The sequence below is a fragment of the Caretta caretta genome, chromosome 11 (genome assembly GCF_965140235.1).
Source record: "Caretta caretta isolate rCarCar2 chromosome 11, rCarCar1.hap1, whole genome shotgun sequence".
Lineage (NCBI taxonomy): Eukaryota > Metazoa > Chordata > Testudines > Cheloniidae > Caretta > Caretta caretta.
In genome coordinates this window covers 63,784,791-64,033,456 of record NC_134216.1, presented here as the reverse complement: position 1 = coordinate 64,033,456, position 248,666 = coordinate 63,784,791, and the positions used below count along the sequence as shown (strand labels likewise).

The following is a 248,666-nucleotide window of genomic DNA, read 5'->3' as shown; positions in this document are numbered from 1 at the left end:
GGGATTGGGGTGAGGACTCTGGGGTGGGGCCAGAGATGAGGAGTTCAGGGTGCCGGAGGGTGCTCCGGGCTGGGACCATGGGGTTCGGAGGGCAGGAGGGGAATCAGGGCTGGCACAGGAGGTTGGGGCGTGGGAAGGGCTCAGGGGTGCAGGCTCTGGGAGGGACTTACCTCAAGCAGCTCCCGGAAGCAGCGGCATGTCCCCGCTCTGGTTCCTACGTGGAGGCGTGGCCAGGCAGCTCTGCACACTGTCCTGTCTGCAGGCGCCACCCTGCAGCTCCTATTGGCCATGGTTCCCGGCCAATGGGAGCTGCAGGGGCAGTGCTTGGGGCGGGGGCAGCATGCGGAGCCCCCTGGCTACCCCTATGCATAGGAGCCAGAGGGGGGACATGCTGCTGCTTCCGGGAGCCACACAGAGTTAGGCAAGCCCCTGACCCTGCTCCCCGGCTGGAGCGCCGGAACAGGGCAAGCACCGGACCTCATTCCCACGCAGGAGCTTGAGAGCCGGATTTAAACGTCTGGAGGGCCGGATGCAGCCCCCGGGCCATAGTTTGCCCACCCCTGATCTAGAAGCCCAACCTCAGACCTTTACTCATGCAGGAGACAGTCCCATTGAATGCCTCCTGTGCTCTGATGTGTCAAGAACCAATGCATTGCACCAACATGCCCAAGCCTTGAAGCTGTATGGCTGCATCAAGACACTGATGCATCCAGGGCCCACCAAGGACTTCTCTGGGTCAATGAGGACTGTGCCAATGCATCACGGTGCCAGTCTGACACCCTGATGGGCCAAGGGCCACACTGAGACACCACAGCACCAGAGCCCATGCTGAGCAGCCATGGATCTGTGCACTAATCTGAGGGCCTGTTCCCAGGCACCAATGCACTTCGCAAGTCTTTAGGTGTCCAGGGACCTTGCAACTCCGCTGCAAACTCTGACTGTGATGCACCCATTGCACCCAGACTGCACTGAAGCTAATGCTTCTGGAGCCCAAAAATGCCCGCATGAGGAACCCCCTTCCCCGCAAAATGCCATTGCAATAATGAAGACTTATCCTATTGCCAGAAAAAGAAAAGTAACACCCCCCCACATCAAACTATCTTCAGATAACATTAAAGGGCTGCCTTTCCAGCCTCCCCACGTTTGCAGACAACTGAGCACCTACTTAGGACACACAGTACCACCTCTGCCATAGCACTTAGCTACCACGGGGTGAGGGCAAAACAATTACTTTGCTACTCTGGGCTTAAACCATCAGACCTTTGCTGTGATCTGAATGTTAAAGGTAGAGAGAGGGGTTCCATGTGGACCTTAATTCTTTAGTACCAGGGTTAGATAAAGACTGGAGCAAACATTTTGATGTGTGAACAAAGAACAACCTGAGGCTTTGGAAAGGCCAGGTAAATTGAGAAGCTCAAGAAACCATGGACCAGATCCCTGAGCTAGAGTAAATCAGCACAGGTCCATAGAAGTCATGAAGCTACGCTGATTTACACCAGCTGAGAATCTGGCCCATTAAAGGGGTTCCTCAGTGTTTAAAAAAGGACCATGACTCATTACCCAGACATTGGGTCAGCTCCAAAGTCCATTGGCATGGTTGGTAAGACTCCCATCTGCTTCTGAGGGCTTTGGGTCAGGCCCTTAGTGGAGGCATACCTCTGTGTGTATGCAGAGCGTAGGCTGTACACATGACTATATACGCTGTAGCTGCACATAATAACTATATAAACAGTACTTAGCTTGCCGAGCAGGGAAACAGAGACCAATTTCACAGGAAGTCATGGTACTTTGAAGACCAGGCCTATTTACAGGGACCAATTTGTTTCTCCACATTATTTGAGAAGGTTTTAGCGTTCAGGCTTGAGCCCCACAGCATCACAAGTACCTGAGGCTTGGAAAGATGTGTTGGAGGGCGGGGGAAGAAGGAGGCGTGTTGTCATGGAGACAGATGAGAGCAAATGGTCACACCATCAAAAGGAAGGAAGAAAAGAGACAAGGCACAAATAAAAAGAGAGATCTCATTAAATCCAACACTAATTTTGCAAAATCAGCGACATAAAGGTACCCTTGAAAGCCTGCTGCTGGAAGACAGGGTAAAACAAAGACTGGTGTAATTTCCAGGTTGCACGTTGTATCTGAGCTCCCAGCACTCAGCTTTTCACCTCGTTCCTTCCCGGGTTGTTCTATCCTACCGTAGGGTTCCAGCCCGCCGTCGGATCCAGAGATTCAGCAGCATGGGAAATAGCAGGGAGGCCTGCCCTCGATTTAGGAAATTGTTCCATGTTGCAGAGGTTTCTGAAGGACAGGAAGGATCATTTCTGGCTGTGTAGTAAAAGGCGTGGTTATCCGGGGACTGAATCCAGAAGGGGCTTTTCCTGCAGCAGCACCAGGTAGGGGGAGGTGAAACTGCTTGTGAAACCCCGTGTGTGGGAGCTGCTTCTGAAACCCCGTGTGTCAGCTGGGTCTCAGACTGCGGCACACAATCTGAACGCTGGACATCCGGCCTATCTATGGTAGTTATACAGCTCCCATTCCCATAGAATCTGAGCACCTCACAGTCTCTAATGTATGAACCCTCACAGCACCTCCAGGCGGTAGGGAAGTGTTACAGGTGGGGAACTGAGGCACGGAGAGACCAAGTGACTTGCTCTGTGGTCAGGCAGGAAGTCTGTAGTGGAGCAGGAACAGAAATCAGGTCTCCTGAGGCTCAGGCCAGCACCCTCACCACTTGCACTCTCCCTCCGCCCCGCACAGCAGGAGACGCACCATGTCATAGTATATGGAGCCACCAGGATTTAGTGAGAGGAAACAACCAGCAAATAAACAGACATTCCAGCAGCTGCTCTAGCTGCAGCCTGACACCTATGTTTACCAGGTACTACTTCCTGCCTGGAACTCTACTCGGCACACAACACCCTCTAGTAGCTGAATATTATATAGCAAGCAAACATTCTCATGGCGCAACCACACACTGGGGCAAAAGTAGGGTGACCAGACAGCAAGTGTGAAAAATCGGGACTGGGGTGGGGAGTAATAGGAGCCTATATAAGAAAAAGACCCAAAAATCAGGACTGTCCCTATAAGATCGGGACATCTGGTCACCCTAGGCAAAAGCCTTGGAGAGGGGGTGGACTTGCACAGGGAGAAGGCCCTGGATGTGGGAGGGAGAGGTAGAAAGACTATAGGCAGGATGGCAGAGGGTTGCTATGTGCAAGAGCAGTCGTGGGTGGATGCCCCGGGGATTGTGGGACACTTTGACCGGCTCAGGAGTGTAGTGGTTTAACACAAATGTAATAATAATAATAGGTGTCACGGGATGACTGGCCCTTTAAGAGGAAATGGCTCCAGTTCACCTGTGACTAGTCAGTCACCTCCCCGTGGGGCCTAAACAGAGGGCACTGGCCCTCTATAAAGACCGGAGCACCAAAGGGGAGCAGGAAGGAGCGGGTGAGGGCTGCATGAGATCTGACAGAGCCGTAGTTGAGAGTTGCTGGTGAAGAGACCAAGAGAGAGCGACTGAGAGAGTGCTGCAGATGGGAGCTGTGGAGAGAAATGGCCAGAGTGGGGATCTCTGCTGAGTGGAACACTTGTGCAGCGGCCCCGAGGTAACGGGGAAGAACCTTCTCAGTCCGGGAAAGCTGAGCCCAGAGGAGCAAAGTGGTTGTTGTCCGGTGGGAGACCCAGAGAGGACAATGCTGGCATGAGGCTGGAGAACGGCAGTGTGTTAACCTCTTGTACTCTGGGCTCTTGAGAACGGTCTGACTTTGAAGGACTGGCTGAAGGTTGACATTGTACTAATCATTATGCCCAGAAGTAGGGCTGGATGTGGACTCTGAGAGAGACTTCATTCCTTTTCCAGGCAAGTGAAATGGCTGCTGGTCTGATCGGTGGTGGAAAAGAAGGCAACATAAAGGGCAGGCAGGCCTCACCTCTATTGTTGTGGGTGTGGTTGGCTGCAGGATGGTGCCCTGGGGGGAGTGCGGCCTGTGATGGGGTGTACTCGCCCCGCACTGGATGAGGAGGGGTTAACCCTGCACTGTGGGCCGGGGAAACCACGCCCCCCTAACCCCTGCTGGGCATGCTCCAACTGGACCACCAGTATAAAAGGGAGCAGCTCAGCTCAGTCAGGACAGACTGCTGAAGAGGGAGGATGCATGTTGCTGGCTCCAGCCATGAGCTGCTGAAGCCCCAGATCACGGAAGCCAGACCCGCCGAGACACAGACATATACCTGGCTACCTGAAGATGCCCAAGGGAGGGCAGAGCTGCTGAGAGCAGCACAGGCTGAGGAACCCAGAGACCCCTGGACTGCAGCACTGGGAGAAAGGCTAGGAAGTAGCCCAGGGGGACTATACACTGATCTGGTTGTAGCAATAAGTTGGTGTTTTCCAGTCGGATCCTCATACGAGCCATTGGCAAGTACACTTGCCACTGACAGAGCCCTGGGCTGAGACCCCATGGAGTAGGGAGGGCCTGGGTTCCCCTACCCTGGCCGTCACCCACCCCTGGGTGGCGGCATACTCCCCCAACAGGCCACCAGACCACATAGCCCTGCAAGGGAAGGCAGCCATATTGATACTGGCCACTAGGCCACACAGCCCTGAGAGGAGGTGCAAACATATTGATTCTGGCCACCCAGCCCCAAGGGAGAGGGCAGCCATATTGACTCTGGCCATTGGGCCACAATGCCCTGAGAGAGAGGGCACTTACATTAGCTCTGGCCACAAGGCCAGTCTTCCCCAAGGGTAAGGGTGGTCAGGTGGACTTAGCCATGGGGCTGCAGTACCCTTGCCTCGCCCAAGAGGGGGACAGGGTGTACCTGCCCGGTGACAGGGTCCTTTTGCAAATGGGTTTACAATAACAGGCAACAGAGTAAGGGTGACCTTTGCAGAGGGGTGAAGAAGATTCTTGGCAAGATGCCTGGATTTGCTGTGTTGGGGGAGGACTATTATGGGTGTGGGGGTAGTTTAGTGGGTTGTGGGGGAAATAATTAAGGTCACTACAGGCATGTAGATAATGGCCAAGCCAGGAACTAGAAAAGCTTTGGTTACAGGGCATCTGGGGATGGTTTAGAGCTTAAAAACAAATAAACAAAACCAATATGCTGCTGACAAGGTGAGTACTGATCTCTCCCACCCGCTTAGCTCCAGGGATGGAGCCCTGTCTCACACCCTCTGTTTATCATAAGCTCTTTGGGGCAGGAACTGTTTCATCCTACATGCCTAGCATCTTTGCAATGATACTGAACTGCTACCGCTTCTATGAACAGTAATAAGAAGAGTTGCATAGAAAATATCCATGAATTATATTGTGTCTCAATATATTATCATGAGGTACAGCTGGATCCAATATCCACTGAAGTCCATGGGACCATTTCCATTAATGGTAGCATTACTTCTGTTACACTAGCAATTGTATTATACTAGCCTGACATTTTAGGTACTGTATGTATGCGTAGTGAGAGAAACCCCTGCCCTGAGGAGCTTAGTCAAACAAGACAGACAAAGGATGAGAGGGAAAATGAAGGCACAGGGAAGCAAAGTGACTTTACCAAGGTCACCTGGCAGAGCTAGGAATAGAACCTACATCTTTCATGTCCCAGTCAACACCCTATCCACCCAACCATGTCAATAAATTATAGTCCAGCTCAATATAGTATCTTATCCCTGGTCCAGATCGACACCCACTGAAATCACTGCTTTCTATTGAACAATCTTTCTAGCAGGCTGGAAAGGTTGGCTAAATCTAACTATGCTGACACTCAGACGTCCCCTGAGTCAAACATCTTATTTTCTGCTTAACAATCCACTGGAAATTGAAGGAAAAAAGATCTGGAGAAGCAAAAAGATTGTCACTCCTGAGAGGACCTCCCTACCCAGTGCTTGGAACAGTACTGAGGGGACTTGGGAGAGGAGACACAATTAAAACAAGCAGCGTTCCTAAATAATGAATGTAGGAGATCTGTATTAAGGAGGGGAGAGAAATGAGTTAGTCCTAAAAGTGTCTTGCTTGGCTTGACAGATTAATTCATTAATGTGGCCTCAATACAGCTGTTTCTATAGAAATCACAAGACCTACAATGTTTCACTCATCATGGATTAATCTAAAGGGAAAATATCCAGCTCTCACAGTGAAGGATTTTGTAATGTATTTCAGTGAGATTTTTACAGTCTCTCCCATACATTTTGAAATCACACTTGGGAGCTCAGTATGACATCTCAGCCCGGCAAAGTCATTGAAATCTGATTGGCCTGGAATCTGGCATGCACAAAGCTGTTGGAATGTGCTGTGGAATGACCACTGTTTGAAAACTCTGTAGCCCAGTTATTAATGTTATCATTTATCATTGTAGTTACTGTTAAAATTTCTACGGAATGATTGCAGGGGAAATTTTCTAAAGTACCTAGAAGCACAAATCCCTCTGAAAGTCAAGAGGACTCTGCTCCTAAATCTTGTACGTGCTTTTAAAAATCACCCCCTCCATCGACGTGATTATAGATCACTTAATTTTTACCATTAATCTGGGAGTTTGGTGGTTTTGCACTCGGAATCTGGAGCAGTAGTGGATGGCAGTTTAGAAAAAGAACAGTATAGCCATATTTATATAGGTATATACAGGAGAAAAAATAGCTACATTCGAATGGGCTCACTGTTTAAATGGTTCAGTTAGGATAAAACATAATTAAACTTGATATTTGCTGCCCACTTCATCTTCCAGAGCTCTCACAGATGAGTTTATAACCTGCATTCGCTCCCAGTGACTGAGTCTTGTTGAACTTAACAACATTGTAATGAAATCCTCAGAGCCATGTGAAACTTTGCAGAAACAGTGAGCGTACAACTCCCATCCCCTTAGTGTTGGAGGTAAAGGACGCTCCATTAGCAGTAGCAAGCCGATGACACTCAAGTGAGTTTCAGAGTAACAGCCGTATTAGTCTGTATTCGCAAAAAGAAAAAGAGGACTTGTGGCACCTTAGAGACTAACCAATTTATTTGAGCATAAGCTTTCGTGAGCTACTCCGATGAAGTGAGCTGTAGCTCACGAAAGCTTATGCTCAAATAAATTGGTTAGTCTCTAAGGTGCCACAAGTCCTCCTTTTCTTTTTACTCAGTTGAGTAGTTCTAGCCATTAGACTGCAGTGGTGCACATAGAGATGGGTCAGTTCAGCTTCGGTGTGAAGTGTGTAAATGGCCCCTTTTAATAGCTATCACTTAGTTATAACTGAGCTGCTCTTTTCCTTACTTCGTTCATTTTAAATGGACAATGTTTAGCGCAAGATAAATAAGTACGGCACAGAAGGTGAGACATTTGGTTTATTCCTGGTGGATCACTGGAGAGGCAAGTGGAATATCAGTGTTATGATTCTTCTCTTCACCCCTAAATCAGCAAGGAGAAAGCCACACCCATCTAGTGGGCACTCAGCTGCCCTTGGGCCTGATTCAACACTTGTTAAGTAAATGGGAGTCTTTCCACTGACTTGAATGGGCACTGGATGAGGCCCATCATCAAGAGCATGGTATAAATATGATTGATATTAAACAAGAGCCATAATAATTATTCAGGCTGACAAAACCTCCCCCCACCACCCACATCCCCCCAGGGTAAAATGCAGTGGACTGGCACACAGCCTTCTGCACCACTTACACCTGGGGATAGACTCTGTTAGGGAGGCTGATGGTGGAATGGCCACACCAGGGGAATTCTGCAACCCCTGCACCCCGAATAGCAGGGCTGCATACCAGCCCCATGGAAAGGGCTTGGGAGACATGGCACGCAGAGCCCATGACTACACATCGTTAAGAACCAGGAACCCTAAGTCTAAGGTGTGGAAGGACTGCCCTGGTTACTGTTCTAGCCCAGGGCTGGAACAGCAGCTACTAGGGTTGAGCTACCCACAGCCCCAGATCAGGGGGTGCTGCATTTTTCTCCCCAAGCCCCATGTTTCACAGCCAGGGGAAGCCAGATTACTTTGGGCATTATTCTTAAAGGGCACAGTGCTAGGAGGGGAAGGAGTCTGGCAGGCTTGCTCTCATACAGCTGGAGGAGACAGTCCAGCACCAAAGACATTTCATGTTCATTGTTACCTCCCCACCACAATACATCTCCACAAACACCTCTGCAATCTTTTCACGTAATGGGCTGTTCTGTGAGCACCCACAGTGCCATTCCCTTTGGTGTGTGTTCTGCCAACAGAAGCATAACACACAAACTAAAATAGCTCACCCTACAACCTAGAGTGCCTCGCAATCCTCTGCTGCTGTAGCTCCTACCTGGGCCACTCACAAACAGCTGGCCAGCGTGAGTGACTGTGTGTAGCTGCAGTCTGCCAGCCACACTCTGGCTTCCAGCAGCTTTAGTTACTGCTTGCAGCATGACCCCAACACACTCCTAGTCCTGAATTTCCCCCCAAAACTTGTGTTCTGCGCTGTCCAGCTCTATCCTGGACAGTTCAGATATTTTAGGTCTGTTTCCCCTGAAAAGGGACAATATCCAGCAGTTTGCCACTTTAACCGGCATTACCAGACAATTCAGTTCAAACACAACACTGGATTAAAGAATAAAAATAACGTTATTTAACTACAAAGAGATTTTAGGTGAGCGCACATGTAAGGCCTTAAAGTCAGAAATGGTTACAAGAGAAATAAAGATAAACACTTTCTAGTACTAAAACTTAACCAACTAGACTTGGTTCAAGGTAAAATCCTTACCCCACGTTCTCAGCAACAATGCTGACCAAATTTTAGGTCAGGATCTCTCCCCAAAGTCAAATGGCTGGTTCCTTTGTCTTCTTAGGAGAAAGGCAGATGGACAGGGAGAGATGACCAGGCATGTTTTTGCTCCTCACTTTTATAGTCTAGTCTTCCTTTGCAAGATTACCTCTCAAAGCAAAGTTTATTTAAACATTGAGTGATGGGTGTCTGAGGGTGAAGGTGGCCCCATGTTCTTTCTTCTCCCCTATGTATGCTGAAATGCAGATTCGCCTTGTCTCCCTCTTCCTGTCTCAAGGATCTTGTTTACCACTTATATGTAAATGGAGGTAAACTCACATTCCTTTGTTTAAGATAGACCTGCTTAACCTCTCCTGCCTAACTGGGCTGCTTGGGTTTGAAAATGTGCCACCAGCACCATACAGGGGGAATTCATAACTTTATATATAGCATCGCTACATACATTTCACCATGATATTATTGACCAGTGAGTTGTTAGTTTTCAGATAATACCTCACAAGGCATATTTTGTACAAAGATTATTACAGTAGTGTGTAGTGTGTGAATACAGGGGTGCATTTGGTTACAGGGAGCAATGCCTTGAATCACAGAAATGTAGGACTGGATGGGACCTTGATACGTCATCTAGTCCAGTCCCCTGCACTGAGGCAGGATTAAGTATTATCTAGACCATCCCTGACAGGCATTTGTCTAGCCTGCTCTTAAAAACCTCCAGTGACAGAGATTCCACAATCTCTCTATCTAATCCCACGAATTAAGGACTAGATCCTCAGCGCAGGGCTTGTGAGGCAGAGAAAGGTAGCTGGATGCCATATTTATATTTATACCCTGGTGCTGCTTCAGTTTCTACAAAAATTTAGAGCAGCCTTGGGTTTGCTATAAGTTACATCCAGGTGCAAGTGTCCCTGAGCAGCTGTGACAGCAACTGGGGATCTCTGGAGTGCAGCAACACTCCAGATGTGCTCCCTTTCCCCAGGTACACCCAAGCCAGTTTGACCAACCTTACAGTTAGACCACTTGCCTTGCCAGCGTGGTGCAGAAGGGCCATATTGGGTCTAACCATCTAAATCTCTACTCCAAAGACGGAAAGAAGAGGGCTGGTTCCTTGCAGAAGATTATGAAATATTCTAATTTAGGGAAGAGGTTTGTTAAAATTGAGTCAAATTAGCTGGTCATCCAGGTAAGAGATTCAGAAACTCATGTTTAAAAGTTAGGAACTCAAGCCAAGGAACTGATAATGGGTGTATATAGCCTTTCAGTTTAAGGGTACCTGATCAAACCCTATGCAGGTCAGTAGGGATTGAAAGTCATTACCAGGTCATTGCTCCTCAGTGGTCTCAGTCCAGCTTCTGGTATTTGCATCCCTACACTACAATAATTAGCACCCATTGCCTTTTTTGTTGGAAGTTTGAGCAGAGATACCAAGTACTGACCGTTGAACTACTACCTATCTACCTGGGACGCACCACCACAATGAATGATCACAAACATTTGTGCATGTAGCCCTACAACCGTATGATTGTTCCCATTTTACAGATGGGGAATGATGGTACAGAGACATTAAGCAACTTGTCCAGGATCACAAGGGAAGTCTGTGGCAGAGTTTGGAATTGGAGTCAGGTCTTCAGAGACCTAATCTGGTGCCTCAGCCACAAAGTCGTCCTCCCTTCTTAACTCTTGGAGGTGGTTTCTTCAAATCAGGGCCACCTTGGTAGAGAAGTGTGATGAAGCTTGAGTTATAGCTGCTGCCACCTGCTCTGGTGATGACCACAGGACTTTAGTCTACCCAGTTACTAATCTGACACTTCTCACCAGGACCACTTTCAGCAAAAGGAAAATAGAAGGGCAGGTAACCAGCAGAGAACATGAGGAACACCTTGCCAAGTCATGCCATTGGTGCAGAGGATATAAATAAACTGGCAAGGCCACTTCATGTTTTGTAGAAAGAGAAGAGCTCAAAGGATGCAGAGACAAAGCAGGGAAGTGGGGTTGAACTAAACCGGGGCATGCGTGCAAAGCTTTGATGGCTTTTTCCTGTCCAATATATCATTATGTCCTACGCTCACAATGGTTTGCAAACAAATATGTTGCTGATTTCTCTTAAAGACATTCCTTAGTTCTGTTCCTCTTTGCTGAGGTTCAGTACACAGGAACAACTGAAAAACTGCTCAGCTCTGTGTAACATTTAAGGAACTTGGCAACTGTCCTTTGAGGGCCTCATACAAAGCCCATTGGAGTCAATGAGAGTCTTTCCACTCACTTCAGATCAGACCCTTACCTGGTTTTCCAAAATTCCAACTTCAATGTGATGTGATGCCAGAAGTGGTGTTGAGAAGACCAGCCTGTAAAGAATCCATGTAAAACCATCATCTGGCAGCACCAAGATATGCAGCAAAATGAATATATAGAAGAAAGTAAGAACTGTGGAGGGAAAGTCTTTACATTAAAATTGTGGAGTAAACTAGTGAATCCAAAGAAAAGTGGATTGAGAAATCACAGTGCCTAGCTGGAATATTTTCCCTTTTCCTGTGGAAGGCTTAACCAGTAGAGGATTAATTGGATTGGACAATGCCCAGCAACATGACTTTATACTGACGGTTCTCAAATCTAAGTCCTTGTCCCTGTACCTTGCCCTATTTGTTCATTTCCATCTCATCCTGGATACCCTGCCATCCCATCCAACTGTATGAGCCCAAAGCTGAAGTTCCCATGTTCCCTTCCATACCATCCTATTCCCCTCTCTTCTCCATCACTGTTGAGACATCTGCTATCTTCCCCAGCATTGCAACCGCAGTGTCAGATTGTACTCACTTCTCACTTTATTCATCCACTCACAGGCTGTTGCCGAACCTACAGGTTTTTCCATCAGGTCTGAAATCTGTCCTTTCCATATCCCTTTTGTCCATGTTTTGGTCAGCCCTCTCCTCTACCACTGCAACTTCCCCTCCTCTGGCCTCCCTGCATCATGTCTTCAAGTCCATGAGAAATGGCACTGTTCAAACAATCTCCTCCTCTTTGAGACTCTCCATTGCAAATTAATTCCAGTTCAGCGGTCTCTCATTGGAGTCTGTTGCATCCGATGAAGTGAGCTGTAGCTCACGAAAGCTTATGCTCAAATAAATTTGTTAGTCTCTAAGGTGCCACAAGTACTCCTTTTCTTTTTGCGAATACAGACTAACACGGCTGCTACTCTGAAACCTTCCTCTTCTGCATCAGGTCCCAGCCTCTCAGAGCTCCACACAGTTCTACCCCTCCTTACCTTTCTGACTGCTGGCCCACATGCTGCCTTCACACTACCTATGCCCATTAAAACTCACTTCATATGCTTCTCCCTCTCATCTTCACATCTTCTTCTATCTCACCCCTGCTCTTTCAATGCCCTCGATCTGCTTGGGCTCAAAATTATTACCTGTCTCCATTCAAATCCCTCCTCAAAGCACAAGCACAGACCTATCAGCATTCATCCACCAAAGAAAGAGAGGAGGTGTATTTGAAATACCAACGCTGCACCAGAGGTCAGTTCCTCTCCTGATAGCCCATTGCCTCATGCACTCGAACTTCTACTGGCTTTCGAACTTCAGAGCTCAAACTCCTTGGGGCTGAGGCGGTGCCTTCCTCAGTTTTGGGCTTTGATTTTTTTTTTAAACAGCATCAAGATTATATTTGAAAATTATGATTCGCACATCCCTGAAGATGAAATACTGGAGGTCTGCTCTTCTGTCCCAGCAGGACACCTCTTCAGAGATTTCAAGATGGGGAGGAACAATGGTATTGAGTTCAAAGCACTGTGCTGGGACTCAGGACACAGAAGTGCCTTCAAGCCCTGGCTCTGCCACATACTTCCTGTGTGACCTTGGGCACGTCACTTAACCTCTCTGTGACTCAATTGCATGTAATATGGGGAAAACAATACTCCCTTGCTTTACAGGGCTGCTATGAGATGTTCAGATACTATGGTAGAAGGGGTCATGTGAGCACCTAGATAGACATTCCTCTAGTTAGAAGATCTGTAAAGTTCTTGTGTGGGATTTTGGAAAGTTTGAGAGAAACAGTCCTGGAGAAACAATGCAGAGCTCTTAGGATGTGATGGCAAGCACCTGTATGGAGGATCTGCCTAGCGTGTGTGGTCTGCCACATTTTTCCTTTTTAGCCTGTGATAATCCCCCTGGGCCAGGGTACGCCTGCATGTGGAGAGCAGTGTTCCCTCAAATTTTTCCCATGCATGTGCAGAATGAATTTTGTTATGTGCACCAGTATGGAGGTGATGTGTGACATTCATGTGGGGTTGAGGGGTTTGGAGTGTGGGCGGGGGCTGGGGCAGAGGGTTGGGGTACAGGGGGGTGCAGGCTCCAGCTGGGGTTGCAGGCTCTGGGGTGGGGCTGGGGATGAGGGGCTCAGAGTTGGAGCAGAGGGTTGGGGTGCGGGCAGTGAGGGCTCGGGCTGGGGGTGAGGGCTCTGGGGTCAGGCTGTGGATGGGAGGTTTGGGGTGCAGGAGAGTGCTCCGGGGCTACGGCGAGGAGAGAGGACTCCCCCCCAAGCTCTCTCTTCCTGCAGCAGCACCCGGGCTGGGGTGGGAGAGGCGCCTCTCCCTGCCGTGGCAGTTCTGGGGCTGGGGCCAGAGGGTAGGCCTCTCCCCCAGCCGCAGCAGGGCTGGGGCTGGGCTGGGTTGGGGCCGGGGGGGGGGGGGCGCTTAGCGGGAACTTAGGTGGAGAGGGCTGAGAATCTGTTTGTTTAGTTTCCTATTGAAACACTTCTTCATAACCAGAACCAAAGAGAGAGGCGCCATTGACATCACTTGGCAAACAAACTTCTATGAAGGGCATTTGCTGGGAATCTGTTTGTGATACTCTGTTCCTGAAACCTACACTGTGTATTGTACAGCAAAGTGCTCAAGTAATCTCATTTGAAACTGAGGTTGCTGGCTACTGTAAAATCAGCCTTGTATAATGGCGAGGGGACCCGGCTTAGTAGTCTGGAGACCTGGGGTCTAGCCCCAGGCGTGTCATGTGACCTTGGGCAGGTTACTGTTGTCTCAGTTTCCCCATGAGTAAAGTGTGTGTGTGTATACTTGTCTGTAAAGTGCTTTGAGATGTATGCATGAAAAGGGCTATTTTGGTTTGTTTGTGTTCTGTTATTACTTAATAGCTTATTTTATATAGGTATATAATACTGTATTATTTATATGCACGGTGTGTGCATTTATCTTTTGTAGAGGTGTCCTGCAGAGGCTCTTCTTCTGCATGACATTTTTTAAGAGCCTGACACTTGGATCAATCTGGCTGATTGCAAAGACCAAACATTAGCTCTTCCAAAGTTGGCACCTCATGGCTGTCGTCTCAACAGGGACAGCTGAGCAGTGTTCTGAGAGGGAGTGACTCCATCCAGGGCAGGGAAATCAGCCTAACCTTCCCTTCACAGAATTTTAACAGAGGGCTCCCAAGAATCCCCTCCAACCCATCGCTGGATGGGGGGGTCAAACTGGCTGTTGCTCGACCTGAACCTATGCTATTGGAGAGAGTTTCATTTCCCAGAGCTGGCAGTTGCTCTTCGACCTTTCTAGTGCCCAATTGAAGCAAGCTCCAGTGACTCACCAGCAGATTCCAGGCTGAGTAACGGGCAGAAGCACCAGATATTGCTGCAAGGAATTAGTCTGCACTGTCGCTCCTCATTACTGCCACTGAGCGCTGTTGTTTCCAGCCATGAAAGGTTCACAAGATGACTGGTGGGGGGGTGCCCATGGACATACGGGAAAGAGTGGAAGAGCCTGGAGAACCAAAACGATGCACCCACGGTGCTGAAGAGTGGGGGGCTCAAAGCAGCTGGGATCACACCCAGTTTTGCTGAAGGTCCCTTTGCAATATGGTAACTTACGGCTTTGCTGGCCGTCTCCATAAAGCCACCTCTCATCACAAGGGAGGAGGGGAGCAAAGGAGTTTTGTTTAGAACCATTAGCGGGCCCCTCCCCCACAACCCCATTAGCAGGCCTTATTAAACCAACACAGACAAAGAGCAAAGATGCCCTTGTTAATGGAGGGCCTCCGATAAATACTCTGCTCTGCTGCTGCTTTGAGGGCCTGAAAGGCCTTTGAATAATGTTTCCCTTGCCGCGGTGGCAGACAATGCCCCAGCAGACTGCTTTAAGCAGTGCCAATCCCATTAGCAGGAGAATAGCAGGGCTTTCTGGATGTGTGTGTGTGTGTGTGTTTGCACTGGTGTTGGCGGGCTGACAGTGGGAACTAGGGCTAAGCATGCCCACGGCTTGCTCTCCTCTCGTCCCCTCCCCCAACGGGAGAAGGCAAAGCAGGGAAAGGCTCGGATGAAACTCCACTTCAGAAACAATCTCCCTATTTACGCAGGGTCTGAGCCAAGTGGCTGGAGAAAGGTGGTGACTCTTGAAGTTCCAGAGGGATGGGGAAGTCTGCTGCTCAAAGGGGGAAATTGAATGCAAGAGAATAAAAAAGTGCTGGGGCACTGAACGCTAGGGGTGCTGGTGGGTTCCTCCAGCTTTTACTCCCTCTTCCTGGGTCTGAGTCTCACCTTGCTGACATCTTGGTGGAAATCAGGAGTAACTCCAATCAAGGGAACAGTGTTACTAAGGTGCACCTGAGTTCAGAATCTGGCCCATTTTTCTCTTCCTTCTCCCTCCACCCCACCCCATAAGTATGTAATTTAGAATCAAGAAGCAATTGATTTTTAAAGTGCCCATCACCCTCGTAGTGTCTGGTAATTTACAGACCACAAGACAGATGCAAATGCCAGCCCTGTTCTGATGTATTTATCTCTTTGCCATTCCCACTGACTATGAGGCTAATTAATGTGTTAAATAGATGGCCGCATCGTAAACTTGGATGAGTTGAGATAACTCTACCCCATGTGTTCTCTTTGATCTTTCTTTCTGTGTAATGAGTGAAAGTCGTGTACAGCGGGGCTGTTTCCGTGTTTAATTTCATCATGGTATTTATGGTATTTATTTTCACAAACGAGAACTTACCAGCAATTATCGGGAAGGTTTCATCTTGTGCTTAATGTACCAGTTAATCGTCTTTCCATGAAGTAACAGCTTCCATGTGAGGAGTTAGTAATTACAATGTGTGAAATAAAGGCTCATTCTCCAGAGGGAAGAGGAAAAGATGGTGGACAGCATCCTCAGCTAGTGTAGGTTGGCACAGATCTTCAGTGGCAGTAGTCAGCTGGCATAGCTCTGCCAATTTACTCCAGGTGAGGATTTGGCCTTAGGTTTCTGTGGGGGTTCCCTGGTTCAGGAGAGAGAGGGTCAGATTCTGACAAAAGGAACCAAGCTCTGAAATAAAGGGAAAGGCTTCTGGAGTACTAGTGGGAGACGATCAGCTTCTGTAGGCAAGAACTCAATTCTGGAGGTTATCGTACAAAGAAATGAGCTAAAGACCCCTATTTTTCAGATCACAGAGTTACCAAACAGTGTTGCCCTCTACCTCTTTTGCTATAGAGCCCTCAGCAATATCTTAAAAAAGCAGAGAGGGTGTTTGACGCATTAAAATAAGAGGCAAAATGCTTAAGTCACTTCTGTATATGGATGATATAAATATGGAATGATACTTTTATTTGCGATATATTAGTCAGCCACTAGATATCTGTTCTGTACACAGTTTCAGACAGGTTGTGGATCCTAGTAAACAAGGGGGACAAAGCTGGAACTCAAGCTGTGTGGAAGCCTGTTTCATTGTGCCTATAGCTGTAGCTGTTTCCTTAATAAATACAACCTGTTTAAGAAAATCTGAGTTTTCATGACAGGATGAAAGGACTGAATGTAAACATCAAATCTGTTAAGTCTGGAATTTAGATGCTTGAATGAATCCAACTGCAGATCAACAACCAACTCTCTATTCTTAATGCTCCTTCAGAGAGAGACTTGTTAAAGCAGCTGCCATCCCATAATTTTTAAGGTAGTCTGTTAAGGTGGGCTATTCAATCTATCCAAAAGCATGCAGAATATCAGTACCATATATGACAATTAATTAAGTGTGAAAGCAAGCAAGCAAGCTGTCTGATCTCAGAAATAGCAAATTGTTTTTCAGCTGTGGCAGATGGATTCCTTATGGATCACAGGTATAAAATCACAGGCACTGCATCCCGCTGCAGAAAATGGTGGGTTTTCGCTGTTCATCTCAAAAAACTTAAAAGTAAAAGACATGGTCCAAATTATTCCCTTAGCAAAGGGTGCTCTTGCATGCAGATTACACCCTGCCTGTTCAGCAAAGAGCATCAACCATCTCAGGGGCTTTGTACCCCCATACCTTGGAACCTGAGTGCAGGGATAGGTATCTCTAGCTGCGGGAGAAGTCGTTTGGTGGCGGCTAAGAAGGGGGGGATCATCATCCCTCACCAGCCCTGTGGGGAACCCCAAAGGATGTTAATACAGTTAATAATTTTTGAGGTTCATGACATTTGGGTTACAGTCCTTCCATATTCATGGATACAAAGCTCTACATGAGTTCACTTGTTTTTAAAGGGAAGGCCAATGACAGCTCTGAGCTACGACTGGGCCTTACCCAACATGGCCTCAAATCTCTCTTACTATTTTCCCTTCCCTACTTCTGAACTGTCTACTATGCTACGTCTACACTGCATCTGGGTGCGTGCTTCCCAGCTTGGGTAGACCAATGTGTGCCTGTTTTTCTAGAGTTCATATGCTAACAGCAGCAGGGGGCAGTTCGGGGTAGCTGCTGGAGTACAAACCTGCCTGGACCCCCAGTGTATGCACTCAGGGGGCTAGTCTGAGCAGCTGCCCATTATGTCACCAGCTACACTGCTGTCTTTAGCGTGCCCGCTTAATCAGAACTAGCGTGTCTGTCCACCTGGGCTGGGAAGCACACTCCCAGCTGCGGTGGAGACATACCCTAACATTACTAAATCGAATGACTTCCATTCCCTATGTCTAAACTAAGGTCTTCCTGGGGTCACAAGAGGATCTAAGATCTATGGATGAGAAGTGCTAGATAGCCATGAATCAACAAGGTATGTAAGCCGGAGTGTAACTTTAAACATGTGAGCGGCCCCATTAAAGTCAATAGCTGAAACAGGGCCTATAAGAGTGACATATTTATTATTATTTTTCACATAGCCCTCTGTCCTCCATTTTTGACATTGAGGCAGGGCCTGCTGGCCCACTGCTGTCAGCTCACTTTACATCGAAGCAGACTCCTAGAACTGCTGGGGCAATTTGCACTTCTTAGCTAGGAGCATCATCAAGTCTCAGTTGTGTAGAGACCTCTCCTTCATGCTGAAGAACTAAATCAAACCTTCACTAGCATCTGTGAGAAGAATGAACAGTAATAAATAAAGTGATAAATAAGGATACTGTATTAGCATGGTTATAGACAGGGCAAGACCCTTGAACTGATATTTGGCCTATATTCTAGGTGCTGTTCAGGCATCTCTACTTGGATGGGCTCATGTGCTCGGGTGATATGTTCCTCATCACTGAGCAATAAGATCCATTCAATTTTCATGTAGGCCGGGATTGATTCATTTTCATTCATTCACTCATAAACTACTATTTATTTGTGCCAAAGGCACTTGTGCATCGGCATTCTCATTGAAATCAGATACTCCTTGTGAAATTACTTTTGTGCACTATGCCAACCATATCTGTAGGAGTATGCTAAAAATAAATTAGGCAAAGAGTCCTGTGGCACCTTATAGATTAACAGACGTATTGGAGCATGAGCTTTCATGGGTAAATACCCACTTCGTCGGATGCATGTAGTGGAAATTTACAGAGGCAGGTATAAATATGCAAGCAAGAATCAGGCTAGGTTAGTTCAATCAGGGAGGATGAGGCCCTCTTCTAGCAGTTGAGGTGTGAACACCAAGGGAGGAGAAACTGCTTTTGTCGGAGTCACAGTCTTTGTTTAATCCTGAGCTGATGGTGTCAAATTTGTAAATGAACTGAAGCTCAGCAGTTTCTCTTTGAAGTCTGGTCCGGAAGTTCTTTTGCTGCAGGATAGCTACCTTTAAATCTGCTATTGTGTGTCCAGGGAGGTTGAAGTGTTCTCCTACAGGTTTTTGTATATTGTCATTCCTAATATCTGATTTGTGTCCATTTATCCTTTTACGTAAGGACTGTCCAGTTTGGCCGATGTACATAGCAGGGGGGCATTGCTGGCACATGATGGCATTTATTACATTGGTGGACGTGCAGGTGAATGAACCGGTGATGGTGTGGCTGATCTGGTTAGGTCCTGTGATGGTGTGGCTGGTGTAGATATGTGGGCGGAGTTGGCATTGAGGTTTGTTGCATGGATTGGTTCCTGAGTTAGAGTTACTATGGTGTGGTGTGTAGTTGCTGGTGAGAATAGGCTTCAGGTTGGCGGGTTGTCTGTGGGCGAGGACTGGCCTGCCTCCCAAGGCCTCTGAAAGTGAGGGATTGTTGTCCAGGATGGGTTGTAGATCACTGATGATGCATTGGAGAGGTTTTAGCTGAGGAGTGTATGTGGTGGCCAGTGGAGTTCTGTTGGTTTCTTTCTTGGGCTTGTCTTGCAGCAGGAGGCTTCTGGGTACAAGTCTGGCTCTGTTGATCTGTTTCCTTATTTCCTCGTGCGGGTATCGTAGTTTTGAGAATGCTTGGTGAAGATCTTGTGGATGTTGGTCTGTCTGAGGGGTTGGAGCAAATGCGGTTGTACCTCAGCGCTTGGCTGTAGACAGTGGATTGTGTGGTGTGTCCGGGGTGGAAGCTGGAGGCATGAAGGTAGGCATAGCAGTTGGTGGGTTTTTGGTATAGGGCGGTGTTAACGTGACCGACACTTATTTGCACCGTGGTGTCTAGGAAGTGGACCTCCCATGTAGATTGGTCCAGGCTGAGGTTGATGGTGGGGTGGAAGCTGTTGAAATCATGGTGGAATTCTTCCAGGGTTTCCTTCCCCTAGGTCCAGATGATGAAGATATCATCAATATAACATAGGTAGAATATTACTTTAGAATTAAAATAAATTACTTTAGAGTGAGTGTGTGTGTGTGTGAAAAATAACTCACCATAACCCCTTCCTCCTCGGTTGGATATCAATAATTGCTTCCACTCTATGGTCCCAATTCTGCAAAGCACTTTATCGTGTGATTACAGTTCAGCACACAAGCAATCCCAGCATGATTCAGCAAAGCACCATTGGCTTCCCTGGGATTTAAATTAAGCATGTACTTAATGCCTTGCTAAATTGGGAATTGAATATGTCACCTAGGGTCGCCAACTTTCTACTCGCACAAAACGAACACCCTTGCTCCGGCCTCTGCCCCATCCCTTCTCCGAGGCTCTGCCCATGCCCCGCCCCGTCTCTGGGGCTCCAGCCCCCACTCATTCCATCCCCCCTCCATTGCTCACTCTCCCCACCCTCACTCACTCACTCGTTTTCACCGGGCTGGCTCAGGGGGCTGGGGTGCGGGAGGGGTGAGGGCTCCGGTTGTGGGTGCGGGCTCTGGGGTGGGGCCAGAAATAAGGAGTTCAGAGTGCATGAGGGGGCTCCAGGCTGAGACACTGGGTTGGGATGCAAGGGAGGGTGAGGGCTCCAGCTGGGGGTGCGAACTCTGGGGTGGGGCTGTGGATGAAGGGTTTGGGGTTCAGGAGGGTGTTCTGGGCTGCAGATGAGGGGTTTGGGATGTAGAAGGGTGCTCTGGGCTGGGACTGAGGCGTTTGGAGGGCGGCAGGGGGACCAGGGCTGTGGCAGGGGGTTGGGGTGTGGGAGGGGGTGAGTGGTGCAGGCTCCAGAAGGCGTTTACCTCAGGCGGCTCCCGGAAGCAGTGGCATGTTCCCCCTCCTACGTGGAGGCACAGCCAGGCGGTTCTGCACACTGCTCGATCTGCAGGCGCACCCCTGTAGCTCCCATCAGCCACGGTTCCTGGCCAATGGGAACTGCGAGGGCAGGCCTCGGTGCGGGGGCAGCATACGGAACCCCCTGGCTGCATCTACATGTAGGAGCCAGAGGGGGGACATGCCAGCTGTTTCCCAGGAGCCACGTGGCGCGGAGGCTAGCAGGGAGCCTGCCAGCCCTGCTGCACAGCGCTGCCAACCAGACAGTCAGTGGCCCGGTCAGCGGTGCTGACCGGAGCCGCCAGGGTCCCTTTTCGACCACATGTTCCGGTTGAAAACTGGACACCTGGTCACCCTAATGCCACCACAAAAGCTAATGAAAATACACTGTTCACATACTTTGCCACAAAATTTCCAATGACCAATTTAATCTATTTTAAGCTAGCCAGTACAAATTCTATTCCTGTATGGGAGTGTGGAAAATATACCACTTCTAGAGTCAGCTGATTAAGGTAAGGGTCTGCTTAGTGTAAATTAGCTCCATTTTATACTTGAATGGTTCTATCCTTGTATATTAATAAAAGTCTAGTAAATCTATTTTTTTTTTAAGTCTGTTTCCCTGTATGGAGATCACAACTTCAGAAAAGCACCATGCATGTCTATACAGAGCTGGTCAAAATATTTTGGAATTCAAAACTTCAGTTACATTTTATATCCAAATTTTGACATTTTAAATTTGTTTGTGATTCCCCTCCCCCAACACACACACACACACACACTCTCTCTCTCTCTCTCTCTTTGACCAGCTCTGGTGTTCTATAAATAACTAATAACAAATAAAAGTAAAATCATCATCCTCATGGCAAATCCCCAAAGGATGTAGCCTCCTGGCAGATCAAGTGCCATCTGGACCAATCTTTAAAAGGGGCCTTATGGTGGTCTGGCTGGTTGTTCAGTTTATGTCCATTGCTGGCAATCTTAGTGTACCACACTGTTAGGGGGCTTATTCCTTTACCCACTTACTTCCCTGGTCCTTCTCGCATGAACAGAGAGCAACAATACCCAAAGTCCAAAGGTGCAAACAATTCAATGTTTATTGGGGTGAACTTCCAGCAAGCACAATTCCAGTTTCCTTCCTTAGTATCCCCCTTCCCAGCTCTGACACCACAGAGCCTTGCACCTGTGTCCCTGTTCCCATTCCCCCCCTTAGCAAAACATGATTCCAATTTCCCCACCCCCATTCCCTGTTCCCATTTCCCTCACACACACACACCCACTCACTTCCTGATTGACTGCAGACTATATAGTAAAACTTGAGTTCTGCTTTGTTATACCTTAACCAATCATTTTCCTGAAATTTAACTAACCAATCCTAACATATTGTAACATGATTATGTAACCAATTATATCGCACCACCTTAATTAGTTTACACCCAGCAAAATTAATTATACAGCAGACAGGAACAATCACAGAACCAGACAGAGATTATACAGACAAACAATAGCAAAGTGGGAACTATAATGACAAAACAATACAGAAGTGACGATTTCACATCCCAGCTATTGTTAAGTGAGTTCTTGTCAGACAGGATGCTATCAAACTAAGTTTCCTTTTACATTTTCTAGGCACTTCCCTTTCTCTGGAGGTGATAGGCACTATCAGGACAGGATTGTATTCCTAACAGCCCAGTAGCATCTTCTTTCAATGTGACTAGTTTGGAATGTGAGGAGTGACCCGTCGCCTCCCAGCTTATGGCTGCCTCTGTTGCTTAGCCAAAGGCCTTAGCCTAAGAACAGGGCCTCAGACTGTCACAGTAAGAGAAGAAAAGGAGTACTTGTGGCACCTTAGAGACTAACCAATTTATTTGAGCATCAGCTTTCGTGAGCTACAGCTCACTGCATCCGATGAAGTGAGCTGTAGCTCACGAAAGCTGATGCTCAAATAAATTGGTTAGTCTCTAAGGTGCCACAAGTCCTCCTTTTCTTTTTGCAAAGACAGACTAACACGGCTGTTACTCTGAAACCTGACAGTAAGAGAAGAACCTTACACTGGCAGACAGTGATTTTGATTCTTTCTTTTATGCCTCTATCTAGCCAAGTGGTAAGAATACACCTAAATTCTTAAAGTACAGGCCTTTGCAGACAGGCCTGAATATCTATATCCTAACACACACAAATAATAAAACAAGTACTTTTTAACACCTAAAGGAACAGGTTGAATTGAAGATCTTATTGCAAATCTAGGGTGAAATATTTATATATACCTTTGCGCAACATTCAGTTGCTAAGAGTCTCCCAGCACTCAGGATTTTTATCACAAATCTCATTACAGTTGATGTTTTTCTTAAAGCCCCCACTCCTGGAGTCAAATGACTGTGTGAGAACCTCAGCTTTCAGTTTTTTAAAAGGAAATTTCTAGCCCTCATGGTCACAGAAAAGAGCTTGAAAATGTGACCCCCCCCCATACCTCCCCCCAAAAGGCTTAAAAATAGAAGGCAAATAAAAAGACCCTCACATAATTTTTATGCCAATCTCATGAATTTTGAACACTTGGGCTTGGCAAAACTGATGATTTATTTATTATAGGCAGAGCTAGTAGTGGTATTTATCATTAAGGTTGTCTGACTGTTGCCATTATAAGACCCCATTTTCAGTTGCTTATCGCTTTAACTGATTTATATGCTTATAACTTTATTATTATTTATTTGTATTACTGTAGCACCTAGGAGCCCTAGTCATGGACAAGGAGCCCACTCTGCTAGGTGCTGTAGAAACACAGAACAAAAAGGCAGTCCCTGCCCCAAAGAGCTTACAATATAAGTATACGACAGGAAACCACAGATGGATACAGCTGCTGTATAATGATATAATAATACCTAGTTCTTTTCATCAATAGAGCTTAAAATGGAGAGGTCAGCATCATTATCCCCATTAGACAGATGGAGACACTGAGGCACAGAGAAATCAAATGACATGTTCTAGGCCACCAACAGAGTTGGGAATAGAACCCAGAGCTCCGGAGTCCCATTCCAGTGCGTGATCCACTAGGTCACACACCCATATTCTCACAACACATTGCAGCAGAGGCATAGAGTTAATGTACAGGGAAGCGAGGTACGCAGACTGAAAACTGGGTTGAAAACACAGACATCCTCGAGGGTTAATTTTTCACCTGCTAATCTCCATTTTAGCTAATGATGAACTGGGAATTGGTCCTGCTTCGAGCAGGGGGTTGGACTAGATGACCTTCTGGGGTCCCTTCCAACCCTGATATTCTATGATTCTATGATTCTAACGGTCATAGGTATTGCATTATCTGAGAGAGAGCAGACGATGAAAGCAGTGCACAGGACTAAAAGAAACAGGGAGAAGAGTTATGTGTCACATAGTGATGACTAATGGCCAGCTATGTGCCACAGAGCGAAGTGGCAGAAAGCAGGAACTTCTGTGAGCTGGAACCTTGCTGTCAGAGGACCTGTTTCCCCGGTGGTGGAAGGGAAGGATTTGAGAAGGGACTGAGGCAGGCAGATTGTAAACACAGAGCAGAGAGAAGGATGGATAATGCAGGACACATATGTTGCCTGTCCTGGCAGAATGAGGAGTAATTGTACAGCAAAGATCATCTATTAGGAAGAAATGGCAAGGTGGGTTTTCTGGAGTTCCAGAGGGCCAGGTAAATGTTCCCTTTGTTGTTAATCTGCGGGTTTGTGGTTGGATTTCTGTTTTTTACATATCAGGAAATGTATCAAAGGTTTGATCATTCTGTGCTGTTTCTCACTGTTTTATAAATACACACACACAGAGAGACAGTTGTCTAGCTTAGGTTTTCCTGGGGTGCCCATCACCTTGCAGCTATATTTGTATTTATATATTGTATACAGACATGCATGCACATGTATACATACCTCTGTGTATATAATACGTGTGTGTTTATATGTAGCACACAGAGATGTGTATATATACATACACCTATGTAGCAATATATCTAGCCAGAGAAACAGACACAAACACACACACAGAGACTCTATAATTAAAGGTGCAGTTCTTGAAATCCTTGCAACACCCCAAACTCCTAATGACTTCAGCTGGAATTTTCATTGCTCCAGGTAGGCAGAATCAAATTCCATTGTGCAGTTGTGTACCTATCTGCAGTACAACACAAATACATCACTCTATGCTGGTGGGAAGTGCATTGCAGTGTTTTATTTTATTTTCTTTTATTTTTCGCAATGAAGTTTTTGCTTTCTTATGGGACAAACTCCCAAAACATAATAAATAGAATTATTAACTGTAGGATTAAGTAATCCCAATAAATATGCCTTCCTTGTATAATACCTATAGTGTTAGTTTAGATGCTATCAGTGACACCAATAGGATAGAGTGAAATAATAGTTTTGCAAAGAGAATGCATTATTTGTCTCAGAAAACAAATATTCAAGGATCCAATCTTGCAAAGATTTATGCACACATGTAAACTTACTCCCATTGAGTAGTCCCACCGAAGTGAATGGGGCTACTCACAATGCATAAAGATAAGCATGTGGAAAATCTTTGAAGGAGCAGGATGTCAGTCATTTCAGGCAACAGTAACCCCAATATATAGCTTGGGAGGTTTAGGGTTTAGTGACATTTTTCTTGAATCAGAAGTTTACAGGTTTTAAATTCCAGATTAAAAAAAATCACAAACTCAGCGTAGTGGGAGAGGGAACTACATAATGTAGCTGAAGGATCTAATCTACACTAGCTAGGTACTTATATATGGCCCCCATCACCACTGTATCTGAGTTCCTTGGATCTGACTGGTTTTTGCAGCTTACAAATAATATGTTGCGTTTAAGTCAATCAGCTGTTGTCAGGTTTCTGCTGAATTTTTGCAAAGATCGCTTGAGATAAAGTTTGTAATTTTTTTTGTTAGTAAACTGTGAGACCAATCTGTATTGTGACTGTGTAGGAGGAATAATACGGTGTTATAACAATAATGTGCTGTTGTAACCATCCCCCTGAGTTGGCTGATTTTCATGAGGTTGACATGATCTCAGAGGGTTGGGTTGCTGTGCTGTTTTGAAGTTCAGTCTCCATTGGGTTATTCTTTTTTTCTGGTGATAATAAATGTGTCACACTGCCAGGACTCACTAGTTGGGAAATCAGAAAAGATTTGTTTTTAAATGATTTTATGCTTGTTGTTAAATGGCGTTTTTTTAAATATAATCATACATGCACTTATATTCAGGTGAACTCCAAGGTCTTAGTGTGATTAGCTTTGAATTATCCAGGGTCAGCTCCTTGAGTACTGTACTTGATTAGGAGAATTGGCTGGAGTCTAGATACTAAAGTTACAATAATAATCCTTTACATTTATGCTGGATAGCTCTTTATCCAGAAAGATCCCCAATGGCTCTGGGGCCTATATGTGAGATGCTGAGTGCCAATAGCTCCTGGGCCTACATACATACGCTTCTCAGCTGAAAAGCAGGCATCTCTTGGGTGGGGGACACTTGCCAGCAGGACCCTGGTGCACAAACAACAGCAGAGGGACAACTTGAGTAGAAATTCCAGTAATCTCCATCCATTTTCAACTCAGATTTCCATTTGGGAAAAAAAGTACTATTGGATTTTTTAGTACTGGTTCTGGCTCCCAACACAGCTCTGTGAAATATGAGAGAGGGGCTTTAGAATGAGAGTGCAGCTCTAGTAGAACCTCAAGGCAGATTATTTAATTTTAAAAGATCTTTTATTTATTGGTAGCTGCAATCTGGGAGGCCCCCGCCCCCCCACCTGTACTTTCTGGTTGGAGACAAATGGATCAAGCACAGCAGATCCAGTTGTAAAAGGCATCAACCAGAATAATATATCTCTTAAAATGTCTAGTTAGGTCTTTACACCACCCCCTCTGTGCTTGCAGCCTCGTGGGTCCTCCCAGTGACATCACCTATAACAACATCTGATGGCTACAGTATTATAGGGCTCACTCCTCTTTGTGCTGATCTCGGAAGCTAACACAGCCTGTTCTCTTCTTGTGTTTCTGAATTGCCTGCTTGGCTGGAAGAAGGTGCAGGGTTTTTAACCAGGTCAGTGTGACAAAATGTGAATTAAGTAAACACACATGAAGCAAAGAAACAGAACTGGGCAACCTCCAGGGTCCCCCAGGATGCCGTCTGCCTCCGACGGGGCTGGGTAGAACTCCAGGGAGGCAAGTGGGCTGATCGCTGTAGAAGCCCAGGCCAACATCCCCACTTAAAGAATAGATGTAGGCCCCGTTTGCAGCATAGTGTAGGCTTGTCAGATGGTGATGTACAGTAAGTGTTCATTAGGGCCCTGATTCGGCACGGTACTTACACACGTGCCTAGTGAGAAGCACATGAGTCATCCGGCTGAAAGGCAGCGGGACTGCTCATGTGTTTGAAGGTAGGAATGTGCTTCACTGCCTTGCTGAATCAGTGCCAGACTGCGTAAGGCCTCAGTCCAGCAATGTGCTTCGTGACTTCACTGAGGTGACTCACAGGCTTAAATGCGTTGCTGGATTGGGGCCTTAGCTTTTTTCCTCTGACTTGGGGCACGTGCTGCTGTGCTGTGTGCACACATGCTGGAAAACCTGCTATACGGCTGCCCTTCTGCAAGGCTGCTTTGCCTTCTATTCCATCTCTGCCCAGACTCCCTGCTCCTTTCCAGGGTCACCGCCCAGCTGGAGAGCTTTCAAACAGCTAATCCCCGTGAAGCCAGCAGGAAGTGATGCAGCCACTCATTTCTCAGGGCATTCTTCGGCCTAGAGGGAAGTATGTGTCAGATTGCTGTAGGGCAAGGGAGTCAGCCAGGCTGTGTGATAAAGATCTCTGGAGCGCTGTACACAAACCTGTCCTGGGGGGTGGGGGAAAGCTTTACATGATCCATGTTTCCTCATTGCCCGTCATGTTCACCTCATTTTGTGCACTGTGCTTGTTGCCCGCTGTTGCCATGGGCTGTTTGCATCCATGTTTTACCCTAGAGGTTGCTGCATTTTCATGAATGTTTGCGAAGTGCTGGGAAAATTAAAAGCCCGGTGTACTGTAGGTGCCAATTATTAACTAATATTACGTTCGGTGATGATGGGTGAAGAGTTCTCTAGATATGTAGTACAGTTTGTCATGTCCATAGAATGCTCTGGGAACCTTCTTGCTTAAAGGGACTGGGCTAGATCTTTATCAAGCATGAATCAACCTACTTCCATCAGACAGCAGAGCTGCATCAACTTTCCCCAGGATATATAGTTTTGAACCCCGCCAGCTGCACAGGTACATGTCATTATTAACGGGATCCCACCCCTCAGCTCTCTCAGTTACTTCTAGAGCTCTGTAGCATCTAAGCACTCAATACTGCCCTTTAGATTTACCTAGTGTTATCCATAGAGGTCATCATGGCTGATTCTGCTCTTTACCTCTCCCAGCTTCGAGGAGACTGTCTTTGTTGTTAAAGAGTACTTGTGGCACCTTAGAGATTAACCAATTTATTTGAGCATGAGCTTTCGTGAAGTGAGCTGTAGCTCACGAAAGCTCATGCTCAAATAAATTGGTTAGTCTCTAAGGTGCCACAAGTACTTCTCTCCTCACAATGTGTATGAAAATCAAGGTGGGCCATTTCCAGCACAAATACAGGTTTTCTCACCCCCCCACCCCCTTTTTTCAAAAAAATACACACACAAAAACTCACTCTCCTGCTGGCAATAGCTTATCCAAAGTGACCACTCTCCTCACAATGTGCACGATAATCAAGGTGGGCCATTTCCAGCACAAATACAGGTTTTCTCACCCCCCCACCCCCATACACACACAAACTCACTCTCCTGCTGGCAATAGCTCATCCAAAGTGACCACTCTCCCTACAATGTGCATGATAATCAAGGTGGGCCATTTCCAGCACAAATCCAAGTTTAACCAGAACGTCGGGGGGTGGGAGGGTGGCCCAACTTGATGATCACTTTAGATAAGCTATTACCAGCAGGAGAGTGGGGTGGGAGTAGGTATTGTTTCATGGTCTCTGTGTATATAATGTCTTCTGCAGTTTCCACAGTATGCATACGATGAAGTGAGCTGTAGCTCACGAAAGCTCATGCTCAAATAAATTGGTTAGTCTCTAAGGTGCCACAAGTACTCCTTTTCTTTTTGCGAATACAGACTAACACGGCTGTTACTCTGAAACCTGTCTTTGTTGTTGTTTTGTATGTGTGGGCATGGGTGTTCCTTGTCACTCTTCTTGGCAGGAGGGATCTAGCAGACAGTTAGGTTTTGCAGGATGAAATTAATTAAGTAATCTGGATTAATTTAAGATCAATCTTATCTCTCTGCTAGCTTATCCAGCATTCAAGAGCTCTTGACTGAGAATACTTTTGCTCTGGCTCTTGTAAGCTTTTCCTAGAATTATTAGGTGTATTGTCTCAGAATATATATGATACTGTAAAGTACGTATTTAGGGCACTGGTGTAACCTGGACTATGGGGAATTCTTATACTGGGCCCAGCTTTTTTCCTGGACAGCTGAATGTCTCAGATTTATATTATGGAATCATAGAAATGTAGGGTTGGAGAGACCTCAAGAGGTCATCCAGTCCAGTGGTTCTTAACTTGGGTAAATGCGTACCCTCTGGGGGGTATGCAGAGGTCTTCCAGGGAGTACATCAGCTCATCTAGATATTTGCCTAGTTTTACAACAGGTTACATAAAAAGCACTAGCGAAGTCACTATAAACTAAAATTTCATACAGACAATGACTTGTTTATACTGCTCTGTATACTATACACTGAAATGTAACTACAATAGTTATATTCCAATTGATTTATTGTATAATTATAAGGTAAAAATGAGGAAGTAAGCAATTTTTCAGTAATAGTGTGCCATGACACTTGTATTTTTATGCCTGATTTTGTCAGCAAGTAGTTTTTAAGTGAGGTGAAACTTGGGGGTATGCAAGACAAATCAGACTCCTGAAAGGGGTACAGTAGTCTGGAAAGGTTGAGAGCCACTGACCTAGCCCATCTCTGCACACTGACAGATATTTAATTGTTTTTAAATACCTCCCAAGGACAAGGAGTCCACGCCCTCCCACGGTAACCAGTTCCAGTGCTTAACTAATAATGAGAAGTTGTTATTTTTACAAGTACTTTAAAAATTGTTGTTTAGAGACTCTTCTCCTTGTGCAAAGATTGACCAGGGCTTGTAATATTTACTCGCTGACCAGTGCCGAAAAAGTACTGGTAGACCAGGGGGCTAGCAGCTGTTTTAAGGCCCAAAATCTAATAAACCACCCGATCTAAAGAAAGATGAATGCCATATACTAGTGTTTTCTCATGCTCTAATCCCATGTTACAACAGAAGAAGGTTTGGGGACTCACCTCCCATTTAGACATTAAAGGGGGGGTGGGTGATCTCGATTCTTCCACCCCCCCAAAACATATTTAAATACTCAATCCAACAATTATTTCATATAATCTTGAAAGGGACCATGTTAAGGCTGATGCATTAAAATTGCCTTATGACAGCTGTCCCTTATTGTACTCAAATTACTTCAGGATTCTGGCTGTGTGTTTTTTCCCTTCAAGCAACCTGTAGTGAATAGGGAAAAGTGGCAGAAGTTCTCTTTACAGATTCAGACTCGCAGTGAGCAAACCAGCATAAGTGCATGCAGTTGCGATTCCCAGTACATTGCATTACATTGTAAGCTCTTTGCGGCAAGGGCTCTCCTTTTGTTATATGTATGTACAACACCTTCCATAGTGAGGCCCTGATCCCTGATTGAGGCCTGCTGGTTAGGGGTACTCAAACTAGGGGTTGCCACCACCCAGCCCTTCTCATATTGCTGGATGGGAGCGGCGTCTCTCCTAGATGAGAGAGGAATCCTGGGCTCATCCCGATATAAAGGGGGTTGTGTAAGAAAAAGTTGAGAACCGCTGCTGTAGGTACTACTCCACTACAAACGATTAATATCTGCTTTTGGGGGCATTATTTGGTCTGCAGCGTGGATAGAACTGGGAAAACAATGTGCTATGCACCAATACTTTGCATTCTCTGCCATCTTCCATCCCTTAAATATAAAACTCTTTGTAAATATTGATCCTCAAAATCCCTGAGAGGTAAGTAAGTATTGGTAAACTGAGGCACAAATTTATTGTCAAAACACAACCGGTCAGTGATAGATTTGAAATTACAGCACAGGAATCCTAATGCCTAGACCTTTACTCTAGCCCAGTGGTTCTCAACTAGGGGTCAGGTACCCCTGGGGGTACGCAGAGGTCTTCCAAGGGGTACATCAACTCATCTAGATATTTGCCTAGTTTTACAACAGGCTACAAAAAAAGCACTAGCCAAGTCAGTACAAACTAAAATTTCATACAGACAATGACTTGTTTATACTGCTCTACATACGATACACTGATATGCAAGTACAATATTTATATTCCAATTGATTTATTTTATAATTATATGGTAAAAATAAGAAAGTCAGCCATTTTTCAGTACTAGTGTGCTGTGGCATTTTTGTATTTTTATGTCTCATTTTGTCAGCAGGTAGTTTTGAAGTGAGATGAAACTTGGGGGTTCGCAAGACAAATCAGACCCCTGAAAGGGGCACAGTAGTCTGGACAGGTTGAGAGCCACCGCTCTAACCAGTCAAATATACTCCCTCTCTGAAATCATGAAAGTGACTTCTGAAGTGACTTGATCTGTCTTGCTAGCTAACTAGTTTGATAGTGACCCTACAGTGCTGCTACACAGATAAGTATGGTTCTCAGGGATTTCAAGTGACCAAAATACAGCTAATTTAGATTCTGGATAATATTTTGATCACCTGACCCAATGCAGCCATCTAAAAATCTTGGTAGCTGCAAAAAGTGCAAGGTGTCCTGAGAAAAATCTGTGCATTAGTTGCTCAAGGTGTGTCATTCCTCAGAGGAAAGTTACAGACTGAAATAGCTGAGAGCACGATTCATAGAAAAGAACATAAGGTGTTAAGGGCCGACAGGCCCTGAATCTCGGGAGTCATGGAGTGCAGATTCTGAAAACAGCAAAAGAGGTGTCAATCATTCTTTTGGATGAGAAGTGAATCCAAGGCCTTGGTCACTTCTTGTCACTATAGGACGTGTCTATACTGCACTCTCCCAAGCCCAGGCTCTGACTCAGTTTTGAGCCCAAGCCCCCTTTCTGTCCACACACAGATCAGTCTGACTCAGGTCACTAAGCACTGAGGACCCGGGTCCTAGGACCGTCTGAGCGGGCTGGGTGAGAGCCTGAGTCCCACTGCAACTCGCATCCAAGCCCTGTCCATTTTGCAACACAGATGCAGGTCAAGTACACACCTGATTCAGAAGGCTGGTGTAGTGCCATACAGACACATTAGCGGGCTTGTGGGACCCAGGTCCAGCAATTGTAAAGCCAGGTTTAAGATGCAATGTGGACGCACCAGCATGGATTTGGAAACCCCAAATCCACAAGCCTGGGTTCCACAGATCTGGGCTTAGTGTGCTGTGGAAACATACCTGTAGATCCTATGGCATGTTTTGTAAGAGTTAGGGTGTCCTGGCCCAGGCCTGGATTAAGGCAATCCAGACCTTAGGCACACCACAACACAGGGCCCTGCAGACAGCTTCATGCCCACACTGTGGCCCTAGCCTCCACCTAGAGTGGTGAAGGAGAAGGGCCCCAGAATTTACCCCAGGAACCAGGTTGTATTTGCTTTGGTGGGCAGAGACCCACTTCTCTCTTCTCCCGCCACACAGAATGCTCTGCTAGGGTAGTGTTGGCAGAGAGCCTTGCACTGAAGCTCCCGTTGAGATGCATGCGACAGGTCACCCGTCTCAGATGTGTTTCAGGCTGTCTGCAGACTCAGGCAGAGGCTGCTGCATCAGTTAAACCCAGGTGACTTTTTCAAGCTTTTTTTGAAAAAAGCAAAGGCTAAAAACTTCATCCTTTTTTATTTTTAAATGGAAGCTGAGAGTCTGATGTGATCACGTGACCCAGGGAGCTGGGTCCTAAGGCACAGACTTATAGTGGCTGTGCCCTCATCTGGCTTTGACTGGCCCAGTTTCGGGAGCTATGTTTGGTCTTCCCCCCTGTAGCTTGAGCTGAAGGAGTTAGTCTGTATTTCCCCTTCTAAAATAACTGTTCCTGATGTGGCAAGCAGTCTATTTCTAAATGGTCTTTTTTTTTCAGCGGTAGGTGGGTGATCCCGATATGCAGTTAGTAAAGTGCCTGGGTGAAAGGAGCTATGTAAATACAAGGTTTCATGAGACAACATTGTACTGTTTTAGATCTCTAGTGCCTAAGGGGTCCGCTTGCAATGCAAGGCAGTTAAATCCCTGTGCATCATCCTGAAAATTTGCGCCTGAGTGTTCTTTAAGGGGAAAAAGAAATCAGTGTCCCTGATAGTGAAAGGCTGCTACTCGGGTTTTTACAGTTGGACTGTCAAGTTTTAAAAAGCATATTTAAAAAAAAAACACCCTTTAACAAAATCAAATTATTCTAATTGTAGGAAAATACTGCAGCCCAGTCATGCCCTCGGCCTACTTACCCATCCCTTCAACTCCATTCCTAAAGTTCCAGCTTCCAGCAGCAGCCATAAAGAAAGGAACAGCCTGCCAGAAAAAAATGTTTCCTTCCTTTTCCTGTAAACATAGAATTTCCCTCCAAAATTACCCTGTGTGGCGCAGGATGGGTGATATTCTGTCCTATCCTGGTGACAGGTTATAATCTGGTCTCTCATGGTTAGGACCCTATCAGATTCACAGCCGTGAAAAACAGATCACGGACCGTGAAATCTGGTCTCCCCCCATGAAATCTGGTTTTTCGTGTGCTTTTTACCCTATACTATACAGATTTCATGGGGGAGACCGGTGTTTCTCAAATTGGGGATCCTGGCCCAAAAGGGAGTTGCAGGGGGGTCTAAGGTTGTTTTAGGGGGGTTGTGGTATTGCTACCCTCACTTCTGTGCTGCCTTCAGAGCTGGGCAGCTGAAAAGCAGCGGCTGTTGGCCGGGCACCCGGCTCTGAAGGCAGCACCCCGCCAGCAGCAGCGCAGAAGTAAGGGTGGCAAGACCGCACCACGCCACCCTGAGTTCTGCGCTGCTGCTGGCAGAGGTGGGTGGCCGGAGAGTGGTGGCTGCGGACTGAGGGCCCAGCTCTGCAGGCAGCAGCGCAGAAGTCAGGGTGGCGATCCCGTACCAGGCCGTCCTGACTTCTGCGCTGCTGCTGGCGACGGCTCTGCCTTCAGAGCAGGGTTCCCGGCCAGCAGCTGCTGCTCTCCAGCTGCCCAGCCCTGAAGGCAGCGCCGCCGCCTGCAGCAGCCCAGAAGTAAGGATAGCAGCTCTGCAATACCCCCTACAATAACCTTGCGACCCTCCCCCCCCCCGCAACCCCTTTTTGAGTCAGGATCCCTACAGTTAGGACACTGTGAAATTTCAGATTTAAATAACTGAAATCATGAAATTTACGATTTTTAAAATCCTATGACCGTGAAATTGACCAAAATGGACTGTGAATTTGGTAGGGCTCTACTCATGATTGCAAGGCTAGACAGAGGAGCTCTGCAAAGAGGAGACTGTTAGCTTTCCGGGGGGTGGGAAGATGTGAGGGGGCACTCAGCCCTTCCCTGTAGCCAAGTTATCAAAATTCCCAATCCCTACTAATGTTTTAGCTTAAAAATTTCTAAGGTGCCTAAGTGGCTTAGGAGCTCAAGTCTCACTGACTTTCAGTGGCACTTAGACTCCTAACCCGCTTGGTAAATTATTCTAAAGTGCCTCTTCGCTGCCAAGGTCTTGTAGCATGGCGCTCCACAGGTTAGGTACTTCCCATCATTTGTCAGTCTTAGTTGTGTTGCTTTTGAATGTAATTGAATGTTCCTTTTGTTCTGGTATTATGAAGAATAAATGGGAATGCCTTATTGACTCTTTGTATGGCATTCATTATTTTATATGCCTTGATCAGACCCTCTTTTATTCATCTCTTCCCTTAACTAAAGAGTATTACTCTCTTCCCTTTCTCTTCATATGGACTCTGAGTCACTTGTCTCTGGACCCCTCCTATTCCTGTGTTTGTTTATCTGGGTACCGGAATCTAGTTTCATTTGATCCAAGTTAAATGCAAAAGCCTGAGTGGAACTCTTAGAGTTCGTTATTGACAGATGTAACCTATGTAAGGTATTCTTATAGAGGACGTATCAGTGTAGTATCTAAGCACTACTGATAATTTGCTATGCATTTACGTAGCACTTTTCATCCTTTAAGGAAGCACTCCCCAGACTCTATAGAAAGGGGTAACCACTCCCCACTGAGGTGACCTTTTATAACAGTTTGTGCAGGGCATACTGTATCCCAAGGTGGTGATGGTGCAAAGTAACGTCAGGGTGCAGCATCCCATCATCCTGTCACCATGTGACTCAGTATCACCATGTGCTTCTGGAATGTGAAGTCATTTTGGAGACAATCCCGTGGCTTTACAAGAATGTGGGAGGTTGTGTGACATGAGATAATCCTCATCCCACAAAATCAGGACAAACTTGCAGCCCCATAAAACAGGGTCTCCAGTGTTTGGTAATAAACCTGCTAAGTGAAAGTGTACAATTTCTTGGGTACGCTGATTGATTTGTCTTGTATTGATGTAGACTAGGGGACAAAGGGACAGTGTGTTTTGTTGCCCCTTGTCTTCCCCTGAAATGTCGCCGTACAGGTCACAAGCCCTTGTCCAATCATTGCTGTTCAGATTGTTTAAATCCATCAAGTGGGAGCAGGGCTGGGTTCTCTGCCAACGCAGGTGAAATGGCCTCTTTGTGTGGGCCAGCCTGTTACTTGCACTGTTTGGCATTTGACTATATCTCAGTGCTGATTCTGCCCAAGCTAACACTAACTGCAAATTTGTAAATGAATATCAAGCAGTCCTGGTATGAGCCATCGCTCATAAAGAAATGCCAGTGAAGGGTTTGAGGGTGGGTCGGTTACAGCTATGGAAGTCCTTTATTCTCCCTCCATTTGTTTTCTCCCATGCAAAAGCCTTCTGCTCACGTGCTTATCCTGGCTGAGGAGTTCTAAATGCAACTCCCTTTGCAACCCATGGAAGTTACTCCTTGCTCTGCTTTGTGCTGTCCAGGCACTGATCATGGTGCCTGCCCAGTTATCCCAAGACACTCTTGTTTTGTTGGTTTCAGAGTAACAGCCGTGTTAGTCTGTATTCGCAAAAAGAAAAGGAGTACTTGTGACACCTTAGAGACTAACCAATTTATTTGAGCATAAGCTTATGCTCAAATAAATTAGTTAGTCTCCAAGGTGCCACAAGTACTCCTTTTCTTGTTTTGTTGGTTTGCAAGAGGAGATTTGGGGCAGGGAGCGGTCAATAAGCACCTATGCTCTGTGTTGCTTCTGCCCTCCTCTTCAGAGACAGCTGCATATTAGCGGTGAAATGAGGGGTGAAATCCCAGCCCAGCTAAAGTCAATGGTGTCATAGTTCAGGATCACTGCACACACTCTAGGCTCCCAGCTCCCCACTCTCTTGGTGAAGACCTGCGTCCCCTCTCCTTCCTGCCTGGAGTATTTCCAGGCTGCACAGCTCCCTGCTTGCACTGTGAGTTCCCCAGCAAACCAGACTGCTTAAGCAGACCTGCTTCCCTTTCTCCTCAGAGGCTACAAACAGCCTAAGTGCCACAGTTATAAGTCACCACACGGCCCTTTCTAAGCAAAGACATTTATTCTTAAGGGGAAAGCCTTACAGAGAAAACATAGTAAACCAGTAAAAGAACTTACAAGCATGCTAATAAGCTTATCGGCGATCACCCAACAGTAGGCCAATTACTTATAGTCCTTCAACAAGGATTGTGGTCCCCCCTAGACAGAAAGCCCTTAGTCACTTTAAACTCAGGGTATTTATCCAAAAGTCCCTTCTCTGTCTGTTGGTCTCTGGAGAATCCAGTGTGAACCAGTATGTGGGAGCCTCTTCAGGTGGGGGTACCTCTCTGGAGGTGTCAAAACCTGAATGAATTAGCTCCATAAGCTCCACCACCACCCCACACACTGTTCTTAGTTCCCGGAGGGCTGTGATCATGCTCCCCCATGAAATTACATACAATCCCTGGCCCAGAATGATACATAAACTTAACACAGTGAGATCTCCCACAGATATTTTAGGAAATCGCCACATCTGTCACAAATGGCAAAACTCCCGTTGACTTCAGTGGAGCCAGAATTTTCCTCAAGCTGTAGAGATGGACCACAGAGTTGATGTCCAGATCTGGGTTAGGATCAGGCTAGGGTCTGGTGTTCTGGTTCAAGCCTGAATAAGGTTTCAGGTTCAGTTTTGACAGCACTGGAAGCTCACAAGCTGGTTTGGGGAGATTTGGGCCCCAAATGCTGGAAATCTCCCAGTGTCAGCTATTCCCTTAAGACGGGAGCTACACCTGAACTAGCAATGGCAAATTGGCTCCTTACAATTTTGGGTCTGACCCAGAATGAAAACTGTGAGGGGGATAGCGTGGGCTTGGATCAGTCCTTTGCTTGGCCATTGTTAGACACCTGTGCAGAGGGACCATTACACACCCCCCATTCTGATTTGACACCGTTTTACACCCATTTTGTTCAGCTTCACCCGTTTTGATTCCGGCCCCATCTCTACTCAATTAGTCAGAAGCAGCCTAGCAAATCAGTGAGCCAATGCTCTTCTTGCTGATGTTGCCCGTCACAGGGTGGTAGTTAATATGCACCAAGGCAATATTATTTGAAGCTGCTGTCTGAAGCATGATGATTTGAAGACCATAGTCACCGCCGAGAAAAAACAGGATAAGGTTTGAAGTTACCGTGGTTATGCATATTTTTGTTTTTAAAGCACATGTCTTGGAAAGCATTTTACAAAGACCACCATTTCTGAACTGCAGCAACTAAGACCCAGATAGCAAAGATGATGGAAGGCTGCGTATTATTGGACAGTAAAATAAGTTATTTGCCACAGTAGAGCAAACCGTGGGTGGAAACCGACTTATTGGGGAATACAAACCCTCCCCAGTATAAGACTGTTCATTCCCCTCTGTTCTGAACAAATTGAATTGTCTTCTGTTTATTAAGATGGAGCAGCTGCAGGATCTGCTACATTAAAAGTTGAGCTTCAACCAGTTTGGCTAAAGGAGTAACTGCTCTAGCTGATAGCAGTAGGGGACTTTTATATTCCTATGGGGAGCAGCCTCTGAAATGGCAAGGGCACACAATAGTGCAGAGTTTTTCAAAAATAAATAAACAAACATTTAACTATTTTGTGTTTAGTTTTATTGGAAAATCTCTTAAGTTCAGTGTCAACACTGGCTTCCTCCAGCACTAGTGAGGTCTGTCTAAATACAGTATCTAGAGGCCTGCACTCAAACTAATAGAAATCCCTCCACAGATGGTGACAAGAATCTATAGAGGTGTGTTTCTGATTGATTTGGATCAATTTTAGCTGTGCCTGCCCCAAACAACAGGAGCATAGTGAGTGGAGCCCCAGTTCAAGATGGGTGACACAGCAGCAGGGGTGAGGAGACTGGGATTTACTCCCTGGGAATGGAGCAGCCCCTTACTGTACCGGAATGAGTGCTGAGGAGCCGTGATCGCTCAGCTCCCATCTCAGCGCTTCGCAGGTTTGGGCCTCAAAACTCTTCTCTGCCTCTGCACTTCGCAGAGACATCAGAGCCAGTTGCCCAGAGGTGATGGTCTGCTGGTTAATGACGCCTCTGGACATGCTGGATTTTGTTTAGCATTGTGTTGCTACGCTCTTATGTTTCCACCGCTGTTTTACATGCCCTGTGATAGGTTGTCTTGATGTAGCTTTAGTGGTCCTACGATATTAGCGAGACAAGGTGGGGTGAAGTAATATCTTTTATTGGACCAACTTCCGTTGACAGAGAAAAGCTTTTCCCTCACCCACTTTGTCTCTCGAATGCCCTGGGAGAGTTCAGAAAGTAAGGAAGGAATTCAGAGTCCAGGTCAGCGTTAGCCTCTTAGCCCTGGTTCTTTAGCCAGGTGATCACTGTACTATTTATAATAAGGATCAGATAGCAAAGTATTCTCAGCACAACTTAGTTCAGCCTTAATGTTTCTGGAACGACTCACATCCTAAAGTCTCCCAGGGTTTTTTTTAGGTTCCCTCATATCCTCATAGAAGCCTGCACCAAGCGTTCCATAGGTCACCGTATCGCAGAAGGCTAATAAAGAACACCTTTCACTGTAGCTCTGAAAAGCTTATCTTGTTCTAATAAATGGTATCACCTTGGCTCCCACTTATCTGGTGCCCCACCCTCCTCTATACAAGTTCTAATTCAAAAAGTGATAACAAGTAATCTCCCACTTCGTGGACAACAGAAGCCCTGTAAGGAAACTTTGTACACAGTAACTTTGATGCCAAAAGGAAAGAGGGGATGATGACAGTGGGAAAAATCAGGTGATTAAACAGCTTCACTTGAATGAAAGAGGGTTTATTAAAATGGTGCTGTGCTCTGCTTTACAGGAACTCCAGATTGCCATGAACTGGTTACACTGAATAACTTAACCGCATTCCCAGGATCTGCGTAAATAACTTAACACTCAGCAAAAAGCTGTGGAGGAGCAATTCATCCCTGGCATCCTACCACCTGGAAGTTAAGTAGCGCATCTGAAGTCAAACTCCGATACCAACAGCTTTTGCCACCAGAGGCTTTGGTGGCTGTTGTATTTCTCCCGCCATATTGAGGTCAGTGTGTGCCACAAGCTTTCCTAAGGCATCTTTATCCTCTATGCCTGGACATTTGTGCAGCATCTTCCTGAACCAGCACTGACAACTCAGGCCTTCCAGCAACACGAGCCATGGAAGCATTAGAAGTTGATGACATCAGCCCGGCCTTGGAGGTGACTGAAGATTTCTTCAATAGTTTTGATGCTAAGCTGGAAACGGTTGTGCAACCGTCTGAGGTGTATGGGGTACAGGAGGTTCCTGAGCTGGTAGGACATGAAGTATTCAATCAGATAACAGACAGCGGAGACCTGAGAAACATCACTTCTTTAGCTAAAAGCAGCCTCATTTGGGAACGCTGCAGAAATGGCCTCTTGGAAGCCAACGCTCCGAAAGCGTTCCCTGCCAAAGATCCGTTTACAGGGCAAACGGAGACAGCCCCGGATAATCTCTCCTGGGTGGAGCAAAGGGAAGCCTCGACTTTTAAGATTTTTAATCTCTGTCAGCGGAGGAGAGACAGGCCCCGCTCTGTGAACGATATCCTAGTGCAGAACGAGGAAGCCTCCACTTTCAAGCCAGGGCATAACCGGTCACGCTCGGATGCAAGCCACATAGACTGGGGACTTGTCTTCACAGGTGCCTCTGTACAGCCGCCGTCAAGTCAGGACACCAATTGCTCCAGGCTTTCATGCCAATCACCCACGCTAAATAAGGGAGAGGACATTCAAGGGAACACTGGTACGTACTGGTGCTTCATTGCTTTCACTAATGTTTTCTTTAAATATTGATCTTGTCTTGAAAAGGAAACTGCTAGCTGCCAGATCTTCAGCTGCTGTAAACTGGCATAGTTCCATTGACTTCAGTGGATCTACATCATTTTAAAACCAGCTCAGGATCTGGCCCATGTTTTTAAAAATATTCCCTCCCTGCCTGTTTCTTGTTCTCGGTTTTAAACGTACACTTCTTTACATTTTTCATTTAATTCAGATTGGCTAAGAAAGATATGTTTCTGGTTCTTTCCGGTTAGTTTCATTTGCAGGTTCTCAGGTACTAGGCAGTTTGGATTGCTAGTTTATTGGAAGACTGGTTAATCTCAAAAAAAAAAAAAAAAAAAAGGCAGTTTTCACTAAAATGTTAGAAATAAATATTGAAAAAAACCTGATTTTATTTTTTGGGCCTAAATGGCTCTGTACTATCCCTTTAAGAAAGGTTGGGTACTCAATTCAGAAACAACAGAAACTTCAGCACACAATCTGTGCCCTTGTCAATATTAATGCATCTCTGTCAGCTTTGTATGGGATTCAGGAAGTCTTGTTATCGGATGGACACAGACTTTCTCAGTGAGCCACACAAACGAAGCAATGTTTCAATGAGCTACACATTTCCCTTTTCCTCTCTTGAGCAGGACGCTGGAAGAGACTTGGCTGGAGGCCTCAGAAACCCCGAACCAATGTCTCCTGCTGGATGATTGTTTATTTTGCAGCTGCCAAAAGTAATAATAATAGCAGACACAGCCCGTGCCACAAAGATCATACAATCTAAATAAGGACATGGCTTAATAAATGAAGGGGAAAGGAAAAGGAGGACGATAATTATAATAGCCAGACTGTGTGGTTGCTTAGGGTAGTGTTTGTCAATGACTGGTCCGTGGACTGGTACCAGTCCCTGAGATTTCCCTGACACAGTTTAGGAAGGGAGGAAGCTGGTCCCTGGTATCAAAAAGGTTGAGAAACGTGGCTTAGGGTTAAAGTAGAGGTGGGCAAACTACGGTCCGCAGGACTGTCCTGCCCGGCCCTTGAGCTCCCGGCTGGGAAAGCTAGCCCCTGGCCCCTCCCCTACTGTCCTCTGGCCCCCGCAGCCCCAGCACACTGCGTCACCAGCGGTCTGGGCGGCGGGCTGCGAGCTCCTGCCCGGCAGCACGGTGGTCTGGCTGGCTCCGGCCGGGCGGCGCAGCTGCCAGTCCTGCTGCTCTGAGCGGCATGGTAAGGGGCTGGATATGGGCCTAGGGTCCCGGGGGCAGTCAGGGGACAGGGAGCGGGGGGGGTGGGGGTTTGGATAGGGCGTGGGAGTACCGGGGGGCCTGTCAGGGGGTGGAGCAGTCAGGGGACAGGGAACAGGGCCGGTTGGATAGGGGGTAGGGTCCCAGGGGGCAGTTAGGGACGGGGAGTCCCGGGAGGGAGCAGTCAGGGGACAAGGAGCAGGGGAGGTTGGATGGGTTGGGGATTCTGAAGGAGGCAGTCAGGAGGCGGGAAGTGGGAGAGGGTGGGGGCCAGGCTGTTTGGGGAGGCACAGCCTTCCCTACCCGGCCCTCCATATGGTTTTGGAACCCCGATGTGGCCCTCAGGCCCTTTGCCCGCCCCGGGTTAAAGCATGCCTTTAAGTCCAGATTTGCCAAAGAGGTTGGCTCCTTCTTAACCATCAAAACGTAGTGTCTGAATGGGAGCTGAGCTTTTTTAGAAAATCTGCCCTGTACATTGTACCCCTGCAAGGGGACCCCCGAGGTTCTGCCTCCTGCAGCCTCTCAGCTCACAAGGGGAACATGCCCCCTGCTCCATCCCTTCAGGGTACATCCTTCTTCCCTGTGCTCCTGTTCCGCCCCACCTCCTCCCAGTCCATACTGAGCAGTGCACCCATGGGAGAGTATGGACAGCGCTGTCTCTATGCTCCCTTGAGTGCAGGGATGGTAACTCTGTCTGGTCGTTACATGGGCTAACCCAGGATGGGGAAGGGTCCTGTGTGCCCATGGAAAGGCCAGGCTTTGTGGCCCCTATAGAGGAAGACTTGTATCTTGACGGGATTATAGATTGTGGATCTCACCTCTTTTTGTGTGTATGTGTGTGTGAATTACAGCATGGGTGTTTGGTATTGTTGGCCAAGTTTCTGAGAACTTTACACTCAGCTTGGTGGCATTTCTCGTTCTGTAGCGTGATAACTTTTGAACACTGCATCCATTCAATTCCAACATTTCTGGGAACATTTGAGGCATCAGTGGCCAGTGCCCTGTTGATTTTGGGAAAAATCAAACCAAAAGGCAGAAAGTGGGAGACATATGATGCCTGTGCCCGTTCTTTAGCACCCCCACAGTTGGTCCATGGCACCCATCAATGCCTTGTGGCATAGCAATACTTCTATCCCGTCTCTGTCCATCCTCCCAACAGAGTTTAATTAACACGTTGACAGCCTGAATGACTTATCTCCCAGACAGAAAGAGGAATAATGAGTGGAGGAAAGGGGGTGAGAATGCAGGGAATGTGGCGTGGAGCAAATACAGCCCTGGCAGTGGGGGGGAGATGGGAGCCCTGTTATGGGGGAAGAAGGAAAGGGGGCACACAGAGCTCCTAACATGGTTGGTAGGTGGGAATGGGGGACAGGCAGACCAGCTGGCATAGAGGGAAAGGGGGAAAATGGGAGGAAGAAGGTAATGAGGATTCACAGCCCGTGCTGGAGGTATATTGGGGGATCCTACAATGGGGCCTGGGAGGAATGGGGGCAGCCAGAACCCCTGCCAAGTGGAGATGGGACGAGTTGCAGGGAGTCCCTGAAATAGAAGGGTATGGGGGGTACCCAGAGAGCTTGTGGGGGGAACGATGGGATGCAAGGATGTGCCATGATCTCAGCCTGTACAAGCTGCATGACTCTCCTAGTTTTATTGTATACTATAAACACATTACCTGAGGGAAAGGGTTGAGCTTTTTGTTTGCCTCCTTTTATAGTTTCAGATTTGTACCATCGTATATTTACACTGCCACTGTCCTCTGGAAGCGCCAAAGGATCCCAATCCACTGCAAACCACCGACTGCTTTGTGTGGCACATCCCTGTCCTCACCCAGAGCTCAATGTCAGATCGGGGTTTAAGGATATAAAGCCATAAGAGGAATCACTCCAGCCACAGGGAGGTGCGACCACCCATGGGGTAAAGCATGCCATGTTACACAACAGCACTCCACGACTGTTTAGGAAAGGACTCCGAGAAGAGTATTGAAACTGCAGGTGGAATTTAGGCGGGCAGAAGAGAGTGATCCAAAAAGCTAGTTGCTTTTGGAGTTCTTTTTTACACTGTAAGAAAATCTAACACAATTTGGAACAGGGACCGTAGAGCAGCATTACATCAGAGTGCAGGGATTTGTTTACTGTAAAAGCAGCTCTCACTCTAATCTCTCTCCTTCACTTCCTGCAACAGGCTTGAGTTAGGTCCAGGGACCCTCTCTGCTTGTATAAGCAAGACTTGCTGTTCCTTCCTTTTTCCTAAATGGCTCCTGTTCCAGCTGTTCCCCTTCAGGAGCAGGTGTCCCTTCTGCCCAGGGCTAACAGACAATGGAGAGACCAGCCGTCTAGATGTCCTGGGGGGATCCTGCTGCATGCAGAAGCACATCCACAGCAGGTCAGACAGGCTTGCAGAGAATTTCCCACAATCCACTGAAAACAGAACAAACTCTGACTGCCGCACGATTGGCTCTGACTGAAAAAAAGCCACCGGGCGCCTGGTCAACTGGCACATGTGGTCACCAAGGGCTTGTCTACAACAAAAGTTGTGCTGCTTTAATTATACCACTGTACTTATGTGGTACATCCCTGCCTAGCACAGACACGGTTATACCGACTTAAGTGACCTTATAACAGTCTATCTTATCCCCATAAGGGAAATAGATTAAGCTATACCAGTATAAAAGGCACTTTTATTCCAATATCACTGCATCCATCCTGGGGGTTGTGCCAGTATAACTATCTTGGTAGAAATCACACCCTCTCCAAAATACACCAGTGCAAATCCTGTGTTTAGAGCAGGCCTTAGCAGACGTGAAGTCAAAGAAATAGAGCGTGGTCACAAAAGTACAATATCTGCTTTGCCTCAGTGGTCACTGTGGTAAGTACGGCACATGGGGAAGAGAGCTCGCCTTTCTTGGTGAAGGTTTGTACCGTGCTTTGAAGCTGTAAAGCATTATTAGAGGGCGGCAACTGAACTGTGACCGTGCAGTACAAAGGTAGCCCAAGGGGGGGAATCCAGAGAGCTCCATATAGCAATCAGAAGGTCTAGCAGATGCCTACCAGCCAAGGCTGATGCCAAAGATGGGTTTGTAGCAGGGGCTGCTTTTTCTTTGTCCTTTATTTGCCCACATCTACGTAACTGAGGGACCTCCCTCTTCCCATGACTGCCAAGAGAGGCAGGCAACTCTGCATTTCAGCTCTGCATTTTCGCTCCTTACCCCCCCCTGCTGTGTGTTCTTACCACCCCCTTTGCCTCTCTTGAAACCTGGAGTTCCCTGCCCTGCCTCCCGCCCAGTTCACCTGCTTCCCACCCAGGCAGAATAAGGACCCCCCCCTGCAGCCTATGTCTACTTCTCTATGCCTAAAGCTGAGCAAGGCTCCTGTCAACAGGGCAAAAAGTGCAAAAGGTACAACAGCAGAGATAGGTTGACCGTATTTCCCAGAGAGAAAACTGGATACCCCCAGCCACTTGCCTGAGGAGCTGCGCCCTCGCCCCACCCTGTGAGGCTGTTGCCAGTCACTGGAACCCTGCGGGGGCCCCCTCAAGAGGTTATTGCTTGTCCCTGGAACCCTGCTGCCCCACATCTGTGCTCCACCCCCCCTCAGGGGACTGGCATCTCCACTCACCACCCCCCCCACACACACATTCCTCCATACCACACCCCACTTTTTTTCTTTCTTTCTTTTTTTTTTTTACAAAAGTGGGTATTTATCCCATTTGCTCTTGCCAACTGATCAAGTCAGCAAGAGCAAATGAAACAAATGCCTCCTTTTGAAAAGAAAGTTGGACAGCCGGGACAGGGTTTAAAAAAGGGACTGTCCCGGCCAAAAGGAGACATATGGTCACCATAAGTAGAGATCTTCCATTACCAGAGTAGGAAGGGCTGGCTCCACAGTCCCTTATCTCAGTAAATTTGACTCCCACTGAGTGTAACTTTAATTTCATTAGAAATTAACAGACTCCATATAAGTGATACCAGCTAACAGCCTACTCCCTACTATAGCAGGCCTACTCATTCCTCTCTCAAAATTGGCAGCCAATGCGCTGGGGCTACCTTTTATAGCCCATCCATTCCCAGAATTCTCCGCAGGTGCCTGAAACAAGTCGCCTGAGAAATCTAAACACACTGAAATAGTCAAATGCCTTAGTCTCTTAAAAATTACTTTGTGCAGAAGATTATACTTACTGACAAGTTCCACAACAGGAAAACTGAGCAGGGCAGGGGAAAGAGAGATATATTAACAAGAACGGCAAAACTACATCTCCCCAAAATCCCTGGGATGGTTATTTCCTGTACACCAGCCCCACCCTTAGAAGACTGCTGTTTATGTAGGAGTTAGGTGCATTTTGGGAAGGTTGCAAGGGTAAGTTTAAGAGTCTTTCCCCAAAAGATGTCTCCAGATCTGTAGTGTTTTTTCCATAGGAAAAAAAAACCTTCTTTTATGCTCTGAAAACAGGCTAAACTTGTCTGAATATTTTCCCCCTTTCCGCTCAACCAATTTATGGCTGTTAAGAGGTCAGTAGCCTTTATATTTCTGCCTTCTGAGTTAATAGAGGCCTTTCTTTGGTCCTGAGCACCTTATAAAGAACTGGCAGCTACTGTGAAAAAAGACAAGAAGTGGGTGGCACAACCATGTGTACCCATGACAGGTAAATATTTCTCATGGAAGTCCCTAAATATGTATTAAAAATGACCCCGTGATTCATGTTAAGCATACGTAGCAGCTGTTCTAGTAATGGGGGGAGTCATATGAATAATGAGAGAGAAGGAAAAGTCTGTTATCTCACCCATAGTGAGATAGCCCTTTCTAGAACCCTTAAAACTCAGCTGTTTCTTTTCAGTCCTCACTGGACCTGCTTCCTGGAAAGGAATCTCCCGTGTAGCTTGCAGGCTCTCTTAGTCCTTCTAAGACTGGCCAGTTTGTTTCATGAGTCATTAACTACCTAGAGTATTTAGTACTATATGCTTATCTGTTCCCGCTACTTGTTTTTTTTACGACATAGACAAGTGGAACTGGATCCTTTCCAAGCATCATGGAAGGAAAGGATTTGAAAAATGCATCTTATGGGAGTGGTATCCCCTTGTGCCTGCCAGCAAAACTGCTTACGCATTAGAAACAAATACTGCTTTTTTTTTTTTCTTCCCAGTTTTTGTTAAGAGTTCAGTGTTGAGTGGTTAGTGGAACTAGTGAAGAGGGAAGTTTAAGTTCAGGACAGTTATTTGTTTTTTTAGGGAGGCAGCCTGTCCAACCAAAGGGAAAGTATCCATAGCACCCAAAGAAGGATCACTTAGACTATTAAGTACAATATGTGATCAGGTATATTTGTTGTTCACATGGATTTTTTTTTCTTCAAACATAGTCACCTCTTGAGCAGTGTACGTGCTCTAATGCTTCTCATCCATTATTCTTCTCGTTTGTATTACTCTAGGGCTTAAAGGCCCCAATTAAAAGTGGTGAGGCTTCGTTGTGTTAGGTGGTGTACTAACACATAATGAGAAACAATCATAGAATATCAGGGTTAGAAGGGACCTCAGGAGGTCATCTAGTCCAACCCCCTGCTCAAAGCAGGACCAATCCCCAACTAAACCATCCCAGCCAGGGCTTTGTCAAGCCTGACCTTAAAAACTTCTAAGGAAGGAGATTCTACCACGTCCCTAGGTAATGCATTCCAGTGTTTCACCACCCTCCTAGTGAAGAAGTTTTTCCTAATATCCAACCTAAACCTCCCCCACTGCAACTTGAGACCATTACTCCTTGTCCTGTCCTCTTCTACCACTGAGAATAGTCTAGAACCATCCTCTCTGGATCCACCTCTCAGGTAGTTTGAAAGCAGCTATCAAATCCCCCCTCATTCTTCTCTTCTGCAGACTAAACAATCCCAGTTCCCTCAGCCTCTCCTCATAAGTCATGTGTTCCAGACCCCTAATCATTTTTGTTGCCCTTCGCTGGACTCTCTCCAATTTATCCACATCCTTCTTATAGTGTGGGGCCCAAAACTGGACACAGTACTCCAGATAAGGCCTCACCAATGTCGAATAGAGGGGAACGATCACGTCCCTTGATCTGCTTGCTGTGCCCCTACTTATACATCCCAAAATGCCATTGGCCTTCTTGGCAACAAGGGCACACTGCTGACTCATATCCAGCTTCTCGTCCACTGTCACCCCTAGGTCCTTTTCTGCAGAACTGCTGCCTAGCCATTCGGTCCCTAGTCTGTAGCGGTGCATTGGATTCTTCCGTCCTAAGTGCAGGACCCTGCACTTATCCTTATTGAACCTCATCCGATTTCTTTTGGCCCAATCCTCCAATTTGTCTAGGTCCCTCTGTATCCTATCCCTGCCCTCCAGCGTATCTACCACTCCTCCCAGTTTAGTATCATCCGCAAATTTGCTGAGAGTGCAATCCACACCATCCTCCAGATCATTTATGAAGATATTGAACAAAACCGGCCCCAGGACCGACCCCTGGGGCACTCCACTTGACACCAGCTGCCAACTAGACATGGAGCCATCGATCACTACCCGTTGAGCCCGACAATCTAGCCAACTTTCTACCCACCTTATAGTGCATTCATCCAGCCTGTACTTCTTTAACTTCCTGACAAGAATACTGTGGGAGACCGTGTCAAAAGCTTTGCTAAAGTCAAGAAACAATACATCCACTGCTTTCCCTTCATCCACAGAACCAGTAATCTCATCATAGAAGGCGATTAGATTAGTCAGACATGACCTTCCCTTGGTGAATCCATGCTGACTGTTCCTGATCACTTTCCTCTCATGTAAGTGCTTCAGGATTGATTCCTTGAGGACCTGCTCCATGATTTTTCCGGGGACTGAGGTGAGGCTGAGAGGCCTGTAGTTCCCAGGATCATCCTCCTTCCCTTTTTTAAAGATTGGCACTACATTAGCCTTTTTCCAGTTATCTGGGACTTCCCCCGTTCGCCACGAGTTTTCAAAGATAATGGCCAATGGCTCTGCAATCCCTGCACCAAAGAGGGTGCAGTCTAATGCTCCTATGCTACACTCATTTACACCTGTGCTTAATTAGTTCCATTGGTTCTGGGACTACTCATGGGAGTAAGTTAAGCATAGGTGTAAATGTTGGCAGGACTGAGGTCTCAATCGACAAAAGAGGAAAAAGGTGAAAGAGACACAAGCACACAGAGATGAAGTGACTCACCCAAGGTCACCCAACAGGTCAGTAGTGGAGCCAGGGAAATGACCACGGTTCTCCTGACTGCCAAGGTGAAATCCTGACTCTGGAAAAATCAATGGCCAACCTCTCATTGATTTCAGTGAGGCCAGGATTTCACCCCATGTATTTTTTAAAAATCCTCATCTGTGCAACTAATAAATAGTGGCCCAGTAAAGCTGGAAACTTACAGAATGTATATTTTTTTCACCATTTCTGCTGGTTTGAAGCTTGCATTGCAGTCAGTTTAGGCAGGGAAACATTGTCTTCTCTAACTTCCTGGGAGTTCTGCCTGAGTAAGGACTTCGGGCCCCGCACCTCTAAAGAGGGAATCTTGTCTTCTGGGCTTATGACATCTATATACTGTTGCAAGAGTAGAATGATAGAAAGCTGAGCTCTCCTTTGTGGCTATATAGTACACTCTGAACTGGGTTGGGTTTGTTTTTCTTTTTTTTTGAGCCATACATAAACCTCCGTTAATGAACAACAAAGTTTGGGCTTGCAGGTCTCCTTTGTTGGGATCATTTGCAGTCGACTTACTTTTGAGTTGTCTGTAAACATGTGAGCGTTGCTCTCCCTCCCGTTCTTCTGTTCCTGAACACGAATGGCCCTTTGCCTCATATTGGCCAGAGAAGCCCTGGCTCTTTCTTTTCCAGACACTCTTACAGAAACTTTTATAATTCTCAGTGCCTAGGAGCAGGGAGACTCTTCTGAGCAGAGTGTTTATTTATACAGTAGCTGGTGAGGAGAAACTGAGTAGGTTTTTCTTTAAGGGAATGTATGGTTTGTGAAAGATGGCAGCATAACTGCGCTGGGGCCTGGAGTTGTCATTCATAGACGCAGGTACAGCATAAGCCAATAGCAGTGCGGATGTCCTCATGCTGCCCCAGCAATGCTGTTTAGGAACTTCATGTCGGCTTGAGGGAGTCATTTAGAAGGGTAAAGACCTGTTTATCCGTGGCTTTCTCCAGGATCACCACTGTGGTGTGGACATTTTGTTTGCTAGGAAATGGAATGAGATCAGCAATGCATTTCACAAGGGTCCTCAGCTGGCAAACAACTTTTGGCCATGTTTGAACCAGTGACTAAGCCCCAGTCCTGCAGAAAGAGACACATGAGTAACTTTATGCCTGTGAGTAGTGTCATTAAGATCCATGTGACTCCCCAAGTTAAGTGCATAAGTGTTTGCCAGATCAGGCTCTTAGGAGGGAAAGTCTCTGTGTCTCATTACAGCTCCCCTGAAAAGGGTTGATTAGAGCTGCTTTGAACATTTTCCTTGAGCAAAAGTGGGCTTTTTTCCTAAACAAACATTTTCTGCAAAAAAATGATTTTTTTTAACTGAAAGCCCTAAAAAATTCAGCTTTTGGTTTTTCATAAAAAACCTGGAAAATTTTTTGGGGAAAAAAGGGGACCATTCTTCATTTCTTTTGAAATTTTTCACTGAAAATACCATCACCGTTTTCTTTCTAGCTTGGTTGTTATCATCCTGAATGGACTGAGCAGTAATAATCAGCAGAGGGCTGTGCTATGAATCTGCTGCTGCTCTTTTCCTCCTTCTCAGAGAGGGTGTAATAATGATACCTATTATAATAATCATCAGCAGATCTCAAAGCGCTTCAAACCTTTAATGTATTTATCCTCACAACATCCCTGTGCGGTAGGGCAGTGCTATTATCCCCACTGTACAGAGGGGAAACTAAGGCATGGAGAGGTTAAATGAATTGCCTGGGGGTCATAGAGGAAGCTTGTGGCAGAGCAGGGAATCAAATCTGGGTCTCAAAGGCTGAGGCTAGTGTTCTAACTATTGGAGCATCCTATAGGAACGCTGCCAGGCGGGGAAGATTCTGTGGTAGTTGAAAGGCTGGTGGTGAGGTGCAGGTGTGTGGGGACCCTGAGAGGAGCGAGATGTTAAAGATGACTGGTGAAGTGCTTATTGTGACCAATCCGAGAGTAGAGCCCACAGGGCCTAGTGCTTGGAGCACCTACCAGGCAGATTTTAGGTTCCTAATTGTCTTTTGTGTCTTTGAAAATCTATCCCTGAAGCACTTGCCTCAGAGCTTGTGACACGGAAGCCATCTATGTAGTGGCTGCACCAGGCGTGAGGGGACATTAGGTACAGTATTTTGCACCGTGCGTCTAGCACTGCAGAACACAAACTTGGATCTGGTACACCTCAGTGTAGATGGGAGGGATGAGCCATTACAGCCTTGTCTGACCGAGATCCCAAAATAATCACAATTAAATTTGTAGCCATGAGCTTCTTTGTGGGGATAAAGAATTGGCTTGGAGATTGACAACAGCAAGTGCGTCTGTATGAGACACCTCCTGGTGAAGGAGCTGGGTGACTAAGGTTGCTTCTTGTCCACACTTTACCCGATGTGCCAATGACTTGGATGGAGGGAATGTGGTGTAGAGATTATTGATAATTGCTGGTGATACAAAACTGGAGAAGGAAGAGAAATCAGTACAAAGAATGATTGCAGTGAAGATCAACTGAACAACTAATGACTTGGGGTATTGTGCTTACAAATAGCATATACAACCAAAGTAGGGTAATAGGGCCAGATCCTCACTGGTGTAAATTGACTTTGAAGTCAATGGGACTAGAGTTTAGTGACAGAAATAGCCTACCAGATTGAGTCTGTTTGCCTGCTTCTTTGATGCAACACTTCATGTATCAGTCTTCAGTGTAAAATGGTTACATGATTTAAAAACTCTTGTATGTGGTGCCTTTTTGTATTTCTGGGATTCTACGGCAGTAAAGCTCTCAAAATAATCCAAAAAGAAAAGGAGTACTTGTGGCACCTTAGAGACTGCTGTCATCCTGGTGGCAGAGCAATATTGCTTTGCATTGCCAGGTGGAAGACCTGGGTTCTATTTAAGGTTCTGATCCTGCGAGCTGGGAAATCTGCAGAGACATCATGTTTGCTCCTGAAAGAGGAAGGCGTGGAAAGCCTTGTATGAGTTAGAAATGATCCCTGATAAATCAAGTTAATTTCAGAGTGGCTGTCATCTGGGGCTACCTTATTCCCACGGTTAAGACGTGGATGCGGTAAAAGCACTGGGGAGGATGGCGGAGGGAGTCCGAATATTGGAAGGCAGACCTGGAATAAATTATTTAATTTTTAAATAGCACCTAGCGGTCCCAAGTGAGTTCAAAGCCCCATTGTGGCTAGGCACTGCACACACACGTAGTAAGAGATATGCCCTGATGAGGTTACACGCTAAATAGACAATACAGACAAAAGACATAAGGGGAAACTGAGGCACAGCATGGTGACGTGACATGCCCAAGAGCACACAGAAGGTCAGTGTCATACCCAGGAAATAGGCTGCCAGTCCAGTGCCCTATCCACTAGACCATACTATTTCTCTAAATCCCTCCCTTCGTCCACTCGCATGGGAGATGCTTCTCACCAGATCTTGACCGCTCCCTCGGATTGGACACCGTTGGGGTAGGAGACGTGAGGCAAGGCAAGTTCAGTGGTGATGCTGAGGGTGGGGCTACATTGGCAGCCCTGGGGAATGGGTAGGCGAGGTAGCTATATTACAGAGATGGGTAGCATGACCTGCTCTGCCGTCTTGTGTACGTGGGAGGCTCTGGAAGGTGAATGGGGATGGAGAATCCAGTAAGAGAGAGTGAGGGGGCACAGACACGGAAGACAAGCCGCCAGGGCAGAAGGGTTATGGAATAACACTGACACTGGCATAAGTCACTAGATAAGGTCTAGGTCAATGGAGTATAAGGCCTATTGACTTCAGGGGATTTACTCCTGGTTTATACCAGTGTAACTGAGAGCAAAGTCCGGCCCCTGATTCAGAAAAATTCCCTGTCGCTGCACGTAGAAAAACAGGGAGAAAATAATTATTTTTAAATCTCTCTGATTGGCTAGACAGTTCATTTCACTCTGCATCTTTATATTGAATCATATGCTAGAATAGCTGCCATGTGGACATTTTATTGGAAATGAGCACACACCTGATTTGTAGAAGTGGTTTAAGGAACCTGGTCCTTCGATATTAACGGGTGTGTAACAACAGACAGCATGAATAAAGCAGTACTTTAAAAAACAGGCGTGTGTGCTCATAGACTCATAGACTTTAAAGTCAGAAGGGACCATCGTGATCATTTAGTCTGATCTCCTGCACAGTGTAGGCCACAGAACCTCACCCACTCCTGAAATAGACCCCTCCGCTTTCTTCAAGTTTGATCTGTTTCTGAAAATCTTCGCTTCTTTTTATTGGAGGAGTTGGGTATGATTGCATATTTCAATTGCCCGTAGGAACAAGGTGCAGTTGTTTCGAATACATTATGCACATTTACCATGACTGAAAATGTGATTAAATCAACTCCCCCAAGAATGGACAAACCTAGAATTAGAGGTAGCCTAATTCACCATTCTCAAAGTCAGTTTTGCCTTCCTTGAAGCTAAAGACTAAAAAATAGTGAAAGCTGTGGACACCTGATCTTGCAGCCATAGAAATCATTGTCAAAGCTTCCACTGAGTTCAGTAGTGTAGGATCGGGGGTTTAAAGCATAGCCTTTTGGCCAAGGATTTTCCTTGAAACATTAATGAATTAAACTTCATGGCACACCAATAAAGTAGGCACTGTACACCTTTTACGGGTAAGTAGACTGAAGCACAAAGAGGTTAAATGCGTTGTCCAAGGTCATGCAGAGAGTCAGGGGCCAATCTGGGAACAGAATGCAGGAGCTGTCTTCTCTGTCTCTGGACAGCACTTCTTAATCTAAAATATATTCAAATAACGCGGATGTGAGAAAACACATTTGTTTGTCTTTTAATAGTAGCATTCACTTTGGCGTGTGAAGGGGCAGGCTGCCTGCCTACAAACAGAAATACAAATACAAGCTGCTTGGCAATGAGAAAAAATATCCCAGCTTTGCTTAAACCATTTCTGATCTCCCCTCTTCCAATGCTCATGGAAATCAGAGATGATTTGAGGTGGTGAGCCACCATATCAGGTGGACACTTGGTGCAAGAAATTTTAATGAGATGTAATCCAAACAAACTACCCAGAGAGAGGAGGTAATCTGCAGAGAGAATTCTCGGCTGCTCCCAGCTGCTGTCTGTTTGTTTTCCTCTTATTTTTCAAGAAATTACAGTTCAAAAAAGCATGAACCCAGATGTGGGTTATTTACTGTGATTATCTCCCTTTTTACTGTGCCTCAATTTAATTTCCCTGGTTTTGGGGCGGGAGGAGGGAGAAGAGAAATGCTGTTTCTATTTATGTGGTGAACAGAAAGATGGCAGCACTCAGTGGATGGGTATTATCTGCCTTATTGTGCATCAAGGAGATGAAGGAGCAGAGGAGGGTGAAGGGAGGGGCACCTTCTAATACAGCCCATCTATCCAGCATCCATTGCCCTGACCCGAACAGTATGAATTTGAATGTTAATCAAGATGGCTGATATTTTTGTCCCAGTTAAAGTGGAAGCGGGTGAAGCCAATTCATAGAAGCTTGAAGGAAGGGGAGAGGGAATGCCTAGCGAAAGAGAGAGAGCCTTTCTGTCACTCACCAAAAGACAAGCACATTTCTGGGTAGCTGAACGAGGCCTGGGGGTAGGGAGTGGTTATGAGTTTGTCTTATTATGGAAGAAGCTTGAACTGTCGTCTGTACTTTGGAAGCAGAGAGAGTGAGTGAGATTGCTGTTGGGTCTGCAGCAGGACCACCTCTTTTATTGGATTAACCGAGAAGGAAGATGACTGTAGAATGTGTACCCATTATCTGCACTACAAAGGGATTAGTGTGGGTTTCAAAGAAATTAATGGCTTTTGAGTTAGCACAGAAATACTAATGAATGTCAAGGCCAGAGATGTAAGGCAAACAGAATTGGTTTCTCCACCACCCCCCTCCCCCCCTTTGCATTTGGGGTCTGAGTTTAATTTTTCTCTGCAATTTTACAATTTAGATCTATGGTTTTCCCTTTTAGCCGAAATACTCTGTAGTAGGTTGTCCATTTGCAGGGAGTACTTAAATTTGTGTGTTTACATCCATATCAGACAGGATAATGCTTAAATCAGTGAAATAGCTGAAAACAGCTGCACAGAAAGTCTGTCTACACTGGGAAAATTTATCATGTTAAAAACATGTTAACTAACATGATGTTAAACACAGTTTTGTCCTTAGTGTTTGTCAGGAGAGTGGTCGATTTAGGACATGATAGCTAAGCCCAACCTAAACGTGACCTTTTTCCTGGAGTAAAGGTAGGTTAGCCCCCTGAGCTCGATTTTGTTGTTGTTGCTGGTTCAGTTTAGCCCAGGTTTCTGTGACTACACTAGGGAAAAGGTCAAGTATTAGCGAAATCCTGGTCTATGTTACGAAGTTCGGTCAACCTAACTACATAGCTTAGCGAAATGAAAAATATAGTGGCCCGGGTGATGTAGTTTAGGCCAACCTAATCCCCGGTGTAGACACCGCTAGGAATTCTTCTGTCAACCTAGCTACTGCCTCTCAGAGGTGGATTTACTATGGCGACAGAAGGGATTCTTCTGTTGCTGTAGTAAGCATGTCCACTACATCAGCTCAGCATTTCTAATGTAGACAGAACCTAAGTCTGACCTTAATTTGACCACTTTTCTTAGTCCAAACCCTTGAGTATGTCTTCCCTGCAGCATTAATTTGCGCTCTTACTCTGGTGTTCCCCTTAACGTTCCTTGTATCCACGCACACAACCCTCTGACCTGTGCTGTCTGGTGCTTTCAACCCAAGTTAGCTGGCCCAGGTGGGACTATAGGATAGAGTCTGGGTTCTGCTTACACTTGGGCTGGTAACCCACCCCACCCACTGTGCAGTGCGGATACAGGCTAAGCCACTTGAGTGCTCATAGCTCTTCAGTGTCTTCCCACAATTCCCCCTGCTGCACTCCAAAGGATAGACAAGTTCTCCCACAGTCCACTGGGAAAGAAGCATAGAGAAAGTAGTGTGTTTCTCAATACTTGAACTGCGTGGGAGGTTCTAGATCAAGGATCTGCAACCTTTGGCACAAGGTCCATCAGGGAAATCCGCTGGCAGGCCGGGCCGGTTTGTTTATCTGCAACATCCGCAGGTTCGGCCAATTGCAGCTCCCACTGGCTGCGGTTCGCCTCTCCAGGCCAATAGGGGCTGCAGGAAATGGCGTGGGCCAAGGGATGTGCTGGCCACCACTTCCCACAGCCCCCATTGACCTGGAGCAGCGAACCACAGCCAGTGGGAGCTGCGATCGGCTGAACCTGCGGACACTGCAGGTAAACAAACCGTCCCGGCCCGCCAGCGGATTTCCCTGAAGGGCCATGTGCCAAAGGTTGCCGATCCCTGTTCTAGATGGTAGGATGTATGGCATGTTCATAGATAGAGCCACTTGAGAAAGAACCTCTAGAAAATATTATACAGCTGAGCCTGGCCACTTTTTTTAATATGATTTAGCATTTTAGGGTTTCCATTTTTGCTATACCATGGGAGGCAATGTGGCCTAGTGGATAGGGCACTTGACCGGGGCTCAGGAGACGTGGGCTTTATTCCCAGCTCTGCCACTGACCTGCTGGGTGACGTTGGGCAAGTCACCTCACCTTTTCTGTGCCTCCAGTTCTCATCTGTAAAATGTGGTGGAATGATACTGACGCTCCTTGGTAAAGCACTTTGAGATCCACAACTGAAAAGAGCTGCAGGAAAGCTGGGTATTAATATGTTGATCATTTCATCTCAATCCTAATCTGCAGTTGGCTGCATGGATGTGTCAAGCTTTGCTTCTCCTGCATCATATGTCCCTGTTGAAAATATTTATTTGGGCCAAGACTGTCCCAGTCATACCAGTTCCCCTTAGAAATATCATAATACTTCATTTGGTGTGCCCAGGAATACTGGGCAATTGCTGTGAGCCAGAATGACTATAGAGTGAATTGTTGGGAAATAAGTAATTGTCTTGTTTGGTTTCTTCCAGAACACAAGCTGACATTCCCAAATATTCTGAAGAAGGGATACCTAGAAATTAGAAAGGACCATGACAGCTGCTGGCAGCCCTGTTATGCAGAGCTCACTCCATACAAACTGTACCTGTATTACCTTGACAGTAGTGGCAACCAGAATTTTCCTACCATGTATCCGCTTTCACATTTCCAAAGTGTCACTGTCACAGGCAGCACAGAAACAAAGATGGTGGATGCCGTTCTGTCGGATAACTCCCAGCTGCAGCTGAAGGCAGAGTCGCCGTGGGAGACTTTGGACTGGGGAAAGAAGCTTTGGGAGGTGGGGCATTCCTCTGTGCCATTGTTCATGAGGCAGCAGGAAGACCTAGAGGACTCACAGAAGCTGGACAACAACAGGGACCTTCCCCAGATTCATGGCTTACAAAAGAAGCCTGCTGAGCTTTTCCAGTGTACAGCTTTGAGCCAAAGTACAAAGGAGTACCAAAACATTCTCAGGTCAGGGACTCTTTATAGGTTGACGGTCCAGAATAACTGGAAAGCATTTACTTTTGTACTAAGCAGATCTTGTCTCATGGCATTTCAGCCCGGGAGTCTCGATGAAGACCCTCTCCTGAGCTATAACATTGACGTGTGCCTGACTGTCCAGACAGATATTCTGGATGACTGTGACTCTTGCTTTCAGGTCATTTTCCCTCAAGATGTCCTCCGGCTGCGTGCAGAGACCCGTCAGAGAGCACAGGAGTGGATGGAGGCCCTGAAATCTGCAGCCAACGCAGCCAGAAGTTTAGGTCCAAACCTGCAGGTTACTCTCAGAAACAAAGCCAGAGATCAGCCTCTGGGGAAAGTCTTTAGGCAGAGCAAGCGCCAGTCTGTGACCACCAGCTTTCTGAGCATTCTGACCACGTTGTCTTTGGAAAGAGGACTCACGGCCCAGAGCTTCAAGTGTGCAGGTAAGCGACTTCGTTGCAGTAGCTTTGCGCTCACATACTCTATATTGGATAAAATAGCAACTGCTTGTAAGTCCTTGTAAGGATTCATGCACATTTGTCCAGGAAATGGGCACTCATTTTCCATCCCTGTAACGCCACAGGCTGTGAAGGCATCAGATCTGGCTGGTTTTGGCCTGGTTAGCAGCCGAGTGGGGCATGTCTGAGAGAAACAGAAGGCGTTGTAAGGGCTGGTGCTGTAGGTGGCGCTCTTCTCTCTGAGTCACGACAGTTGACAGTGACAGAAACCGTAAGAACATCTCCTATCATATTAGGTTTTGTAAACCCCTTTTTAAATTAACCTTCTGCGTGTGGATAGATTGTTCTCTTTGGTTTTTTTTTAGTGTGTGTGTGTACAGTGCCTAACCCAATGAAATGGGCTAGGTTCCTGATAGCGCTAATGTAATAGAAATAATGCTGAAGCTAAATTCTGGAGCTAAGGTGCCCCTTTAATGACAACAAAGGCGTTACTTTACTTTAATGGCAATGAGGCATGAAGGCACAGCACTTTGCGATGTGATGTCATGCAATCTCTGATCCTAAGCAGGTTTGGGTAGGTATTGGATAGGGGATCTCAAAAGCACGCTGAGGGGCTACAGGAAGCGGTGATGATAGATAGTGCTTTTCCCTCTGAGTCGCCCAACATGTGAGGTGAAAGGTGTGAACTTCTAGGTGTAAACTTCAGGTCTTTGACCACTTATGGTTATTAGGAAGACTACAGCATTTTTGTAAGAGTAGGGTGTCAAGCCATTGTCTGGGACCAATTCCACTTTGAGTAACCATATTCTGTCTACCTAAGATTTACCCTTTAGCCTCAGCTGAATACACAAGTATTATTCACTTCCTCTTCCAACTTGTGCTGTGTTACTGTGAAGTGGCTGTTGCATTTCATTGGAGGTTTAGGTGATTCATAGGGAGGAAGTCTTGCCTAGTGGTTAGAGCACAAGACTGGGAGTCACAAATTCTGTATTCTCGTTCTGACTCTGCCACTGACTCATAGTGCATCATGAGGTGACTAGCAGAGACCTAAATTTTCAAAAGTGATTTGGGGTGCATTAGGTTTTGGGTGCCTACTTTAATATACCTTAAAAGAGTCTGATTTGCAGAAAGTGCTGAGCATGCCCCCCAATCAACAGGCCCCTTTAAAATGTCTCAAGTTGGGCACCTAACAATGGAGGCACCCAAAATCACTAGTCACATCTAGTCACTTTAGAAAATTTAGGCCTGTTAGTCTCTCTGTGCATGTTCCCCCATCTATAAAATGGGGATAAGAAATCCTACCAGACACAGATGGATTATGGGGATCAATTAATTGATGTTAGTAAAGCAATTTTGAGACCCTAAGGTTCTGGGCACTACAAAAGTGCCCGAGTAAACAGACCAGTATGTACGTGTACAATTGGAACTGCTCAAGGGTACTTTGTCATGGGCCCTTTCTATTCGCAGCTACTAGAGCTCCTCCTGTAACTCAAGTGATAGGGGCCTGTGTTTTAGGACCAAGAGGATCTGAGTTCTATGCAGCCCTCAACTATAGAACTTGCAGACTGTGTAATTTTTTCATTGCTGTCTCTTCTCTGAGTCTTTCCTTTCCAAAGAAGTTCAAGTTCAGCTCCTGGGCTTCAGGAGGAGACTCCCTGTTTGCTTGGATTATCGCGCCCTTCCTTCAGATACGGTCACCTGTCTGTGTGTGTTCTAGGCATGAGATCTAGATGTGTGCTTATCTGCTTTTTTCCTTCTCTGGAAGTGGATTTAATGTCACAGCCTCAAGCATCCATGTTTGTTTTGTTTGATTAATCGCAACCTTAATTCATTTGAGAACTGACTAGTTCAGGGTACAATTTAATTGGTGCTTTTGAAATTCCTACTACCTACATCTTTAGGGACCTAAATACCTTAAAAAATCTGGCCCTAAGTCTCCTGTACCTCAGTTCCCCATCTAAAAAATGGTGATAAGAGCCTTTCCCTACCTCATGTGTGTTGTGAGGTTAAATACATTATGGATAGTGAGGCACTCGGGCCCAGATCCTCAGAGGCATTTAGTCTCCCACCTTTGTTGAAATCAGTGGAAGTTAGGAACCTAAATAACTTGGAGGTTCTGGGCCTACAGTGATGGGGAGCCATACAAGGACCTGAGAGAGATCTGTCTAATCTGTTACCCATATGCAGTGATGTTGTAGCTGTGTCGGTCCCAGGATAATAGAGAGACAAGGTGGGTGAGGTAATATCTTTTATTGGACCAACTGCTGTTGGTGGGAGAGGCAAACTTTCACTCTAGAGCTGGAGAAGAGCTCTGTGTAAGCTCGAAAGCTTGTTTCTCTCAGCAGCAGAAGCTGGTCCAGTAAAAGCTATGACTTTATCTACCTGTTCTCTCTAATCTGTTACCTAGCAGTCAGGGTTTATTAAACTCCAGTGGAGGCAAAGTCAGTGGTCTCATTTTAAGATATTTTCAGGGTTTCCTTCTTCATTTTCTTCCTTTCTTCTTAATTCTCTTCACTTAGAACGTTTCTTTATTGAATTTTTTTTCTCCTTCAGTGCCACCATTTCATTGCTGCCTTGCTTCCAAGAAAGCTAATGAGCGTGTTGTCAGCGACCTCAGCAGGAGCAGGATCAGGCCATGGGAGAAAAACAAATAACCCGTCGTCTTTAATTTGAGAAGTATTTTGGGTATTCTGGATTTTATCCTGTGGGAGCAGCCTTTTGTGTGGGAAAGGATGGATTTCCTCTCTGAAACATGCTACATTGCATCTCAAGTCACTCAGACTTTCCCCGCAGAAATAAAGCACTCTGACCTTGCTGGAGCGTGAGTGCTGTTTTTAAGTTGTGTTCTGATTTTTAAAAAGCCACGTGTAGCTTTCATGATGCTCCGAGGCCAGGTCTGCACTACAGTCCTGTCTCAGTGTAACTACATTGCTCAGGGGTGTGAAAAACCCACGCCCCTGAATGACATCGTTATACCAACCTAACCTCCCCTCCGTGTAGACCAGGGATTTCAAACTGAAATCACCACGAGGGCCGCATGAGGACTAGTACATTGGCCCAAGGGCCGCATCACTGACACCTTTTCATATAAAGATACAAAAGCCCCCCCTGGCCCCTGCCCCGCCTCTTCCCACCCTTTCCCACCGCCATTCCAACCCCTTCCCCAAAGTCCGCACCACAACTCCGCCCCCTCCCTGCCCCTATTCCAACCCCTTCCCCAAATCCTCGCCCCTACCTCGCCTCCTCCCCTGAGCACGCGGCTCCCTGCTCCTCCCCCCTCCCTCCTGGAATGCGCTAAGTGCCGCCAAAGAGCTGCTTGGCGGCGGGAAGCGCTTGGTGGTAGACAGTGGAGCAGGGACACGGCATGCTGGGGGGAAGGGCGAGCGGCGGGTGAGGGAGCTTGGTGGCTGCAGGAAATAATTCCGGGGGGGGAGGGGTGCGGGGAGCTTGGCGGGACGCAACAAATAGAGCCACATGTTTGAGACCCCTGGTGTAGACAGTGCTATGGTGAGAGGAGAGCTTCTCCGGTCAACATGGCTACTGCCTCTCAGGGAGGTGGATTAACTACACCAATGGGACAGTCTCTCCTGTCGGCGTAGGTAGTGTCTTCACGAAAACACTGCAGCTGCACCAGTTCAACTGTATCGGAAGAAGAGCCCTGATGCTTATTTGTTAGACATTTCCTGTGCTTCCCTGATTTTTCAGAGGTGATGAGCAAGCATAGCTCCCACAGTAGGATTTATGGGCACTCAGCATCTCTGAGACTGAGAATCAGGTGACTGGGCATAATTTTAACTTGAATGTCAATATACCCATACACAACACCCAGTTTTAGAGAAGGGTTTATGTCCATAGTGCTGTCTTTTTTTCATTGTGGGCTGTGCCTGTCCCCCAGGTCCCGGAGAGTCAATTTGGAGCCTCTAGCTGCCACCACAATACAAATAAATAATAATAATTAATCATAACTGGGAAAATTCTATCCTGTTTGCTTCAGAGAGGAAAAGTTTGTGCCAAGGAGACTTTGGGGAATAAAGAGTCTTGAAGATCTCCATTGCTATACAGGCGGTTTCTGCTGTTTTACTTCATAGGCTGCTGTTTAACCTAACAGGACTGCTGTCTGTAATTACATCTTGTAGGCATTAAGAGCTTTCCCTCCCTACCCTGCCTCCTACCCCGGCTGCTGGGAGGGGTAATCTTGGAGGGGGGGGGGAGTTTTGCTGTGAATTCTTCAGCCATTTAGTGCAAATTCCTGTAATTACCGTCATTGTGTCGTTTCTGAATGGCACATAATACAGCAGAAGCCTTTCCTAATTGAGACCTTACAGGAGGTACAAATCCCTTCTTTGTTCAGCCTGCCAAATTAGTGCCGGAAAGTGGCAGGGTCCGAGTGGGAATCAAAGGCGAGCAACACAAAGATGGAACTTAAGGCTACAGTAATAACCCTCTCTTGTCCTTCAGGAAAAAAAGTAATGACCAATGAAAAATGAAGTTTTTTTGTTATAAATTCCCTTGACATGACAGCACCTCGGGGCTGCTTTATTTATTTAGCAAAAGTGATTAAACAGTAATACAACAGGGCAGTCCATTGTCTACCATGCTACCGCCCACCCTACAGACCCCTGCTGCCTTGGCTAATTGATTGACAATGAACCTCTGATAAAGAAGTTTGTTGGGAGGTTTGATGGGGTTCCCCCCCCCCACGTCTTTCTTTGTCTGGAGTTTCTTTTTGTTTGAATTGCACTCCACATTCCCCACTCCCCCCCCCTTCCTTTTAAAAGCTTTTCAGGGACAGCTCCCAGACAAACAGCTGACACTCACAAGCAGGTAGAGAAGAATGAAAACCTCTGTGCCTAGCTTTTGACAGGTTTATCTTGGGGGCTGACTAGCACTTTCCAACCATCGATATAAGCCAGGGCAGAAGTGTCAGACATAGCCACAGGGTGGAGGGGAAAGGGGGGACAGACTGTTGATGTGCTGGGGTGAGAAGGGTAGTTTAAAAAAACAGTTTTCCTTTGGTGGGAACTGATGCCTTAGCTTGGTCTGTGCATTGCCCCACACTGATGCCTTAGCTTGGTCTGTGTATTGCCCCACACTGGTTTCTCCTTCTTACTGTGGGGCAGGCCATTCCATTTCTCACATTGTGTTTTCAAGATGGGGAGCTAATATTTAGGCTGTTGATTAAAAGGATCGGGAGGGAGTGGAGATTTTTAAGACTGCATATATTTTATATGCTTTGTTGTGTGTACTCCTATTTGGCTCAGAAGACAAATATTTCCTGGAGAGAAAGTGGGATAATCTGCACATTCCTTTGGCCCCAAAAAGTCAGCCTCTCCTCGGTCTCTAATTAATGTGCCCCATGACTCTCTTCTTACAAGCGAGGAGCCGGATCCTGCACTGTGATTCCCTAGCACAAGTGCCCACACTGGTGGTGAATATGTGGAACTCCGTACAGGTGTAGGGTTCCGTGCTAGATGATCACACGGGATCAGAAGCCTGAGGCCCTGATCCTACAAACACTTAAGCACATGCATAATTTAACTCGGGGGACTGCTCCATGTGCATAAAGTTAAACACCTGCTTAAGTGCTTTGCCAGGTTGTGGTTCGAGCTAGTAAATGTCAAGCTTCATGGTTTGGCTTTTAACGTGCAGATATGGGAAAAGTTTACACAATCACAAGGTCCTTTTCTATTAATGGGTTGTGTCACAGATAGATCCGCTATTTAGTTACTTCGTTTGGATACAGGCAAAATCCCTGAATTTATCAGATTAGGAATATAGGATTTGCCAGCCTGGATCAAAGCATGTGTCCATCAAGTCCGGTGTCCTGCATCTGGCAGTGGCTAGTAGCTTATTCTCCAGAGGAAAGTGTAGCTACCCAGTCCCTGCAGTAAAGCACCCAGCTGTTTGTTCAATACTGTGGGGTCAAGGGGAAAGGAAGGAGCTTCTCCCATAGACCTAAGGGGATCAGATTACGCCTGGGGCTCCTAGCCCTTTTTTTGTCGTGCCACCAGTTTTGAAATGGACTCTGGTGAGATGAGCTGCCGTTTCCCCTGATCTCCTTGCACTGTGCTCTGGCATAGTTACTAGTCTCTTTCTCCTTTGTGGGCGGGGGTCTTTTTTCCCCACTTCATCTTTTTCTTTTTTACAATTAATTGTAATTAGATTAATAAAAGGAAACACACGCAGCTCGAACTGCCAGTCCTAATGAATATGTGCCTTCCATCCTGATGCAAAATGTGCTCAGTCTCTTTATTGTTGTAGTTTTCTATTTTCCCTCCTTGCTTTTTTTTTTTTTTTTTCCCTCCCACCGTTCTCTTTCCTGCTGTGCCAGGTGACTCCGATTCATTGTTCCCACACTTGCCAGAAAGATACACACTGCTGCTGGGGCTCCATAGACTTGGCTGCATGTGCTCTCTCTCCTAAGGTGAACGTCATGAGAGCAGAGAGGCAAGGGTTGGGCCAGCAAGCCTGCAGCCCTGTATGCATGAGCTACTACTGTGGCTGCCTGCAGTAGAGGCCACACAGGAGCAGCAGGTGGAAGGCTGGTGGCTTTCAAGGAGGCATTTTACCCATGGTTATGTTGTGATCACATTTCCACTGGTCGGGGGGATCTGGCAGAGCAGAAAAGAGGTCCTGGAGTTCTTTCTGCTAGCTAGAGCTAGTGTGGAGCTCACCCGCAGTTGGGAAAATGCTGTTTTTTGTCTTGCAGAATGAAATATGTTTACCCTTAATTTCCCTGCAAACCAGCAAATATTATTGTTCACAAAACTATTTAGTCACTTCAAAAAAAATCCAGCTACAGTACTGATTTGGTCTGACTTTCATTAAAACAATGGCTAGTGGACAGCTAGAGGTGCCCCTCCTTTGAATTCAGCAGATGCTTTGTAAGTTGTTGTTACGTCCTAGAAATTCAGTAGCACCTATCTTCTGAATTAAAAATCTTACAGGCCAAATTTCAATAAGCTGTTTGTGTGATACTATTATATCAGAAGGTCCTTTTAAAGACCTTCAGCCCCGGGTTATTGCAATTTCATTAATTCCATCCAGCAGCCCCTCAATCTTACCTATCTAAGGCATCTGCCTCTGTGGTGTCTAAATGCTGTACATATCCATTTATGTTCTATTTAGCGTAACCTCAGTTGATCTAATTTTTCTGTCTCTCCATGATTCCAGGGATTTTTCCTCATCTCCTCCTTCTGAGTCGCTATAACGATCCCTATGAGAGTGTGTGTTGCATTAAAAGATTGCATTTGTAATGGTGCATTATAAACCATTGTTTCTCATGGGTGTATAGCTGCCCTTTCAGAGCCCATGGAAATCAATAGAAAAACTTTCATTGAGTTCAGTGGAAGTAGGTTTGGGACCGTTAGGGCTCGGTCCTGCATTCCTTGTACTCATGTAAAAACTCCACTGGCCCTGTCTAGACTAGAATTTGGAAGGTGTTAGCTACACCTAGTCTGGACAAAGCCATTGGCTTCTGTGGGCTTTTCCAGGCAAAGGACTACCAGATGGGATTCTGAATTGGCTTGCAGGCGAAAGCTCAATTTGTCACATTCTCAGATGGATACAGGAGTAATTTTGCCTTGGTGTGCGATTAGACCTTTTGGGATTTATCCTGGCCCCCTGGCAGAGCCCCTCTGAGGTGAATGTGAATATTTAGAAACACGATGAGGCTACTGGTGATCAGTGCATTAGCAGTTTGAATGCTCCTGTTTGGGAAGATCACACAGGACGTATCAGATGATATCTCTCCTGCGGTGTTGATTGGCTAAGCGTGCCACATGTAACGAGAGGCGACGGCAGAAGCCATTTTCTTTTGGTTTCTAGAGGCAGGGTGTGTTTGTTCAGCTGAGCTTTCTGATCCAAGTCTAAGATGAACAGTGATTGTAAAACAGACATCCGATTCAATCTGCTCTCTTTGTCATCTGCTACATGTGTGCAGAATCGTCTCTTTATTCTTCTGACAAAAATAAGTTTTTACTCCCGTTATCCACAGTACTGGGAGGATGAGCTGGATTCTGTTCTGAGGTGAGCATCTCAAACAGAATTATTATCTAAGTTCCCATTTGCAGGGCCACAATTTTCCCTCTGTTATGCCTTTGCAACCTCAGGAGTGTGACTGAGGTTGCATTGAGAAAAGGAGTACTTGTGGCACCTTAGAGACTAACAAAGTTATCTGAGCATAAGCTTTCGTGAGCTACAGCTCACTTCATCGGATGTAGCTCATGAAAGCTTATGCTCAAATAAATTGGTTAGTCTCTAAGGTGCCACAAGTCCTCCTTTTCTTTTTGCAGATACAGACTAACACCACTGCTACTCTGAAACCTGAGATTGCATTGCATTTCCAAGCCCTTTGGAGCCATTACAAACGCCGTAACACAACGGTCACAGCTCACTTAATGTGGTTTTGTGTCCATTTATCCTGTGGACCCCGTTTGTGTGTGACTAGAGAGCCGCTAGAGCATATGAGATGCATCTGTTGTGGATGTTGTTGTGTCTGACCAGGCAAATGCCAAAAGCAGTGTCTTAGAGAGACATGGTGTGTGAGGCAGTTCTGTTGGCGAAAGAGACAAGCTTTTAAGCCTATACAGAGCTCTTCAGCCAGCCCTGAAGAAGAGCTGCGTGTAAGTTCAAAAGCTTGTCTCTTTCTCCAACAGGGGTGGTCTAATAAAAGGTATTACCTAACCCACCTTATGTCTCTATATCCTGGGACCAACACAGCTACAACAGCACTGCAAAAGCAGCATCTGTAAACGTCCTATTCCCACACGCATTGTGGTAGGAAAGGCATTGTCCGGAAAACAGTTAAGGAACCGCAACAGAAAACTGAACGATGTAGAGAGAGCTTCTGAGCCTCAGGGGTTACATTTTCCAAACAAGTAATTTTATGAGATATGACTTTATTCTGTCAGGCTGAGAAATCGGGATAGTCAATCCAGGCAGCTTTCACTCATCAAAGCAAATTACGGGCTAAATTAGAGGCTGACTACTACATGGATAGTTAATGGGCTTCATAAATCTTCATATGCATCTGTAAAGCATTAAGCATACCTTTGTTGCTAAATGAAATATACGTGCAAATGCTATAACTGACATAGTGACTAGCGAGAGGAAATTCACCTGAACAAAGACCTGTCAAAACTAAAAGAATTTGCTTTTAATAACCACACACAACATAGGGCAGCAATTACCCAAGATAGAGGTACAAACCACCCTTTGCATCTAAACTGAAGTACTGTTGAGGCGCTCTAAATAAGCAGCCACTGTATCAAAGAACACAAACTCTGCAAACCACGAGGTCTACAATGAGTTGAAAGTCAATGAGAAAACAGGGTGGGGCTAAGTGCCCCTTCAATGAACCGCAGAGCAAAAATGAAAATTGAGTTAAGTACAGGTTTTTCAGCTGAATTCCCCACGAGGCCCTGATATTGCAAATGTTTATTGCCCGTGCTTAGCTCTACGAACACGAGGAGCTTTGCAAAGTGACTGTTTGCATGTGTAAAGTTAAACGTGGGTGTAAACATTTGCAGGATCCGGGATGTAATTTTTAGTTATTCTTAAATTATTTTTCTCCCTCTGCCTGCTGGACTGGCAGTATTGGCTAGTCAGCGTGTATGTTCCATTAGGAATTAATCACGTACATTGCTAAGAACATAGAAAGTTAAGGAAACCCACTGCTCATGAAGACTGGAAGGTGGTAACTTGAGGTGGCCATATCAAACTCTGTGCCATTTTCCTTTCCTCTCCTTTACGCTGTTTCTAACTTCTGACTCCATGTCATGGATGTGACAAGATCGCAGAGTCTCGTTCTTCAGACACCGAGCAGGGCACTTGATGAAAAGAAGGAAAACTGGTTCTATCAAAAGCTAGACTGCCCCTTTCTGCTTCGCTACAGACCTCTTCCAGCCCCTGCGTGCCAGTGGGTTAAAAAAAATAGTACATTTGTCTGTCTAGATAACTCTAGGCCTGTCATTATCATAGTATCCGAGCACCTTACCATACCCCTGTGAGGTAGGGAAGTCGTACAGTCCCTGCTGCAAATGAGGAACTGAGACACAGAGAGTTTAAGGTTGAGAGTTTCAAAGCCACCTAAAGGATTTAGATTCCCATTTCCCATTCCTGGACATCCAAATTCCCTCGGCAGATTGGAAAATCTCCACCTAAGCCCCAGGTCTCACAAGAAGTCTGTGGCAGAGGCAGGAACTGAACCTAGGTCACCTGTATCCTAGCCCAGCCCCTTAACCACGAGCCCCCCTTTCCTAGCATACGAGCACCCTGGCTCTAGGAAAGATGTGCATTATGAATCCTTGTGTCGTCCAGTTTGTTTGGGCTCTTTCCTCCCACAGAGTTAGAACTAGAAAAAAAGCCTATTGACGCTGGTACTGCGATTCTGCCAGCAGAGACATTACTAAGCCCAGAGTGGTTCACTGCTGTACACAGCACTCTGTTGCTGCTATTTCTGCAGCCCCTCTTTTTCCTCCCTTGCCTTCCTATTCAGGACTAGCCCCATGTTCTTTGACATGTTTGAGGTGAAAGCTCACCTTGTGCTTGTTTTTCCCCATTGCAAAGACCATACCCACTGCTACATGTTTCCCAGCCATATCTACTTTCCAATACCCATTAGTCAGGGATGGTTCAGGTACGATAGTACGTTTCCTCCTCCTTTGGCTTCTCCTATAGGGGTTCATACATGCCCATCAAGTGTAAAAATGAGCTTGCTAGGAAATCGAATGTATGATGCAAAGTCTCTTTTTGGGGGAGCGGGGGCCGAGGTGCAAGAGGGCAATCTGTTTGCTGACCCTTCCCCTCACTGGGAAGACCCGTGTTCACTTAACACTGTCTCCTTAAAGAGGTCAATTGTCCCTAATTCTCTCATTCAGCCTCAGAAGGTTTACAATTAGGAAAAGGCAGTGCTTTCTTTTCCAACGAACGTGATGGCAGGTTTTGTGTTCTAACCCTTAGATGCAGAGTCTGAATTTCAAAGGCATTAAACCCTGTGCTGCCCCTTCTCCCCTCCTCCTTTTTTAAAAGAACAAATAGCATAATTGGTGTGTGCCACAGAAATATATTTGTTGCTCTACATTGCTTTGAACCACGTAACATCAAAGGAATCCACTGCTTTCATAACTTGATTTGAAAGAGTTGTAGAAATAACCACCATTATGAAACACAGCAGATAACACGGTTCAAGGAGGGGAAAGGAGAGAGATTTTCTTAGAGCAGTCTGTAAGGTGGAGGAAGACAGAGGTACAGTGACCGTGGCCAGATCCAGAAAGAAAGCAATGTGTGCAAATTTTACTTGGCTGTTCCAAATGTGCAGGTTGTAGCTGACACTAAGACCTTCAGCGTCGTGTGAAATACATTGTAACCAAGTCAGAAATGTGTTTCCGAGGACCTGGAAAACAAATGCGAAACTAACAGGACAAGCGCGACTGGAATGGGTGAAACAAACAGTACAAGAACGGACAGCTGCTTTAGCAGAAATGGCTTTCCTTTGGGAGGATCCCCTTCACTATAAAATATAGGAGACGATTGGCCAGGCACTCTCTGTGAGGGCTCCAGGATGCTGGAACTTGCTCCTATCTTTGGTCCGTAGTAGCCTGAATTTGGTGACCTTCCGGGCATGCTGCCCAAGACGTCTGTTTGAGAGAGTGTGTGGAGAGGGCTGAGGGTATCGTACCTAGACGAATGTGAAGTCTGTCACAGCTAGAATCTGTTCTCTAACTCAATAAATTAGGACTTATTCCCATATCCCCTCTGTAGTCCAATAAGAATGGCAGATGTGAATAGCTGTGCATTAAGATGAGAAACCCTGTGACTTATGCTGCCCCGTGAAAGGCAGAATGAACTGTATGGAGAGACAAAAAGTAAAATCTAGATTGGGGTGAGGGGGTAGCTAGCTGTTTTTGCATGTGAGTGGCTGGCTGAGCTCCTGCTGAATGGATCATTTTAATGCTGCTGAGATTCATTGTATTGTTAAGGGTGTCTTAGGTGCCTACAGCCTTGGAAGGGCATTTTTTAGCTATTGTTTACATAGAAATAAATAAGTAAATAGGTTACCAGGTGAGGAATGTAGATTTCAGCACATACAGGGAGTGTATCTGAGACTGTTTATCTTTCGTCCACGTACCGAGAATCCTCGCACTGTACATTACTATATGCAGCCTGTTATCGGAGCAGAGAGAACGGCCACAGCCACCATGTGCTTCAGCAGAGAGGTAGGGAGTGATCTCTTACCCACAAGACACTTGCTTTAAGTCTGCCCACCCAACATGTCTCTAGGAACTGGAGGACCAAGAACTCTGAGGTTACCTAAACTCCACGGACCTATGGTTGCAATTAGTTGGGCTGATCTCTGGGATTTGGCATAGAGTCTTCTCTCCCATGGTTTGACATTACCAGCAGTGTCTGCTGCATAATTTAAGTCACATTCAAAACCTCCACGGTGCGGTTTGAAGGCCTGACCTTGCAAACATTTCCTCAGGTGAGTAAGCCTTATTCACATAAGCAGTCCCACTGATTTCAAACCATGAGCGACAACTGCTCCTGTAAGTAAAGATTTGCAGGATTGGGGCTCACCCGCTCATTGGGGTGAATTTCACTCCTAATTAACTGTGATGTGGTGAAAAATCTCTAGTGAAGTGGAATGAACACCCCAGAGTGCTTCAGTGGATTGCAATAGGACTGTCATAAGGAACTTCTGTTCAGCCTGGCGTTCGCATCTAGCTCCAGCACGTTGCAAGAGGATAGGCCTTAAAATGGTGACATCCTGCTTTGTAGTGAAATTATTTTCGATCATTTTTGGAACTCTCAGAGGTATAGTTTAATTTATTTCCTCCTTCCACCCAGTGAGTTGGACTTAAGGTACAAATGCAAACTAACATCCTATGTGGAGAGATACAAAACACAGTTGCAGTAAGACTTGGGAAACTTTCCAGAATAGTGTTTCTGGCAAATACCGGGTCATCTGTAACGTTTATAAAGCTTTTAATAGCGCTCAGTTGGGAGTGGACTATATAATTCACTCGTGGCTTCACCATGCATGAATAAATCAGCCAGTACAAACTCAAGAGAATAAAATTGCGCATGTTACTGTATTTCATCCAGTTTATAAGAGAAGGCTACATGGAATAAATGCAAAAACTGTAACTAGTTAGTGCACAGACTCTGAGTCTTCTGTGCTCACACCGTGATTTGAAATTCTGAGGCAGATGACAAAAAGGGATTTAGATCCTTCGCTGCCGCTCTTTTGTAAGGCGGGGGCACTGCAGTGTTTACTGTACCGAGGTGTATTGCTAATCAAACATTATCGTACTTTATGAGCTGTTGCCATTCTGCTCGGGAAAGGTGCGTGTTCACTTTAATCAGACTTCTCCATCTTGCCCTTTGAGAGGAGGGGTGTCATTCTGTGTTTTCTTTTCAGAGAGGCAAGACTTACCTCTGTTATGCTTTTAAAAACATCGGTACCCTAGCAACAGTGAGTCCATTCTACCGGCATCTTGCAGTGCTGATAGAAAGGCATGTCAGACAAACAGAGTGTACTTTTTAAAAAAAAAAAAAAATCTCTTCAGCTGTTCTAACACCGCACCTTTATGTATTAACACACATCTTTTTTTAGTGGTATGGTTGATCTATGCAGAGTTCACCACCTAGGTGTGCTACCTAACTTTATACATAAAAACACAGCGAGACGTGGCCATGTGAAAACTCTCGTAAACTGGTGAATATGGAAGCAGTTTGTTAAATAAATAAGCCAGCGATCCTACCCCAGATAAATGTTTGTTGAGCGTAGATGGGAGTATGAACATATTGGACTATTTCTAGGGCTACAAAATTGCATAGTCACATCAGATTTACTTGTCTCTTAGACAAGGTAAATTTGCTACTGGGGGCTGGTTGTAAGGGATGTGGTCAAAGTGTTTGTGCCCCAAATTTGGCCTTAGTTTAAAATTGTGTGTCATCCGGTCATGGTAAATGTTCTTCGTAGTTTCATTTTTCAAATCCATCGTTCTGATATTGGAAAGGAAAGCAATGTTGTGGGCATACATGAGGTAGAATCGTCCAGTATCGAGGGCACAGGGACTGGGAGACACTAAATGGGACTCCGTTTCCAGCATTGCCGCTGACTAGTTGTGTGATGTTGCGCAAGTTACTTACTATAGGGCCAGACTATTAAAAGGTTCTGGTTATTCTGGGTGCCACCATTTTTGGAAGACAGCTAAATTCTGATTTTTCAGAGGTGTCTGGTACCTGCAGCTCCCAGGGATTTTAAATACAGGCCTGGGAACTCAGCACCTTTGAAAATCAGTCCCCAGGTATTTCAAGTTGGGCACCCAAAATCAGTAGACACTTTTTTGGAAAAAGTGGGCCTTGTGCCTCAGCTTACCCATCTGTATCATGGACATAATATCTACTTTTGTAACTCTCTTTGAGATGCCTGGATGGAAAATGTTCTAGGAGAGTTGATGTTAATAATTCATGACTTTTCATTTTATGTGCTATCCTGATCATAGCATGCCATGTCATAGCGTGTCATGTTTTTAGTTTGGGCCCAGCAATAAGTGCTATATCTTTTTTTCAATTGTCTTTTTAAAATTGCATTTTTTAATTTTCAGCTAAAAAAACCACTTTTCTTTTATATTCATCTGTCACGAGTAGGTTATGCTTAGGGCCTGTTCTTCATAATAGCCTTTTTATAAGGCTTGTTCTACCCTAAAAGTAGAGTGGATAAGCTGGTTATTTTAGTTCATGTTCAAGAATTGCCGACTTCTCATAGGACACTTTGGAAAGTGTTTGTTAGCGAAGTTCTGCTGATATGGCATGTATCACGTTATCAGGTTTTTGTTTTTCTCCCCTTGTATCTCACAAGTAAGGATGCTTTCATGATAAGGAGATATTTCTTGCTTCGGAGTTAATCTGCTCCTGCTGCTAATTGCTGATTTGGGGGTCTTGCAAACCTTTATACACAGATCTCCTCATTGAGTTCAATAGACTACTCGCATAAGTTGCGGTTTTCAACGTAGGTTCCTTAACATCCTCTGTGATCTCACAGACGTCTCCACAGCAACTCATCATGATGTCACAGGGACTTGGTGATGGCAGCGTGGCAGAAGCACGTGAATCCCTTGGCCACAAAGATCCTGTTCTGATGCCCATGTTCTTAGTAATGAAAATGCGAGAAGAAAGGAATGTAGAAATATGATTTATAAATACTTTTAAAACATTTTTTAGTTTTCTGTTAGGCATCAGGGCTTTCAACGATTGTCAAGTGTGTGGAGGGAAAAGTTCTTGAAATATGGCTTTTTAAAAAAAAATAAATAGAATCCAATATCAGAAGAATTTTTTAAAAAGCCGTATGGCACTTAGTTTGATTTATTCAAACATACTGTGAGTGGACTATTTTCTCCCTAACTGGGAACTTAACACATATTATCACCTACCGTTGATCTGAGCACCTTGCCAGCGTTGGGGCTGGTCTACGTTAGAAAGTTAGTTTGTCCCAGCTACATTGCTTAGGGGTGTGAAAAGTTCACATCCCTTAGAGATGCCGTGAAGATGGAGCTAACCCCCAGTGCAGACTGCGCAAAGTCAATCGAAGAATTCCATCGACCTAGCTACTGCCTCTCAGAGAACTCCTTCCATCGCTGGAGATAGTGTCTACGCCCCAGCGTCCTGTGCCGCTGTAGCATTCTTACGGTAGATACACATTTAGTGTAGCTGCATTAAAGTACGGGCATTAAAGTACTTTTCTCGGTATGGGTTTGTCTGTGGGGACCTGCTGCAAGCTACGCCGGCAGGACAGTTACATCGGATTAAGTTGCATCTGTAGTAGGAGGATAATGATTTAGTTGGGGATTGGTCCTGCTTTGAGCAGGGGGTTGGACGAGATGACCTCCTGCGGTCCCTTCCAACCCTGAGGTTCTATGTGGGTTTGCTGGTACAGCTATACCGGTATAGCTACGCTAGCAAAATTTTTTTAGTGTAGACAAGGCCAAAGTAGCATCAGATACTGAGGTGGGGGAAGAGAAGTCGTTTTATTTAGGCCTAGACCAGTGATTCTCAAACTTTTTTTTTTCTCGCGGACCACTTGAAAATTGCTGAGGGTCTCGGCGGACCACTTACTGATCTTTCCAAATGCTGTTTGTACTGTTAGCTAACTACTGTAACCGCTTTGGATAATAATTAACTATTTTTGTTCTACAAATAAAAGCACACAACTCATATTTTAATATCAGTAGTCTTACCTTTCTAATGCGATGGATGTGCCCTCTCTCCCCTGCTGCAGCAGCCGCAGAGCTGAGGCTAGTAAGGAGGGGGGGGTCTTTCCCTCTCTCCCCCAGGGGAGCAGCCCCCAAGCTGGGGCTGGGAAGGAGGCGGGGGTCTCTCCCTGGCAGCCGCAGCCCTGGAGCTGGGAAAAGTTGCCTCTTTCTCTGGCCACTGCAGCCCTGCACATCCCAAATTTCCCCACCCCCTCTTCTCACCCCACTGCCCCCTCCTGCCTACCACCATTCCCCCGAAGGCCACCACCTCACCTTACATGTGCGTCTTCTCCAGGGTCCAGGCATCTAATTAATGGAGCCACGCCTGTGCGGCTCCACTAATTAGGTGGGTGGCCCTTCATTCTCTCGTGTGCAGCTGCCCAGGCGCGCACCTTAGAGGGAACTATCCACGGACCACCTGAATGGAGCTCGTGGACCACTGATGGTCCACGGACCACAGTTTGAGAACCTCTGGCCTAGACTACACTAGAAAAGGTTTGCCTTCACCAGTCTAGCTATACTGGCAAATCCTCCTAGTGTAGATGTAGCTTACCAGTGTAATTTATTGTTGTTTCCAGAATGAAATAAGTTATAATGGCAAAAGCACTGCATCTATACTTGGGCTTTTGCTGGCATAGACGTGATAAAAAATCACAGCCCAAACCAATGTTGTTATACTGACAAAAGAGTCTTGTGTAGACCTGGCCGTAGATTGCAGTCTCTTCAGGGCAGGGATTGTCTCTCACTGTGTAGGTACACAATGAGCCTGATCCTGGTTGGGCGCTCCGTAATACAAATAAGTGCTACCATAATACAAGTAATTATTAATAATGAACACAACAAAGGGAAAAGAAGAAATGTACCCATGTATCCTTCCCAATGTATATATGTTTACAACAACCCATGGCATCTAATTAATAAAACTAGTCCTCCCTGTTGCTAATATGGTGGTTATTGTTTGCCATTGTACTGTGTGGTTTACTTGTACGTGCCAATTCAGTTCCCCTTGTGTGATCATTGTATGCCAGTTCAGTGCCCATTGTTAGAAGATGGCTAGCTTGCTCTCATCCAGTCAGCAACAGATAAAGGATTTTGCAATGGGAGGGAGGGTCTAGTATGCAAATAAATGATGTTATGTAAGTTGGTGGTATGCATCTGTATGAAAGACGTGGTATTAATGGTTTGCTCAAGCAGCTCTCTCTAGATCATGGCTGTCTTGCAGAACTGTCCTTTTTTCAAATGAAAAATATTGCTGAAAATTACAATGTTGACTCTCTTTCAAAGTAAACAACAGAAGTCAAACATCTGATTCGGGGGGACAACGAGAGCGATTCCCCATGAAGGAAGATGTGTTTGCTCATTTGTCAGGACCAAAACCAAATGAGACTGATGTTGATATTGTCCAAGCAGAGTAGGGTCTGGGGCGGAGCTGGCAACCCTTGCTCCTCTCTTTTCCTTATTTGGCTACCAAGACTGGAGTTTGAGATTTACCTTTAATCCCTGAAACATCTCACAATCTGACAGCCACCTAAACCAGCACTTTCTAACCAGTTTCAGATGTTTATGATATCAGCAGTTCTTATGATAGACACACAAAATCCTGAACCCAGGATTTGGGCTGTAAAAAAAAAAAAAAAGACAGTGATTTTCCAGGTATGTTGTTTTTGTGTGTCTGTCAGGTCAAAATCCTGAGCGGATCTCAGTTGTTGAAGTGCCCAGCTTTGAGACAGGTAGGAATGGACTGCTGAGTACCCACGGTTCCTGTTGACTTTGGTTGGAGTGGTAGGTGCTGCTCAGTACCTGTGAAAATCCGGTGTAAGTCTCTCAAGTTGTGCACCCAAAATTAGTAGACATTTTTGAAATTTGGACCAGAATGCTGAATTATCCACATATATTCTGTTATTTGCAAGGGATATGAAACAGTTCATCTTCTAAAACCGCTCTCATCTGGGAAGTGGTTAATTAACTCCCTCATCGCACCCTATGAAACATCATTAGCAAAGGATATAAAATGGATATTATTTTCTTCTTTCCTTTTCCCAGGTTGTCAGCGCTCCATAGGCTTGTCCAATGGAAAAGCCAAGGTGTGCGGTTACAGCGGATGGTATTACTGCATCACCTGCCATGTGGATGACAACTTTCTAATCCCCGCACGACTGGTTCATAATTGGGACACTTCAAAATACAAGGTAATCTTCACCTGTGTTGGTTTGAGAAGAAATACACTGAATGCCACGTAACAGAAACACAAATGACGCTGAAGGTTAAAATCTAATTTTACAGTTGACTAATATTATCCAGTCAATTACATTCCTGACCGGGGCGGGAGAGGTCGTGCCCAGCGGTTGGAGTGGGAATCCAAGTCGGAAGTCGGAGCTGAAGGTCAGAGCTGGGTTACCTGGGTTGAGGCAAGGCAGGAGCAGGGCTGGGTCCCAGTCAGGAACAAGGCAGGAGCAGGACTGGAACAAAGAGGAGCCAGCCTAGGAACAGGCAGGTGCAGGTGCTGTAGCAGCTGTGGGCAAATGTTTTAAGCAGCCGCCGAACTGCTGCTAGGCTTAAGAGCAGGTCTGCTGACTCTTCCCATCTAGAGGTGGTGACTTCCTGAGTTCCTGGAGGGCGCTCGACCCCCCACTCCACCCCTTCACCCAAGCCCCCATCGCTGCCCTATCTCTTCCTACCCCTGCCCTGCCCCACCTCTTCCTGCCCCCGCACTCCCCTCACCCCCAGCGCCTCCTGAATATCACTGAACAGCTGATAGCGGTGGGCAGGAGGCGCTGGGAGGGCGGGGAGGAGCTGAGTGGCGGGGCTGCTGGTGGGTGCTGAGCACCCACTCTTTTTTTTTCCCATGGGTGCTCCTGCCCTGGAGTGCCCATGGAGTCGGCGCCTATGTCACCATCAGGCTGTGTAGCCAATCATTTAGCCGACTACTCGTTAGATTGCCCAGAGACTAGCTCTGTTGCTGGCCCTGATTCTTGAGAGTTCATCTGTCCCCTACTCACATGTCTCGCCTACTCAGTCTGTTACCCCTCCACAGCACGTCTTCAAATCTGCAGAAGCCACCTCAATGTCTCTTTCCTGTTTCAGAGTAACAGCCGTGTTAGTCTGTATTCACAAAAAGAAAAGGAGTACTTGTGGCACCTTAGAGACTAACCAATTTATTTGAGCATGAGCTTATGAGTCATTATGCAAGGTAGCCTGTTTCCTCTTGTTTTTTCCTACCCCCCCCCCCCCGATGTTCTGGTTTAACTTGGATTTAAACTTGGAGAGTGGTCAGTTTAGATGAGCTATTACCAGCAGGAGAGTGAGTTTGTGTGTGTATGGGGGTGGGGGGGATGTGAGAAAACCGGGATTTGTGCAGGAAATAGCCCGACTTGATTATGTAAAGAGTTGTCACTTTGGGTGGGCTAGCACCAGCAGGAGAGTGAATTTGTGTGGGGGGGTGGAGGGTGAGAAAACCTGGATTTGTGCTGGAAATGGCCCACCTGATGATCACTTTAGATAAGCTATTACCAGCAGGACAGTGGGGTGGGAGGAGGTATTGTTTCATATTCTCTGTGTATATATAAAGTCTGCTGCAGTTTCCACGGTATGCATCTGATGAAGTGAGCTGTAGCTCACGAAAGCTCATGCTCAAATAAATTGGTTAGTCTCTAAGGTGCCACAAGTACTCCTTTTCTTTCCTGTTTGCGCCTCACGGTGCCACACTTCTCCTCCTGTCTGCCCCCACTTACGACTGCTGTAGTCCTTCAAGAGGCAGGGGTTCTTCTCTACTGGCTCTCATGGTCCTAATCTTCAGAGTCCTCATAGAATCACAGGACTGGAAGGGACCTTGAGAGGTCTTCTAGTCCAGTGCCCGGCCTCATGGCAGGACTAAGTGACCATCCCTGACAGGTGTTTGTCTAATCTGCTCTTAAAAATTTCCAATTATGGAGATTCCACAACCTCCCTAAGCTCATGGACTAGTCCTTGGCTATCCCAGACATTGCCTTTTTCGCCGCAGCTCCAAGAGCTGTGATTCTCAGGAGCTCTACAGTTGATGGATCCCAAGAGGAGGGCTTGGAGATCAGGGCTTTTTTTTTGTGGCAGGCATTAATGCTATGGAATTCCATCCTATGGGAAATCAGATCTCTCTAGCTTCAGAACATCGTGGACTTCATCTCTGAGCACAGGTCTTCTTATAAAAGCAGAAGGATGGCACTTCAACACTTCCCTGGGCATAAGCAACAGAAGTAATGTAAAGAGAGAGGTTTGCACATTGAGTCATAGTATGAGGATGAGGTGGAAGCTAAGTACAGTTCTTTAGATTGAATTTTACCTTCTTTTTTTTTTAACATTCAGATGCCATGAGTGTATGGATAGATATGTCAATATGGATGAAAGGATAGACAGGCAGATGTATACTTGTGGCTATTTTATACATCTTAGCATGTTTCCCAAAGGCCACCAAAGAAATGGTACACAGAATGTGCGTTTCCGTTGGATGTTTTCATAGGGTTAACGATGTTGTTTTGGCTTTGCAGGGGGAGTGTGCTGAAACAATAACAGACTTATGAGGAAGGGAGATTGTACTAAAGCTTCAAACATAAGAGACACTGTTAGGAGAGGCTGTTTGATGTCTAAGATCTGCGAATAATATTATTATGGGTTATTTGAAAAGGAAATAAAAGAACTGGTAAATGCTCTGTTAGGAGGAAAAAGCAGGCTCTCTTGAAGAAGAAAATCTGTCAAAAGACAGAGATTATTAAAGGAAACTGGAGCCTGCTGTTAGGAAAATGATAATCTGATGCCAAATAATATCAGATTTTTCAGGAGTTAATAAAGTTCTTGCATAGACAGATTAAGGATCTTTTTTTTTCCCCTAGGAGACCAGATATTAAATATTAGACATTACATTTTTTTCCTTTGGGATGGGATGAGAGCCTCTAATGTGGATCAAATGGATGGTAAAACAGGCAGTCTAGTGTAAACGTGTGTCAATGAGACCATCAAGAAGAGAAACTGGATTTTTAATTTAGAATTTAAAACCTGTACTGATTCAAACAGTCTGGCTACAGGAGAGAAAGAACAGCCGGTGTTCAAAGACGTAGGGCACAAAGGCAGAACAGAGTTTTTAGGCTTAAATTTAAAATCAAATTAATTCTGATTATAACAATGAGAAATTCTCAATTTTCACTTTGCAAAAGCACAGTACAGTTGTGAACATTCACTTGGCTGGGAGCAGTGTCAAGTTCTCTGTAAGTACATATATCCCCGGAGTAGCTGAGTCTCTCAGGAGTGTTAATTTATCCTCACAACAGCCCAGCAAGGTAGGGGAGTATCATCATCCTCAATGTACAGACAGGGAACTGAGGCACTGAGAGATCATGTGACTTGCCCAAGGTCACACAGGAAGCCTGTGGCAGAGCTGGGAATTGAATCTGGGTCCCCTGAGGCCACAAGACCATTCTTAACCACAAGACCATCCTTTGTCTCCTAGCCCATTATGTAACTGATCAGGTTTAAGGGTATCTGTTAGTTTTGTCTCTTTATACTGGATTTTGCAATTTTGTGCCTTGTTTCTATCTTCATTGTATTCTTCATTGGAACTAAGCAAATCCTCTTCTGTTGTGGAGCACACTGGCCTGAGATGACCCTTAGTCTTTCATTTATCTCCATTTTCTCTTTCTCGCATACTTCAGATGTAGAGTGTGATGCTGTGTCACTACTGTACAATCCATTTAGATACTTCAGATGCAAAAAAAAAAAAGTTTCTTAGTTTTGTCTGCAGTATTTAATAGCAATAATGTGGCTGCATGATTCTTTATTAATGTATTGACTATATGTCCTGGTCTGGCAGAGACAGAAACACCGTCCCACTCTCCTGAGGTGTTCTTAGTATTAATGATTTCTGTTTCTCTTGGACTCACTTTCAAAGCAGGATATCCTCATGCACTGCCATTGCAGCTGATGTTGAGTGTCCTGCAAGTACCTACACAGATAGATCTCTTGAACAGCACTCCCAAAATGGAACCAAGCTCCAAAGCCTCACCAAAGAGGCAGCCCTGTCCATCAAGGACAATGCAGCAATGCACTAAGGAGGAGCTACTCCAGCAGTAGGCCCCCTTTCAACCTGATGCATAATATACCGATGGGGGCTGATAGGAACGGGGCTTTGCCAAAGTGGACCGTGCTTGGCACAGTCCTGGTGAGATATCAGAGAGAATGTGAGTGTGGCTTCCACCTATTGAATGCTTCTGTATTTCACGCTATCTAGAAAATGTGTCCATCACTTGACCAGTGAACAGAGTAACAGTGGATGAAGAACATGAAATAATTTCTCCCCAGCCATCTCGTCCCTTTTTGCAAGGTGCATTGGCACCTATAATATTTGCCACTAGCAAAGCTGAGGGAGCAAGTCCCAGTGTATGATCTATAGCTTGGGTCTTGTTTGGTAACACTGATACAATTAGGTATATGTTTTCAATTGTTCCCTGGGATTCACTGCACTTGAACACAATGTATAATAATAACTCTTGGCCTTCACAGTCAGAAAAGATCCTGTCTGCTTCTAACAGGATGAGACTTGTTAAAAAACAGAAGTCAGGACAAATCCGTAGAGTTGAGTGGTACCGTGTCCTGGATCTTGAGAATTACACTATATTTGTGTACAAAAGCATTTGGCTACTAAGGGAAAGAACCCCTTGATTATTTAACAGAAACCCTTTCAAAGGACATGCCCATTCGCCATGTTTCTGCAGGTGGATTTGATTTAAATCACTAGTCAGGAAAACTTGATTTAATTATGGATTTCTACATAAAAGTGCATTCTTGTTGGTTGTTATAACCTTAATACATATTCTTCACAATTCAGAGATAGATGAGACCCAACTGGGTCTGTTTTACAGCCTGCTGGCATTATAGGTTTTCTCTTCTAGTGAGAGTCGTATGGTAGATCTCAAATCAATGAAGGCTACACTCAGAAAGACCTCAAGACTTCTGGAATATGTGGCTCAAACAGTTTCACTTTTGTTTCTAATGCCTGTCCCTCCCTTCTCACATTTATCTCCAGACTTCTTCTCCTTTCCAGATCTATTTTGCCCCCACCAATCTTCTATTCATTGAACTTTTTGAAACTTTGCACTTTTAGAGAGAGGTAAGGGACTGACTCTGCGTACACAAATTTGCAGAGGGACAATAGAGTTGAGGTCTGTTATTTCTCACCTCTATATATTTATTTGTTTGTTTTAAAACATTTTTGCTGACAGGGCATTTTATCCCTGGAGACACAAATCCACAGTTTGAGAACTGCAAAACTAAGCATCTCTGATGGTATCTTCCAGACTGAGCACTGAGTGCCATTGGGTAGATAGAAAGATTAACCTAAATAATCTATACAGAAGCCCCTGGAACCCCATAAAATTGGGTCCCTCATCCATGAACTATCGGAATTTATTTACAAAACTTTTCTTAAATATTACATGAATATATTGTCTCATACTCTAGAATTAGAATTTATAATCCCTATTCCATGATGAGATATCTTTGAGCTATAATGTATCTTAATTAAAACTATCTTTAGATGGGTTTTTTCCTCAAAAAGCATTTTATCAAAAAAATCCAATTTAAATAAAAAAAAATCCAATTTTTTTTTGAAAAATTTTTTTTTTATCCACCCTGCTTCCTCACACAGCAACTGGAGTTTCTTAACCAAAATCGTAGTTCAGACAGTTTCTCCCAGCTCCCACTTTTGCTTATGGTTCTCAGTCCTTTCCATAGTAGACTTTTTCATGTTCTGGAGGGAGATTATCTTTTAGATAGCTCTTCCTCCAATCCTTTCGCAACCTCTTCTCTCTGGCAACTTTTATTTTGTTACATGCAAAAGGTAATAAGTATTGCTGTGTGCTTCCAGGAGCACCCAACAGTGTTCTAGGAGCTGCATAAACACAAGAAAAGAGACCGCCCCTGCTCCAAAGAGTTTACCATGCGTCAGACTTTTCGTAAATTAACGTTTAAATTCTGAAGCACAAGATGGCAGCCTCCAGAAAAAAGTACTCCTCATGGTATTCCCCCTCATTCCTGTTCTTTTGACATTTCAGGCTAAAGAGCTCTCTTCAGTCTTAATTCTTGTATTTAAATGGAATTTTCTGGTGTTTCTAATACAATTATACGTGTGCGTATTTGTGTATTATAGGCAGGGCTGGTAGCGCTACCTATTATTAAGCTTGCCCCTGTTTTCAGTTGCTTATAACTTTGCCAAACGTTAACCATTTGGGCTGAAATTTGACTTGCCCGTTTCCTAGCTCAGGCTGAGTTTTTTGGAAAATTTCAAGCCAAAACAGTTCAGCCATTTCTGATAATGATTCTACAGGAAAGTAATACATTGTTTTGCCTGTGTTTTAAAAAAAAAAAAAACCAACTGGTGACTCTTTCTTTGACCAACGCTAGCACTCCTATATTTTGGAGCAGGGATGTAAAATTTGGGGAGGGGGTGACGTTTGGGTCAGGGACGTGCCTTTTGTCATCCCCATGAAAATCCACCCAAGTTTGGCCGAGTTATAAATTAACTGTCCATTCTGTGCACTCCCTGAGGCAGGGGTCCTGGGGGAAAAAAACAACGTGATCTTGTCATTAAAGACTGTGTACCATAAAGTATGCACATAAGGCGGCTGAATGAAGGTTGCACAGGCAACCTTGATTCTGCCATTTCCTAACTTTTGAGTGCTTGACTTTGCGAACTTTAGTAATCTTTTAACATGTATGTGTGCGTGCATCTGTCCATGGGTGCACTGCTGATGACTTTGCCCCATGGAAAAAATAAAATATCACCTCCTGCTCATTCCTATATCTGCCCTGAGGCCGCGGGAGGGCAAGTGGGGTTTCCCATCATTTCAATCCTGATTCACAGTGAAAGAATATTCTCCAAAAGGAATACTGAGCCCCTGGGGATACTGGCACCAGGTTCTGCGGTGGAAGAAAATCTGGAAACCTCCCCGTGTTCTACATGCCACTTGCTGGCTGCTCTCAAATTTAAGACTACGTACTTGCACGTTCCTAGGTCTTGATACAGCAAAGCACTTCAGCGTGTGCTTGAATGCTGCGCTGATGGGGACCAAAGTATATATGTGAGTGATCCTCGCACAAAATTTGGAGTGAGAAACTCCTGAGTTCCAATCCAAGCTGTGATATTGAGTGCTTGTGTGGTGCTGAGTGAATCGCTGAGTGAAACTCCCCTCTTCTCCCCCCCACCCCCCAATACAAGAGGAATAATACTTATTATAGGTATGGTAGCTCTCAGGTGTGTTGTAAGGCTAAATGGTTTAATGTGTGCAAAAGCAGTGTGACGATGAAGATAGTTGTATTCTTCTCTCTAACGTGCAGCTGTATAAGTCTCGCTAACAGAACAAAACCAAGAGATGCCACCAAATTTTCCTGGAGCTAAAGTTCTGTGTGCATTTGGAGCATTTGGGATCTGAAGAATTTTGTTCTTTACCCGACCTGCCTGGGTTATTACTGATACAGGGCATTTTCCGTTCCTCAGTTTGGACAGCACAGTTCCTTGGGTGTGCACTGTTTTTAAAAAAAAAAAAAAAAAATCTAAAAGCTGAGAGATGAGTGGTATGTTTAATACAGCTTCTGAGCCATAAAAGTCTGTGGAACCATGACCCTTAATTCACCTTACAGTGTCTCCCGTGTTTAAAAATATACATTGTATTATCTGCATAATCACTAACCTGCAGCCAGTACTTGGCGTTATGTATGATATTTTTGTTAACATGAAGATTATTCATTGTGAAGAGTTACAGTTGGGATCATCTCTCACTGTAACATCTCCTTCCCTGACCTGCTCCTATTTCCAGTAGCTCAGTGGTTCTCAACCTTTCCAGATTACTGTACCCCTTTCAGGAGTCTGATTTGTCTTGTGTATCCCCAAGTTTAACCTCACTTAAAAACTACTTGCTTACAAAATCAGACATACAAATACAAAAGTGTCACAGCACACTATTTCTGAAAAGTTGCTTTCTTTTTCATTTTTACCATATAATTATAAAAGAAACCAATTGGAATATAAATATTGTACTTATATTTCAGTGTGTAGTATGTAGAGCAGTATAAACAAGTCATTGTATGAAATTTTGGTTTGTACTGACTTTGCTTATGCTTTTTATGTAGCCTGTTGTAAAACTAGGCAAATATCTAGGTAAGCTGATGTACCCCCTAGAAGACTTCTGTGTACCCCAAGGAGTAAATGTACCCTTGGCTGAGAACCACTGCATTAGCTGGTACCATCTATAAGGACATATTTTGCTTTGTCTACCTCATCTTCTACAGTATCTGAAGGGAGAGGCCTTTTAAGTCTGAGAAGACTATAGTGTAGCCTTTGCCCTTTTGTTCACCTCATAAAAGGTAGCTTTGTTAGCCTAATTCATTGGTGCCTGGCTTCAGCGTAAACACTGGTTTTAAGGACCAGAAGGACTAATTGAATTGCGAAACATCATTTTTCTACAGCACAGTTTCAAGTGGTTTGCAGTTCATTGCACATAATCCCGGCTCTTTTTTTCACCCTGGATAAAATGCAGAAATAAAGAAGTAGGCTGGGGAGGAGTATTTGGTCTTTGAAATGGAAGTATCCTTCCCAGTTAGGACAAAAAGTTCCAAGGGGTTACAGTAACTTATTGTGGGTGCAGATGTACAGAACAGTACGATGGAATGGGCTAGAGAGAAAGTTCTTGAAAATGAAACACCATAATTCATGAACAATAATAATACCCATCTTTCATCTATGTTTGTTTTAAAAAATTGCTGGATGTGGTTCTGATTGTTCTTTTAGTGTTATGTGATTTTTACATTACAGCTAAACATGGAAGAAATTGCCATTGGAACGGCTAATGATACAATGGAATCTGTTGTACACGTTAACATACCTTTGACTCTCTTTTGAGGGACCCACTCAACTCCCATTAAAGTTTGAGATGACTCCAGTTGACTTCAAAAGGAGCTGGATTGGGCCTTCAATATTTCATTAATTTTCTTTGTCAATTGCATCCAACTTATCAGAATCACTGTGTATATGCACACAAACACATGTAAACATTCCTAGACAGGAAAAGGCCTTTTGAGGGAGTGATGATCATCATAGTTAGACACGTAAAAGATCTATTAGAATAAATCACTAACGTCATCCCACTGCAATGGCAGGATAATGTCCTCAATAGAGGACTATCTAATATCAAACAGATACTGTACATGATCATCACCAACAGGGGAAGTGGTAAGGATCTGTATGGCTATGAATATCACTGTGATTTGAAAAGATAGGATAGTAGTCCTTAAAGTTTATCGTAATGTGCCCTATAAAGTAGGGATTGGCTATCGATAGAAGTTAACAGTGGGATCACTCTCAACTCTGCCTTCTCCAAGAGTTGGCAATGGAAATTCCAATAGAGGGTTTCAGATTCAAATAACGATTAAAAAAGCACATAAGAGAGAGGAATAAAACCATTTAAAGACGGGCAGAAAGAAAGCACATCTAAGCTGCGTGCTTTGTTTTTCAGGTATCAAAGCAAGCCAAAGAGTTCCTGGAGTACGTGTACGAGGAGCCGCTAATTGACATCCAGCAGGAAAATCCCATGTTGTACAGACATGTCGAGCCACTGGCAACTGTAGTCCGTCTGAGAAAGCAGCTGAGATCTCTCCGAGCCTATTTGTTCAGCTGCAGAGCAGCAGTGGCAGAAGACCTGCGCAGGAGGTAAGCACCATGGACAACATGCAGCACAAGCTTCCTGTTGTCCTGCCTCTTCCTTGTCTGCACGTGTTCAGCCCTCGCTGCCTCCTCTTGGTTCCCATGATCCAATTCATAAGCCATTACCCATTGTGAAAGCCAGCTGCGCTGTAGTTGTCACCAGAGGCTTTTTTATACAATGAGATTGTCTGCTGCCATAGGAAAGCCTGTTCCAGTGATTCATGCGGGCTGACTGCAGAGCTTGGGTACCTAAAGTCATTCCTCCCACAGGATCATGCTGCTTCTCCTCAGTGGTGCATCTGAAGCTGAAAATACACAATTATCTCAGGCCATCACTGCAATAATGGAAAGTGTGTGATTTGGGTAATGTCGGTTCCTCCTTTCCTGTTGATTTTTCCTCAAAATAAAATGGGCAGATTGCAATCCACAAGTTTATTTCTCAAAGGCACAATTCATTTTAAAACATGCAGCATCTTAGTCCACTCTAGCTGCTGATGATCTTCTCCAAACAGCTCTGAAAGACAAACAGCCTCTTCAAATCCAGCAGCAGATCAACTGTAGAAAGGCCAACTTTGTTTTTACCCTGGATCTCCTGAAGAAAGAGGCTGAAGGCCTGTTTTGGATCTGTCTTTTTTTTTTTTTTTTTTTTCCTGTGAGGTGAATGAATCCAGACAAATGCAACTGGCTTGTTGGAACATGCATCTCTTATGTATCTGTATTTTTCAGGTCTGCTAGTAAAACAAATCTGTCACCTTCATTAGAAACATGGCCGCTTTGAAATGTTCAACTGCCAAAGGGAGGGAAAGTAAATGGAGGGCCTGTCCCACTCCCTGTATTGTGGATACATGTTTTTGCGGATGCAGAGGGTTGGTGTAATTTGCCGTGGGGGTTTGCACTGGCTTCTTTATTCCAGGAATGGAAGCAAGGTGATGATTGCTATTCATTAGATAACCTATATGTCACTGCCTTGAATAATTACACAAAGTACAGCTAAGCAAAGGGGGGCAAAGTTCTAGAGAGCAACAGGTGAGTTCCTAGACTAAACCTATTGTGTGTAAATATTTGTGTGTATGTGTTGTGGAATTGAGTGGCAACACATAGACTCGCTTCTTCAACTTTCGGGGAGCCCATCTGCAGGATTTTTAAAATTAAACCTATTTTCTCTGGCTCTTGTGCACAGTATTATCACTTTGGCTGTCCTCAGGTACAGTTGTAATATCGGTCCTATTTTCTCTCCATCAGTTACAATAAAACTAAAAGGAGAGCAGCCTGACAGAGGCTGGAGAAAAGTGGCTGAAAAGAAATTACGGCTTTTGATTAATGCTGAATGCTCTGATTAAAACAGCAAGGAGGAAGTAGGAAAGACTGTAGAGAGTGTCGGTGAAGAGAGTGAAAGAAAACAGATCAAAGGAGAAGTGAACAAAGAAAACCAATGGGGCCAGAGGAAATGGGACGAAGGGGAAAGCAAGGAGGCTGGAGGAGGTACTTTGAGCTGGAGCTGATGGAAGGAGATGAGAGGAAAGGGTCCAAAGGGACTGAAGAGGCATTCAAGGGACTAGGACAAAGAGAGAATTTGAGAAAATAAGAATTGAGGGGAACTATCAAGAGGCCAAAAGGGGAAGACTGAAGAAATAGAGGCAGCTCAGGAGATGGGGTAGGAAAGACAGGCAATATAGAATTCATCAGGAAATGTAGAAAAAGTGCAAGGCTTTAGAAGAAAAGGGATGACAAAAAAAAACCATAAAACTCTTATACCAGTAAATAATCAAAATGAGTAAAATGTAAGGTAAGGTGCAGCTCTGTGGGTAGACAGAAAGGAGAAGACGAAGGAGGACAGTAGGTAGGATATGTCTGCCATCTGTTGTATGGTGGTTTCCTGGCAATACACTGTCAAGCTGCAGCTGAAGGCACATTCCATACAGCAGAAGGAAAAGCCCTGAGTAGCATACGGTGCTAATAAATGAGAGGGAGGGGAAAGGATGGGTCGGAGACACACTCCCTTTCCTTACTTACAGACCTCCAGACTCCCAATGATTAAAACAGAGAATTTTGATGGGTGTTTTATGACAGTTCTTGGGTGCCCCGTTTTCCGTACGCTCGCGATGACATAAGCCTGAGTTAAGCTTGGTCTTCTAGCGCTGCCTGAAATTCCCATTCCTCTCTCCCCGTGACCTATATATAATACACAGCTGAGAGAGGAGCACCATGGCTGGGGGCTGGGCTTGTGGCTAGATCTTTATGCACAGTCCTTGTCTCTTGCTCCTTGTTATAGGGAAGAGTGTCCAGTTTGGTAGGAATGACTGGAAAAAGGCTAATGTAGTGCCAATCTTTAAAAAAGGGAAGAAGGAGGATCCTGGGAACTACAGGCCAGTCAGCCTCACTTCAGTCCCCGGAAAAATCATGGAGCAGGTCCTCAAAGAATCAATCCTGAAGCACTTACATGAGAGGAAAGTGATCAGGAACAGTCAGCATGGATTCACCAAGGCAAGGTCATGCCTGACTAATCTAATCGCCTTCTATGATGAGATTACTGGTTCTGTGGATGAAGGGAAAGCAGTGGATGTATTGTATCTTGACTTTAGCAAAGCTTTTGACACGGTCTCCCACAGTACTCTTGTCAGCAAGTTAAGGAAGTATGGGCTGGATGAATGCACCATAAGGTGGGTAGAAAGTTGGCTAGATTGTCGGGCTCAACGGGTAGTGATCAATGGCTCCATGTCTAGTTGGCAGCCGGTGTCAAGTGGAGTGCCCCAGGGGTTGGTCCTGGGGCCGGTTTTGTTCAATATCTTCATAAATGATCTGGAGGATGGTGTGGATTGCACTCTCAGCAAATTTGCGGATGATACTAAACTGGGAGGAGTGGTAGATACGCTGGAGGGCAGGGATAGGATATAGAGGGACCTAGACAAATTGGAGGATTGGGCCAAAAGAAATCGGATGAGGTTCAATAAGGATAAGTGCAGGGTCCTGCACTTAGGACGGAAGAACCCAATGCACAGCTACAGACTAGGGACCGAATGGCTAGGCAGCAGTTCTGCGGAAAAGGACCTAGGGGTGACAGTGGACGAGAAGCTGGATATGAGTCAGCAGTGTGCCCTTGTTGCCAAGAAGGCCAATGACATTTTGGGATGTATAAGTAGAGGCATAGCGAGCAGATCGAGGGACGTGATCGTTCCCCTCTATTCGACATTGGTGAGGCCTCATCTGGAGTACTGTGTCCAGTTTTGGGCCCCACACTACAAGAAAGATGTGGATAAATTGGAGAGAGCCCAGCAAAGGGCAACAAAAATGATTAGGGGTCTGGAACACATGAGTTATGAGGAGAGGCTGAGGGAACTGGAATTGTTTAGTCTGCAGAAGAGAAGAATGAGGGGGGATTTGATAGCTGCTTTCAACTACCTGAGAGGTAGTTCCAGAGAGGATGGTTTTAGACTATTCTCAGTGGTGGAAGAGGACAGGACAAGGAGTAATGGTCTCAAGTTGCAGTGGGGGAGGTTCAGGTTGGATATTAGGAAAAACTTTTTCACTAGGAGGGTGGTGAAACACTGGAATGCGTTACGCAGGGAGGTGGTGGAATCTCCTTCCTTAGACGTTTTTAAGGTCAGGCTTGACAAAGCCCTGGCTGGGATGATTTAATTGGGTATGGGTCCTGCTTTTGAGCAGGGGGTTGGACTAGATGACCTCCTGAGGTCCCTTCCAACCCTGATATTCTATGATTCTATGATTCTATGAACTTGTGGGATGCTCCAAAAGCCAGAGAGCGACCATTTCAAAGACACAAAGGGCAGGTATGTGCCCAACTCCCATTGAAAGTCTATGGGAGTTGGATGCTTGACTCGCACTTGTGGAAGTCTCCAGCAGAGTGATTTTGGCACCAGGTTGGTCCCTGGTGGCCTACCCGAAGGGGCTGGACCGATCTGGAGAGGAAAACAAGGCTGAAGCAGCACCACCTTGCAGGAATTGTGTTCCAGGACCTTTATTCTGAATATGGCACATCCCAGTATGCAGACCCCACGGCTCAACATAACAGCTGGACAGAGAAAATGAGATCTATTCACAAAGAAAACATGATTTAAATTACCCATCAGCTCATCACATGGGCAAGGTACAAGGAAAGGGGAGTTTAAACAACTGTGTGAGCCAGTGCTACTAAATTTAGTGCTCAGAGGAACAGCCGTGTTAGTCTGTATTCGCAAAAAGAAAAGGAGTACTTGTGGCACCTTAGAGACTAACCAATTTATTTTGAGCTGTGGCTCACGAAAGCTCATGCTCAAATAAATTGGTTAGTCTCTAAGGTGCCACAAGTACTCCTTTTCTTTTTGCGAAATTTAGTGCTGTTTCCTAGTCAGAATTTAAAGGGCTGGGGGAGAGAATCCAGAATCCAGTTATCTGTCCTGTTCCAAAGGCATTCTTTTCAGCTTGATCTTCACCTTAGTACATGGCTGGCTATTAATTACTGGCAAGTGAGCACAGCATCTTGAAGACCTGTCAGAACCATATAAACAGACTGAAACAAACTGTTAATATTGCTGTCTAGAGAGAACTAAAAACAGACTGATTAATTGTATTGGCACCTTGCTGCTTGTGGGACACTGATAGCCTTCCTTATTAGGGAAAGAGCAGATTGCTCTGGGGTGTTCTATCATTATCATCATCATTTTTTAAGTCTATCCCTTCCTCTTGAACCCAGATCTCAAACCCAAGATGGCAATTAATTTCAGAGTTCTCTGTGTCCTCCATGAAGACTACAGTGTTTACAGTGCTTATAAGTCACCGTTTCTGAAGAATTCCAGATGGCTATAAACCAGTTTAGCTCAGGACCTAGTTGACTTAAGTGTGGAAACGTTATTTATAATGCCTGGTATACATAGATACTTTGGGAACTTTGTAAAACTTGGCGTTCCGCAGAAAACTCAGGGCTGAGTCGCACTGTGAACTCTAAGGCAAGTGACTAAAAAAACAAAGAATAGCTAAAGATCTCGGAAGATGGTGGTTCAAGGTGCAGGGAACTGGCAGCCCTTATTGTCCTTAAGAATTCTAGTTCACTTGATGAACTCCGGCAACAATGGTGGCTGTTTGGGTGGTAGTTCGAAGTAGACTTTAAAGGCATACGGGAAGATAAAACAATAAAGGAAAACAAGTTTGGCTAGACCCATTAGGTCAGATCCTCAACTGGTGTAAATTGAGTCATACCAGCTGAGGATCTGACCCATTGTCTCTATTTCATAAGGGATATTGCTACGGCCCTCCATATAAAAAAATCGAATTTGCCTTCCCTGTTTTGAATTGAGCAGGTTTATCTATTTGGGGTTGTATTCGATGCATGCGCACTGTCAGTTCCTGGGGGAGAAACAAACCAGACTTAAATCTAGTGCTTGTATAGAATTGATGCAAGCTGCAGTTGTATAGCTCTCCCAACAGTCTTCTGCTTGCAGTATTACCAGAGAACGCAAACATACAAAGTGGAAACAGTGTCTCTGGTGCTGAGGGGAGAGGAGAGGAGCTCTTGTCCATTAAACAGGTGATGCAATGTATGTGAACATGTAAATTGAAGGAAGCATCCTTCTTTTTTTGTGTATTCCTCCTTTAAGGAGTCTCCTTGTCTCTCGTAGATATAAGAAGGGCTTGTAATTTTAACCACTATGGTCTCTTTTCCTACTATTCTGGCTTAATGGAAGGCTTCTTGGTGAAGGAATTATCACAGAGTTTGTTTTTGTTTTCACAGTTTCTGGCTCTGCAACAGGTCCACCTATCCCTTAGCATTTACCTCAGTGATTTCCATCTGTAAACACATGCTCCTTCTGTGTGGAGGTAGAAGACTAAGCAGAATTCTGCATCTAATCACTTGTCCCCTCTACAGGACTGCAGTTTTCTATTAATTTCATGACAGAGTTTTATATTAGTTTAACCTGACACTGGTTGCTTTACGTAGAGCACATTACAGAGAGATGGAATTAAAGCTCGCTGTTGCAATCAGGTTTCCATTTCCAGTGCCACAAATATGTACCCCTAGCTAATACTGTCAGCTCTTAGCAGAACAAGAACCCAAACCCACTGAAGTTGAAAGAAGAATTCTGTCATTTCGTATGATGAGGCCTTAGAAATAAATATCTCTTTTTGCCTCAGAACTAGATTATTTTCAAAATATTTGCATTAAGCATTTCAAGTTGTTGCTAAGAAACTTGCACAAATATTTCAGAGGATAACAGAATCCTTTTATTCACATAGCATCTTTGAGTCCAGACATGATGTCTAATGCAATCTGTCACCCTCTGTCAAATAGATTAGTAATATTAGGCGTCTAAAATGATTTAGCCTTGTTTCTTCTGTTTAAGATAGATTGCTTTAGAAATACCCCACTTAGATTCCAAATTGTGTTTTCATTAGCTGGGAGCACTACTTGAAATACTAGCTCTGCCCACATTCACCCTAATTTGATCACTTCAGAGTCTGTTTGCGGCAAACTCCAAGTACTCCAAATTGCACCTGAAAGAACAGAGGATACCTCATTGCTTGTCATTTCATTTTAAGGTGGCTGGAAGATCTAAGCAGATAAAAGGTGGAGCTATTTAATTCCAAGTAGAAACTGTCTGTCCCGAACTATTTCTCCTCATTCTTTTCTAAAAATCAATAATGCTTTGTTCCTTCTTTTGATTTATAGTAGTTCTTAAGTTTCATACTGTTCTCATGATCTTACTTACCTTCGAGAGAAGAGTTTGGGAACTTCTGCTCTTAAGTAAAAAATGTTATGTCCTCAAGCAGGATTTCCGGTAAACACCAAAAATATAATTTTCATTTGTCCAGTCTTACCTGTGTGTTGATGGGGAACCTGGCTACTAATTTCAAAACAAGTATGAAGTGCATGTCTTCTTTTCCTCCCAGAGCATCTTTGTAGTCATGAGGAAGACAGCGTCGCTATTTGTTCCTGTCCATGGCTTGTTCCTCCATTAAGCCCAACCTGGCCATATCCCTGGATATGATGTCCCGCCATCTAGTCGGTGGTCAGCCTCTAAGTCAGACTTCGTTGTGTTTGCATTATTTTCTTTGGCCTCCTGTCACCTGTTTCTCTTCAGCAGTGTCCCCACCATCTTAATCTTTTCAACGTAGCCAGTCCTGTGCCTTGATTTCACATCTTATTTTCTTTCTAACTTCATTTGTCTTTAAATCATTCCATTTTATACCTTCCATCTTTCGCGTAACGCTCTTTTACTACTTCTGCTTTCCCAGCAGTTTTGGCTTGTTTACACTTTTTCCTGTAAAGTTCTTGTTTCCTTGCTTGTCCAATTTTTCCTTGTTTGCTAACGCCGTCCAGTAACTTCCTCTCCTGTGTTTTGTATTGCTTCCTCAAATATTTCCCATCTAATAAGTAGTGAGATTTATTCATCATTAAGGCTACGATTTAGTCATGGGTATTTTTAGTGTAAGTCATGGACAGGTCACAGGCAATAAAAAAAATTTCACGGCCCGTGACCTGTCCATAACTTATACCATAAATACCCATGACTAAATCTTAGAGGAGGAGCGTTGCTGGGGAGGGGCCAGGGGATGCTGTTGCAGGGAGAGGCCTGGGGCCAGCAGCACTAGCTGCCGAGCAGCGGCTGCTCCAGCCACCCGCAGCTCCGCCCCCCCTGCCGCAGCTCCAGCCAGCCCGGGACCACTGCTGGGGGCCGCCCAGCAGTGACTGCTCTGGCCACCCCTGGTACCGCTGCTCATGCAGTCCCCGGGGCCGGACGCATTGGCCGCTGCTCGGACAGTCCCTGGGGCCAGCTGCCCAGGGCCACCCAAGCAGCCGTTGGCGCAACTGGCCCCTGAGCCGCGGCTGGCTGCACGGGCTATGGGGCCGCTCTAGCAGCAGCTGGTGCGGCTGTTCCTGGGGATTGCCTGAGCAGGTCCTGGGGTCAGCTACGCTGGCTGCTGCAGAAGTCACGGAATTCGTGGAAAGTCATGGAATCCATGACTTCTGGGACCTCCAGGACAGACACGGGAGCCCTATTCATCATCACAAAATAATGACCTGAAACATCCTCCAAGCATCACCTTGTATGCCTCCCTCACAGAGCTATTAACTTATCAGGATCAAATTTGGCTCCTGTTGTACCCATCTTTTAGTTAATCTTCACCTTTCCCATTAGTAGTTCAGGATCACTGCCACACTTGGCGCTTCTATAGATGCCAATGTCCAACAGTGACTCTCTATGCCTTTCACTGATGGTAATTGATCAGTCTAGTGTTTGATTTGATCATCTGGTGAGTCCCCTGTAACCTTCTGCGTGTCTTTGTGAGGAACCGAGTCCTGCCAATAATCAGATTGTGCATCGCACCGCGAGTTCGTAACCTTTTCCTATTATCGTTTGTTGTCCCAAAGCCGGGTGGTCCAGCATTATTCATTTACTTACCCTGTCTGCTACCAACCTTTCCATTTGTATCTCCCATTATCAGAATACTGTCACAATCAGGAATCTCATCTACAATGCTATCTGCTGATATAGTCCATTCCTCTCTTCCTCTTCTGCTGCTTCTGTTGGGACATAATGCAGATCACAGTTATGTATGGTTTATTGTAGGCATTAGTAAATGTTGCTATGACAATCTGCTCAGACACTGGTTTCCAGCTGTTCATTGAGGTAACTGTTCTCTTGTCCACTATTACAGCAATCCCATCCCTATGCTTCATTTGCCCACTTGTCTGTCTGGAGTAAAGGAAATTCTAGTTTCTGACAGTCTCTAGCCAGTGTGTCTCCTGTATGGTAGCAAAGGAAACTTGTAATTTCCTGAACTCCTCCGCTGCTAGCTCAGTCTGGGCTAGAGCAAATAGATTTCTAACACTCCAGCTTGCAGTGGGTGTAATAATGGTTAGCCATTATCTGAAATCAATGACAGTTTCCATTTGCTAAGCCTGATGGGCCTGGTCAAAATCCATATAAATCAGTTTGGTTTGCCTTACTGTTTCTAAAACAAGTGAGTTTCAGATGTAATGGATTGCTAGGCCAATCCACATCGTACACCGACATATTTTGAAATACATCTAACCATCCTTACCTATGAAATATATCCAGGGATTGGTGGTTTCTAAAAGATAATTAGACAAAATACTTGTAGGCAGTATGTGTGAAGTTGCTTACATGCACCAGTATGGACATCCTCTAGAACTCAACAACCATGAGTCAGTCCCCTCTAAATCATGAGAGTGGCTTAAAAATCATGAGATTTAAATAATAAATTTGGGACTTTATTTTCCTTTTGTTTTTTAAGTCTTCAAGGTTCACATAGACCAGCTTTTCTCACAAACTTTCACTTAAGTTGAGCTTCTCCCTTAATAACACGACTGTGGGAGCTGGGGCTTTCAGAAGAATACCACATAGCTAAAGACTCACAGTAGAATCACAAGAGTTGGCAATAGGGAAAAACACCACACTTTCCTTAATCTGTACCTTAATTTTATTGACAAATTGCACTCCAGATGAACTGTGACATAAAATCTAACAAAAAGACCCCGTGCATCTGCTTGGAAGCCTAATGCAGTTCTTTACCCTGCATGCATATTTGGGATGAGTGGAAATTAACTTGAATTCTCCTGTAATTGTTCAAGTTAAATAAGACTACTGAAAAATTTGACACAGTGTGACTGAGAATAGAATAAGATCTACCTTGCGTCATGTTAAAAAATTTTTTCCTCTGCCCACTATTATTCTCACATTTTAAGGGTTTTCAAACATCTATTAGGAAAAATAGGACCTAGGAATCACACTTTTTCCTCTTAATCCTCCTCCCTGCTTCCACTCCCCCTCCTCATCACAGAGATCTGGAAATGGTTTAAGTCCCATAAGGTCAAAAAATTCTAAACTTGGTCAAATAAGACACTTGTGGCTGGCATATGAAATAGTGATGCCAATCTATTTTTTCTGCCTTCTTCATGGGCTTCTTTGGTACAAAAGGGCTTGATTGTGCCCATCTGCCACCTAACTTGATTTCTTTTGATTGCAGTGTGAAATGAAGAGTTTGCTCTGCTTATCACATTTGTACTTCAGTTAGAATGTCAGGTTGGGGCAGATTAATTTGCTGTAGCTTTAGCAGAGCTGTCAGGGTATTTAAACCAGTGGAGAAAAATTACTGGAGCTGATGATAAACAGACTTTAAATGCAGAGCGATTACTTACTGCTAACAAAGCACCCTGGCTACAAACACAGCAACTTTGCCTAAATGCAAAAAGCAAAAACTTATCAGTGATTCTATTTCCAGAAGGACATTACAAGATAAGCTTTTGTTTGTGCAGATACTTACCTGATAAGATCACACCAAGGGCAGGGATGAAATGTCTTGCATGACTGGTGCTCTGCAGATTACATAGTGTCGTAAAAAAAAAAAATCACCAATTGGGAAACTTAGAAGACTGCATAGAATGCTAACTTATTCCCTTCAGTTGGAGCTAACCGTCTCCTAAGGTTTGCTTTCCTTGCACTGACTGCTTTTGTTTCGAGCACGTTATGGTAAAACACTGTGGAGTCTTTTAAACCAACAGGACTTCTGATTTCATTGTTCTCGGGAAGTGGCAAATCTAAAAGACTTGTTAGCATTGAACTTATGTTGTATGTCGCAAACTTAACCGTGACTTACAATCCAGTTACAACACAGCAGTCCTCTGGTGCAGATAAAAACACAGTTCCATCTTGCAGTGTAGATGAGACTGAACTGTCTCTCCAAATTATCTAAAAGAATAGGACAAGTTTTTTGGGTGCTGCTGCACTCAGATACTACTTGCCTTTCAGGTATCCCAGGGTCAGATCCCGAGGCAGCAGGAGATCAGGTCTTTGCTGTGGTGAGCCCCAGGACATGCTGATGTGGAATTTGCCACCTGTCTCCCCATCTCTATTCTGGTCTCCCCACTTTTGAAAGCTGAGTGAAAAGGACACAGTCAATTAGAATTTTTTTTAATTGACTACTTCTTTTTAATTCCTGTAGAGCATCCTTTAAAGTGGGATGACCTGAATATTTTGATATTCCTTTCACCATCATTTTATAAGAGTTTTTAACCACTCCCATTTTTGATGTTTATAAAGAATCTTTATGTCCAGGGAGAAAATAAGAGCTCTGAACTTGCGAAGATCCAAGCCCATGCTTCAGTCTTTGCAGGACTGAGATGTAAGTGACCCTACACAGGAGCAATGAAACAGACTATATCCAAAACACTGTTACATACACAAAGCAACATCTGTCACTAACTTTTTATTAATGCAAAGTTGCAATAAAATGTGAACATGCTATGATGTACATTACTTATTGTTCAGGATCAGGTAAATATTCAAAGAACCTAGTTAAAGATTCTGGCTTGCTGGCTGCCAGAAGCCCTTCTCTTCTGAGTACTCTAAAAAGGGTGACCCTACTGAGTCAGACCAAAGGTCCATCTAGCCCAGTATCCTGTCTTCCGACAGTGGCCAATGCCAGGTGCCCCACAGGGAATGAACAGAACAGGTAATCATCAAGTGATCCATCCCCCGTCACTCATTCCCAGCTTCTGGCAAACAGAGACTAGGGACAGCATCTCTGCCATTATGTGTTGTCTCTATAGAAGGTGCTCAGTTTTGAGGGAGAAGTGTGATTTTTTTTCAAGTTGATGGTGGTGGACTTCTTAAGATTGCTTCTTTTAGTTCAAAAATGTTAGTTTATGAATATGATCCATGTTGACCCTATATTTTATTCTTCCCCATTCACTCTTCCCCCATCCTTCTATTTGTATTAAAACCTCATCAGTTTGTTTTCAGTGCTTGTGTTTTAATAAGGATGGTGGTGTTTTTGCCTTGATTTAATTGTGGAGCCCCTTAGCACCTGAGCCAGGAGGGAATGACACATCATACAAGACAGTTTAAAAAACTAAAGCATTTTGGAAAGTTGTTTCACAATCAGAATTTAAACAATTTGCCGAATGTACGTAGTGCAGCCCCACTGTTGGATCTCCCTTGTGTTGTCGTATGCTGCACCAGGTGCTTGAAACCACTCCCAGTTCAGCTTCAACATGGTCACAGCACATTTGTTTAAAACTGCCCAGTGCGCGGACTGTGCCGCCCACTTTTAAACCCTTTTGTAGGCTGCAGCCTCCCAGGTGGAGTGCCCTCAACCCTTCTCGGCTTCGGTGGGATTTGAGGGTGTCCCATGCTCCACACAGGACATTCTCGACCCCTCGAAGGCTCGGGTTCTACCATTTTCTAATGCGGTCTGCGGTGCTGCTGCGGATGCAGGCATTAGCTGCCCAGCTGTTCATCTCCATCCCGATTCAACAAGAATACATTTCTATCATTAATAGAGAGATCGGACAAATATGAAACCAGACCATCTTTGCTTTTCCATGGCCCAGTTTCTATGGTAATGGAAATAAATGCTCCTCTCACTTGAGCACCTCTTCACATGCTCATGGCATTATGTTGTTGTGTGTGTGTCTTAGTCTTACCTAAGAGCTGGAAGGCATGCCAGCTTCTTTCTCTTAAGATGGAATTGGGAGGAAGGGGTAGTATTTCGCTTTCTCTCCAGCGCTGGCCACTGGCACATAACAGTAAGCACATTAATTTTGGAGTGTAAATTGCAAACTAATCCATGACCCAAAAAAGGGAGATGGGAACAGGAAAGGAATGTCTGTCACCTTGGCCTCGATTGGCTGAGGTCACCTTAAATAATGACATCCTAGTAAGTGGAGTCAGTCCTCACTTTGGTTTTTATTACATGTCTGTTATCACATGTGAGAGAGTGTTTATAGGACATAAAATGTTGCCCATACTTCAGGGATCTTATGACTACTCATTGATATCAGTCATTGACAACTACTGTCTAACGGGGGTTCAGACTTGACTTTCAATAACCTGAAAAATACAACCTTTCAGTAGCTAATTCTTTTTCTTAGCAGAAGCAGTGCTGTAAAGACTTCAACACACAATACAGTTCCTGCCAATGTTATTACTGTGTTGACTGACTGCCTGCATGATCAGAAGAATACGGTCGGGTGTTTTAATAAAATAAATTCTAGTTAGACTGAAATGTTGTTAGCTGGTTCAAAATGCTGACTTCTTAGTGATCAGTTTTATAATCTCCTACGGACAAGTCCAAAGCGCAGTGTTATCTTTGGATTTAGTTTTTGGAAAACGTTTTTGTGGCTGGCCCTTAACCTGTAGCTGAGGGACATATAGGGATTACTTAGCTCACAACTGAAATGTGTTTATCTCTGGTAAGCTGAACACACCTGTCTGTGCAACAGTTTAGGACAGGAAGTGAAGAATACCCTATCCATATGAAACTGCAGATAAGAATTAGGTAGATAGGATATAATTCCTTCAGCTGAAATATAGCTAGGACATATCCCTATTTGAGAAGAGTGCTGTGGAATCTTTAATAGCCACAAATGGTCAAAACCGTGGTTTTACAACTTGTCCAAAATATTGAGGCTAAACATTTCAAAGCCGCCCAGGGAATTTAGATACCACAATTTCCATTAATTTTAATCCAAGCCTCTCCTAAACATCTTGGAAAATCTCAGCCTAAAATAACTGTTTATGAGAACCAATAGAGCAAAATTAAATGAGGAGGTTTTATTATTTTTTGGATTCGCTGATGTTTTGATTTCCAATCTTTTGGCTTGATTTGTCCAGAAATTGCAGTTGGTACAAGATATTGTCAACCAACTGCTGTTTTGTCCAGATCTATATTTGTCTCTGTTTCTAAAACCTCTTCAGTGGCTTCCAGTGTAATTTCTAATGGATTTTATGTTGTTATTAAAGTTCTTATCAGCCCCTGAATACTTTTCACCTGTGTTTTCTTTGGGTTTATAATTGCTGTTTTGGTTCATTTCATTCCATCGGCACACCCCAATCTGTCGTAGAACCTTGCATTGTACTTTTATTAACGAACCCCACCAAGAATTCTTTCTTCTTCTTCATCATCATTAGAGCTTTGCCCTCCAGCTGCAGGTCCATGGATGTATTTTTGGTTTTGTATTTGCTTTGCAATTCGTGCTGAAAGCAACAGACTTTTGCAAAATAGTTGCGTTCATTGCAGGATTGACTCAGTATATCCCTTGCGCAGGACACCTTTGCATTGCCTTCATGCTGATCGCAGACCAATCTGATGTGCCATTTGTTTCCCTTTGCAGTCTATCTTGGTATGTATTTTTAATTAGATGCATTTCAGTTCTCTCCCTGCTTTTTACCATTTCCATGTGAGAAGCACAGCTTTCACTAGTCCTGCAAATATTCGCAGATCTTTGCAAAGTCGAGTCTGTTTCTTACAATATGTAATTCAGTCGCTAATTCGTCCATTTATTGTCTGCTGAGACTCACAAGACTTCATGACACAGATCTGTAACAGAAGGGTCCATGGTCTTACCTGACATCTTGTTTCTTGTAAGAAAAATTTGCCTTTCCTAAATAACATTCTTGAGTAGTTCACAGGATTCTTAACATTTTTGAATGACTTTGTCTAGCAGCTTGTTTTTCCTTCCTGCTCCCACTAAATCACTGGAGCTCTCTAGTGCTCCTGGACCTCCCATGTGGAATGGAGGGTTTCACCCTTTCTGATTTCCCACAATACCTCCTGCTTGAAAAGTGTGGCAGTCATCTCCACCAGTTCTCTGTGCCCCATTGCCTTCCAGACTGCAAGATTTAGGCAGCTCAATCGATCCGTTCTTGCCAAAGTTGTTTTCTTCTAATGCTACGTAATAATGGTGTGATCCACAGGAGTACAAGAGCTTGGTCTTTATTTCCCATCCCCAGTCACCCACCATGGGGCAGGAGTATGAAGGGTTATTTCCCTGTCAAATGATCTTGATCTTTATCCACTGACCGCACTGGCCACTGTTTGCAACTCCTTGATCCTACTCAGATGATATCAGTCTTCACTCTTCCCTGAACACCGGAGGGGAAACCCTGCATGAAACCCATGAAAGTCTGTTGTAAAAAGTAGAGATGGACTTGAACGAAAACTCCGTATTTGCACACCCCTATCCATTGACAAAGTGTGAATTTGGATCCCAGTTTCACCCGGCGCACTCCAGGGCTTCCACTGCTGCACGGCAATGTCCATACAGGACGTGACTGTACTGCAAGTTGGTGCGCTGCAGATTCACATCCTGGCGTGCCGGGCAGTGGCTTGTTGTGTAGACAAGCCCCATGCCGGCTGTAATGTAACTAAATTGCAAAATGGGGAAACAAAAAGTAGACATAACGACACAGGTGAATGGATGAACTGTTTAATAATACCTGCTGTTACATAGCACTTTTCATCCATAGATCTCAAAGCACATTGTAAAGGTCAGTATGGTGATCCATATTTTATCGCTGGGGAAACTGAGGCTTGAAAGGTGAAGTGACTTGCCCAAGGTCGCTGAGCAGGCCAGTGGCAGAGCCAAGAATAGATCCCAGGTTTCCTGAGTCCCAGTCCAGGTTGATAGCCGCTAGGCAACATTGTCTCCCTGACTGCTTACTGACAGGTGACCTGCCCATATCTGGCCTGGTAATCCAGTGGTAGTGCTGTGCCCTGTGTCAGAGAGAGAGACCCACCTTATAGATTGCCTGTTCCTTGCCTCTGACTTCTCGGAGAAGGCCAAGTAAGAGACCGTGACCAGAAATCATACCAAGTCCCTAGGAAGGTAGTGCACAGCCATACCACTAGTTCAGAGCTCAGGTATGATTCATAAAAATGTAGCTTCACAAATTTACTACTTGTGATTTTCCGTTTTAATTTTTAGCATGGGACATTTGAAGTGTGTATTTGGTCTGATTTGAAAATAAGGCCTTGTCTACATTAGAAAGTTTTACCACTCTACCCAGTATAATTTCAATAGTACAACTCCTGCTAGGTTGGATGCAATTATATTGGTTATGCTGGTGTTAGCTACTCCCATAAGGGAAGAATAATTACTATAACCAGCATAAATCACCTTTATACCAGTATAACTGTATCCACACTGAGGCTTTTACTGGTTAAAAAAAAAAAATCCCACCCCTAACCGACATAGTTATACAAATACAACTTTTTAGTGCAGACCAGTTCTTTATTACCAAAGCCTCAGAAACATTGAATGATTTTTTTTTTATTAGTCAACTCTTTGTTTGAAAGGCTTTTTCTTTCCACAGTATGAGGTTTCTACTTCTGTAACTATCATTGCACGTGCTTCCCTGACAGCTGTAGAAAAACTCAAGGGACTCCCACTGTATTAATTCTTTCCCTGGGAGAAGGTAAGGATGACAAATAAAAGAATCTTGTCCAAGCAGCTGATGCGTGGGAGGGTAACATAACTCCAACCCCTAACTACCACTGTATCGAACATCAGTACTGTGTAGAGTCCTTGGAAGAGAATGTACAATTTCCCAATGATGGCTGAAGAATTTGGAGGTCTTCCTGGTTTGGGAATTTTCCAGAGAAGAGTCTGTCTCTCAGAAGCTTTATGTCCACTCATATCTATTTCCCTCTTTTCAGAATCTTCCCCAGAGAATACCTCCTTCAGCAGATCCACCTGTATTCCCTTGCAGACCTACAGCAGGTAAGTTTCTTGCGCTGATTGTACCTTTCTTCTGTTTGCCCAGTAATTTCCCATCCTTTGCGAATGACAAGAATCACACGCTTTCCCCAGCTATTAAATGTGGTGGAGTTAGCTACACATCCCAATCTCTCGGAGGTTTGTCGTTTGGCATACAAATCTTGGCAAACTGGGTTTTTGGCATCAGCGCCAAAACAAAGGTTTATGCCACGTGTGTGCATGCTGGAACCAGGAACAAGTCTCTGCAATCCTTATACAAGGAAAACTCCCTCTTCCTGAGTCAAGACAACAGGGTTTGGACCACACAAGTAAGGGCTGGTCTACATTGGAAACTTACATCAGCACAGCTACATCTCTCTGGGGTGTGAAAAATCCACACTCCTGAGAGACATATCTACGCTGACCTAACCCCCGGCTTAGGCAGCGCGAGGAATTCTTGCATAAATTCGTTACCTCCCCTGGGGGAGGTGGATTAACTACAGTGACAGGAAGCTCCTCCCGTGGCTGTAGTGAGTTTCCACACTGAAGGGCTAAAAAAACACAGCTACCAGTGCCACTGTAGCAGTTTAAGTGTAGACATGGCCTAAGTTAGTCCCGATGGCGCAAGTGGATGCGTAACCAAAAGGAAGTATGTATGCATCGTTGGAGAGATGGAGTGGAAACCTAGGTAGAGTAGCTGTGGGGCAAATGTTGGCCTGGCCTACACTGGGAAATTGAGGTGTGTTAACACAGTCGCAGAAGTATTAATGAGTGTGGTGTTAAACTCTCTGGGTAGCTCCAGACAAAGCCTGGTTAGCTTGTCCCGATCATCCCTCAAGAGTCTCTGTCTGTACTCATTGCTGAGTAGTGTTAATTGAAGCTGAATGGGGATCCTGAGCGCCAACTTGGATTGGGCCAAAAGAAATCTGATGAGGTTCAACAAGGACAAGTGCAGAGTCCTGCACTTAGGATGGAAGAATCCCATGCACTGCTACAGGCTGGGGACCGACTGGCTAGGCAGCAGTTCTGCAGAAAAGGACCTGGGGATTACAGTGGATGAGAAGCTGGATAGGAGTCGGCAATGTGCCCTTGTTGCCAAGAAGGCCAACGGCTTTAGTAGGAGCTGCATTAGTAGGAGCATTGCCAGCAGATCGAGGGAAGTGATTATTCCCCTCTATTCGACACTGGTGAGGCCACATCTGGAGTATTGCGTCCAGTTTTGGTCCCCCCACTACAGAAGGGATGTGGACAAATTGGAGAGAGTCCAGCGGAGGGCAACGAAAATGATCAGGGGGCTGGGGCACATGAATTACGAGGAGAAGCTGAGGGAACTGGGATTGTTTAGTCTGCGGAAGAGAAGAATGTGGGGGGATTTGATAGCTGCTTTCAACTACCTGAAAGGAGGTTCCAAAGAGGATGGATCTAGACTGTTCTCAGTGGTAGCTGATGACAGAACAAGGAGTAATGGTCTCAGGCTGCAGTGAGGGAGGTCTAGGTTGGATATTAGGAAACACTATTTCACTGGGTGGGTGGTGAAGCACTGGAATGGGTTACCTAGGGAGGTGGTGGAATCTCCATCCTTAGAGGTTTTTGAGGCCCAGCTTGACAAAGCCCTGGCTGGGATGATTTAGTTGGGGTTGGTCCTGCTTTGAGCAGGGGGTTGGACCAGATGATCTCCTGAGGTCTCTTCCAGCCCTAATCTTCTATGATTCTTCTATGATTCTAACTCATACCTGCTTAAAGTACAGCTCCGCCTTGTCTCCACAGTTTTGGATGTGTTAGGCTTGGTCTACACTTAAAATGTAGGTTGACATAGCTATGTTGCTCACATTCCTGAGCAACGTAGCTATGCCAGCCTAACCCCAGCCATAGACAGAAGAATGCTTCCATCCACCTAGCTACCATTGCTCGGGGAGGTGGAGTTCCTACAGCGAAGGAAAAATCCCTTCCGTCGCTGTAGACAGCATCCACACTATGTGGCTATGCAGACATAACTAAGATACAGTAGTTAGGGCCTTGTTAGCACATGCCACCAAACACCTTCTAAGAGAACACTTTTTCCTTAGCCCCACCAGCTACTGGCTTATTCACATCCTGAGGCAGGAAGACGCTGCTTTATGGCTTATCCCTTATGAATTTTTTATCCTGTCTAACGCACCTTTATACAGGGTCACTGCATCCGCACTAGGTGTCGTGCTGGTATAACCGCAGCAGCACAGAATCACACCCTAACTGATACAGTTATGCCAGTATAAACGCTATCTATAGAGAACAGATTCGGCATTTTTTGCAAATTCTACCGCTTTCAAAATCTGGATTCGGGGTGGATTTTGAGCACCACTTAAAACACCAGGGGTGTTTTGAATTGGGAGTTTTCATATGAGCCGATTTCTCATTTTCACTTTGCATTTCTTGCCTTTTCTACTTCAGAGTGGTCACCATAATGTTTAGTTTGGATTTTGGTATTTCACTCCATTGTGTTCACTTTGCCCTAAAAGGAAAGGGGAGATTGCTTTAAAATGTAGGAATAACCCCTCGGGGAGTTTAACCCTTTAGTAATGTTTACATAGATTTGAGGCAGGAATTGTCTCTTTGTTCTGTGTTTGTATAGCACCCAGCACAATGGGGAGCTGGTCAGTGCCTGGGGCTCCTGGGTGTGATACAAAAAATGTGTTACCTTCTGGGATACAACAAATGAATAATAATGAGGCAATTAACCAGACACGTGACTTAAAATCAGGCTATCTTGGGTTACTGTAGCCTTCGATAATCAACCAGATGTGTCCCAATAATACACTTCTTTGCTTCAGTCTGTGCTAAACAAGCTAAACGGATAGTCTGCTATGCAGCACCCGTATTTCAGCATGGGACAGATGGAATGACAAGAATTAGCTTGGCAATAGGAATTGAGGGGAGTTGGGAATCCCAGTTTTGTGTTGCAGCAAATACACAGCGACCCAAAGCTGAGGCAACAAGTAGTTTGTGGGCTGGTGCAGTTGTGGGATGGGACTAATTCCATATTTTTAAAAAAGCCAGTCATCTGAGGAATAAAACTGCTTTCGTGGCTTTTCAGGATTTGCTGCTGTCTCTTCTTTCATAATCAAACCATGAAATCACAAGCTGCTTAAATCAGAAGTGTCAGTCTCCCTGGTGGGCCAGTCTATTCGCCCCCAGTGCCTTGTAAGCTGCTTAATCAGTTCCTAACATTGGCAGTAGAGATTTAGAAGCAATCAGCATTTTAGCAAAGTCCCTGTGGGAGTGGGGATGGGCAGGAGTCACAATGCAGCCATTTATTTAGCAGTTCCTTCCGACATATTTCTTTGTGTTTATTTGTATTTGCAATCTTCCTACCCCCCTTCCCCTGACTCCCCAAATTTATCATGGTTAGAAGCAGTGTAATTCAATTACTGTTTCTGCTGGGGCGGGTTAAATTGGATTTAGCTTTTAATCTAGCTGTATCCTTGTTGTCGGCCTGGGGAGTCTTTTCCTCATTTCAGAGTCTCTACATTTGAAATCAGGTTGCCTATTTCTGTCAAAGTGAAACCAAGATGAGGAGGAGAGAGATAGAATGGAACTAAGAGAGGAGCATTAGTGCCCTTAAAGACACTGTTTAGCCCCCATATCGTACTTTGCCATTGTTGCTGGTTGTTGGCTGCCAGTGTGTGTTTTTTTAAATGCCTGAGTACTTCCCCTATTTTTGATTCCTCCCCTGCTCATTTCCTTATATCCTGGGATTGTTTTAACACTCTGCCCTGCTGTCATGTAGAATGTATGTGTTGGGGGAATTAACCAAAAGGTTTATTAAAGGTTAATAGAAAGATAGGGCATGGTGAGTGAATTAGAAAAGCAGGGAGTGGTAATCTGCAGAAATGGTGCCCTCTCCCCCGAAGTGACTCCAAGCCATAATCTGATGTATTTGCCCTGCAAAGGGCTCTTTAAAATGCCCAGAAAACAAGAAACCTCTCTCTGCTGGACAGCTGTGTTTTTATAAATGTGCTATCTGGGGGGCTGTTATTTGCACGCTGAATTTGAGGGTGCAAGAAGAGAGCTGAATGAAAATTCATTTTTGCCTGAGGTGAAGATGGTGATGCACAATATAACTGAGAGGGAAATCTAATTTAAGACTCATGCCTGGTGCAGTGGGGGGTCCTGGTGTCTGACTTGTGCTTCTAGGTGCTACCACAGTACAAATAACAAACAGGCATCTTGATAGTAAGATTCCAGCATCGCCACTCTGTCTGTGTGGCTCCGTGTGAAGCGAAGGGAGCAGCTGCAACATGGTTGAGAGCTCTTTTTGTTCAGAATATCACCGGGTTCAATCACCACTGGGATGTGTGGTCTCTACCGTCCATTTTTAAGTTCTCAGCCATTTTGACGTAACCATTGTACCCCCATGCTGTGTACAGCTGCAGTAAGGCGTGTCTCTATGCCCTGCCAAGAGTCCTGGAGCATTGTGATATCAGAGTTGACTCAACATATCCCCACCCTTACTGTACAGTTAATTTGTATGGAATGGTTTCATTGGTTGTATGAGGGAGACCACACAGAGAGTGTGAATTACTTGGCCCATCTGCCGCTCTGTGTGTCCATCCGCCACCCACACAAATCAACACAGATCTCCCAGCACAATCCCCCGCCCGACACAAATCCGCACAACCACCCACCCACACAAATCAACACAATCACCCACACAACACCACATGATAACCCTGAACACACACAGTTCCTCACCACCTCACATGCGCCTCATTCACCACCTGCAAAGATCAACACCAATGTCCCAGCACAACCCCCCAAACACAGATCAATGCAGCCAGCATACACAGTAACCCCAAACACCACTCTGAAGCCCAGAATGTCTGTTGAGTCAGTGTGAAATGATGGAAGCAGCTGCAAACCTGCCTGAGAGTTCTTTTTGTTTAAACTATCACCAGGTTTCATCATCCCTGGGGTTTGCTCTGTGTTACTGACCAGCTTTTAAGTTCTCAGCCATTTTTGGCTTTTTTGACACATGTGGCTTTACAAATTACACTTGGGTGACAGCCTAGGCTTCTGCTACTTGTAATTAGCTAATGGTGGGGGGGCTTTTATTGCTGTGATCCATAAAGATGGGGTGCTGGCCTAGTGCAGGAGGGCTTAGCCTAGGAAGGAAAACAGCCAAGTAATATGTCATTAGTTTTGGAAAGCTGCCAAACTCCTAATGGGATAGCGCTAAGCGAGCACTTTGCTCATTCACAGACACAGCTAATGCAGATGTGAGCAACCTGGCAGGCCTGCCCTTTAACCAAAGAGAAAACAGGTGACGTTCTTTATTCACAGAAGGATTTTTTTTTTTAATCAAGTTCTCACAGCAAAACAGTGCCCCAGTTGATGACACCCAATCTTACAGCTAGCTTAGCCCAGCTACAGGAGCTTGGGCAGCATGTATTCTTAGTCTCTCCCCAAGCCTGATCTCTTCTTCATTGTTCGCACAGGCATTCACAGGCAAGATAACTAATTAAGAGCATTCAGATTTAACAAGCAGAAAAACAAAGTGTGACAGCTCACCTATTCTGCCCCATTGGCTATGGTTGTGTTCCGCTCCAGCCATGGCTCTTCATAAGCCCCTGAGAGTAATCTGGTGTGAGTCAGGAATGAGGCCTCTATTAAAACATCACTAAATCTCTGTTAGCTACTTTATCCAGGGCTATTCCAACCAATTAAAGACTTAGATAAGGGGACGTTCGGGTAGTAAGTGGTAAATATTGACCTAAAATGTTATGATGATGATTTTTAGCAGATGTAGTTCTTGTGACAGTTGATGCAGTTCTCACTACTTGGACATTTTGCTGGGTTCTAAATTAACTGTAACCATTCAGGGAAAAGACCAAAGGTGTCATTACAAACAGCTCAGTGAAAATATCTGCTCAATAAACCAGGGTGGCCCAGAAAGCAAACAAGATATCCGGTTAAATTAAAGAAGGCTGTATACAGTAAACAAACCACTAACTGACTAGTATTCAGAAGAAGTGTCCCCTATGGGTAGAATATCTTTTATGGGGATTTCTTTTACCTTCCTCTGAAACATCTAGTACCAGCCGCTGTCCGAGACAGGATACTGGACTAGGTGGACAATTGTTCGGATCTGGTTCAGCAATTCCTATGCTTTTGTTGAAATGTTTTATAAATGTAATATTGTCTGATAACTAAAAATGTGAAAAAAATGCTTCACCAAAGCCTGCATCTCACCTGAGCTATGCTCCAGTGTCTTGTGATGACCGAGCTAGAAGCACTTTTGAGGAGCAATACAAATGCTTTCAGGGCCAGTTCACTTTTCTAACAATCTCAAATCTTTTGCCGGAAAGGCCAGCTTTTCTATTCTGTCCATCTCTCTTGCTAATTGCAGTACTGTTTTCAGGATCACAGAGAGTGGGGAACTCTAATTATTTTTTCCTCGCAGTTCGTGATCATTCAGCATGTCTGACTGTTCTATCCTAGTATGGTTATTGAGAAATGGTGTGTGGTTGGGTTATAATGCAGCGCTTAGTGACTAAAACCCAGGGCTGGCAGTCTCCTTTTCCACCCAAGGTACTAACTCTGAAACCCACGTTTTTCCCATAAAATTTGCAATCCGTACACCACAGACTTTTTCTAGCCTAGCTGATCTGAAGGTATACATTGTCCCCAAATGTGAAATAGTTATGGGTAAGGACAAAGTCACAAAGTTCAGCCACCAGGTTAGCCGTGACATAATAGCTCATAATTAGCCCGATAATGTCACGGCTAACCTGGTGGCTGAACTTTGTGACTTTGTCCTTACCCATAACTATTTCACATTTGGGGACAATGTATACCTTCAGATCAGCGGCACTGCTATGGGTACCCGCATGGCCCCACAGTATGCCAACATTTTTATGGCTGATTTAGAACAACGCTTCCTCAGCTCTCGTCCCCTAAAGCCCCTACTCTACTTGCGCTATATTGATGACATCTTCATCATCTGGACCCATGGAAAAGAAGCCCTTGAGGAATTCCACCATGATTTCAACAATTTCCATCCCACCACCAACCTCAGCCTGGTCCAGTCCACACAAGAGATCCACTTCCTGGACACTACAGTGCTAATAAACAATGGCCACATAAACACCACCCTATACCGGAAACCTACTGACCGCTATTCCTACCTGCATGCCTCCAGCTTTCACCCTGACCACACCACACGATCCATCGTCTACAGCCAAGCTCTGCGATACAACCGCATTTGCTCCAACCCCTCAGACAGAGACAAACACCTACAAGATCTCTGTCAAGCTTTCTTACAACTACAATACCCACCTGCAGAAGTAAAGAAACAGATTGATAGAGCCAGAAGAGTTCCCAGAAGTTACCTACTACAGGACAGGCCTAACAAAGAAAATAACAGAACGCCACTAGCGGTCACCTTCAGCCCCCAACTAAAACCCCTCCAACGCATTATTAAGGATCTACAACCTATCCTAAAGGATGACCCAACACTCTCACAAGTCTTGGGAGACAGACCAGTCCTTGCCTACAGACAGCCCCGCAACCTGAAGCAAATACTCACCAACAACCACATACCACACAACAGAACCACTAACCCAGGAACTTATCCTTGCAACAAAGCCCGTTGCCAATTGTGCCCACATATCTATTCAGGGGACACCATCACAGGGCCTAATAACATCAGCCACACTATCAGAGGCTCGTTCACCTGCACATCCACCAATGTGATATATGCCATCATGTGCCAGCAATGCCCCTCTGCCATGTACATTGGTCAAACTGGACAGTCTCTACGTAAAAGAATAAATGGACACAAATCAGATGTCAAGAATTATAACATTCATAAACCAGTCGGAGAACACTTCAATCTCTCTGGTCACGCAATCACAGACATGAAGGTCGCTATCTTAAAACAAAAAAACTTCAAATCCAGACTCCAGCGAGAAACTGCTGAATTGGAATTCATTTGCAAATTGGATACTATTAATTTAGGCTTAAATAGAGACTGGGAGTGGCTAAGTCATTATGCAAGGTAGCCTGTTTCCTCTTGTTTTTTCCTACCCCCCCCCAGCTGTTCTGGTTTAACTTGGATTTAAACTTGGAGAGTGGTCAGTTTAGATGAGCTATTACCAGCAGGAGAGTGAGTTTGTGTGTGTATGGGGGTGGAGGGGATGTGAGAAAACCTTGATCTATGCAGGAAATAGCCCGACTTGATTATGTAAAGAGTTGTCACTTTGGATGGGCTAGCACCAGCAGGAGAGTGAATTTGTGTGGGGGGGTGGAGGGTGAGAAAACCTGGATTTGTGCTGGAAATGGCCCACCTGTTGATCATTTTAGATAAGCTATTACCAGCAGGACAGTGGGGTGGGAGGAGGTATTGTTTCATATTCTCTGTGTGTATATAAAGTCTGCTGCAGTTTCCACGGTAAAGATCTGATGAAGTGAGCTGTAGCTCACGAAAGCTCATGCTCAAATAAATTGGTTAGTCTCTAAGGTGCCACAAGTACTCCTTTTCTTTTTGCGAATACAGACTAACACGGCTGTTCCTCTGAAACCTGTCATAAAAATTAAATGATCTGCCATCAGATCACCCTCCAAAACAGTCACCCTGCCTCTCACTAGTGATTAAGCCTCTCAGATATTTTCCTGTGCCTAGGGCTCCTTTCCTTGCCACAGTCACTCCACTTCAGTGTGGTTGGAAACTTTATACCTCAAAGATTGCCAGCTCTGAGACTTCCTTCAACTGGGCCAGCACGAAACGCCAAGCAGAAGACTCTCTGGAGCAGCTGATATTTCAGGCGAGTATTAATTTCCCAAATTGCTGGCAGCTCGAGTTACATTTAGTGGTAATGACAAGATTGGCCAGCTTTCTCCTTTTACCTCAATACTTGGGAACAAGGGAGTTGCTGTAATTCAGCGTGGCAACAGGACTGGTACACTGCATCAGGCAGCAGAAGGCATTTTACGGTTAGAGAGAATTTTGGATCGTGAAGGAGGCTAAAGTCATTGTGGTAGATGGTGGCCTGGGAAATGAGTGGATATGAGTTTAATTAGATATGTCAAGGTCTTGGCTATTTTTTTTTTATTTTTTATTTTTTTTATTTCTGCTTGAACCCCAAATTTGCAACAGGGCTTCGAAACTATATTCAGCACATTAAAAATTAGATCTGTAGTCAGACTCCCAGGCCATCGTGTGGGGAGAATGCAGTGGGACCTGCCTGCTGTAATGAAACTTTCTTTAAAACAAACAAAAAACAGTGTGACTGTATTTGCTTGTGCAAAGTGCTGGATTGATATCTCTGGAAACTGAATTATTTTCAGGTACACCTGGCTAGCGGCAATACAAGCTTCCCCACATTGTCCCCTGCACTGTTTTGAAAGGCAGTAGATATAGATATGGGGAAGTCCTTGTTATCCTTATTGAGCCTGTACAAAAGGGGAGACAATGATTACTAATGAGAGTGGTATTTACTGTGATGTGAACGTTGGTTGACAGGGAACCAGACTGAGTCCACACTCATTCTACTCTAGCCATCGAACAGCCACCAGGTAGCGAACAGCTTTTGGTGGCTACCACTCTGGCTTGGATTTGAACCAGCATCAAAACTCCTTTTTCAGAGGGGGTAGAAGCAATGTCCTGGATTGTTGATTTCAATGCTTTGCTTCAGAGGCTCCAGGCTGTGCTGTCTGGCTGGACACATGGCGCTGGCTCCCCCTTTGCACCGGCATGACCATATGAAAGACAGCAAAGCACGTTACTTCCCCTTATGCCGTTGGTCAATGTAGGCATTGCTGTGGGTGTCACCAGGATGTTTCACAATTGCATATTGCAGGGAGAGGTGACCCATGGGAATCTCTGTATGAAAAACATGGTCCATGCTGGGAAAAGGTTTGAGAAGCCCTGCATCACAGGATGCCAGTTGTGAACCTGGTTACAGTGAACCTCTCCTTGTAGAGAAACCATTCTGCAAAACAAATTCTTTCATTCTATCTACTCCATTACCATAGCGTCTGAGCACCTCACAATCTTTACTGTATTTATCCTCACAACACCCCTGTGAGGTAGGGCACTGATATTATCCCCATTTTACAGATGGGCAGTTGAGGCACAAAGGGGCTAGATGACTTGCTCAACATCACAGAGGAAATCTGTGGCAAAGCAGGGAATTCAGTGCAGTCTCCCAAGTCCCAGGCCAGCACCCTGACCACTGGCTCATCCTGCGTCTCCATTCCAGGAAGTTTGACTGCCCCACAGTGACGGCTGCACCTTATGTTATGTTGTGGTTTTTGTCCTTCTTTGCCACACAGAACCAAGGGCCCGATACGGCAAACTCGGAGTCACAGCTTGAAGGATTGGGCTCTGACTGCATTCCCATCCCTCAGATAACACATTGCCTGTCCAGCCAAGCCACTGACTCAGGACCCTTTCTAAAAACTAAAATGCAAGTATCATTTCAGGTTTGTCCCCTTCAATGAGATAAAGGCAAAAAGGTTTTAGAAGGTGACCTGGACATACATCAACAGTAGGGGTTTCTGAGACGCCCTGAGGTGCAATGTCCTTGATCTTTCGCTCCCCGGGTAGGTCATGTCTTGGTAACAACCGTGTTCCAAAAGGCATCTCCTTAAAATAAGATGAGCCGAACAAATGGTTCCACCCCTGTGCTAGGCGGAAATGTTTCTTGTTCACAGTGTCAATCATTAAGTGCACAGCTGAGCATCTAATTGCATCCTAGCTTTTTTTTTTTTTTTTTTTAGATCAGGTGCATCCTATGTATGTATTTGTGTGTGCGTCTGTGTGTGCACACATTTTCAAGTTAAGGAAATGGTTCTCTGTTCCCTAACATGCAAATTCCCAGTACACTTTATGCCTTGTTTGATTAACACAGCCTCTGACCTTAGTTTCAATACCTGCTTCTTAAAACCACCTATTATTCATCCCCACTACCAGATGAGGAGAACGCCCAGGTGTGACGGAAATTACATGTAGTGATGCCATCTTGGAGCCTTGAAACTAGGGTTGCCAGGTGTCCGGGGTTTTTTTGGAACGTCCAGTCGAAAAGGGACCCTGGTGGCTCCGGTTGGCAGAGGGCTGGCAGGCTCCCTGCCTGGGTCTGCACGGCTCGCAGAAGCAGCAACATGTCTCTCTAGCTTCGAGGTGCAGGGGCGGCTAGAGGGGTTCCACGTGCTGTCCCCGCCCCATGTGCCGGCTCGACAGTTCCAATTGGCCAGGAACCACAGCCAATGGGAGCTGCGGGGGCAGTGCCTGAGGGCAGAGGCAATGCGCACCATGCAGAGCCGCTTGGCCATCCCTACGCCTAGGAGCCAAGATATATGTTAAAAGAAAAGGAGTACTTGTGGCACCTTAGAGACTAACCAATTTAACCAACCAATCTAAGGTGCCACAAGTACTCCTTTTCTTTTTGCGAATACAGACTAACACGGCTGTTACTCTGGAAGATATATGTTGCCACTTCTGGGAAGTCCCCGAGGTAAGCACCTCCCGGAGCCTGCACACTGCACCCCCTCCCGCACCCCACCCCCCTGGGCCAGCCTGGAGCCCTCTCCTGTACCCAAACCCCCTCCCAAAGCCTGCACCCCGGACCCCCCTCTCACGCCCCAGCCCTGAGCCTGCTCCCACACCCAAACTCCGTCCCAGAGCCTGCACCCCCCCGTACTGCAACCCCCTGCCCAAGCCCGGAACCCCCTCCTGCACCCTGAATTCCTCCTTTCTACCCCACCCCGGAAGCTGCACCCTTAGCCCAGAGCCCGTACACCCTCCAACACCCTGCCTCAGCCCAGAGCCCCCTCCCACTCTCCGAACCCCTCAGCTCCACCCCCAGCCCCGAGCTGCCTCTTGCACCCCAAAGCACTCAACCCCAGCCCCACCCCAGAATCTGCACCCCAACCCCCTGCTCCCGCACCCTGAACCCGTTATTTCTGGTCCCACCTTGGAGCCCTCACCCCCTCCTGCACCCCAACCCCCTACTCCAGCCCAGTGAAAATGAGCAAGTGAGTGAGGGTGGGGGGAGCGAGCGACACATGGGGGATGGAGCGAGCCGGGGCGTGGCCTCGGAAAAGGGGCAGGGCGGGGCAAGGGTGTCCGGTTTTGTGCGATTAGAAAGTTGGCAATCCCACTTGAAACCTTGGGGGAAAGAAGAAAGAGGCTGGGGAAATGAAACGTCACGAATGTGAAGGTTGAAGCTTTGGCACAGGAGTCACCTTGTGGAGCTCCGTGTGGGTCTGGCACCAGCAGTTTCAAACCATGCTGTTTACTCTGAGGCGCTTTGGCTCCTTCTTCCTTGTGTCAGCTTGAGCTTTTTCACCGCATTGCTTGGACGTGCTTCATGAGGGCCTTTCTTTTTCCCCACTCTTCCCATAAATTATATATTTGCATGTTACAGAGAAGCAGATGATCTTTATTATCTGTGGATCTTATGGGGTTTTTTCCTGTTCTCTCTCCCCCATCTCAAAAGGTATAGACTGATTTCCTTAGGTGGAATTTCATGTTAACACAGTGGCCTGTTCATAAGAGGAGACTGTGTCTCATTTCACTGGAGGGCCATGCAGTGCTGTATGTTCAGAGAGGGTTTCCAGGTGCAGCAAGGGAGAGTTTTATCGCATATAAGGAAGCAAGTGCACCTTGCCCGTTGCAAGGCATCTCAAAGCAAGTTAGCAACGGACGTTTAATTGAACTGACTCTGTTTTCTCTTTAATTCTTGCCAGTGTGTATTGCTAAATTTCCTTGGGGGTGGTGTTCTCAGCTCTGGGTTTGTTATTAGTTAATGCAGCAGAAGTTCATTCCTGTGCAAGACAGGAATTGTGTGGGGGAGGGGAGCAATCGCGATTAAGATTCCTGGCGTCCGGTCCCCATCCTGCACACAGCGCTTGTAGGACATGGATGGATGTTCCCAGTTAGTGTTGAAGCTCGTTGATGCCTACGGCAGTTGCTGTGTTATCAAGCTAAATCTTACGATTTTTCTTCCTGTGTAATGGGAAAGTTGCATTTCTCCAAGTCTGCTGGAGGCAGCTGCTAACTTGTGTTTAGTTAAAATACAGCCTGTTACAGAGGAGAAACACGGCTCTCAAACACATGCAAAAGGAACACCTCCTTTGTTTAATTTGTTCGTAGCACCTACCAACTTCATGGCCCCTTGCACGAGGCACTGTATTACGCACGTATGAAAAGACAAACCATGCCCTCACTAGCTTACAATTTCAATATGCTAGATGGGTGAAGGGTGGGGAAAGTGGCACAGCATAAAACAGATGATTGGGAATTAATGAATAGAAAGAGTACAGGACTTGACAAGGGTGACACAAGGAGTCAGTGGCAGAGCTGGGAATTGAACCCGCCTCTCCTGAATCCCAGCCCAGTGCCTTAGCCACAAGATCCTCCCTTTTCCCCTTTCATCTCTACTAAAGATGAATTGTGTATTGAAATTGTAACAAGAACATTGTAAAATTCAGGATCTGGCAAACTGAAAAAACTTCCAGGAAATCCATCGTTGGCAACCTAGGAAAATCCTCACCTCCTCTCGCCTCACACTCTCTCACTCCTTATCTGCTCCCTCACTCGAAATGGTCAGAAACTTACTGGCATGTATTTTCCCCTCCCTTGTATATTTGGCTATAACTTGTGTTATCATTAACTAACTATATTACGACACACTGGTTCCTGAGTCCACAGCTTGAAGACCTTTGAGTGAAATCCTGGCCCCACTGAAGTCAGTGGGACGTTTGCCGCTAACTTCAACCAGAGTTTTACCCTTTGTGTTTCAATACCCCCATTCCCACTCTAAGAACAGCATAAAGAACCACTGTTCATAGTTAAGGCCCTCAGTCCACCCTTCCCTCACCCAGGTCTCCTGATTTTTTCAAGGAATATAGTGCATATCACCTGTAACAGATGAAGCACAAAGAGAAGAGGCTGAAAACGCTTTCTGAAGCACATTGCAACATCAGGGTTTTTCTTTTAAATCTTGTGTCTTGGCTGCCATGGAGGTGAGGAAAGAATGCTGGGGTATGTACTTCTCCACAGTGTCCTTACCGGCAGAATTTTTGTAGCAATGGACAGATAAGAGCTAGTAGGCTAAGGCTCAATTTGGATTAGATGGTGTTGATTCTGGGGGAGTGAGGGAAACCTCCAGAGGAGGAGCCAGAAATTGATTTAGATGATGGTTGGAGTATAGAAGTCCTTAGATCATAGGATGCTCCATGAGTTTCCTCCTTAAGGCTTCCTTCTTTCATGAGACAGACACTAATCCACAGTATTTAAAGGACTTCTCCACCATTATATTGTATAGCTAAGGATGATGATTGAGGTTAAAATGTTTGACACCACTTCTGGTTTCCCAGTGCTTCTTGTCCTTTTTGTGTCTCCCTCTTACGCTGAATAAGCCCCTCAGAGCAAGACCTGTCTCTGTCAGTGCGTTGTACAGCATCAGGTATATTCTTGGCCTTGATAAATAATCATAAACTTTATTTCAAAAGGATGAAGGGCTGGGACAATGCTGCCAAGGTTTGAATCTGTAATTCTAGATGTTCTAGGGCACCGTTTCTCAAACGGGGGTCCCTGAGGGTACCCGAGGGGGCTCCATGGACCCCGTTGATCAACTCCTCCCCCTTCTTCTATCTCCAGGAGATTTTAGGGGCTAAAATTCCGGCAGTGCAGCGGGGCTAAGACAGGCTTCCTGCCTGCCCTGGCTCCGCCCCACTGTCAGAAGCACCTGGCATGTCACTGTGGCCCCTGGGGGGAGGGCAGGGGGTCTGCACGCATTGCCTCTGCCCCGAGCACCGACTCCGCAGCTTCCATTGGCCGGGAACTGCGACTAATGGGAGCTGCAGGGGCAGTGCCTGCAGGCGGGGCAGCGCACGGAGACCCCCTGACCACCCCCCTACTCCCCCCCGCCTAGGAGCCGCTGCCAGAGGGATGTGACGGTTACTTCAGGCGGCTCCCGAAAGCAAGGGCCACCTGGCTGGAGCCAACACCCTTCACCCCCTCCTGCACCCCAACCACCTGCCCCAGCCCAGAGCCTGCACCCCTCCTGCACCCAAACTCCCTCCCAGAGCCCTCACCCACTCCTGCACCCCTGCCCCAGCCCAGAGCCCACTCCCTGAACCCCAACCTCCTTCCCCAGCCTGGTGAAAGTGAGCGAGAGTGGGGGAGAACGAGCGACGGAGGGAGGGGGGATAGAGAGAGCAGGGGCGGGAATAGGTGGGGCAAGGGTTAGGCCTTGGGGGAAGGCGTGGAAAGGGGGCGGGGCCTGGGGCTGAGCAGAGGGACTTGGGGGTCCACGAAAAAATTTAAATCAAAATGGGGGTTCTCAGATAGCTAAAGTTTGAGACCCCCTGTTCTAGGGATCACATACCACTTACCCCATCCCCTCTGTGCCTCACTTGTGTCTACATGTAAATCCAGTGGAGGGAGAAGTTGAACAGATTGTCCAATGCTCCAGATGAGGTTTATTAGGCAAACCAGTGTTTCTAAAGTGAGTGCCTTCTAATAAATGTTATCTTCAGGGAAATACACCAGCCCCTACATAAGTAGTTAATGTTACTGCCTCAGTGTTGGCTTATAAAACAACTTTATCACGTCTGTGACGATAATGATTAACAAGCTGATTTACAAGGGTGGGGTCACAGAGGCATTTGGCAAATTTACTGTCTTGCAGTGGCAGTTATACAGTATCTGAGTTTTACGTGTTCTCACCTCTGTAACTGAAATACTTAACCCTGGACTGCTCAGAAGTTTTGCAGTCACATGAATGAGAGTGTGCAACTTGGCCTCACTTGTGTGTTTTTAGTGGCTCAGGAAGCTAAACATCTAGTAATACAAGTTCAGAAAATTTGGGATATTCCTGGTTTTCTTACCGATGTTTATTTTCTGATCATTCTTCCACCATGGAATAGTGACAATGGCCCAGATTTTTAAAGGTACTTGGGTGCTGCTGTGCTCACTGTTGCAATGCCTCACTGATTTCAGAACCTTAACCGCAAGTGCCTAAATCCCTTTAAAATTATATTTAGGCTCCTAAATCACTGAGGTGTTGCAACGCCAAGCACAGTGACACCTAAATACCTTGTAAAAATCTGGGCCAGTATGTTTCGAGAGATGACATTACGTGATGTATCATGGTTATTGTCATTGTGTCACACCTCAGCAGGCATGTGTGGCATACATCTAGCATACAGAGACATACAGAGAATTCTGCCCTTAGTTCAGGTTGTACGAAGGTTTCCACTGAAGTGCTGCTTTTGTCCTCACATCCTCATTTTCAAATGTCGTATGTCCTTTTTTAAAAAATCCTTTCTTTTTTTGAAGTTTTCTATTTTAATTTTTATCCTATGGTAACTCAGAAATAATGGCCCACCAAGTCCAAACTAGTTTGATTCAGGAGCCCTTGATGCAATCGAATACAGTGTGACTTTTTCAGACGTTCAGGTGCTTATTTTTTGGAGTTGCTCATCTTGGAAATAGGGATATATGAATTCTCTGGTGGTCTCGTGCAAACTTTATACTGTTTACCAAAAGTCTTGACAATCTTTATGCAGGTCACCAATGATATTGGTGTCATCTGTCCTATGCAAACATCTGGTGTGCTTCACAAAGTTAGCCAAAGGTACACAAGGATTGCTGTACATCTGATAAACCCCACAAGTACAAATCATACATGGACTTCAGTGGAGGTTACAACTCTGGTTCCTGAAATATTCTTTCTTATCTGGCATTGTTAGCAACTTCCTCCCGCGTACCCCCACCCGCCCACCCACACCCACACACACACTGGGGAAATGTATGAATGCTCTAAGTTTTTTCAGACATCTGACAGTTTTTAGAAAGGGAACCAAAGTGGCCTTGATGCAAGGAGCAGGAATTTCTGTGATTCTGGACTTGAGTGTGAGGATGTGTGGATGAAAGGGTATTGAGGCACAAACTGTTAAGCTTTGCAAGTTTTGTCAGCCCCCTTCATGGAGCTTGGTGGTCTCAATTTGCAGGGAGTTTGGCCAATCATTTCTTTTTGTCCACTTCCAGTTTCCAGAGATTCACTCTCCCAGTACATCTCTGTTGAATAAAACCATCTGAGTTGGAGGGTAATTCAGTCTCCATCTTGTCCAATCGATCCTTGGGCTCTCTGTTGAGGTTGCCAATGCAAGGGTGCCAGTTACAATGTCTGTTCTGACTGGAATGTCTGTTCATGGGGAACCAAACTGAGTCTACCAACAGATCACCAAATAGTCACCTACCGCTCATACTTTCAGTCACCGGCCACTGCGGCTAGGCTTGAACCAGTGATCTAGAGGTGAAATGCTCTGCTACTGTTTAGCTGAGCCATCCAGTCCCCTAGTTAATTTTTAATATTAGAAAAATTATTGCAACATTGTGTTCACGCTTTTGTAGTGCGGATGGATTGTGCAACCTTCACTCACATAGGTAAGCACTTACTCATACAAGTAGCCTATTGACTTCAAGGGGACTAGGATGTGAGTAACTCCTCATCAGTGTCAGTAAGGCATATTTCGGCATATTTCTCTGTTTACAATAAGAATTTGAATTACAACAGATTAAAAGCCTATAGCTGAAAGATATTCAGTGAAGCTGGGCAGGACAATATTTATTATATATATTAGTCTAAAAGGACAAGATAAAGAAGTGAAAACCGGACTAATTCCTGCTATAGAAGAGTCAGGCAGCCATCAAGGGCTGCAGTCGTACTGACAAGCAGTGAAGCTTTCAACAAGTTCACGTTACCATTCATGTTCACATTAATCTGATGTCCACAGGGATTTCAGATTGAACAATAGCCCTTGCTCCCTTTCATCTTCAGCATCCTCCAGGTTTTACAAAGCTTGGTTGCTCCTTACAAATTACATCCAGGCTACTACCTAACCGAATGAACAACGCAACAGAGAGAGAGAGAGAGAATACAGAGAAGAGAGAAGTGCTTGAATTACATGTTTTCATAATTTCTTGACTTTGCTGGGGGTGGCTTGTGTGTTTTAAAAGTCACTTAGGACAATTCCTTTGTCCTTTCTGGGCTGGGAAACGTGCCATTTGTTTGGTACAAGAAACAGCATGCATTTTGTTGATCAGAGCTTGTCTACACAGAACGCTAGTGCACAGCAAATCAGGGTGTGAATCTACAGGTACTAGCTTGCCGTTCGAGTGACATCCCATTACTCCTGTAGTTGTCAAGGAGGGTGCTGTAATGTACTATAATCGCACCAATTTTAGAATAGCCATAAGGGGATGGCTCAGTGTCTCCAAAATCATTTACAGATTGACTAATTGGGCCATTTTAGTGAGGGAACTGCTGCGTGTTAGCTGGGACCCCCCTCACCATAAATAAATCCTGACACTCTCAATGTAAAATGCAGTAAGGAAATCGTTTTAAAACATACCTCCACCACGTTTTTTAACACGCTGCAGAGTTTGACTTAAAAGGCAGACTTTTCCTACACCCTCAATCTGTGATCCCCACCACAGGTGAAGTAGAACTTAAACCCCAGCAATGGTTATTTTTTGGTTAAAATTATCTGGGAGATTTTAAAGCTTTTTTCATTATGTGTTGAGACTCTTATATTACATACAGCACCTAGCCCAGTGGGGCACCGATCTCAGTTTGGTGCGACTGTAAAACAAATAATAATTATTCTGAGGAGTGTCATGATTTCCAGTCTCCAAGTTCTCCTGCTCCAGTGAGTGGCATGTGGCTTTAAGTTTTAATAATATAGCTTAGCAAGATTTTCTGTCTCATATAAAATCAAGAGGCTCCATTTTTTCCCCTCAAACATAGAAACCAAAAATTACCAGCCATGGTCACATTACTGTAATGGAATAAATGAGCCCATGGTAAGTATTCTATGAGATGTGAAGAGTCCTTTTTCTTTTCTGTTCTGGTCAGGTTCTTATACCACACACGTCCCCGTGGGGTCTGAGCGCCTTCCAGTAAGGCAACATTTGCTATTTTAAAGAGCTTGATTGATCAGTTAGATGGATTAATGATGGGTTTGGAAAGAAGTGTCCTCCCTCACGCTGCCTTTTTCTCCTAATTATTGTGCTTTTCCTTGCAGTGGGTGTAAATGTTGTCGATTGGCCAAGGGAGGGTGGAAGGGGAGAGCTGAAATAGGTGGATCGTGTGAGCCTTTTTCCAATCCCACAGACCATCACTGGCTGCGGCACTTGAACATGACACTGCAGTTTCCCTGTGCAACACATTGAGTAATAAACAGCTGCACTTGAGCTGTGGTCTTGAGAAACCAACATGAGGCTCTTGCTCGCTCTCCTTTTTCTTTCATATAGTTGTAATTTTTGATCGCTCCGCAAGAAAGCTTCAAAGCAAATTGATGCTGCCTCCTACCCTAGAGTGCCTGAGGAGGAAGAGCCCTTCCTCACCAGTGCACCTACCCAGAGGCCAGGCACAGTGTGGAGTGCAGGGGGTTCAGTTTGCATTGCTGGCCATCTGGATGGCCCCTGAAGAGTTGTTTCTATGCCTGGGGAGGACCAAGGCCAGGGATCTGCCCTCAGTGCACTTGGATGGCTGCGCTGGGGGGAGCACCGGTTTTACAGATGTAGTGAGTGGTGCCCCTCCCCATGTGCATCTCCTCCTCAGTGAGCTCTGGCACCGGTTAAGAACTACAGTCAAACCCTTCTCGAGCACTATGGCAACTGACCTACAATGCCAGCGCTGGGCTGCTCCCCACCCAATGAAAACCAGACTTGTGGGCTTGTAAGTAACAAGTATGGCCTCAATAGACTGTCACATCGCAAAACTAAGACGTGTTAGGTTGACATGCAAGCTGGGCTGAATAGAGGCCTAGTGAGTGAATGATCGACACTGGCTCCTGTCGTGGGCACCTCAGTAAAGTGTTCAGGCTTCTAACCTGTGATGAGTGCTGATGGGGCACTCCTGTTTTCACCACAGTCACACAGGCCAGTGCATTAGAGCCCCTCAGGTTTGAAATCTAGGCATCTAGCTGCTTATTTAGGCAGTTGACTTCAGCAGAAGCTGTAATCCCTCAGGCTCCTGATTCAGGGGCTAACTTTGAACACCTGGTTTGAAACTGTGGGCCACAGTCTCCTTAGTTCGTCCTGGAATGCACAAGCGCTTCTCATTGGTGGCTGGACTTGTGTTTCAGATGCTCCCCTACCTGCTCTGAAAATGGGCCATATCCTTTCCACCTGCACTCACCAGGTTTTCCGTTGAGGGGCACTGAGAGGCCGCACCCTCCACTAGGATGCAATGAAAGAAAACTTTAGCTACCTCATGTCTTAACACTAAAAGCGTCTACTGAAATATGGCTGCGTTGTTGCAGCACAAGATGAACATGACTCAAACATGTTCATCACAGACCATTGCTGATCAGTGGATAGGACATTTCCTTGCAATTTTTTCATTTTAATGTTTGTAATTAAGGGACCACGGTCTTCTGTCTTGAGGAAAACAGGCTGGTTCCCCTGGGAAGGACTCTGTGGCTCCTCTTTCTTTCTGCTTTTAACCCCTTGGGCTTGATCACCCCCCCTTTCTGTAGGGGACTGAGAGGAAACAAAGTCTGCTATATCCCTATCTGACTAGGTTCATTTAACACACCTCCTCCTTTCCCCATCTATATGTTTTCATATGGCTCAGGATCTGTTTTCAGCATATATTTGCAGGACTTTCATCCTGGGACTCGGTCTTCCTAGTGCTGAAATGTCTAAAAATCGACGTCTTGGGCCTCAGTCTCTCTCTAGAGAGTGCTTGGTTACAGGTCCCATGCTCCCTTTCCCTCAGCCATAAGATGCCCATTGCAGAGGCATTATGGTGAAACTGTTTTCTGGGACCCATAGTTAAAAACCCACAGATCGCAGGGCCAGATGGAGATCAGTATTGCATTCTCATGAGATACAAACATTAAAATGAAAAAATTGCAAGGAAATGTCCTATCCACTGATCAGCAATGGTCTGTGATGAAGTGAAATGACCCTGAATTTGCAGACACTAAAAATGGTGATAATGTCAGTTTGATGTTGCGTTTTGTCCTCATCCTCAAATGCCGTAAAAGAAGCTATTATTCATATTACAGATTGGGGTGCGTGTTGCTTTTGAAAACTGTATCTTCACTGCAGTAACATGTATACACACCAGAATTATCAGTCAAGCCAATACACTGCTCTGATAAAAAATGTTTCATGGAAAATATACATCAACTGTCCTCACCGTTCTGGCCATCTAGGCTTTCTCACGGAGACCATGCAAGACAGAACTGGTTTGCCATTAGGTGATGCACATTGTACATCTGAGTTTAATCCCCAGCTCTGCCATAGTCTTCCTGTGTGATGTCAGTCAAGTCACATACTGACTCTTTGCCTCAATACTCCATCTGTAGAATGAAAATACTTCCTTTCTCCCTCCCTTTGCCCGTCTTGTCTATTAAGACAGTAAGCTTTTTAGGGAAGTTACTGATTTTTACTGTATGTTTGCACAGCTCCTAGCGCATTGGGGCCATGCATTCAATAGAGGACACTGAGTTACATTGGAATACACATTAATCATAGTAATTTGCAATGCATTAGTAAAACCCAAATTTTGCATTTCTCTGGATGTCCTGTCTAGTCTAAGTCTATCTTGTGTAGATTGTAAGCTCTCTGGAGCAGAACACTGTATTTTGTGTCTTGTGTAGACCTGAGTCTGTTGTCAGTGCTTACTAAATACAAAAAAATAGAATATAAAATTGAAGTCTTAAGTCACAAGGCCAGCTGTATAACGATTACCAAAAGTGATATGGGTATTGAGTAAAACCTAGATGGACTGTCTGCATGAAGTTAACATAAGATGAAAGATTAAATGGCTATAGGATTGGCATTTTGATCTGAACTTTTTTGTCCTACCTCAAATGTGAATTAGGAAGGACTAAAAGAGTCCAGTTATCCAGATATTGGCTGGAATGTTGACTCAAAAATGGCAATACTGGGTCAGACCAGTGGTCCACCTAGCTCAGTTCCCTATCTGTGAGTGTGACCAGTACCAGATGCTTAAGAGGGAATGAACAGAACTGGGCAATTGATCAAGTGATCCATCCCCTATTGTCCAGGCCCAGCTTCTGTCACTTGGAGGTTTAGGGACACCTGGAGCATGGGGTTGTGTTCCTGGCCATCTTGGCTAATAGCTATTGATGGACCTATCCTCCACCAACTTGGCTAATTCTTTTTAGAACCCATTTATTCTTTTGGCCTTCACAACATCCCATAGCAGCAAGTTCCGCCGGCTGACTGTGCATTGTGTGAAGAAGCACTTCCTTTTGTTTGTTCTAAACCTGCTGTGTATTAATTTCATCTGGTGACCCTTAGTTCTTGTGCTATGTGAAGGAGTAAATAACACTTCCTTATTCACTTTCTCCACACCAGGCATGATTTATAGACCCCTGTCATATCCCCATTCAGTCGGGTCTTTCCTAAACAGATCAGTCCCAGTCCTTTTAATCTCTCCTCTTAAGGAAGCTGTCCCATTGCCCTCATCATTCTTGTTGTCCCTCTCTGCACCTTTTCCAATTCTAAAGTAATCTTTTTTGGGATGTGTGACCAGACCTGCACACAGTATTCAAAGTGTGGGTGTACCAGAGCTTTATGATATCGTCTGATTTATTAGCTATCCCGTTCCTGACCCTAGTACTTCACACTGCGTCACCCTAACTACATTGATCTAAGTGCTACGCTTCTCGCGGAGCTGTAGTTATTAGGTCGGTGTAGTGGGCAACTTACATCAGCGGGAGCAACATTGTACTGTAGACACTTACAGAGTTAGGCTGACATTAGCTGCCTTACGTCAACCTAACGCTGTAGTGTAGACCAGCGTAACTATCCAGGTGGCATCGCTCAACCTCTGAAATGCATATAGAAGTTAGTGCAGTGCTGTATGAAGCAACAGCTGTATCTTGCCCATAGGACCAAGCACTTGCTACACCCTGTTCTGTGTGCTGGATCAGTCCTTAGATCCCTAGGAGTATTGCAAAGGATCTTTTCCTGTTCAAAGGGGTGCTGTTGGGTGAGTGCCCGTGTAGCGTAATAGGTTAATGTTAAAACCAGGCCTCGCTTTACTGATGTGTAATTTGCAGCATGTGCTGTCAGGGGCTACAACATTATCCGTGCCTTCCTGTTAGAAAAATGCCTGTAAGTTATTGCCTTTGCTGAAGCTGTGTGTGTACATTCCATGCATCGGTGTTGGAAAAGCCTTTCTTTGGGGGGGTTGCTGCCGCTCCCGGAGAGTTAACGCTCTTTGAGGTGCAGAAATTGAAGCATTTCCACAGGCTTGGAGAAGGAGCAGGGAGTGAATGAATCATGGAGAAGTGTTCTTTAACCGGGCCCTGCTTTCTCCTCACAGGTTACTTGCATTCTGACACGGACCTGATTTCTTTTTGTTTTAATATTTAAACAAGAGTCCTTCAAATATACATAATAACTCCCTCCCCCCATTTAGCCAGTCCTCTTAGTCTGTTGGTCCCAATTATGGTTTTCTGGCCAAGGTTTTCTGACTGGTGATTGGGGGCAACTCAGCTGCTCAGTGCCCCATGTAAAAGAGGCCTGACTTTCAGGCCGTGCTCAGCACCCACCCTGAGATTCAGGTCCCATTAAGGTGGCTCGGGTTGGGACCCAAAAAATACCTGAGGCACCCCAAAATCACTAGCCATCTTTGAAACTCTAGACAAGACGTTTAAGCAACACAGCGGCTGTGTCTCATGCTTCTTGGATGCCTCTAAACTTCCGTCCTCCACCCCCCCACCCCACCCCACTTGATTTGGACTTTTGACCCTCTTGAATTTGAAAGCAAAAGATCTTACTTTCATTCTAACACTGCAGCATTAACTTGTTGCTCCTCAGGTTTGGATCTTCCTATAAGGTTAGTGTCAGTGCCTTGAACCAAGCCTTCATGTTCCGTTACATGCAGTGACCTTTCTGAATTGTTTATGTTCCACTATAAGGGATCTTCCTATGCCAGGATGCAATAGGAACGTCATTTTCCCCTCAAACATGAGCAGATGTCCTATCTGTAATGCTAGCAATAACATCGCCGCTTCCTGTTCTCGCAGATGTTCTCAACAGTGCAGAGCTTTGGCAAGGAGGGGACACTTCCATTCAGTGGCATCCATTAAATTTCCTTTCCTGCTTGTGTTCTCCCAGTGATGGTGATGGGAAGGGTGGTGGGATAGAATGGGCCTTAAGAAATAACACTGCTAGACAGAGATGAAGAATGCTACTGGGATTTGTATTCACCAGCTTTGCTTTCAGAGTAACAGCCGTGTTAGTCTGTATTCGCAAAAAGAAAAGGAGTACTTGCTTTGAGCTTCACCTTGGCCACATTGGCTTTGTATCAACTTGAAATATCCAGTGAAACTCAAGTGGTATGAAACCATGTGATTTAAAACCGTTGGGCAAAATGTGTTGAAAATCCATGTGAGCCCAACCTGGCAAGTTAGGCACACGTTTAAATATGATCCTTCATCTATTTGGGAGCTGGGGGCATCTTTAGCATACTCCTTTAAAAAACAGTTATGATGTTCCTATTAACTGTAGGTCAGTGTGAAATCCTACGACACACTTCTACCAGTAGTCTATAGGCTGCCATTCACACCATGGGAAGAGAGGGGAGGAAAGGTATCATATGAGGGCCCTGTGCTTTGCTCATTACTGCTGCACTAGCAGAATTTCTTAAAGTTCATGAAATTTTGTCTGAAGAAGTATTTTGCCTGAAGCGCCCTTACTGAAAGGTTGTCACTGAATCAGAAATTTAGAGTGGTGTGGCTAGGGGCTTAATCTACATGACAGTTTTTTCACACCAATAAGAGAGTGCAAATCACTTCTGATTGCCTTACACTATTGTCTGATAGTGGATTGATGTGGGTCTTTTTGATTGGAGAACTGGTCGCTTAAGGGGAAACTGGCATTTCCTTTGAATAATTTATTTTAGAATTCATCTAGTTGTAGAAAAGAATAAATACAATGTTGGAATGGTTATCGATGTACCAAAAAATCACCTCTGTTAGAATTAGAAACCTTCATTTGATCAATGGGAAAAACAGATTTGGGTGCAGAGTTGTGTTTCGTGATAAAAGTGAATGAAGAGAAAATTTGGATTTTAAAACATCATTGGAGGTTGGGCCAAAAAAATATGAATAAAAAGTAACAGTAAAGGAAAAGAATTTAAGGTAGTTTCACAGATCTTTCTGCATTTGTGTTTATATGAAAGAATGAAACTCTTCTTAGGCTTGTCTACACGGTGGGGTAGTGTGCTCTGTGGGGGTGTGGTTTCTAAAGGCACTACACGTTGCACATTAATTGGTCTGTGTGACCGCCACTGGTCTGCACTAAAAGTTCCCTAGTGCACTTTAACGTAGCACTGTTTCAAACAGCACTACGTTGAAGGGCACTAGGAAATGATTAGTGTCCACCAGCAGAGTCTGCCCAGACCAGTTAGTGCATTTTAGAAATCACACCCCCTAGAGCGCATTCCCCCGTGGTGTAGACAAACCCCTATCTTATCCCATCGTGCCTTGGTATTTGAACATATGTAGTACAAAGAATGATCCAGTATTCAGTAATGTTGTTGCCACATATACGCTTAACGGGGGAGCGATCACATGAATTTTCCACTTTTTACCATTGTCAGTTCTGCACAGATTTGACCATTAATATTACTTTGACCATACTTATGATTTTCATGCAGCTATAAATGAGAATTATATTCAGATTATTTCAAGTTTCAGAGTAGCAGCTGTGTTAGTCTGTATCTGCAAAAAGAACAGGAGTACTTGTGGCACCTTAGCGACTAACAAATTTATTAGAGCAAAAGCTTTCGTGGGCTACAGCCCACTTCATCGGATGCATAGAATGGAACATATAATAAGAAGATATATCATATATATATATATATCTACATACAGAGAAGGTGGAAGTTGCCATACAAACTGTAAGAGGCTAATTAATTAAGATGAGCTATTATCAGCAGGAGAAAAAAACTTTTGTAGTGATAATCAAGATGGCCCATTTAGACAGTTGACAAGAAGGTGTGAGGATACTTAACATGGGGAAATAGATTCAATATGTGTAATGACCCAGCCACTCCCAGTCTCTATTCAAACCCAAGTTAATGGTATCTAGTTTGCATATTAATTCAAACTCAGCAATTTCTCCTTGGAGTATGTTTTTGAAGCTTTTCTGTTGCAAAATTGCCACCCTTAAGTCTTTTACTGAGTGGCCAGAGAGGTTGAAGTGTTCTCTTCTTATTTCTTATTTCCAGATTATTTCAGCTGGCTGTGAGTAGACACTTCCCTGTCTTAATGAAAGTGAGACAAACCTGTCACTGTTTCAAGGAATCTTGCTCCTTTATGGGTTTGTTAATGTCATTGTTTTCTTCTTCCAGGTCATTGAAGGAAAATTGGCTCCTTTCTTGGGGAAGGTAATCAAGTTTGCCACCTCTCATGTGTACAGCTGCAGCCTTTGTAGCCAAAAGGGCTTCATCTGTGAGATTTGTAACAATGGAGAGATCCTTTACCCCTTTGAGGATATTTCAACAAGCAGGTACAGTATGCTTCCTTTCATATGTTTTACCTGTATGTCTTATCCTCTCAAATTCCAGGTCAAATGACATTCCATTTCAGCGCTTGTGGGGAGTGGGCCTCACTAGTTCGAAGTTAAGGATGTCTGCCCTGGACTTGTGTTCCGGAGAGGCCATCGCTGAGCCTGCATGCAGATAGATGGAGAAGGGCCACTTTGTCATTTATCTGGTTCAAAAGGACCTAAAGCCCCATTTCACATAGCTCTCAAACACCTGTAGATCCCACTGCTAACGCTCAAAAGGATAGAGGTGCCCAGGGGCTGCTTTGCAGCAGGAATACTTGAAATCTCCATGTGGCTAAATACAACTGAGTTTGCACAGGGCCCTACAAATCCAAAGCTGAGGATGACTTTTTAGGTCTTTCTTGCCTTCGATTTCACTGGACCTATGGAAGAATGTACCCATGCGTTATTAGATAATAATCACCTCTTCTGAGTTACAGCCGCTTCCTTACTGTGGGGTAAGGATATAACTGATACTCTATTGTCCGTGTGTGTATACATAGATTTATATTGACATCCACGTGTACACATATGCACACACACAGACAGAAGTCATCTCACCCACCCACCACTAAAATATAGCTGCCTCTAGGTGAGAATACAACAGCTGTTTAATAACAGTCTGGGAACAGGAAGTGAGGATGGATAGTGTATCCAGTGGAAATCACATGGACAATCTAACAAGGCTCAATGCAGTAACCCAAACTGGAATTTGACCAGAACACTGGAGCAATGTTCTTACTTTTTCAAGAAGTTTCTTGGGTTTAGAACAATCACAAGAAGTAAAGACCTTGAATTTCTTATCCATCAAGGCAATGACACTCCGGCAGTACAATCTGTCCTTTGCAAATACACCGTCATCTTAATTTATTGTCAGGTTGCATTAGTAGAATTAAAGCAACAAAAGTTAGAGGAGCCTACTCTGGGGATGATCAGGATCAGCTTGTTAAAAATTCAGCGTTGAGTTGACAAAGATCTCTGTGTCAGGAGTGGCCAAGGCCAGCCTGTTGGGGGTTTCAGGCTGACATGTCTTTCAAAGAGTATTTGCACATTCTTTCTCTGAATTCACATTCCAAGAAATGTGGAGACAAAGCGTGGGACATAAATTAAACAAGGTGTGCAGTTTTGTTTTATAAATGGTGTGCAAGAAAAATGTATCTGGACGGAGAAGTTGGAAAGGGAAAGACTTAGATGAAATGGCGTAAGAAGACTATTAAGACCATACTAAACAATTAAAGATATCCACAAAGCATGATGAGAACAGAAAAATAAGTAGTGAAATAGTCAGTTTGTGAAGCTTAATTGAAGTGTGTATGTGTACACAATTTGCCTGTTGAATGTTTGATTGGCTACCAAAGCCCTGGCGTTTGTAGTGTCAACAGCCTGGCAACTGAAACCAGAGACTGCATACCTCACACTTGCAGAATTTAAAACTTTCCTGAAACAGGTAGCATTTCTCAAAGGGCTAGTGAAAGCCGAGTGAAACAGCTCCTCTCTCTATTTGTACATGCAGAGGTCAGCAGTTATTTTTGTTCAAGTGGCACAATGCAACAAATGCAAAATAATTATTGAAGTCGTGCCCGCCAAAGGAAGCTTTCTTCAGTAACAGGTTTAATTATAAAAAGAAAAGGAGGACTTGTGGCACCTAAGAGACTAAAAAATGTATTTGAGCATGAGCTTCCGTGAGCTACAGCTCACTTCATCGGATGCATTCAGTGGAAAGTACAGTGGGGAGATTTATATACACAGAGAACATGAAACAATGGGTGTTATCATACACACTGTAAGGAGAGTGATCACTTAAGATGAGCTAATACTGGCGGGGGGGGGGGGGGAGAGAGAACGTTTTGTAGTGATAATCAAGGTGGGCCATTTCCAGCTGTTGACAAGAACATCTGAGGAACAGTGGGGGGTAGGGGAGGGGGGAATAAACATGGGGAAATAGTTTTACTTTTTGTAATGACCCATCCACTCCCAGTCTCTATTCAAGCCTAAGTTAATTGTATCCAGTTTGCAAATTAATTCCAATTCAGCAGTCTCTCATTGGAGTCTTGTTTTTGAAGTCTTTTTGTTGTAATATTGCGACTTTTAGGTCTGTAATCAAGTGACCAGAGAGATTGAAGTGTTCTCCGACTGGTTTTTTAATGTTATAATTCTTGACATCTGATTTGTGTCCATTTATTCTTTTACGTAGAGACTGTCCAGTTTGACCAATGTACATGGCCAAGGGGCATTGCTGGCACATGATGGCATATATCACATTGGTAGATGTGCAGGTGAACGAGCCTCTGATAGTGTGGCTGATGTGATTAGGTCCTATGATGGTGTCCCCTTAATAGATATGTGGACACAGTTGGCAACGGGCTTTGTTGCAAGGATAGGTTCCTGTGTTAGTGTTTTTGTTGTGTGGTGTGTGGTTGCTGGTGTGTATTTGCTTCAGGTTGAGGGGCTGTCTGTAAGCAAGGACTGGCCTGTCTCCCAAGATCTGTGAGAGTGATGGGTCGTCCTTCAGGATAGGTTGTAGATCCTTGATGATGCACTGGAGAGGTTTTAGTTGGGGGCTGAAGGTGATGGCTAGTGGTGTTCTGTTATTTTCTTTGTTGGGCCTGTCCTGTAGTAGGTGACTTCTGGGTACTCTTCTGGCTCTATCAATCTGTTTCTTCACTTCAGCAGGTGGGTATTGTAGTTGTAAGAATGCTTGATAGAGATCTTGTAGGTGTTTGTCTCTGTCTGAGGGGTTGGAGCAAATGCAGTTGTATCTTAGAGCTTGGCTGTAGACAATGGATCGTGTGGTGTGATCTGGGTGAAAGCTGGAGCATGTAGGTAGGAATAGCGGTCAGTAAGTTTCCGGTATAGGGTGGTGTTTATGTGACCATCGCTTATTAGCACCGTAGTGTCCAGGAAGTGGATCTCTTGTGTGGACTGGTCCAGGCTGAGGTTGATGGTGGGATGGAAATTGTTGAAATCATGGTGGAATTCCTCAAGGGCTTCTTTTCCATGGGTCCAGATGATGAAGATGTCATCATTGTAGTGCAAGTAGAGTAGGGGCATTAGGAGACGAGAGCTGAGGAAGCGTGGTTCTAAGTCAACCATAAAAATGTTGGCATACTGTGGGGCCATGCGGGTACCCATAGCAGTGCCAGTGGTTTGAAGGTATACATTGTCCCCAAATGTGAAATAGTTACGGGTGAGGACAAAGTCACAAAGTTCAGCCACCAGGTTTGCTGTGACTTTATTGGGGATAGTGTTCCTGACAGCTTGTAGTCCATCTTTGTGTGGAATGTTGGTGTAGAGGGCTTCTACATCCATAGTGGCCAGGATGCTGTTTTCAGGAAGATCACCGATGGATTGTAGTTTCCTCAGGAAGTCAGTGGTGTCTCGAAGATAGCTGGGAGTGCTGGTAGCGTAGGGCCTGAGGAGGGAGTCTACATAGCCAGACAATCCTGCTGTCAGGGTGCCAATGCCTGAGATGATGGGGCGTCCAGGATTTCCAGGTTTATGGATCTTGGGTAGTAGATAGAATACCCAAGGTCAGGGTTCCAGGGATGTGTCTGTGTGGATTTGTTCTTGTGCTTTTTCAGGGAGTTTCTTGAGCAAATGGTGTAGTTTCTTTTGGTAACCCTCAGTGAGATCAGAGGGTAATGGCTTGTAGAAAGTGGTGTTGGACAGCTGCCTAGCAGCCTCTTATTCATATTCCGACCTATTCATGATGACGACAGCACCTCCTTTGTCAGCCTTTTTGATTATGATGTCAGAGTTCTTTCTGAGGCTGTGGATGGCATTGTGTTCTGCATGGCTGAGGTTATGGGGCAAGTGATGCTGCTTTTCCACAATTTCAGCTCGTGCATGTCGGCGGAAGCACTCTATGTAGAAGTCCAGTCTGTTGTTTCGACCTTCAGGAGGAGTCCACCTAGAATCCTTCTTTTTGTAGTGTTGGTAGGAAGGTCTCTGTGGATTAGTATGTTGTTCAGGGGTGTGTTGGAAATATTCCTTGAGTTGGAGACGTCGAAAATAGGATTCTAGGTCACCACAGAACTGTATCAAGTTCGTGGGGGTGGAGGGGCAGAAGGAGAGGCCCCGAGATAGGACAGATTCTTCTGCTGGGCTAAGAGTATAGTTGGATAGATTAACAATATTGCTGGGTAGGTTAAGGGAACCATTGCTGTGGCCCCTTGTGGCATGCAGTAGTTTAGATAGTTTAGTGTCCTTTTTCTTTTGTAGAGAAGCTGTAAATGGCTTGTCTAGTTTTTGTAAAGTCCAGTCATGAGGAAGTTTGTGTGCAAGGTTGTTTTTTTATGAGAGTATCCAGTTTTGAGAGCTCATTCTTAATCTTTGAAGGATCTCCAACGTTGCTCTCCTTTTTTAGCTGTTCATTTCTTTTGTTCCCCTCCCTCCTCTTCGTTTGCTAATCCTTGCTTTTATCCCCATCCGTCCCTAGCCTCACCGCTTTCCCTCCTCACTAGTTTTTTCCCTCTCCTTGCCAATACCCCATTCTGCCTTGCAGCAGAGCAGGAAAGAGAAACTAACCAGATCCTTTCAATTTAATGTTCCTGCTCTATTCCACCTGCAACCAGAGGCAAGTGACATTGACAAGTGAGCTTGTACATTTCACTTGGTGCTCCACCAGCACATGGGGAGCAGAGGGGAAAGCAGAAACTTTCATATATGCCACTGTCTGACACACATGACAAAGATTGCTGATCTAGCCTCTCATCATGGTGATAGGCATAATATAAGGACCTACACAGATAGATAGAAATAGTTACAATACACAGAATAAACTATACCTGTGAGAAGAGAAAACCAGAACAAGATTCAGAGAACTTGGATGCTCTTACTCATCTAAACCTGAAGACATGACTTGTGCTGTACTTTTTACTGGAATATAAAACAACAGGCCTCTTAAACAACTATTGGTGCAAATTTAGGGCAGGTCTATACTACGGGGTTAAGTCGATATGTGTTATGCAATTCCAGCTACGTGAATAATGTAGCTGGAGTCGACGTAGCTTAGGTCGACTTGCTGCGGTGTCTACACCGCGCTGGGTTGACGGGAGAAACTCTCCCATTGACTTATCTTATGCTTCTCGTTCCGGTGGAGTACGGAGTCGATGGGAGAGTGATCAGCGGTCGATTTAGCGGGTCTTAACTAGACCCTCTAAATCAACCCCCGGTGGATCGATCGCCGCAATGTCAATCCACTGGTAAGTGGAGACAAGCCCTTAGATTTGTAACTTAGATGTTCTGTTACAAGGTTCACAAGGCTGTAATTAGGTTTCAGTTGCAGTTTTCACTTTCAGTTGCACTTTTCTGGGATTCACTCAATTTCTCATATTCTTGCCCCCAAGTGTTGCAACTCATGGTACCTATGATCATCTAGACTCTTTGGTGCCATGCTATAGATGTGAAGATAAGAAGAGAATGGCAGCTTTAACTCAGAAGCCTAATTTTCTTTGGTGTTGCTTGTCGGTTTTTGAGTATGCAACTGGTTTTACTAGCAAATTGAACTGGATTCTTCACGTTCAGAAAGAGGCGCATGGCAACTTTTGCGGCCATCATCAGTGGCATGTGGAAGAAAAGGAAGTATTTGGGGCTGGCTGAAAACGTGGTCACCAGTGTCCCAGAGGACCAAATTCTGCTCTCAGCTGTCCCAGCACATACCCACTGAAATCAATGGGATTGCACTGGTGTAACCCAGAACAGAATTTGGACCTCAGTATTGTTTTAGCTTCTTTTTATTAAATTTAGGGTAGAAAACAAGTAATAAACTGATCTGCAGTTGATGGCAAAAATAAGTTGTTCTTTGTTCAGTGACCCCTTCATTAAATGGTTGAAAGGCAAAGTGAGTTTGTGTGTCCTGATTTGGGTGTGGAGTTGTTTTTGCCACAGCCTGGCCTTTCTGCTTCCTACTAAATAGCTCACACACTTTGGAGGGACCAGAGTAACAGCTGTCATCTCGCTCAGCAGTTCTCAACGCGGGGTCTGAGGCCCCCTGGGGGCCACAAGCAGGTTTCAGGGGGGTCCCCCAAGCGGAGCCACTGGAGCCCAGAGCAGAAAGCCGAAATCCCACTGCCCCGAGCCCCGCTCTCCAGGGCTGGAGCCGAAACCTGAGCAACTTAGCTTCGCAGGGCCCCATGTGGCATGGGGACCCGGACAATTGCCCTGCTTTCTGCCCCCTAATGCCGGCTCTGGGTTTTATACAGTGGGGGCTGGAACAATTTGTATAGTGGAGGTGAGAGCCATTGAACCCTGTATATGATGGAAGCCACTTCAAGCCAGGGGATGCGGCTGCATCCTCGTCCTGGCACCTATGCTCTTATATGCAGAAAAACAGCCTTTGTGGCACAGCTGGGCCGTGGAGTTTCTATAGCATGTTGAGGGGGCCTCAGAAAGAAACAGGTTGAGACCCCCTAGTCTAGCTCAGTGAGTCCCAACCTTCCAGACGGCTGCAGCCCGTTCAGGGGTCTGCTCTGTCTTGCGTACCCCCAAGTTTCATCCCCCTAAAACTACTTGCTGACAGTATCAGACATAAAAATACAAAAGCGTCACCCCACATTATTATCAAAAAATTGCTGACGTTCGAATTTTTACCACAGAATTATACAATAAATCAATTGGAATATAACTATTGTGCTTACATTTTAGTATATAGTATACAGAGCAGTATAAACAGGTCATGGTATGAAACTGTAGTTTGTACTGACTTTAGTAGTGCTTTTTATATAGCCTGTTCTAAAACTAGGCAAATATCTAGATGAGCTGATGTACCCCCTGGAAGACCTCTGCGTACCCCCAGGGGCACACGTACCCCTGGTTGAGAACCACTGATCTGGCCCTTTCAGACCCAGCTAGACTTCAGCTTTCGAGGGCCATAAACGTATGCAGAGTCTCATGTCAGCTGAGGCAGAGGAAAGTCTCATTCCAAAATATTCTCCTTTGTTTTGAGTTGGAATTTGTGAAGGATGGGCCCTTGTTTAGACAGAGGTATCTAAGAAAGAAAGGGGGAAGCACAAGGGACCCCTCTTAAAGGACTGGTGTTTCTCTTTGCTCCGCTTGTTTGCTCACCGTTCATTTTTGTCAGTCCTTGAGCAAACAGAGTGAATACCTGGATTATGCACTCATCTGGGTTTGAATACACATATATTACATACCCTCCTCTCACTAATCAGCATGACACATTCCTTTGTTGGCAAATGGTTCCAAAACAAACACAATCAGTTCACTTAATTAGCAGGTCTGTGGGCCGTGCTTGGCAGTCTTCTGACATCCGGTTCAACAATACAGAACAACAGTTTGCTGTCTTAGCTGTGCTGGAGGGGAGGACTTACAAAGTTATAAGCTTTTTAAGGGTATTTCCTTTCTGTGGCTTCTCTTGGGAGGCAGCCATCCTGTGCAGAATGTAAATAGGCCATAGTCCAGAAGCAGCAAAATACAAATTGGCCAGTCATATTGGAAGCCTCTTTCAATTTACGTTTGATTTCCCTGTGCTGGTTCCCCTCCTCTATAGCTATCCTTTCTTTATTTAAGTAAGTGCTCATCAAGGATCTTTCTAAACTTCATAGACTCTGCTTCCTTTGGGAGTCCTTTAAATAATTAGAAATGTATTAAAAGCCCAATCAGTCATTTTAAACTCCGGGGGCGAGATCCTCAGCTGGTATAAATTTAGTCATAGTACCATTGGCTTGACTGAAGCTATTACAATTTACGCCAGCTCAGGATCTGCCTTCTCTTTTATTGCTTGGAGTTAAAATTTATTCCAGACTTAAGTTTAGTGCAAAAAAAAAAAAAAAAAAACAACTAAACAACTGATCATCTCCTATTAGGTTGTTAATTTATTGACCAAAATGTCTCAAAGTAGGCTTTAATATCCCTGATTGTAAATGGGTTTTCAGAGTTGTCCTCTGTTTTGTCAGTACCTGGTCACTATACATGGATATAATCTGCTATTGCTTACTCAGCTCTGTGGTGGAAAGTTTATTTCTCTTCATCCTGAAATGAAATAAAATAAATAAATCAGAAATGAAAACATAACATCCTTGTGGATGTAAAATTGTCTATAATAACTTATTGTGCTTATTTGTATTACGACCCAGAACAACCTTTTAAAACATCAGGGCTGTAAATCTCATGAATTACCTGGGAAAATTTCATTGATTCAGAAATTGAATGAAATGGTTAATTTGTGTCCGATTCTGCCACCCTTAAGTTGAGTTGCACCTTACTCCATAAGTAGTTTTATTTGGACTTCACCCAAAGTAAGTCACTTCTCACCGTGAGTAGGATTATCCTTTGTAAGGGTTTTCTCTCTTTCTACTTAGATAAAATGTTATGTCTTGTGTTTAAGGTTAAGTTTAATGCTACCCAGTGAATAAGGTCCTGATCTTGCCAACACTTACTTACATGAATGATTTTACTCCTGTGAGTAGTCTCCTTGCATTCAGCAGGCCAAGTCACTCACTTGTTGGATGACTTCGTATTTTGGTGAAATGTGTTTTTGTATCTCTATTTTAGAACTGTTGAGAGTGGTTCTGTTATGTCAAGGTTAAACTGTTCTAACTTTGCAAAGTTAATGTTCTCCCAATGTCAGGTAAGGCATAAAGTTTTAAGGTAAAAACATAAAAACTTAGGTTTAAAATAGCAGTGTTGTATCAACCACTGTAGATGCCACTGTAAGCTTAAGCCACATTCCTGCAAAGACTTATGCATGTTCCTAACTGTACACCTTGTTTTACAGAAGTCAGTGGGACTAGTCACAGTCCATAAAGTTAAATACACCTGTAATTCTTTGCAAGATCGTGGCTGTATTGTGTTATGGCTGCACTGCCATTGGAGAAAAATGCATTTGAGCCTTTGTGGGAATATCAAAGATCTATGCTGAGTACAGATACTAAAAGGCATCGCAGAGAGTACTTCCAGAAGGGCCAGATTTTCCAAACAGGTCAGCGTACCAACTGCTGATCTGTCGAAAATCTGGCCCTAAGTGGCACGTTGACTGCAGAGTGTTGAGCCCTGTTTTTTTTAAAACGGTGACCTTTATCTAGATACCTAAATGGGAACTGAGTCCTTTTGACAATCTGACCCCATGTGCATCTGTCATATCTGCTCAAAATCTTGTGGACCAAGCTTTGGTTTTGGTGTCTTTGCAGAGTTGAACCGTAACTATGTAATTGGAATATGCAACTGGAAAAAGGTTGAATAGTTACCTGGGCCTACGTAACACAGTGACTTTCCTAACAAGCATTGTATTTTGAAGAAGCATTCATTTAAAAGGTAGATTTGAGAGTCTCGGTTCTGACTGCTACCTTTCATTTTTACCTAGACCTTCTTTACTAACAAAATTATCTTGGCTAGACGTGTCCTGCATAAAACAGACATTGGGCCCAGTGCTGCAAACACTCAGGCATTTGGGTGCTCCACCCATCTAACTCAGTGGAACTACTCACATAAGCCGTGGTACTCATGGCCATGTTTGAAGGGTCAGGCCCAGAGTCAGGTGTACAGGGATGTAGTAAGGGTAACAGGGACGTGGCTTCACCACAATTTTGTTCCACACCATCATTTAAGTTCAGCACCACCTCCTGGCTGCACCTCCCTCCTGCCTGAACATGGTGCCCATCTCCCTTCCTACTCCCTTCTGCGACTTGATCTGCATCCCTGATCTCTCTTCTTTCCGAGATCAAATACCACTTACCTTTCTACCTCCCGTCGCAGATCTTCCCCCACTCTCCTTCCCCCAGTGCAGAGCCACTCCTCAGGCCATGCACCCAATTCATCTCTCCCTGCTTCCCAGAAAACACCCCCCCCCCTGACCAAATAATAATAATAACTCCTAGCTCGGACATAACCATAGATCAGCCTTAGATCTTTAAGAACTTTACAAAGGAGGTCTTTACCATTCTCCCCAGTTTGCAGTTGGGGAAACTCCATCATCCTAGCAGCTCCGCTCTCTTTAAATCTTCCCCATCTCCCTGCTGGCAGTACCACCAGCCCCAAGGGCTCACGCATCATCATGTTGCCCTTAAAAAATTATGAGATTATATTTTATGCATAATAAAGGTTGTGTGCTTTTTCTTTGTCTTCTGGTTTTTGACTACAGTGGCTCTTCGCCTGCTGACACTAGCCGAGGGACTGGCTCTACATTTTTAATTTTTGTAAATAAATTTTCAATGTCACTTTTCGAGTTTCGTGTGCACTAGGTCTGACCCCCAAATTTGTCACATTACTCTCATCCTCAGTTGTAGACCTACAGAATCCTGCTGTGACTGATGCTTACCCCTTAAAGCTCCCTGTTGAGTGCAAATCTGGAAATATAAATAGATGAGTGGGACATAAAACACCCTGGAAACCCAATGGCATTAAATGTAGACATAATTAACGGGAAGTTAAAGACAGGCTTGCTGCCTTAACCAAGAGCAACCGAAGAAATAGCCCTCAGAGCTGCAGAATTTCTTTACATTACCTACTTTGCTTGAGCCTGTTGTTATATGTTAATAAATACCATTAATTCAGTAGATCAACACAACTGTCATTCAGAAACATCAGCTTGTTAAAGCAAAGTGCTTTCCCTGCTGTTGAGCCCACTGTCATAGGAGACTCTGAAGTGAATGTTGGTTTTTAGCTGATTATGCCCAGGCACGCAGCAGGCATGATTCTCTGTAGCTTTGCACCCTGCATGGTAGTTTTCAGCTGTGCAGAGTGGCTGTACAACATTGCCAGCGGGGAACAGCAGGGTGTTGCAATCAGGCCCAGTGGAGTAAATCACTTGCTGTGGTGTAAATCAGCAGTAATTCTAGTGAAGTCTTATAGATTGTCCCTGGTTCAAGCTAGATCAGAATCAGCCCCAGTGTTTGTCTTCGTATTTGGCTCCAAATGCTAATTTTAAACTACAATATATTGTGTGCTACATAAATTTGAGCCTGATCCAGCACCACTTGTACAGGTGAGTAAATCGTACTGACATGGATCCCAGTTCTGCTATTCTAATGTTGAGTAGAACCTTGCCATGCCAGTGCTCCTATAGAAATCAAAGGGAGCGCTCGTGTGTTTGCTATATCCACTGTTTTTCTTTCGTCTTATAATTAGATTGTAAACTCTCTGTAGAGACTGTCTGTGTTCTGTGTTTGCACGGCACCTTGCACATTTGGGTTAGATCCCCTAGGTACTATCACAACAGCTTATACCAATGTAGGAGTAGCAGAATCAGGCTCTATTTAATTTGGTTTATTCACATGTTCCATGGGTTTCAGACCTGGCCAGCATGCATCTGTGCTTTAGGTTTGCTGTCAGAGTAAACTGTTATCAAAGTAAACTGTTCAGTGAATACACATTGCTGGTCACACATTGCTAGCTCTTTTCTTCAGTTTCTGCAACTATCAAACTGGGATAACAATTGCCTACCTCACATGGGATGGTTTGAGGATTAAGTAGTTGTTTGTACTGTTCTTTAGCCTCAGAGTGCATTCAACCTAGAATATTATCTATAAGCAGGAAGCATTAACATACTAAGAGCAGCCCTCATTTGATGATTGTGTGTATACTAACGAGGGCCATAATTACAATTTGTTGCACTGCAATCTGTATTTAGTGCGGGAAATTCCAGAATATGATATCTGGGCATAGGCTTAATAACCTAGACTGGGTGCATAGGTCCAGACATAGTGTCTATTCCTTACATGCTGTAATCTATATAGCAGATGCATAATTTTTAAAGCAGGTCTGAAGTACTGTATTTGGACATGAAGTTTTCAAACAATGCATAAAAATTTTTCTCCTGTCCATGTCAAGCTGCCTGGTTAAGAGAGTAAGTGTGTCGCCAAAAGCAAAGGGAGGAGGGCACTATTCTGCCAAGCGCCTCATGCAAGGGAAAACCTGTGTCCATATCAGTGCCAAGTCTCTTCCATTCATTTACTGTATTAGAGCCCATTTTCCTCTCCAGCATGCGTCTCGGACTGGTTCCTAGGCAACTGTAACAATGTTGCTGCACATGTGCATCAGGCATTCATTGCCTTTGGGGGCTGTTTTGTTTTGAAAGTGAATGCAAACTAGTCTGTTGCCTTTTCTTTCGGTTCTGTTAACCTCTCTGAGAGTTTTGCAGGGTGCCCATGTGTTACCCGCAGTTGAGCGGTGCAGACAGCTTGCCCACACACGCACGCACACACCCGGAACAAGATTACACATTGGTTGTCTTCTCTAGTCAAGGCTCGTTTAAGCTGCAGTGTTTAGATACGTGGGTTTTTCCATAGCTGGGCTACAGCTATAAACCTGAGTATGCTAGATGCAAAATACACATAGGGCACCGTTTAGAAAATACAATGAATTGTCCACGTTCTCTTGCTTTCACTCCCTGTCTCTGTGTGAATTTCACCTACAGGGTTCTGGACGAGAGAGGGCCCAATCCTGCAATCTCTAACTCACACACGGAGTCCCATTGATTTCAAGGGATTACTCATCTGAGTAAGGGATTTCAAGATCTGGCACAGAGTAGATTGTTCTTTGTATGACAAAATAAAAATCAGCTGATAGAATTACATGAGAGAAAGGGTGGTCTTGTCACTAGGCACTGGAGTGATGATACTCAGGAGGTCTGAGTTCATTTCCCATCTCTGCCACAGGCTTCCTATGTCACCTTGAGCGACTCTCTTCATTTCCCCATAGCATCTGTAAAATGGGGATAATAATACTTCGTTTCACCCACCCTTTGTCTGGCTTGTGCACTTAATTTATAAGCTCTTTGAGGCAAGGACTGTCTCTGTATGTTTGCACAGCACAGGGGTTCTCAAACTTTTTTTTGCTGGGCCCCCCTTTGAAAATATTTCAGGCTGTGATGATTCCCTCCCACCCACCCCCCAAAAAAAGTGATAGCAAATTACTATACATACTCAAAGGAGCCCTAAATAAAGCATGTAATCATTATTCCTGCAGTCAAAGGCAGTGAAGCCTTTAAAAAACTGCAAAGTAGGGTGACCATATTTCAAGTTTCCAAATAAAGGACACTGCTGGAGGGTGGAGTACAGTAATACTATACCAGGCCACCCTGACTTCTGCGCTGCTGCTGGCGGCGGCTCTGCCTTCAGAGCTGGGCGCCCGGCCAGCAGCTGCCGCTCTCCAGTCGCCCGGCTTTGAAGGCAGCGCCGCCGCCCGCAGCAGTGCAGAAAGTACGGTATTGCCACCCTTCCATCTCGTGACACCCCCCCCCCCACGCACAACTGTCTTGAGACTCCTTTTTGGGGCAGGACCCCCAGTTTGAGAAACGCTGATCTAGACACTTCTGTAACGCAAAGAATAAATAGTAATAAAAACTCATGCCTGTCTAGGATTATTTTAATCAGAGCTCTGCTGAACGAATACATGTGACATTGGCGAAAGAAAGTTGAAAACAATTTCCTATGATTACATTTTCGTGTTCTTTAGGCTGAATGAGCAGGGATCCCATGGAAAAAATAATATGTGATCATGTGATTAAAGGCTGTATCATAATGCGTACGCACAAGGGGGCTAAATTAAGGCTGCACAAGCAACCTTAATTCTGGTATTTCCTAACTTTTGAGAGCTTGGCTTTGCCATCTTATTGTTCTTTTAATGTGACCCGGGGGGCAATATGTAATAATAAATCATAAGAGTACCAATATGGTGCATAACAATTCTCTGGTTTTGATTTGGGGATTTTGCTCCTTCTCTGTTATACTTCGTAATGGAACGAAGATTATGTAGAGAACATGCTAATTCTCTGTGGTACTATACACCGATGCAAACCGGCAACCCAGAAGAAAATATGCCTAAATCATAAAATACCCTGAAGTTTCGACAGACACGGAATAGGCCATAAAAGAGCATGAAAGGAGATAAAGCCCCAGAAGGAGATGAAGCTATTTTAGATGCCCTCTTAAAAGGTTGAGAGTCAGTATGAAAACTACATAATACATTCTCAAGTCCTTCAAAAGATATTTGCAGAATAGGAAGGTATCATTATTAATGTGGAACATTACGACATCATTCATAACAAAGGAAACATGAAAGGCCTGAATAACTACAGACTCATAAGCTTATTGTCAGTAGTATCCAGAACTCTCACAAAAGATGCAGGGACTTACGGCCTTCAACCATGAAAGGAATCAGGATTCAGAAATAATATCTCAAGTATGGATCACCTATGACAACGAGTAAGGTTAAGGAACAGACAACCAAGTGCGGCAAACTGTTGCAGATGGTCTTTTGTGGACTACAAAACATACTTTGTCTCTATGGAAATAAGAGCACTGGAAAACAAAAACAGTAGAACAGGCATATGTGAGAATCTTGAAATATGCATCTAGAAACAGCCATAATGTTCAGATTTGAAAAGGAGAGTTGAGATGCTATGGGCACATCTACATTTGAGATGGGAGGTGTGATTCCCAGCTTCTGTAGATGTACCTGCACTAGAACTGCTCAAGCTTTGTGCCTAAAAATAGCAGTGTGTCCACAGCGGCATGAGCTAGCCACCCGTGTACGTAGCCAGAGGGTCTGGTAGGGGTGTACTCAGGTGGGGTCACTGAGAGTTAGGTGCTTCGCTGCCATTTGTGCCTTTGAAAATCTCCCCAAAGACACCGTAGGCCAAATTTTCAGAAGTGCTCAGTCCCATCGGGGCACCCAAGCAAGTGAAGAGATTTTCAAAAGAGCTTCCTTGGCACGTTGGGAGTTGAACACGCATGAAAATCTGACCTCAGTTGTGGGTATGGAGAAAGTGTAGGCTTATGTCAACAAAAGTCACTTCCAGGCTGGCAAAGACTTTTGGAAACCTGGATTGGGAAGAGTAGGAACACCAAGGAAATTGGAGAGTAATTGAACAGCCTTAGATTGATGGACGGCATTCTCTTTTTGACGAAGAACCTTGCAGCAAGGTTTACCAAGCTATTTTTAATGTTCATTGTGTAGATTCTGCTGATTCAAATTGTTGGCACCATCAGCAAAATGAGACGATTTTGACTAGTCTATGTTGTACCCTCTGATGCCCACCACCAAATGATGGTGATTGCATTTACTGATCGCCATAGCATGGAGTCAAAACTCAGGCACCCATCTGTCACAAGGTGAAGACAGATCAAAACATAACCCCTGCTGGTACTAACTTGACTGACAGGATGGCATCAGTGCTAATACATAAAGATCACATGATGGTGTCCAAGTGAAAATGATACCTGTTAAAAAACATCTGTGCGTATTATGATGTTGAGATAAGGCAAAATGTTAGAGCACGTCACAACCAATGAAAATTCAGTAACAAAAAATTATGCTAAAATTACCTTATGACTGTAAACTCCACCAATGTTACAAACATTGCGTTAGGAACCAAAGGAGCCATGTTACGTTTAAATCAATTATTTTGTGTCTCTGGCCATTGCAGCAAATACCATCAGAACATTTCACCGCACCAAGTAAATGTTACGTAATGGTGGGAGAATATGTAGTCCCCCTCCATGGACTTCTGTGTAAGAAAGGATAGAAGTTCTGTGTACCACTTGTAGTAGGGTAGTGCCATGATTAGTAAGGAATAGCCAAGCATTTATAGCATTGGCCAGCATCTTTGCAAATCCCTGTTACAGGCCCAGATTCTTGCAATCAGACTTGTGCGGGTTGACCTAACACCTGCAAGGAGCTGCCTTGAGGTCGGTTGGCTCTGTCCACCTGTGTGGATCTGATTTCAAGATGCAGGCATCTATGCGCTGTAATGCTTGGACACAGTGAGACTGAGCTAACAGCCCTGTAATGACTTCCTTGCATTTTGTTCGGTCACATGATCACCGTAGCAGTTCTTTCAGGACTAAGTTATTGGAATTTTGTTCCAGGGAACATCAGTTCATCTAAAGATGCAAAGGGCAGCATGTTATTCCTGAAACCCTTTTAATATTTGCCCAGCAAGAATTGAGAAAAAATCAGGGCAGGCCTGATGTATTGATATTTATGACCCCGAGGGAGACCTGAATTTGATTTCTGGTGCTGTTCTCTTGCCCCACTGCAGAAGCAGGCAGTGCATGCTACTCCCGGGGAAGAGGGAGTGTTTTTGTTCCTTGGCAGTCAGCATCGACCTCAGTGGGTTGCATAAAGAGCAGTATAGTCTGCGAAGTCGCATGCACTCTTCTGCGAGAAGGGAGGGGTAGCCGTGATGCGGTTCTCCAAGGGTGTATGAAGGGACTGCTCAAGGCTCCAACATTGCAGAAGATCCCTTAGGATGAGAGTTGAGCCCAAATCCCCCAGGAATATAAAATAACTGACTGACCACGAGCAGAAAAATTGACCCCCAGGGAGAGAGACTCACTGAGTCTCTGACTCTTAGGCATGTACCCTAAGTTGCAGTGGGGGAGGTTGCAGTGGGGGAGGTTTAGATTGGATATTAGGAAAAACTTTTTCACTAAGAGGGTGGTGAAACACTGGAATGCGTTACCTAGGGAGGTGGTAGAATCTCCTTCCTTAGAGGTTTTTAAGGTCAGGCTTGACAAAGCCCTGGCTGGGATGATTTAACTGGGAATTGGTCCTGCTTCGAGCAGGGGGTTGGACTAGATGACCTTCTGGGGTCCCTTCCAACCCTGATATTCTATGATTCTATGATTCTACCCAGAATGGCTTGCATAGAAGTCTGATTTTGTTCTTCTATTCTGTCTTCTTCAAAGCAACACGTCTCTCTTGTTGTTTACTTTTTGTGGATCCCAACAAGGCCTGTTGTATTTGTCCAAGGCACTACAAAAGCATCTGAGGAGAGGAGCATATAATATATAATTGAGGGTGGTTTGTAAAGGGGGTGTTGTTTCAGATGCGTATGAGAAACGCCCTCTCTTCTAACACAGGTGCTGCATGTTGCCCTTACAAAATACAGCTGCAGCGGATCCAGATTCCAGTCATATCTGTATGCTGGCGAGATGGGGGTTGGGGTGGAGGGGCGTACAGGGAGAGGGAAGAGGGAAATTTTGTTTCATTAATCCAAATTTTAGGTTATGTTGTAGCCAGGATGTGAGCTGTATTTGAAAGTTTAATTGCTGAGATGTTACAGTTGGTAGCTTCTGATATGTATAAGTTAGGTTTGACTTTCAGAGTTCAGTTCAAGTTCACGGCTCACTCTTGGTTCACTGTTGAGCTGCTGTCCCCGTCAGTTACTAGATGGTGTTCAAGTTGTGGGGCACTTGCTTATGCAGGTCGCTGAGCCATTTCACTGGCTGCTATATTTTCCTGAATTTTAACATTATGTGAAAGCTCCCACACCATGGGAATCACGGATGTTTGTAGTATCACAGCTAGAAAGAGACAATAAATACGGCTGCAACGGTTCCTTGCACTAGACAACGCCTCAATCATTGATTGCCTTTAACAGTGAACAGTACAGCTTAGAAATTAGTACAGAATTGGCTGTGGTGTCAATGCGCGGTGTGTAAAGCAGGGCTGATGTTTCAGAGCATTGCGAATCTCTCGGGATACAGGCTGCCACGTTTAGTAGTGTGCTCTGGGCCAAGTGTGATCAGGAGCACCTGCAAACCCAAAATAACATTAACCAGTTATGGGAAACAACCCACAAGCACTTTATTAATGATTCCTGGTCTTAGGTCTCTGCCTCATGGACTTGGAGAAGGTAGAAAGATGTTCTAATTGTTAAATACAAATGTGTATCTATTGACAAATCCGTGCCCGTACGTTCTCCAAATTCTGTATGCCAGGAGATGGTCTCACGAAAACATTGTCAAGAGGAATCACTTGGCTGGGAGTTTTAAGCCCAGCAGCCATTCATGTTTTTGATGTATGCTGGTAAATTAGATTTCAGTATGAAGGAAGAAGCAATGTGCCTGAAGTATTCCCACAGGGAATGACTTTTCTGTCATGGCTGGAACATCTTTCCTAGTGAGCTGAAGTGTGGTCAGTCAGTTGATATTGGTAGGTTACTTTCATTTGTATATATGGCTTGGTACTCTGGGCTGCTGAAAATCATAGAATCATAGAATCTCAGGGTTGGAAGGGACCTCAGGAGGTCATCTAGTCCAACCCCCTGCTCAAAGCAGGACCAATTTTTGCCCCAGATCCCTAAATGGCCCCCTCAAGGATTGAACTCACAACCCTGGGTTTAGCAGGCCAATGCTCAAACCACTGAGCTATCCCCCCTCCCCCCAATCATCTTTTGTATTCTAAGGTACAGTGGGCCCAATTCTGATCTCTCAGCTGTTTTGCCCTAGGGAACTCACTCGCTTTCGGTGGAGTAACTCTTTTACATCACTGCAGTGCGAACTCAGCATCAGCCCCAGTCGGTGTCCCAAGAGTTTCTGTGGCAGTGCTAAATTGGCATATGCATTGGAGGCAAACAGAAGCATCCTCTAGCCCTGCTCCTGCATGGAGCCGGCGTGGCTGTGGGCAGCCATGTTTGCCTGCACTAAATAAGAGTTCTTCTGAGTACAGTGTTGTTTGCTCAGCCTGCTGTTGGGGCAGAAAGCACAGGTGCATTTGTGAGAGAAGCTGAGAAATGGGCTCTCAACGTTGGCATCATTGGGGGAGCAAACAGAGCAATTTGTGAAGGACTTTGGGGTCCTTAGGGATCAAAGAGAAGACCAATAGTCCTGGACGTGGATTGTGTGACTGCCGCTCACACTCCCAAATAAGTGCAGTGAGCTCTTCGGGCCAGGGACCATCTTTCTAGATCGTGGTTGTGCCATACTAACACAGTGGGGCCCTGGTCTGGGGTTGCCGCAGTCCAAATAATAAATCAGAGTAACAAGAAATTTCTTTCCACCCTGTTTTTGGGGGAACTGAGAGCTGTTTGTTAATTTCACAAATGATCCTCATCTGAGCATATTGCTGAGTTACGAAGCATTTGACAAATGAATTTGTTTTAATTTTGAAATCTGTAATCCTTTTTTTCCCCCCCTCCGTTAATGACCTTTGGATAGCAAGAGCAGGTGCGGTCGGCTCCTCTGTAATCCGGCAGGCATCCATTTCAACAGCAGTGCCTGATAAGTTTTGTCACTTCCCCGAGTGCTGGGGAGAATTATCAAGAGGGGGAAGGGAGTGGCACTGAATGAAGACAAAATTACACTCATCATCAATCATTAGCCTCTAGCAACTTCCAGAGAATTGTAAATCACTGACTAACCAGGGAGAATTAGCTTGATAAAATCACCATTAGTGTCAGTTTGGAGTTATTTAAAGTTTTAAAGGGCGTGGCTGTTTTCTCTCTCTCTCTCATTCATTTGTATCTGTGCAGATGTGCAATATAAGTGTGTGTGCATGCATGTGTACATGACCCTATCCAGCAAAAGCCCATGCTTAACTTGAAGCATGTGAGAACTCCCACTGAAGTCAACGGGACATCAAGCTTAAGTGCTTTGTTGGATACGGGTTGTAATTCTCTCTCTCTCAGAGAGTAAGAGAGGCGGATCTTGGGGCAAGGTAACATCATCCTTAGCGGGAGCGTGGGGCACATCCTCATCTGGTGTAAATTGTTGTAGCTCCGTTGACATAAGTGAAACTGACAATTTACACCAGATGAGGATGTGCCCCTGTAAGTCTTCCCTGGTCCTCTTCCCAGCCATGTGGCAGGTGAAAGTTGAACAAAGCTTTATACCCACAGTTTAAAGTGCAGTCAGGAGCTGAAGCACAGGAGGAAATGGCTATTTGTGCCTGGACTTCCCCCAGTGGTGCCAACCCCATTATTCAGAAATCATGAGCTGGCTCTAAAAACCATCTGATTGGCTTGTTTTTAAATAAATGTATGTTTTTTACTTATTTGCCTCCTGGTTTCTCAGCCATTAGGGTACCACTCGCTTCCCATTTTCAAGCTTTTCTCCACAATCTTGGGGATTAGAAACTTACTCCTTTTCACATGAAACCTGAGACTCCCACACAATCACCTGCCTCCAGCAGCTGGGGATTAAAGAAAACACCAGATATCACAAGATTTGTGGTGAAATCATGAAAACTGACCACACCTCTACATTTAAAAAATGAATTTCCTTAAGGACTCATATTGTGTTCTTGTCTTCATTATTTAATACACCCACTTCATCTAAAATTATTTATCTCTATCCCTTTTCTTATTTGGCTACAAAGCTGCAGCTACCAAGCCCATGACGTGTTCGTCCCTGCAGCTGGCTATTTGCACTGAAAAGATGAGAATTTAAAATTGCTTAGCTCTCCATAATTATTGTAATGTTACACGGCTCTTACATTAACATACTGCACAGCAGTACCTAATTCAGAATTAGTGTGTTGATGTCATTGTCTCTGAATGGTTAAATAACAGACCACTCATTTTGCTGGAACGATGGAGTCTTCTAAATTTAAAAAGAGAAAAACACTGTTGTAATGGAGGGTGAGACCAGAAGGGACCATTACAATCCTGTAGTCTGAGCTGCTGCATAACGCAGGCTGAAGAATAACACCCAATAACTTTCTGTGTTCCCTTTGTACTTGGTTGAATATCTTAGTTTTCTTCTGTGGTAGAAGTGGACAGCAGTTTTATTCTTCGCAGAACAGCTGGCCACTGCAGTGGAATTCCAGTGAGAAAATGTCATAATTCCATTGTTCCAAGCTCTGAAATATGCATTAGGAGAAGTGGAGACAATCACTTCGAGCATGCAAACTAAAGCAGAAAACTTGCGTTTTATAAAAGAGCAATGGGAGAACACAATCTCTCTATAACAGATAAATATACCTATTCCCTAATGAGCCTTGGCGTTGACACTTAACAAGATGAACACTCATCATGGTAATAATTAATATTAACGGAGCAGAAATCCTAGGGCAGATCTTCAGCAGATATAGATGGGTTCTTTGATTTCAATAGATCTGTATCCGTTTTTTACAGCAGCTGAGAATCTTGACCCGTGTGTACTGTGTACTTTTGCTTCCTATTATTATTATTATTATTTATTCATTCTTTCATTATTATTTATTTGTATTATCATAGCTCTAGTCATGGACCAAGACTCTCTTTTGCTGGACAGACACAGAACAGAAAGACAGGCCTGCCCCAAAGAGCCTGTAATCTCAGCATTAGACAAGAGACAACAGGTGGATACAGACAGACGGGGGAGCACAAGGAAACAATGAGACCATATTGGTCAGCAAGACAGGCTGTGCTCTCAGCACACCACAGCCTAACTATTGTCAAGTTGTGTGTAGGCACCACGACAAAGGAGAGCCGTGAGCAGGAAACTGAAGGAAAAGCAGATGTTTACGGGGAGCTCCTCCCAAGCATGCAGGGCAGCATGGGAGAAAGCACAAAGGTGCTTGTTGGACAAGTGGACAATGGAAGCTGGTGTAAAGGGCCAATCGGAACCAGGAGTTGACCTTTCCCTACTGAATGAGAGAGAGGTCAGGAAGGGCCTTGAAAATGTAGACAAGTAGCTTGTGTTTGATATGATGAAGAGGGAGCGAGTGAAAGAATGTAAAGAGAGAGGTGATGTGGTCAAAGCAATGGGCTAGGAAAATAACCATGAATGGCCCTGAGTGGGAAAAGATTGCATTTGTCAAGGCCAGAGACCAGGAGGTTGCTGTGTTCGAGACATGAGATGATGAGAGCCTGGACAAGAGTCTGAGCTATGTGGGTGGATAGGAAAGGTTGAGTCTTAGGGATGTGAAGCAGAAAAAAAATCTGCAAGACTTAGATGTGAGGAAAGGCCTAAGCTACCAGAACTTTCCCAGCAAGCGTTTGCTGTCCACATCTCCTGTTCTAATCAGTTGCATGCGATTGGTCATCATGTGTCTTTCATTAACAGAACTAATTGGTGTTTGCAGGTGTGAGAGCTGTGGCGCTGTCTTCCACTCTGAGTGCAAAGTGAAGTCTGTCCCATGTCCCAGGTGTGTGCGCAAAGAGCTGCAGAAGAAGCAGAAGTCCTTCTGGAGGAGACTGAATATGGACGAGAGCCTGGAAGAGTCTTGCACCATGTTCGAGCTGTCCTACCAGAACACATGACTTCTCTTAGGCACTGGCTGACAGGAAGAGATCCTCTTCTACAGTCACCAATTCAAGCAGCTTCTTAGCTATTCAGGCAGCGACCTGATTGCAAAGACTTTGCCTGACCTTATCCTGATTATCGCTTAGCACTGGCCAAAAGAGCCGTGAAACCTGGATGGCTTTAGAATGTCAACAGCCAAATTGCATTTTGCAGTGAAGTTGAACCACTAGATCTCATGAAAAATGTGGCTTGCTTGAAATGTTTTCGGTCAAGCTCATTAATTATCAACCTTTTGTTTTCCACCTCAGGAGAAGATTTTCCTCAAGGCAGAAACGATTTCCTGCCACAACCACATCGCTGTTATTTTTGTTGTTGTTCGGTCAGAAACAGTGAATCAGCTGCTTATTTAAGTCTATTATTTTTATTAGTCTTGGCTGAGGCCCTGGTGAAGTGTTTTTCAGGGACTGAGAAAGTAGCAATGGTATCATGCCCACCTATTTCATCTGATGCAGATGCATGGATCATTTTTCTAATGGTTTTGGGCTTTTTTTTTCCCTCCACCCAAAGAAAAAAGAGCTTTTCATGTCAGATTTTATTCAGGATGTTTTCAAGCGTAAGAACAAGGAGAATTCCTTTAGGGGTGTGTCTATATTTATAGCCATCCCAGCAGAATACTGTAAGATCAACAGAGGACTGATTGCTGTTTTTGGCTAGGGTGGCAATACCATTCTTGCCCTGTTATTGGAGCATCACCTTCTGCCTGCTGCTGCTGTCTACATGGGCCTCTGTTCATGGGATGTTAGTTCAAATCCGTGTTCCATTCACATTCATAGCCATTTTAAACCACCAGATCATTTTGTTTTTTAGATCACCTTCTATTAATGAGCAGTGCTTTATCCATAGGAGTGATAAACATGCTTCCCTTACCTGAATCTGCTAGAGCTACAGGAAAAGATCTCTTCTGCCTTTAATATGTGTGTGTGTGTGTGTGTGTGCGTGTGCGTGTGCACACGCAAAATTTCCCTAATCATGAAACATATTTAATCTTTTTCCTGTACCCTTCTTGTGCATTTTGTGTGCTGCACTGGCCCCTGGCAGCATTATGCAGGTCCAGGGGGACTTTGGTACTTCAGTAGGAACTTACCAAGGGAAAGGGCAATTCTCAGAAGTGTATTCTGCCCCACATACCTGGAATATGGGGAAACATGAAACACAGTAAGTCATGTCTTCTGTGCAAAGAGAATGTGTGATCGATTTGATTGGGAAAACGTGTATGTTTCACCACTGACAATGTCTTTCACCCCAGTGAGTCTTTGAGATCGTCTTCACTTGAATCCATTAAGTATCTTAAGTTTTTCTCCGATCTCTACAGCAGTATGTATATTACATATATATGTACTATAGAAAGCAAGTACAGTGTCAGGAGAAAAGTTTACAGACTTTTTGTGTGCATGTGTATTTATTTATCGCTCCTCTCTAGCAGGTTTGCTAAATGGCAGGCCACCAACCTATGCTTCTTAGATAATCGCCTAGCCAGTGAGCTTCCCTCCTCCCTGCCACTCAGGTTTGACTCAGCTGCACCTCCATCATGATGGAGGGATGGCAGGGCCAAATATGAGCGAGTGGCATTGCAACCTGGCCCACGGGATCACAGCGCCACTGAACTTATGACAGAGGGGAAGCTGCCCTGAAATCTGCTGCCCTGGGCAGCTGCCAAGCGTCCTTATAGCTAGAGTGGTCTCTGTGTCTGGCCTAGAAACCTTGTATGGTAGCTGTTGTATTTAAGGGAGCAACCAGAGCCCTTATCATCAGAACTTTGCATTAATCGCTGGAATGGTATAAATAAAAGAGAAGGGGGTATAATACTTATAGGAAGTGGTTGGCAGGCTAAAAATGTATCCTCTCGTCTATTCAAACACCGGTGTTTCTGTTTCCCAACCTTTGGAGGGTGGGGAAATAGCTGAACCTGAGCTTTGTCAAATGAATAAACATCTATTATCCATATACGTGTTCATTTGGAAAAGCTTAGGATTGGTGGGGTGTGTTGGGGGGTAACTATGCTTCCATAGCTTTTGGTTGGTTTTCATTTTAATGAAGATAATGCTGTCTGGTTGCCCGACCGCGTAGTGAATTGGGTTTGGCCAAGGGAAGCATAGAGATTCCCTTGTTTAGTGTACTTGCTCTCTGAAAATGAGCCACGCATCCTTCCCACTGCATGACCCCTCCTCCCAGCTCAATGGACTATACATGAAATGCTTTGCTTTCCAATATGATTCCTAGAGCGTGCTCCGGGGGAGTCCTGCCTGGCTCCTCCGAGAAGAATTCCCTGCTCCATCATTTCATGCTCACGCACAAATGCAAACACTTGGGGAGATATTCTGGAATTACAGTCACACAAACAGGAAATGGCTACACAAACAATCCGGCCCCCCAGCGTGTTTTCTGCGTGTGTCCATTAGACCAGTCATGGGACAAAGCCACCAGCCCGGAAGTGAACCTGATGTGGCTGGTGCAATTCTGAATTAATTTCAGACCTAAGGGCAGGTCACGCAAAAAATGCCAGTCGCTGTTTCCAGAGCATAACCCGTTAGAACACATGATCATTTACAGTGATGTTTCGCTGCCAGGCATTCGAGTGCATTTGCACACCCTGTATGAGAGCAGAGTCGCTTTTCAGACTTCATATGTTAACTTATTTGACATGTGCAACATCCGAAATGTGCCAGTGCTTTGCTGGATATTTTGGGCCAAATTCTGGCATAGTCCCATTGGACTTATTCTGGATTGACAAGAGTATTACTGAGAGCAGAACTTGGCCTCTTAACTTCAAGATGTACAGCAAAATGGAATAGCAAGTCTGATGTAAAGAGCAGATCTGGAGCGGCTGCCATCACCCCGACAGCAAACTACACTCGCACATCACATTGAAAGAAGAAAAGGAGTACTTGTGGCACCTTAGAGACTAACCAATTTATTTGAGCATGAGCTTTCGTGAGCTACAGCTCACTTCATCAGATGAATGTGAGCTGTAGCTCACGAAAGCTCATGCTCAAATAAATTGGTTAGTCTCTAAGGTGCCACAAGTACTCCTTTTCTTTTTGCGAATACAGACAACACGGCTGTTCCTCTGAAACCTGACATCACATTGAGTAAGAGCTGCTGCCAATACCAAAGGTTTATGTGAAGTGCTGTCGTACAGCAGTGTTAGAAGGGAGCCAGTTCCTGGAATGGAGCCACATTCGCACCAGGGGAATGATAGACTTGACTTCTCGTAGTGTGGAAGAAGCTTTCTTCTCTGGGGAAGTCTTGCTCGTTTCTCCATAAGGAGTTAAACCCAGTTCTATGTCAGCATGCCTAGCAAAGTGCATCAGAGGTTGTGTCCTTCCAGCAGACTCACTGATGAAGCACAGTGAAGCATCCAGTCCTGACTACGGGAGGAGTAGAATTGGGTCCGTATTAACTTTCAGCACCACAAGGCAAAAGCATAACTTTAAAATTCTATTAGTAAAAAAACAAAACTGTTCCTCTACTAAGTATATGCTGGCATCCACTGAAAGGGGGCCGATTTTCTGCAACAACCCCTTGTCTACACAGGAAGCAATCTGTGATGATGAATGATTTCCAACAAAATCTCCCAATCCAGGGATGTCTTTGTTTTGGAGAGAAGGGGGGTTTCTCTGTAGTCTCTGCTGTAGCAACATAGCTATTGGCCATTGATCCAGGAGAACAATTCGTTGCCCGTTCTGCCTGGCTCCTTAGACATCTTGCACACAGATGGAACTGTCACCTGCTCCTTGGTTGGCATAGACCACCAACTGGAAAAGGACACAGGATCGTTCCCTGAAAAGAAAATCCCTTTCTCCCTGGAGTGTAACTCCTATATTTGTGCTTGCAAAATTTGTGCGGAAACTTTTCATTGTGAATCAGAAGTAAAATGCCCTGACTTGTCTGCAACACAAGGGAAACACTCTCTCTGCTGCAGGGGGGAGGGTTATAGAAGATGCTCATGATGATCCATGCAATTACCACTGTTATAAGCTTGTACAGAACTAATAGTCACCGTAGATCTAGCGTGCTTTAATGAAACAGCTAGATTATAGCCTGATCCTTATGACTACTTAGAATACTTTGAATCTTAGTTTAGTTAGCCTGAGACTATTTTTAAACTTGTAGAGTTTGAAAAAAAAATGTATGCAATTCTCTCCCCCCGCCTTATGGAGTAAAGACATAGCTAGAAAATGAAAGCTGCAGTTTTTTTATGTTGTCAACCACTTGAATGAAATTTCCCAAATCTTGCTGGTCTTGAGTGGGTGCACTTGAATCAGTGGGCATCCTAATTTCTGCTGTGCAAAGTGCATTTGTCCAAGCATTAGGTTTGGTTTTCACTGGTGTCTGTTAACAGTTTTGCTCCTGTGACCTTAAGTTTTTCGTGCTGTTCTCACATATGAGAAACAAGGGATTTCCCAGTGGATGGGTTTCACCAATTGTTGCGGGGAGATCTTTGGGCCCGATCTGCAAAGTTTTTTTTCTCTTACACGCGTCTGTGCCCTACCTGCTTTTTGTCAGTCTCGGCTGATGAGAGTTGATTTCTCCATCACGTAACACAGTGTCCAGACTGGCACATACCGGTCCAATCTCATTTCTTGGATGCTAGAAGCTCGCAATTGGGTTGGCTTCTGAACTATTTGAGCTAAGGCTCTTTTGGCGAGAACCCCGGCCCTGATTACCACTTCAGGAGTGGAGACAGAGAGAGCTGCTGGTGGCAAGTCTTTCTCTTAATATTTAATATCAGTAGCTGTGTACATTCTAATGTATTGTAATGGGAACCCTCGTTAAAATTAAATGGGGAACCTGAGAGCTTTTTGTTTGCTTTCTCCCTATGGAACAAAACCTGTCTTTGGGAAGGTCATGTCCAGATTGCAGCTGACTGTTGGTACCTATAGAAGGGATTTAATAGACTAATCATTACAATCTTAGCTCTTGTGCTCTGCTGCCCTGCTGAAAGCGCTCTCTCTCTCTCTCTCTCTCTCTCTTTGTCTCTCTCTTTGTCTTCCTGAGCTCTCCAGCCAGACTTCCAGCTTCGTAGCTTATTGTATAGCTATTGAACCAGTGGAGTCTGGTGGTTCCGTCTTCATAATTTGCCTTTCGATTCTCCCTCCCCAGTAGGAGTGCCTTACAGTACTGTATATTAGGGTCTTTGTTCCTGTGTCATGGTTCCTGATGGAAGCTGCTATTTGATTAATTTGTAGATCTCAACTAAATCTCCTGTTAACCTTCCCTTGCGCCCCATCCCACCCCCGCAGGATCCTCACAGACAGGATATACCAGCTCTGCATACACCAAGCTCTATGTAAACCTTTCACTTCTGCTTAACTTGGTGCCTTAATTTCCAAAAGTGAAGGATCTCTGTCAGAAATGCGCTGTCACAATTAAAAAACACTTTGGATTGGAGCTGTCAACCCTGGCTCACTTCGGCATCCACTTTACCAAGAACTGTAACAATGAGGTTTCGTAACTGCCTGCACTTTGGATGGGGATGTTTTGTTCGAGGAGGTAACTCACTGTTTATTACCTGTGAACAGGAGAATTCCATTAGCAGGCTTCTCTTCATGGGGCAATTAGGTGGTGTTAGAACATGAGCTTGAGGAGTCATGTTGACCAACACCTCTTTGTAGTGTAGACCGGGACAAGTCATGTTTAACATTGTGCCAGCCGGTCTTTCTGGAACCATGGGCTAGCCCAAGACCAGCTGAGACAATGTCACACATGACAGCCCGTCTATGCTGATTGATTGACATTATCCTAGAAAGGCAGTTAAACTGCTTAAGTCCGGCAAATAAGCAGTAAGCCCTACCACTGTGTGCGCCAGCCTGGGGAAAAGCCTGGCCACCTGGTGTGTCCTTTTAAGCCCATTATCTAAACCACTAGCAGGAATCCCATTTAAAAATGGCATTCTTGTCCCTGTAGTTGAGCAGAGGGGCTGTCACATCCTAAGATCACATATTGACTTAAAGTGCTGGTCTCCCCTCAGTCCCTAAGGAAGGGCAGTCACCCACATCACAGAGCCACCAAACATTCTGGCCCAATCAGGAATCTCAAGAGAAACCCAGGACAAGAAAGCCAGAGTCATCTCTGGCCAGAACCAATGTGTATTAGGGCAGTGGTTTTCAAACTTTTTTTCTGGAGACCCAGTTGAAGAAAATTGTTGATGTCTGCGACCCAACGGAGCTGGGGATGAGGGGTTTGGGGTGTGGGAGGGGCTCAGGACTGGGGCAGAGGGTTGGGGTGAGGGCTGCGGGGTGCGGACAGGAATGAGGGGTTCAAGGTGTGGGAGGGGGCTCTGAGCTGAGGCAGGGGATTGGGGTGCAGGAGGGGGTCAGGGCTCTGGGCTGGTGGTGCAGGTTCTGGGGTGGGACTGGGGATGAGGGGCTTGGGGTAAAGGAATGGGGTCCAGGTTTTGGGGGGGCTCAGGGCTGGGGCAGGAGATTGGGGCGTGGGCTTACCTTGGGCAGCTCCTGGTCAGCAGTGTCAGAACAGGTAGGAACTAGCCCGCCTTAGCCAGGCAGCACTGCCGACGGGACTTTGAACGGCCAGGTCTGCAGTGCTGACCAGAGCCACCACGACCCAGTGCCTTCCATTCCGAGACCAGTACTGGGTTTCGACCTGCAGTTTGAAAACCACTGTCTTAGGGTGGTGGCTTGATTCAGTTTAGCTTCAGGTCTTATCTAACTGCAGGTTTACGCTGGTTTAACAAAAGGTATGATTTCAGACCGATTCTAGTGACGTTGGTGCAAAAGGCTGTGCAGATACTCAAAGCAGTTTAAATCTGGCTTATGCCAAATTTGCTTAAGTCAATCCTTTACCTTCTTACACAAAGCCAAAATAAGAAACTTATGAAAAGAATTGAGAGCATTTACACAGGGCTCTGCACCAGTTCAACTAAATCAGTTTCAAAACCAATTAAAGTTAAACCAAGGCAACTTTCTTGGGTAGACAAGATCTAAGAAAAGCCAGTGTGGGGAGGCTCCTACAGTTTGCATTAGCCTGAACCCACTCCCTCCATGATCTCCAAATTTACCCACAGTACTTAAGAACCGTGGATTTTATCGATGGTGATGTCCCTTGAGTTTGTACGGCCTTGTTCATGGACAGTCATCATGGTCTAGCTGCTAACCTAAACCTCGCCTAGGTTTAGGCGGCCTTGTTCATGGACAGTCATTGTTGTCTAGTCATCGTTAGTCTAGCTGCTAACCTTTTGTGTTTTTTTACTTTTGACAAGGATTTTTTTTAATTATCTGCAACTGTTGAGTCAATATCCTTAATTTATGATCAACAAAGTTAATGTTCCCATTTAAGCTCAGTGAATTGAATTATATGTTGACAGTGTACCTAGGTGAGGGTTATTTGTGACATAATTTCAGAGCACCAGTCCCTTGTGTATAAAGCTAAATCTAAATAAATGGTATTAAAAAAAAGTCTCCTTGGCACCATTTTTTTCTTTTATTGAAACACTGCGGCATGAATAGGGCGATTGGGTGATTGTTCAGGCCTTAAAGCTAATCTACCTTCAAACCCTAGCCCACTGGGGAAAGTCCTCTAGATTCTAGCTAATAATAATATTTTTCTCTTCTTGGGTTGGATCCAATGCCATGTCTACAATACAGAGACTATACCAGCATAGCTATGGCACCGTCTCTATGCTGGCATAACCCCGTAGTTTAGATGCAGTCTATGCCAAAGGAAGTGTGTTTTCCATCGCTGTAGGAACACCACCTCCCTTCACGATGGTAGCCAGGGCGACAGAAGCATCCTTCCATCAACCCTAGCCACATCTATACTGGAGGTTAGGTTGCTATAGCTGCATCACTGAGGGGTGTGGATTTTTCACACTCCAGAATGACGTAGCTATGTCAATCTAAATTTTAAGTGTAGACTTGCCCTAAAGCTTATCGAAGTCAATGAATTTCACTGGGCTTTGAGCTTTAGTCCCTCCCATCTGAGGATCTCAAAGCACTTTACAAACGATTAATGACTGGATTTTCTGAGGTGATGAGCACCTGCCACTCCTTTTGCAATTAATGAGAGCGATGGCTGCTCAGCAACTTTGAAAACCAGGCCATAAATCTCTCACTGCCACCGTGAAGTACAAAGACCATGTCACCCACTACTGAAATGCAGCCACCTCTGGCTTGTCTGCCTGACAGAATGTTGCCATGTTCAAAGACCGTTGCCAAGAAGTCTTAGCTGACAGTGATTGAGTAGTCAGTATAGGCAAGGGGAAATAGTGTTCACCACTGAGTCAGCTGGTGTCATGATCAGAGCCCGTCCTCACCTGTTCCTTACTTCTGTAGTCTTTTCCTGTGGGAGAGCAGGCCTCATGGAGAAACAAAGAGCAAGATTTTGGAAAGGGGTGGCAGGATACTTCAGTCCAAGGGTTTGTCAGAACTTGGTAGCGCACTGATCTTTCATCTTTGGAGACCTGGGTTCAGATCTTGATTTAGGTCATAAGTGAAAACAAAGGTGATGATCGCATTGGTGTGCATCACAGAGTACAATGAGCTGTCTCTGGCCAGGAGGCACCCCTGGAATTGCCTCCACTGTTCTGCATCAGCAAGAATATGATGACTAAGCATTTCTCAAATTTTAAAAGACAACATACATAAAAATGCCCCGTCCCTGGCTTTGTGGCCGATGACAATGTTTTAATTTGCTGTGTTATGCTGAAGTGCACTTGGGTTCATTTCTGTAAATATAATGTTTAAAAATCTATGAGGGCAAAGGTTAATAAACTAGATCAGCCTTGGAGAGGTGTGGGAATTTGAAACAAACAAGGTGGAAGCCCGGAGCACTTAAATCCCATTATGATGTCATGGGACTTAGGTGCTTGAGCATCCTTAGGCTCAGTAGCGAGGCCGGGAATTTAATGGATATTCAACTACCCTGTCACCTCTAATGTGGTCCCTCCAGGTCACGGTTAAGGCAAGTTAACCTTGTGGGGAAGTTTTTAGTGCCACTGTCTCTGCTCTATCAGGTCTGTGCATCCGTGCCCCAGGGATGGGAAGCCAAAGCTTCTTGCCAGCACTAAATCCACTATTTAAAATACAGGAAGAAAAAGATGATGAGAAAATGGACAAGAAGGGAAGTGCCTCTAAATGTCTACGGGTGACTCTTGTGTTGTCACGTCTTAGACCAGAGTGATTCCTCCCCCACCCCTTCCCACCCAACCCTAAAAAAAAATTCAATCAGGAGTGTAAATCCTCTACTCCTCAGGTGCCTTTGGACTTCATCCCCCTGATGAAACCAGCTGTGATAAAGAGCAACGAGTTAATGTTTGACTGAAACCAGAGGAGCCACACGGTGTAACCATGTTCCTGATAAGACCTCCTCTTACCTCCTTATTTGCCTTACAAGGTGAGTGAGTTGTGTTTCTACATCTTCTTCCCCCCATCTCGCCTTTTCAGTCAATAGGATTAGACACAGCAGGAAGTTTTGGCTCATCTCTAGGCATCAGTGGGAAGCAGAGGGCCTGATGGTTGGGAAGCAGCTTTTTCCATTGTGCGCCTTTTCATTTTATGAGCGTTTAAATGAAGTGAGCTGTAGCTCACGAAAGTTTATGCTCAGATAAATTTGTTAGTCTCTAAGGTGCCACAAGTCCTCCTCGTTCTTTTTAAATGAACTAAGTTGCCCAAAAATATATTCCATCCGCTGCCAGGGGCCATTTCGGGTAGGAGGCACGAGGGACCTTGATTTCAGTTTGGGTCAATAACCTCATAGCTGTGATTTTTCCTGCCCCTCCCACCCTATGGTGCATAGTAAACACTTTGGAACTGCCTCCTTGCAGTAAAGTATAACTACTGCAATAAAATCTTACCTTGAAGGCCCTTGTTTTCCTTGCAGATGGAGTGAGAATGTACTTAACTGCTACTTATATTAACCCGCTCTGTTAACTGCTCAGTGGGGCTGAGCTTTACCTTCTTCAGCCCAGGCATGGAAGGATGTAGAAATGCCCTGTTGGGATCCGGTGAGCTCTCCGGGTCTCACAGGAACCAGGTGCCGAGTGCTAGTTGAGATCAGCAAGCTAGGGGCAGTGTACCTCTCTCCTCCCAGTGTGCTGTCAGTGAGGGTGATGTGGGCCATAAATCAGAGAAGACCTCGTGGGGAATAAGGCTGAATAAACCCCTGCCCCAGCCACCCTTCTACATTGTTTTCCTCCTGGTGGGTTCATTTATATCCCTCATCCTGAGGGCACACCCATTGCTAGAGGCCCCTCTGGGAGCACCATCACAGGCAGAGCACCCCGTCGCTATATCTCTGAAGTCCAATCCGCTGGGAGAAACCAGATGTTCAGGTCATTTTTGCCCGTTCACGCCCTATTTGCTCTACAGCAGAGTCAGCTGGACCAACTCAAGATTCTTTGTAGTCCCAGCCCCTTGCTCACAAGCCACAGTGGAGGAATCACCTTATAACCACTCACGTCACCTGAGCATACTAATCTACCCAGAAACACTTTTCCTCATTCAAAATTCACCCTTTCCGTGCCTAGGGCCGAATGATTCGCCATTGGGTTGCGTAGGAAAAATGATCCCAGCACTGTGCTCCAAGTCTGCTTCGGCACCTTGTGATAGTCATTTGCGACCAGTGCGAAGCGGGTGTCGCAGGCTACCAAACGAGAACACACCGGTGTAAATGACTTCCCAAGGCTCAGGGCAGTGGAGAATTGGGCCCTTCTTCTCTAGTAGTCTCTTCATATCGGAATTGAAAGCTTCCACCTAAAATGTGAATTGGTTGTGCCCGACTTCCCTGCGTTACCGAGGAAGTCGGACTAGATAGATGGTCACAATGGTCCCTTCTGGCCTTGGGGTCTATGAACTTTAATAATCTTTCAATTACTCATTTTTTAACAGGCAGTCCACATAGAGGAATTAGAATGTAACCTTTCTACCAGCTGTACGTGGCCACAGCAAGGGCCAGGTTCAATGAGTCTATGGGAACCTTTCTAAAATAAAAGTAACATATGGCTTGTGCCCCATCCAGAGCCAGACCCCAGCTCTAGGGAACTAACATTTTACCTCCCTCGTCAGCTTCCCTGCTCGCTTGGCATAAACAGTACAACATAAATAGGGCCCTGCCAAATTCACAGCCATGAAAAATGCATCACGGACCATGAAATCTGATCTCCCCCTGTGAAATGTGGTCTTGTGTGCGCTTTTACCCTCTACTATACAGATTTCACAGGGGAAATCAGCGTTTCTCAAATTGGGGGTCCTGACCCAAAAGATTATTTTAGGGGGGGGGGGGGTCGCGGTATTGCTGCCCTTTACTTCTGTGCTGCCTTCAGAGCTGGCGGCCGGAGAGCAGCGGCTGTTGGTTGTGCGCCCAGCTCTGAAGGCAGCGCCCCGCCAGCAGCAGCGCAGAAGTAAGGGTGACAAGACCAGACCACGCCACCCTGAGTTCTGCGCTGCTGCCTTCAGAGCTGGGTGGCCGGAGAGCGGCTGAAGTGAGGGTAGCAATACTGCAAACCCCCCCTACAATAACTTTGTGCCCACCCCCACCTCCCCTCCTTTTTGGGTCAGGACCCCTACAATTACGACCCCGCGAAATTTCAGATTTAAATAGCTGGAATCATGACATTTATTATTTTTAAAATCCTATGGCCGTGAAATTGACCAAAATGAACCGTGAATTTAGTAAGGCCCTAAACATAAAACTCTGGAGAGAAATGCACTGGTATGAAATTACAGGTGTAAATGAAGCAACGAGAGCTAGCTTTTCACCCCTTGGGGGAAGTAGAGCATTCCAGCCCCCTAAGCCATCTAGCTCTGAGACTTGCAATCCCATTGTAGCAAAATGACCAATAAAGGGGGGGGCTGAGAACTGCTGCATGAACCAGTATACCAATCGTCTCTGGAAAGGAAAAGGATTCCTGGGGCTTTGCGTACACAGTTATGGTTTGTCTTTTAAAAGGGCTCCTGTTTAATTAAACAGCAGCCAAAATAGCATTTCAGACACCAGGCTAGTCAGGAGGGTCTTGTGTTACCATCAAGGCAAAGAGCTGAAAAGCACATCAGCTAATCGGGTGTCACAAGTCAAACCAGACAAGGTCTTCACAGCGACTAGGAGTAAATTCCAGCCATTTGAAGCACAGACAAATAAAAACCTTGGCATTGGGGTGGTGAGTATGCTGAAGAGCTGTTTCATTGCCTATAGTAAAAGACTCTTGAATTTCTGCAGTTGAATTGCTCAGACACTAAAAATGAGGTTAGTGGGTTCATCTGGAAAGAGAAATAAGGTAAGGGCTTGTTTCAAGAGTTGCACTTTCCATTCACTAGAGAACTCAGAGTTACTCACTATGTACAATGTCGTAGCAAGTCAATAGCAAGAACCATATTAACAATGTAAGCAAGGTGTAAATACAATGCCTGAGTAAGGACGTGTAGTCACTTGGCCCAAGTAAGACAGCAGCGGGCAGACATCGAGCCTACGTATGTAACAACTGAAACCAAGGTGTCCTTGTATTTAAGCACATTTGTTTACAAACTAACCTCACTGGTCTGTGACTAATGCCATAGGCAGGTACATAATGTGCAACTGCTAAGCCAAAGTGCACTGAAAATCCAATGTCTGGTTCTGCCACGCTCTTCACGGGGAGTAATGCCTTGTGCTGAATTTTTGTCCCGGAGTCCAATGGGCACAGAACCTTGCCCTTCAAGCCCTGAGGATAACATTCAGCCCTGAGGCACACGCGTGCGCCTGCTGTTGAAATCAATCTCTGCTGGGCATGCACAGCTGTGGACAAACCTTGGCTTTAAACATGCTGAGCGGGGGCCAGATTCAGCACCCAGGAATAGCACCTTACCCTGGGCATGGTTTCAGTGGCCGCAAGGTTGGGCCCACAAACAGGGACAGATCCGACTGACATCAGTGGAAGTGGCACCACTATGAGAGAGACCCGAACTGGGCCCACGGCGTTGAAGTGAGGGGTTGAGAAATACAAACGGTAGCAGTTGACAAGTGTGGCAGATTCCCGGTAAAGATGAAGCCGGGGGCACGTGGGTTTGGTAGCGAGTTAACCCGAGATGGCACCAGGTAAAATAAGGAGGGTGTAATAGACGTACACAGTAGTGACATTGTTAACCGGACCTACAGGTTTATGTCAAGTGCTGCTCCGGGGCCATAAAGCACTTCTGTGAAGGAGTCAGGGCAAAGGGACAGACAAAAGAGGCTCCCTAAATAAGGCCCTTATCCAACTCCCGCTGAAATCAACATGACTCTTTCTAGAGAATTCAGTAGGAGCTAGATTGGATCCTACAAAGGGAAGGGAAGCCCAGATGGCTTGTTTGCTCCATTGACAGCATGTAACTAACCATGTTATCAGCAGTTCTGATTTGATCAGCTCCTCTCCACCTGTGGAGGGTGCTGGAAGGGGAGCATGTCAAATGGGATGGGGGAGCGGTTGTGTAGCGCTGTCTGTGGGGGACAGTGGTGGCTCCAGCGGTGAGGTGTGTGTCTCTGGGTGGAGGAGGAAAAAGTATGCCATGCTAGAGGCCAGTGTTTCATTTCCTTGCTTGTATGTTATGTGAAGGGCAACCTAAACTCACACACAATGCAGTTTTTGTGGGTACTAACTACTAGGGATCACCACCTTTTCTTGTGCTTCCATCTCACTGACCCCAGGCCTATGTAGAGTGTAAACCTAGATTTTCAAAGGAGCCTAAGGGCATTAGACACCCAAATATCCTGGAATTTCAATAGGGGTTGGGTATCTAACACCCTTTGGCTATAGGCAGCACAGAGCAAGCTAATGCCAGAGTGGAATTCTTGACTGTGTCTCTAGCATTTGTGGTTTCAAGGCAGAGCCTCGCTGAGACAGTGCTACAAAGAAAAAGCCAATGAGAGCACAACTGGTCGCGGGCCAGATTTATGGCACCACCACTGCAAACAGCACACGCTGTTCGGTAGCAGAGTGTCGGAGCCACACTCCAGTCGCTCTTCTGGACAACTCATCACACAGCCCCCTGGGCTGGCAGTACTGAACCAGCTTTTATTTAAAGCACAGCATTGTGGACATGACTGTCCCCAGAACCTGGGGTTCAGAGCCAGACTTGACAGCTGAACCCAACTTTTATAGTGGGCCAAACCACAACCCCAGGTCCAAACACCGTGATTTAGGGGGAAGTTTGGATCCAAGCTCAGTGTGGGTCCATCTCAACTAGACACTTTCGCATCCCTTTGTATGACTATGCCAACGTTTCTTCAAGACAGAATTGGAGCCCTTATTCGCGTTGCTTCCGAGAGTTGCTGGTCTCCCACAGGCTGTTGTTACTAGTCAGAGGTTTTGCTTCTTTGTCCAGGTAACTAGGATAGGTTTAAAGCAAAGCATTTAGCTGAAATGTCCCATCCTCTAGCTGTCTTGCAGCTTTCCACTTTGGGGGGGTTGTCTCCGTGCTTGCAGTCTGGTGGCCCGGTCCTGGACTATACTTCTCCAAAACCTCCTAGGCTTCCAAGAAAATCACTTCTGTGTAGGTATTTATGGGGCACTTGACACAGCGGAATGAATGTCTCATCCCAACGTGCCCGTGAGGCAGAGGGTGGCATCCCAGTTTCACCCATGTGGAATTGAGGTACAGAGGACACACTAGATTTGTTCTGAGACGGAGCTGATGAGGATGGTTCTCAGTGGGGGCCGCTGGGTGAGGAGGTTTTTAGCCTCTACTCCCACGTCACTTGCCCAAGGACACACAGGTGGTGTCTGGCAGAGCCTGGACCACCAGATGGTCCTTCCTCTCCAAGCCCATCAGCCTTTTGTTCTTTCTCCTACCCCATTATTGTTGCTCCTCTCCTATTCCAGATGCTTAGTTTGGAGGTGTTGGGTTTTGATCTTGAACCAGCATCTCACCCATCCGGACAGAACTTCTGCTGCAAATGCCAGAGCAGATGCGGATCTTGTGCCAGAGCAACTTTGTTGGAATGAACGGAGTCACTCCCCAAGATATGTGATGTGAGACTCTGACCTCACCCAATAGTCACACTAGCTCCCTTAGCCTATGACCCTTCATGTCATGTCATATTTCATTCACCTGAGCTTTATCGCAGTTGAAGATGACACCCAGGTGTGTTCACACTTGTCCCCTCTGGTTGTACTAGCCCAGGAGTTGCCACGCCACAGACCAGCCACCCATCCTCCCCGCTGTACACAGTAGAGCACTGTCGTACTCGGTCACCTCTTGTTTCCCATTGGTCCTGGGCAGAAAGAAGAGTTTGAAAGTCCAGTTCATTCAGGGCTTTTTTAAACACAGCAGAGCACCAGGGCACCAGGCCTCACTGGGTTTTGTTTGTGTTCTTTTCCCATGAGTATTTAAGTGGTACCCCCCACCCCCACCCCAGTCACATACGCTCTTCAGCCGCTGGGATCTTGAGACTGCTTGGCAGATTGAGACATTCCATTTATCCCACACATACACACACTAAAAATCATTATTTTTACTCGTATCATTATTAATTTTCTGCCAGCTCAGTGCAAACGGCGGCGTAGCTTGTGTGTGTGTCTTTTTCTCTCGCTCTCTTTCCCCGCCTTGTCGTCTTCTTTTTATTGAGGGGGCGCACTGATTGGAAAAGCCCACCTGCCCCCCTCCTCTTCGTCTCCAACCGTACAATTGTCACTGCCAATTAGTGCATTGTTCGGGCACACAATGGCGCTGTAGCCAGTGGAATGGGCTGCTTTTGTGCTTCTCCAGTCGGCCGTGGGGGCAGTCAAGATTCATTTAGGGCCTTACACAACATGGACAGAAAATGCTATCAGAAAAGCAAAGGGAAAAAGAGAAGAAGCAGAAGAAGCGGTGGGGGGGAGCAAGCGGTGTAGAAAAAGAGAGTGGGGAGGGGAATTGGCTATTCAAGGGTTAGGCCAACCTCATGAAAGGCCCAAGAGCCAGCGTTGCATTGAAGCCACCCCTTGGAACACAAAAAGGAACTAGGGTTTAATAGTAATTAGTGGGCTAACTGTGCAAAGAACACTCGGCCTTTTCAGTGGATTGTTCCAACTTTTACTTCTTCCCCCTCCCTCCCCTTACAAATCGGGGCGGGGGGAGAAAAGCTACAGGGCTGGGAGTCGGCGGCACTTCAGTGCTCACCACATTCTGTAGAGGGTCATTCAGCGCTTCTTTTTGACAGGTAAATTGGATTTTATTCTCTGAAGCTTGTAGCCAATTACACAGGGTATTTTGCAGCCGGGGCGCGACATATGGGTATGGTTTTGCAGTCAACGTTTGGCTTGTTTCAAGTACCTTTAGAGCCGCCCCGTCCCTTTTTGCAGCCTGGGGAGTTGCGTGCAGAGGCCAAGCCTCGGCCGCTTTTAACCAGGGCACATTCTTCTGCTTTTAATCGGCACAACGTGCTTTCCGGGGATCTTTTTTCCTTTCCTCGTAAAATACATAGATTGAAAGTTGGGACTTTTACGGAATTCAGCTGGGGCCGGAGGTGGCAGCAACACGAAACTGGTCCCATCAGTTTAGCGGCTATAAGGGATCCACTTGGTTAAAAACCAAACAGACCGAATCCCAGCTCTTTCTAGAGCTTTGTATGCATTTGCTCAGCATGGAAGCTGGCTGTCTTCGTTTTGCCCTGAGAGTCTCTCCTGAGATGACCCATCTCCCCTGTTCTATGTCCCTTCCCCAGCCCACTCTCACTCACAGTAGGACTCAATGGGTACATCTACACTGCAATTAACCACCTGCCGCTCACCCGTGTCAGCTGACTTAGGCTTGCGAGGCTCCGTCTATGGGAGGGTCCCAGAGTCCTGGCTCCAGCCTGAGCCTGAATGGCTACACAGAAATTAAACAGCCCCCTAGCCCCCGCGCCCAAGTCAGATGAAACAGGCCAGCCGTGGCTGTTGAAGTGCAGTGAGGCCATACCCGGTCTGTGGTCACTGAAATGCTCTAAAACGCAGTTTGTCTGAACTTGCTTCCATTAGCTAGGGTGGGAGGGCGGCCAAACCATGTTTACATTCTGTTCCAGGGTTTCCAAACTCAGTGTGTGGCTAAGCCAGTTCCCGGCCAAATGTAGACAGGGCTTCAATGTACATCTCCACTGCAATGCAAAACCCACGCCACGGGGTCTCAGGGCCCGGGTTAATTGGCTCAGGCTCACAGGACTCAGGCTGCAAGCCTAAAAATAGCAATGTGGATGTTTGTGTTTGAGCCAGAGCCTGGCCTTTGAGACCCCATGCAAGGGCGCTGGAACGGAGGGGGCCGGGGGCATGGCCCAGACACTTTTTACCGGCCATAAGGGTGAGCGACGGGGAGGAGGAGGCAGAGAGGAGCGAGCCGGGGTGGGGTGGGGGGGCAGGGCCTCAGAGGGAAGGGGCGGCATGGGAGTAGGGGGGCGGGGCCAGGGTTTGGGTGCCGGTGGCCCCACACACTTTTAGGGAGCGTCTCCCGGTCCTGACACCATAAGGGGGCGGGTCTCAGAGCCCAGGCATCAGCCTGAGCCCAAACGCCTACACTGCAATTTGTAACCCTGCAGCCTGAGCCTCGTGAGCCCGAGTCAGCTGGCCTGGTCCAGCCGCGCCATGCTACAGGGCTTTCATTGCAGTATAGATGGAGCTGCAGGGGCACCATCTCTCCTCTGGAGCCCATTCAGTGAACCATCAGGAGGCACTAGGGAACAACTTAATGCCCTCCTCCCTCTCCCCCTGGGTTAGATGCTGATCTCCTTTACACCAGTGGAGATCCCCTGACTTGAATGGAGTTGCTCTGAGGTGAGCACAGCAGCTGACCTGCTGTCTCTGCAGAATTCGCTCCCTGTCCCTGAATTTAGTGTTTGATCTTAACCTGAACTCTCTCCTCGGCGAGTGGTATCCTGGGTTAGACTCTGTTTTATTTCCTTTACTGAATTTGGCCCTTTGTTGGATCAATGGCAGTGCATAAAAAGGTTTATCAAGCTGTTACAATGTACATTCTTGCACGGTTCGTCTTGTTAGGATTCCGCTCAACTCTCAAACAATGCTCACGTTTAGGTTTTATCAGACACCTCCTTGTTTATTTACCGGCATTGAGCAGCTGCCATGTCTTCCTATCTGCAAGTCAAATCAAAATCATTTTAGAAGGTTTTAACCTCATACAATCGTTCTTAGGCAGTGAACAATACAGGGCATCTCAACCCAAATCAGAAGTAAATACAGACACAGGATTATATGTTATTCTTTTCTCCTTTACACAGTGATGGCTCATAAATGAAATCTACAATGGAGAGCTGTATGGGTTAGTGGTTAGTTCACTAGCCTTTATTATCTCATGGGACCGGGATTCAAATTCTCCTAGGATACAAGGGATGATGAGCAGTGTCTGATCTCTGGTATAGCAGTGTGACTCCACAGAAGTTAATAGAGTTACTCTGGATTCACCCCAGTGTAATGAGATCCGAGTCCAGCCCTCTGAGTTTCGGAGTCTCTGATGGACATTTCTCAGTGTCATAGAAACCACGTCTTTACTATCAGGTGGCTGGTTCATGGCCTACATGAAATAGGTGTGGTTGTATTAATCCAGTTCCCAGTGAAAACAAGTCTGTAACCAGACTCCGAACCAGACGTGAGAGCAGCAGCAAAGAGACTGCCCCTTCCTGCCGGAATGACTCTGAGCCCACGTAGAGGACTTTAGGAATTCTGTTAGAGCCGGGTACATATTCATGCAGTGCACACATGATCACTAGAGCTCCCAGTTTCCATCCTTCAGGGGCTTGGGTTAGGGTGCTCTCTAGTAACACAGTACACATCCATATCTCACAAACCATCGCTGGGCCCTGATTAGCCATCTCACTGGCAGCCTCTGCACTGAGAGGCCAAGGATTAAACTTTCTTCTCATGCCCCCTCCCCTAAGGTGGTCAGTTCCTACAGACGCTTTGGCAGGGCAATGTGGGGAATCTTGCCTGGCTGTTGCCCAAACTGTCCTTCCCTGACTGGAGGCTTTTGGTGTCCAGGGCAGGCCGCCTGGCACCTCTTAATTCACACCCCCCCCAAACCCAGCACACAGTTTGACACAGCTGGCTGTCAGTCTAACTCGAGTGTTTCAGGACACAGCCTGGAACTGAGCTACAAAGGAAAGTCTGCAGTGGAAGCAAAGATAGTCTGGTATCAGGTGCTGGGTCGAACTCAGGAAATCTGTGTTCCTTGCCTACCTCAGCCACAGACATCCCTTGGGACCTTGGGTAAGTCACTTCATCCCTTTCTGCTTCCGTTTCCCATCTATAAAACAGGGACAATTATACTTCCTTTCACCCACTCTTTGTCTGTTTAGACTATAGGCTCTTCAGAGTAGGCGACTCTCTTTTACTATGTGTACACCTAACACGACGGGGGTCCTGATCTTCCACCGGGACTGCTAGGCTCGACTGTGCTACAAATAATAAAGTGCCCTGGTGGAGGTTTGCCCAGTGCCTTCTTTCAGTATGCTGATTAATGTCTCCCTTTCGTTATGTGCTGGGAGATGTACAAACAAGTGCGCCCAGCCCCTAAGAGCTTTATTGCTGAATTCACCACCATCGTAAATTAAGAAGTTACACAGCAAATAGAGAGTAAATCCCATTGCAACCATTTAAATAGCTCCTAACTCCCATGCACCAAGCGACTCTGGTCTTCTCAGGTTTTGATACCACCATGGTAGCTGAGATGCTTCCAGCCAGGAATGGAGCCCAGTATCATTCAATAATGGTTTCCTCTCCATTCCTCCTCCGCCTGGAGGTAAGCTTGTGGGCATAGTGGGTATGAAAGGGTATGTCTGCACAGTGCCTGGGCGGGGGTTAGCTCTGCTCCAGCTAGTCCCTAAAAATCTCAGTGTGTGGCTGCAGCATCTCAGGAGGGCCACCCGTATATGTGCTGAGGGGGTTGAGTGGGATTGGACTGAGGCAGCCAGCCCAAGTCACCAGCCATGCCACATTGCTATTTGTAAGTGCCAGATGGACTGGGAATTACACTTCCAGCTGCTGTGTAGACGGACCCTAGATGTGCGTGGCTGGGGAGGTAGGGAAGGCAGATTGAAGAAGCAGGCTGTGCAGATGGGCTGGAAGACACTGTGACCTTCGTGATAGCCCCTGAGAAAACCCCATCTCCTGTGCGAAGAGAGCTCACCTGATTCCGCTGCGCCCAAGGATCAGCGCTGGTGAGGTCAGTCCAGGCAAAGGGAGCATGTAAAGGGAGCAATCTTTGAGAGATTCTGAGCTCAGACCATTTAACACTTTGAGAAGGGCAAAGATCTTCCATGTAATGTGGTGTTGAGGAAAGTGGCGCCCAGCGGTGATGTGCTCTCAGTGACCCCTGCTGCAGTATTCTTCACCAGTGGCAGTTTCCTCGTGGCTGAGGCTGTCAAGCTCAAAGAAGCCACATTGCCATCAGTCAAACAGAGGCAGGTATTAACGTTGTCAGGTCATCCATGAGCAAGGGTGGAATGCAGGCTCCTAGCCACTGGGAGATGGTAGAAGGTGTTTCTCAGGCAATCTGCTCTGAAAGAGGCCAGTGTCTGTGAGGGGTCCCAATGGACTCCTAGGTTGCAAAGAGTCTTGATGAGTTGAGGGCATGTGTCCTGGACCAATCGGGGCTGCCTCATGGTAGCAAGGTCACCGGTGTTTTCCTCTGCTTACCAGCATACCCTCTGTCTTGCTATGGTCTTCTGCAACTGCCGAGCTCAGCCAGGCACTGGGCTAGCTGGCTGTCAGTGGGGTTACTGCCAGCTGTGGCAGCCTGGCCAAGTTGTGGAACTTCTGCATATCATTGACATTTGAGCCCACAAAGTCCCATCGTTTCTCCTGGCAGTGGCATGTAAATATTGAATGAAAGCAGGGAGCGAGGGGCTGCCTGGGTCCCGCTGGTGGCAGAGAGGCAGTATTCCATCACGCCCACGTGGAAGAACAACAGATGTTGTGGACCATGTCTTTGGTCCCTGGCCTCTCTCGCTGGCAGGATGTCGTCATTGTGTGAGCCACCATATTGCATGCCGCAGGGAGGGCCAGGATTACGAGTTTGGATGTGTCCCCTTTACCCATCAAATTTATTTCCCATTTCCATAGCATTAGTCTCTTTGCAATAGCTGTTGCTCTTAAACAGCCCTTGTTTTGTGGGCCACAGCTATTTCCTAACTCCCCAAAATCTCCTCATGTCAAAATGTTTGGGTTACTGCGGATGTCCGGTTTCCAGCCCATATTTAATCTACTTCTGCCATGAGCCCAGCAGTGATTTGCTGATGGGCAGAACCGAAGTGTCTGTAGGAAATGGCTGCAAGACCAGCGACAGTTCCAAAAAGTGCCATTCTCTTTTCATCCAGCTTTCTTTCATTTTTGTGTCCAGTAAATTTGATCTTGAGTTCATGCACTGGGTTCATTTGTATTTCAGCATGAGCTGTGTCCTTCGAGATAAACAATGTGACACACTAGGTCTGGCTCCAAACATTCCTCTGACCCACTTGAGCGTTTCAAGGATTTTAAAAGCACATATTGAGAATCTGAAGTGTCTGGTCTTAGCAAGAATGTCTAAAAGGTCATAGGAGGCTGGTTTGGGAGCACCCAATGTCTGAAGTTCACTAACTGGCTCATCTAAAGCCTCAGTTGAAAATACTGCTCATGTGTGTGTATGGGGGGGGGGTCCCCCGTCTAGATGGAGGAAAACATACAGGTCTAGATTTTCAACAGCGACTGGTGATTTTGGCTGCCCCTGTTTTTGGATGGCCAACGTGAGACACTTCCAGGGGCCTGGTTTTCAGGAGGTGGGTGCCCTCTACTTTCTGAGACTTGGGCATCTTTAAGGTGTCTCAAGATGGGTGCCCAAAATCACTAGGCCCTTTTGAAAAGCTTGGTTGTAGACTCTTGAAAGAGCTAGGGTATAGATGGGGCCAGTGTAGGGCTTTGCTTATTCCTACTGTGTGTGTCCCAGATAGTGACATTTTAATGAAAGGATGGGTTGAAATTTGGGTTTCTGAACATGGTTTGCATCTACGTTCAGCTATGACAGCCTTAGATTTGTATGGCTAGGAGGGACCACTGAATCAATTAGTTTGACCTCCTGTATAGCACAGACCATAGAATTTAATTCAGTTACTCCTGAACTGAGCCCAATAACCTGTGTTTGGCTAACGCATATCCTTCAGAAAGGCATTTGAAGGCTTCAGGACATGAAGAATCTATCATTTCCCTTGATTGTTTGTTCCTCTGGGTTAAAATGTGTGCCTTATTTCTAATTTGAATTTGTCTGGCTTTAACTTCCAGCCATTGGTTCTTGTTTTGCCTTTCTGTGCTGGAGAAGAGCCCTTTAGCACCCAGTACTTTCTCCCTGTGAAGGTGTTTATACACTGTAACTGAAACTGAGTTTATTTAAGGCTGAGTATAACACATAGGAACATAAGCACATTGCCAAATATTCTGGTCTGAAACATGGTACGCAAAGCCTTGTGCCACTATGGAATGGCTGGGCATATTTGACTCAAATAAATCGGTGCTCAAGGTAGAGGAATGAAGAGAAAATAGCTGTTTTAGGTTTCAGAGTAACAGCCGTGTTAGTCTGTATTCGCAAAAAGAAAAGGAGTACTTGTGGCACCTTAGAGACTAACCAATTAGGATGTTTGTTGGTCAAAAACAGCTTTGGTCTAAAAATATAGCACGTAATAATTAGCTTATATTATTTTCATCTCATAGAGGGACTGGATAGCTCCAAGAGGGGAGATGGAGCTTTTTGCCTCTGGATCCTCAGCTGGTATAAATCAGGGGAGCTCTTAGGAAGTCAGTGGAGCTATGCTGTTTAAAACCAGCTGACCATAGGTCAGCAATTCAAATCCAGCACAAGTCTGTACTGACCAGAACTTGTTGTTCCCATCTGATGGCTGCTCAACAGGGTCTGAGAAATAAGCCAGTGGGTCTCAGTCCAGTTCCAAAGAAAACCTCCACCTCATTGTCATTCACTGTCACCTTTGCACGATCAAATTTTGAGTGAACCACGGGCACTGAGCAATTTGTTCCCCCCAGGAAGCAGGAGTTCAGACACATTGATGGACAGTACGGGGCCGGGACTCTGGAAGAAGCTGTTGGAGTTCGTGCTTCAATTTGGCAACATTCATGAAACCCAAAAAACATACAAATTTCTACCCACCACCATCCCCCTTGCTGTTTAAATCCCAAATGAGCAAGCTATTTCACATTGCAAAGTACCCAGCGCAACCTCTTTTCAGGAAACATTTCACTATATGTAGCAATAGCCATTTCAGAACCCATCCAACTATGTATTTAAACACTCATTAAAGTCTTTTGGGTAAATAACACATGTTTTTAAAATTTTCTAAATACACAATAGGCCCTAACCCAATAGACCCTAATTGCTTTGAAGGAGCCATTAGATTCTATCAAGTCAATAGACTGGGGAAGGGGCTTAAAGTCGCTCACCATCTAGTTACATAATCCACAATTTTAAAGTCCATAAATAAGTATTTACACAATGAACACTGTGGGCTTTGCAAGAGCCATAGTAATTCATCATGTCAACTTCAGCATAGAGCCTTTTCTCTTTTCCAAGGGCCAGTGTAAAAAAAAAAAAATTTAAACAACAACTTGATGCTCCAAAAAGTACATATATGGAAAATGTCGGGCTGTGATGCACCGCAGTAGGGTCGCCAGGAAGATCAAAGGTAAAGCTCACAGGCTGTCCTTAGCGCCCAAGTTGTTATCTTGGTAGTATGTCCGTCACCCACTTGTGACGCACAAAGCCAGCTGCCCTGTTCCTGAACGTGGGACTCTGGCTACATTGTTCAGAGGTAATGTAGGGCCTTGGCTTCATATTTATAAACCATTTTCCCTTGGTTCAGGTAGTCAGAAGCAAGGGCATGCAGTGAAACAACACGTGAGCAGGGAAGCCACACAAGTGCAATTATTTAGGTACAGTCCGTACATGTATTCCAGATACCCATGTGTTGAGTGTTTAGATACAGAAAATGTGTGTCTTCCAAGACATGCATCTGATTGATACATATGCATTATGTAAAAATAAAACAAATCATGCCTAATAGGGCAGTGCCCAGCAAGTGTGCTAGGCACTGTACATACACAGTAGGGGACAGTCTCTGCCCTCTTGAGTTTACGACGTAACTAGGCAAGCCAGACCCAGGACAGGGGAGGGGATAGAACACTCAAGCGGCGTGACCAATCTGCTGGCAGCCAATGGCATATAAGTTCCACTTTGTGTGGCGGGGAGGGGGGGAGGCGTGTGGTTAATGAGGCTGGGATGAGAATTTAGAAAAGGGAGGGGGACAAAGCTGGGGAGAAGAGGCTAAGAAGGGCAGATGTGGCATAAATGTGAGGTGAAGAGATTGCGATGGGGGCCAATCAGCACAAGGCTGAGACAGACCAATCAAAACTGTAGGCAGTTCTCTGAATGTCCACAGGCCCTTCCCCGGCTTTGGTGGCTTCTGCTCTGACCTGCTGGAGTCACTGACTAACTCCTCTCTGCATTTTCGCCCCAAGACAACATGGCAGGAGGGAGGGGAGGCACTTATTCTCCTCTGCCTTGCACCTGGTGTTGCCATTTTCTCCGGGAGAAAGAGGGTGCAATGCGCTACCAAATCTGCATGGTAGAGGTGAATGACTACCCATGGGCTAGGCAGTGGAGAATCAACCTCAGCAGCCTTGTGTAACTGGAAACATTTCCCTGCCACTGCTCGCACCAGTTCTGCTGTACTGAGTTTAGCAATGTTGGGATTGGCCTACCATAGATGGGCCACTCACAATTTTAGCACCATTTCAACTAACCCTGTTTGGAGCAGGTCTAATTGGCATGGTACTTAAACAGATGGTGGCAACCAGCAAACTATCTACACTGGGGCTTCCAGTGTTAATGCCAGCGGAGTTGACACAGTATTAACAAATATGGGAAGTATCTGTAAAACTCCGCTAGTGTAGACAAGGGGGATGGCTGGTATCTTCAAAGAAAACGAAGGGAGTTAGACATCCAACTGCCTTAGGTCTTTTTGGCAATCCCAGCTGATATGTACAAAAATCCCAGGATACCCTCATCAAGATAATTATTCAAGTTAAAGCTTGTAGGTTAACAAAAGATCAATAAAAGAATCAAATACAGAAATGCTTGCCAGTTGATGTGTCTCATTCTTACCAGGAATAGCTCCACTCTCAGTGAGCAGAAATGATCTACAACAGCGATACTCAGACCTCAGTGGTTCAGGAGCCAAATAAGTGATCAACATTACCCAAAAGAGCCACAGTAGTGTGAATTCATTGTTTCATTTACTATCGATCCATCTATCTATCTAATTCTCACAGCAAAATGACTGGCCGAGTGGTCTACAATTGGCTAATAACATAGTAAAAGCATCCTGGTTGGTTAATAACTTAGATTGGTTAATAATTAAATCACACAGTTTTCATATCTTGTGCTGCAAAGAGCTGCAGGGGCCATATTAAAGAGCCACTTGTGGTTCCTGAGCTTGTCTGAGTATCACTGATCTACAATGACAAGGTCTATCTCGTGTCAGCCTAGGCCAGCAGTCTCCTGGAAGGAAAGAGCCACATGACTTGCAAACAGAAACTGCTGGTAGAGTGGGGGATACACCAACATCTTTATTATATGGACTTTATTATATCTTATTTATTATATGGGGGGGAGGGATAGCTCAGTGGTTTGAGCATTGGCCTGCTAAACCCAGGGTTGTGAGTTCAATCCTTGAGGGGACCATTTAGGGATATTGGGGATTGGTCCTGCTTCAAGCAGGGGGGTAGACTAGATGACCTCCTGAGGTCCCTTCCAACCCTGATATTCTATGACTAAAGGTAAAGAGCTACATTATAAATTGACAATATTTATCAATCATGTACTCCCTTAGATTGTTAAGCTCTTTGGGGCAAGGCCAGTCTTTTTGTTCTGTGCTTATACAGCGCCTGGCAAACTGCGGTCCTGGTCTGTGACAGGGACCACAATACAAATAATACATTATAAGACCAATTTGTTTGTAATGCATTATGCTCACCTACGATATTGTAGAGGTAAGTATCAGAGGAACAGCCGTGTTAGTCTGTATTCGCAAAAAGAAAAGGAGTACTTGTGGCACCTTAGAGACTAACCAATTTATTTGAGCATGAGCTTTCGTGAGCTACAGCTCACTTAGCTGTAGCTCACGAAAGCTCATGCTCAAATAAATTGGTTAGTCTCTAAGGTGTCACAAGTACTCCTTTTCTTTTTAGAGGTAAGTAGTAATCCTATCAAATGTGCTTGCACTGATACAATGCGTATCAGTAACATATTATGGATGTTCTGCTATGTAGTCATAAAAAAAAAAAAACCCAGAAGCATAGACAAGCCAACAAATGCCTGCTACATTTCATGTACCCTCAGCGTAGAAAATAGAGCATTATTTATAGCCAGGCTCTAAGAGGTCTACACTATGCGAGGGGATCGATCTAAGTCATGCAACTTTAGCTATGTGAATAATGTAGCTGAAGTCAACATACTTCGATCTACTTACCACGGGGTCTTCACTGCGGTGTGTCAACGGGAGACGCTCTGCCGTTGAGGCCCCTTGCGCTTCTCGTTGAGGTGGAGTACTGGAGTTGACACTAGAGGGATCGGCGGTCGATTTATTGCGTCTATACTAGACACGATAAATCAACCCCTGCTGGATTGATCGCTGCCCCTCAATCCGGCTGGTCGTGTAGACAAGCCCTTAGATGCATCTGGACCAGTGGCAAAAACCTGCAACAAACTAACAGCTGATAGAACAGCTGGAAGCCAGAGCTTCTCTGTTTCCCCTAACCCACATGTACACACTTCCCAGGACATATTATAACAAACTGACGTGAAACCACTCATAAAAATAAAAACACTAACAGAAAAAGAAGAGGATGCCGTGGGTTTGCATCTAGCCATTCCTAATTACACAGTAAACATCACAGAAGAATGTCCTCTGCCACATACCATAGTTTGGATAAGGAACCAAAGGCCATAGTGAAATTTCCAATGATTGTTTACTGCCAGTCTCCTAATTTACAGAAACTCTTGATCAGGGGAGAATTAAAAAGCTGCGAGTCGTGCCAGGGAGTGTGCTATTGTACTTCAGAGAGAAGGGTGGCTTGTAAATAGCCACAGCCAGCTTCTGTGTAGCTTCAGCACAGGCAAACCTTAGCTTAACAGAGCTCCGTGGATGTGATTTGTGATTGTATCAGTGTCGAGAACCCAGAAAACAATACACGGGGCCAAAACTATGACGAGTTACAGGTAGGGTTTAGACAGCACAGCCTAGCTATCATTATTACAAACCTTGGCCTGCCAGGCACTAAAATGTTTAAATCAACACTGGCTGGCTGCTCTAGTTCGGTTACAAGCAGGAATTACGGGAGGAAATCTCTGGTTGGTGTTATACAAGAGTTACTTTAGCTGATCGTAATGGTCCCTTAAACTCTATGAATCTGTGACCATTTTGACAGCAATGACCACAGAATCAGCACGAAGGCACTACACTAATGGGTGCTGCAGAAATACCGACAATAGCTATAGAGATTAGCTAGCTGATGAACATTTTCCCCACCGGAGAAGTGTCCGTGTCAAGGTAAGAAAAACTTGATGAACGAAGGAATGTCCAGATTTCGTCTCCTAACCTGCTACCTGGTAGGCTGAGCACTGAGGACAATGCTTTCATCTGAGTGAAATGGGCCAGTGTGACACACGCCATCCGTGTCCCGTGGCACATACCACGCACTGCTTGGCTGGGGCACTGTGAAAAATATTGTCTGTCTGGTAGCCAATGGGCTGCCGATTTTACCTCCAGAAGAAGGCAAAAGCTGGAGCTTATTTTGTGTCCGGCCGCTGTTTAGATTCTCATGGGAGTGTGCGTGGGAGGTCAGCAGTGGCTTGAAGGCGGAGGGGGAGCTGTCCCCCACACAAGCAAAGTAGGGGAAGCTGTGGGGAGGGGCATGGCTTACCCAAGCCTACCTGGAAGGTGGTGGATCATTATGGGGTCAGTGCTGTGAGTCCCTCCCCCTGCCCCGAATTGCTATCAGGGGCCCTGCTGCTCAAGGCCCCTGCCTTAGCACTGATCCATGCAGTCAGCAGCGGTGACTTCCTAGTGATTTCCCAGCCCTGCAATCTGGTGTTTCCTGTTAGCTGGCAGTGGAGGATTTGGCCATATCTGCACACAATGGGGACATGACACTTTAACAGCATTATGTCAGCTGATGATGGTGCAATTGACCCATGTCATCAATGGCTGTACGCACAGCTTTCAACAGGAGCAGCAAATTAAACTACTGCCACCACTCCAAGGCGACAAAAACTGCAGGGGATATTTTGTATTAAAATGATGGACAGCAAAGGGAGAAACCTGATCCCATGCTCAGCCCCACTAAATACAATAAACTCTAGGTAACTGTGCAACAGGGCCAGTTAGGAAAGAACCCTCCACCAGCCAGGTCACTGCACTGCTTTCAGGGTGTGGGTGTGTATTATTTATTAATGTATTTTGATTGGCAACAGAGGCCCAAACCTTAGGCTGGATAGCATACACGTAATTTACAACATACAATTCATACAAAAGCTCAGATAACCCAGATCAGATCAACAGCCTTCCCCCTCCCCGCGGCAGGCAACCAGGCAGATGAATCACAGAATACAGTATTTTAAAAACCTGCCCCTGAAAAGCTCCGATAAGCTCTCCCCAAACTAGGCCAGGGAAGATGCTTGTTTCGTTTGCCTGAAGAGGGGCTCAGCTTTGCAAAGGTTCCCAGGGCAGCTGTACCACAGTCTTTCCTGCCGTATAGGGAGTACACCCAGGCAGCGGGAGGGGAGCTGAGGTATTACCATGACCTTCGTACCAAGGCTGTGGTGTGATTGCAGTTACAAAGCAAACAGTGGTCACTGCTGACTCACCCTGGCTCCAACACCTTTCCCCCAGCACTACTTCCTGATGACTTCGCCAGGAGATGGGCTAGGTTGGGGGGTGGGAGGGGACCATGAAACATGTCAAAAGTCCTGGGGTCCTGGGCGGGGGGTGGGGCAGCAGGACTTAATCTAATGGCTGTGAGTGGGCGTGAAAAACAACAACTAGGAAAAAGTCCATTCTGGGGCCTTTATGGAGAAGTCCATATTACGAACCTGAAACACCACCCTTGTTCGCCAACGCCCAGACATAGGCCAAATCCTCCGGCCAAGTCAGAAGGGGCGAGGAGAGAACTAGACTAGAAAATAATCTTTAAGCTCCCATCTCCCAGTTCCATCCATTGCCACAGGACAGCTTTGTTCTCTTTTCTATTGCCCTGCTCCGGTTCTGGGCTATTCTTTGACCACCTGCGAGAGCCGTCGCTGCCCACAGAAAATCCAAACAGACCCACCTGCGAGGGAAACAATTAACTGTTTAAAACGGGGACATGCGACGCCCCCGGAGGCAGTGGAGCTGTGAAGGGGATTTTCAAGAGTGAGAGGTCTGTTGGTGGTGGGAGGAGGGGTGGGGGGGTTGAGTTAAAATGCCTAGAACAGACACGGAGGACAAAGGCACATGTTGAAAGGTTAATAGGTTAGACAGCACCTTAACCTTTTCACTTCACTGACTTCTTGTGTTCCTTCGCTCTCAGCCAGGCTGCTTTAACCCAGTCTCCTCAGCATTGCTACGTGGTGTGTTTAGGAGCTTCCCAAGCTATGTGCCTCGCGAGCTGAATGGGCAGAGAGGGTTTAAATAAGCAGCGTGTAATACGGTATTCGGCAGTGGGGTGACCTTTTTAACGCGGTTTTTGCATCATGGGCAGGGTGTGGGGTTGGGTTGTTTGGGGAGCGAATAACAAGTTATTGACAGATTCAGCAAAACAGTTCCCCCACCACCCTCCCTGCCCTTCCTTTTTGCAGGCTAGCCGGACAGGCTGTCCATTGGGCTCAGCAGAAGTGGGCCTTGTTGGTCAGGGGCCCTGGAACAGAGCGGGGACAAGGCCCTCCCACTTTTGGACATGGACAGGCCTGACCAGTCCACGTTTTGCCACCGGCCCCCTGCCCCTCCTCTTCCCCCCCCCAGACAGCGACAGGAGGGGTTCTTCCATCGGGGTAGTTAAGTCACCTTCCCCAGAGGTGGTAGCTACGTGAATGGAAGAATGCATCCCTTGACCTAGCGCTAGCTACACCAGGGATTAGGTCGGCTTAATTATGTCATTGTGGCGTGTGGATTTTTCGCACCCCTGAGAGATTTCACTGGGCTGTGTTCTAACTTATCCCCCCCAGTTTTCAGCGTTGAGCAGCCCTGTGGCTGCACTGGCATTTCTGGAGAACCCGCTCACCTTCTGGAGAACTAGTGTAAGCAATGTACAAGAGTAACAACAAACTGACCCAAAGCTGCTGATAATGAAGTGAAATGAAAATCCCCACTTGCTTCAGTGCCTTTCATTGGACTTTCACAGCTCATCCTGTTCCCTGCCTAGGCAAATCCCATTGTCAGTAACAGCACTTAGCACCTGCCCAGGAGGTGCTAAGTGCTGTGCATTGACAATGATTAGCACCTCCTCCTCCTCCTGCTGCTGCTTTCCCTGCTCTGACAGGCTTTGTGTACCTTGAAAGCTGTAGGACCAGCTCCTACTGTTATTCTAATACCAGGGCAGCTCCACTGGGACTGGTAACGGTGGGAGCTGTGGCTGCTGGTATTTTTACCAGCCTGCCACCTAGATCTACAAATTTAGTCAGTCAGGCAATTTTTCCTACCAGGGTCAGAGGAAATGGGGTCTGATCTCCCAAAGAGGGCTATTTTATTACTGAAAAATGCTGAGGCAGACTCCAGTGCTGAATTCATAGACATATTCCTGCCACTTGGATAGCAATGATGGCTGCAAATAAATACACAATTCCAGTGCAATTGTTTCTCTAAAACTGCAAGCCAAACAAGACAGTATTTTCAATCTGGGGCCCAGCTGGTACATGTGCTTGCATTTGCACATGTGGGCAGTATTTACATGGAACTGGGACACCTACCTGCACCTTTGCTCCCACAATGCTTTGATTACACAGGCAAATACCAGTTTGCATGTGCAAACACTCAGATCAGCAGGAACACCTCTTACGCCTGCATCTGATCATTCGGTCCTAAGTGACTGAAAGTGACAACTGAGCGCATTCCGGGGGGGACAGGGGCTCACAATTAATGGATTAAAATCCCTCAGCTGGCATGGAATTTAATTCATTTTTTTCATTGTTAACAATAACGAAGAAATATACAAAATAGGATACCTTAGACCAACCACCAATGGAAGTGGTAGATTCTCCATCTCCTGATGTCTTCTGATCAAAACAGAATGCCTGTCTGGGGAACATGCTTCAAGTCAGACACAAGTTATTGGACTCAGTCCAAGGGTAACTGGATGAAATGCAATAGCCTGTGATATGAAGGAGATCATACTGCATGGTCCTTTCTACCCCTAAACTCTATGAATGTAAGAATGAATCAGCTTTCCTGGAAGCAGCAACATGCTGTCATTTTCTCTTGTTTCACTCCCATCCTCTCCCCTATCACTCAATGCCTGACTTGAGCATTGGCCTGCTAAACCCAGGGTTGTGAGTTCAATCCTTGATGGGACCATTTAGGGATCTGGGGGGGGGAAAAAATTGCGGCTTGGTCCTGCTTTGAGCAGGGGGTTGGACTAGATGATCTCCTGAGGTCCCTTCCAACTCTGATACTCTATGCCTGAGTAGTTTTGTTATTTAGCTGATCCAATGCTGCAAACTCTCACTCACACATGCAGTCCTTAAGGTTTTGCAGATATCAGGCTGCCAGATGATTATTTAGATTACAATCATGACCCATTGTGTTAGACACAGTAAAAACCCATAACAAAGAGCTGGTCCCTGTACCAAAGAGCTTACAGACAGCATTCAATGAGATGCAGCAGACAGAGGAGACCACAAGGAAAGAATGAGCCAGTGACAAGGTTGTAAGCACTCTGAAGATGGGACCTAGTTGCTTTAAATCCCTGCTAGCACTGGTTTAAAAAAAAAATCAAAAATTTTCACCCAAAAAGGAACCAAGTTTTTGCAATTTTTGCCATTTACACCAAAGGTTGTGTTATCGGTATTACAATATTGATGACAAACTGCATTCAGTTTTGGAATGCTGAAATGGCTGCAACATGAAGGAATCATAGCATCCGCTTATAGAACTGCCCTATTGATATGAACAGAGAAGCTCCTTTCGCTAGCTGCTAACGCTCCAGGCCTCTAAATTCTGTACGCATCTTCCAAAATTCTAGGAAAAGGAGTTCATTTGCTCAGACATTAGGCTTGTTAGTGTCTATAGAACCAGATTGGTTTCATCCCTGTTAAATTCTATAGGACGTTTCCATGCAGGAGCAGTGAGATTGAGCTTAAAGAAAGAGATTTACCAGGCCTTCTAGCTTGTCGAATCCACTTCCTAATATGTTAAGCGCTTGTATAAGTATCAACTAATTATTTTTTGGTTAAAGTGGCAGTTTTATATGTAGACAACAAAGGGGCAAAAAAAAGAACAAGTCACTATTATTACAGGACAGCAGGTTACTAATGGTAGTTAGGCCCCCCCAGTTGCGCAAATATTTATGCACGTGCTTAATACACACCAGGGCTCCCTTTGAAGTCAATGGAACTAGTCCCATGTATAAAGTTAAGCATCTACTGAAGTACATGGCTACATAAAGACCTGCACTGATTTAACGAACGGTAAGGTGTTTAAATTGATTTTGCTAAACTGGTGCAATCCTGTTTGTCAGCGTCTTATGTCAGTTTAAATCTGGTTTCTTTTGATTCAGTGTAAATCAGTAAACCGAAACAGGGTTAAATTAATGTAGGGCCTTGCACTGTTTTCAAGAAATAGATGTAAAAATCCAATTTTAGCAAAACTGGTGCACATTTTGTGTGTAGACAAGGTCTAAGTGTTTGCAGAATCAGAGCCTTGTAGTTGGGATTCACAAAGGTATTTAGGCACCTAACTCCATTGACTAGTTGGGCATTAGCACCTAAGGTGACAGGCACCTTATAAATACAAGAACTGTGTTCATTATAGTATATTGAGTATAATATGAATGAGCTAAGATGAACCAGGAGCTGGCTACTGTTTTGAAAAATATCAGCAACTTCTTGCTTCTTCATGCCACTCGGTAAGCTGAATGATACAGCTGAGTGACGCTTGCCTGGGGCTAGCGTCCAGCCTGTGGTAGCCAGGGAGGTGACCACTGATATTTTCCCTGTGGATACAGCACCCAAGGTGGGCCAATGCCACGGCTGCTGTCCCCTGGTGGTACCAGGGGGGTGGAACGAACCAAGAGAAAACTGCTGACAGTTTCTGCAAGCCAGGGTGCTCTATTGCTACTCAGACTAAAGCAAAATATTCAAGGGGACACCCACCTAAAAGGAGAAGAGATGGGATGTCAGACTCACAAGGTGCACCCTGGTTCATCATTTGCTTTCTCCGGGCTGATGAGCTGGTCTCCAGGGCAAGCCGTGGGCACTAGGCCCAGGGTTTTGTAGTCAGGAGGCTCGATGTCTACTCTTGACATGCTACAGCAGCACTGCTGTAGCATTGACATGTATAGCAATGGACGGGGTTCAGCCTCTCCGTGAGGTGGCAGCTAGGTGGAGGGAAGAATTCTTAGCGCTGGCTACACTGGTTGGCTTACCTACATCTCTCAGGGGGGGTGAATTTTTCGCACCTCCCAAGCAACGTAGCTGGGTCGACCTAACTTGGTAGTGTAGCCTCGCCCTTATTTTTTTTGGAGAAACTAATTGGGCAGGATTCTGTCATATCTAATCTCTCCTAGGAGGGGAAACAATATGGGATGATCCAGCTCCCATTGAAGTCAATGGGAGTTTTGCCATTGTCTCCAACAGGCGCGGATCAGAGCTTGTGTCTGTTTATACAGAAGTGAGAGCGTAATGGGATGTTCTCTGGGATACGTTCCAAAAGGAGTTCTCGTCTTCCTGAGCTAGCCCGGCAGCGATTCACTCCTGAGACATCCCTAGCTGCAGTGGCCCAGGCTCCAGCCAAACCGTCATTGTGCATCAGCAAGATAGGTACCATCACCCAAACCTTGACTAAGGAAGGGCTGTTTACATGAATAATAATCTCTTTTAGACACAATTACACAGAGCAGACTTTGCAATCTACATGCTGTTTCTGTATTTGTTTCCTGCTCTGGTTCTTTCTGGTTCAGTGTAGAGGGGGCTAGTTTAGCAGACTGCCTAGGGAAATAGGTGGTTGAAGGCCTGGAGATGTGCACCAATTCCCACTGCTTCATCTTACATGCCAAAATCCTACTCTGCTTTGTGTCCAGTGAGTGAAGTGGGAAAAGTTAATGGAGGGAGCAGGACAAAGATACTGCACCTTTGAGGGATGGGAAGTGAAGGGAGCAGTGAGGAGATGAAGAGGAAAAAGTAAGTTTCAAGAGCTGCTTCTTTCCTGGGAGTGTCAAATTCCCCACTGAATTTAATCTGTGCCCCTGCATCAGATACTCAGCGCTCATGGTCTGGTATCTAAGCGAAACTGGGAGCTGTTGAATCAGCTTTTTATCAAAGAAAGTGAGCTGACCCGGGGCGGTAGGGCCACGCACTGCTGCTGAAAGAGCAGCTGGGATTCTGCAGGGCCAGAAAGAGCTAGATGAGAGTCCAAGAGACCAGCAACTCCAACAAGAGGAACCCAATTAGAAAAAACGAACAAATAGATTCAAAATAGCTCAGACAAGGGGTTTATAAATGTTTCCCTGCTAAGTTTGCTTTTCATAGCGGAAGGATATGTTGGAGGAACGTCCAAAACCTGTTGTTTGTGAGTTTTTAAATGAAATGTATAATTAATGAGAGATCGGGCTCTCCAGCGTATGCATTAGTAGGTTATTGATGCACTTCTTAGGTGTTGAAAGCACAAAGCCACAGCTTATTTCTATCCTGTTCCTTCCTGTTCTCTTCACTTTAACTTATCTCTGTGGAGGGAACTAAGTTTGTTTCAATGAGTGCCATTATCCCAGTCCACCTATTGCCAAGCTTATATATAAGGTTACATAAACTATCGTTGCGTACCTGCAAGGGGTGAACAACATCTCAAGCATATTAAACATAGGATTCTTTTCGAGATGTTGAAATATTAGGAAATTAAAATATTGGGACACCTAGAATGTTTCAAGAGGCACTGTCATCTTACAAATCCTAGGCTGAGATTTTAAAAAGTCCTCATCTGTGTTATTAATCAATAGTTGTGACTGTGACAGATCTAGCCTCCTTTATAGGTTTGTTTACTGTTTAGGTTTGCGGGAGCTGCAAAGAGACTCTTTGCAAGTCAGTTTCGGGCTGTGGGTCTCATGCACTGGCACAGTGTTGTGATGTTGTGCAACCAGGGCAAGGGAAGGGCCACATCGCAACACCCACCTTTGCATTTGACAGGGCAAGTCACTTCCCCCACCCGTGCCTGTGTTGAGCTGAGGGCTCAGGTGCTCCAGGGTGGCCTGGATGGGGAGCTGTGCCTGAGAAGGACTGTGGCAGTGGCTTCCCTTTGGAAGCTGAGACTCCCCGGTTGCTCGGGGAAGGGCCCCAGTTCAAGCAGATTCAGAGGTGGGGCGCCCCGTCCAGCGCCGCTGTGTGCCCCAATGGGAGGGGGGGAATGAGAAGCTCCCTCGGGGAATCACCATGGGGAGTGGGTGGGGCTAAACGCGGAGGGGCGTGGCCAGCAGGCGAAGGGGCGGGGCTGCAGCCCGTGCATTTCAACTCAGGTGGCCGTGGCCGGGGCTCCACTCCGCCCGCGCCGGCTGTCGGGGTGGCGGTCGCTGCAGCGAGGGCCGGGGCCGGAGCCCGCGGGCGGCAGAGCGCAGAGGCGGCAGAGGGCGGGCCACGCGGTGCCGGGCGCCCGGGGCAGCCTGATGCCCTGCCCTCCCGGCCGGATCGCAGCGGCCGGGGCAGCGCTCCCCTTTCCCCTTCGCTGCAGGTGGCTGCCCGCGGCCATGGAGCCCGGCGTGCGGGGGCAGCGGGCCGGCCGGGGCTGAGCGCCGAGCCGCCCGGCGCGGGCGGGCCATGCCCCAGGGGCCGGGCTCGGCGCAGGGACCGCTGCCAAACTTCTCCGCGAGCCGAGCGCCGCCCGTGCCTAGGCAGCGCCCCGGCCCGCCGGACTCGGGGTCCCCGCCGGCGGCGGCCGGGGAGAGACTCCGCAGCTCCTGCCCGAGCTCGTCTGCTGCTGCCCCGGGCCAGCCGCGGCGCGCTGCGCTCACCATGGTCGGCGCCGGCCGGGGGCTCCTGAGCCTGCTGCTGCTGCTGCGGCTCCCGCCGGTCGCGGCCGCCGCCGCCAAGGCGCCCGTGTGCCAGGAGATCACGGTGCCCATGTGCAAGGGCATCGGCTACAACCTGACCTACATGCCCAACCAGTTCAACCACGACACGCAGGACGAGGCGGGGCTGGAGGTGCACCAGTTCTGGCCGCTGGTGGAGATCCAGTGCTCGCCGGACCTGCGCTTCTTCCTCTGCAGCGTCTACACCCCCATCTGCCTGCTGGACTACGCCAAGCCCCTGCCGCCCTGCCGCGCCGTGTGCGAGCGGGCCAAGGCCGGCTGCTCGCCCCTCATGCGCCAGTACGGCTTCGCCTGGCCCGAGCGGATGAGCTGCGAGCGGCTGCCGGCGCTGGGGGACCCGGACACGCTCTGCATGGATTACAACCGCAGCGAGCCCACCGCCCCGCCGCCCGCCCTGGCCAAGCCCACCCGCGCCTCCAGGGGGCCCCAGAGGAGCCTCGCCCCGGGCGGCGGCGCGGACTGCGGCCGGGCGTGCCGCTGCACCGAGCCCTTCGTGCCCATCGCCCGCGAGTCCCACCCGCTCTACAGCAAGATCCGCACCGGCCAGGTGCCCAACTGCGCCGTGCCCTGCTTCCAGCCCTACTTCACCCAGGACGAGAAGACCTTCGCCAGCTTCTGGATCGGGCTCTGGTCCATCCTCTGCTTCCTCTCCACCTCCACCACCGTGGCCACCTTCCTGATCGACATGGAGCGGTTCCGCTACCCGGAGCGGCCCATCATCTTCCTCTCCGCCTGCTACCTCTTCGTCTCGCTGGGCTACATCGTGCGGCTGGTGGCCGGCCACGCCAGCGTGGCTTGCAACCAGGAGTACCGCCACGTGCACTACGAGACCACGGGCCCCGCGCTCTGCACCACGGTCTTCCTCCTGCTCTACTTCTTCGGCATGGCCAGCTCCATCTGGTGGGTGATCCTGTCCCTCACCTGGTTCCTGGCCGCCGGCCTGAAGTGGGGCAACGAGGCCATCGCCGGCTACTCCCAGTACTTCCACCTGGCCGCCTGGCTCATCCCCAGCGTCAAGGCCATCGCCGTGCTGGCGCTGAGCTCGGTGGACGGGGACCCGGTGGCGGGGGTCTGCTACGTGGGCAACCAGAACCTGGACAACCTGCGGGGCTTCGTGCTGGCCCCCCTGGTGGTCTATCTCTTCACCGGGACCCTCTTCCTGCTGGCGGGCTTCGTCTCCCTCTTCCGCATCCGCAGCGTCATCAAGCAAGGGGGCACCCAGACCGACAAGCTGGAGCGGCTGATGATCCGCATCGGCATCTTCACCGTCCTCTACACGGTGCCGGCCACCCTGGTGGTGGCGTGCTACGTGTACGAGCAGCACTACCGGGAAAGCTGGGAGGAGGCGCAGACCTGCTCCTGCCCCGGCGACCCGCGCAAGCCCAAGCCGGACTACGCCGTCTTCATGCTCAAGTACTTCATGTGCCTGGTGGTGGGCATCACCTCGGGCGTGTGGATCTGGTCCGGCAAGACGCTGGACTCCTGGCGGCGGTTCACGGGGAAGTGGTGCCGGGGGAGGAAGCCCGCCTTGTGCACCGAAGCCGGCTCCGCTCTGACCGGGCGGGCTGCGGGGGCGCCCTCCGCTTCCTACCGCAAACCCGTCCCGCTCTCTCAGGTGTGACGAGCACCCGGCCGGCTCACGGGACCGGGCCAGAGCGCCCCGCTCCAGGCTTTGCGACGCGCCAGGGGGAGCTGCGCACCGGGGGCGCGGAGGGCGGCGGCTTCACCCCGCGCTTTGGGACGGGCGGGGGGTGCTGCTGGGCCGCGCCCGAGGCCCACCGGCCGGAGGGGGGAAGAGCTGCCTGCTGAGGCCGGCCACGCTGGAGGTACAGCCCCGCCAAGGGCCGCTGTACAGTACCTGGGCTTGCGGGTAACTCCAGCCGATCTGTTGCGCCCCTCGGGCGGGTACCAGCAGGGCCCTTGCTCTAGGGGTGGCTGGGAGACTTCAGGCCGAGCTGGCCACGGGCGGAGGTAGCAGAAAAGGGAGCCCGTTGAACGGAGACTTTCAGAAGATCAGCTTCCAAACAAAGCCGGGGGGGGGAGAAATGCACGCGGGGCTTTCATGGCCCTTTCGCAGACACTTGCTGCCTTTCCCGCGGGTGCGTGGGACGGGCAGGCACCGAAGCGGGACCGTTCGTGGGCGAGTCCCTTGCAGCGCCGAGAGCGGAGACAGCCCGAGCCAGAGCCCGGGCCCGGGGATGAGCTGGACTCGCAGGGTGAAGCCAGGCGGACGGTCAGCGCCCGGCAAGCCGGGACTGGGGGGGGAGAAGGGGTTTCCATACGGACCAACCCTTCGTTAGGGATCCCGAGATTTTTAAACTAATTCCTTTGGTCAAGGGCTTCCTGCTGGCAGGCCAGACCCCGCTGGTTGCTGAGCGAGGCAGGGGCGCACCCGTCGCACAGCGGTGCTTGAGTCCAGGGCGTGCGAACGCAAGGAGCCCCCGCTGAGCCCGCCCGGCTCCCTGGCCAGGGACCATACCAGCGCCCGGCTCCAGGCAAGGCGGGGGGCATTGCCCTGTCGCCCTGCGCACCCCCTCTTCCTTCGGCCCCGTGGGGCGTGTTTAAAGCTCACGGAGCTCAGCGGAAGCGGTGATTCGTAGTTTACAGGGGGCCTTTAAGTCAGCCTGTTTAAAACGGAGTCAATCGCCCGGGTTAGTAAAGCAGGTGGGAGGCCAGGGTGCAGTTACAGAAACCAAGTGTCCTTACACGGGGGGCTTTCAAAGAGCTGGGAGGGGGGGCGCTTCTCATCCCCCCTTAAGGGGAAGGAGATGGCGCCCCTGGGTGCTAAAGGTCGTTTATTGGCGCTGCGCATTTGCAACCTGGAAGTTTTGCCGCCGTCTTGAGCAGGGCAAAGGTCGGTGCCTGCCCCAGCCTGCCAGGGTGGAGTTTACTGCCGCCTTTTCTCCCGCTTTCCCTCCTGTTTCTTGCAGTGGGTTAGGGCCCAATCGCCTGACACGCGAGAGACAGCTCTTAGCGGAAAGGCTCCATCTCTGGGCCCACGCTGCCAAGCCCAGAGGGGCTGGGCTGGCCCTGGCCGCAGGGGGAGATGCCTAGCGGCTGCTCAAAGCACCCTTTAGCCTCGTTTCAGAGGAACAGCCCTGTTAGTCTGTATTCGCAAAAAGAAAAGGAGTACTTGTGGCACCTTAGAGACTAACCAATTTTGAATTGGTTAGTCTCTAAGGTGCCACAAGTACTCCTTTCCTTTAGCCTCGGTGGCTGCCGCCTGCAGTAGCCCTGGTCCTGCTTTTCAAGCCCACCGGGGAACGATTGAAACCGGCTTTGGCATTTCCTCCTCCGCTCTGTTCCTGGCAGGCTGCCGTCCGCATTCAGCAGTCGGGCTGGGCTGGGCAGCTGCTGGAAACAGCAGCCCCCCAGGACGGGCAGTGGGGCTGGAGTGGGGCCGGGGTAAAACGCTCTAAAGCCAAAGCAGCGGCCGCTTGCGCTGCTCCCCCCGGCCGGGCTGTGCCAGCAGCTGTGGGCAGAGCAGGGGCGCTCTCGGCCTGGCTGCCCCGACTTGGACCAACTACTCTGGGGCCCTTTCCCTTTCGATCCCATTTCAAAAAGGAGAGGCCTTAGCAGGAGTGTAGCTTTGCCTCAGCTCGTGTCAATTTCACGGGCTGCTAGGACTCTGCTGAGCCCTCAGGGAGCAACAGGCCAGTTCGCCGGTGGTTTTCGGCCTGTGGGGAGAGACGAGCTTCTCGCCCGTTCCCCTGGAAAGCTGGCAGGAGCGTCCCACTGCTCCCTGCTCCTGAACCTTGCACAGGAGTGCCAGGGAGAGGGAGCTTCCCCTCCCTGTGCAACTGCCTGACCCCTGATGCAGATGTAGTAGCTTACTCCCCGTGAAGGCAGCCAGGGCCCAGCAGGCCGGAGTCACAGGACTGAGCGAGGCTGGAGGAAGGAGCTATTGTCAAACGGGGCAGTCCGCTTTACCCAGAAGCGGGAGCTGGATGTCAAGCTCCTGGCTGCTAAGAAGCCCCCATCCCTGCACCAGCCTCCAGCTCTGATGCAATGTGTCAGCAGCCCAGCACCAGCTTTTGGACTATACGGTGGTGCAGCTTTAAAGCAGGCACTGACCGTGAGCCCTCAGGGGGGCCCCCATGGCAAGGGGGCAGGGCTGATGCATCGACCTTCTCTAGGCAGCACCACCACTGACCTGCACTCCCAGCCTCAAAAATGGACACAGCCCCTCCCCGCAGCAGCAGGATATTTCAATGACCTGCTTTTCCTCCCCCCCAACTCCAGCGGCCCCTTTCGCTCGGTGGGCAGCAGAGGGAGGGGAAGCGCTAATAAACCCTGATTTCCCACAAGCAGCTAAAGGCACGTGTTCTGCACCACCTCAGATGGCCGCTCCAGCCAGGCGGCGCCAGAGAGCAACTGCTCGGGTAGCGGAACTCCCCTGCCATGGGCAGGGTTTGGAAGCTCTACGCGCCCCCTTCCTCCCAAGGTAGCTCTCTAGACAAGCTCTCCGCCCCCTGCAGACACAAAGGGATGGGAAGCGAGCCTGATGCCAGCCAGAAAACCAAGGATGGCCAGGTCTTGCCTATCCAGTGGGGGGAGGCAGTATGAACAAGCCCCCACCAGCTTGACAATAACTTCCCCCAGCACAAGTGAGCAGCAGCTGGGAGCCAGGGGCACTGCAATGCAGTGAGTGTACAGTACTTCACCTGGAGATGGTTCTGTTACACCCTGTAAATAATTGTACTAGGGAATCTGGTCTGTATATACTAGAGAGTTTTAGTGAACTTTGATACGGGTTTGTTCTCACTAAACAAGGCAGCTTCATCCTAGCTACACTGGGGCTAGTAGTAGAGTGTAGTCCAGGGCCCTGACTCATATTCATGCCATCTTAACTGGGTCTTGCTGTAGTGGCCTTTTGTAGACACAGCTGGACATGCTTCATGCAATACCTCGAACTAAACCACATCGAAGGACTTTTCTTCAAGTGTAACTGCCTCAGTGTAGGTTTGTTTTTTAAATGAGCTGCAAACTGTGGACTGCTGAAAAACATGAGCATAGTTGAAGCAAGGGGCAGGGTAGGTGTGGCCTAGTGAAATCTTTGCTACAGACAATCATAACGGCTGAAGCTTTACGTGCCCCTGGCTTTCAGGATTCTCCCAAGTTTTGGATTCTCCCAAGTTTTCACCACTGCACTGCGAGTGGCAGCAACTAAAAGCAGACGTTGTTTTGTGCCGCAGGGGGTAGGGCCAACACCTACGCATTAGACTTCACCTCCTTCACTTGCTGCCCCTGCGACTTTTTTTGTTTTTAAGAAGTAAACTTTGTATGTATTCTATTTTGTGAAAAGTTAAGAAAATCTGAGATTTTATTCAAAGAAAAAAATATGGAGATTAGCTATTTATGAGAAAACAAAAAGTGTCTATTTTTGTTTCTTTGTTCCTGATGATGGTAGAGCAAAATAAAACAAACAGAGGGGAAAATGAGAACATGCTGGAGAATGTTTTTTCCCCAGTTTCTTACCAGCAGGAGGCACTGAAAGCGATGGGTTGAGAATAGCCCTGAGGCAATGAAATGGGGCTTACAGGAGTAGTTAGCTCCATGAAGATATTCCCACATTAGGGACTCCAGGCGTTATTATACAAATAATAAACAGGTCACATTTCCCTGCAGGAAACAGGAATGCAGCTAGTGGAATCCCACCAGAAGTCCTCACACAGGTTATAAACAAAGCCTTCTAAGGAAATGCTACAGAAATGGGGGGAGGTAGAGAGAGAGAGCGCGCTTGGGTCTGTTCTGTGACTTAAAAAAAGAGAGGGTAAACATACTAGCAGATCAAGAGTTGCTTTCAAGGCAAGTGTTGCTGGTGGCTTGTGTCCATAACAGCTCTTGTAAAGTGCACTGCCCTGACTGTTCAGGATTACACCCCATAGTTAGAGCATAGGCCTTACTATAAAATGTACTGGTCTTTTGACTTGGAATAGTGTCAGGCCCCTATCTAGCAATAAACTCAAGCACCGTACACGTGTCCCTCAGTACGTACCAGTTAACACAGGCTACCAAGTGTCTACCAACTAGGAGTGTATGCCAATCTCAGTCCTATATCCAGATTTGATGCAGACCCACATAATCTACAAGGCAGACCCTGGAAATCTTCCTCAGCAGGAGGTAACATCTCATTTTGCAAGGATTCAGTCTAAAGATACTGATGCTGTAGGAAGAGCATTTAAAATAGGGAGGCAATACTTGCTCACTTGTGACTAATCAACACTCAGCTATCCAGTTAGCTTTGAAGTGTACACACCTAGCATCCACTGGATTTCTGTCACCCCAGTGCTATCAGAAGTGATCTTAAACAAAAGATAGTGGACAAAATGCAGATACTGACCCCCAAGATTACGATTCCAAGGCACCAATACCTGTCTGGCCATTCTCCATCAGTGCAAAGAAGATGGTCACAGGGTCTGATCCTGCTGTGCGTCAAGATCCACAACTTCCTTTGGGCAGCACCTCTCAGAATGGGGCCTTTTCTGATAAACTAGGGCACACTCACTTTCTTTTAAATACACGCTTTAAAACACACACTGAGTCTTGTCTTGTTCCAGCCTTCCCCTCTCCTAGACTCTGGCATGCTCTGGGATTTGGAGGCCTGGAGCTGCAGGGGCAATCAGAAGGCATAAGGGAATAGGAGGTGTGCAGAAGTAGCACACAAGGTTTCGCATAGCACTGGTCCAGAGTTCATCCCTACAGGTGGGGAAGGAAGCTGGTTATTGTACATGGCAGGTTGCTAGTCACCTGAGGTAATGAGTCCCTTACTAACAAGTAAGGTATTGGAATAGTTTATCCCACGATTAGGCATCTCATCACTAATCTAGATCTCCCAGGGTCTGTTCCATCCTTCTCTGTCTATTCAGACGAATCTCAGGAAGCTGCTGCCTTTTCCATTGTCTTGTACAGCACCAGTCACAGCACGTAAGAGCTGGCAGGGAACAAGTGCTGGCAAGATCTTAGTCTTGTGAGGTGAAAAAGCTGCCGTAAATTTAGGAACTGTACTACAGGGGATAAACTCATGTATCTTCGATTAGTCTCCTCCTCCTGCTGCCCTTCCCCCCTCAGCCCAGCTGCCCTAGAACAAGGCATAGCAGTTACAGACTGACACATTAGCCTAATCAGCTACCCAGTACAGCAAATCAGCAGTAATTCAATGGAGCCACAAAGGTGTGTGTGACAGGAAGATCAGGTCCAATGACCCACAGCGCCTAGAACTTTTAAGATACCATGCACCATGAGAAAGGAAGGTAAACATTGTGAGCGCTAAGGACAAGAGTGACAACACTCTTCAGAAAAGAGGGGTGTAATTTGGTGTACTCTATAAACCCTTTCTGCATTTAGCTCTGGCATGCCACTTGGCAGAAGAACATATACCACATAAGGATGGATATATTTCTTACAAAAACTGGGTACAGGTCACTCAAGAACTACCTGAGTGACAGGGAATGGATCACTTGATGATTACCTGTATTGTTCATTCCCTCTGGGGCACACTGGCCACTGTCAGAAGACAGGATACTGGGCTAGATGGACCTTTAGTCTGACCCAGTGTTGTCGTTCTTACATGGAAATTAGGTCTGAACAGATGATACCACTTCCTTTCTGGTGGAGCTCTCTCCACTACTCAGATCTACCCTTCAGCATTGATCAGCAGCCATCCCTACCTAAGTGCTTGGAACATACTCTGTAGCACTTACTCCACCTCTCCTTCAGTGCTTGCCTGAAATCACTCCCTTCTCCTCCTCCACTTGCCCACATTATGCCTGTTCTTGGTAAAAATATGGGTGGTGTTGACATTTATTCTATCCCAGGAGTACTTGTCCTCTTAACCCCTTCAAGTGGCTTTGGTGGGTCTCATGCCCAATTGCCTTAGCAACAAGACACATAGTTTCTGTATCTAAAAGGAAAGGTTGCGCTGAAGCAAGTTTGCATTCTATCAGACTAACCACATATCAATGAATGGTGGGTAGCGTGTTGATCTCCACCTAACACTACTTGTGGATGGGAGCTGAGTGGATTCTAACTAGCCTGCACTAAAGCAAGAAAGCAGCTGGGCAATTTGTTGTCAGCGATTGAGTGTCATAGCTACGACTGGAAGATGACAGTGCTGCAGCTCAATAAAGATTTAAGTATCCAATTGTTGGATTGTTGTGCATTTTTAATTGGGTTCTCTATACCCAGTACACACAGCCCAATGCATACACTTATCTATCCTGCCAGGCTGGCTCATAGGCAGAGAGAAAGGATTAATTTGTCCTCTATAATAAAATCCAATTATTGTTTTTAAAGGGACATTTTCAATAGTGATTATGAATAAATTCCCTCCTGACCCTGCTGTTTCAGAAACAAGACGTTGCTGACACCTTCAAGGGAGCCTTTTCTAAAAACACCAGGTTTCCAGAGGAAAAACTGGATGAGATTCCCTTTGAAACACTGTCTTTCCTCAAGGCGTTTTACAGCACCAAAAAGCAAAACCCAACTTCTTTGCTTCTTTTGTGTATAAAGGTCCAAAAGATTTAATATCCCAGATTTTTCTGAGGTTGAAGAACAGATTTTAAAGGTTTGTCTTTTATGGTTTTGCTGGAAAACTAGAGCACTGGAGTGGGAGTTCAGTCCTCAGTTAAAGGGGAACGGATGTTGCCAGTTTTAATTTCTCACAAGCGGTTGTCAGTTCTTTTGTTAACTCCTGATAAACTCTTTAAAACAAATTAAAAATCACTTCCCCCTCCTCAGTAGCTCAGATTTCAGTTTGGTTATAGCAAAATCTCACTAGTTCTCCAGTCAACCACCAACACCGCCTGCAAAAACAGGGTAGTAAAGACTTGCTTTTTCAAAGAAAGTGTTTAAAATATTCTGGCCTTTATACATCATAAAGCAGCAAAAAAACCAGCATATCCTTTATTCCTCCCTAAGTCATTTTCAATGGCTTTACATCTTTGCATTAAAAGCTATGGGTAAGGAGACTCAAAGCATCTGTAATATACAACTATGATCACCTACACCTAAAATGAAGAACACTGAAATATCAGTAGAAATGCAGAGAACCTAGGAAGTATCTTACTATGTAGCAATTTCATACAAGGGTTTTTTCACAGGTTGGAGAGACAAGGTGGGTGAAGTAATATCTTCGGGGGGGGGGGGGGGGGTTGAGCCACACAGAGCTCTCCTTCAGGTCTGGGAAAGGTCCAACACAAGATATTACTTCCCCCACCTCGTCTCTAATATCCTGGGACCGACACAGCCAGAACTACACTGCATGTGACATCTGTAGGGGTGGTCACCAAAGGCTGGCTGAACCAAAGTGGATTTCCATGGGGGGGAGGTGGAAAGGAGAGAATGAGCATTCTGACTGGTAAGTAGCAATTTGTTAGCCAGTCCGTCAGATTAATGGATCAATGAAAGTTGATTACCTTAAGGTAAACTGACTTTCAAATTCAGATTTCATCTCTTTTGCATGGGTCATCAGATGCCTCATGATGTTGCAGCACCACATATCCTGCATGATACTTGGTAACTGAAAATGCCACTGAGCAAAGGCAGCTCCGGATTTCAGTCTGGTTACGAGGAGTCAGATACAATCCTAGCCTTCTGGGAGAGCCTGTACTAGCTACACAAAAGATTAGCAACACATCCGGTAGATTCAGATCACTTTGTGGGGAGTTCTTTTCCAATTCTCCCACGCTGTTAGGGAGATGTCTATTGACACATCCGAGGATCGGTCATGCGCCTACAAACCAGGATCATAAATCTCTTTTCTTACTGTGCTATTACGTCCTTCACTATTTCATCCGTCAAAGAAAAGGTGAACACCAGGCACAGGTGATTCTTTCCGTCGAAGTTCACACACCCTCTACCTGTGTGAAAGCTGTATATCCAATCAGCAAAATAAGCAGAAAAAAAGTGTTTATAGTCACCTCATATAAGCCAAAAAGTTCAAATCAGGTTGCAGAGTATTAACTAAAACACAGACTTGTAAGAATTAGGTTACAGGTCAACCTGAAAGCCAGAGATTGGAAATTACAAGCAGCTAACCTTGTTCCAACGTAGATTCAGAAGGAGGACTAATGCAGCAGTGTGTGACAAGTTACCTCCAGAAAGTTTCCTTCCCTTTAAACCAAAATCTACCCGTCACCATCAGTTACTTAAACATTATTGTTCACAGATTTTAACAATAAATAGGACCTGGAATCACAGAAGCTGTCATTCAGTCATACCCTTCCTTCAGCTTAAAACACACAAACCGCCGTTGCCTGCAAACTCTATGACCCTAGCAGACACAAAGCTGTTTGAAACTTCTAATATTCATTTTTGGCTCCTAAGAGGTAGCAAGATAAAAAATTTAATCAGCTCATATTGGGGTGGATTTCACACACCATAGGATTAAGATTTGGTGAGATTCTAAAGTAGCCACACAGGGCCAAGTCGTCATTTTAATCTGTTCAAGTTATTTGCAAACAAACTCAGAGAAAATGGTACAAAATGCTCTAACCACATGTAGCTTTAATTAAAATAGAGGTGTTTATTAGCTTTTTATTTTTTAATACAAACATGAGAAAGGAAAACCACCTGAAGATGTAGCATTATTTTCAAAATTGAATCGTGATCAATACCTGAAGTTCCAAGTTCCATGGATTATGGGCCTGGAGCTGGTCGATTTGCAAACTTTAAAATACTATACATATTTAAATAGTTTGAAGGCTGCCAAATTGTTATACTCAGAAGTCCCTAATCTCAAAGGCATGGGGACCTGATAATTTACTGGACCTTGGATGGAAGCAGGGTTGAACAAAATTTGTCCTAGGAACGAATGTCAGTCAGTATGGCACAAAGTGCCTAGAATCTATCTAGAACTGGGACAAGGACGTATATAAGGGCTTGTAACAGGAAAAGTCTATTAATACTTATCCTGTTTAGAGTTTCAAAGTCTGAAAGGAAACTCCATCCCAAATTCTCATTCTGGAGGAGTAAACTCTATCTTCAGGAAAAGCAGAGTTGCACAAACTGTAATGTTCACTTCTCCAAAAAATATGTCTTATACATTTGGGTTTTGTTTTTTTAAGAACTCCTTTGAACAAAACCTTATGTGCTAATAGGGAATAAGTATCTACCCCATCGGTGAGTCCAGGATCCTCAAACTCACTACTGTCCCACCACAAAAGTAAACCCCCTGTCTGAAAGCAGGAAGTCTAGGGGAACCAAAACAGACATGATAATCTTAGCATCAACTTTGTCAAAACTCCACTGCATAGAGCACAACGGATCTGTAGTGGAAGAATTCAGAGAAGCAATGCAGTAGGCTATTCATCACTGGATTGCCACATTGTTTGGGATAGTGACATTGTTTCCAATACAGCTCTCTCATTCCATGCCTCAGAAAGATATACAGGATGCATATTTTCCAAAGCAGTAGTAAAAGTATTAGAAAGTGAGAAGCACCATAGTTCACAAGAAATGCAGCATGGACCCTATACATTTGAACAATCAATATGTAACACCATTTCTCTGCTTCCAACCAAAACATTCAAAATCCTTTGACAGTCTCTACCGGAATGACACTGCTGGCACACAGTTATTATATCCTGCTCAAACAGCTTCTTGCTTTTGAACTCATCACCAATAATAGCAGCTTTTGAATAGCAAAACCCTTCAACACTTGTCTATGCTACTACTTCAAGCTCCAGAGTGGCTTTATACTTGGTTAGAGTCCTTTTTTCTTTTTCTTAACACTGCATTCACTCAAAGGCAAACGCAGCAAGCTTCTGGATGATGCGGAGAAGAGGGAAGAACATTGTAACTATCGTCATGTGGTTAGTGTTTAAATTCTAAAATTTAAAACTACTCATTATTAAAAACCTCATCATTCACAGCTATAGGCCTACACAGTAAGCAAACATCTGTGGGGGGGAGGGGAGAGCTTGTTTTTGCACCTCTGGGTACATTAAAAGGAGGAGTACTGATTTGACAAGGTCCCATCTTTTGAATGGAATATGCTCCTCAGACCCTGGGGTCCCTTGGCTGGTTTTATCCTTCCTCCCCTTACTGGAAGACACCATCACTGCTGGCTTATGTGCATGGAGTGGTGGTCTTCCTCCGGTTCATACGTACTCTGGCTTCACGGTGCTGCACCCTTCTCTCCCCTCAGGAGAGGATGGCATTAGAACGACGGATACCAACTAAATTATCAGCACTGAAAGATCGTCTCATAGCAGCTTTGGACAAGTCTTTGTATTTGTCCTCACAGAGCCTGGAGATAGCCTGTAAAATACATTCAGATACAAAAGAATGAAAGCGTGAATTAGAAGTGTTCAAACATTTTAAGAAAGCTCTTACAATGGCAATGCTAATGGACCGCGCACTTACACTGCCTTGTCTTTCAGTGACGCTACTGGCTGCTGCCCTGGGTATGCCATTACAAAAAAGGCCTTTTGTTGAGGGAAAACATTAAGGGGCTGTAGAAACTGCATCTTTAAGGATCTCTCCCCATGTTCACCCGTATCATTATTAGTCACAGGAGATGATGATTTTTAAATGCAGTTAAATCTCCACATCTCTAAGCAACTTAAATCTTATACCGGCCTCTACAGCTTAATGGAAATCTTGGATCCAACTTGAAGTATGTGTGTTCATGTGCAAATTACACTCAAAACTCCATGTAAATAGATGGGGTTTGGAGCCCAGGCTATAGATACGAGGCTCAGGAGAGATTCTAGAGATTCCTAAGCCCTGAAGGAAGAGGTTACAGCTGGCTGCTGGTCCCCCCCGCCCCCAGCTCAACACAACCATCTAGAAGTCTTAGGGTGTATAGTGGAGAATCTGAAAGGGAAAATTTATTAGGGCTGGTGTTTGTGCCCTTCCTGAGCCAGCCACCTTTTTTTTTTGGCTGACATTTAAACCAGCACAAAGGTTTGTGAATCCAGTAAGGAGATCCCGGTGCTGAACTGTACAGTACCATCCACCCTGCTTTAGCGCAAGTAATGTCCTATTAACACAGGTCTGAGAATTGTATTTAGTATTTGAACTGCTTTAACTAAACTGCAGAGTAGCTCTGTTTATTGAACGATTAGCAGCATGTACACGGGTGCAGTTATTCCAGTAGTGAGATTCCCATTAAATCGGTGTGTCAACTAATTCGATTAGAAATGCTTCAGGACAGAGTTCCAAGCCCTGACTGGGGCCTTTAGGGGCCAATATAATGCAAATAAATAAATACAGAAGGGCGTCACTTTCTATCTGTATGCTGACCCATTATTATTAGGCTCAGAATGTCAGTTGTGAGCATTAACTTCCATTAAAAATTTACCACCACCATCAGATGAGCTTTCACTCATTCAGTAAAAAGACTACACCTTCCCTCTAGGGTAGCACCCATTCTGCACAGCCCAATATTCTCAAAGTTCAAAAGGTGAGCAGCGCTTCTCAGCATGAATAAATTGCTAAGTGTATTCTAAAATAATTATTTACATTTCTTTCTGTCAACCTCCCTCTGGAGGCATTCATTTGACTCACGAGTGGCATGTTTTGAGACACTGGCTGCACAAGCCCCCACTGCAAGACCAGACAAAACCTCTCTGGCATTAATGCTAGCATATCCATCATAAAGGAACCTGTGTGTCACATTAAGCCCCACTCCCCCCTATGGGGCAGATCAGTTTTCAATCTGCTGGAATACTAATTCACTGCTTAAGACAAGCTCCCAAACTGATCTTTTTGTGTTTTTAAGCCAAAGGCAAGTTTGTTTTAAAATTCAGAAACGTTTAGCAAATACTTTGAAAAATATTTACTGCATATCCTGTCGTTTAGAACGTTTACAATTTACACACACACACACACGGACGTGAGTATGGTGTGGCAAATCATACGCTGTACTGAGACCGCTCAGTGAAGTAATACTGAACAACAGGTACCCTAATATTTGCAGCAAAACTGGGGCTCACACCTGTCCAGAAGTCATCCACTTCTGCCTATGTACTGGACAGATCAGAGAACAATTTTCTGAGGAATATATTCGTAGTGTAGTATTGGAGTGCTCGAATATAAAAAAACCTCAGTTTGTCGTACACTGGTAGCTGCGAGCCCCCATCCTGGACCTGGACCTGGACCCTGCTGTGCTAGATGCTGTACAAACAAACAGACATTTCCTGCCCAGAGCTGCACTCTAATCACAGAAGCAGTTAGTGACAGTATGAGCTTTAACGTTACCTAAAGGTTAAAACAAACAAAAAACACCCAAAAAGCAAAACAAAAAACTGCAGAAAAGTAATCAAATGACACAGCACCACTGTTAGGCATGTCTTGTCTACCGTTTCAAAGGGTCAGTACGTGACTCCACCTGTAACGCTCCTGGAATACCACCATTCCTGAAATGGAGGTAAGAACCCAGCACGCTGCATGATTTCTGGGGTGTGGATGAAAAGCGGTTTGGGCCAAGACTAATGTAGCAAAACTATTATGAAAGGGGCTATCGGACCTTTTAGTGTCTACACACAGTCTTTGTTTTTAAGGTCTCAAATTAAAGACCAAACTGCATGGTAGTCAATGTATCTACCTCAGAAAGAGAAGGGATTGAGTTGACCCTGACAGAAGTTTTGCCTGGGAGTCCCAGGTAATTTATGTGTCGTTCAAACGGTTCTCCTTGCATAGCACCCCAGTATCATGTTAAAGCAACCATGAAGAAAGGTTTGTGCTGTGAAAAGCAAGGTCTATTTTAATTATGTGAACTTGAATACTAGAGAACAGTAATGGAGATCTTGAGCAGTTATAAGGACTCTCTGGCAGGAGGTATTTTTACTCGCTAAGTTCTGCTAGGTCAGTAATAGTACATAACACTGAAAGTGGAGATTTAAGATTATTCATAAAATAGTGCTTCCCACTGATAAAGGGATATTAGTTCACCGTGATTTTTTTTTTCAAGTTGTGAAATGAAACCACCTTCACAGTTGCTACCAAACATCCAATTTAATAATCATAATTAGGAGCATTAAGAACTCCTTTAAAGCTAAAAGGAGCTGTGCACTGGGTGCTATGGAAACCTGCAGCCAGTATAATTTCAACAGGTTTGAATAGGATGTTTTAGGGTGCTTGGAAAGGAGAAGCGAGGAGGGAAAGAGAAAAACAGTCCATTACAAATACAGCTTTTACAACTAAGTGACCTAGCTGAACTACAGTTCCAGAAACTAATGCCTCGTGTTTTATTCAAGGACCTAAACAGACTGTAGCCCCTCTTACTCCGTCTCCTCAGGATATTTGCTTAGGTTATAAAGCACCGATGTGTTTTACAAGTGATCACTGTCATTATTAAGGGGTTAAACCTCTCTAATACACTACTCTAAAAGCTTTTTAGTTTTGCTAATCACCACATAATACAATTAGCCAGAGATGCTGTTATTATGCAGACGCAGGAGTGCCCTGCTCACCAAGTCTCAGGCCATTACCTCCAGTTTCTGTGCTCTCTCTTTACTAAGAGGCTCCAGCAGAAAATTCAAGTTGTTGTCATCTGCTAAGGAGCGAAGGTCAAAGTAGTATTTGGCATAAACACTGGCAGGAACATTGATATTAAACTGCAGCAGCTCCAAGAAGTGTCTTTCCATCTCATTCCTAAAAAGGGTAGTAGGGAAACAAAGAAATGGGATTCAACATTTGCAATCAAGTCAAGCTGAACAGACCACAAGTCACTTTCACAATTACCGGTTTTACAACAGTCCTTCAAATTATGTACTACTGTTTTCAAAACCCAATGGATTACTTCGCTAGTGCTCAAAACAAGGTACATCTTCTGAGCCCCTGTACCTTCAGCTTAGGGAGAAAGGTTAGTGCACTGTTGCACACTCACTCTCCTGACTTAGAAGGTTCGTTCTTCAGATTTCCATTAGTGCAGCTGTACAAGTCCTCCATTCTCACTCTCTCATAAGGCCCCACTATAGAAGTCCGATGAAAGGAATGATGTATGCTGTTTATTAGCTCTGGAGAACTTGCAGACATTTCCACCGGGCTGAAAACAGGAAGGGGGTTTATTGAAGTAGAGGCGGACCAACAAAAGGAGTAGTCACATCACCAGGGCAACAAATGGATCTATGAAGAGCTGCTGCTATTATCTCAGAGAAAAAAGCCTCTTGAGGCAACATGGATTCATCTCCAATAAGTAAATAAATAAGCAAGCAGCATTAGGTGAGAAAAGGAATTTTCTTCTCAATGGCATTAGGCAGGATAACAAAGTACTTGTCAGAGCACAGGCACTAGCTTTGACTCACTATGCTATCTGTAGTGTCCAAAATATTGGGGGGGGGGGGGGGGGAGAAGAGGCCCGTTACACTGGGGGGGGAGGGAGGGGAAGAAAAGCATTCTTTGGCTACTGCAGATATCAAACAGACCACAGAGATATTTTACAAAGAAATAAAGAGTTTTAAAAACCTAGAAATAAACTGGTACCTGAAATAGGCAATGAAGTTCAACGCTAACTGAGAACAGCACCATAGTTCCCAAGAATACACAAGTGAGCAGATGAATAAACAAACTATATGCAATTTGAAAGGTAAGCCACACAAAAATTCAGTAAGTTGTTCTTGCTCTTGGGAAGCTTTTAAGATGGATGTTTTACCCACCGGAGGGAAAACGAATCGAGGAATCATCCAGATTGTGTCTTGGGTTGGATGGCTGGTCTCATAATGTGAATAGTAGCTTTGTGTTTGTTTCTAGCAGGGTGGACTTGAGTCCCATTGAACCTACTGCCAAAATTAATTTCCTGTTCATATGGTCATAAGCCTATAGAAATGTAAATCAGATAATGTTTTGATGATCAGGGCTTGATTTATCCCATGAATAAATGCTCTTCATCACCCCTTTTGTTCTTGCTACACTAATACATTTTAATTGTGTAAAAATATAATACTTCATAGGATTAACAAGTCTATTGATAGCGGTTTAAAAAAAAAAATCTAGCAAAAACATAATACCCATGTGTTTTCTGTACAAATGTAGGTAGCCTAAAGAATGAACAGCGTGTTCCCTCTTTTGCACAATGTAATTGACAGGATTAGCAGCTGCATGGTTAATTTGGTCACTGATTAGACACAAACTCCATCAAGGCAGAAAAGTTTATAGCAAAGAAGAATTTCCAAATATCAAATTAATTTTCTTTTAATCTTTCAATTAAGAAATTAAGAAACTGTCTTTTGGTCCAAACTTTCTGCTGGGGAGGTTGAGGTGAGGCAGAGGATGACGATACACAGAATGTTGATGCTTTACTTTTGGTCATGTTGCCTCTCCATTTGCCCTTCATATCAAAATTAAAGTCATATACCCTTAAGAGAACTTCAGATAGCGTTCACTTTCCACAGCCCCAAAAAGCCAATTTTCTAACAGCTAACCAATGCATTTGGGACCTCAAGTACCGTACCACACTGCAAAATTAAGCACTTCAGTGGAGTTATAAATAGTGGAAAGTGAGTTTATTTCTGCAATATGCCTTCTTCTGGGGCACTGCCTACTTGGTTTATAAGTGGCTGTAGAACTGTAAAGCATCTTTTTCATCAGTTCTGCAATTACCACTCTCAGAGTGAGCTGTAGCTTGTGAAAGCTTATGCTCAAATAAATTTGTTAGTCTCTAAGGTGCCACCAGTCCTCCTTTTCTTTTTACTCTCAGGTAGGTAGGGGTGTGAATGAAAGAGCAATCATAGTCCTCGATCTTCCAAATTTCAGCTCAGAGAAAATGAAGCATACAGGTTACTAGGAGTCAGCTACATCCAACAGCTGTAGAGAGTGAAAGGCTTTATTTGCACTAAAAAGTTGCACCAAACTGATTTAAGTAGAACTGGTATAAACCCTTGTGACACAAACTGATTTAAGAGTGTTCACACAAGGAGTTACACCGGTTTAGTTAGATCTGTTTCTCAATTGATTGAGGGCTTGTCTATACAGGGAAATTTACCAGCAGAATAACTATAGCAGTATAATTATTTAGTATGGGTCCCTGGTAAGTTTCCCCATTTAAACAAGTCCTTAGTTAAAATCAGAACAGCTTGTGTTTAGACATGGCCCAATTGTTTGGAAAATAAAAGTTGCACTGGGACTGCTGCTCTGGTGTCACTCAAACAATAAGGCTCCGCTTAACATTTGCGGCAAACTTAGCACTTGCTACAAAGCTGTCTCCAACATCAGAACATGACCATTTCTGAAATTCTTTCCCAAGTGTTTCGCTCAGTAGGATTAACATACAAAAGGACTTAATTCCCACCATTGGAAAAGTAGTTTAAAATAGCAGAACAGCTAATACTGGCAAATAAATACACTGCCAAGTACTAATTAAAGGGACACTGTGAGATTGAATTGGGCCTAAGTTAGGTTTGGTTAAGAGGAAATCACTTACCAGTAGCAGTTTCCTAAATATCTAGATCACATTAGGCCACCACAATTGGGTCTGTTCTGCACAAACTCCAAGCTCGGAGTTCTAAGCTTCTAGTTTCAAACAGGGGCCAACCCCTGCAGTGAAACATGAACCTTCTCCTAGAACGCCAGCTCCTTTCAATCCAATGGTGGAAAGTTTTCCATGTGCATGAGAGACTTGATCAAAAAGATCACAGAACCTTCAACTCAGCAACTGTCCACACTAGTGAAAAACATCTTAAAAAATTAAACTTCTTTTCAGCCCTACGTCCATTCAATTTGCTCCTAGCAGGGTTAAAGGATGAGATGCTGACTTTTAATAATCAGCAGGATTCCCCAGTATTGCCAACACCAGTTCAGTTGTACCAGTGATACCGATGTGAAATTTTTCAAGAATGCTTTGAGCTAAGGTGAATGGTGATTTATCACAACTGGTATCTGCTAAAAGAACACCAGTTCCACTTTTCTCCTCCAAAACAGTCAATAGAGCCCCATTCTTGAAGACCTGTCTGCAGGAAAGGGGTGTGTATAAAACAAGCAGTGACAGAGTAAAAGCCAAGGGAAACACCTTGAACAGTAACAGAGGAATGTTTTTGGTGTGAAGGATGATAAACACAAAGTTGGTTTTAAAAGGATCATTATCTCAAAACACTTTTCTGAGGTTTTATTCTTCGGAAAGTGCAATTACTATGTGGGAAGAGAAATGTGTGACCCTGGTTCTCAAAAAAAAAAAAAATATCCTGGGGAAAAAAATCCTTTAAAACCAACAGGTCAAATGTTGAGCCCTAGTTTGAGGCTGAATCCAAAGTACAGTGCTTAGGGAACATATGCAGAGTACGTCACATTTCTGCATTGTAAAGCTACCACTGAGAAAGAAACCAGATGCCTACTGTTATAGCACACACAACTGCCTTATGCTGAATAAGGCTGAACATGTACTTGGAATTATAACTGTCAGGCTGTTAATTGTTTTTGTTAACACACAGAAGAGCTAGCTAGAACCTGGGAGAAGTGAAGCACCGAATCCAGTGTGAAGTTCCTTATGTACAATGCTTTGTGGATCCTCTGAGGTGCTTAGATACCACGATGATAAATAATTGAGAACAGAGATAAAACCAAGATTAACTAAGAAATATAATTAAACTGCTGCTTTGACAATGTTCTCTTGGATACCGAGCCTACTGAGTTGTAAATTGAAACCAAGAGCTGATGGGTTTTGAGAGCTTAAGTCCTCGCCATATAAAAGCCTAGTGACATTAGTTTTGGGGAGAAGGGCCTTCTCTAGAACATTAGCAGGTTGATTAAAGGTATCAGTTAAAACCACTTTAGTAGGTAATTTAGTATTTGTCCTAAGCGCTACTTTATTTGAATTAAATAAAATGGATTAGTCCCTGGAGCTTGATGTTCAGTTTGACATGAAGTCACTTCTACGAGAACAAAAACATATGTAGAACACAAGGTCATGGGTACTGAGTAGATGTAAATAATATCACTATGTTCATATTAATATAAAATGCCATGCAGTTTGAGTGCACCAATCACCACACAAATCCAATAAGAGGGGTTACGGAAGGAGTGACCTAGTTTTAGTGTGTGTGTAAAGCCAAATAGCTGGCCAAGTGAATTCTTTGGAAAGTATTCCAGCAAAGGCCTCCTAGTTATACAGACTAACAGCCACATCAATTTACCTCAGTCAAGTTACCCCACACATCCAAAAGAAATGTTTCCTCTGCTCTTTAGCTACCCTACCTGCTATTTTACCTCCCAGGCTTCTTCTCAATCTACCCACAACAGGTAGTTCAGTTGATATCCTGCACTAGCCTTCATACTGCTGCCCTTAAAAGGCTGGTGGGGAAAAGCAGCAAGATGAAGAATCTTCCAGACTGAGGACTCTCACCTGGTGTAGACTATCTGTCCTGAAACCTGAAGTGTTTAAGACTTCAGATGCAGGATGGGCCTCAGCCTGTCATCATTTGGGGAAACAGGAAAGTAGCTAGAATAAAATCTTCCCCTTTTCTGATGGCCTTTCAGGAGTAGTAGTCTGTTGTCCCAAACTGCATTCGCAAGGGGGCAGTTTGGAGAATTCTCTGAAGCTAATTAGCCCTGCTAGCTAATGCCTAAGAGGCACAAATCCACAGCAATGCAAGCTTACCGGGGAAGTGGAGATAAAAAGGCTTTTGGTGTCCCTACAACAAAGATCCTCTGAAAGAGAGATCCTGGTAGTCTGGCTGGTTTCCCTACCTCAGAAACCTTGACACTACTTCTTGTCTTAGGTCCTTGGAACACACTGGCTTTTCGCAGGAAGGCAGAACACCAGTTTTGGATGTAGTAAGCAACCCTGCAACCAGACTCGTGGGCCGGCTTCTGCCTGATGCAGTCTCTTTATTCCATACTTGATTGGAGGAGGACTGGACTGAGCGAGCTTAGCATCTGCAACTAGTCTAACTTTTGCCTAAAAGATGTTCCCCATCCATCTTTTGGCAGATCCTTGAATTTCTGCTGAACATGTGTGTGAAGTCTTAAAAAAGGCAGTCTTGTTCTCATGGAAACATCAATACTGTAAATAGTTTATCATACTGTCATCTCACTGATGTCCAAGGAGACAGATACCACTGCTGTCTCCACCCTGCCAAATCAGCTTTTTGAGAACCTTTATTCTGTTTGGGAAGAGAAACTAACAAGTGCCTGGGCTGTCTAACACAGCTCTAGTTAGCATCTGTCCATGAAGTACAGGTAGTTTCCAATGACGACACCTGCCATCGAGGTGAACTGGCAAATCTTCATCCAAAGGTGTCCCAGTGTTTCTGATGATGGTCCTGAAGTGCTGTACCACATGTCTAATCTGACAGAAGTCATCATTAGAACCAGGATCGAACAGGGAGTGTGATGCAACCATCTTGGTGTTCCTACGTTGAAGGTACTACTTACCTACCATCTTTGACCCAGCTGCGGTTGCAGGACACAAACATCAACTAGCTCAGAAGGAAGTGGATGGGTACTATTACCCTATTCCCAGATACATTAATATGTATGCTTTGTATCCTAGATGGTCTCCGAATTTAAAGGACCTTATCTTCAAGTTTGTAGAAAGCCAAATCCAGAAAGTTAGTAATTTTCATGTTCAGAGTCTTAAAATACTATGTAAACATTAAATATCATCCTGGAAAGAGTTTGCTTACTGTCTTCTTCCCCAGCAAAGAGATGCTTTGCATCAGAAGAGTTCTCTTCCTCCTTACCATCTAAATCTCTCAAATCATTTTTGAAAACTGCCTTAATCCCAAACAAGCATTGCAGGTTTCTGCAAAAGCAGGAGCAGCTAAACTATGAGAGTAAGCGTGTTAACACTAGGACCATCACAGGAGCCTCAGCCATAGACCTCAGCCCAGAGACCAGTACACCTTGAGGGAGTCCAAACCTCTATTTCAATATACGCACTGCTTCCAAAGCACAGGAGACAACTAGGTCTTAAGATACCATGTCATAAAGTGGTTAAGTGTAGAAATTTGATGCAACATTGAGTTCAGAACAAAAAAAAAAAAGGCATCAGGCTGATCGATGCTTCCTGCTGTCTTGCACTGGAAATCCTGCTGACAGAAGCTGAGGCACCTGAAGGTTTTGACCAGTTGCTTGCTGAAGTTTAAGTCAGCAAAGGCCAGTCTTAATGCATACCCATCTTGCAGTTCAGAAGAAGACATGTTTTGCTAAACAAAGAGTCTGAATCAATCACCGCTGAAGGTAGTATGAAACTTCAGGACGTCCTAAGGAAAGCAATATATTGGGTCTTTCCGGCCACTGAGGAGCTGAAAGGTTGGGATGCCCTATTGATGGGAAAACACACAAGGTGCCAAAAGAACTAATGACCAGCTGGTTCACACATGGTCAAGAGCCTTTAAGGCCTTCTGAGCAAACTATGCATCTGAGTAGGCCCGAAAAGATTCAGAGAGTCAGGTCTTGGCCTGAGCGCCATGTGAGGAAGTGTCATTGCAAAACCAGTCAGGAACTGCTCTGAGGCAAAAAATACAAGTCAAGCTTCTACACGAGGGACACAGTGTGACTGTTCAAAACATTCACATTGTTTTGTAAACCAAAAAATGTATTATCCCCCAACCCAACTATTCTCCACACATTTTTACCCATCAACACAAGCACAGAATACCACAAGAACACAGCAGGAGCTGTGAGGCTCAAGGCCTATGTGTAATCACAGAGGTGGTTCACGGTTTCCTAAGATTTGCTATTGGAGAACCTGAGGCAAAAAGAATAGGCAAGAGGAACAAGTTTATTTGTACGATGAGCAGTACAGTTGAAGAACTGATTGCAGAGACCACGGGAAAGTGCTTTCAACAACTCATTCAGAAGAGAAAGGCAGTCGCAGTACTAGGGGTGCCTATGGGCCACAGTAGCTTCTGGCACAAGATACCTGCTTCCGGACTAAACGGAAGGGGGTGTTCCTGATTTGGCTGAAAGCTGGAATATGAATCCAGGAGTGAGAAATCACAACTAATCCTGAAAGCTCTTACAAAAAAATCCAAAAGCAACAAAAAGTATTTTAACCAATTCTTACTTTAAATGTCAATGGATTTTTTTTTTAAATGTCCACTGTGTCTATAAACCAAATATTTCTTTATTGCACTAGCAAACGGAAAATTGAAAGTGATATCGATTAGTAACTAGCTTGTTTTTTTTTATCATCAGGCTAAGGGAAGTGAAAATGGCAGACAGCAAAAAATTAAAAGTTATTAGTAACACCAATATGGACTTGTTCTAAGAGAACGCTTTTATCTGGAGTTTCCCTGTTAACAGACAGATAATTCTACTTTCAAGGGAATGAAGCCTGACAACATGAACTATTTCAATTCTCCATACTGCACACCAGCCTTAGAATGGACAACTTTACAATAATGGCAGCTCTCCAAAAAACACTGTTTTTAAGAAAGCAGCAAATTGACCAAACTTGCAACTTACATGTCCTCAACCGTAATGTCCTTCAATATTTGGCAGTAATCCACATTCCACACAGCCTGATCATCCCAAACCTTAGAAGCCAGCAGAATAGCTCCTAGAACTATTCTCTTCCAGTTACTAGGACAGATGTCAATCTCCGCATAGGTTAAGAGTCTTTCCAAGTAAACCTACAGAAAGAGAACTCATCTTAGACATCTCAATCTGAAGTTTGAGTTCCAAACAAGCGTTCAGTTGGATTTAATTAGACTTTACCAATTATGTTCATTTATTTATCCCATATCCATTAAGCTACCAGAATTAGGGGCTATTACTGAATGTTAGCATTCAGACTTTCAAAAAGATTACACATTCCATTTTAAATACAAGACATTAAAGGACTGAATGATCCTGAAGTGCAGAATACAACTCATGAAGTAAAACCAGTTTCTAACAACAAGCTCTGCTGCACCAGTAAGACTCATGATGAAAGTCATTCACAACACGATGACGTTTTCATTAATGCCAACCTGGGATTATTAACCACTCCACTCTAATGCATTAGCCTTCTCTCTTCATGGCTGGGCTGGTGTGTTTAAAGCAAGACAGCACATATTGCGATCTGCATTTAAACAAAAAATTTTCACAGCCTTAAGCTGTATTGCATCTATTTGCCCCATGCCCATCATTATGGCATCCAGGTTCCTTCACATCACATCTCCACTTCAATCTGAATGAAACAGATTGTTAGCCACCACACACACCCCTCAGTAAAAGCTACCCTCACGTCTCAGCTTGCTGCACTGAGAGGTAGGTGGTGACAAAGCCTCAAGTAGAAAACTTTCAAAGTTCCAAATGAATTTCCTACCTCCTCAGATACAATTTCTAACAGCCCCCAAGCAGCTTTAATCTCAACTGCTTCCTTACGGACACTGCGCTTCCTACAAGTACATGCTGGTTTACTCCAGGGCTACCTGTGCCAAGCAGCTGGCACTTTTATAGAAAAAAATTACTTTTGAAAAAAAATCTACTTGTGAATCAAGATTTTAAACTCCATTCACAAGTGGGTGTGAGGGGCTGGAGAGAACTATAGCTTAGCGACCTCAATGTTTTCAATACTTTTTCATCTATTCATAAGACTTTTTTGAATGGAAAAAGTGGACTAATAAATAGTGAATTAACCTTCTGCTTGTAGGCTTAGACTGGAATCCCAGAGTTTTTCCAATAGCTAATAGAGCCATCTACTGGCGGAAGTCCACTTTTTAAAAACAAACTTCTTCAGCTCAGGGGAAGTGCTAATTTCCAAATACGTGTATTGGCCAGAATGCCTGCGGTCAGATACGACCTGCCCTGTAAAAAATGCCTGGATGCTTTAGGAAAGCAACACAAAATGCTTACAGAGTTTCAGTAGCTCAGTGTAGTTATTTAGCCTTCTTGGTCACAATTTTTATTAAATCATTTCTTAACATCAGGAGTCCGCTTCTTTGCCACACTCAGTTCTGTTACCTCTTTTTGGTTGCAGTTCTTTCCTCCTCTGCTCATCTCTGCATTATTGTTTCCTATCCCAGATGTGAAACTAAACTGAAATTACCATATAGTTTTAGTAGGCAACTGAAGCCCAAATTTCAGTAGTCCTCATCCCCAGAATAATTTTATAAATTAGGAAGTGTTTTTTGGACAATCAGTGTCAATCTTCAGTTTCTTTATCTGCTGCACTTTTCAAAGTCACATGGCAAGAACATAATGAGATGGTCGTATGTTTTGGGTGGGTTTTTTTTAAGGTACTATCAAATATACCTGGAAGCAGTCAGAGGACTAAACTCAACAGCTGGATATTGATAAAATGGGAGGAGGGGCTCCAGCGTTGCAATGGCAAGGTGGCTCAGCTGCTGAGATTCTTACCAGAGTGCTGTTCCTGGACCCACTTAGGGGCTCTATCGTCCACATCAGTCTCTGGCTAATATACATCTGATAAACTAGAAGAGGCCCACCTCCTCAACTGATGGAAGGGAAATGGAGTTAATTCCCCCCCAACTCTAGAGGTGTTTAGGGTGGTGGTCCATTACTGGATCTTCCTCTAAACTCCCAATTTCTGCAAAAGATCTCTACTATATTATTATACACAACCACATTTTGTTTCTCCGCCACCAGCACATCACTCCTCCGTCCCTCTGGTATCATGCAGAGTAAATAGGACATGATTAGTTTTACTGTTGCTCACAGGTTTCTGAATAAACCAGTTACGTTCAGTACACTGTGGCTTGGAAAAGGCATGAGCAGCAAGGGCTCCACTGATTCAATTTACCCAAGAGTGTATCTTAGTCACCGTAAGGGCAAGCAGCCTATTTTTAAATGAAAGCTTAAAATGCTGTGAAACTGATTACTTAAGATCCCTTTAGAAAAGTTTCACTGCTCTCCAGGAAAATTATCCTACATACCACTGGTGAATGGATTTTTCAAGCCCTGCCTGCATACCTCAGGTGAAATGAGACGTGATGTCAAAGGCCACTGGCCTTCAGCCACCTTGTAAAGGAAGGTCACTGCTACATCTGCAGTTAAGAAAAAGTAGGGAAGTCTATACGTGAATTTGAAGTTAACGTGCCTGACTGACAGTCCTGGAAACCAAGTACTGCAGATACCACATGGGCAGACATCGCACGCTTCATAGTGCTTCTAGGATTTAGACAGCAGTTCAGTCAATTCAATCCTAGGCATCTGTGCGATGAGAAAGGGCAATAAACTTTCTAATGTGGATATTTCCCTTAAGAATTATATTGAAGCCACAACTCCGTTCTTATTGGCCAACGAACAGCCATTCAATAGTGGTTGTTTTTAATATCACTACTGACAGGGGCCAGATTCAACCAGTGGCCCAGTCGTTAAAGTGCCATAACCCTGTCACCATTCCCCTATAACTGCATCTCACTAGTAACTATTCACCTTTCATTAATAGTATCAAATTGGAACAAATGGTTCATTTTACAAACTGACCGGACCCTGCATATGCAGACACAGGAAAGGAACTGTAAGTGTCATTCCTGAAATATCAGAAAAATTATAAATAAAATGTTACAGCTGATTGATAAACGCTGCTTTGCAGTTATATCTGCATTACATCCAGACAGACTCCTTTTTCAATTTACGTCTACCTTATATTCAGCAGAGTTTAATCAACTTGTTCAATGGAAAAGAAATGTTGACAGCTTGAACCGAATGACTGAGTACGTCTTACCAGTGTCACTATTGCACATTCAGCCGTCAGCTGCGCTGCACTAAAAAGCGTCCGTACAAAACGGTAAATGTGCTTGTGATCAGGGTCATGCTTGCTGTAGTCATCTGGAACTTCTTCCCGCTGAAACAGAAAGTGCCTAGAGTTAGTCACTGCACTTCTAAATGTTACCTGGGACTGCTTTTTACAGCAATACACTATTGTTTCCTTTCACCAGTCTGAAAGACAAATCTACACAAACTTTTGCTTTGGAAAGAGAAGGAACAAAATTTTATACAAGATAGAAAGCAGCACTGGCCATAAGAGTAAATATTAGGAGAGGTCTCTAACAAAAGCAATAGTTTTACCTGGTCTTTTGTAGTCCAGTTTTAATTCACATTTTTCTCCTATAAGGATATAGGTTTGAATGAAAGGCAGATGACTGCCTCTGTCATCCTGAAGTTACATTTCTTGGTTATATCCTTGAAGTGATGATTAGAAGTACGTAATCTTGACAGGCGAGATGGTAGGTAACATTCTTGGTATACCAGTGTCCACGCTGCGTTCTTCTATATCCACACGGCAATTACATATACATCAGGAATCCCTAGGCATTCTGCTTCTCTGAAAGTATCATGCAAGATTTTCACTGCTCTGCATGAGCTACCTAGCATGATGCAAGGGAAATTCCAAGTTCTGAAAGGTAATTCTTCCCTATGGGCAGCAGGCAAGAGCATGAACGAACCCCGTGGGGGACTAACGCATCTACGGAACCTTCCTATTTAGCAGGAAGCAAAAATTCCATCCCAAAATAAGCCACAATCACAAATATTGGAGGCACTGATTTTTCAAAAGACAAAGTGAAGCTCCATACAGATACCTCATAAGGTTTCCCTCCAGGCTGAGGGGGAGGGTGGTGAATGAGAAAAAGTCCTGCAGAATGATCCCAGAAAAACAAAATTAGAAGGTAACTATCCCTTCTTTAAAAGATACCATCCCTGAAGGATTCTTACTCCTGGCAAAAAGGAAGTTTAAAGGAAATCCCAAAACAGTTTCAGTAAGACAAACCAACAGCTACAGCAAGGCCAAAGCCAAATATAAAATGTTTTTGAATATGGGAGAAGACAGGCATAAGGATTAAGACAAAAACAATCAAAGTCTTCAAAAATCTGGCCAACTCACGTATAGGACATCCTGGTATCCAAAACTTTATGGTGACATGTGAGAGTTTGGGCTCTCCTATTTTAGAAACAGGTTTTGCAGGACTGAGATGGAAAAGAGTTCTTCCTCGAGTCCAAAGCCAAAGGGCAGCAAATGAATGGGGTGAGAATTGAATGCCTGCTTTGCATACGTCTAACAACAACATTCTTAACATAGGCAGGCAGAGGCTGGTCTGTGTCTGATCAAATGAGCTGACATTGACCTGGCTGGCTTCAAACTAGGCTTAAAAAAGCAAAAAAAACCCAGGAAGTCAGACATGGTGCTCTTACGTAAGAGATGTCAAAAAAGAAATAATATTGGTTAACCTGTCAGGATAGATTCCAGTATCAAACATAAGGTTTCCTGGCTTCTGTTCTTCCATCTGGCCAGACCATCCACAACCAGCAAGATTTCAGGTACAAGGTGCAAGACTTAACCAAGAGTTGTGCTCAGCACAATATTTTCTCAGCCGCATTTGAGACAGGGCCAGTGGTGAGAATTATCTACCACAGCTTCACTCATTGGTCTGAAATAGGGTACAACTTTATTGGAAAGGACTTCTAACCCAGAGAGCTCTGATGAAACACAATATAGTTTTAAGGAGAGCATCTAAGGTGGTACCGCACTCAGAGGGCTAGGTCTCTGGTTCTGAACTTGTATAGAGAGGAGAGGCTAGAATCTTTGGGTATGTCTACACGGCAATTAGACACCTGTGGCTGGCCCATGCCAGCTGACTCAGACTTGTAGAGCTTGGGCTAAGGGGCTGCTCAGCTGCAGTGTAGAGGTTCGGGCTTGGGCTGCAGCCCGAGCTCTGGGACCCTCCCATCTCATAGGGTCCTAGAGCCTGGGCTCCAGCCTAAGCCTGTACATCTACACTGAAACTGAGCAGCCCCTTAGCCCAAGCCTAAGTCAGCTGGCACAGGCTGGCCTCAGGTGTCTAACTGCAGTGTAGACATATGCTTTGAAGCGGAGCTACCCTAAGTTAAAGGCTTTAGCAGCTGTGAGTCAGGGGCAACTAGTCACTTGGCACCTCCTGCCAATGCTTCATTTGGGAATGTAAAGTCTTGTTCAAGACAGACAGACCTCAGCACTACTGGCTTCAAAACAGACCAGAGGATACTAGGAACTCTGCAAACCGTGAAGTTCCTATCTTTGTAAGGGATGATGTTGGACTCTGATCTCTGGGCTGAAAGGGAAGCGGAGTCTGGGAGGGCACAACCCAAGTGTCCAGCTGTCAAACCTGACTCTGCCATACAAGCCAAGGATTTCTCCTTCAAATCACTGAGCCAGATTCATAAGTTTCTGGGGGATTTAAAGGAGGGAAGAAGGGATGCTTTTCTCCCGTCCCAAGTGGCTGAAACAGAGGATGATATCCAAAACAGACAAAGGAATTCTAGAAGCAAGTAGCAGTGGAGTGAGTGAACTCTAAGGCAAAGCTACCTGAAGTGCCTGACACCGGAAATAAAACACAGGACACAGAATTAGGATTCCTCAGAGGCTGCTGGACACTGGAATCCTACTGATGATCATAGGCCAGCAGATTCAGGAGGGAAATAAAAGGGGGAAAAGTGAAGGAAAGAGTTATGATCTGATTGGAAGGCAGGGAGGGTCATGGAAAAGGATATCGGAACAGTCAAAGCTGGACAGGATGACACGGTACTGAAACATCTGCCAAAGAGATACAAGCAGGAATGTAAAATTTCAAAAGCTTAATCTCTGTGGTGACAAGTGATCAACAGGCAGAGGTGGCCTGCACTCCTACTCATTATCACTGTCTTTAGGGACAGAAAAGATGTAGAGCTTGCAGATTTCTGCCTACCTCACACAGAGTTGATACTCCTCTATGGAAGCTATCTTTACAGAATAATTCTTTTGCCAAATTAAACTGCTTTTAAAGAAGTTTTAGATACTAGAGGTCAAACACCGCCACTACACAGACACTGTAAAGAATGACTTGTAAAGTTACTTTAAAAAGTATGAAACTCAACTATTATAAGTCAATACACACACCCCACACCAGAAATATCATTTATATTTAACACTAATAGTTATGTTAATACTAAAGCATATTTTTAGGATCTGGCAGGAAGATTAATCAAAGCTGTATCTGTTTAAATATTTGAAAGACAAACTTTTTTTTAAACCACAAAAGTCTTTTAAACCAGCACAGACACTTCTAAGTTCAATCCTGATGAAAAGGAAAACAAAGTAAATGACCAGGACTCTGCAAGGCAGTCAACTTGACACCACTCAACAACTACACGCTGAAGCGCAGAGTCTTCAGCTCAAATCTACTATCAGGTTTGTACCTTAGAAGATTGTCTGTAAACAGGAGCATGAAAACTAATAACTTTAGAATAATATGTTGAATGCCTCAAACTGCCAGGGTAAGAGACATTAAGCGTATTTACTTTAAAATTTTGCCTTTCAGGTTCATTAAAGGCCAGACTCACCGTCTCCTGCTTTGTGTGATGCTTTATGAACTATTTACTCCTATTTGCTATCACTTAAAGGTTAGGCACCTTTAAATGTATAAATGATTATACAGCCTTGACCAAGCGCTTGGCACGAAATAGTGTTAAAAAACAAAACAAAAAACAGACACAGGGAATAGTAAGAATCAGAATAAACATGGAACTAACATGATGCATGTTAAATGTCACCACTTCACTTTAACACATCTTATTCTTCAAATACCATGAGGAAAAGTGAAGGGTACATTGCAATTGCCTATTGACATAATAGTTGGTCGTCTATTCATAAACCAATTTGGTTTTAGAAGCTCCAAGAGGAGAAGACCACATAACTTTGCCTGCACTTAGATCTATATTAACAAAAAGTAATTTTACTCTTTTGAAGTGAATGCTATTTATATTGGATATTCAAGACCGACAAGGATAAAAATACATACATGAGTAACAACAAAAATAAGCTCAAAAAATTACACTTACCGTGAGAGGATGCAATTTTTCATCAAAAATATCCAATGATCTGACTGAATCTCTATCAAACAAGAGTACGCATTTTACCAATGGAGTTTAACTATTGGCAGAGCAAAGCATTTGATACTGTAAAAACTGTTCACCACATTAAAGCACATTTTTTAGTTTTGCACGTTTTTCCTGGAATTTGGCACTAGGTTTTGCTGCAATCCTATCAGCGTGGTTATGAAGAGATTTTCCATAACTGAAAGAATTTAATAAGCAAAATCAAGCATGTGAACAGCTAGCTATGTTCTCACTACCAGAAGTTAAATTAAGTATCTGCATAAAGGCCCTAGAGTTGACATTATATTAAATGTATTTACTGTATAGGCTCTTCTGAAAACAAACTTTCATCTCATTATAAAGTAACACTTCTCATACAGTCATACAATGTATGCTGCAGCTAAATATAATGCGACAAGCCCTGGCAGCATGGTGCCAATGGACCTACTGCTAGGTCTTTGCCGCAAGAAACCAAAAACATGTTTTTACATTGAAACCGCTAACGTGAGTGAGCTGTCTTGATGTAAAATCCTAGCAGAGACAAAGCACAGGTGGTTTGCACTCAGTGTAGCTAGTTGAGACAAACCCCATGTGAGGGCTATAGCGTTGACCTCAACTAGTGGCATCAAGGCAAAAAACTACCTTCACCTTGTCTCTATTAGGATTTTACAACGCAGTTAACTTGAGTTAACTATCTCAATGTCAAAAGCACCTTTTTTCCAGGGAAGATATAGCAAGCATTACACGAGTGACTCCCTCAGCTGCAGCTACCCCTGGGAACTCCCATTGGCCCTGTCCTCACTAGGAAAAATGGTGTGATCATTAATACATGTTAAAATCCTAGTACAGGGAAAGCCACTATATTTTTAACTTGTGTTAGCCAATCAAAATAAAACCTTTGCTCCCCAGAGTCTACCTCAGCCAGCTAATGTTCGTAAAACTACAACAGCCTTGTCTACAGTAGGATTTTAGCATGCTAGCTAATGTGCTTTAGAAAATACACCTTTTTTTCTAGTAAAGACAAGGCCCTGATGTATTTTTTTTTCAATTGTGTTAGCTGAATTAAGTTAGCTGAACATGACTGAAAAGCCCTCTTACTGTTCTGCAAGCTAGCACATTTGAAGCCATGTTCGCTGGCCACATTGAAGCCTAGGCTTCCCTTAGACGTTTACTAGATTAGTTTAACATATGTTAAAGGCAGTATGTCTTGTCTACAAAAGACTTGGTACGTATCAGCAGGTTAGCTAACATCACATCTTAAATTCTAGTCTATACAAGACCTCAAACATGAAAAGTGCTTTTCAAACACGTTACACTAACTCAGTTGAGCTAACAGTGTTAAAACATGCCCCATTTTTGCCCATCAAGAAGGGTGGATACCTTTCAAGGGTATTCTCCCTTCCCTAAGAAGAGCTCTGTAAAACCTGTAGGGGTGAAGTTAAGATTACATGCATCCCGCCTCCACCCCACGCCACTCTTGGGGCTGCCCACTCTCCGCCCTGAGTTTTTTTTTTAACCTCAAATTAATCTATTCATAATTGATCAAGACAGTTTATAGGATTGTAGAGGCTAGCCTAGACAGTCCCCAGACATTTGTGGTTTACTCTAGGGACTAGTCTCTGCCATCACACTGGCAGTTCTCTCAAGGTAGTTAATTTTAGGTAAGCCCTCTAGTGAAAGAAAGACTGCAGCAGATCCCAACTCTACAAAAGTGACCTCTTCACAAAGAGGGACAGTGACAGAGAGATGGCTGGCAGCCCTCTGCTGCCAGATCTTATAGACATGATCTGGCTTGTTTTTAAGAAGCTGCTGATTGTTTAATACATGATCAGACAGTTTGTGTTCTTCTCTATTTTCATTCTCTGAAAGGGCAGCGCTAGCAGCTTCATTTGAATGGCAAAATGTTCTACGAGGCTCAAGCTTCAGTTCCCAATTCAAATATTAAGCGTCATACCATGGAAAGGGATTAGGTCATAAAGAATTCTGATTGAGGTTACAGGAACAAACCATCCCAATGTGTAGAAAGAATAGTAAATATGTCAGGCGGCCAGCTTGGCTTAACAGTGAAATCCTTGTTGACCTTAAACACAAAAAAGAAGCTTATAAGAAGTGGAAGATTGGACAAATGACCAGGGAGAAGTATAAAAATATTGCTCAGGCATGCAGGAGGGAAATCAGGAAGGCCAAATCACACTTGGAGTTGCAGCTAGCAAGAGATGTTAAGAGTAACAAGAAGGGTTTCTTCAGGTATGTTAGCAACAAGAAGAAAGTCAAGGAAAATGTGGGCCCCTTACTGAATGAGGGAGGCAATCTCGTGACAGAGGATGTGGAAAAAGCTAATGTACTCAATGCTTATTTTGCCTCTGTCGTCATGAACAAGTCAGATCCCAGACTACTGCACTGGGCAGCACAGTATGGGGAGGAGGTGACCAGCCCTCTGTGGAGAAAGAAATGGTTCGGGACTATTTAGAAAAGCTGGACAAGCACAAGTCCATGGGGCCAGATGTGCTGCATCCGAGAGTGTTAAAGGAGTTGGCGGATGTGATTGCAGAGCTATTGGCCATTATCTTTGAAAACTGATGGCAATCGGGGGAGGTCCCGGATGACTGGAAAAAGGCTAATGTAGTGCCCATCTTTTAAAAAAGGAAGGAGAAGGATCTGGGGAACTACAGGCTAGTCAGCCTCACCCCAATCCCTGGAAAAATCATGGAGGAGGTCCTCAAGGAAACCATTTTGAAGCACTTGGAGGAGAGGAAGGTGATCAGGAACAGTCAACACGGATTCACCAAGGGAAGTCATGTCCGACTAATCTAATTGCCTTCTACGACGAGATAACTGGCTCTGTTGACGAGGGGAAAGCAGTGGACGTGTTATTCCTTGACTTTAGCAAAGCTTTTGATACGGTCTCCCACAGTATTCTTGCCAGCAAATTAAAGAAGTATGGGCTGGATGAATGGACTATAAGGTGGATAGAAAGCTGGCTAGATCATCGGGCTCAACGGGTAGTGATCAATGGCTCCATGTCTAGCTGGCAGCCGGTATCAAGCGGAGTGCCCCAAGGGTCGGTCCTGGGGCCAGTTTTGTTCAATATCTTCATTAATGATCTGGAGGATGGCGTGGACTGCACCTTCAGCAAGTTTGCAGTTGACACTAAACTGGGAGGAGTGGTAGATACGCTGGAGGGTAAGGATACGCTACAGAGGGACCTAGACAAATTAGAGGATTGTGCCAAAAGAAATCTGATGAGGTTCAACAAGGACAAGTGCAGAATCCTGCACTTAGGACGGAAGAATCCCATGTACTCCTACAGACTAGGGACCGAATGGCTAGGCAGCAGTTCTGCAGAAAAGGACCTAGGGGTTACAGCGGACGACAAGCTGGATATGAGTCAACCGTGTGCCCTTGTTGCCAAGAAGGCTAACGGCATTTTGGGCTGTATAAGTAGGGGCATTGCCAGCAGACCGAGGGATGTGATCATTCCCCTCTATTTGACATTGGTGAGGCCTCATCTGGAGTACCGTGTCCAGTTTTGGGCCCCACACTACAAGAAGGATGTGGAAAAATTGGAACACATTCAGCAGAGGGCAACAAAAATGATTAGGGGATGGGAACACATGACTTATGAGGAGAGGTTGAGGGAACTGGGATTGTTTAGTCTGTGGAAGAGAAGAATGAGGGGGGATTTAACAGCCGCTTTCAACTATCTGAAAGGGGGTTCCAAAGAGGATGGCTCTAGACTGTTCTCAGTGGTAGCAGATGACAGAAAAAGGAGTAATGGTCTCAAGTTGCAGTAGGGGAAGTTTAGGTTGGATATTAGGAAAAACTTTTTCACTAGGAGGGTGGTGAAGCACTGGAATACCACAACTCAAGTGGTAGAATCCCCTTCCTTTGAGGTTTTTAAGGTCAGGCTTGACAAAGCCCTGGCTGAGATGATTTAGTTGGGGATGGGTCCTGCTTTGAGCAGGGGGTTGGACTAGATGACCTCCTGAGGTCCCTTCCAACCCTGACATTCTAGGATTCTAATATGTGGTATTTGCAAATTAATGTAGTACACAGAGCAAAATTTTCTTATGAACATCTAAACTGTAATAATCTAAACCCCATTTTACTTAGAAGGAGGCAAGCCAAAGCCCAGATCAAGTGCTGGTACACTTAAAAGCAGGAGCAGGTTCTAGAACAAGTTCAATATGTTTTTCCAACACTGCCACTTTAATTTTTGTGCTTCACCCTTGACGTAATATTGAACATAAACATTGTTTTACAAGGTCGATCAGCCTATGGCATAACTATGAGGGAAAAGCAGAGGCTCCATAAAACTGTATGATGTTTTGAACCTAAAAATTATTACTAATTATGCTAACAACAGCTCAAATGACTGGGACATACAACTGCTGCTTGTTGTTAAGCCACAGTTATGATTTTGCTTAACTAGAGAGAGAAGTTTAGAGAGTGCTCACCTGTTCTTTATGTGGTAGTATATTGCTAACGTCACACTGTGAGGAAAGGGGGAAAAATGGTTATTTTACGAAGTATATTCTACCTTGACACAGATGTTGCTCAGGACAAAAACAGATTTCTAGAACCCATTTAGAGTATGACTTGATTCTATTTCTGATGTTGAAATGAAATTAGTGATTCCCCATCTCCCAAATACATTTTTTTCTTAAGTTCTCATTGCCTGGTTCTGGTTCTCTCCTGTGAACGGAAGTTGACCAAGACAGATATAATAGCTGAACTCATTTCAAAATGACATATATACATCTTTGTATCATAAAAAAAAGTCTGTGGCACCTAGCTGAATGCATGTCTGATTAACGACTGGCAACAACCGTAAAAGCTTCAGCATGCCAGAAGCCAGCTCATCATAAGCTCCCTTTGAAGTTTTTTTTTTTTTAAAAAACAGTGTACTTTAATGGTAAGATGGGCTTATTGGCTGAAACACCTATTCCTTCCACAACCAGAAAGCAGGCCAGTCCATAATGGTATTCAAACACTACAGCGCCATGCGCCATATAAGTGGAACAGATGCAATGGTGGAAAGAGGCTAGCACCCACTACTGTATGGTACTGACATATACCAGAAACAAATCAAGTTATTGATTCTGAGTTATACTGACAGTATCATGCTTTGAAAATAAACATTTCCACATTTATTAACAGGACACCACTAGACTAGCAAAATAAACTATTCAGTTATAAACTGTCATTTTAAATTTGTCATGTTTTTATTTTATACCTAGCTCACCATTAACCCTCTAAATTAGATCTGTTGTCTTCTTTGTTTCCAAAAACTGGCCAAAGAAAATTCTGAGTAAGAGTCTCACTTAATCTTTAAATCATCCAATTGGGCCTACGTTCTTCTGTATGGGGGTTTCTAAGAAGTGAGCAGCCTTAAAAACTGTGACTCATGCGGAGACAAAAAGACAATTAATTACATGTAAGCAGAGCTTCAATTTGGAAGTTCCCTCACTACAAAGGAGCATTTTACATTCATAGTATATCCTCAAGATCCGATTTTAAATGTTTCAGTACTTCACCTGCCCAAGCTCCCCTGCCAAATATTTTTCACTTGTTTCCTACTGTGTATAAGACCCACAAAAACAAGGTTAAGTAGTAAAACTGACTATATTGTCTCGTGTACCACGTCAGAAGTCTGGAAAACACGGTTGTAATTTCAGACACAATAACCTTGAGTCAAAATTTTTAGACAAGTGATTTTTAGCTGATGTCCCCTTTCCATATCCTTTATAAAACTAAAATCAAATGACACTGCATTTAGTCAGTGGATTGTTCAGAACTGACTGAAGGGGTACCGCAGCTCCTCAGAGTGTAGAGTGCAAAGAAAAGCTGATCTACACAGGTTTTGCTAAAGCGATGGTCAGTTATGGGCTATGATTTATTTTTACTGATGGCGTTATAGCAGTATGATACGCAGCATGGACACAGTTACAGCAAAATGTGCCTTATGCTGGTATAGTTTGCTCCCCCTGTCCAAAACAGGTATAAGCACATTTATACTGGGGGGTTTGGGTGTACCAATACAGTTAAAGCCCTACAACGCACGCAACAAAATTGTTCTCCTTACACTTGCTGAGATTTGATACAACCCTTTGTTTGAGTAAAAGTACAAAATTTAAAAAGCCAGGACATTCAGAGTAATGAATTTAATATCATAAAACACTACATTGACAGCAGTAGAGACTAAAGTATCTGTATAGTCAGAGAAAAAGGGCGTAAGGGGCAACTCCAGTGTCCGTTTCCCCATCATGGAGTGTCAGTCAGAACCCCAGAGGCGGACGGGAATAGAGTTCACTCTTGCCTGTTCAGTCCTGGCCACAACAGTTGTGACTGCCAACTTGAACAAGTCATTTCACATGGGCAATGAAACAGCCTTCAGACGGCAGTGACTCATTGCTAGTACTGGCCAATAAAAGGGGAACTGGTGATTCCGTTTTCCACTTTGGCTGGAAGACTTCCTTCTGAAACAAGTCTGACAGTTCTATTTGTCTGGATCAGACGTGAAAGGCAAGCTGGAAGTGCAGCTTCCTAATCCCATTACAATTCTGGGCTGCACAGCCTCCTACTAGTCTAACTTTAGAGTCCTACCAAAAGAAGAAACTTATCAAGTCCCAAACAGAGTCAGACATGCCCAACAGGCCACCTAACCCATTGCTAAAAGGACAGCCAGGCATATGGCAAGGTGAGAGGGGACAAGAGGGGATGGGATGGTTTGAACTCCACCCCTTCAGCACCTCCCTTCTGGCCAAGCAGCAGCAGTGCATCATGCAGCTGTCTCACTTTCAGGTCTGGATTTCAATAGCCAAGTCAGCAGCTTAATACACTTCCAAAATTTGTTCAAACTTTAGCATCTGTCTGCAGGTGCAATGCCCTGGGGGAGCTACCAAGTCTTCCTCTATGTTGCATCAAGGAAAGGAAAATCACTTCTCAGCTTTGGCTCCCTACCAGCTGTGTAGGGAACTAGTTCTCACCATGCCATCAGCAGCACGTGGATCGAAAAGAAGCCTCAGATGGGGAACAACAGAGGCTGTAGAGTCCATTCTTTTTAGATGAAAGACGTTTTAGAACTATGCTCAAATACATGACGACGACTAAAACTATGCACTAGGTATAGTTTGTTACCACTAGAGGGCAGACTAGCGCTACAGGCAGCTAGGGAAGAAGTTCCAGAGGACTCTATTACACGGAACGCCACACAAAACCACTTCCCATTTTTCAATCCAGAGTTTTTGCTTTGCTTTCATTTTAAAGAATTAAAAAGCCCCTTTTTATTCAACTTCGATGCTCCAGTTCTGCACAAAATCATCAAGTGAACTGAGCGCGGTTTAAACTAAGTCTTGTCTATACAGGACATTAGTGTGCAGCAGAGTGTGAATCTACAGTACACTAGCCTGCTATGAAGTAATGTCCTATGCAGACAAGCCCTGACATGTGAAAACACCCTAAGCGGCATTACCGGATGGCAAGGGAAAAGCTCAGTCCTCACGCCTCCCAAAACCCTGTTAGCCCCAAGTCCCTTTCCGTGTCCAAACTGTCAGGGATGAACTGTCAAATCAGAGCCAGCTGAATGTCTTGACTGACAGAGACCAGCATGATTAGCCAATCCCAGGCTCAAAGCCCGCAACGTCACTCTGCCTCTTGCATGATCAGAATGGTACTTACCATTTTATTGTGCTTCTAAGATTAGGCTGGCTGACTGTGCTGTCATCTATAAATATGGTTGAGCATGAGCTATACTTTTTCGTAAGTTGCCCTGGAGAAACCTAAAAAAAAAAAGCCACCACCAAACAAATGTAAGAAAAGTGCTTCTACAAGTTTGTTTACAGAAGTTTGGGTTCTGGGTGTACAACTTCATCAACACATCCAAAATAATGTAGATGGATACTAAGTAGCAACCAGAAGGCACTTGCAGATGAATGCTCTTTGCGTCTAAGCTGCCCTATATCAGTACAGTTATTCAAGATGCTGTTAATTCTGCAACACATACAGAAATGTTCATGTACATAAACATAAGAAACAGAGTTCTAATTTTACTTTTGTATCAGCCTTTTCCCTCCTTTAATACATTTATCTACTTCCTCTATGCCAACTGCTCCCATATCTCCTTCTCCCACTCCTTGTTTATCCCTTCTTTTATATCACACCCCGCACTTTAAACATGCTCCCATTTTCTGGGCACTCCATCCTCCCTTTAAATCCCAACACTTCCATAAACCCTTCATAACAACATTAATCTCTTCCTTGTATCCGGTTTATCATTTTGAACCAGAATGTGAGCTATCTGGAGATCTTTGTTTTAGTCTACAGCTGTAATCTCAAGCAAAGAAGGGTCTGTACTTCAGATAGGAAACCTCGGAAGAAACCGAAGCATGCTGAAGGATGCAACATTGATAATTTCATTACCAATAAGTGACTCTTCCCTAGTAAGGCATAACCCACTTCCTGTCCTCCAACTATGTAGTGTTGGATGTATGAAAAAGGTCTGATGTATGAAAAGTCTGATTGTTTAAAAAAATATTTAAAGGATTTTTCTGCCTTTTAGTATTAAAAATATCAGGATTTGATTTCCCTCTTTTTCTTGGAGGACTCCCTGAACAACTAAAGCGACATGACCTCACAATCAGGTTGAAGAGATTTAACTGAACAGTTTAAGGTTTGCCAACCTCTACTTAATACCAAACCTCAGTCACTGAGAAAGCTGTGTAAGCTCCCACACCCTTCACTCCCTCCACTGAGGCCTGGGGAAAAATCCCTTGGCAGTTCTTAAGTCCTTCAGCAAAACCAAGAAAGTCTTCAACCTGAGTTTTGGCAAACAGAACTGGAACTTAATATAAACAAAAAAATATATGAAAATAAGAATGACAAAATACACAAGTCGTTGTGCTACCAATGTGGGCATATACATTTTACTTTCAATGGCACATCCAAAAAGCTTCAGCACCAAGGTAGTTTTACTAATTTAAGTATGAGAAGACATAAGTATTAGAAGACATCTCCTTGACCTACTGTTCAGTGGCATAAGAAAGTCTCATGCATTTCTCTCTCTGGTGCGATGTCAAAAAGGAAAAAAAGGGACATGAGCTAGATGTGTGAAGTATCAGCAAATGAGAAGATCAGAACAGTTTTGCCTCCTAAAAAGTTACTGCTAGGTTATCATGGGCCCAATTTCCAGAGATGCTGAATCCTTGCAGCTCTCACTGAATTCAATGCTACTATGCTCAGCACTTCTGAAGAGTTGGAGCACTTCCTTCTGTTTATTAGACACCATCACTCAATTTTTAATTCCTTTTAACAAGAGAGTTTGCATTGAAGAAAAGTCATTACTTCAATGAAGACTAGCTGCATTTCCTAATATTGCCTTTAGATAGCATCACTCATAATAGCAAATCTTTCTCAAATTAAGATTTAAATAGCTTGTCATCTCAGCTTTTAAAATGTACCTGGTTTTACTTCTGCTTTAAAGAGACATCAACTAAACACACACACTTGTCTGAATTTTTCCCCTACGACTGTTTATAATTAATATACAAGGTCAGTAGAACTGAAAAAAAAATGCTATTTTGTGCTTTGACAGCTCACTCATCGCTGTACTCTCCTCTGTCTGTTTCCTCCATTTGCGTAATCTTTCACACAGCAATGTAGGAAAAAAATAATTGTGGGGTTTTTTAAACTTGGAAAAGGTAATTGTATAATCAATAAAGTTAGCAGGGACTTTGGAGTACATAAAGGACCTGCAGCTACTCTGATTTTGTTTTTGAAATGACTAGGTTCCAAGTTGACAGTATCCCTTAAAACAAACCATCAGACGTAAGATGCTGTTTACGTACATGATTGATGTGGTTACTCTTCCTCTTCTCTCGCACTAGGAATGGGGGAAGAAAATGAACTCAGTTATAAATTAAGAAGTTCCATAGCAAGGCACACAGTGGTATCAAGCAAGCTATATTGTTTTCCCAAAATATAAACAAGCAACACACACGATGCTATTTTAGCTCTTGTACTTTCCATATCAGGAATTCAGTTTTGAGGACAAATAAATCAATACACTTGTTTTTTAAATGTTTCACAAAGCCATTACTAATAAGTTCGCTCCCACTTATCCAAATGACCTGGGGACAGCCAAAACTTTCAGATAACTGGGCATTTGGATAAATGGAAGTGCCAGAGCATTTAGTGCTAGAAGCCAGAGGAAGCAAGAGGCAGTGGTTGGGCCTTCCTGTGCTTTGACCCTGCATGCTGCAGCGATGCCAGGTAATGCTGCATGGACAGAGCCCAAAGGGAGGTAAAGAGAAGGAAAAGGAAATGGTGAGTAGCCACAGGAGCATCCTTAACAGCCTCAACCTCTGCAAGCACCACTACAAATAGGGAGGGGTAGGACTGGCCCCGGCCACTGGGGCTTTCAGTGCCAGGAAGAGCCCAAGCAGCACCAAGGAAGCTATTCCCCATTGCAGCTACTCTCTGCTCTGCCTCCTTCTTTCCTTTCCATTCTCTCCCCTTCACCCTCTCCTCTGCCTCCCTTCCTTTCCCTTCCTCCTGCCCCATTCGCTTTCCTTAATCCGTCAAGTCTCCCTCTGTCCTTTCTCACTGAACCCCTCATTTCCTTCTTGCTCTCTCCTCCCCTATGTTCTCTCATTCTCCCCCCACCTCACTTTTCTCACTCCCATCTCTAGAAATCTCCCAAATCCCAGTTCCTGCAACCTTAATGTTAACCAAACAGTAGGTGATAACTGAGATTTTTGTGGGGGAGGTAGAGATGCACCGTGGCTTCGTATAACTAGGGTTTCTGGATAAAGGCAATTCAGATAATGGAAATTATACTGTTCAAATAAAATCATAAATGACAGTCTAAACTCAGTTTACAGCCACAATTAAGAATTGCAGTATTTCAGTTGCATAGTCTTCTAAAAAGTACAGTAGTCTTGAAACTATGTGTGGAGGCTAACTGAACTATTTGGCAGCCAGAAACACTTGATAAAAGTTTTACATTCAAGACATTATTTTATTTGTCAAAGTTGGGCACATTTTACAAATAGCTGTTAATTTGCATATGCAAGATGGAAATATTCTCAGCATTCTGGCCCTACCACACAGTTCAAGGATAACTACCTCAATTTTGGGAAGACTTCAGAGGTTCAGAAAAAACTCAGCCATTTCCAAAGACGATTAGACTAGATGTAAAAGCAGTCACTTAGCAAATGAGTAGCCAGCTTTCATAATGTTTTCACACTAAGTAATGGTAAGGATAAAGTGATGTGCATATCAGTATTTAGGTAGCAGGAGAACTCATACCTATCAACCATATTAGCTTTGGTCCTGGCTATTAGCCTGGATGGACAGAGATGGTGTCCCTAGCCTCTGTTTGCCAGGGGCCAGGAATGGGCAAGAGGATGGATCACTTGTTCTGTTCATTCCCCCTGGGGCACCTGGCATTGGCCACTGTTGGAAGACAGGATACTGGGCTAGATGGACCTTTGGTCTGATCCAGTATGGCCGTTCTTATGTTCCTCTCCTCTCAAGGTAGAGAGAAGCATGGGGTTAATTCCACTCAAATTGGGCATTAACAAGATCTTTAATTTAATATCTTTTTATTTACTGCCACCTCTGCTATATTCCCTCAGATCAGAGACTAATACTATTTTCCATATTAACCACAAGGGAGCGAAGGGTGATGCTTGATCCACAAGTCCATTCATTGCCACCACATTGCAGAACCAAGTCTCTTCCAAGATACCCTACCTACTTAACAAACCCTAGACACACTTGCATGACGCTCACCAACTTAAGTCTTAGTCAGGCGTATTTCTTCTGAATGAACTTGCTGTAACTTCTGTTTCAGTAAATGGAAGTGATATAAACACACACCGAAAAAATAAAATGTTTCACAAAGCAGGAAAATACCTTAACCGATTGTACATTTAAATTGAATTAAATATGGCATTATGTCACACAAAGTCATAAGAGTGGCCATACTGGGTCATAGACTATCAGGGTTGGAAGGGACCTCAGGAGGTCATCTAGTTCAACCCCCTGCTCAAAGCAGGACCAATCCCCAACTAAATCATCCAAATTTTTTCTTCTTTTTGCCACAGATCCCTAAATGGCCCACTCAAGGATTGAGCTCACAACGCTGGGTTTAGCAGGCCAATGCTCAAACCATTGAGCTATCCCTCCCCACAATGGTCAGACCAATGGTCCATCTAGCTCTGTATCCTGTCTTCCGATAGTGGCCAATGTCAGGTGCCTCAGAGGGAATGAACAGAACAGGTAACCATCCAGTGATCCATCCCATTGCCCATTCCCAGCTTTTGGCAAACAGGCTAGGGACAACATCTGTGCCCATCCTGGCTAATAGCCATTGATGGACCTATCCCTCCATGAACTTATCTAGTTCTTTTTTAACCCTGTTCAAGTCTTGGCCTCCACAACATCCTCTGGCAAAGAGTTCCACAGACTGACTGTGCACTGTGTGAAGAAATTACTTCCTTTTGATTTAAATCTGTTAATTTCATTGGGTGATCCCTAGTTCTTGTGTTATGAGGAGTAAATAACATTTCCTTATTCACTTTCTCCACACTAGTCATGATTTTATAGACCTCAATCACATCTGCCCCTTAGTCGTCTCTTTTCCAAGCTGAAGAGTCCCAGTCTTCTTAATCTCTCCTCATATGGCAGCTGTTCCATATCCCTAATAATTTTTGTTGCCCTTTTCTGAACACTTTCCAAGTCCAATATATATTTTTTGAGATTGGGCGACCACATCTGCATGCAGTATTCAAGATGTGGACATACCATGGATTTATATAGGGGCAGTATGATATTTTTGTCTTATCTAGCCCTTTCTTAATGATTCCAAACATTGTGTTTTTTGACTGCCGCTGCACATTGAGTGGATGTGTTCAGAGAACTATCCACAATGACTCCAAGATCTCTTTCTTGAGTGGTAACAGCTAGTTCAGACCCCATCATTTTATATGTATAGTTGGGATTATGTTTGCTAATGTGTATTACTTTACATTTATCAACATTGAATTTCATCTGCCATTTTGTTGCCCAGTCACCCAGTTTTGAGAGATCCTTTTGTAGCATTTCACAGTCTGCCTGGGATTTAACTATCTTGAGAAGTTTTGTATCACCTGCAAATTTTGCAACCTTACTGTTGACCTCTTTTTCCTGATCATTTAGGATTATGTTGAATAGGACTGGTCCCAATACAGACCCCTGGAGGACACCACTATTTACCTCTTTCCATTCTGAAAACTGACTATTTATTCCTACCCTTTGTTTCCTATCTTTTAACCAGTTACAATCCATGAGATGACCCTCTCTCTTATCCCATGACAACTTACTTCACTTAAGAGCCTTTGGTGAGGTACTTGTTATACAATCTTTTTATGCCACAGACTTTAGAGGGTGAAAAGGGACTTCATTTCACAGATGACACAAGCTGATGCTCATGGCCATCTGGCCACGCTTTTATTTGTTATAGAAAGTCAACATGAGGGTTGGAACTACTTCAATTTTCTCTTGATACTGTGTTGGTCTTTTTAAAAATACAATAAGGATTAAAAGCCAACTATAAAGTAGCAGCAGTAAACAGAACTAAAACTGGCTAAGCAGAGGGAGCAGTTTGGGGATATTTATATGTACAGTTCTAAAAAACAGGACAAGCTGAATGACAATCAGCAGTCTGGCTAGCTGCTTGTACAACGTATCCCCTTTCTAAACCTTCAGCCTTTGACTTTATGGATTGCTAGCTCCTGAAAGCAGAGACTGTCTTCCTACTTGTCTGTACAGAAAGTAGCAGTCAGTCTCTAACTACCACTTTTAGCAAACAAACTGGCCCCGATAAGTGTTAATGTCTCAAAGTGGAAATCATTGATTTTACTGACCTGGCAAAAAGTTCAGAAATAAAGCAGATCCAGTACAGTCTAAATAAAAGATTCTGCATCTTCTACTCATGGAAAAGTCCTGTCCACCATAGCACAAACAGTTACTAATCCACTTAGCAGATCCATACTACTTTTCCAAAACAAATGTTTACACATCAGTTCCAAGGAATACTGAACATGTCAGACCCACGTTTAAGACTGAGCCTCTGCCAGCAGGACTTTCGTATAGTTTAACAGATTTCTGGCATGGCTTAAAGACTGCATACTGCAGAAGGAAACCACATTCCCAAATTTGTCAAGTTCCCTGATACAGTTTAAAGTGGTATTTAGTTACTAAGTTCTAATATTTGCAACTTCATCTCTATACCTGCCCCAACCTCTCCCTTTTGGTGAGGGGGGGGCTTTTTGGTAGGGTGGGAACTAGGTGGAGTCTTCCTTCCCCGTGACTAACTGCAGTGCCCACCTCTATCGCTTAGAGATTTCCCAAGCAATATAATCATGATGCTGACATGACTGAATCTCCCTAGAAGGGTGACTTTGAATAGCAGCTCTGAAACCAACAGATTTGTCAATTTAACTCTACTGTTCTTTGGCAAAACTATAAGCAAGCAGCAGACACACTGAAGCTTTCTGTCAAGGCAAGTAGGTCCTTAACTCTTATGGTTGCAAAGATAACATTCCAAATACAGGTTAAAAACTTTAAAAGAACTGAACCTTAAAGGGCCCAATCAGTTTAAATCACTGATTTTTTTTTTAACACTACTATTGTTACAAATAACAGATTTTTGTAACTAACAGATGAGAATATATTTCTCCATTTTTTCAGTTTGTTTAGCTTGTGCATTCAACAGCCTTTTGTGATCAGACAGCTTCACTGTTTACCCTGAATAGTCCATTTCCAATGTGTGGGTCTTTCACAGAAAAGGAGATTTTTTTTAAGTTAGTAAATCTATTCATGTGTTTAAGGGGGGCTCAAGAATAGGTGTGCTTTCTGAAACTACTTAACACTTACAAAACTGAACAGATTTCAAACAGACAGTCTTCCTTACAGAATTCATGGCTTCGGCCCATCATTCCCCGGGTCAAGCTTCCCACTTGCAAGTGGATTTTTTCAAGCCCTGGTCATAAGACAACTGTTTTCTGCAACTAAATACCAAAATGAGATAAGGCAAACCTGTTCTCTCAGACTACTAGAATCAAGAAGCTTGAATCTCCTGATGTTTGATACCAATAAAGCACAAATGGCATTGTCATAATAAAACAGCCTATGAAGAGTTGCAAATTTTTAAGCTAGTAACTCCTTACTGTGACTAAGGTTAAATACAAAGGCAATTTATGTTTCTAAAACTCAGCTTGACCCGCAGTTCAAATATCCAGTTATTTTTCATTGTTCTCCCACCCCCTTTCAAAAAGGGAAACAAGTGTTCGCTTACCATCTGTTTGGGACTTGCTCAGGAAAATTGTGCTTGCTCTGGGGTGGTCAGATGGATTTGATTCCAAGGCTAAATCTGAAAGACAAGGGACAAAGAGATGGAATTTCAGTTTGGGGTGGACAGAGAAGAAATCACCACGGAGGGATAGTAAGGATGACTATTGATGAGGCTGAGGTGAACATTCTGAAGGTTGTCCGACTCTTGGAGAGCGGTATCAGCTTTCAAATCAAGGAGCCAGTGTTAAAATCCTGGCTTTTTAGCTTAATGTCCCAAAGAAAAATCAAGTCTACACTACCAGTTTTAAAACTATAAGCAAATGGAGGTACAATTTACAAGCCAGGTTATTTAGGGTAGAGGACAAAAAATGAAGAAACTAAGAAAACAGATTTTTCACTTTAGTAAAGTTTCCTTTCCCACAAAGGAAAGCTGCCCGATATGAGTAAATAGCATCAGTCCTGAGAAGTGGCAAGATCTGCCACCTCTTGCTGGAGCTATCACAAGGGCTAAGAAGCGATCTCCTGTTATCCCCTACTTCAGGAATTCCCCCATCCCAGTACAGGAGATCCTATTTTGTGGAAAGCAGAGTAAGCTGAAAAGGTACTTGCTGTTGTCAGATCCCTCTTGCTTACACACTCCCATTCCCAGCCAGCCAGGTTTCGATTTGGTGCTTGTTTCACCACACTATACTGCTTCCTATGAGGGTGGTTCGCATCTGTTTCAAATAAGGTTTTACTTAGCGATAGCATGCTCAAGTCTCACTTTAGTCTCAAGCTGTTTGATTTTCATCTTATCACTAGTCCTGCCTTTATAGAAGCTATGCCAGATGCACAATTCCCAGAATACCATGTGGACAAGCTAACCTGGCTTTAAAAGCCGTTTCACAAACTGGGATAAATACTTAAAAAGCAGTTTGGCTTTTAAACTACATCTCTGCCTGCACTAGTGGAAAACTAATCTCATAAAACTTAGATTAATTTTAGGTAATCAGGAAATGTTTATGAATATTTGAGACGGAAGGGGAGAACACTTTTAAAAATCTTACCCAGTCAGAAATGAACACGAGAGCCTGCTCCACCACTAATCTATGAAACACTGATGTAGATTAAGTAGTCAAGTAAGGAAACGTCAGAATTAAAATTGCTAAGTTTCTTGCCATGATGAATCAAAGACATCAGAAAAGAATCTACAACTCACGCAGACAGACAGGCATAGTGCCTGGAAAAGTTGTAGTACTGAAGGGGTGTAAACATCATGCTAATATCAAACTGGCACTATGTTTATGAAAGGGGAAACAGTTGTTCTGAGGGATTCATGCTGTAGAAATACCAACCTATGCCTCATGATCCAATTCATGTATGTTCTGGTGGGACTATTATTTTTTTTTTTAATTAAAAAAAACCACTACACTCTTACACCCTAAGACACAAAATTCCTGACTACTTACACTGGTCACTCTGACAAACCCTCTTCCAACATATGCTGCATTTAGTACATAAACTATACAAACCAGGACCAAGAAGTTTAATACCTCAAAACAACGTGCTGGCGACTCCTTCAAGGGTACGAACTAACTTAAAATGCCCCATACGCTTTCCCCAGAAAAAGTGAAGGGAGATTAAACTAAAAAGAAAAGGAGTACTTGTGGCACCTTAGAGACTAACAAATTTATTTGAGCATAAGCTTCCATGAGCTACAGCTCACTTCATCGGATGCATTCAGCTGTAGTTCACGAAAGCTTATGCTCAAATAAATGTGTTAGTCTCTAAGGTGCCAAGTCCTCCTTTTCTTTTTGCAAATATAGACTAATACGGCTGCTACTCTGAAACCGGAGATTAAACTGTTTACACCCTTAATCCCGGCGCCACCCCCATACTAAAATGCTGATTAAATAACTAGTAGCCAAAATAATACATCTTACTATAATGTGACAGTTCGTCATGCATCTCCCTTGGATTCTCCCCAGGTCCATACATACAAGCCTTCTGTACTACGTAGCATCTACCCATAATATATCTGTTCCTCATGTGTCATGGTAAGAGCTGGTCTACACTGAAAAGTTCGGTCAATCCAGCTATGTCGTTCAGGGGTGTGAAAAATCCACATCCTTGAGTGATGCAGCTAAGCCGACCTTCTTCCATTGACCTAGCTACCACCTCTCAGGGAGGTGGATTAACTACAGTGCTGGGAGAACCCCCCTTGTTGCTGTAGTGAGTGTCTACACGTACGTGCTACAGCAGTGTGCTGCTATAGTGTTCTAACCTTAGACATAGTTTAAGTCAAGTTACTGGTTAGGCGAATCGACTCCTCTCGAATGAAAGGACTGAGATTCCCCAATGGCACACTACATTGGTTTCTATCCCTGGACATTCGCCAAATATCTGGCTTAAAACATCACAGATCACAGTCCAACAGTATTGTTTTGACATTAGTCCAGGATTGAACACAGCAAGTTTCACAACAGTGTAATTCTGAACCTTACTATACAAATATGGTGCATAAAGAGCTCTTCTAGCAATATGAAGGTTTGGGGGGTTTTTTTGCTTTTATTAATCCTTCCAGTCCTCCCACTTCAAACAGGTCATAATTTAAAAAATTGACACCCCCCCCTTTTTTTTTTTAAAAACTTAAACCAAAATTTCTTGGTACAATTTTACACACACACACACAGTTTAGTGCTCATGGTGCCCATGAAAAGCTTCCTCATAGTCCTGAACAATAGGCTATAACAATTTGCCAGGACCGCCTCTAGAAGACAGGGTGGTTTACCCTCTACATCCATTAATTCCTTTGTTTCCATGCTCAGGATTGTCAACAAGAGTATTAATTTTAATACTTCACATTAATATTTTGAGGATTTGTGTGACGGACACCTGCCCACTACGAAACGGACGAGGATCAACACATTTTATGTGTGACTGTCTGGATGGCTAAGATGGTTGCTACTTTGACTGCCAGTCACTACCAGCCTGGATGGAAAAAAGCAGCAACCCAGAAGTGGAAGTGCTCTGTATCTCATTAAGAGATGCTAATCCTCTCATCTACCATGCAAGTTACACTTCATCATTAGCTAAGCAGACGGTATAGCGTATCACAGTTCAAACTGATGTTTATAAGTCAATGCAATACAAAGGCTGTGGGACAAGTATCATGGTTTTAAAGCATAAAGACGACAACTGGATGGACAGCTCCTTTAATGCGTCATAATGGAGCAATATCTCCATGAAAAATGGGATGAAAAGTTTTAAGACCAAAGAGTAATGTTTCTTTTTTTTTTTTTTTAAGTCAGCCAAATGAGATATACCCGCTATTGCTTCTTTCATTTCTCTAAGGTTTCGTGAAAGTGGTGTTTGTCTAACTGACAAGACACTCTGTTGGGTTAAATTGACCCCCACACCACCTCCATTATTTTGGCCTCCTCATTCTTCTCTTCTGCCAGTCTCGATAGCCTTTCATAGTATTAGATACTAGAAGGTAACACAGAATGCTAAAAGTACTACCAGAAATACAGATACAGCCCTCTTGCTTCTAGTTACACGTACCAGTAAATCACTTTGAGACAACACATTGTGCTGCCCCTGGGACAAAACTCCAGCAACACCTGATCAGGACTGCATGGGTACCAGAGCTTCTCATCCCCTGAGTAGTGTGAAAGGACTAGCAGGAACAGAAGAGCTGCATTCCTCCAAAGCTGCTGAGAATGCAAGGGAGGAAGAGATGCCTTTGGTAGCTCACCACTCCAAAGCCCCTACCATCTGAGCAGCCATGGAGCATTGGTATCTATACAGCGACATGGTTCCTCCTGCACAGTGCAAGCAGGACAAAACTGGTCAGCTGTGGCAGTTTCACTTTTCTGGTACTTCCATCTGTGTCACTGGGCAAGTGCTATAAGCAGGAGCAACAGCACAGGTGCTGAACAAAGCAGAACATAGGAAGGACATCAGGAGCAGTGAGAAAGAAGACAAAAAAGCAAGTGGAGTGCACTGAGAGAAAAACCCATGGAAAGGGCTGATCTGCTAGTAACACAGTGGATTCGTGACCAAACCGAGTCCTTTATGCATGGAGCATCTGTGAGTCAGAAGCCAGCACACTCAGCTTTGGAGAAGATGTACTTTTAAGTCATTGTCTGGCTACTACTCCACGATAACTAAAAGATCATCAAGCTTGACAAGTGGCCTTGCAAATGGAGGAAGTAAAGGGACAATCTTCTGAAAGAGCACAGAATTTCAGGGAGGAAAAAAAAACCTGAACTTCTTAGTTTTATTGGTGACCAGAAGTCAAAACACTCAAAGTCTTCCCATAATAATTTTTTTCAGTCAAGCCCACAATCTGAAGTGGAGAGGAAAAAGGAAAGCTCCCAGGCAATTGTGAAATCAAGTCACTGTAGTGTACATCACAACCATAGTAACTACAAAATTACTAAGAGATTTAATCCTGAAATCAGAAGCAAAATACACAATTTAGCAAAAAAAGCTTTCTTCCCATTCCTTTACTTCTTGGAAAATAAAATTCATTCACCAAGTGCCTCAGCTTCTCAAATTATTGGATCACCCTGCTCAGCTAAAGTGGCATGGAACTAAAGTAGGTTTCTGATCACGCTTCATTATTCTACAACACTTTAATTTATGAGCATCTTCCTCACAATGGCTGTAGTCTGAAAGCCAAGCAAACCGTAATCTCTGCAAACACCAGTGCTGCTGTTCCATGCATCTCTTCCTGCCCCACCCCAGGGCAGATCACATGACTTCTAAAAGCAACCATCCTTTACTGGCTCACACCCGTAGTTTGCCCACCTCTAATCTAGTCTCTATCGATAAAATTAAAATAATGCAGTGTATTACGTACGAATTTCCATAGTAGGCCATCTGATTATGGGGAGGTTGTGGGGTTTCTTAACTTCAGTTTAAACAGTGAAGTGAAAATGCAACAATAACTTCCCTCAGTAAAAATTTTATATGCTTAAAATATGAGGCTTAGGCTTTTATGAAAGTTACTAGAGGACTTTTCAAATTTCTTTTTAAAGGTCACTTCAGGCACCAATCCAAATTCTCCCTTCATAGTTGTTTTGATTGTTGGTAGCCTAACTGCTCAGCCTTTAACATTTTGTTTTCTAAGAGGTTAGATAAAAATGTCATTTTTAGTTTAAATTTTTTTTTTAATTTAGTACGGGCTGCTCAATTTCAACAGTGTAAAGGGTTTACTCCTGACATGCTCTTGTCACAACTGATACTGAGCCAGATTATCTATAATGTTGCACAAAAACAGTAAAAGAGTCTTATAAGAATTCCAGCAGTGGAAGGCAGCTTTATGTTTCATTAACAACTCAACAGAATTTCATTAGGCTCAAATTGGGATTTTTTTATCTAAAAATCCTAATTTGTATCAATCCACACTCATGACCTTATTAATTTTAGTATTCTTGCTTTACTATATGCTTGAATTTATGCTAGTAGAGTTCTCTGAGCACAGCCATCACCTTCTTTCTGATGTGGGTTCTCAGTTTATCTTCCTTACGGACACTGGAAATAGGGTTTTATTTCCCTTTGTAGATCTATTTCTATACAATATTTTTTAAAATTCTCAGTTCCATCTGTATGGATAAGGAATAAAATAATGAAAAAAAAAGTTACCCCAGAACCATAAAGAGAAATATAGCTGTAGTTAGAGTTCTAAGGCGAGTGATGTGTATCCGAGATCTCAGAGCCAATTTCACACTAATGTTCTGCCCCACACTCCCAGCCCCACTTCCCTGTTCTTCCCAGCTCCTAAATGAAGTGCTGTCAAAGGCCTGAAGTTAGCTCCCACACCCAGTAGCAAAAAGCCTCACGGTCCCCACCCACTTCCCATCAGCCAGCTTTTTCAGCATGAAACCACTGCAGGCTCTAAGCAGGCTCTGTGATATCCATGGACGCTTACACATTCTTAGCCACCTTCCCCCTGCTGCTTCTGGATGTGAGACCTGGGCAGGGAGAAGCAAGACAAAAGCCACCTAAACAAGGCAAAAAAGGAAAGGGGCTCTCAGTGTGAGGGAGTCACGGTGGGAGGCAGACCTGAAATGTTATTTTAAAAGCTCCTCCTACTTTAAATTTTGAAGTTTATTCCACTGATTTTTCTCTTCCCATTCTTATGCACTTTTCTGCTGCTATCCGCGTCCTCCCCCCACCCCCTTTCTGCAGCAGGGTCAATACTTTACAGTAACAAAAAATTTTAAGTAAGCCTATGACGGGTCTATCAGTCTGTCTTAAAAAAAATCAAAAGGAGTAAGTCCTATTTAAGATGAGAGGAATTACAATTCTGAGTGAGATAATAAACAGAGCTCACACAATATCTGGACAAAGCAGAGTTGAAATTTAATCCTGAATTTCCCTTACTTTGTAAGTTTCATCAAACCAAGCTACTGTTGTATGCTCTTATTGTTGCATATTTTATCTAGCATTTCCAAAGTTACATGAAAAGCACTCTTCCTTGGAATTTTTATAGCCAGAAAAGAGTTCCACATAGCATGATCCACAGGGCAGTAGAGCTAGTATAATAAATTAATAAAATAAGTTGCCTTTCCATATGAACTACACTTGGCTTTTTATGAACTGGAACTGTAGATACAAGCCACAGACAGATTAACATATCACATAAGATTCCCTGTTTACGGAATTATTTGCAGAATTTAATGGAGGAAAAATGGAGAGGAGAACAAAAGCTGCTTTGGTTACTAGTATCATCTAAGCATGGAAGAAATAAAATGGGTACACAACACTGGCCTTTTTCTTCTTTGTGGTCAACTACCACGTGGATACAGTACATTCATGGGGAAGACATTTCAATCCACCCCCTCACTTCCACCTACCCAATGGGAACTCATCAAGTTGACCTCTGATCAGGTGTCGACTACAATAGACCCTCAGAGTTAGGAATACCTTGGAAATGGAGGTTATTCATAACTGACACGTTTAACTCTGAACAAAACATTATGGTGTTTTTTCAAAAGATTACAACTGAACATTGACTTAATAGAGCTTTGAAACTTTACTGTTCAGAAGAAAAATGTTGCTTTCCCTTTTTATCCCCAGTAGTTCACGTTTAACACAGTTCTATACTGTATCTGCTGCTGCCTAATTGTGTACTTCCAGGTCCAAATGAGGTGTGTGGTTGATTGGTCAGTTCGTAACTCTGGTGTCCGTAACATTGAGGTTCTACTGTACCTACCACCAGGAAGATGCATTTTAGGTAGTATAGGGCATCAAGAATTGAGCCAACGTGCTGCAGGTGTGTGTGAACATGTTACACCATCTGTAATTCTGGGAAAAATAGAAGATCACAAGAGGGAGAGATTAAAGAGAAGAGCAAGAAGATCATAAGGATAAAACCCAGAATGCAAACAGGACAGCAAACCTGAATAGCACAAAATGGACAAGACAAAAAACAAAAACAAAAGAGATTGCGATTGTGTCAAGCAAAGCTTGTCTTCCATTAGCAACTTCATCTTTTACCTCAGCAGACAACTGAATGCACCAGTTCTTTCACTACTGATCTTCACACACAATGAGCCACAAAATAAGACACAATATAAGCTGGTTAAGCCTTTGATGCCAGCAGTTGCCAGCATGGGGAAAAATTGACTCCTTGCATCAAAAGATATTTTTTATTGAGCTTGCAAACAATTTTACTAAGATCAAAAACAGCAAAACACCCACACGCTTTAGGCTGACATGTTATGCTAGAAAATGGAATAGTGCTTAGAAATTTGAAATGAAGATTTGCGAATAGACCATAGTTAGTCAATGTATTATTGCACTGTATATTCATCACTGAATAGATAACGAAGAAAAAACAGGAAGAGTCTTCCCAGATTATGCCTTCCTCTAGCTAGGGAACTGTTTCTGCACTCCTCTGGAGAGCCTTCATCTTTTGAATGGGCCTTTGACTAGTTAGATAAATTATGCTAATGCTGACAAAGGGGAAGAAAATAGGATGACAGGTTTGTCAAAGCAAGAACCAAGTACTGTGCTGTATTCCAGTAGTAAGGTTCTCATCCTAAACAGATAGACTTCACTTCTCTCTCCCCTGCACTATGTTTTTTCCATTCTTTGTTAGCCCTGATCTTCATCTTAACCTGAAGTGGTTATTTCATCCCACCTGGTGCCTCTCTGATCTTGCCTGGTTCTCTTCCCCATTCCTGGTTATCCCAGTTCTTAGTTCAACCCAGTGCTGGTTATCTCAGATCTACTTCTCATTTCTCTTCCTTTTCTGTTCAGCTTCCTCTCTTCCCCATATATATCCTCCAAAAGTGCTTTTAAGAAGTTAGCACTGACTTGTTTGGCATTCAGATTTGATACATGTAGCATTTCTCACATGGATTTGATTCCTGTAATGCAAGTAGTGCTATTAACGATCCTCGCTGGGACAGTGCGCCATACTGTCCTCCCTAGGAGTACACAAATCGATTGATCTCAGATCAGGACTGTAAGCCATCAGCCTGCAATAAATACAGAAACTTCTTTTTAAATGACTAAATTTAATGAGTATTCATATTGAAGTCCAATGATCCACACCACCGACCACGCTCCATTGCTAACAGGTTAACAGTGCTAAGTCTCAGCTGTTAGCTGTCAAGTTCCTGTTGCCACTGAAACATTCAATTTCAGCAAAATAAAGGCAAGAGTGTTAAAGTGTGGATTTAAAGTGTAATCCCTGCTTTACTGTCATCGTCCCGCCAAACAGCACTTCAGAGAGAATTCTGTTCAAGCCAGAAATCGAGCAAGATATCTCTATTGTCACTTTCAGACACTAGTGTTACCTGTCAGCTCTGTGTTCTTGGGGAACAAGGTCACAGTATCCAGCCTGATTCATGAAGCTTCCCCCACCCCACCCCACCCCACCCCGGGCCTCTGCTTGAACCAAAGCTGATCAGAAGAAAGACTTATAAAAAGCAATGAAAAGGCAGTGGGAGCCACACCTAAACCCCTCCGGACAAGGGTGACGAGGAAACTCCCCTAGCCTCATTTGCACTGAAGATGGGACAGGGAGGCATCCCTATTAGCATACAGAATGGAGAACAGAGATTCCAAGGCAAGAACCGCACTGAACTATGGGACCAGGAAAGCACTGCATGATGGGGGACCTCTGCTCCGGATGTTAATGAACCCACACCTGCACACACCCAGCTCAGTAGTTATCAGACCAATTCCAGTAATAAATCCTTTTTTGGTATCCAAAATACTGAAGCTGCCTAATTGCATTGTGAGCTCCCTGGAAGGACCACCACCCACAGCCAGGAGTGATCAGCTCCTATTGTCTAGCCTGAACAAAATAACTTTGGTATACTCCCTTGAGCCATCACTTGACCCATAAACAAATCTAGTGTTCTCCCTGAACCATTGTTCTTTCCCTACAAAAACCCCTGCCCATGCTCAAGTAAGTGTTCTAATGCCTGTATCCAACATCTGCATCAGTTCCACTGGAACTTCACCTTCTCCTGACTGATCATGCTGGGGGCTCTGCCTGTATCCAGCACTCCGGACCACCACCACCTGGGAACCCCGATCAATTCAAGCTTCACAGAGTGGTGAGAACTCAGCTCTCTTGCTCTCTCTAGGTATAGCCTTCTGACCCTGACTTGTGTGATCAGTTATAGTTTTCTAAACTTGACTTTTAGAATCAAATTTAAGTTAGATTTAAATATTAAAAACTGTTTGTTTGGCTCCCCTCGTATGGTTATTACCTGGCAACAAATAACTTTCAGGGTTAAGCTGGTTGCTGCTCTCTCCCCCGTACTCCATGTGGCTGGTTTTTGGCTTCCTCAGTCACTCTGCAGCAACACTCCTCGTACTTAAGCTAAAGATCCCTGCAACACCCAAAAATCCTGTGGAGTTTGCTCATCAAGTGGGTTACTACCAGAACAATTGTGACATGAAAGTGGGGATAGGGACGTGCTGAACCTGGGACACATGAAGGTGGCAGCTTAGAAGTGCTGCTCGACCCGGCCTGCTCAGGTGAGCTCTATTCCAGTGCAGTGCCATGGCATGAGGGTGACAGCTTGGAGGTGCTCTTTGACCCAGCCTACCATCCAGGGACATATAAGGGTCAGCTTGGGAGTGCTGATTACCCCAGTTCTCTCAAACACGGTGTGTGCGTGTGTGAGAGTGCGTATGTGTGAGAGATTCTGGGGCTGGAAGAACCCAGCCCTGGGGAACCTCGGTGCTGCAGGATAGCTCCATTGGGAGGGAACTTGTAGAAAGGAGAAGTAGTACTCCGTGTGATAACACAACTGACACAAGCCGTATATTGATAGAATTACAGAACACCCCCCTCCAGCCCCGAAGAGTAACCCTAATAAATGAGTGTACACCAAAGTAACGGGCAAATCTGGTAACACTAGCTGCCTGCTGCGTAATCAGTAAGTGAATGCGCTCCAAAAACCTTGAGAATAATTGACAGAAAAAAATTGTTGGGATGACCATTACTTCTGTCCCTTGAATTGTTTTAATCATTAGAGAAAGGCAAACTGGCTAATAAGTTCCAACCCAGCAGTTACTAGTACAACTGGAAGCATCCTCAACCATCACATCACTCCTTTCATAAAACCCTTTTCATGTAAGGCCTTAAATTGCTGGGGCAAACCAACCAATATTAGGAATGCTGTAATAGTCAAAAGTATGGAACTTGTGTAGTTATAGTGGATGCTTGTATGTCTTGAGTGCCAAGAGACAAAGCTAGCATCTTTCAACGTCTTGATAAATACAGGTATCTAGTACACAACAGCTACAGTTAAAGCTTGTCATTTTATAGACTTAAATTATACTGATACCTGCACAATCTGAACCTTTATGAGAAACCCTCCTTCATAACGCTCATTTTTAAAATCTTGCATATTGACAGTCCTTCATGGTGTGACGTGAACCACTTCAAGATATTACTGTAACTACTGAAGTCACATTTTAAAGTTACTCACTCATTTCAGAATGCTTTAAAAAATACAGTTGTAGTGGTGGCCCACAGTACATCTATTTGCATGACTGTCATTCCAAATTTACCTGGGACAATTCAGTTTTGTTTTGCAGCCTCATGAACAGGAACCAAATATATTCAAGACACACAATAATATTAATAGATATAGGAAACAGTCAGTAATTTATTGTAATGAAGACTAACTTACCAAAGGCAACATAAAAAATGAATTAAGAGCAATGTTGTGTGAATAACTATGCCTCTGAAAGTCTCTTATAACATGTCTAATTTGTGCTCATCACAAATTCTAGAATTATGTCCAACCTCAAGATCAAAATTTCCACAACCCCAAAGCCAATCTGTGTTAAATAGCTAATATGTTATCTTTTGATTATACAGGACTGTCATAATAGTCTGCAAACCCAGAAAATTATATGCTTCCCTTCTCCAAGGCCAATTCTAACATTGGGATGAACTCACACTTAAGCTTACCATAGCTATTCAGCACTGGATCAAAACTGAAGTGATTATGTAGTTGAGAGATTCAGACAAACACAGCCCTTATTTCTGAGCAGCTTTATTTAGTTTAGGCATTTTTGCTCGGATTACTAGAATCTTTATTAGAGAATTTAGGCCACCCACTCCCACCCAAAAAGAATTAGGAGAGAAATAGTTCATAGATTCCATAACAGTTTCTTTCAAGATTAGAATTTTCCTTTTCCTAAACTGTAAATGTGACTTTTCCCATTGCCACATTACACAGCTGTCTCAGAGGAAATCTGGAAGTTGGCTGTTCTATTTAGTTTCATTTCTATAAAAACAGCTATGCCATATGGTCCCGTGTGCAGAACCATGGATGTTAAAACGTCCTATTTCTGACAGTTTTCTCACACTCCTCTGCAACCAGTTTCTAAATGACTGCCAAAAATGTGTCCCTAAAATTCAGGAACAAGAATGGAAGACCAATGTTAAATGTTATTGCAGGAATCCTACACACCAGGTGGCAAAACATGCTGTCACTTTCAAACTGTGTGTATTTTGCATAGTGGTGGTTGTTATAATCATGAAATGGGATGGCAAAGCTTTCTTATACAAGTCAGAAGTTAAAGATGCCAAGCAGAAAGTCATGAAATGTGAAAGACTGAGTGTAATAGCATTTGAATTGAAGTTCACACACACACAGCAGCACCAGTAAGACATCAGGTGATGTCTAAACAATTCCCACCACAGCATGACCCTGTCAGTTCTTCCTCAGTGGTAGGTGCAGTTGAGAGATTAGAAATTAAACTGATAAGAACAGATTTAATAATTTTATTTAGATGATGTTAAAATAAAAAAAATGGTACAGAGTTTAGGCATAGAAGTTTCCGGTTATCAGGAAATAAGGTACAGATTATCAAGGGGTACAAAACTCAGTTTAGGATCGGATGGCGTAAGGAATACATAACTGCAATATCCCCAATTGGGGGTAAAAGGTTAACGGATCAAAGTACAGACATTGAGATATGAGGGTATGTTGTTCATATAATTGCTATGTTCAGGTGTGGAGTATAATGAGTGGATACGATGATGAGGATGGATTTACCCTCATTTGGTGAGATTTACTGTCCAGTGAGTTTATGGTTCCAGTTCATATGATCCAATGGAAAAAGTCTCTCAGTCCCTTTCTCATAATTGATGCACGATGTCATTCCGGCTCACACCTCCTGGTACTGTCAGTGGCCAGTGATGTATTCGATGGAGATGTCCCTGGACCACTGGATGGTGTCTGAGACCATGAAGCGCCCCATGAGCCGTGCGTAGCGTCGACCGATCCCACAGGTCCGCAGCACACGCTCATTGCAGGGGTCCCAGGCACCCAGGGCTCGGATGATCAGGAAATCCATCTGCACCTTGTAGCCCTTCGCTCTCAGGGTGTCGGCCAGGAAGGTGTATTTTTTCAGCTTACGAGCTCGGGCTTCGCGGAAGGCCGGGGTCCTGTTCTCAAAGGAGACCGTGACGTCGACGAGGGATGATCTTTTTCTGGGCCTCGTCGGTGACTACCACGTCAGGTCGCAACTGGCTGTCAGTACCGGGGATGGTGCAGTTCACAGCGACCTCCCCCAGGCACAGTGCGATGGCTTTCACCAGGCGGTTCTGGATGGCATTGTGGAGCAGCTGCCAGGCTCTGGAGTGAGGCTTGCAGCTGCACAGGACATGGGGCAGGGTCTCGTTGGAGTAGCCGCACTTCCTGCGACGCTTGTCTCACTACAGAATTATGTTCACAAGCACACCCAAGTTTGCTGTTCAGATTACAGTTAAACATCTGGCATCCTTGAGCCAATGGGGAAGTAAGTGTAGAACCACAAGAGCTATGTGAAAATGGACTTTCAGTGCAACGTGTCTACTGCTGTAATTTAGCTCCCTGTGGGGCTAGTTTATAAATTGTCCTTGTCTCCCAGGGTGGTGTCACATTACACACAATCTTTGTAATTTATAATCCCCTTACCCTCCAACCCTCTTCCTCCTCCTTTCAGCTAAACAGATATTGGGAATGCAGCAACTACTGTCAGCTCCACAAAAGTTTATGAAGTCAGTTATGACTCCAAAGTTAAAGGGCTATCATCAATGTAAAAAACACTTACACCTGAAAGTGTTTTACTTACTGATATTACCACTAGCAGCTAAAATTTAAAGAAAAACTCTTCAGAGATTGCTTGTCTACAGCCAGCTTCACTGTTTTCTCTGTTGAGTTAGCCTCTCCAGCTTTGGTGGGGCTTCCACACACAGTCTAGGAGGAAAATCTTGTGAAACCACACATTTGACAGTGAATTCCAGGTTAAACTGTAGAACTTTTAACTTTTTTTAAGACACTGACCAGACTGCAAACAAACAACATCCCTCTAAGCTTGTCAGCAGTTTTCCATTCTAAGCCTTATTTCTGATCCCCCCCAACTTCCTTAAGAAAAGTTCTTTGACCTGAAATTTTGCATGTTTAGTTTCAAGCCAAAAATAAATTGTTCTAGCAAACGAAGAAAACCCAGTAATCTGTGAGAATTATAAAATTTAGAAAAACCCAAAGAATCTTTGTTTCAGCTTCCTCATGATCTACAGAAGACCATCTAGGGGAGCGGTGCAACACTAAAGAAAATTAAGACACGGATGACAGCACAGATCTTCAGAGTGCCTCAAAAGCAGTAACACGCCCAAACGAGAAACTGATTCGGTCTTTATCTACCCAAGGGGCAGAAGATGGTATGCTGCACCTAGTCGCCCTGGCAGACCCCTTGCAGCCTGCCCATCGATACTGCACAGAGGTGGGTATCCACGGGCACCCATCCCAAAGAAAGCGGGGGGGGGGCTCCAATAGGGGAGAGATACATTAGGTAGCAACATCTCCCCCTCCCACCCCAGTGATGGGGGCTCCCTCCCGGACTAGGATGAAGCAAGGTCCATCACACCGCAAGAGACCCCCCCCCCCATCAGAAGGGCGCAGCCACATGCAGCCCCCCGCGAGCAGAGACACCCCCTCGCCCTGCCCGGTGCCGCTCCATATCCCCCGGCCCCCCCCCCCGGCGCTGTGCTCCGCCCCCCCCCGGGCCGCTCGCGCCGCCGCTCACCATCCGGGAACTCCCGGTCGCTGATGTGCTGCAGGTGGGGGCCGCCCCCAGGATCCGAGTCCCCCGCCTCGGCCTCCGCCGCTACCTGATAAGCGTCCGCCCGGCGCTCGGGGCCCGGCGCGGCCCCGCCGCCGCGGGCCCGGCTGAGCTTGGGGCTGGCGTCCGGCGACACGCAGCAGGTGACGGTATTCCCCATGGGGCCCGGCCGGAGCCCCCCCGGCCCCGCTACGCGGCTCCCAGGCGGGCGCCGCGCCGCATCCCGCCACGCACCCGGCCGCGGCCTCAGCTACGGCTCATGGAGCGCGAGCGCCGGAGCCGCCGCCGCCGCCGCCTTCCCAGGAGCCCCGGAGAAACGCCCCGCCCGTCACATGATGCCGGGCGGCCAATCCGAGGGCAAGAACGGGCTGGGGCCCGCCGTGTCGCGTGATCCGGGACGCCGCTGCTCCTCCCCCTCCCACCCTCGCCCCGCCCCCCTCAGCCCCTCCCCTCCCTGCTCCCGCTCCTGCTGCCCCTCCCGCACACGGCCGCCTGCAGAGCGGGGCGGGCCGGGACCGCTGCGGGCTGGCGCCTCCGCTGTGCCGGGCGGGGCCGGGGCCGGGGGGCGCCTCTGCTGCCCGTGCCAGAGCCCAGCACGCCGGGCTAATCCCCGCAGCCGCCAGGGAAAGGCCCTGGGCCGGAGCGAGCCCGCGTGGGGGTGAAAGGTGCCGCAGAGGGGACTGACTCAGGCCGGTCCGCAGGGTTCCCGTACGGCCCCCTGAGGCGGGGCAAGCGTTACAACTCTTCGTTCTGCCGACTGGAGCCCTAGTGTAGACGGGATCTGAGGTGACTTCCGCCAAACGAGCCCAGTTTACGCAGTCTAGCCTCAGCCAGACTGAAAAGCTGTTCAGCTCATCCAGTTTTAATAGTTCCCTAGGGTCCATAAGCGCCTGTATTGCACAGACACCCCTTGTGCTGCTCTCCCCTTCTCCCCACAGGCTAGAGGTTTCATAGGAGGCAGGAAGTAGCACGCAGAGGCCCCAATCAGGGACTGGGGTTCCCTTCCCGGACGCAGTGTACATGCACAACCCAGAAAGGATGGTCCTACCGAGTTTCAAATCTACGTTCATTTTATGGAAAAATCTATATGTTTAAAATCTTTAGAGTTTTAAACATTTTTAGTGGCAATTCATGTATTTATCCCTCAACCTCCAAACCAGGAACCTTAATTATCGTAAGTCCAACTGCATGGGAATCAGAAGAAGAGGGCTCTAAATTCATCTAAAGTCACAATTTTGACATTGTAAGATAAGGTCTACCAAGCTGCTTGGGCTAGAAACAAGTGTTGTATCCCAGTAGGGAAATGGGATTCCCATGAGAAAAATCTATATGCCTTATGGTGGTGGTTTGAGAGATAAGGAACCATAAATCCATCACCAGTTCAGGACTGAATATTTCCCATCCTACTTTTAAACCAGTGTGGTTTGGAGGAGAAAACTCCTACAGTTAATGAGGGAAAAAAACCCCACCCTTCCCCAATAAATGTTGGGGGTGGGGGGTTGTTTGTTTTTTTGTAA

General features: G+C 45.1%; 3 protein-coding genes across 4 annotated transcripts; 2 read left to right on the top strand and 1 right to left on the bottom strand.

Annotated features, from left to right (window-relative positions):
- Nucleotides 1–24,032: 24,032 nt before the first annotated feature.
- On the top strand, nucleotides 24,033–151,663 carry PLEKHM3 (pleckstrin homology domain containing M3). Of its 2 annotated transcripts, XM_048869471.2 has the most exons (9): nucleotides 24,033–24,181; nucleotides 26,411–26,576; nucleotides 38,980–39,918; nucleotides 56,300–57,235; nucleotides 75,553–75,698; nucleotides 85,041–85,234; nucleotides 101,684–101,747; nucleotides 128,120–128,277; nucleotides 150,064–151,663. In XM_048869471.2, exons 3-9 carry the CDS (start codon nucleotides 39,315–39,317, stop codon nucleotides 150,239–150,241), a joined length of 2,280 nt encoding a protein of 759 aa, XP_048725428.1. In that variant the 5' UTR covers nucleotides 24,033–24,181; nucleotides 26,411–26,576; nucleotides 38,980–39,314; the 3' UTR covers nucleotides 150,242–151,663. The 2 variants fall into 2 exon arrangements, with proteins under 2 accessions (XP_048725428.1, XP_048725427.1); XM_048869470.2 differs by lacking the exon at nucleotides 26,411–26,576.
- Nucleotides 151,664–185,947: 34,284 nt separating this feature from the next.
- Nucleotides 185,948–188,225, top strand: FZD5 (frizzled class receptor 5). Its single transcript, XM_075118114.1, has one exon. It carries the CDS (start codon nucleotides 186,242–186,244, stop codon nucleotides 188,132–188,134), a length of 1,893 nt encoding a protein of 630 aa, XP_074974215.1. The 5' UTR covers nucleotides 185,948–186,241; the 3' UTR covers nucleotides 188,135–188,225.
- An 8,793-nt stretch (nucleotides 188,226–197,018) lies between these two features.
- Nucleotides 197,019–247,447, bottom strand: CCNYL1 (cyclin Y like 1). The gene is made up of 10 exons (XM_048869473.2): nucleotides 247,114–247,447; nucleotides 232,574–232,648; nucleotides 227,079–227,113; nucleotides 224,914–225,014; nucleotides 221,691–221,726; nucleotides 217,198–217,249; nucleotides 213,071–213,190; nucleotides 209,863–210,029; nucleotides 201,951–202,113; nucleotides 197,019–198,774 (listed from the first exon to the last, which is right to left on the bottom strand). The coding sequence occupies exons 1-10, from the start codon at nucleotides 247,307–247,309 to the stop codon at nucleotides 198,658–198,660; spliced, it is 1,062 nt and encodes a 353-aa protein (XP_048725430.2). The 5' UTR covers nucleotides 247,310–247,447; the 3' UTR covers nucleotides 197,019–198,657.
- Nucleotides 247,448–248,666: the final 1,219 nt, after the last annotated feature.

Coding starts and splice junctions, on each gene's coding strand:
- PLEKHM3 (XM_048869470.2), top strand. CDS start 39,315: ATGGAAGCATTAGAAGTTGATGACATCAGCCCGGCCTTGGAGGTGACT. Junction 75,699..85,040: donor GGGACACTTCAAAATACAAG/GTAATCTTCACC, acceptor TTTGTTTTTCAG/GTATCAAAGCAAGCCAAAGA. Junction 85,235..101,683: donor GCAGAAGACCTGCGCAGGAG/GTAAGCACCATG, acceptor CCCTCTTTTCAG/AATCTTCCCCAGAGAATACC.
- FZD5 (XM_075118114.1), top strand. CDS start 186,242: ATGCCCCAGGGGCCGGGCTCGGCGCAGGGACCGCTGCCAAACTTCTCC.
- CCNYL1 (XM_048869473.2), bottom strand. CDS start 247,309: ATGGGGAATACCGTCACCTGCTGCGTGTCGCCGGACGCCAGCCCCAAG. Junction 227,114..232,573: donor GAGCAAGTCCCAAACAGATG/GTAAGCGAACAC, acceptor CCCCATTCCTAG/TGCGAGAGAAGAGGAAGAGT. Junction 221,727..224,913: donor CTTAGAAGCACAATAAAATG/GTAAGTACCATT, acceptor CTTTCCTCACAG/TGTGACGTTAGCAATATACT.